At 45.8% G+C, this 278925-nt stretch overlaps 3 protein-coding genes and 2 long non-coding RNA genes across 20 annotated transcripts; 3 read left to right on the top strand and 2 right to left on the bottom strand.

Annotated features, from left to right (window-relative positions):
- Positions 1 to 1791: 1791 nt before the first annotated feature.
- STAM2 (signal transducing adaptor molecule 2) lies at positions 1792 to 29196 on the bottom strand. Of its 2 annotated transcripts, none has more exons than XM_026103029.2 (14): positions 29059 to 29196; positions 19952 to 20036; positions 17045 to 17120; positions 16725 to 16820; positions 14535 to 14681; positions 12660 to 12729; positions 11737 to 11923; positions 10456 to 10550; positions 9559 to 9641; positions 9293 to 9380; positions 8414 to 8468; positions 7590 to 7743; positions 5835 to 6004; positions 1792 to 5612 (listed from the first exon to the last, which is right to left on the bottom strand). In XM_026103029.2, the coding sequence occupies exons 1-14, from the start codon at positions 29102 to 29104 to the stop codon at positions 5384 to 5386; spliced, it is 1581 nt and encodes a 526-aa protein (XP_025958814.1). In that variant the 5' UTR covers positions 29105 to 29196; the 3' UTR covers positions 1792 to 5383. The 2 variants fall into 2 exon arrangements, with proteins under 2 accessions (XP_025958814.1, XP_064370613.1); XM_064514543.1 differs by lacking the exon at positions 29059 to 29196 and adding an exon at positions 21609 to 21628.
- Positions 29197 to 29465: 269 nt separating this feature from the next.
- On the top strand, positions 29466 to 46728 carry LOC112984861 (uncharacterized). 2 transcript variants are annotated; one of them, XR_010389878.1, is made up of 4 exons: positions 29466 to 29934; positions 32038 to 32096; positions 37040 to 37297; positions 37759 to 46728. It is a non-coding gene; the product is annotated as an uncharacterized LOC112984861 (long non-coding RNA). The 2 variants fall into 2 exon arrangements; XR_003259603.2 differs by having other exon boundaries at positions 29466 to 32096.
- Positions 46729 to 50297: 3569 nt separating this feature from the next.
- On the top strand, positions 50298 to 224335 carry FMNL2 (formin like 2). Of its 9 annotated transcripts, none has more exons than XM_064514535.1 (28): positions 50298 to 50765; positions 144855 to 144938; positions 157611 to 157691; positions 161842 to 161918; positions 164646 to 164729; positions 166591 to 166743; positions 176065 to 176173; positions 177394 to 177470; positions 179728 to 179821; positions 194290 to 194364; positions 198278 to 198388; positions 200498 to 200647; positions 203390 to 203491; positions 204471 to 204786; positions 205350 to 205553; positions 207799 to 207819; positions 210304 to 210428; positions 211007 to 211209; positions 212136 to 212370; positions 213249 to 213317; positions 213487 to 213567; positions 213725 to 213854; positions 214300 to 214463; positions 215120 to 215221; positions 215718 to 215816; positions 216761 to 216884; positions 218621 to 218754; positions 222166 to 222292. In XM_064514535.1, the coding sequence occupies exons 1-27, from the start codon at positions 50649 to 50651 to the stop codon at positions 218710 to 218712; spliced, it is 3279 nt and encodes a 1092-aa protein (XP_064370605.1). In that variant the 5' UTR covers positions 50298 to 50648; the 3' UTR covers positions 218713 to 218754; positions 222166 to 222292. The 9 variants fall into 9 exon arrangements, with proteins under 9 accessions (XP_064370605.1, XP_064370602.1, XP_064370607.1 ...); XM_064514537.1 differs by lacking the exon at positions 218621 to 218754 and adding an exon at positions 220118 to 220164 and having other exon boundaries at positions 50299 to 50765; positions 222166 to 224335; XM_064514534.1 differs by lacking the exon at positions 218621 to 218754 and adding an exon at positions 220118 to 220211 and having other exon boundaries at positions 50299 to 50765; positions 222166 to 224335.
- On the top strand, positions 179831 to 185075 carry LOC135328823 (uncharacterized). Its single transcript, XR_010389877.1, has 2 exons — positions 179831 to 184060; positions 184163 to 185075. It is a non-coding gene; the product is annotated as an uncharacterized LOC135328823 (long non-coding RNA).
- A 2742-nt stretch (positions 224336 to 227077) lies between the features above and the next one.
- Positions 227078 to 255490, bottom strand: PRPF40A (pre-mRNA processing factor 40 homolog A). 6 transcript variants are annotated; one of them, XM_026103035.2, is made up of 26 exons: positions 254845 to 255490; positions 253203 to 253340; positions 250087 to 250167; positions 246571 to 246601; positions 245851 to 245873; positions 243945 to 244022; positions 243733 to 243843; positions 243141 to 243261; positions 241914 to 241938; positions 241253 to 241567; positions 240212 to 240320; positions 239125 to 239189; positions 238345 to 238509; positions 237554 to 237662; positions 235828 to 235978; positions 234876 to 235009; positions 233976 to 234090; positions 233733 to 233824; positions 233434 to 233550; positions 232763 to 232900; positions 232107 to 232202; positions 231484 to 231570; positions 231298 to 231394; positions 231145 to 231206; positions 229821 to 229949; positions 227078 to 228349 (listed from the first exon to the last, which is right to left on the bottom strand). In XM_026103035.2, the coding sequence occupies exons 1-26, from the start codon at positions 255205 to 255207 to the stop codon at positions 228257 to 228259; spliced, it is 3045 nt and encodes a 1014-aa protein (XP_025958820.1). In that variant the 5' UTR covers positions 255208 to 255490; the 3' UTR covers positions 227078 to 228256. The 6 variants fall into 6 exon arrangements, with proteins under 6 accessions (XP_025958820.1, XP_025958815.1, XP_025958816.1 ...); XM_026103030.2 differs by having other exon boundaries at positions 233733 to 233836; positions 243945 to 244046; positions 254845 to 255330; XM_026103031.2 differs by having other exon boundaries at positions 243945 to 244046; positions 254845 to 255329.
- Between the last annotated feature and the right edge of the window lie 23435 nt (positions 255491 to 278925).

Here is a 278925-nt window from a genome sequence, read left to right as displayed (position 1 = left end):
ATTTAACCTCTTAAATCTGAAACCCCTCTAACCACTTGAAACAGCACACTTGGACCTCCTCTGCAGTGCCACCTCACACTTCCTGAGCATCCATCACAGTGGCAATTTGCATCAACTACCATTCATCGAGTGCTGTAATTTCCAGTGGAGAGAGGAATAAAAATAAATCAAGAGATTAAGTGATTAATTTGAAGTTTAACAGGAAATCTGGGGAAGAACTGGAAACAGGACCTGGATTTCCTGCTTCCCACTCCTGTGCTTTAACTACATTACACCTCCTACTGAAATGAACTGATCTCACTGTTAAACCAAGAACCTTTAAACAGCAGCAGCCCCTCTCAAAAAATATTTATTTTTTCAACTAACCAGGAAATGGATAGAGAAGGAAAGCCTATAGAAGTATCAAAGCACTACCATTTTCCTAATGTATGTGGTAACAACTTTATTTACATTTATACGTCATCCCTTTTCAGGCACTTGCTGCAGCATTAAAAAGTTTTCAGCAAGGATTAGTGCACTGAGGTACCAGGCGTGTGAAATCAAGGCAGCCTCAAGGCAAACATCTGAGTAATGGGACCAAATCAGGCTCTGAAGGGTGATCTCCAGACTTCGCATGGAGCGTACGTCCCTCTGGCGAAAGCCCACAGCACAGAGCAAACACGTGTCCTTCTCCCCCACTCTAGACAAACTGTAGATTTTTTTTTTTTTTTTAATTCCTTGGATGAAATTAGGCAGCCTCATTTCTTTATGCAAGATGAATGTGGGTCATGAATGCTGTAGTCTAAATTAGATTATTTTTAAATTCCATTTAATCATTAAACTGGTACTGGAAAGGATACTTTTCTTTAAACATTAATCTCAGTGTGACTGAGTACATGGCTGACTTCCCAAATTAAGATACTGTCCAGAAAATTAAGCACGTCCTCTTCTCACTGTAGCAAGACATAGCAATGTCTAGGCTGAGATTTGAAATAAAAAAACAAGGTTTAAGTATTGCTTTTGTCAGTAACATAGTAAATGTTTTGCTTTGGTAAGATGTAGATTTGCAGTGTAACATGACCTGAAATGAACCCAAGGGGGTCAGTAACTCAAGAGGATGCTGTAAATAAATGGTGGAATGCAATGATTTACATCTAAATAGAAGATTAACATAAGTTATCAGGTATATTAGACTCCTTGCATACATTGTTTTGGAGTCCTTGCACAGCATTAGCAGAGGATTTCTTTAAAGCACAAAGGTTTATTTTTATTTTGTGTGGGCTAGAAATATCTTTTTGGATAGACTGTTTAGAGTCTCCTTGAAAACCCGTAATCAGTCTTGGCTCTTAGGATGCACAATACAGTCATTTTATATAGAAAACAAATACACTGCCCTTAAACACATCATTTGTGGTGAAGTGTAGTATCACTGGTATTTAAGATCAGTTTTTCCACAATGAACACCCAGTATGTAGCAGTATCGTCTCCCTAACATATTAAGCCTAGCTTACAGACAATTAAAGGTAATAGAGCACTGGTCCCCAATTAGAACAGCTCATCAACAGAGGGGAGCAGAGCACAGCTATGAAATAATGAGTCTCTTCCAGAGCACTGGCTTTGCCGAGACCCCAGTGGAAGAGGATCAGCTGGAGGTGGCTGGGCTGGGAAAGGGGAAGCAGGGTCTGCCACAGCAGGGAGAAGGCTGCAGCAGCAGCATTCACACAACACCCTGCAAGTAGTGACGCGTGCTGCTTCTGCCTCTTCTTTCTGGCAAGGATTTAACTACACAATGAACAGAAAACTCTTCACCTGTGTTGTTAAACAAATTTGTTTTATTCACACAAAGCAATGCACACACATTGCAGACAAGAGGCCAAATGGATATTCCAATAAAACAGATCCCTTATTCTTAAGGCTGCAAACTCTTTAGGATGATTTTCTGTAAGAACTGCAATACATCTGTTAACCAATACATTTTCAACTCAAACCCCACACAAAATAGGAGTGGAACATTAATCTGAATTTAAGTTCAGGCATAGTGTACTTTGGGGGCTAGATCACTAGCTAGTAGACTGGCAGATATTACAATTCCAGTGAAGCTAACAGAGCTAGGAAAATTCAGAAGTGCTCAGAACTTGCCCCATTTCTCTTTCCTTCATTTTTCATCTTTTCCAATTCAAAACAGTTTTAGTGAGCTTCCTGTAAAATTTAACTGGTAAGAGCCACAAATTCTAAAAAGTTACTCATTCAACAGATAAATCACAGTGCTTGGTTTAAGCAAAAGTAGTGCCTATTATTTCTTACAAAAGATGCATAGATAAAAACAAGAAAAAAATCTTCCTATCAGAAAATAACGTAAGAGATTGCAGCTGCAGTCATGCCCCCCTCAGCTCTGCTTTCTAAAGGACAGCCTTCAAAAGGATTACACTATTCCACAAGTCAACATTTATGAAGAAAAGCTAAAATAAAATGAACATATAACATTATTTTAAGGTTTACCTGTTACAGAACCCATTTTATTTTTTAATATTGTAATCTCTATAACAAATTAAATAGACAATGCATGTGTCACATCAAGGCTATATGAAATATTAAGATCTCCCAAAACACATCTCTGCATGGTGATCCTGAAGATGAATTAAATTTTTGCTTTCAGCTGACTATAACTTAGACATAATAGGTTGCAAACTCATACTAGAAGAAAATTTATCTAGTATTGATATTTTCAACATCCATGAAACAAATATATTACAATAAAATTCTCATTATAAAGTTGCACAAATTTCTATGTTAAACAATAAGAGTTTATATGAAAAAGCAGAAGTTATCTACCATTGATTCCTGATATAAAACAGTAGGTATAAACCTAATGTAGAAATCTGAAGTTAGATAAATCCTTTGGCAGCATGTTCAGTTACAATCAGGCCTTAAAAATAAATATGATAATGTATAGAAGTACGAAGAGAAAAAAAACAGATTCTATTAACACCAAAACCCTCTAAATACACAATTTTAATAATAATTAAATTATTTTACACTATCTACAAGTTGCATATCACAGAATAAAGAATATAAGAGATGACAGAATGGCAAATCCTGCTTTTATAAAATTTCAGGCATTAACAGTATGCTTATACGTAGCTGTGTAGAAAATCTCAGACAAATGAGTATATACATTATTTATATTTCATAAAGTTAACTAAATCAAATCACATCTGCCTAGCTACCTCAATGTAAGGAACTGCTCAATATTTCTGTTGGATCAAATCTTTGAATCCAATAAAAATACTAAATTACTAAACAAACATGGATACTCTACATAAATGATAGCAAGATTTAGTTGGATTACATACCAATTTGGACAAAGTAAACTCTTAAAAAAAATTCCAAACAATAAGAATTTTGAACAGCAGCATTGAAATTAATTCTTCTTCTTAAAGAACACAAGAAACAAGTTATCAAAACATTTCAGTATTGCAACATGTTATTTATACTAAGCTACTTCAGGGGAAGGATAAAGACAAATTAAAGTCATGTCAAAAGGAAAGACAAAAGCTTCCTTCCAATTGCACAAGTTTAAATACAAAATGATTCAAAGAGCAGGTACCTTATTGCATAAGCATAAATCTGCAAATGAATAAGGTCATGATACTAAATAATTTAATAAAATGTGAAAGAAATGGAGGTGGTACTGAGTGAAGGGTAATTTTTATTACTCAGTCTACAACACAACTGTTCTAATTTGTTAGAAAAATCATACACCAAACACTCTTATTTAGAGATTTTTGGAGTTTCATGGATTTAATCAAGATTTAAATCAGTAATTTTCTCCCATTATTTTCCCAGTCTAAAGATTATTCATCATAACAGTTAAAATATGTATAAATATGACTATGCTAAAGTGAGTAGGTAAATTGGAGGAGAATTAAGTGATTCTTCCAGAGGTTGAAAGAGTAAGAAATCCCATATTCCTGAAATAGACTTCAGCTCATCTACTCTTCTCCCCCCCCAAACAACAAAAACCCCACAAAAAACAAACAAACCAATCAACACCACTCACTCACACACCCATTAAAAAAAGTGCATCAGGGAAGAAAGTCTTAGATTTCTTTTCTTATCCACCAAATGCTACGGTTTCAGTTCCAAGGCGATTCGTTTTTTAAAGACGCAGCTGTCACTTTAAATATGCAACCATTCCCTACATTAAATGAGGAAGGAACAGAGTCCCACTGGTAAAGCACTTGCTCTGTCTATACATACTGCGAGTTAAAGACACCTTCTTCAAAAGGTTTGAGAGTTCTTCCTCTGACTGTAGTCAGTATTCAGCCATGTAAATGGTGGCAAAGAAAGGAAATCCAGAAGAGGCAAGAATTCCCTGGTCCCATAAATGTGATTTTTGCTCCACTTTGCCCCCATTTGGAAGGGAACAAGGCAGATTCTCACAGTCTTAAGTTTCAGACATTCCTGAGCCCCTCCTTTACCACAAGGAACCAGAATACTCCTTCACTTCTAAATACATCACAAAAGGAAAAGAGATTCTGTACAAATTTTGGGCTCAGCACCTTGCATCCACAGAGTGCCCACACAGTCAGCTAGGATCATCTCCCTGGCCTGTTCTTGCAAAGGAAACTTGTGCTTGCAATGCCACCTCTGCCAACCAGGGAACAGGGGGGCTTTGAGCTGGAGCTCTCTGGTTTCTTTCAAGAGAAACACAACAGAAGTTACCTGTTGTTTCCCCCCCGCCCCCCCAAATTCAACAGGCAGCAATGTAAAAATCATTTGTTATATTTCTGTAGGTACATGGTCCTCACTGTTACAATATCAAATCATTTTCTCTTCCAGCTCTCATCTGCTTGCTCATGCAGTTGTTCCAGTTACGCAGCGCATACCATATTGTAAAGCTCACTACAGGAGGAGAGGGACAAGGAAGCTGTCTGAACCAGCAGAGATTCTCTAAAGCACTGGCAATAGTGAGATTATAGTGAGATACCAGAGGAAGCAACGCTTATCTAGAGCAATGCTTAACAATGATTAAGCATCCTCAAGTTTCCAGAAACACATTTAAAAGGAAATCATTGTGATTTTGGTCAATCTTTTACTTAAATTTAGATTTACAGGTGGTGTTTCATGAAACTATGTGTGCTCGTTGACAGACGCCACTAAAATAAGGGCTTAAAGTCAGCTGAAATTATTTTAAACCATTAGCTAATCTAATTCAAGCTGTCTTTAAGCAAATGCTTAACAATCAAACATGATGTATATTTTTACTCTGCATCACCCTAATGCACTAAGTTGAGTTATTTAAAACAAAAATGTATTTTGATATCAGTAACAGGTATTCATAAAAATCATTACATTCAGCAACGTTTATGCACTGTTTTAGAAATATGAGCCCAGTTTGCTTTTAAAGAAGGGGCTGTTGAGGGTAATTTGCTTGCTGCTGTAGAACAGAATGAGCAGGAACTGCCACAGGGTAAGCTGGTGCTTGAGGCAAACTCGACGTACTGTTCTGGTAAGCCGCCATATCCACGGCCATTCCCATCTGCTGGGGGTAAGCAGCTGTGCTGGCAGCTGACTGAAGGCCAGCGTTCTGGTTCACGTAAGTCTGGCTTAACACAGAATCTGGTCCTGGGCTGTAACAAAACAAAGCAAATCTAATTTTGATGAGTTCGTGTCCATTTATCTGATAAGCAGATTTGCAAATAATATTTTTGCTTAGTCCAAAAGCAATCTGTACATTCTCAAAATGATTAATATTAAATATTGCTATAAATATCCCAGGGACACTGTGCCTCTAGACAGAGTAGTAATTACTAGCAGGAAGAAAAGCGATTAAGAGTTTGCTGAAGTGATACCTTAAATATGCAGCTTGAGCAGGCTGAGTTGCTCCAGGAGAATTTATACTCTGAGGCAGGGACCTCAACTGGCCCATCTGGTCAGGCCCTAGGCTATAACCCTGGGAAACGGTGACTTGGTGAAGCCCTTGCATCATGTAGTTTCCACTAGGTGGCTGTACAGGATATGACTGGAAAGAGAAGAAACATCATATACCTTTTATTTTCAACTCAGTAACAGCAAGCACAGCACAGAATACAATTACAGTGCACAATTAAGTTAGGGTTCAAAGGCTGCACTACCATAGTTTGAGGCTATCACGAGTTCATTTTTCCAACAAGCTTCTAAAACTGAAATATGCAACTCCTCCTAACACGTGTATGGGTTTTAAATAGACATCCATTATTCTATCAGCAGGTTGTCTTTCTCAAAAATGCACTGCTTATAATGTCTGTGCTTAACAGCTGAAAGAACAACCTTTTGTATCATGTAAAAGCAAACAAAATCGTTGATCTTCCTGGAAACCTTATTTCTTTTCCTCTCATTTGCCTTGCCTTTAAAATTTCAATCCTCACATATTTTGATGCAAAAACAGAAGACAGTTGAGTGGGAAGTTGTACATGCTTAGAGATTTGTAACTGAGTAACATTTTGAAAACCAGAACATAAGAATATTCTAAGACTACAACAAAAGAAAAAAGCAAGAACTTTTGTTTCTTGCATTTCTGGATTAAGATAATATTTTTTTCCAAGTCTTTTTCCACTCAAGATAGGATAGGCTGGTAACATGCTTATAAAAGTCAAATGCAACTGTACTGCTCATTGTTTTGTGACTTAGGATGGTATATGGACACAGAAGAAAAGTGCAACTTCATACCAAATAACCATGCTAAGGCTCAGCACAATTAGTATCATCTTGTTGTTGCCACAGCTGGAGGCGTGTATTTTGGGAAAAATACTAAACTCCAGTTGTCTTTTGCTGTAAATTAGTTTTTCACCCGCAAATATAATGAATTTCTCATTACTATCAGAAGTTAAGGGCACAGAATTACTACTAACTGACATTTTTGGATCTAGCTGTTACTATGGCAACTATTCTTTTCTCACTGAACAATTGCCATTAAGGCAAAACCAACCTAAAACACTCATTCTACATTTTCTCTAAAATGGATCCTTAAAATCCCCTTTCTCTTCCAGTTTTGCTTTCTTAAAATACCAGTGTGGCATATTAGAGCAACCGTAAATCTGTTTTGAGCTCCTACACCCATTAATACAACATGCTTATTTCCTAAGGAAAAAAGAGCTAAAACCAGAGTAGGGTTTCTATATTTAGAAAAAGTGCACTGCACTCATGATTAATGCACTAATATTAAAGTTCTGTCACATCCCTACTATTAGATAATAAAGTAACATTTTGCTTTAGGATTGAGAACATGACTCATAGCAAGCATATCTATCCACCAAGCTTCTGAAACACACGATTCTAGCTTAAAAGTTAACCATAGAAGGAATCTTTCAGAACTGTCAGTACAGCATCTTTGTATTAAATACACAGCAAAAATTAACGATAGTTTATTATACAAGAACGTAACTGCAAATGGAAGTACTTTGGTCTACTGCGTAAATGGTATTTTATTCCAAAGGCTATAAAAAGTCCCAAGGCGATGTCAGATTGTTCGTAGGCTAGCAAGAAAGCCTACACTTCATTTTTGCTGTCATCTTTTTAAATAGAAAACTATATTTGGAAAGTCTCTATTTCCAGAAAGGGGTACTGACCTGCACTGAAACACCAGCAGACGTAGGTGGATATTGTGCAGGATGGTGGAGCTTCGAGTAGGCTGAATATATCGGCGTTTCATTCATCAGTTTGTTATACAGCTCCAACGCTTCTAGAACTTTCACATTCAATTCAGATAATTCTGAATGTTTTCTGTTTCAAAACATATGCAAACATTAAGTTTCTTTAACAGCTAGCATTACTTCCAAGAACAACAACAATAAAAAAAATCTTAAAAGGTAGATGGCTTTCATGCATTTATATTGCAAAAATTCCGGAATCCATTCTGTTTCCTCATACCAATGGGACTGCAGGAAAGTCAGAACAGTGAGCAATTATCCTTGCCTCGCTGTAATAAAATAAAATAAAAACAAAAAAACTAAAAAAGGCAACTCCACAGGTGTGGTAAATGTGGAGGTAAAAGCATCAATTACCTTCTCACACTTTTATCATCAAATACCCCTCAGAGCCTGGAGGGAAGCAGTGAAGATATAGCTGAATAGATTTTCCTGTCACTGAGGACAGTCAGCAGCAGACTGAAAATCCTAAGGAATACTGAGTTCTGGACAGATTCCAAAAGGCTGCAGTCAGAAAGTGCTACCATAAAATGCACCTAACTATGCAATAAAAGTTTGAGAGCAGCAACCAAATTTTAGTACACACGCTGGAACTTCTGTACATAATGTTAAAAAAGGTAGAATTGTCAAATTTCTGTTCTACAAATTTTCTAGCTTGGGAGATGAAAAATACAAAAAAATTAATATAATTGCCCAATTTAAAGCATTAGTAAGTGATGCAGAAGACCATTAAGATTATAGCTTACCTATCTATTTCTTCTAGTTTTTCATCTATCATTGGACCCATCTGTTGACAAATATCTGCAGAGACAATAGTATCAAGGTAGTTCATGTATTGCACAATTAGAATTTTAAATCTAATCTAGCACCAAAACTGCTTTATTCAACGACACTAAGATAAGACACCATAAGAAACTGGAGAGCACACCAAGTTGATCATGTCTGTTCCATCAAAATCATTTCTAGTTGATATCGATTCTTTCCCCACACCAAGTAAAGAGGAAAAATACACTGGTTATTCTGCTTTTTTGTCATCCTCTCTTCCCTCTCAAAGGAAAGGCCACTGTTGAAAGAGTTTTGCATTTTTGCTTGCACACTGCAAAGTCTGCAATTTTTCCCCTCTTACAGAAATACCTAGACTCTCCAGGAATCCATCTAGATCTCATGTACTGAGGAGCTTCCTTTAGCTTCACTTTTTTCATTCCAGGAACACTCTTTTTTGAAGTATGTTCAATTGTTCTTACACACTTTGAATTAATCAGCTCTTAAGCACACTGAACTTCTAACAAGCAACATTTTGGAGAAATTTTGACTTAAAATTACTTGCTTATTTCAGGCAGAGTGTTGATAGTGAATGGATCTTGCAAAGATCAGGCAGAGTGCACTAGCTAGAAGTTAAGCAAATTACTTGGCTAAACATGGAGTTGGCTTGGCAACTATTAGAAAATTCAGTTATGAATACAGCCCCACACTTCCACCATGAAATAAACTATTCTACAGCACACTATTAGTATGGACCCAGGTTTCTCTAAGGTTAAAATAAACACAAAAGAACTCAACTGAATCCACAAAACACTAATTGTAAAATGAAATACAAGAACTAGCATACTTAGTGCTCAGAGTACCTTCTGAGTCTAGAAGATCTGGAGAATCAAGCTTTAAATCTGTAGGATCTATACTCTGAAGTACCTGCAGTGTTTTATCCATCTTATCCTGAAAGGTGAAGGGAAGATTAAGAACAGTTATTTCTGAAGCATGGCAAAGACCATTTTAATTTTCAAATAAGAAGTTAATTATATAAAGGAGTTACCATTTCATTAGCCAGTACCAAAAGAACGTTTTCACCACTGTAAAATATCAGCACTTTAATAGACTGAAAATGACTGCGTACCTCATCTATATAAACTGGTTCAGGTTCTGCTTTCTTTATTTCTTCCGTAGCATCCTCAGTAACAGAACTTTTATCCACAGTTACTGAAAGAACAAACATTATTTTATTTTCTGCAGCTGTGTTACTACACTAACTTAAAATGCACATTATTTTATTGAAACTTATTTAAACTTTAAACCAATTTCCACTAAACTGTCTTAAATACTGCTTGGCATCAAATCTTTAAATGAGAGACAAACATAAATAAGCACTTTAAGAAGTGAGCTCCTAGCTGCTGGAGAAGGCAAAATTCTAGGATTTGCCTAGAAAACCCTTTGACAAGCTGTTTCATCTAGTCTGTTAGTCTGACCACAAATCCAGGCCCAGCAAGAGAGAGGCTTTTGGAGTCCTACCAGCATCTAAGAACACCTCCAACACATATGGTTAATTTTAACTAACCATTAACATTTAAGATTTATTTTGGAATCATGATCATAAATAAAGGTAAGAATGCGATTCTTACAAGCCACTGATAGGAGTATGAATGTTATTCAACAGTATATCTGATGTCAAAGTCCATCTTCTTTTCAGATGTTTTAAAAAGTAAGTTGCTGATGTAACTGATGTGCTGATTTACTGATGCAAAAAGTAAGTTACTCATGAAGAACTATGGTAAATTAAAATGAATTTCTGTAACAGGAAAAAGGTCACAATTCAGAATCAAAATATAGACATTGTGCAAGTCAGCTACGGGAACGGCATTTGCTTGCCTGTCCATTTTCAACAAGGTCAGGATCTCTCTCTCAATTCCTTCCTTAGGCTGATTTCAGGAAATCATTTTACTGATGGGCTAATTAGCAGTTCCATTATAAGCCCACCTTTCCAAAATAATCTGTTAGCTTTTAGTAGCTAACTTACCTGTCTCAGGTTCCACACTTAAGTCAGAAGTTACAAAATTGGATGGAAACAGTCCTACTCCTCTATGATTTTCACCTTTCCACCAATTGGTGTCACTGGGGAAATAAAGCTGTATTACAAAACTCTGAACATTAACTTTTAGTGTCAGCTACATATTTTGTGCTTTCAATAGAAAACTGGTGATATCTAACATATTGTTTCCCTGTGTATCCAATAACAAAGGCAAAGGAGAACATTTGCAGAGATTAGCAGGCTAGCAGTAAAGCCAAAAGCAGGAGTCTGGCGCAGGTATTGGGGAAAGTAAAATCATTCAAGAGCAAGCACTCAGTTGTATTCAACCCTTCAATTCTTTAGACTGATTACACAATAAGCTTCATCTAAAAGTTTAGAAGCACGCAAGTGGGGACTAACATTAGAAATATAATTAAACAGACTGTGATAGGTCAATTAGACCAGCATTAGCAAGGAGGAAGTTCTGCTTTGTAACCATCATTAGGGCAATGGCGATAACAGCAACAGTGATCATCTCAGGTATTTTTTCTTCGGTTTTATTCCTAACAAACGAGAATACTTGATGGCCAGAGATTTAATGATTTCTGGAAATAGCATTTTAAGGCATATACAAATTCTTGTGACAGATGTTAACCAATTAACATTCGCCTCAGATAAGCATCCTAAAAATAAACAAATTGGACCTAGACCACAGAATGAAGTATCCAGTGTAATACAGAGAGGTTCACCCCATACCAAAAACAGCTCAAGGTCTAAAACGGCAGTGCTGTCTGGGCACACGGTGGTAGTCAGTTCGGCTGGGCAGAGGCTGTCTTCTCACCACCACTGCATTTTTACATGCAGCAGCAAGCCAAGGTGAACCAGGAGGTTGTGCACTAGCATCACAGCACAGTTTGCTTCTCTCTGGACCTCACCAGCTAGAGCAAGACAGCTGCTGCTAAGGAGAACCTCAGAGGGAAGAGGCAGAGAAAGGCTCTTGTAGCATAAGGTAGTCTTGGAGGTAACTGTTTTAAAGGAATCGCTAATCACTGAGGGAATGCAAGACTTGGGAAAGGAGGCCTGGGCTGGCTTTGCAGGAACCTAAGAACTTTTTCATGGGGGAAAACAGTTTGGAGGACAGAAAAAACAGTGGAAAATATTAAATGGATTTGGGGAAGGCCAGAGAATGACAATATACATATCTATGGAGAAAAATGCAGAGGAAAAAGTTGCTAACCTAACAACAGATATGTTCTGGAATAAAGGCACCTTCATCTGAATATATTATACCTGTCATCCAAAACAAAAATAATTTCTCCACTTTTAAAGGTGAGCTCATTGTCCTCGACAGCTTCAAAGTCATACAGAGCTCGCACCTTCCTCGAGTTCTGATTGTTTTGCTGAATTTCTGCGGATGGGTACAAGGATTTAGTTTCCATTTGTTGCTGTTTCTGCTCTTGCAAAGACAATTCAATAGCTACAATTAGGGGAGGAAAAAAAAAGGTAAGTCTATATATTTTATCCCTATATACAAAGGCAGCTTGCTTTCCTAATCAGAAAGTGAAAAATGCATTTACATTTATATTATAAAAGTGGTCTGTATCTGTTCCTCTAATACTTTAAATTTAAAACCTTTGCTCAAAATTATTAACTATATTTCACATTTCAACAGCTTTACTCTGTCTTGCAACAGAAGTAAGAGGCAAGACAATCATATGCAAGTTATGAAACATTTCAGAAAAAAATGCTTTCTGTGGTACAGCCCACAACTTAAATCATCTCACATGCTACCAATGTCAGTAACATTGCTAGTGTGATCATAAAATACTGGTAGGTTCTTCACTGACATCTGAATAACAGTAAATAAATCCAAAGGAGAAGAGAAATAATAAAACATTTAAATATTCTGATTTTTTAAAGCATCAGGATGGAGGTTAAAATAAAACGCATGGGTGCAAAAGGAAAGAGACCAAGCTCTCCGAAAAAAGGGTAGTCACCAGACAATGCTAAGGGCTCTGTGGTTGAAGAGAATACATCCTACCCCAAATCCTCATTCAATATATCTTTCAGAACAGTATACTAATTCCCAACCTGTTGTGCCCTCATTTTAACTTCTGTGCAGCAGAAGAGCATATAACTTCCTATCTTTGTGTATTTTAACAAAACATGTTCTAGAGCACGAGTCTAACCAAAAGCTGTGTCTAGTAATTTACCTTTAGCTATATCTTCATCTTCTTTGCTTTTACTTGATGATGCACCATTTTTAGCAGCATTTGTGGCAGCCTGCAAACACATAAGCAATAGAATACTTTTATGTTACAAAGGAAAAAGAAAGTTGTATAATTACAAAAAAATTAGTAATAAGTTGTTCCTGGTTAGCATCAAAATGACCTTTTAGAAAAAGGAATAAAACCCTCCAAGCAAAAACACACACACACCATCTTCAGAATGTCAGCCTGGTTTTATTTTTTTTCCCCCCGCAAAGAACAAAGTAAAAGAAATAAATAAAAAATAGTAAATAATCAGATCTCATTTAAATCACTACTCTTTCCCTTTTTGTCCTCTCTTTACCAAGGAAGAAAAGCTCTTTGGAGTCACATGCAGCATGCTCTTCCTCCCCATTCCAAAGCAATATACTCCCAGCCTCTGCACATCCTGCTGATGCCGAACAGGATGTCTCCATGCCTCAAATCCGCCTTTTCATAGTCCACCATATAGGTGGAAGCTCATTCTCATCAGCAGTTTAAGCTAATTTGCTGGACTTAATTGGGCCAGCTGAAGTGCAGCTCAAGTTCTGTTCTGTACAGTAATAGTTTATGGCAAAGGGGCAGCTGTCCGCCAAGTCATTGAGCAGCAGCTGAACTGGCTGAAGAGAATGGGGGAATGGGAACGAAGAGCAAGTTCACACAGAGCTGGAAACTGTTAACTTGAAAAATATGAGTGTCTACAACAGCATGGTGAAATCATTCTTAGAATTTTCACTTCAACAGGAAGTCTTCCTTCACATATCAAGAACAGAAAACCCCGTTTCAGACACTAGCACCGTCTAGGTCTTATCAGGGGTCTTGGAAAACAATTTTGTACAAGTATACCAGATACTAAGAAATACCAGCTTTGCTTTTTTTGCAGTGAACTATACGAGGTAAAACCATCAAGATATCATTTTATAAGTACTTGTAGGAAAGCAAGAATAATTGGTTGCCAGTACTCTAGATCTTCTATGTTTCTGCCATATGTTTTAATACATATCCTAGATCTACGATGTGTGTCAAAACACATGCTGATTAGGTTTGTGGGAGAAGGAGAGACGATCAGAAACAAAAAATGTCTCTCTGTGCATCTAAGAGAGAAATGTAAACTTTATGTAAGGAATATATAATAGAAGCTGTAGTTCAAGTTTTCAGTACTGATCTTAGCCAAACTCATATTTGACATAAAAATATTTAGCGAGCATCAGTCAAAGCTTAGAAAATAATCCTATCATTGTATCTGCTAGCTAGAAGATTAGGCAAAATACAGTAGTAAAACACACAGGGCAGGCTTAGGATTGGAGCCCCCACCACTGCAGAGCCAGGACCCTCCTGACATGGACAGATAACTGCATAACAAGAAATGGGAATTTGGAAACAGAAAAGAGCAATATCTCAGCTCCAAATATTGCCCTTTGTTTCAGGAGGCTCTGTGGGGAAAAACGAAGGCATGTGCTCCAAGGCAGCCTTTAGAACCATGAAACACCAAGTACCGGGTGTGGGTGTAGAGATGCTAAGATTTAAGGTAGCGACAGCTCAAGGAAGTTCTAAAAACAATCTAAAGAGAAGAAGGATCTAAAAGGAAACAACTCAAAGGCATTGTGAAGTAGCCTTTAGTCTATGCTTCACACTTTCCTTAAAAAGGCAAGGAAATTAAAAAAAAATTAGAATGAACTGAAATAACCCTCAGTGTAAAGAAGCAACCAAACTATAACACGAATCCTACTCTCTAGTTGAAAGCAAACGAGATCTTGTTTGAATAGCTTTTCATTTTGCTCACTGCTAATAGGAGCAAGAAGTACTATGTATTCCAAATCATAATTACAAACCAGCTTTTACCTGTGATCCAGCGGCAGGAAAAGTTACACCTTCTTCTTTCAGAGATTTAATAGTTGCAGATAATAAGCTACATTGTGGATCTTTCTGAAATTCTTCTGACCACTCCACCATTAGAGTTTTTAGCTTTTCACATACTTTTGGATGAGCCTAAAAGACAAAATTGCATACAGAGGGATACTTGTATATATGTGTGTATATTTATACACACATATATGTATCCTTGATTCAGATTCTCTCACAAATAGGAACTGTGCATTATGTACAGTGCCACCTGAACCACCATCACTTACACTGACTCCTATTTCCCCTCGTGTGTCATCCTTCAGCTCATGGGACAGTTTGTATTACTAGCTCCCGAGTTAGGGACTGAGGCACAGGGACACAATCTGGTAAAGCAAGATATTTGCTTGGAGTGGGGGTAAACCAAGACTGAGCTCAGGCTCTGCCTGCAGCTCCTCTGCCTCCCCCTTTCTTCTCTAGCCTCTTGCACCAAAATGCCCTTACAGCTCCCCTTCACCCCCCCCCCCCAAAGGATTTACAGCTGCTGTAAATGCAGGTAGGACCACTGACTTCAAACAACACTACAGATTTCACCTGCTAACAGCCTCAACCCAAACTGATAGTCCACCTGCAAAAAAGTCAGTCACGTATCACTCTACTATACTGCTAAAGAATACTTCCCAGAACATAGCTCAGTAACATTAAACTTCAGCTACTGTTAGTCCTGTAATAGTCTTAAAAGTTTTTACTGGAGCAAAAAGAGCAACGCTTCATTACAGCAGCTAATATATGTGAAGGTTATACCAACACCGACTGTTAAAAAAAGTAAAAAAGGCCTAAGCATTTCAAGTTCTATGCACTTTCTGTTCTTATTGGCAGTAAATAAAAAGACTACTGAACTCAAATAACCCAAACTGACCTCAGGATACCCGCTGGTGGCTAAGTGCTCTGGGGCTGCTGGGCTCAGCTCCGTTGGGAGCACATGGATGAGGGCTTGGGACGGCACAAACGCACTGCGCAGGGCCAGCGTTTCCCCTTTGGGAGCACTTCAGATCGCAGTGTAAGCCTGAGCCTCACACGCAAACACATGCTGAACACTAAGAGTGTTGGCAAATCTGGGCTCAAGCACGCCTTTAATTAAAAGGGATGGACCCAGATAGTTTCAGTATCAGCACAAAGATATTCATTACACTTGTCTGAACTAATTTCCTTTTGGAGGAAAGGGAGAAAGTGCAAGTTTTCTCTGCCCTCTGAAGATTATTTCTTCAAGTGGGCCGGGGTGGGGGAAAACACAAGTCGTTCCCAACAAAATAAATTATGCTCCAGTAAACCACTCTTCAGGGGGACTAAAGGTTTGTTTTTTCATCCCCAAGCACCGTCAGACCACGAAGGTCAATGCTCTATTTCAGAGTGGACCATGCTAATGGGAACAAAGGGGAGGACTTTAAGACCTATTTTTCCACAGAAAGCAAGAAACAGAAGAGCTGTGAACTCATTTTGCTTGCTAGCGATTTTATTAGTTTCCTTAATTGCTTTGCTCAACCTCTGATGATTCCAGGCCTTCCACATTTGAAGACTATCTTCTTTTTAACCCATTAACCATTTTTATCTTCGGCAGGAACAGTAACTAGGGGAAAGCTGTTCCTGCTTATTCAGTTCATTACATCCAGATTTAAATCACATCGACAGTTTGACCCTAACGTCTCCCTTTCTTGGTTTCCACTTTATTCAGCAATCTGAGAATCTCTCGAAAATGAGAAAGTTGTCTGAGGACCTTCTCCTTTTCCTTGTAGACACAAATTTAACTTCCTCAGTTTTCCCATTGCACTTTAGCCTCTGAATTTCATTCCACCTAAACAAACTCTTCAAGAAAAGCTGCTGTCACCATTATCAAATTAATTGAGCTTAGGAAGAGTCACAGATTAATTAAAATTTCCCACGTAATTTCGTAAAAACTTTAACTAGATAGTAAATATCAGCATATCACTTCCTTCATATATTGTATTTTCATAGCAAAAACAATGATACAAAAGTTTCAGTGATAAGACACAGCACGGTATCTTCAATTGCATCAGAACTACAGTGTATATATTAACTATAACATCAGCTTTGCCAAGTCTTTGCTATGCTGACAGAAAGCACAGTTATCAAATAGTTCTCCCCCCTCTACTTAAGGTTATAAAAAGTTACCTTATTTATTATACTGCGAGCTTCACTAGCAAAATCACGAGAACATACTTCTAAGTGAAATATTTTTCCACAGTTTGATACACAGGCTCCTAAAAGCTGACAACAGAAATAAAATTATGAAAGTGACAACAATGAAAACAGTCCAGATGAAAAGCACAAGTAGCCAGAGTTAAATTTCAACCTCTGTTCAACATGCACCCTTCTACTGACTTCTGATGAAAATACACAAACATATTCATTGTTCACATTCATTCACACACTTCATAGCTGCATACATAAAGAAATACTAAGTTTTTGGAAAACAGAGATAGCCTACTCACTGTAAGTGCTTGCAAAGCCACATGGGGAACTTTATGATTCACTCTCTTCATAATGGCTTTAAGGCAATCTTTTGCTCTAGAAAAGAAATAAATTATTAGCGATAAATGCGACTGACATCATAATCTGCAAAAGGTATGATATCAGTGACTCAAGTAGGCTAAGCAAACAAAACCGGGCCTATTAAAAAAAATGAAATCTAACCTAAACTTCTCCCACAACAGAGCAAGGAAAAAAATACTGGGAAAAATACTTAACAACATGTTTTTATAAGTGTATTAGATTAAAACAGACTGCATTTGCATGCAGGTATTTTGCATTAGCTGCCATCAAACTGCTGCCAGGTCACAAAGAGCAGCTGCCACTGCATTAGGGAAATGGTTGTGAAACAGATGATGAGAAAAGTCAACAGAAATAAAACAAGAAAATCAGCAGCAGGGGTTAAAAATTAAATAAGTCAGCTACAGAAAAGACTCTCTGTGGATTTAATTTAAAATAACGTTCCCATATTGCTAGCTCTTGGATCCCATTTTCAAGACACTTACGATGCCAAAACAAAATCTTTATATAAAACACGATAAAATCTTCATGTAAAATCTGAAATAAGTGTAGAATAACAATTAGTAAGCTAAATATTAGCAAGCTAAACACTTCTCTATTAAAAGTTCCATATTTAAAATGAGCGTTAAAGGCACATAACAGCTGAGGCATATGTAAGGCTTCATTAACACCATGACTTCGAAACCACTTAAATGCATGAAATCTCTACACGAGCAGCTGACGCAGCACCTTTGCAACCAGGGCCACTTTCAGCGCACGGGGAGGCTAAAAGGCCCTGCAAGGCCGCGTTCCTCCCCACTGTCTAGCGATCAGCAGTCGCAGCAGCCCACGCGCTCTTTGCCATCGAGGCTCCGCTTCCCTGGTCCTGCCAGCATGAGCGAACGCCTTCCTGCCCTCCCCGCGGCAGCACGGCCCCAGTCCCTCTGGACCGAGGCTTTCAGTCACCAGCCGCGCAGTGCCCGCACCAGGGAGCTCATCCCATCCGACTGCCGCTTCTGTCACCTTCGTTTCCAGGCAGATCACTGCCAGGATCAGGCTCACTAGGAAGCCGTCACGCAAAGAGAGCAGGGGAAATACTCAACAACCTTCTTCAGCTCAAATTCTCTCTCGTGTCAATTGAAAGCCATGGTGGAACTGCAGCCTTAGGCAAAGCTTAAAAAACACCTGTGCAAAAATTAAACTACAACTGTGTCACTGTTAATATTAAAAAAGTTGGTTTTAAACCAGATTTCAATGCATTATGTCTACACCAAGAGAGATTTTATGCCAGTAAGTTAAGCTGCATCTACGTTCAAATTCTGGTTTGGAGCAGTAGTCTAGTTTTGAAAGAAATTCTCCAATCGTTCCCACACGCTGCACATCGATTTAGCTCACAGTGCAGTTTCGGTGCAAGCAAATTAGCTTCTTGTTGGATGAAACTAAGCCAGAAGCTCCTCTGCGCCCACCAGACACGCTCCAACCTCTCAACGAGCCATTGGGGTCAGATCCAACAACTGGTCCTCCAGACCAATTTGAACCAATGCCTGTGTGGAAATTATGTTTAAGAGGCAAGACTAAACCTGGTCTGAAGAGGGAAAAAATCTGAGGTGTACATTGGATGTAGGGGCCTCAATATCAACTGCTGATTTACTGCTCCAGTCCCACTGTGGTAGTTACTTGCTCACGTAGACATAGCCAGAGAAGCAGTTTTAGTCCCAGTATTAAACATGTTGAGTTGTACTTAATGTACAAACAATCAAAAAAGTCAACATACTTGCAACAGATTTTTTATGTACTTATTTAAATGCAGGCAACATTATTTTCATAAAATTGCTCTTAGTGGAGGGCAGGGAGGGAAGAGACAATTATGCAAAATTAAAATAAAATATGCTATCAGTAGTGACATTTTAAAATTCAGAATTTCAGATTTAATTATATATTTTCCTTGTACAATTACAAAAGACACCTGAGTTTTCACAATCTCCTCTCCTCCGCAACAAACCAATTTAAAACAGTCACCTCTTCAGAAATCGTTTGGCATTAAAAAAAGGGGGGGGGGGGGCGGGAGAGACTTCAGAAAGGAATCAGAGAACATTCCACACTTTTTTGTAAGGACTAAAGATCCCCAGATTGAACAGATTTGCCATTCTTCCCTGTGGGAGGTAATTAACACAAAGAGAACTTTCTCAGTGTAATCTTAAACATTACATATAACTGTTTAAAAAAAGCTTCCAAGATCGCTTAAGGATACTGTTTACTTACCAATTCCAAGGACAAGTTGATCACAAAATTCAGAACATTTCATCACTCAAAACGTTACCTTAAAACTCAGCAGTTACTTTTAGCCCTTATAGAATCACTGAATCAGCACTCATAGTTTCAGTAGTACCACTTAGGCTAAACTGACTTGAACTGGTCTGGGTTTTCATCCCAATTTTTCCTTGATATCCTCTACCTGTCCCACTCTTTCTATAGAACAAACGTACACAAGTTTTTCATCATAAAGAGCTAGCTTTCCTAGCTAGACAATTTAACGCAAAGAAACTAGTTATATTTTCTCCTACTGACACAGTTGCTTCTTGAAATTTATGCAAGATCATTAAATATGAATAAGTCAGCCTACTGCACAAAACTTCTTACAAACTGGAATGCACCCAGCATATACCAATTGCTCTCCTGGAAATTCTGTTGGAACATTTTTTTCAAAGAGTTTTAAAGCCAACTGCACATATTTGTATAGCTTATGGAAGTGTCAGATCGGTAGCACTTTCTGCATAGCTGCCTATGATAAGCGTTCTGGGAAACGCTGCTTCTGAAACAGTGCTCTTTTCCACATGAACATTAAATTGTAACGCCGAGATACAGCTTACCCATTAGGAGTACTTCCAACTTTGTCACATATATCCATAATAAGACCCCAGTCCTCAGTGGTGTTATATTCATTGGTAGCCTTTTCTAGAAAGAAAAACAAAAACGATTAAATATAATACCCTATTAAGCTCAGATTCTGGCAAACAAATATTTTCTCAGTCATACCAAAAAAGGACATTCCACATACACTACTGAGGGGCAGTGGTGGTATCCCATCCTGTCCCCCCCACCTCCCTGGACTAATGCCAATTTTTGCTAAAGTTTTGTATAAAGCACTTTTCGTATAGAAAGAACAGCACTGGGCTAACAGACGTGATAAGAATTCAAAAGACGCAAAGAGTGAAATAACTCTTGAAATGTAATGTTGAGAATGACGTTTAGCTACCCCAGGTTTAAGTCATAGCCCTAACTCAGACTTCACTCAAGGTTTTAAGTTTGCACGCCATTATGCATTTCACATGGATCTTCTCAAAAGCAACAACAAAAAATTAAGTCTATAAAGCAATACCATCTCCTTATTCAACACTCTTCTTAAAACATTATTTTCTATTAGTTTTTCAGGAAATCTATATATTGCAACAGCTTTTGAGAAAACGAATGACATGGGGGAGCAGAAAGCTACTAACACAGCATTTCATTCAATTTATTAACTGCTAAGGCTTAATGGTTTTTTGTGTCCTTCCCTTTAAGGTTTTGGTAGAGCCACATTATTTTAATCACATAAATATTACACTTCTATTAAAATAACTCAAAAACAGCAAATTAAGTATTTTATACATTGTATTTGCTGCCTGAAGATTTAAACTGCTTCACGCAGTTTAAATATTTTGACTAAATTCGAAAATAAATGCATTTAGATTTTTATGTTACATATTAATTCCAGCAGAATGCATTTCATAAATGATCATGGCAGTTTTATAATCACTACTTTCACAGAATTTTATTTCAGTAAGAGAAGTCCCTAAATCCCTTTGGGACTGAGTATTTTAAAGACTACTTAGCAGATTAAAAGCAGAACAGAGTGGTCATTCACTATTAATATGATGGTGTTCTGCAATAGCAGCTGCTCCAAAATTACAGTGTTTGCTGACAGCAATACCACTCCAGGATAAACCCATTTTCCCGGGTGTAATTACGTGTGTCCTGACAACCAGCTTCACTACTTAGTTTTGCAGTCAGAAGTCGCAGCAGTTCTCGGGCTAGCTCAGCAGAACGGCTGCCACAAAGAAAGCGCAAACACTGTAGCCAGCAGCGCCCCTAAAACCTTCCACTGCAGCAAAAGTAGACCAAGAACAAGGGACACAAATTTGCAATTTTCACTATAGGTCACCTTCACAAGAGAGGGTGACTATTTAAGAGAATTAAATATTGCAGTGGAAGCATGTTCCTACAGCACAGACCTTCTTAAAAACATACCTGGAAAGGACTTTTTTGAAATACATCAAAAATTTTAGGAAGCTAGCATAAAACTCTGACTGTTCTTCAAGGTAAGTGAGAGCCTGCAATTTTAAGAATGTGTATGTGCATTTTTCTTTTCAAAAAGCCCCTCCAAACCAAAAAGCCATCACAAAACAAAGAACCTACACCCAGAAAACATTCCTGGAATATTTAACCTGTAAAGACTGAATAATCACAAAAGCAGAAATCAAGACTAACACAATGCAACGTTCAGTGCAGTTCACAGGATTTCGGCCTGGTGTTTGCTATGAACTTCTGCCAGCTAAAGCTGCTCTTTAGAGGCATCGCCTCGCACGCCTCCACCCCAACAGCACGAATCCTTCCTTCGGGACTTGTCAGCCACATGAAGCCGTCTCACCAGGTGACAGCAGCCATCAGTTGCGCAGCCCTCCAGTGACAAAGAGCACAAATAACACAGGCTGGGCACGTTTTTTATTCCACTGCCTGCTGTAATCCTGCTCTGCAGCCTGTCTCCCCTCCAAAACGCCAAGCGTATTTTAGCAGAGCCCCTTTCCACAAGGCCCCCTCAGCCAGCCGAGGGGCACGGCCGGCTGCTGAGCGCTACCTCCGCCGCGAAGCCCCAGGCTCTTCCAGGGGGAGCAGCGAGCAATGCAAAAGTGATGGGAAACATCTACAAAATTAGGGATTTTTCTTCCACAAAATAAAACATAAGAAACTGGAACACAACAGAAATAAGTAATAACAGTAAGTGGGAAAATACGGTGGTAGTTCAACAAAAAGGCACGGGAGCCAAGAGAAGTTGAGGCCGTTTCGTACCCGAGTCTTTGGCACTGTAAAACCCCACCAGCAGCAAGCAACACCGTACTTTGATCTCAGCAGCGAGCAGCGGCACAGGAAGACGCGAGCTCCACTAAGAGTCAGCAGTGCTTTGATAAGCTGGGCCCGAGCAGTGAAGCAAGTCTAAAGATAGACACGTCATGCATCTACGCTTTGTTTATCTTCTTCCTATGGTCCCAGACCCAAACTTCAAACACTCCTCTTCCCACACTGCCTCCTCTTCCTCTCCACTACTTTTCTTTTAGAATGGGAAACAAACCAAATAGGGTCACTTTTGGAGAAGGTATTAAAAATATATTTATATATAACAGCATTTGTAAGATACATAATAGTATCACGCTTTGGCAGGACACATCTATCACACTTATCTGATTTGCTAGTAAAAAAAGCAATTGCAATTACTTTTAAAATATCACAGCAAAGAAAACCTGAAACAGATCCTTGAGCATAGAAGCACACAGGAAATTTAACCTAATTTTGATTGCTTACAAGCCAGTCGAGCGTAAGCTTGTAAAACCAACATGCAGTGTAAACACTGCAAAACCAAGCGCTTTACTTTGTACCTACTGGCATGCAGATCCCCAAAACAACCCCCCAGAGAGCACCAGGCGGGGTACGGGGCTAAACAAGGGCAGGGTGCAGATCTGGGGCTCACGTTACTGCAGCTTGCCAGGGAGCACCAGCAGCTCTCCTCCTCTTACAGCGTTTGTTTGTAGACAAAAGCGTCGCTTTTCTCCTCTACAAAAGACTCCATAGCTCTTGCAAGAATAATTTTCCTGGACACTTGCTACCCTGGATTAGCTCTTCTCTAGTTAACGTATACCAAGACATCAGTGAGGAGTTTACATCTCGGCACCTTTCACACCCTGAAGAACAGCAGGGCTACCACAGCAAAGCTTAGCAGGATCTACTCAGCTCTGCTGCCGTGCCCCGGCCCCAGCAGGGCCACTCAGAGGCCGCCGCTTGGCTCCACACACCCGCTCCGAACAGAAACGGGGTCCTGCGGAGAGAACCGAAGGCTGCCCCAAGGCAAACCTTTGAGGTTTTCTTCCCCGCCAGCGCTACAAATTTAACAGCATCTGTCTTTTTGCTTAACACCAGCTTCAGCTTAGGAATCATCTTGAAGGATAACCGCTTCACAGATGCTGAGATATGGACTTTGATCAGAAGAAACAGATGTGGGAGGATGTGTTTTCCAAGTCTCAGTGCTCAGAGAATAAAAGCCTTAAAAAAATTCTATGAATTATGCATACACTCTGTAGTCTTCCAACTTAATGAAGGAACACTCAACTTGAGCTTAGTGTTATAAAAATAACCCACATTAAAAGCAAAATATGCTTCTTTATTGCTGCTCGGTGTATTTTAAAAAAATCCAAACAAATAAAAAAATTAATCATTTTTAACTGGATCAGTTCCCCGACCTGGTCTGCCACACAGCTGCACAGAACTACGCCAGCACAAGAGAGGAGATGGCACTGAAGCGAGCAGCTGGGGAGGCAAGGGGAACGACTTACTGGTGCTCCTGCCAAGAGAAGAAATGCATGGCAAGCTGCTGCCTCAAACACTCACCAGCTCTTTAAGAAAAGAAAATAATGCTTCATCTCAGCAGACCACAAAGGCCAAGTTTTTCAGAACCCTCTCCACCACATGACATCCAAAAGCACTGTTATATTTCAAAGGACAGCTGGACATCGATCTGTCCAACCTAATTGCACTGGCTCTTTTCCCCTTTATTTCACAAGAAAGGGGCAGGTAAAATCCAGAAACAACACTAAGAGGCAGGAAAACATTATCGGGACTGCAACAGAGCAGCCTGTGGCAATCCCCAAAAGCATTTCTGTTTATGTATTTTAAAATATCAAGTCCTCCGTCTCTGAAGATCTTGGCATAACGTCGAACTGTCCCAGCTCTGCACTCATAAACAAGCAGGCTACCGCACGCCTGCTTTCACGGCCGCAGAGGCCCGGCTCTGGCCGGCTGCCTCCACCCCTTGCAGCTCTCGGAGCGCCCACAGCCAGAACTGGGGGAAATCTTAAAATACCTGTACGAACATAAACAGGGAAGAAAGGGAATTGTGGGAACTTCACAGCTCCCCTAATTCCTTAAGCATGGTGCTGGCATCCCAAAAGCTCTGCAGAAGTCTCCAGCTTGACACTTTGATTACTACTAAAAGCATATCACACTGTTACACAACACGAATCTCTCATTGACTGCTTTGCCTGGAAGCCGATAACCCAGTTAGCATACAGCATATTACAGTGACACAACGAAATCGGCAGCCTCGTCCTGTTGACAGCTCTACCTCGCCGCTGCCTAGCGCACACGACCTTCAGACTTGCCAGGTATCATTTCAGCGCTGGATTCCCTTGAGTCAAGCCTGGCAACAACATCGAATAACACATCAGTTAAAAAAAAACAAAAAAAGCCCCTGAATGCAACAATATTTTTTCACTTGTGTCTCAGAAGTTTTATGCTAGAAGCAGAAAGATAACAAGCACCCAAGCATTGATTTAGCACAAAGAACGCCTCAATTTGACACCAAGTTTGTTACAGGCCAACCACTAGAGTGACAAGTTTTCAGACTAATTTGCTCCCCAAGCTATGTGAAATAAAATCTTATACACAAGTATTTTAAATTCTATATAGCAACCATCTGTATTCCACAGTCTAAGTACGCAAAAACAAACAATATATTACAAGTGAAAGCTTAAAAAATACTCCAGACTACTGTTATTTTTTTCAGAAGATAAAGCAGAACAACACAGTCTAATATCAGAAGTTTAATCCTACACACCTCCTTTTGTTTACTTTGCCTTTGTGTAACTAGACTAGAAAAAATGCCAAAAAAATTCCAGCTTCGATTTAATTTGCAATATGATCGCTAGAGTCATAACGCAACTTATTTCCAGTAGCTCTGCACGTCAAACTTCGTCCTTCCGGAAAAGCCAGTCCTATCTGTAGTGATCCCACTTAGTAACTAAACCCCATTCATGTCACACTGAGTATTTTTATACTTTATTTAAAAAATTGGAGCAAAGTGGAATATTAAGAAATATTTTTCGCAAGGTAAATCCTGTTCACTGAGAAGGCTTTGTGAGATACAGTTCTAGCTTAAAAAGCAAACCTGACATCTTGTTTCATCAAGCCAATTGGCCAATAAGCTGAGAAGTAATCAAAACCGTAGGCAGAGGATTTGAAAGCTACAAGAAAACAGCAAAAGCACCAGGAATCAGTAACAAAGTTGTATTCTAGAGCCTGGAAGGCACCAAAATCACATGAAAGCTATCAGTATTCAGATATTAAATAACAAAACATTCTTCAGAATATAATCAAGAACAAAAAAAAAAAAAAAAGAGTGCAGCTATGCTGTAGTAAAGTCGGGGTGGGGTGGGGATAGCATATGCCTGGGAGCAGACTATCATAATCCCAGGGCAAGAAAGAAGCAACACAACATTGCAGATTCAGTAGTAAAGACTTTTAATAAGTCAGGTCAAGACAGGGTCACAGACTGAAGACTGAAAAATTTGATCCCTGTGTCTAAAGAAGGTGAAAAAAGAAAGACCTGAGGAGCGACAACAGCAATTATAGCTTGTTTTCAAACATTTGCAAGACTTCAGACCAATGCTGAAAGCAGGAATTATTACAGACTGAGAAGTAAAGGACGAATGGGGCGAACTGTAACAGAAATCAGTTATTTTCCCACATGAAGACATCTTATCAAAGGCTAATTTGAGCATCAATTGGTCTATCCAGATTGCAGTAAAATACTTCGCAGGATGCCACGTGCAAGTAACCAAGCTACAGTTCTCAGGTCACTCCACGACATAAAGGCGACAACCCTTGACATAAAGCACTCCAGCGAGGGCAGGGAGAGTTTACTTCCTGAACGCCTCAGAATTGCTCTCGAAATCAATACTGATAAGATCCTTGCTATCCATGTCAGCAAGGAGTAAGGGTCTTGTAATAAATCTAGAGGAAAGTTGGAAGGTATCATCAATACAAGGAAAGACTAAAACATCACGTAAGCAGAAACAGAAGCCCTTGAGGACTGAATTAGGTGGAAAAAGACAATATTTAGTAGGAGAAAATGTAAACTCACACATACTCAGGGCCCATGAAAGATTCTCCTAGAAACTAAGTGCTGAGCAGGTGGAAACAGAGGATGGGAAACAGAGGAGCAGACTGACGAGTACACCAAGATCTAACGCAAGAGGACCCAGGCCACCGACACAAAGCAGCCGCAGAAGAGGTAAATGCAGTACTAGAATGAAATGCGCAAGGTAAACACTTCAATGTACGAGGAAGCATCAAATGCCATCATACAAGATTCAAACAATCTGTGGTCCAATTCTGGATAACAACATTCAAGCCAGCACAGAAAACGCTCCCCACTCCCCTTGACCATGTTAACAGTCTTAAGAAAGACTAACAAAAGATGAAAGGGAATAGGCTGCTCTCTATCAAAGGAGCAACTACTTCAGAGATGAAGGTTATTTAAGAGAAAGGACAATAGTGGGAAAACACTAAGTGCATATGAACTAACTATGAACAGACTTAAACAGGAAACTTAAAAGCTTCTAGCCCTTTAAGAACTGAGGCTTTGGAGGATCCTCTTAACTGGAAAAACAAATGAAAGAAATCCAGCTCCTCAAATGCTATTCCATAGGTTAATTCTGTGACACCCCAAATGCTTACAAAGTGACCAGAGCAGATGCCTAGGAGTTAAGACTCTATGAAGCTCTGCTGAGAAGCAAACATAAGGACTTCGAATCAAGGAAGCAAAAACAATTATGACAAAGCAAAAGACTGTTTATCCACATTTTTCTAAAGGTGTTCCAAGAAAGCGGCACCATTAGATGTACAGTCTGAAGAGACAACTGAATCAACCTCATTGCTTGCTGCCACCAAAACGGGAGTCCTGTTCTTCCCATCAAGCTTGCAGAGAAGTCCTGCCTCTTCTTTCCGCGACCATTTTTGCAGCTGTTGCTGAGCTGATTCAGCTCACCAAACTCCCAAATTCATCATCCATTCGCCTTCATATATGGCTCAGCTCACCAGCCAGACACTTTGCTTTGTCAAAACAGTTTTCTGCCAAACTAATGATTGGAATCAGTTCAGTGAGGAATTCAGAAAATCTGGGTGAGGTGGCAACATGGAAGAAGATCTCTCCTTCTCAGGGGCATCAAATCAACAGCTGGGCTCAACTATATTGCTGGCCTGTACCTAAGTTGGTTTTTTGTTTTTAATAATGAAAAATTAACACAGGAAAAAAAAGTAAATGTAAGTTAAATCCTGTCACAGGCATATTAAAACTCTCATAAATACTACAAGCTACATTACAAAGCATTCGCATTTGATAATTTGATATTCTGGATGTCCTAATTTACAAAGGAATAAAAGAAAGGCCCTTAATGGTAAACAGAGATTTTTCCCTAGCAAGGGCTGTAAGATTTAGGCTCACTAATAACAAAGTTCTTATTCTATTGCATTTGTTTAATTGTAATAAGTGCATACTGTTTCACCAAGTTTAAACAAGGTTAACTTTTAAAAACTACAAGTGAAAAGACTTGAAGTACTATAAAGTCTGAAAGTGCTTGAAGCCTTTAGGTTTGCCAAAGAATTTTGCGCAAATATGAGATTCCTCAGTTCAAAAAGTCTTTATTTGTGCAAACACACCAGTTAGAGCCATTTAAAAGATACCTCTGGCTAGCATGCAGATAAAGCTTCATGAGATACTTGAAATAACGGGACCATACACAGCTGGTTCCACAAGTTTCTACTTTCATTTTAATCATAGGTCAACATTAAAATCTCATGATGGTTTGTGAAAAGAAAGAGGAGTGAATGCTTTTATTACGCAAACTTTGAAGGCACGTTAAGAAAACAGCGACTTATTCTATGCAGAATGGAGATGGTGCTGTAACACGAGCACAGACAACATTGTTTTCCATCAGTATATATTCCAGCCTTGACAAAAATCTCAAGAATGCTGAATTCTTCTCTTACCTAAAATACTAGTGAATCAACAAATGTAAGTCTGCCTCTGCCATCCAGCTTTTTGCTGTGCTGCAGACTGAGAACTGGGTTCAGAACATCCTTTAAAGACGAACCACGCAGAACAAGCGCAATGCTCAAGAAAGCTCAAGAGCGAGCAGAGGGGCCAAACAAGAAGCCCCTGAGGCAGCACCCTCGTCCTGTCAGCGGCACCAACTCCGGCCCAACAAGGCTGCCTCGGGGTTTTGTAATGGCAAGAAACGTCAGCTCAGGCTCAACTTCATGCCACCAAACTAGTTTCCAGCTGATGCCTCAGTACCAGACACTGAAATGGGCCCAAAAAGCTGATGCTATTGACATTAACAGAGTTGGTTTTTCACCTTTAATTTCTAGAAATGACAAGCCAAACACACCACGCAAGCTCGGCGCCCCTGGCAACCTCATTCGAAACGCAGAAGGCAGCCAAACCCCCCCAGCACAGGCGGGCCACGGCCTGGGGAGCTTGCGGCGAGCTGTAGCGCGGCCGCCGAGGAACAGGCGAGGCCCTTGGCGCCCCGCCGCGCCCCACCCGCCCCGCTCCCTTCCGAGGCCAGGCCGCCGGGGAGGGCGCGGAGCCAGCGCGGACCAGCAGCGCGTTAATCCGTCCAAAAAGCCACGGGGGTGGGGGGTGGGGGGGGGCTTTTCCCTTCAGTTTCGCCGCGCGGCGGTAACCGCCGGTGAGGGCCCAGCCGTTAACGGCCGCCCCGCGCGGCGGCCTGGCGGGGGCCGGCCCGCACGGGACAGCCGCGTGACCAGCGCAGGAGGCCGCGGCGGGACAGGCCTGGCTCCCGCTGCGCCCCCGGCCCCGCTCGCTCACCCACGTCCTGCTCGAAGGCGTTGGGGCCGGCGCCGAAGAGCGACATCGCGGCGGCGCCCGCCCGCTCCGCAGCTGAGAGACACCGCCCGCCCTGCGCCCCGCCCCCCGCCGCCGCCGCCAGGCCCCCGCGGCTGCCCCACGCCGCGCCTGACCGCGCCGCGCAGGAAACGCCCCAGGCGCGCCGCGCTGCGCCGCGCGGGCGGGGAGGGCACAGGGGGGCCTCCTGGGCGCAGGCGGCGGCAGGCGCGCCGCGGGCACCCCGGCCCCGCGGGGGCCTCGCGGGGGCGGGGCTGTCGGCCGCTGCGCGCCGCGGCCCCGCCCACGAGGGGGCGGGGACAACCCGAGGGGCGGGGCCGAGTGCGTCGCTGGCCGGGGCGGGGGCGCCGCTGGCGGCCCGTGACGTCAGGGCCGGGACGCCATCTTGAGGCAGTGCGTGTGGCGGCCGTTGGTGGCGGTTGATGACTGCGGTGGCCGTTTTTTCTCGGTTCTCCCCCCGGCCCCGTGGCTCGGTGCGGTCCCGATTGAGTAGCTTTTCCCCCTTTATTTTAAAAGATGCCTGAGAGCACACGCTCTGTCGTGTGAAAGGCTGGGTACGAGGGAGGGAGGGTGAAGAAACGCAGTGCGCGATGGCGGCTGTGCTGTGGGGAGCGTGGGTCATGGTCCTGCGCGGCCTCCTGTCAGCAGCGGCCCTGCAGCCGCACGGGCAGGGCTGAGAAACCCCCGCAGCCACTCCCTGGCACACCCGAGGGCCTGCTGCTCCCCTACCCTTCACAGCAGCCACCAGGGCCGGCAGCAGGCATGCGAGGCCGTGGTGGACCTGCTCCCTCTGAGGAGCAACGCGACTGCGACTGCACAGGAGCGCCTGCTGGTCGACACGTGAGTCAGTGGCGTCATACCCAGCACCCTGGGCCTGCTGGAATATGCACCGTCATAAGTTTTACAGCCACTTTTCAGAGTAGTCATGAGCCTGAGTCATAATCACGGTAATGTCAGCACATGAGTCAGAGCCTATTTTTGACTTCCCGCTGAACAGGAGCACTCCTGGGAAAGCGAGGCCCGGCCCTGCTAAAGTGGCTGTATTTCTGTTCGAAAATCAGGACCTTGAAAGTTCTCGGAACAAGTTTGCTGAAAGCATTGCATTTTTTTTCTTTTGCTCATTTGAAATTTCAGGGACCACAGTTTTTCCCTCAGCTGTGATATGCATGTCTGAAACTTCAGGATGTAAAGGCTTCACTTACTGGTTTAAAAATAATTTTTAGCATGTTTGTAAAGAATTTTTGTAAAGAATTTTAGATGATTTATTGGCTATTAAATTTTATTTGAAGAATACACTGATGTTTCCTCAAAGGCAGAGTTTATATTTCTTGAATATTTCATACATCAAAAACATTTATTTTAAATCATCTGGAGCCTGCGATGATATAATATTAACATATCCAGTGTTTCTGTTGACTGAAAATTGCATCTGCAGATTAACTGGAAGACTGTATGTTTAGTCTCACCAGCTGTGTCTGTGGTCCAGTTTCAGATCAAGTTACCATTTTGTTCACTTTTTTGATAGTTTGAGGCAGTCTGTAGGTGGCAACATTGCTTCGTTTTCATGACCGTAGTTGAGAATACTGAACTGAGTCCTGGAAATGAACTCCTACTGTCAGATTTTTAGGGCAAAATGGAGCTCCTTTCCCTAAGTCTTAAATTTACTAATTAAATTGAAGCTTATAATTTCACGTAATGAATCAGACTGAATAAAAATGGCACTAATTTGTTTAACTGCCGTAAAGAGGAAGGATGAATCAATTTGTACAGAAATGCAATAAACACTAATGTTGTCTGGCTGAAATAGCAAATTGTAGTGAGTTGTGTATAATTCAAGACAATGAGTTTTCTCTTTTATTAACTTCAGCTCTCTCACCCTCCACAGTATTACGTGTTGTGCAATAATCACAGCAGTTGCACATGCACATAAATGGATAGCTTTGGTTCTTAAAGTCCTGTAACGTTATTTTTCTCATCTTAATATTGAATCGAATGTCACAAATCTTCATGTACATTTTCTCCATTATTTATCTAGTCATGAATACCTCTGAGTTCTGTGATACCTTTTAGAAGTGGAGGACTGGAGAGGACCACCCGTGTTGGATCTAAGCCCCAGTTTCAGGCAGTCATGTAGTGACGTATAGTCCAGAATCATCCACAGAACTTCTACTGTAGGTGACACCACGACCAGGCCACAGGACCAACACCTTCCCAACACCTTTTAATAAACCTAAATCCCAGTGTAAATAATAAAATCCACAACAATGGTAAGATCCAGCAAGAGAAAAGAAACAAATAGGGCATGGCCAATTAGCCTGAGTCCTGCAGGAACAAGCTATTCATTAAGGAGAACTCCTAGGAAGCACTACAGAGGAGGCTAGAAGAGCAACTGTTAAAACAAAGTGTTATTTCTAAACCTGTTTTTCCAGACTCCAAATCTGGTAATCTGTTTATCCGTGAGTACTGAGCACTACATGACCCTGTATCTCAGATATTAATGTGACGAGGCCCACCTGCAAATTCCGGTACCCACGTCAGTGACTGATCTCCAGTACGTTGTAGGAAATCAGCCGCTTCTCCTCTTCAGAGCCATATTGCACAACAAACTGGCCAACTCTGATCTTTCTATGTTACCTTTGTAACCATGTGTTTCAATATTTAATTTCAAGGGGCTTAACTTTTGTAACATGTTTTAAAGGATAATTTATATTGTATAAAATGTTTGCTTTTTAAAAACTTTGGTAATGCTTAGGAAGGTTTTTCATAGTGCCTAAAAGCACAACAGCAATTTGGTAAGAATTCTAATTTTGTTTTAGAACTGACTAGGTGCCATATCCTTCTACAGATGACCCCTAGTTTACTTGCCAGGTTTTTTTTGCTTACTGAAATATTTTTTCTCTTTTCATAATGGGCCTTCTGTTACTCTGTGTGGGAGTCATGCAGAGAGAGACACTGACTAAACTGAAATGCTGAAAATAATTCCACGTAAAGCGTTTCAAAAGGTACGTGTGAGCACGCTCTGCCCTCAATTTTCGGATTTTACTATCAGGTGATATCTGTGAGAAAAGAAGAAGCCAGAGAGAAGCACAATCTTAATGCTGCTGTGCTTTTGCTACTCTCATGTCAACAGATGGAAACTTTCAGTCAGACCGTCAGTCATGCCCTTGCCCTTGCATGGAAGAAGATACTGCATTAAACAAGTACAGGAAAACTTGAGCATTTGTGATCATATATTTTACTTTATACACAGTCAGATACCATACACATGCAGATGAAATGCGAATGGAGCATACCTTTACTCTTTAAATACTTTGATTCATTATTAAGTTTTCTTTGGCTTTTGTTATTCAGCTCAGAAACGCCAAGTCTCCTCATAAAAGCATCTTAGACACTTTTCTGTCTATGGCTATTGCAGTACTCTTGGAAACAAGTTGATTTTAGTTGGACTACATTACCTAATCCTAGATTTTTTTCCTTGTATCTGGTGTTACACAATTGGATTAATCTTTCTTTCATTAGCCAGCATGGAGAAGAAAGAGGGAGAGAGAGGAGGCAGTTGACATTAATGCATCCCACTTCTCCCCAGTTCTTTCATACACAGCACCCTCAGCATCTAAATCTAATAACCGTCCAAATGTAGAGAGACAATTTAGATGGCTAAGGACCATGTTAACGGGGTTTGTCCTGGGATCTTAACATCTTTCTCAAGAAAATATTTCCTGCCAGGGCAGGCCAGGTTCGTGTCGGCATGGTGGTGGGTGGCTCCCACTGGAGCAGTCAGAAGATGTTTCCCTGTGAGATGCTCAGCCGGGCAGCATCCTCCCCCCGGCATAGCTTGTTGTACGAGAGTGCTGCTGCTTCTTAACCTGCAGCTCTTGGCTCTGCGTTTCATGGAGGGAGCTCCAAGGACATGCTTATCTTTGTGTTAGGTCGTGGCTCCTGAGTCTCTGGGAGATGTTCTTCCAGCGGTGCAGACTTCCGAGAGCACTTACAATGCCACGCAGTCCTGCACGTTGGTGTGTAAAAGGAATAGCCATCTGCAGTGTCCCTGAGAAGGGGGAGCGTTAAACTAAGAGCACGTGGAGCCAAGGCATCGTCTCTTCTGTGCTGGTGGTTCATCATGGTGGAACAGCTCCTGCCAGTTTATTGTTTCCATAGCACCAAATCAGAGGTGGGTGGGCTAGGCACGTTACGGGGTCACAGCTCTCTTTCCTACCCTCCCATCGCTGCCAGTCAGGAATCACGAGGCAATGGGTGTTTAGGCATGTAGGAAAAGTCTTACAGAAACCCAGTAAATTTACAAGCGTTGTGTTCAGTGGAAGGTCACATGAAGAATTCTTGGCCTCACGAATATGGCAGTAGATACTAAAGTTCTGATTTCCATGAGCAAATCTGCCCCACTTCAGCACCGTATGCCCTCCGAGCCACATCCTCCTGTCTAAGTAAATGTACGAGCAGTGAAGAGTCTGGCCGTGATGCGTTCCCAATTGTTTCAAAGTGCAAGCCAAATTTCCGATCAGAAGCTTCCTCTCATGAAACAGAAAGTTCCCTGTCCTTTCGCTGCAAGTGGTTGTACTGGGAATGAAAACTGCCAGTACGCTGCTTTGCATCGCAGTATAGCGTGACAGCGTGCTGCCAGACAGCGCGCAAGCGATTCTGTTTGCAGGGCTGTGCACCCCGCTTGGATCTGTCTGCATCTCCAGTAAAGTCAATGGGATTGCATTTGCTGTACTGGGACAACTCTAGCTTTATGCTTGGCATGTTTAACATAACCCATGGGACATGCTTCTGACAAATGTCTCACAAAAATGGCTTACGCTTCTCAAAATTATAACTACAAACAATTCAGTGCTGGATATCAAGCTGGTAAATTATTTTGGGACCATCATCCTAACACAAAATTGAGTTTCTAGACATACTTATTGTGCCTTGAAGCACAGAATTAACAAGACAATACAGAGTGTGCAAATACATATTTTTAGTTAGTGCTGAATATACACAACCACCCATATGGATGTTCAAGCAGGAGAGAAAACAGCACCGCTACACCCCAGACAATCAGTCATTGTGTCAGAGTCATGTACACAGTCATGTGTGTGTTTAGTGTATACTCAGCAATCATCTGATTTGAAATTACAAAACAAATCTGGTTTATGCTGTGAGTCTTGTTCCAGTTCATCAAAAACAAACAAACAAACAACCCCCCCCCCAAAAAAAACAGAACCATGTCAAAAAAAGACTGGGAAGGAGTTCAAGAAACTTAGTGATTGCAACAAATTAGCGAATTTGACAACATTAACCGCCATGTGCACCAAGCAACACAGATTAAAATTAAATGTATTGAGAAAGAGAAATAATTCTGCAAGTGGTGGATGTTTTCAAGCATTTGGTGGAGTGAGAAGTAGCAGAAATCAAGAAATGAAGCACTGGATGATGTCCTTCGGATACGGTTCCCTAACACCGACCTAGAATAACTCTCCTCAGCGTAATGGCAGCAGGATCCCGAGTTCGGCCTCGAGGCAGTCTGCTACACCACAGCTGGTGGTGAAATACATATATATATATAGAGAGAGAGAGAGATGGTGAAATAGTTGTGCTCTGGTGCAGCCATGACTTAAAGGGGGCAATTAGACCATTGGGAGCAGTTTCCATGTTTTCACTTGGCAATGGCTTTGCTTGCTTGCGGAGCGGCATGTGACTTTGTTGGCAATTTAGAGTTTTACCTAAAACACCTCGGATTTTTCAAGCAGCTGAGGGATTTCCTGTGCTGCCTTGAAGAGTTGCCCCGGCCTGCGCTTTTCCTCCGGGGTCGATGCACGCGCCGCCTCCGCCCCACCGTTCCCCTCCTAATGAGGGGGGACGAGCTGCACAGCATTAATTGTAGCAGAGAAAGGTGAAGACGGACAGTTACTGCAGTTTACATCCTGATTTACATCGCGATAATTTGTTGTGGAGCCGTGCCTGGAATACGCTTCGGTTTACCCCACCTGAATTAGCTATTTGAGACGTGGAAGTGGCATGGTTTGGCCAGATTAGCTCGTGATAAGTATCCTGCTCACTGCTGGTCTGTACAAAGGATTGCATCAGCCTTTTTGCTACCCTCCTGGGACCTCGTGCTGTGCTACGTGCCCAGCGTGGCCCACGGGCTTTCCCAGGTTCCCACCTCTCGGGATACAAGCCTCCATGGGGCAGGTTTGGTCTCATTCTGCACGCAAAACCTCCCTCCTACGTGTGCGACATGACATCTAGCCATAGTAAAATAGATTTTGGCTGGATAGGCTGGACTTGTCATGCAACCTGTAATTTGCGGACTGAATAAATCCATAGCCAGTTTACACCTTATGTTCCTTTCCTGCATTACACCTTATGCATGTTCTTATGCACATTTTACCCCTTAGCTTAAATAGCAACTACTTCTCTGCTCTTTTTACATATATAAGGAGAGCAAGAGTATTGCCTTTTGTTACATGAGACAAGCCACATTCTTCCAGTATCATTCTGACAGGTTTTCCATTCCCATAATTATTCCAGCAGCCTGCTCTATTTTTGCGTCTGCTTTCGTGTTTCCTGGATGTGAGTGATGAAAGCCATCCGCAGTGTGCTGGGTGCAGTTCTTACAATGGGATTTGTGCTTTCCATCCCCTGGAGTCCCCCGGCCTCCTCCTTCCTCAGCTGTTTTCCCTGCCTCGTACACTCACCTCCGGGCCACCCCAGCGGGAATCCGACAGGGTGATGTGTCTCCGTGGCCTTTCCCGTTCCTCAGGTCCGCATGTGGTGCTTTGCCCCGGCTGAGGGCACATCCTTCCTTCCCGATATCTGCTCTGCCGGGGAGGCCTTCTTAATGCAGAGCGTTTCAGTTGCAGGAGCTGGATGGGTGGGAATCTCCACTCCTTTCCTTTTGCTCTTTCTTCAGCACATAAATCATTCTGGGTTTTGTCCTCTCTTGCAATCTGATCATCATTTGGCATAATTTTTCCCTGCGAGCTCCACTCCCTGGTTATTATCTCTCTTCCTCAGTGCTTGAGGGATTAGCTTCCCATCTGTGCTTCACCGTTCCTCTTCCTCCTGCAATGCCTCCTCATTTCACAGGGCAACAAACCTGTTCCTCAGCTCAGCTTCTCATCTGCTGATGGGTGTCTTTCTCCGCAGTGCTCTCACAGTCGCCTCTTTAGCTGTCTTCCATGATAAGGGTTTTCTCCCTGCACTTTTTCTTTTTCCTTGATCCTTCTCCCACGCAGGGATGCTTTGGTTAGGACCAGGCTAGCAGCCAGCCCTCCAAAGAGCATGGCCAAAGAGGCCCTAGGTGTGCTCTCTGGCCACAAGCTGCTGGTCTTCTGGGTCGCTTCCTTTGAGAGCTCTGCTTCTTCAGGAGGTGACCACTCACTAGCAGTGATCGAGGGCAGAAAGCGTCCTCGGCCCCTTCTGCTACGAGGCCTCTGTCCCCGTCACCAACAGTCTCAGGCTCTGCAACCACAAACCCAGTCCAAAGACCTCTCTGACTAAAAACTGTCACCAGACCACAGAAAGGCAAACGAACGTGCATCTTGCAAGAAGTATGGACTTGCTCCTTCCTTGCTGAGGAGAAATCCTTGTTTTCTGCCCTCTGTTTGCTGATCCAGATCTGAGGACTTAACAGTATTTATCCTCAGCTGCAGTCATTTAGTAACCTTGGCCAGTGGCTGCCGGGAAAGTAACTCATCGCTCTGGTGTGCAGCCACTAAGGGATCCCGTTGTGTCGCTGCCTGCAAGAGTGAAAGGTTGCCCTGGTACTCAGACGTGTGCCAGGCCCCTGCAACCGGCTGCTGCCACAGGGCTTGTGGTGCTGCACTTACGTGGTTTGCAGTCAGCACTGCAGCGAAGAAGATTGCCTGAATTTCCTTTAAAACTGCCCTTAAAAAATGTTTCCTTTGGTTTTGCTCTCCTACTCTTTCTGTATTTATTTCAGATCTGCCACAGTATGTCTGTAAGGATATTCTCCAAACTGTAAGGAACTCAGCTCGTCTCTCCTGTCCTCTCCTCTCCGCACGGCTCCCGTTTGCGGAGCGGCAGGTTCGTCCGCCCCGGCAAGCTGCGGGTGTCGCGTCCCTGGGATCCTTCCCGCCTGGATCCCTGCTGGTTTTACAGATTCCCTGCACAAACCTGGCCAAGCTCTGTTTCTGGCGATGCACTTGTTCAGCGAGTACGAGAAGGCCCAACACAAGTGGTTCGTGGCTTAATTAATGTTTATAAACTACTCTGAGATCCTCAGATGAAAAAGAATTTGTGAGCACGAAGTAATGAGTTGCCAAACTGTCTCTAACCTCACAAACAGATCATTTCAAATGGAAGTAGACCTCTAAGGGCACGATCTCGCGAGCACTGTACGAACAATACTTCTGTCACCAATAATGGAGTCAAAAATATGTAATTCCTTCTATTGCCGAAAACCCAAATGGCATTTTATAATAAGTCAAAAAAAAAACCTTTCTGAATTTATTCTCCAAGTTCAAAAAATGGAAAACTCATTCCTTTTTAGCTAGCCATGCTACTTCATTTGTCTCCTTATTCGCATAGTATTACTTGACTTTACAGCAATTTTTTTTGTCAGTATTAATTTAAATATGGTGATCAGTTCACCTTACTTGAATTTGACCTTGCTCCTTCTTTTTTTTATATGAATTACAGAAAACATTTTGTCATGGGACCAGTCACTGAAGCACCTAATCCAAACGATTTTTGTACAATTTTAAGAGGAAGCGAACGGCGAGCTGGGATCCTCAGCTGTGCAGAGGGAGCAGAGGGATCCCCGGGCAGGTGACGCAGCCCCGGTGCCTGCGGGGCACCCACAGACGGCAGCTTGCAGGGGAGCTGCCAGCCGAGAAAATCCACTGATGTTATTTAGCAAACAATGAATAGGTTTGAGAAGTTATGGGTTGTTCATAGACCGCTTTGTGAACAGAGTGCTCTGATCCATAACCACCCGCCACCAGCAAAGGGCAAAGCACCGAGGGGAGCTCGTCCCCCCGGCACTCTCGGCTCGCGCGGCGGGCTCCCTGCGGGGAGGTCCTCCCGCTGCCGCGGGCTGCCTCGCGCCGGTGGGGCAAGGAAGAGCCACCGCCTTCCTTTCTGTCTTCTTCCCACGAAAGCAATTAGGAACTAAGCGTGTGTTTCCTGACCCTTGCAGGAATTTGGGGACTTTTGCCTCCTCTCTGCAAAGCGTGAGAGCTGGCTTGCCCCGCTGCTCTGCGAGGGGTGATAAACCTCCACGAGTCTCTCTGCCAGCTGGGACTCTCCCTCCTTCCGAAGGACTTCACCTTGAACATGCTCAACTCCTGCCCTGTTCATCGCAGCTTCGCTTTAAGCACTGGACGCTCTGGCAGAGCCGCTAGCGTGGACGGGGGACGGCCACCCCGGGAGAGACCCTGCAGCCGCGGGGCCGCGGGGCTGAGGGGTGCAACGGACCACGAGCGCAAATCTGGTGGTTTGGCCAGCGGCGATTTTCATTTTTCTGCAGAAAATGCTTCTGGCATTTGCCAAAAAAAAAAAAAAAAAAAAAAGAGGAAGGAGGCCAGGGATTTTGAGGACTTGTTTAAATTACGGAATGGCTGCTGCTGCCTGTCTTGCTTATGCCGTTAAAAAAAGTTACAGCTTTGAACTGATTCGTGGGCAGCCACAGCACTGACTTGCTGCTCACGGCGAAGCGACCTGCTGGGTTTGTTCTCCTTCATCCGTGGGACGGAGGCTCCTCCGAGCCGAGGGCACGCAGACAGCGTGGTCGCCGAGTGCCGCGTTTCCCACCAGAACCGCTGGCCTCGGAGTGAGCCGGGTCCTGCTCGTCCTGGCTAGGCGTCCAGCCCGCGGGGGAGCACGGCCCTGAGCGCACGTCGGGAGCCTGTGGCTAGGGAAAGGCTGGGAGCGGGGACACGGGGACGCTGCCTCTGCGGGGCTGCCCGGGCACGGCCAGCCTCACCGTGTGTCACGCGGCCTCTCGATGCCCGAATACGTGTTATTTCATCGTTGCTCCAAAAAGAGACTTGCAACGCTGTCATTCTGCGTTTTATGTGGGACACGGGCTAAGTTTGGCTAGAGAAGAGCAGCCAACGGCAGCGACGGCTGGACTGTAATTAGTCTAAAGTGTAGTTTAGTAGCTGTCCAAAGGAGGAACACAAGTCTTGTCCAAAAGGCTGCACATAAAATAGCTCTGTGGTTAAAACGATGAAGGTCCTCTTTCATCTGCACCCGCACGGCATCACAGTCACACAGCGGCTTCGCTGAATTCTCCTGCTCTCACAGTCGGTGCAGGATTTGGCCCTGCCTGTTTACTGCAATGCACAGCTGGATGGCACCGGTATTTGACAGCTGTGCTTACCTGAACATGCCCAAACTGTTTGAACTGGCTACATCAGTCCAGTTTCTAACTTGCAAATTCGGGACTAAAATGCTATGTCAAAAACAAGGGTATCGGCAACACTTAGCGTAATGCTCTGGGATGCTGGTGTGAACAGCGATGCCTTTTCAGCCTTTGCTATTATTATTCCTATTTTTGCAATTATTGCTGTCAATGTATCACAGAAGGTCGCTGGAAGGGCTGAGTGTCGGGATATCGGGCAGAAATGGACACAAAATGGTGTTAAAATTTTAAATTCAGTCTGAGTTTTCCCTTCATTTCCTTCCTTTACTCTGATTTGTCGGCCCTTGGTGGGGCTTGCTGGATCCTCGCTCACCTCAGCAGCGATTTCCCCAGATTTCCCGCAGCCCGCGGTGGTGCAGCGAGGTCGGCTCCCGCGGGGAAATGCGGGCGAAAATCCGGGCAGGGTGCTCCGAACTGGCGGCTGCGGGCGGGGGTAGGGTTAGCCCGAAGTCTGCGTGTTTTCAGCTCCGTATATAGCACAAGGGCTGTCTGAGACCCGAGCGAGCACCGTGACTTGTGCCTGCTGCACCCCCGGAGAGCATCCCAGGGGACCGGCGGGTCTCCGTACGCCAGATGTGCGTCAGCGAGATCATGTCGCCTCCAATAACGCGATACCGCAGCTGCCGGACAAGGGTTTGGCTCAGGCCAGGGCACTGCTGTGCGGAGACCTGGACCCTATTTGCCAGCTGCAGGTTGGGTTTGTTCAGTAGCTGCTTCCACAGCACCAGGACCGGGACCTGTTCCCAGGTGCCCACAGAAAGGCTGATTTCTCCCCATTCTGCTCACAAGCGTCGAACAGCGCGAAGGGACTGGGAGGGCTGGGGGACTCGCTCAGGTCGGGTTGTCTCCCACCCGGAGGGCTGAACGGTGTGAGAAAATGTGGACAGGCTTGAGGACGAGCGGTCAGAAAGCTGAAATCTGGAAGACCAAGTGGAGCAGCTCTGCCTGAGCTGACACTGTATAGGCAGAGGTGTATGAGTGTTGCCCAGATTAAAGTTTAATTAAATTCCTGCAAGATTTTGGGGTTTCATAAACTTCCTTTGAGCTTTCTGCCAACTGGGATATACTCTCTGGCTTCAGAATATAAAAGCAGTTGTTGTTGTGTTTTGCAAATATGTTTTATAACGCATGCAAGTGCCGACTCTGCAGAAGTCTCACTGCTTTCCATGATTAACAAAATTACAAAAACACAAAGGGGAGCAGTTCTCCTTGTTTTTGACTATCCTTAAAAACAAGAGATGGATCAAAGTATCCTATGATTAAGCTCATTAATCACACCCACACCACGAAAAGCCAATAACTCTCCTGAACCCGTTTTTCGCGGAGGAAAGCCGGTTAGGAGCTAGGCGGGGTGGTTGTTTATTTACGTGTTTTTCTCAAATGAGGAACTGAACATTTAGCGAGGAGAGGAGCGCAGGACTCTCTGCAGCTTCGTGTCGCGTGGGACCCTGCAACAACCTTGCTAGCCCTGTGTTAAAGCACTTGCAAACACGCACAGCAAACAGGTGGTCACAGTTCCAAGGCTGCAGACGTGCAGGAGAGGGGTTTCGTGTCCATGGATCTGAGCGAGAGCCGTTCTCGCATTCCAGCTTTCACAGAGCTCTTCTCTACACCGGCAAGTAACTGTGGACACTCGCGCTTGGAGATTGCAGCTCCAGCCAGTTTGGGATCCCACAGTTTTAACAAATTGCAAAGGTTAAATGCAAGCTGCGTGGAGAAACACTTCCTTTAGCTTTACACTGGCACCGTGGTGGCTCCCCACGGCTGCACAGACGCCTGTCCGTCACCTCCCGGCTGTCGCGCCCCTGGCTGAGGAGCCCCACGTGTTGCAATGTCTTTCTGTCCATGCCTTGGACCGTCCGTCTCGGTCCCCGTCGCTCCGCGCTGCCTTTCGGATGCTGCGGCCCCGGCGGGGAGTCAAGCACCGAGGTCCCCTTGCAGCCGTGGGGAGACGTGGGGGTCCGGCAGCGGGCCCAGGGAAGCAGCCTGCTCGGCAGACGGCAGCCCAAACTGGCCAAGAGGAGGTGCGGAGGGCAAAATGTGAGCTTGACCCTTCTCCAGGCCTTCAGTGCCGAAACCTCCAATGCTGAGCACTGCATATTTGCAGTCTGCATTCACAGCCCTGATTTTTTCCGGGGATTAAGCTCACTCTTTTCTCCAAGCATCGCCAGAGGAAGCAGCACATCTTCCTTGATGGAGGAGAGAGCCAAACACGTCTCACTAGCGGGAGCAAGTGACCAAACTGCCGAGATACGGGTTGAAACACCCAAAGTCCTCCTCCTCCGGAGCGGACGAGGCCCCGTGACTGGCAAAGGCAACGCGGAGCGGGCAGGCGGCTCGGGGAGGACAACGCCTGTTTTCTGTGCTTGCTTTAGCCGCCCGCTTGGCCCCGAGGCCGAGGTCGCCCACCCGGCCGGGCACCACAGCATCTCTGCTCGCTGCGAGGAGAAGCCGGGCAAAGAGCAGCCGAGTCAGCAGGAGCCGCGCAGCCGCCGCGGACGGACAGGGCTCCGCTAAATAGCGGTGCTGCAGTCCGTTTCAGGACACGGCCTGAAATCCTTCTGAATAAGCATTTTCTCTCACACACATCTTAGCTCTCTGCACGGCCACTGGTCACACTCAATCCCCGTTTCACATCACGAGCAGTAATTACCAGCTTGGCCTGGTTTTGCGGCTGAATGATACGATTTGCAATGCAAGCACTCGAACGCCAGCCAAAAGGAGGCAGCAACTGCTGCCCCTCTCTCAATATTTCCTCCAGCAGCAGCTTCATTTCCTTCGAAACGCTGAAGAGGGTGTAGTTCCAACCTGCATGTGTTCACAGGCACGTGGCTTAAACAAATATACACATGCGCGCACACATATACGCACATCTTGGTTTAGTCTCAGCTTTGCGCCATATGAAGAGAAGACTCAATTTGTAACTTATCCTATTTCCCAGGAAATACGTTTTAATGATTTTGCTAATAGTGAAGAAACCCGTGTTCCCTGTTCTACAGCTTTATCCTCACGGAGGCTCCTTCTTGCTGCTGGGGAAAAGCGCAGCTCGTCGAGGACATGGTGATCCTGGCAGCCGGCTCGGCTGCCCCTTTCCGAGCCTGGACTTCCCATATCGGCATTCCCGCGGGCACACGCGGAGCGGAGGCAGCTGTGCCGCAGGCTGGCAGGGGGATGTTGCAGGTTGTCTGGCTGATGCCCCCAGACCCGGCACCGCTCCTCCCTGCAAGCTGGTCTTGTAGCAGAGCTATTAAAGATGCAGTGAGTCTCCGTTATGCCTCCCGCATGCAACATCACTTCACCCGTGCCTGGGTTCAGCCGGCGCAAGCCAGGCTGCGTTCAGGCCCCTGTTTCGCCGAGGTGGTAAATAATTCAGTGCGAACTTGTGCTGTCCCCGGATTGTAACAGCGCTGGGGCCGCTCAGAGTTGGCTGGAAAAGGGGAAAATTTGTTTTACTGGAAAACCTGCACTGTTGACCTTTCATTTAATTTAGCGCCAGGACAAAATGTTGCACTGGGGGACTCGCAGGGAACCGGCCCCTCGGCGTCCCCGGTCCCTCGTGCCGGTGCCGGCAGGGCAGAGCCTCACAGGCCTCCGGAAAGGAAAAGGCAGAGCGGGGCTGGCTCACCTCACACCGGTGCCCCCCACGAGCGGGCCTGCGGCGTGAGGACAGCCGCACCAGCCTGCTGAACATCAGCCTTGTTAAACGCATAACGTCATCTATCCGCCGAAGGACCACGCGCGCACGGGACGGGGCGAGCGGGAACCTCCCCGGCTGCAGTCGCACACCCAGCACGCGCTCGCCAGCTCGCACCCCGCGTTTCTCAAGCCGTCAAGGATGCAGCTGCTCAGCAGCCCAGCGCCGCGGCCACACGTCAGCCAAGAGAGCTGAGAGAGTGAGGGATCGCGCTTTAAAGGCAAGACCTGGAAAAGGGGCTGCCAGGGAATGAGTCGCTGCAGTTTTTGCAAAACCTTCCCCCTCCTTCGCTGTGAGACAACTGTTATTAATCAGCCCCGTAAATTGGCATCCATATTTTTCTCATGAGCTCTGAAACTCATTTAATGCCTCTGAACAGCTTCTATCAGCTGAAAAATTAAATTAATTGTATTCCTCCTGCCTAACAAACCTCGGGAGTTCTTTGCCAGGCGCCTTTGGTGGGCAAACCAACGGGAAGTTGTGCGGCGTTGATATCCGAACTCTGTGTGCAAGCACACCGAGCTCCTCTGCTACCCCTGCGCAAGAGGCCGCGTTATCCGCGTTGGCCGTCTGGGGCGACGAGGCAGCTGAGGGGCGGCAAGCAGATTAAACTGCAATCCCTTGATACCACACACTGATCAGCAGCTGGAAAAAAAAGAGAGAAAAATCCTTTTGCAATTAATAAAAGAAAAATCCACAGAGGCTAGAAAATGTCCAATCTTAAAAAATGGTTCTCATACTTCTTTCGTAATGATGGTTTTTACAGAGAGTTTAAAGCTGGTAGAGATGCACATCTAGCCTAGCTTCTTCCTCAACCTGCAATCAGAAAATGTAGCTTTACACTCAGATATAAGCTTTATTAAATATTGACTCGCTCCCTCCCGTTATTTTCTGATCCATTATCTCATGTTCATCAGCATTTACAGTTCTTTGCCACTCTGAGAATGCAGCAGTCGTGTTTCATCCGCTGGCGATCCCGACACCAAATCACGGATGAGCTCTGACCCGGGGGCACCACGCCGGAAAAGCGCGCCGTGGTACAGTCGTTTGCGAGTGAGGCGGCGTTGGACTGAACACGGAGACCCCGTGTCTTGCTCCGGAGCGTTCCCCGCTTGGGCTCGCTTTTAGAAAGCGCCTCCCGCCCACCACGGCTGGCAGCGAGTGCCGGCGAGCCCCACGCGTCCTGGCTGTCTCTTGGCCCACCACCGCCTTGCCCCGAGCCTCGGCAGCACCTGGGCTTTGCTAGCATCCAGGTCGTGGGACCAAGATTAATCTGAAAATGACGATCTCCGGACTCTAGAGAGAGCTCTTACGACTGGCTGCTCAGATCCTAGACTGCCCTGGCATCAACGGTCTTGATTTACTGATTAAACCTAAATATTTTTAAAGAACAAACCAAAAGGCATAAGAAACATGCAAAATCATTGCGGAAGATGTGCTACATATTCCCACGTGACACTTTCTCTTGAAGCTGAGGGAGACCAACATCAAGTGAGCGCCTCCAGGTTTGCATTTAACCCTCCTGCGTTTTGCTGAATGCCGTCACACACCCAGCGCAGGGCTCCGGCACACGGCCCAGCTGCAGGTTGCCAGTCCAGCACCGCAGGCTGGGAGGTGCCCTTGCGTGCTGGAAAGAAGTGAGACTAAAAGGATTGACTGGTCTTGGATGAAGGGGGTGCAACTGTGTGCACCCTCTTAGCACAGTTCTGCATCTGATATTTGGCACTTGCTGCTGGTGAAGGAGCGATGTCACTGCTTTGTCCTCAGCAGACACTTGGAGCTGGGTCTCCTCTCATTGCTATCAATATCACAACTTGCTTTGGCGAAGTTGCATCTCATTTAGACCAACAAATGTTGGAAGTCAGTCCACGGATGCCAGCGCAGTTGAACCAGCGCATAGCTGCTGCAAGTAAATCAGATTCAAAGCTTATCGTTTCGTTTCTAACAGACACAGAAAAACCAGCAGACCAGCAAGGTATGAACCTAATAACTCGCTGTGCTGGGACGCTGAGGATTTGCACCTATCATCGCACATGCAGATCTCAGCACAAAATGCTGAAAGAGCAATTGCACAGGGAGGGTGTGGACACAGGCATGGAAAGTGTAAAAAACAGAAGGTAGATGTACCCACCTATGTGCCAGAGGTAGGATCGATGCCTACAAACTCTCTATTTGCTGCAGCACAGGTGCCTGTAGAAAAGATGTCAATATGGCAATAAGTAAGGTCCTTCAGAGGACCGTAAAATTTTCAGGCTCCAGGTGAGTTTTAGATATGTATTTAATTAAGTGTCAAACAAAATACACGCTGTCTTTAAGATGACCTACAGTAATGCTACAGCTAATGGTGCTGACCATCATTTTGCAACTTATTTCTACAGTCTGTTGAGGCTAGATAAGGCAGTTTTCTGGTACTTTTAGGAAACTGCTATAAATACAAGACTAAAAGGCACTGAAGTAGATTAGGAGATATGTTGTATTAGGTAAAATGTGAGAAACCAAAGTGAAACCTTCTTTTCTCTAACAGTCGATGTGCATCAGGATAAAGATTATCTGTCAAGTCTTTTATTTCCTATCAACAGGAAATCACTGCAGAAGCCGATTCCCTTCAGAAGAATGTTCTCAGGATGCTGCCTTTTTTTTGCATTTATTACAGAAAAAGTCATCTGTAGTCTTCTCGGCAAGGTTATCTGTTAATGTGCTGCAATCAATAATCTCTTCTTATATGTATACTGCTCAGCGCTCGCAATGGAGTTTATGGCTGCACTACATCATTATTATGAATGAGCACTACCTTTGCCATTGCTGAGCTAGAGCCTCGCTATTTATTAAAGCCTGGCACTGACCTTCCAACTTCAAGAACATTAAATCAGATCCTCTGAACTTCACAGAAATGTCAGGTCGGGATCTGTCTGGAAATGTTGAGCATTTGGGAGAAACGAGGGTTCATAAAAAGATCTTTTTATTTTCTTCTGTAGATAGATAGACATTGATTTGAAGGAATTTTAAAAAGGCTTGGCCCCAAACTTCCAGCTTTGCTTTAATGTGCAGATCTTGGTGACAAATAGAGCTAAGAATTAGCTTTGGTAAAGGCTGAGAAGTATTTGTTTCCCTCTCCAGCAAGATTCCTCGTGTGACCATTGCATGGAGCCCTTACAGAGCTGCTCGGACTATTAACCCCGGTCTGACAGTGACACCCACGGTGGCACCATCAGACGTGGACAGCTCAGATGCCTGGGATGAACTCTGGTACAAGTGGTTATTTACTTTAAATAAGTAAATGTAAAAACTAAGGTCTTGCCTATTAATTTTTGTCTCAGAATAACTTCCTTCTTTTAAGTGTGAATTAATAGTTTTTAACTCAGCAGTGCTACCACACTTTTCACATTGCAAACACTGACATCTCAGTTACAGACTACAACAAATTGTTCAAAAATCACGCAGTTGTCTTACAAGAATTCCTGCTCCTTTGTGCATGCTACATTTACGTTAAACAGTTGCTCTATGTACAGACTGTTAACTTCATTAAAGATTCTGCGAGTCTGGTTTGGAATTGAATTGCCTAACACCGTGATTTAGAGCTGAACCGGCTGAAGTTCAACCTCTGGCTTTTTGGCTATATGTAAGCCAAAGAAGCCAGTTTAATCTGCAACTAGCCTAACCTTTCACTTGTACCTGTGGCTAGCGGCGGCTACCAGTTCCTAAATGCCATCTTTCATCCAGAGGGACTTAAAAACGCTGGGGTGTTTTCCCCTGTACTGGGAAAACTACAGCTCTGGAGGTGCCTCCGTAGTGTGAGTTACTGACTTGGCAAAAGCTGGGACTCTGCATCGGAGTTATTTTTTTCTGGTCCTAGATAAGAAATGATATCCCTGTACTTAAAAAACAAAACAAAGCAAACCTAAACCACTCTCGAAGCACCTAGGGATGGATCTACAAAACCCAGAACTTCAAGACCCAGAAGCCCCGTTGCTGCTTTACTCTGAGGGAGCCGACAGTCCCTGGGAGAGCCGGGGGGGCTGTCAGAGGCTCAGCCTTGCTGGGCCTGGGCCGCTCGGGGTCTGTCTGCCTGGACTCCGTGGGAATCCTTCTCTGTGGTATTTTCCCACATGGCTCACCTGGAAACTCAGTCTGCTCAGAGCATACGCAGCATGTGAAAGTGCACAAAACAGCTGCCTGAGGAGGTACAGTATTTGGCTTCATATAAATGAATAGTTTGTTCAGCAATTAATGTCTTAAACAGTCCACCTGGTCGTCGGCCAGAAGCAGGCGCAGTGCAAGGAGCAGTCCACTCCTCTGAGGGCCCTGGGGCCGGGGAGCGGGGCCGGGCTGCGGCAGGGACCAGCACAGCCACAGCCCGCGGTGGGCCAGGCAGGGCCGTCCCGATGCGGGGAAGCCGAGCCAGCACGCCGGGGTCGGGGCAACAGGAGGCCTGGCCAGGCACCGTGTCGCTCAGGTGAAGACCGAGGTGGGAGCTTGCGTGGTGACGTGTGTCCCGGCTCTGTCTAACCGCAGCCTGATCCCGAGTTACAAGTTCACATCAGAGCAGACCCAGGTTTCCTTGTAAAGCTGCCCCACACCTTTTGCTTTCCCCTATGTAATATAGGCAAATAACCTGCTTACTGCTGTCTGGGAGGACATTGCTGCTCTGCAGCATGAGTGCTGGGCGCAGTGACTGCTCTGCAAAGCAGGCTGATCTACTGCCAAAAATGCAAGGTACCCATGGTTAGAAACTGTGCCATGGCCCTGTACTCTGACCCTCATCTGTTATCTGTGCTAGTCTAACGCTCCCTTATCTCGCAGGAGTGCTGTGAAGCTTAATTAACTAATGAATCTTTCAAAGAATTTTGATAGCCTTAGATAAAAGATGTCAGGGAAAGTATCTATTGCTATTTCCTTAATTATTAACAATAACATTGTTACTAACTTCTAAGAACTGCCTACGGTTTTAAAACTTATTTTATGAAGGCTATCAGAAGTATTTCTAGGCTTTTAACTGAACAGTCTTAGGAAATTTTGGTCTATGCTTTGGATAACATTCCTAGCAGTGCCACACTTTTAAGTCCCACTCTCTGACCCTAGCAGCGTGTAAATTTGCAGATTTAATGTCATTCATGATTCTGGGTCAAATTCTGCACAGATTTACTCTCTGTGGGCAATGTAACCAGTTGAGATGTACGTCAGGATAGAATGTGTCACTTACAATCCTATTACTGAACATATCATTAAGTCTCTTGTAATTAGAATGAGCACATTTAATTAGTCGTAGTTTCAGAGAATATACACAGAAATGCTTACTTTCCTTTATTTCAGTTTTGAATATGAGATTACGCATATTGCAGCATGTGACTCCCAATACATTCTGTGGCAGCTTTTTAAGTTGCGCCTCTAGCAAAACCATTATCATAGATAAGATAAATTAAAAAATGTTCATTATCTAAACAATAATGCCTATCTCATTGTTTTATTTTCAAATTAATCTCCATGTGGATAGTTACGATCTCCCACCAGGCGAAGCCAAAAATGCTCCATGGTGCTAGTAGATATTTATTAATCTGGCAAAATCCCACTGTTGAGCGTGCTGGTACTAACATGAACCAAGCACTACTTTTAAGGAATGGCTATAACAGCTTTTGAAGAAGCGAGTTTGACGTTGCTGTTGTTTACTATTGACTACCAGTAACAGCGCTAGCAAGAGTAACTCGCTGGGCAGTTTGATCCACGAAATTGACTGAATTCCCTGAACTAGCTGGCAGCAAAACGCAAACTTCACAGTTAATCACTGAAAGTGTTTAACGATGTTTGGAATTTTATTTATAATTCTGAGAGGGTGCCGTGCGCTGCACCGCAGGGACGTACGCACGCGCCTACCCACGCGCTGCGATGGCAAGCGCGGCAAAGCGGCACACGGCAACAACAGGACGTGTGATACATGCTGAACAGGGGGAAACAGCAGTAAGTGTATCATCACGGAGGCGAAAGCTAAGCGAAAAATCGTTCTTCTTTGGAAGGATAATTGAATGTTAATATAAAAGAGAGGAATATGGATTGGCAGGTAGGTCACAGAAAAGGAGCTAGGTCTTAGACTGGAGAATAAAATAGGTACAAATCACTAATGCAGCATAGTCACCAAATGGGTCAATACCGTCTTTAGCTGAGTTGCAGTATTTTCCCCAAAACCCAAGGAAGATACCGTGCCACTTGGTTTGGTGTTTGTAGCAGAACAGGATGGAGCAAGGGGGGCGACCGCTGAGAAACCCCCCCGATTAAAGGATTTACGAAGTCTTGGTTTGACCGTCGCAACACTTAAACACAGCGGTGGAGAGAATTTGCAGGAAATGAAAAAAAAAAGGGGATCTGAAGGAAAAGAGGACTCAACACGCTTGAGAGAAAGGTGGTCTGTGCGATGACACCGAGGTGGCACCGTCTCGTTTATAGCTTTGCCCAGGCAGCATCACTCCTAACTTCTCAGCGATTTATGGACCCGCTGCTCGATCTCAGTGAGCGGGAAAGCGGAGCGAGGGAGCGAGGCCGCCTCGAGAAACCGCGCAGCCCGGCAGAAAGCTGGGCAGCCACTGCAAACACGCGAGCCTCCCAAGGCAGCATCTTTTAACCCAAACATCGGCATCCCCTCGGGAACTGAGCCTCCTCCCTGTTGTACCCGCGCCCAAATGCCGAAGATAAACACGCTGGGGGTGGGGTGGGGGCTGCGCTCCCCCCCAAAACGTGCCCTGGGGGCGGCCCGCCCGGCCGGGCTCCCCCCGCGGCGGGTAAAATGGAGGCTGAGGGGGCGCGGAGCCCCCGCGCGCGGCGGCGGCTTCCCCTCACGAGCGGCCCCTTCCCGCGCGCCGCCCCCCCCTCACGCGCGGCCCCCGCCTCCGCGCGCCCTCCCCTCACGCGCGGCCCCTTCCCGCGCGCCGCCCCCTCCCTCACGAGCCGCCCCCCCTCACGAGCGGCCCCCCCCACTCCGCGCGCCCTCCCCTCACGCGCGGCCCCTTCCCGCGCGCCGCCCCCTCCCTCACGAGCGTCCCCTTCCCGCGCGCCGCCCTCCCCTCACGAGCCGCCCCCCCCCCTCCGCGCGCCCTCCCCTCACGCGCGGCCCCTCCCTCACGAGCCGCCCCCCCTCACGAGCGGCCCCTTCCCGCCGGCAGCGGCGCCCCCCGGCGGGGCGGCGGGACTACGAGTCCCAGCTGGCCGCGGGCCGGGGGGAGCGGGGCTTTGTGCGGGCCGCGGCGGCCGCGGGGCGGCATGCGGGGGAGCCGCCGCGGTTGCCGGAGCGAGCCCGCCCCGGGGGGAGGGCGAGGGCGGCGAGCCATGACGGGCGGCGGCGCGGCGGCTGTGCGCCGTCGGTGCTAGAGGGCGACCGCGGGGCGCGCAGCCCGCCTCGCTCGGCGGCGCGGCGCGGCGCGGGGCGGTGCGCGGCGGCGGCGGCGGCGGAGCTGGAGCGCGGAGGCAGCGCGGAGGGCCGCCGCCATGGGCAACGCGGGGAGCGTGGACGCGCAGCAGACGGAGTTCCGGGCGCACAGCGTGCCCCTCAAGCTGCCCATGCCCGAGCCCGGCGAGCTGGAGGAGCGCTTCGCCGTCGTCCTGGTGAGTGCCGGCCCCTTTGTGTGGGGGCGCGCGCCCCGCCGCCCCCAACGGCCCTCAACGGTCGCCAACGGCCCCAACGGCCGCGCGTGCAGAACATGAAGGCCGGGGCTCGGCGCTGCCCCCGCCGTTTAAATGCCCCGTGGCCGCGCGGAGGGCGCTGCCGGCGCGGCGGGGAGCGGGCGGCACCTGCGCGGGGCCGGGGGGGAGCGGCGGCGGCGTGGCGGCGCCCGGCGAGCCTTTGTCTGGGAGGCGGCGGCGGCGCGTGGGGCTTGCGCGGGTCCGGCCTCCGCGGAGCCGGGGCCGGTCCGTGACGAGCCGCCGGGGCGCCGCCGTCTCCCCGCTCCCGCTCCCGGCGGCGGGGCAGGGGCGCGCTGCCTGCGCGGTGGGTGCGCGGCCTCCCCTCGGGCCGCGCGGCTCCTGCAGAGCGTGTCGCCGGGGGAGGTGTCGAGGCAGCGGCCCGGGTCGGCTCGGTCCTTTTGGGGGTATTTGCGGCGAAAAGAGAAAGAAGAAATGAGCCTCTGCCAGAGGCATGATGTGCCCATGCATGCAAATGGCACGTACGTGCATTTCGTATTATTGTGTGTCGTGCGGATTTTGGCTGTGGGCAGTTTTGTTGGAGTTTGATGTATATATTTTATTTTTTTATGTATACATTTATATATTATTCCTTCTCCTGAATAGCACAAAGCACTCAGGATGAGAAATAAAAGTTCCCGGACAGTTTTCAAGGAAAGCGCAGTACTTCTCTTGATACTGTGCAGCAGCGCTTGGGGCGAAAGTCCTGTTTTGTTTCAGATGCTTAAATAGCGTGACTAGGTTATAGCGGTTCTCGTATTCCTCTATGTAATTCTTACACTGGAACAATATTTACGTGGAAGACAGAAGTTGGGGCGGGATGAATAAAACACATGTGCGTGCCATACCCCGAGTTCGCTGTAACGTCACGTGAAACTCCGCGATACTAACTGTTATAACAGTAATTCCCATAATAGATATTAGAACAATCCCCTGGCTTTTGAAATACTCCTGGTGCTGAGTGAGGATTCTCCGACTCAAATTGGTATGTGTTTAGGATTATTTCTGGTTAGACCCAATTAGATTATCGTGTCTAAGAAAAGAATAAGCCTATTCAATCAGGAACCCCCACTGATGAACCAAATGGTAAGATGTTGTGATTATTAGGCACAGTGAAAAAGCCTGATTTTTGTCCTGTGTTTATTGGTGAAATCTGCAGACGTTTTACTGACTGAGGAGATGCCTCTGTGTGCAGTGCATCGGCCAGAACCAAGCCAATTCATCTTTTTGTACCAAAAGGACATCTGATTTAATTTGTGTGCACAGCCTGTAGAAGAAAAAGAGTGCTTTTGAATTCGGACCAATTGAATAGATCAGTAAAAGGAAGAGACGCTATTTGGAAAACAGAGTGTGTTAGATGCACATAATGTAAGTGTATGAGATAAGGAATTACAGGCTTGTTCCTCTTAAAGTACTTGAAAGGACTAGATGGCAACTGTTTTTAGAAGATAGACTTAAATTCAGGGTCGAGGGACCAGTCCTGTAGCTTTTATTCTGGGGAGTGGCAGCCAGTGCAGGCTCCTGTCTGCGAAAATGGTCTGCTGGATGCCTGGTCTGCTCCTCCGAGAAGGAGCTGCAAGATGGGGCTCAAATGCCACAGTTGGAAGAGCAAGAAAACAATAGTCCGTAGCCTCTTCTTGAAGCCAGCCAGGGACGGCTGGTATTTGTTGTAGCTTCCAGGAAATATTTGACCGGTTTATGAAAGAATAAACTACAAGGCTGTTATTACTGTATTTTCTCTGCAGCTCTGAGGAAAGACGGCTGTACCACTGGTTAGACCATAAAATTGGGAAGGCCATAGAATAGCAGAGATTAATGGGAAAGGAATGACAGTCCTGGAAAAAAAATAGAGTTTTCTGTAGGAAGAGAGATTTTGTCAGGAAACGAGAATATGAAAAAAGAGGTTTGCAGGACTAAATCCTCCCCCCTTTACATGCTGTCTTAAGGAAACAGTCTAACATAACCCTTGCTTGAACAGAGGGCCCCGATGAGGGCCTTGCTGGCAATAATGATTTCCTTACTGTTAATGAGATTTCCAAAATTGTTTTTGACGCTGATGAACGTGCTGCTCAGTCAAGTTGCTGCCCCATGCAGGTACACAGACATTGCATTAAACAGTTCGTCTCCGTTTGTAGATATAAACTGTGGGGCCATGGGGGCAAGATTTCTTCCATGTGGCCTCAAGAAAGTATTTTAAAAGTTTCATTTTCCTCTCCTTGTGGCTCATTGCACTGTTTTACACAGAGAAGCACTCTAAAACACACTTATGTCCGTGGGTAAGGCACAGGATGGTCACATTTTTATTGTAAGTGCCGTAACACTGACTTTTTCTCCTTTTGTTTTTGCACTTAGAACCTACTCTCCTAACCTTCTCGAGCAGCTCTGTGGCCTCTTTGTCAGACAGGTGGACGGCGGTGCACCTGGGACCACATGGAGCTGATGCATGTGTGCAGGTTGCGTTTGCTGAACTGTTAACAGCCTCAGTTTTAAAAAAGGTCTCTGTTGAAGTAGTGTGTCCGCTTCAGACACACGCAGTCATCTTACTGCCTCCTTGGTTAGCCTCATTCTTGAGGTTTGAGGAGTGTAAATTGAGGGAGATGAAGAAGTGCCTGGGAAGCGCTCCAGGTCACTTTTTTCAGTGAAGCTCTCAGATGTAACCGTGTTACTAGGCTCCCTGGCTGTAGCAGTGCCATCAGCCTGACTGAGGACGCCTTGAGCACGTGCGCGACAGTGCCCAGTGGAGCTAAAGGCAGATGTCTCTGGCAAGCCCGGCTGCCTCGTACCTCTCAGTCCGTAGGGTAAAGAACACCAGAGGATTTTCCTCGCCTTTGTGGTACAGACCTTCCTCTGCCAAACTGCTGTGCCTCCAAGTTGGGACGAGCTGGGAGAGAGTCCCTCTTCATTTGTAGCAGTACTTCTCTCGCTCCTTGCATGTGCATGTTTGTGGACCTGTCTGTTGATCTTCTCAAATCTTTTTTAGGTTTTTCTGTCTCATCAGCAGTCTCCTACTTCGGTGGTGTATAAACAATGATAACTGTATGTAAACTTATTCATATGAAGAAGCTTTTTCTGCTTTTAATGTAAATCTGTGTTGCCTACTACTCCTTTTGTGACTGGAGAAGTAAATGTGCTTCCCTTGGTTCTCCATTGCTCTGAGATTTTTACTTGCCTCTCTGCTCATGAGGACTAGGGATCATCTGGCCATTCATTTCATGAAGATGTTTTATTTGATGGGAGGTACTTAAAAGAGAAAAATGTGGGGATTAATTTGAGAGACATTGAGGCTTCTCAGCAAAGTGCTGTCTTTTGCATGCTTTGTCAATCTGATGTGATTCCCTTTTAGTAGAGGGAGAATTGAAACCAGTTCCCTTGGTTTCAAATTTAAGCAAGAGCATGAATTCCAGGAAAGTGGCAACACAATTCCTGTGTCACTGCCATCAAGTTCCCAAGTTGCCAGGGAAGGGTGCTGGACCAGCTGGCAGCCAGATCACAGTTACCTTCCTGAGTTTGAGGCTTGCCAGTACAAGCGCAGCCGTTGCAGCGCGTGGTCTGTAGGAACCTCCTGCCTGAGTCAGTTCCTCAGCATGTTCTCTTTTCCTCATCAGCCGTGTCAGATTTTTTTCTGGCTTTCTCTTCTAGGCACATGGGGCAAATATGCAGAAATCATGAATTCTAGTAACCAACCCTAATTTATTGAATAAGAAGCCATTGTTGAGCGTGTGTGAGCACTGTTGCAAACCAAGCAAGCTGTATGCGCTCATAGACATCATGGCTCCACTAGCTGATCCAGCGAATTGAGGCTTTGGAGATGCAGGGGTACCAGCCGAGCTTCCAGTTGGAGCTAGCAGCTCTTGCAGCCGGGTGGTCCTTCTCTGAACCAGTAACAGAGCTGCATGTTTGCAAATGACACATGGTTTGGAGGAAGCAGCCAGGACAGAGTTGGCAGGGTAAATTGTTGCCTAATGAGCTGTGATTGACATAATTTGACTGCTGGATTACATATCTGTGGTGAGGTTAACAGGAAATATCCTCTTACCCCCACCAAGTGGTGGTTCGTTTTACAATGGAGGCTTGCGTGCCCAGCTCTGTAGGACAGAGGAATACGTCTGAAGGGCTAGGAGGAGCGCGGACGAAAGAAGCGCTTCTGCCTCCCTGCTTCCCACGCTGCTGTGCTCCGTCCTAACCCTCAGTTTAATGTGATGATATTCACCTGGAAGGCAGGGCATCAGCACTGCTTCTGTTGAGTGCACTTAAGGGTTTGCCATTAAGGACTTCTGCATTCCTGTAGAATTTCCTCTTCACAGTGAATTTTGTTGCAGCGTTGTTTTCCATACCCGTCAAGAGAGTTCTGTAGCGTCTATTGCTAAAGAATTTGAAAGCTTAGTATGAAAACTCTGTAACATTTCCCAGCTGTTTTCCATTCCTTCTCCTAATCCTCTAGCAAATATATTATGCATTGTTTTATAATATATGCAGTTTAACGTCTGCAAATCATTAAGGCGTGACTGTATCACAAGAGATATCTGCAAGGTAGTATTTAGTTCTTGTCATTTCACTAGGACTGGTGGGCCAGGGAATTCTTCTCAGAATTCCTATATTTAACAGAACACTCTTGGGTTGAATTTGAATTGCGATCCAGTACTCTCATAGCAGGAATAGTTGTTTTTGCTGGCATTCGAAAGCAATGCTACAGAAGTTGAGAGATGCTAAATTGGATTGGGGAACAGCATTTGGGAAAAGAAGATTTCTGAAATTTAGATACAGAGAAGACCTGTTGTGTTTTCTTGTTCAAGCCTTATGCCTGACAGACTTCTGCCTCTGGGCTCTTTCCTCAAGATCTCATTTAAATGATTCAAGCAAAGACACTTATTTTCCTTGAAGAAATGATCTAATAAATCACATTGTTCGAAAATATATTTCTGACAGGTTGAATTCACAGAGTGAACTAGAACTCCATGGTGACACATCTGTCAAGCTGGCTTGTAAATCAGTAAACAGCATTTGTAAGTTTTTCTGCCCATGTATCACAATAGAATAGTTTTAGAAGACTGTAATGTACTTTTCTGAGTGTCTGAAATACGAGAATACTCCACTGGATATTTAGCTACTAGCAAGTTGGTCACATTCCTAAAAGTAATTTCAGTCCTTGAAAACCTGAGAGACTGTAAAAATGGGTAAGCTGATGTATATGCATACCTTTTTCTCTGTGTACTACATTTCCATATAAAATAATCGCCTTCGTTTACTGGGCTTTAATGATGAAGGTATGAACCCATTCTGTCAAACTGCATGTGTCACTTGTTCATGCCTATAGTAAGCTCAGAATAGCCTGAAAGAAAGTAATAGGCTTTTTCTAAAAAGACCCAGATGAAAAGGATTATTGTATGATGCCCACATAACAGTGCAGAATCTGTGTATCGCATGTCATTCTTCCTAAGGATCTGTTTTGACAGTGTTCTGGAGTAGAAAGAGGGGCTTGGACTCTGGAGGTGATCTGCATAGGGATTTCCAATGGTCTTGAAAACCTTAAAGCCTGAATCTGCAAAACCAGTGATGTTGATAATGGCAATTAGGGTTTATGATCCTTTTTGTGCTATGCACTGTATAATCCCATAATAATGTCATATTTCCTCTCAAGTTACTTTCTGCTTTTGTCTAAGGTGAAAAACAACAGGTGAATCAGCTTCTTAAGATGAAAAAAAAAAAAGAGCGAGAAACATGCAGGTCTAAGAAGCTAACAGTATGTGAAGGGTGTTTTCCACAGAAAGGAACATTGTCACTTCTGTTTTTTCTTTAAGCACTCATAGTTGTTTTTTTTACAACACAGACCCTGCTACCCACCTGCAGCCCAGGTGTTGCACAGGGCTCTGGGGAGGACCCGGCATCAGCTGTGCTCGGAGGGTGAAGGGAGTGCCGCAGGCTTCTGGAGGGGGGTGAGGCCTCCCCGCACAGCTGGCCTGGGTTAGCTTATGGTCGCCGCCCCTTGTCACGGATGCAAGTGGCCTGCTCCCACAAAGCGTAGCCGTCACTGTGAGCGCTAGCTTAGAGGGAGGGCCCTTAGGCTGGCTGTGTGCGTGTCCAGGATGAGTCCTGTGAAGTTACCCTGTGGCTTACAGGCTGATTGCTCCTCTTACTGCATAGGTGAGTTACAGCTCTGCTGCCAGCAGATGCCAAATTCCTCCTGCTAAATGCAAAGAGCTAACAGAGCCACTGCTTTCAGGCTCGACACCTGGTATTTTTAACCTGTAGCTGAGCAGGGATGATGCAGGTGGGTAAGGTTTTGTAGGCTCTTTCTTTCCTTTTAATCCAGTGATCTAACAACTGTTTGATCGAGCCAGACTCTCTTCATAGTCTAATATCTCCTTTCTGGTGCTTTAGCCGGTGGGGCCCTTAGATTCCTTCTGGATAGCTCCGTCTGAATCCTGCATGGTCAGACCTTTTAGCTGAAGAGCACGGTCTGTAGCAGACCATCTTTCCTCCTGCAAAAGCATCCTGGGAGTCGAAGCTTTATCAAGTATCTTTATCAACCTCTTTGACTCCACGTGTAAGGTAAAACTTTTATCTTCTTTGTCTTCACAAGCAAGACTGTGCAAGACTGGGTCCCAAGACGTTAGAATGGTCACTTTAAAATACTATATAAAGTGAGTAGTGCTTGGGAAGGAATTTAAGAGGAGGGCACAAAATGATATTCAGATTTTTACAAGATGATCTTAAAAAAAGCAGTAGCTGTTGAGTTGCTTTTTGACTCGCAATTAATTAACTTAGGCTCACTGGACTCTGCCCTTAGTCTTTCCAGAAGAAAAAAAATCTCTTTAGGTTTTTGTGCTGTGTGAAAAGGTATTAAAGTCGACAGAAACAATTTTTCCTGAGTAGCAAAACCCAGCAAAAACAGAAAATCAAACAAAAATTCTAGATCTCCTCCACATGTCCCTTCAAAAGAACCCCAGATAATTCAGATTTCAGCAGTATTTCTTATTTTTATTATATTTTTGCTTTGTTCTCCAAAGGTTGTAAATTATTCAAGAAACTTTGTAATGAGTCCAAATCTTTTTTAAAATAAAACAGCTGTCTGAAGGTATGCGCACTAATTATCAACCTCAGTTTTTGCTTATATGCCTCTTTAAAAGAAAAAGGGGAGTATTTTTTCCACCATGTGGTTTGGATGCCATGTGCTCCTTACAGTTCCAAAAGAGACAAATCTTCTGTGTTGTCTCAGATCAACACCGGATCTGCTTTTAACAGTGTCCTGGAAGGTTTTTGCTCTGCTTTTGAGGCCTACACCTGCTGGATAAAACAACAGTTTCATCAGTCTATTCAAGAAGGAGGTTTAGATCTGTCATTCTTAGTCTATCGGTTCTTACTCTCAGATAGCGACTGACCCACGAGGAATTGTTTATTTTTTTTCCCCGTTATTTGTAGCTTTGAATACATCCTAAAGTGAAACCAAGCTTTCACCTTCACTTTCTGATCGTGTTGGGTATTGGGACTTTACTGAAAGGAAAACTTAACCCTTCTCAGTGCCAGCTGTTACCTTTTCCCCCCAAACTCTCGAGGATGATATTGTCACTTTCATAATTTCTGCTTATTTTCCAGCGTTGTTAGTTGCTGTACTTCTTACAACTCGGTAACAGAAATGTGAGAATGAGTGTGATCTCCTGTCCATTTTTAGAAAGAAGAAATCCCTGTGATTGGTTTAATGATAAAATAGCTTTGCTTTTCTGACCCAGCTACTGGTCTTCCTGCGTTGTGTAATGCTTGCTTTTGAGCAGCAGCTTTTCGAGTATGAATATAAGCAAGAGGTGGCCTGGAAGGGCCTAATGAGGCTGTGATTAGGCAGGTGTTTGATGTGGCGGTACCATTACTACTTCTGTCGGTCCCATGCCAGCACTGTTGTCTAATGCTGGCTTGTAACGTGAGGAGGTTAATAGACCTCTTCATTTATGCAGCACCTTCGGTGCAAGTTGTAGTTAGAAGTTAATAACGTCACCTGTTAGAGCATATTGCCATTTATGCTGTTGTTCACTGGTAGAGGCTGGTGTGCCCGGACGTTTGTGGGGAGGTGTGTGGTGGGTGTCAATGAGTGGACTTGTGTATAACCAAATGTGAGGCTTCTTGTGAAAGGGACATCATTAACTTGACTTTTTTTAAGCTTGTTTTAAATCAAGTTACTAACAGGTTGTTCTTAAATAGAGCATTGTTAGATAATAGAAACTGAAACTTTAAAATGATCTAAAAACGGTAAGTTTCACTTGTAGTAGTGGTGGTTGTAGTGGTAAGTTTCACTTTACAAGTGTGGTCTTCCAAGGAGAAATAGCGAAACAGGCCTGGAAGTCATATCAACACACAGTCGTCTCCCTGCCCCATCTACACACCTCCTGCTTACTTGGGTTGGTTTCATTGAGCAAGGAGGGCTAAAGCCCAGCTCTGTCTGGAGGAAGCGGTGGAGGAGCATGTGCGTGAACTGTCCTCACGGCCCTGCGTGAAACGGGAGCTAAAGAGCTCTCCACAGCACAATGAAATCAGTTATGCAAAACATGCTAATTCAGCATCACTCTTCGGCACTGGCTTATTTTTAAGCATCTGGGCTGTCTCATAAGCTTGAATTAAGCATGTTATGATCAGGATCAGAACACTTTCCAATGCAGGAAGCCATAAAGAAAACAGCAAGAGAAGCAATTATTTTTTTTTCTGATTTCTTTCAGGAACTGTATTTTTAGGAGTTATATGTAACAATAAAAGGCAGAGCTGTTTTAGGTATGCTTTTCAGATGACAGTTTGTTCCCTTAAGTGTGCACACAGATCATGCCTCTTGGTGGAAGTGGGACAATATTCTGGAGTGTTTTGTCACTGTTAAGAAAAATACAATAATAGAGATAAATATAATTTAATTTTCTTTGGTAGCTAGAAAATTAAAGCTTAAAACTAGCTGAGAAACAAAACTGTATGTTCCCGTTTCTGAGAGGAATGGTTTGAAACGTGCTTCTAAGTAAAGATTGTAAAGCAGCTGTTATAGCTGTTTTAAGACTTCTGCAGTGAACAATGTGTAGCCACATCTTAGACAAACTGAGTTGAATTATTGTTTGTTTTCTTCTTTGTTTGGAAAAGTCCATTTGGGAACTTGGTATGGGAAATAAGTGGCACCAACTCATTCAATTTGATTTATAATTCTACTAAAAAACTCCAGTCCAAGTCTTGAGGACTTAACAAGCTGTTAAATATAGTAGAAAAAAATATAGATAAGTGTATTACACTGAGAGCTCCAGCATCACTGTAGCTAAAGGTCTGAGCCTACTAGGCAGGTAAAAATGCTTTTGGCTGTATAGCTTAAAAAATAGTGATTTCCCATGTATCAAATCCTTCCAATTTCAGTTGTGAAGGGTCAACATAGAAAAATGAGCAGGTTTTTAGCTTTTGGACTTCATATGATCGCATCAGCAGAAACTGAAGGACTGAAATCTTAGTTCACGTAGCAATCTCACTGGAAAACGCTCTGTTCCTAATGAGAGACTTTACTTCTGCAAGGCGTTCCGAAATCTGTAGGTAGTAGAAGCTACATGATGTGTTGAACTGTTTTAATTGAATATAATTTTAATTGTAGTGATTATTTTGACCTTGATAGTCTGCTTTGTAGCTTTAATAACTCAAGATGCACAGCATTATGTACTAATATATTTGAAAATATAAGCATTAATTTGGCCTAGGCATTTTCTGTTCCTAAAATAGTGCCTTACTGTCTTTCTAAAATGTTTCATTGCATAAAGACTTGGGTAATGGATAGTTTGCCTATATTCTATTATAACTAACACACTGTAGAAATTAGATGTGTGTTGGTTTTCATTTTACTATGAGATCTCTAATAAAATGAGTGTTTGTCTTCTGTATATGTTCATCTTTAAACATATATTTGGAGGGGGATATTCATAAAGCAACATAATAGTTGTACTGTATTGGAGATGAATGGTCTTCAGAGGAATGCTGTGCAACGTGTGGACCTCCAAGGCTCTACATTGTGACTCTTGAGAGCAACTGTGTTAGGAGAAAAATGTATGTACTTGATGATGAACTGGAAGCATGCCCAACCGTTCTCCAACTGAAGCACTGGAATCGCTACAGCGAGGCAGCTGGGGACGCCTTGGCGTGAGCACCCTGCGCCCGTTTGCCCTGGGAACTGTCCTGCCCCTGTGGCCTTGGGAACGGTCCTGCGGTGTGCTGGGAGCATTCAGCGCATCGGCTGCCCTGCTAGTCTGCTCTTCTGCTGTAGCTGTCATCATTGCCTTGGCTCTGGGGTGTAATTAGAGCAGGACAGGACTCGGCTGGCTCGGGCAGAGCCTCGAGAAACACCAGCAAAGGTTGCTCCCTTCTTTCACACAGTCCTGCAGGAAAAGCTGCAGCCACTGTTGCCAGACGGTAGTGGAGGTGAGGGAGGTGGAGTCAGCACAACCTGCGCTGTGCTCTGCAGAGAGCTCCTGTGTCGGAAGGATCCCCAGGGCAGACCCCAGGACGTGCAATTTCTTCTCTTGTTATGTTGCCTGGACAGCTCGGAGCAAGTAGCGTTAACCAGGCCTCCTGCCCTTTAGGACTCGTATCCTTGTGCAGCAGACAAACGCTTGCGCCCTGGTGCTCAGACCCCTGTGGCAAGGGGAGCTTCCAGTTCGGCTTCAGCGTTGCCGGACGATGGGAGCAGAAGCCCGTGCGGCTCCCCTTGCCTCCTCCTGTGCTCGTGGCCTGTTTGGCTGCCTTCCCCATGCAGGTGTTGGGAGAGGGCAGAGATGCTCCCAGGCAAGATCCTTGAGGCTCCCAGGAGCATATGAAAAAGTCTTAGTTTTTCATTGCGTGTTTGGCCATTGTGGGAGGCATTTTAAAATAAAAGGATTAGTGGTTTTTTTGGTTTTTTTTTTTTTTAATATATATTATCTGGCCATAAGTCACTTTACTATAAAAGGGCTTGGGAAGAATATAGATTGTACATCTGTTACTTGTTTGTCTGTGAAATGACTGTATAGTTCAGGCCAAAAGCGAAGAATAGAGGGTTGCACAAATTGGCAAAGTTTCTGAAGTCTTTTAGAAGCCAGTAATTAACATGAAGAGGCAAATTGTTAAATCCAGAAATTCTGGTTGTTCATCCATCTAATGTTCTGGCATGTCCCTATTCTGACTCTTTTCTTCTTTTCAATCTAAGAAAAGCAAATGAATAACACGCATATACCTCTGTTAGGTTTGAACCAAGCTGTTATGGCAGAAGTAGGTGGCACAATTATTGAAAGGATCTGTAAAACAATGGAGATAGTTTGGCATAGTTTGTACAGCAGTTTTCTGACAAATGTTTCCAATAATTTAGTGTGCTTGGGAGTGCTTCAAAGGCTTTTCTGCCCAGCTCTGTGAACCTTGCAAATACAGAAGATCAAATAAATTAACTATCACAAATATTTAACTTAACGTGTGGCCGAATAGGAGCTTTGATGTTGCATGCATATATGAGAGTCTCTGTGTGTCTGTACATCCTCACAGATACGTTAGATCAACATTGTATTTGTTTCTTCTTTCAGACATGATAAGTCTAATAGTGCAAATCTAAATAATTGTGTTCCACCTTCATAGACAGGCATGTTAACAAGAATCCGAGTGAAATACAGTAGACAGAGTTTTACTGGGGAGTTGATGATAAAGATGTCATCTGAACCAAAGTGAATATTTTTGAGAGAAACTGGCCTTACACAAATCACACACAGTGTAATCATAGTTTTGTGGACTGTGAGGTTGGTTGGCATTCCGCCCCTGCAAAAGGCATTTGCTTGTAGCTTGTCTTTCATTGCATTTGTGTAAGGTGTGCTTGATGGCCAAGAAAGTGTTTGGTAATAATTTTAATCCTTTTGTGATCATATCTAACTTACGTATAACTCTGAATCTTTATGAATCTTGCTCTCTAAAAATTGCAGCTTCTTAAATTGTCTAGGAGTTGTCATACTTTCTCAGTGATCCTCTATCAGGGTGTAGTAAAGTGGAAATGTATCTGTCAAAATGCAGTTCTGTTCCATTTCAGAGCTGCAAACACAAATGCCCGTTCTCTTGATCACTTAAATGAATATCTATGTGCAATAATTGTGGTTAATATACAATATTCTCTTTGATAAATAAAAGGAAAACTTTTGTACTTGTAAAAGATTTCCAGATGAAAAATGCTGCAAGCCTTGTAGCATTCCAGTGGGAAGACAAGGAGGGAGAGTTATCATTATCTTTTGGAAAAAGAATTGCTGTGAGTCCTGGAAGATTGAGCAACAGAGCAGAGAATAGGAACAATGTCTCTTAACCTCCTAGCACTTGCTGTAACCAGGGAGGGAATAAAATGGATGTCTTTGCTGCCTCCCCCTGCAAACACGTGTCTGACACATTGGGAAGCCTGTTACGTCTCTTGCCAGCTCGCCTGGTTGACTTGGAACGTGGTAACTGGCATTTGGCTCTGCGGAGCCACCTTTGCAGATCCATGGGCTTTCATTTAAAGTCTTTCATTTGTGTAGCTCAGTTATACAGAAGTTGAAAAGCAGTATTTTAGTTTGTTTGTTTCCTGGCATTTTAGGGCATCTTTTCTCTTGGGTGTATTTAAAAATCTCATTTTATCTTCTCTTATGGTTTTGTTTCCTTCTTATTTTCTGTTCCTGTTTTTAATTTTCTGTTGTGTTCTGGAGGTGAGATGGGATTTTTGTCCCTGTGCATATAGGCACACATGTATGAGTTTTTGATGACTGCCAGGCGTATGTCAAGGATGATTGACCTGTGAGGCCAAACGAAGGTGGGGGAGATTATCTTCTTACGCAGAACACTGCAGATGCTTCACTCTGGAGAAGACGGCTGGCACTGCAGTCTGTTCGGCACATCCTGCGGGGTGGTGCTGCACCGGTGCCAAGCAGAAGACCTCTCTTCTGGAGAAGTAAAGGCAGTATCACGGCTATGGTGGATATCGTTTCAGGAAAAAAAGATGGTGAAAAGAGTCTGTGAGGGCATAAAGAACCATCTTGGCTTGGAAATTAATTCTACATTTTCTGTCAGTAGAAGAAAGACAAGTTTCCTCTTTAATATAGAGATGTCTCAGTAGCTGAAAGATGTCTAGTAACACAAAACACAGGGGGCAAGTGCTTTCCATTTCAATTAAAAATAATCCTTTTATATAAAAATCTGTAATACCTGGGGTAGATACCCAGCAGTGTTCTCTTTGTGCGTGTTTGCTGTGCAAAATGCATTAATGAAAAGTAAGAGGTTCAGCAGACTCAGATCAAGTGGCAAGCAAATGGGAGAAGAGAAAATCTTAAAAATCAGACTTTGTATTAATTAAAATAAAACGACCTTTTAGATCAGCATGCATGAAGGTTTACATAATTAGTTATGTGACTGATATCCTTTCCTGCTAAGTGAGGCATCTGACTTTCATACAGACAGTCTGCAAAAGCTTTTGTACGACCCATAGTTGGTACCATACAGAATTATTACCAGAGTTGTCAAGCTTGCTGTATTTGTTGGCCATTGCTTGGTATGTGAGTGACAGAAATGTTATCCAGAAATAAAGCTATGCATACACCTCTAAACCCAGACTGTCAGATTCAGACCACTGTGCAGGTGGGCTTTCTCTGTATTTGAGAAGGATTTTCGCAGAAGGTTAAGCACTTCAGTTAAAATATAAAAGAAATTGTGCAAGAGTTTACTTGAGCTGAGGCTTTCCCTGTTAGACAAGAAGGAGGATCCTTCATCAGCAAGTGTGATGCAAATGAATTACCTGTTTCACAGGACAGGGCAGGAAAACGGGCTGGCAGTTTTCACACGCTGATACAGCTCATGTATCCTCAGATACACTGATGACCATATCATGAGCATACTGAATTTTCAGTTGAGATGAGGAACTCAGATATCTACAAACGTGAGTAAGACAAAAATTGAGCAAGCATTAAGTTCTTCTCTAGCAGTAAATTTTTTGTTATTTCAAAGAGGCAAAAGATCATACAGCTGAAAAGGAAAAGGAGTTTTATACAGCTCAGAGCCTCTTTTTTTAAAGTTCATGCTAACATTATGTAACTTCTGATGAAAATCTTTATTAAAGGTAAATGATCCCTTCTGTTTAGTAAGTGGAGAGAAAACTAACCATATACTATATGTAGCTCTCCATACATTTGTAAGGCATTCAGTAAATTGTCTGTTAAAACCAGATTTCCCTTTAGTACTCAGAGAACATGGTGATCCTTGAGGTGCAAGAACCCATATAGAACAAAATATTCCTGCTGTTTCTAGGGCAAAACACATTTCTCTTAATGAAACCCAAACCCTCCCAGGCAATATATATACATAAGCATATAGAGGTGCCTCCAGTTAAATACAAAAAAGAATATCTGTTGTAATATTTTTAAGATTATTCTACGAGCTTGTTTGAGTAAATTCTCCCAGCTGCTACTACCATGCCAAAACATATTCAACAGAAAAGACATGTAAGCAGAAAACCTTCTCCTCTTAACATTGAAAAAAAATCCCTATTTGGATTTATTCTGTTTTCAGAAATGGTCGATTTAGGAATTAGTTGTTAAGAAAATATTCCTCATGTAACTGTTTTCAGTTGGTGATGCATACATTACATCTTTTCTGAGAGGGAAGCTCTTCCCAGCTGGGTTAATATCTCTCAAGAGAGCTGTGTTTTAAAGCTTTGATGAACTGGAAGCACTTGCTGTTTATTGCTGCTAGAACTTTTCTCATAAAGATACCAGTTAAAAATGGGGAGTTTTTTGCTGAACTGTAAAGGCCATGTAGCCAAAACACTGATTAAGGCCTTGAATATGACCAGTCTTATCCTGCTAAGCTTTTAGTGCGGTTGACCTTGTGCTTTGTTGTATCACATCCATGGGCACATCTGCCATTTCTCTTTACCAGTTGTATACCCTAACTCTCCAGCATTTAGTAATGACCTAATTTTGGTTTACAAGTTATTGCTACTTGCTCAAGGTGCCAGGAGCCTGGCTCTGAGCTGCTCCCCAGTCTTTTGTTCAAGAGAGACTTCTAGTTTTCTTCTTGCCCCCTTGATTAATGATCTTTGGTTTGAAACTTGCACGTTCCTCACAGGAAGGGGAATCAGGCCTGGATGCTATTGCAGCATCTCAGTGTACTATAATAATATGTGCTTTAGATAGTCGTTAGAACAAAGCAGACAAGTAGATGTATGGAGTTTTCTGGCCAAACTCTATCATGAGATGCATCTGTGCAGGCTCCTTCTACAGTGACTTCTCAGAAGTTGAGCACATCTGAGAGTGGGATTTGGTCCTCAGCCAAGATGGTGTTTGCCTCTCTGTTTCTGCTGTGTTAGCTACTAATGTAGGGCAGAGGCTTTCTAAAAGAAATGGAGATCTTAAAAGTCTTTGTATTGCATACTGCAGTCCAGGAGATTTACTATGTGGCACCTTTCAGATACCAAGCGCTTCTGGCTGGTGCGCTGGCCCCGGGTGGAGTTCCTGGGTGGCCGTCAGGCCCGAAGGGCAGGACAGGCCGGGGGGGGGCTCTGGGGGCAGGTGGAAACATCATGACCTGTGGGAGAACCTTACGGGCATTTCTCGTGCTTCTGTTAGCGCCGGCCTAAGCACGCCGTTGGCTTTGGGTGGTGCGCTTTATTTGTGGATCCACGCAGGGCCGTAGGAAATCTTGTATCCTTGCATGGGAAAGTTGGGAGGAATTAGGCTGCGAGTGGGTGCTTTTAATGCTTCTTTGAGACGTGAAGGGCACCTTAGCTTCACTGCAGCCATAGTTTTACATAACAGGACGCTTCACACTTGACCGAACAGCTAATACCCCAGCTGGCTTTCCCAAGTGTTTTGAGCTTCTTAGAGAGAATTGCTTGCTCTGTCTCCCGCTGAATTAAGTCAAGGCATTTCTCACTTTGTGGGAGGGAATGTGGCTGAAGAAATATTAATAGGCCATGAGTGAGTACACTTAGGGAACACAGTTTAATTTTTTTTTTTGCGTTAGTAGGAGGCTGAACTGTGCTGTTTCTGTCTTGTTTGTGTGTTTGGATGATGGATAAGCTGGAGGCGGGGATCTTGCATACTGCGTGTTTGTTCAGTAGCAAGCAATCTGGCAACGTTTAATAAAAATCCGTCATAATCAGAAAGCTTAAAAAGGGGGTGGAAAGGGTTCTTGCAAGCATACCAACCCAGAAAGCAAAAAGACCTCCCTGAGCAGTGGGACCTGTCTTCTGCTTTGCTAATAAACCTTGTCATCTTGGCCGAATTCAGGACGTGTCCTTCGCAGTTGTGCTTGGGAGGGCACTTGTAAAGCTGCAGCGTGCTCACTGCAGCCGGTGGACTGGCTCTTTGTACGCTGCTTTACGCAGCCAGGCTTAACATCAGCCCGTGGCTTGCTTAAACAAGTCTCCCCTGCCGAAGTACTCTGACTTGCACACAAATCCAGCACTGGTGTTGAAAGCAATATCCCTCTTCAGGGGATAGCACGGTTTAGGGAAGTAACATTTAATAGCATCTTTACCGATACTATTATCTTGTCTGTCCGTAAAAGATGTGTCCTGTGATAGATGATGTGATCTATTATCCCATATTTTTATCACATTAGGATTAGTTTTGCACTCTATTCTCTTTACTTTTAACCAGAGCAGTCTGTAGCTTACAAGAGTACGAGGCTTTCTCCATGCTGTCCTTATTGGGCCTGCTTTTAACATTGTGAGAGTACATCAGCGTTTGCACAACACGGTCATAGCGTGTGTTTGTGCAGTACAAATTTTTTCCAAATCTCATAGTTGTGGTGCTTTTTCCTTCTTTTCTTTATGTCCTATTGCAATCTCTGGAAAATATCACCAAGTGTTTTACCTGAGTAAGGAATCAGAGAAACTTTTTTTTTTCTTTTTTTTTAGTGAAAATTGCCTGTTGCCGTCTGTCACTGCAGCCCCGCGCGCGCCTGGCCCCGGGGAGGGCTGCAGCGAGGATACCGGGTGTGCCGTGCCCAGCCCCACGCGGCAGCATCAGAGCGGTTCCTCACCTGCCGCACGCCCGAGCCCCGCAGCACCTCTGTGGCCTAGAGAAGTGTATTTGTCTGCTTTGAGAACGGGCGGATGAGGCGCAAGGGTGTGAAGCCCTAGGATCCCCTCCCGTTCTTACAGGGACAGCACCACTGGGGTTAAAAGCCTGAGTTTTGCGAGGATTTCTCAGAGATCCTCCCGTGGCCCTTTGCTGGCTCTGGCCCGGGCGTTGCCTGTCTCTGCTCCTTGTCTTTGTAGTTTGGTCTTCTGTGACACGACTGCGTTGAGGCTCGTAGCCAGAGACGAAGTGTGCTGGAAAACCTGAGTTGTACAGGTGCCTTGCCACACTACCGATGAGTTTCTTAAACATTTGCTGGGGGCTGTATGTAGCTAAGCAGTCCATGGGTTAGCGAGGAGGTCAGTTGAAGCATACGTTATTCGCCTCATCTGATGGTATTCGCCATATGAAATGTTTGGCTTCTTTATAACATCCGGTGGTTATTGCTTTTCATTTGAATGTCGCTGATGTTTCTGAAGGATGCTTTTCACTGCATTCACTGACATTAAAGGCTCTTCCCCTTCTAGTGTAATATGAAGGCATGTTCGGGTGGGTAAGAATCAGGCCCATAGTTTGTTTAAAATAAAGCTGTCTGGTCATGCTGGGGCTAGGAGCAACAGCAGCGGAAGGGACTAACTTGTAAGAAATCTTTGCATCAAAATTGATGAGGACCGTTGGTGAGTATGTGTCTGTAGATGCAGATTTAATCTTTTGTCCTAATATGACAAGTTTACGAGGAGTTGATGGGCTTCAGAGGTGATCTCTGCTCCTCCTTCTTGGTCTAAAATGTACTCTTCCTTGCAAATAGGGTAATTCTTTGAATTACAGGAAGGGATAAATTGTTTTTGTTGACTTATCTGAATGCATAAGAATGCCCACAGTTTTCCCAATGAAGTTTTGCTGATGCAGATGAGGCCAGAGTTTGGCATGTATTCTCTTCGTTTTAATCTATAACACATTATAACATTCTTAAATTAGAAAATTTGTACTAGAAATATATGCATTCAAGATCTCGTAATATACCGAGGTTTTATATTTATACATGCATTACATATAGCAAGGCTAAGCTAATATTGTTAAGCTTGCAACCAGTCCTTTTTTTTACAAAAGGCAAGCTGACATGCAAAGCAGTTAAAGTCAAATGTATTCACCAGCTACCCAGTTTGAAATAGCAAGACCCAACGTCTGACAGTACTCAACATTATGCGTTATTTTATGTGCCTGAAGCATTGCTAAGGCTGACTTCAATTGCCGAGCAGTGGTGCCTCTGCAGAGGAGGCCCCGAAGCCGGGCAGCAGGGCAGGAGGAGCGCGTAGCTGCTGGGGAGGGAGCTCGCTGGGCAGCGCAGAGGTCGCGTAGGTCCTGCTTTACTTATTTACCTCTTCCAGTCCTTATGACAAATTAAGCAGGATCACGTCATCAGCAGTCTCTCCGTATTGCATAATCTCTGACTGATGTCCAGAGCGGGTCCGTTCATTCTGTGTAAAAAGTAGGGTGCAGCAACAAGTGTTGCTACAGTTTATTTTCTGTTTATTGTTATTTACTGTTCATTTGAGAGTGAGCTAAAGGTCTCATTCTGAGTTCTTCATTTTTCTCATGATTTTGGGTTCTGTGTGGAGGCTTTTGTGCCAGGGATGTGCTCTAGCCATCCCCAAAGCACTTTTAACGTGGACAGAACTGCTTATTTTTCTTAGCCTGGCTCTTGTAACAAACTGAAAAATCTTGGGTTAAATATTCTGCCTGAGACAGACCTGACATGGAAACTTCACTGAAATAGTCAATGTTTGTCATAGTTATAAGCATCTGGAGACTGTCTTACAATAGGCACAAAATAATTAATGGTGGTGTTAGACTAGCAATAAGGACTTTCCTGTAACTGTAAATACAAATTTAACTGAAAATTTAGAAGAAAAAATAGATCCTTGCTTACAATATTATCTCATTATATAGTAGGAGTAGTATATATCTATTTATGAATAGCATAATATATTATGCATTAGCTACTGTAAAATAGAAAAGATGGTTTATTTTACCTTAGATAAAACAATAATCTTATTTATAAAGACCATCCAAGAGAAGAGTTCTTTGGATAGTGTCTTATGATTTGATTCTTTACTTCCTTCTTTCTGTTAAGTGCTCAAACCTTCAATTTACATGATAATTTAAAAATTTTCATTTTGATATGCAAAGATTTTCCAAAGCACTGGCTTCTGGTAGCACTATGTTGTATGGAGATTATATGAATAACCATCTTTCTTGTCATCTTAGTCATATGCAATTTAGCATCAATAAGGGGTTTTACTGTTCTTTTAGATGTTAGTTAAATCACATGGAAAACACATTTAAGTTTTTACATAGTATATTTTTTCTGATATTAAACCAGTGTAGAAGTCCACATAAATTTTTGTCCGTGTGCAGCACTGAGCACTTTTACTATTCTCCACTGGGAAATAATGTCCCCCTCCAGCAGAGTATCTATGGTCAGCACTGTATACAGGAGAAAACCAATCTATTAATTTTTAAAATCTGGTGCACAGGTTGCAAATGATGAGAAATTTTCTTTACGCTGTGAGCTTTCAGACTGCTCTGCTTGAATACAGTTGCTCTAAGCTTCCTTTTTAAAAACTATAGTATTATAATAATCCAAAGAATAAGCTCACAGCCCAGGCTTCTCTCTTTTTTTAAAAATCAATATTGTAATTGAGAATCAGACAGAAGCAGATATTATTTCAGTGCCACTGAAATAAAAAAATGGCCCTTTATTTTAAACCTCATGTGAAAGGGAAAAGTAATTTTACATTAAGATACAAATGTTCTGCTTTGGTTTGACCTCTCTCCCAGCACGCAGCTCTGTCTCAGCAGCTGACTTGCACTAATCAAATATGGGATGATAGAAGGGAGGACGGCACTGATAAAAGCACGCTGGTTTTCAGCCGTGCTTTCTTCTGTTGTCGCGAGAGACAGATGTGGAATCACCGTGGATGGCGTGAGCAGAAGTTGCTAAAAGGCTGTAGAGATGCAGTGGCTGGCGAAGGAGGGTTTTCAGCAATCCATTTCAGTGCTGTCATTTCCTACCCTGGCGTTTCTCGTAACTTTGAACGCACGTTATTAGGCTTGATGCCCCGTGGGTGCAAACAGTAAAAAGCACAGATGTGTGGTGAGGTCATGCAGGCTCTTGCACTACTCTCAACCTGAGCTGCTTTCCTTAGGCACGTCACGTCCACGCTACCTCATGAACCCTCAGTATTTAACTGTACCTTTGTGCTCCTAACTTCTATGTCGAGAACTTTCGTTGCTTTGCATAAAGGCTTGTGGTTTTTGATAAACTGCAATGTGTTTCCTTGCCTGTTGGTTCATCTCAGTTAGTGGAATCGATATGGGGTTGGCAGTGGGGGTTTGTGAGATTTGGCAGGTGATTGCTTGGGGAAGAGCATTACTGGGCCTGAGAGTGGGTAACCTCTTTTACTAGAAAAAAGGTCTATATCAGGGTGGAATTTGCCATTAGAAATAGAGTTGAAGCCCAAGTACACTGTGTGCTGAGATCCTGCACACATCCTGCATCCCTGTCTATATGGTCCCTGTCCGTGCTTCTGTCTTGACATCAAAAAGGAGACAACGTGGTATAAGTGTCACTGCTTGCTCCCTGTGTGCAAATGACAGGAGTAGCTCTGACTGGAGATGATGGACTTCGCAGTTCAGCTTCCAGTTAACATGTACTGCTGTAATCTTCAAGTAAGAGCAAAACCTAATGTCTTTGATACAAGGCTTCCCATTTTGGAAAGCAAACTGCCAGGTAGTGTAACAAGCACATTGCTGTCACATGGTATGTACTATTGACAGTTTGTGTATGATAGTCACAAGTACCTTTTCACAGATGAAAAATATAAGAGAGGCTTCCACAGGAGGATGGTGTAGATGCACCATCCAAGCACGTTTAATACTCAGAAGCAGTCGATAGTAGCAGAGAATTCTGGTTAAAATGTTTGTTTTGTTTATGTAGGAATGCTAGTTTAAATTACTTAGAATCAGAGTTTACTAGGTATCTTGTTTAAAAAAAATTCCATGTACTGGTGCATACTTCATACCTGTGGCAAATGTAATGTAGGCGATAACCTGGTTTTGGTTGTCAATTGGTTGACTATACATGTTGTAAATAGCTACTCTATCATTTTGTATTTGAGCTTCATTTTTCTTTAGAATTGCCTTGCATCTAAAGATATTTTGTTATCAAATCTAATACACAGAATCCTCAAATGCTGTTCTTTTAAACATCAAGTAATTTGTATGAATTTGTGAATCAAGAAGCTCAGTAAAACTTTGACCGAGATTTAATAAACTCTATTACCAGTATTTATGGATAAGATGAATTGAATAATAGAAGAAATTAGAGCTTGGTTAATATGTTGCCTTTCTTCTTAGTATCCTGAAAAGGAGTTAAATGGATAAGAGTACAATGTAAATGGTACTCTGAACAAAACAATTTATGCTAATTAACTGCTCATGGATCAACTACTTCCCAAATACAGACGAAAAGAAGGCAGTCTGCTGTTCTGTTACATCAAGTATCAAGTTTAATAACTGCTTGGGGGTGGGGGGAAAGTCTAATGAGAAACCACTCTCCCATTCAAATACAGCATTAGAATTAAAAAAAAAAAAAAAGTATTCCTACTTTGACAGTAACTTTGACAGTATTTTGCAAGCCATTTGGGATGGTCAGAAAAAAACAATGCCACAAGTCAGTCAGATATCTCGCCAGATCAAATGAGATTTTGTCTTTGAAAAATTTATGATTTAAGGACTGACTTGAAGATCTTTAAGTAGAGTGTTATTTTTGTCTTGGATTTAGACCTGGAAATCCACCAAAGGTAGAGCCAATTGTTTAGATTCATCAGGAACAGATGCCTGGAGAAAAATACTAGGTATTAGATGGAAAGGCTTTAGATTAAACGTCAGTATTTAGGAGAAAGTTCAACAATTTCTTTTTCTCCGAGGTAATCCAGGAAGAGGGACAAAGTTTTGGGGAAAGAGGTGAGAGTGAAACCAGGATATCTGACATGGGAAGCAAAGGCAGATACGGAAGCTCACATCTCTTCCTCAGAGTCTCTTTGCAAGGTTTCGTAAAATGAAGAACTGCAAAGTGCAGGTGCTAGAGTAATGGCAGACTGTGTCTAAACATTACCTCCTGCTGCAGGAAAGATTGAAAGGTCACTGCTAAATACGGATGTGGTCCTAATAGCACTGTGTTTCTCGTGTGTTTTTCAATTTAATGAGGTCATTAATTTCCTTTTAGAGTTTTAACGTTTACTCCAGAGAACAAATAAGCTATCTTAGCTACCCTCCACTGAAGAACTGCACTGCAGGGCTGACCTCAACCACATGGGCCAAAACCCGGGAGCGGGGTTTGAGCTCTGACTCTAGCCCAAGAGCAAGCGTACCACCAGCTGGATCACGTTGTCATGGACCCAATGTGCCACACGTGCCGATGCGTAAGGATCCATCAGTGTGCTTCCGCACTGGGTATACATCATATTCGGCTGGTGTGGGAAGAGGCAGTGGTCTGCCCCAGAAAAAAAGGATACCGAGATTTTCAAGATACTCCTGGGTGGAGTATCCTAGGCTGGTTCCGATCTTTGACCTGACCTATTGATTATTTTAATAAGCATCAGTGTGAAAACAGAAAGAATGCCAGTCCTGTTTGGGAGCAAGTATTTGGGCAGCATTTGTCTTCTGCGAGCTGAGCCGGATGCCTGGGGGAGGAATTGAAGGACAGTCCTGTCAGCGGCCCTTCCCGGTTATGACCTTCTTCGCGGTGCTTTCTGCCGTTTGCCAGCTATGGGGCTTATCCACAGTTCTTGCACATAAGAAATGGGTTGATTCCTTAGCCTGGAGGCAAAGGGAGCTTTAGGCAGCAAAGGATATAAGGAGGAAAGGCTGTGTTAACCTGTCTGGAAAAAAAAAGAAAAGCAAAAGGAACAGAGCCATTTAACTCTACAGCACATTTCTTCATGAACTTACCTAGTAGTGATTATCATTACCAGTATGTGTGTGCATCCATGAGAGAGTTTTTTACTCCTAAACTGCTTCTCAGGATATTTTAAAGCTTGTAAAAATGTGAATCCAACAGTTTCCATGCAGTAAATAACCTGTGAATACACAGAACTGTTATGAATTCTTTAACACTCATCTCGTTCCTCACTTGCAACTTCATTGGTTCATTTTAAAGTGTGAGAAGAGGAGGAAAAGATTTGTGATTGTCTATTCCTTTTGTTGAATTTCTCAGATATAGTTCTCTTAGATACCCACGTTTTCTTTCTGTTTCTTTGGTGACTGTGACGATGTATTGGAATACAGAGCCTGGGGTGTCTCTGCCTCTCTTGCTCCCTTTTGGAGCCTGGTGTGCCGCGGTAGATCCCTGCCTAATCTGCGCTCTGCCAGGAGAATGCAGACCTGGTTTTTCTTAACCCTTTAGAATGACAAGGTCTCCTGAACTGTGAGTGATTCTGATGCCATCTGCCATCTCTAGCCTTATAAAATCCTTAGTGATGATAAAATAACCTGGTTTTACTATTGGGTGTGTGGCCTCTCTAGTTTCTTCATATTCAGCATACCAACATTATAGACTTTTTTTCCTTCCTTTCTGTTTCTCTCAAACCTGAATATGAAGATTTGGGAGTTTGTCAGCTTTCAGTGTCATCTAATCCAAGGTAGTTATTGAGCCCACTACGGTTGCTGAAAATATTCATTCAGTTTCATGTAGTATCCTGTCGTTGCTCACTTTGCCATTCACCTTTTGGTGAGTCTCTCCTTTTCAGACCATTCATTCATTTTTTGCATGTCTGCCTCATGCCCAGCGTTCTGAGTCCACAGAGTTTGTCATTTTTCTGCAACCTTTTATGTCATATCTGGTTCCTTTCATATGAATTGAGCTACAGAAGCTAATTTTCTACGTCTCAATCCTCATCTGTCTAAATCAATCTGTTTTTTTTTTTTCCTCGTAGATAGTAGTATCTGCGGATTTTGTCTCTTTTGAATACTGCATAGATTTAGTTGCGTGTTCTTTAATTAGCTTACACATAAAAATGAAGGTAATTTTCTAGTAATTTCCTGGGTTGCCCAATTAAAATTTAGTTGTTCCAGCAATTCAGTTATTAGGGTTATTTATAGCATGATCAATTGTGGTGTCTCAGAATAGCCTGGAGCATTCAAATTCACTTAACTCCAACACATCCTAGCCTGGGAAGAAGTGACCTCACGCACTCAGCAGGGTCATACTACGGAAGAACAGACAGTCGGGACTTGTTTGGCTTCTTGCATGTTTGCTTGTTAATAGGCAGAAAATGCAATATGTTTTCTCCGTTTATAGAAGTTTCTCAATCTATATTTTCATATTGAAATGTGTTGTGGAGAGGCATTAGTGGGCTACAGAGAGGTTGGCAATGTGTTCAGAATTACGGAGGAACAATGCTGTGAGATGAACGGCTCTCAGCTGGGGCATTCCCACTGCATGAAGCACTGCGGCTGGCTATCATTCTCTTTTTACCAAGAGACCTGATTTGAAACCAATCTTAAACACAACATAGTGTAAAGAAGCGTGGCTCTGGCCCACAGATGTTTAAAATGAATCATGCTGCTTGTCTTTATTTCACAGCTGGGGTTAACTCCTGGACTATGGAAAATAAAAATAGTCTTTTTATTGCTTTGGAGGCTAGACTGTTGAGTTAATGCCATGGATGCATGGTGATGCTTGGTGATGAATACTATAGCACCAAACAGCTGTCTTTGAGAGCAATGCAATTGTGAGACAATATGCAGTTCACCAGTCCAGTGAGATGATGGGACTGAATCACAAATAGATGAACAGAGCTTTGTGTTTTCTCTATGTATTTTCTGAACAGGGGCCTCCCTTCCCCACAATTTCCAAAATACTAAAACTTAACAGCAACGAGTGAGTAATAATTTAGCTGAGCAGCAGAACACACTGAGAAATATTCGTTCCTGGCAGACCTGTTGCAACAAGTCTCCATACATTTCTTTGAAGGCAGTAACAATGACAGAATAGGACAACTTGAAAGCAGCAGTCATGATCTTTTTCATTCTGGTCATTCATTTGGGATATTGATTGGAAAAGTTCAGGCATTCTAAAAGCCAGGATGTTTCTCGGCTCTGGTAGCCCTCCTCTTTGCCTGATGCTAACTTCGTGGCCCTTGCCCAGGTATCTAACAATACCTGGACTTTAAGGTAGTATCTTTTGACAGACCTTGAACGATGTAGGAATATTTGCATAAATATAAGCATACATACTTAAAAGCGGATTGACTAATTTGCTTTTATAGCATTGGTTGAGAATACTAGTAGAGGTGGTAGCTCGCTATATATCAGTATACAGTGGTGGACTTCAGTGTGAGCACAGAGTTCCCATTCATTTCAACAGATTTTGTATAGATACAATGATCAGCTGTATGGATCTGTTGAAAAGGATCAGATTTGCATGTTGTTCAAGTAAACCTGTTAACAGACTCAGGGTGACCTAGGTCAGAGCATTAGGACAGGTTAATTTGAATGCAAGCTGAATAGTTAATACAATTGAATAGATGGTCTTATGCAACTCATTGTAGCAAATGTTTTTAAAATAGTTTAAATATATTAAAATAACTGAAATTCATTTTAACTTTTCAATTTCTCAAACTTTCTCCATAACAAGCATAAATCCAGTCTCATTAGTGCAAAATTATCCTTACTGAGATCTGTTTATCACCTCTGCACTACAGTATATCTTCATGCTTTTTGGCAATCATTGCCTAGATTTAGCTGTCCAGCAGAGTAGCACCATGGTCTTGTTTCTGAAAGCAGTTGTTACGGAAGATGGGACACAAGTGGTTAAAGGCAACTTAAGAAAAATTAAGGGATGAAGATAGATGAGATACAATGAGAAGAAAAAAACATTATTTTGAATACTAGCCCTATTTTCACCAATATGAAGTGTATTTATTTTGACCCATTTGTAGTAATTGCTCAGTAGAGCTGAAGGAGTCAATCACTGTAAGAGAGATTTCACTGAAGGGTTCTTATTATTGAACATAGAAGGTGTTAATCTGGAAAATGTGACTTTCTCATAAAGTATATTAATTTAATTGGAGTTCAGTTTTTCTTCATCAAGAGGGAGTAATCAAAGTAATTTTATGCAACTGAGATATGACATGGAAAGACATCTTTTTGTGGTAGGTAATGTATTAGTGCTAGTTATCGTGAGAGGACCCCAGTCCACAGAGTTTCTGCAGTCTGGTGCTTTTTTTGCTGTGCTTCAGCCATTAACACTTTGGGATGAAAAGTACACCCTAATTAGGCGTTATTTCTCGACTGGCCATCTGTTCATTGGACCCTCTCTAAATCTTCCTCTGCTACAAACCCTCCTTTGACTGCATTGGGTCTGGGTGTCTCTGAGCTGCTTCTGTAAAGCGAAATGAACTGAGCTGAAACAAGCTGGTGTTGAGTCTTCGTGCTTCTAACCTGTGAGTAGCTTGCACTGCAGAAGTGTTTTGGATAGACTTAATAAATGAGTCTATCTGGACAAGAAAAGGCCCCAAAGATGCACATGACAGCAAGTTAACAAACAGCTCTTGAAGACAATGGCCTTTTTCTCAGCCTCAGACTGCCTGTCTCTGCGGCCCCCATTTCTTTTTGTGAAATGCCAGGGTTCTTTTCTCTCTCTCTCGTCTCTTTTAAACTCCTGTTTTCTGTCCAAAATCTTCATTTAACGCTCATGAGACTAGCGCTTTTAGGATGTCTATTGCAATATTTTTTAGCAGGCTGTGCATACACTAGAGATTAGTCCAGCTGATCAGCTTTCCCTAAGCACAGTGGGAAAACTCTTTGCTGTTATTGCTTAACAAAGAGAAACTAGAAAACTGGGAAGGTTTCACCTTCTTAATCTCTGTTTATGCAGCAGTCTCCTCAGCCGTGCTCGGTTTGGGGGAATAGCCTGAGGTGGCTATCCTGATGCACAGAATATATTGTCTGTGGATTCCCTGCATTACCAGCTCTCAGAAACTTTGTCTAGCTAGCATGTTAGATCTGAGTTACACTTGCAGTCTTCTGGCCTCAGGGGTCTCAAGATATATTTAATAATAATATATTTTTTATCTGTAGCATTCTATTTGTCATTTGAATGCTTTACAGAGATTAATATTAATACAGGGACATCCTAAGGCTCCCTTAGGAGCCTCCTGTCCTCCCCTGAAAAGGCAGGCTGTGCAGTTATGTGCAATGCTGAAGTCCAGCTCTGCTGCCTTGTAGGTGGATTTTGCTATGCATGTTCACCCTGCCTTTAAGGGAGTTCTCACTGCTTGAAGAACAACACTAAATTTGCCACAATCTTTTTCTAGCAGCTTTTCAGTTTGTTTCGTAATCATTGTAGATACAAAAAAGAAAGGAAAGAACAAAACAAATAATTGAGCACCAAAAAGACTGCAGGTCATCAGATACAGTAATAGCTGGTATTACCTTCTCTGGTAAAATAGAGCAGGGAGCGGAAATACAGATCTGACAAATAAACAAAACACTAAATAAAGCTTTTTGACATTGCATTAAAAGGTGCATTTCTATGTAGTAATGTTTGTTTTACATAGTACTTGTTCAGCTGGGAGATAGGTGCGCAGTGAAAAGGGACATTCCCATGTCTGGAGCAGAGCATCTTCCCTCCTCTTCGCAAGGAGTCTCCTTCCTTGGAGATGCTCAACAGCCGTCTGGACACGGTCCTGGGCAGCGTGCTGTGGGTGACCCTGCTTGAGCAGGGGGGTTGGGCTAGATGGTCTCCAGAGGTCCCTGCCAACCTCAACCATTCAGTGATTCTGTGATCTATACCATTCCTTGTGCAATGCTCTTGTATACCTTTCCAGGCAACGCATGGCTGCTTCTCTGTTTTTCACAGAAGTGTATGCTGTAACATTTCACAAAATCCACTTCACTCACATGCTGTTTGTCCACCTCTGAACACTAATGTTGCACTACATCTCCTTTTCTTTTTATGGCATCCTTGGGTTAAATTTGTAGAACATGACCCCAAATGCTCTTCTAGCAATGCAGGCTCACTCTGGCTTCATGCTCCCCCTCCTGCGCCTGGCTCGCATGAAACTCTGTGCCAACCCTATGACTTTTGTATTCTCATTATGCAAGAAGACTCTTGGAATCAGTGGTCAAGCTGTCTTCCCGGTGGCTTTGGTAGCAGGCACCAGCTTGGGCAGCCACCTGGTCTTACCTTGCAGCCAGTTTTGTAATTATCAACCATCTATACAGACAGATTGCTGGGGGTCGTCGTTCAGTGAAATGGTGTCCGGCCTGCACTGCAAAGAGGAGGTGTTCACAAGTAAATGTTGTGTTGCAATCCCAGAGCGTAGGCAAGGCTCCTTGAAATTGCAGAAGAATGAATTAATTCCAATTTCCAGGGGTAGCTGCGGGGCTTGATGTCAGTTGTTAATAAGAACACTTACCCTAAATGTGCTGTCTCTGCAAATATGTTAGTAGTATCAGTTTAGACTATAGTTTTTTTTCTTTTTGCTGGCACTCCATAAGACACAGTGCAAGTGAGGCATTTGCCAATTCTATAAAATAAACGTGAGCCTGGTTTTAGAGATCCTTTAACTAGGAGTATTTCCACAACGGCATGTGGTTGCAGCAGATGAGCAGTATTTTGATCAGTTTTGCCACATTTTGCTTGTGACTTTCAACAGATAATTTAATGCTGCTCAGGTGGCTCGTGTGCGCTGACATTTTTTTGTCTGTGTTAGCAGTAGTTCAGGGCAGTCTGTCTTCGAGGCTTTGGTAACATGCTAGCCTAGCCTTTAGCAGTGGTAGATCATGGCATAGTGTGGTATTTTTTTCATAGTACCATCATGTATTTTATAACTGTAGAGCTATATAATAAGGCATTTAAGGATACATATGAAAGGTGCTTCTATCCTCTGGCCATTGCATAAGAATTAGATTTGCTTTTTGTGTATGTATATTATTCATGATTTATTTTCAGGAAGGAGGGAAATTCTGTCCCGATGGTAGCTTCTCCTGAGTAATCAGTTTCATCCTTCCTCTTTCCTGTGTTTTCTTTTTCAGCAGAACAGAGCCTCTTTAGGAGGGTTCAGTTTACATTTAGTTCACGTTCAGTACTGTATATATTCATAATCAAATTCTGTTTTTAGTTAACTCACAGACAACTTCATTGACGTCAGGAGAGGCTGGATGCATGTAACAGTATGGCTCTTCACGATTTTTTGCATTTGTTGCTTTCATTTTGGCTCACAGATGCAGATCTCTGGTGTCTGTCGTTACAGAGAACAGATGCCCCTCATTTCAGACCCAAATTTATTCCTGTCCCACACAGATCTGGTTAGTGTTCTTGCCCTGTTATTGTTGTACACTGCACAAATGCATTTGAAGTGGTAGGTCGTGAAATCAAGAGTAAAAGTAGTGATCTATGTTCAGATTTTGCAGTCTCACAGTATTAGCAGTTTCTCATGTTGCTCTTTCCACATGCTTCATTTGGGGTTCTTCTACCTGGGACACAGCTGAAGAGGAGATGTTTGTGTTTGATGTCCGATATTTAGTGATGTGGGTTTCTGGGTGCCAGGATGCACAGATTACAAATACACTTGTGCTTTTAAAATGAGGTAGCTTTAACCAAGTTCTGTTCATTGTTAGGTATAGATTTACGGACTTGTAAGGATGTAAATGAATCAAGAATTGCACCTTTCAGCTTTGACGATGCCCTGCTTCTTTCACAGTCGTATTTCTGAAGAGAAGTGGGCTGTGAGTGCTGCCCTTGTGCCCCGTAGGTGTTGCATGCTCACTGAACCCGATCAGGAGGAGCGGGACCCTTCTCTTCATGGCTGACTGGCTGTTGCAGATGTGTAGTCTCCTCACCTGCTGACACCTCGTGTGCACGCAAGCTGAAAATGGGCCTTCACTTCTGCTAATGGGATGCTCTGAAAGATGAAGGGGATGTCCAAAAGGAACAGCCCTTGTAGCTGGCACGGTACTAACACCTTCTGAACCGAGTACAGCTGAACTAAGCATCAGCCATCCAAAAAATCTACCTTTAAAAAATACTATTTTGTATCTGAGTGCCAGTGTTCCCGGAGAAGAGCAGGGCAGGACTGTGACAGAGCCCCTTTTCAGTCGCAGGGAAGCTGCCGGGGCTCGCGGGGGCTCTGCCCTAGCCTACGGGGCCAGGTCTGAAGGAGGGGACGGTTCCTTCAGTTCTCGGCTTCTCCGCAGAGATCCCTAATGAAGGTGCCAGGTAGTGCCGTCTGCTGCGCTGGTTTTAACATAAAAACCTGCAGTCTGCCGTACCGAAGCATGCTACGTGCACCGTCAGGCCAGTTGCCGATGCCGAGTTTTTTTCGGCAGTATCAGCGTGTTGCTGGCACATGGCGGGCACCCTGCACGGTTTGTGAGGCTCTCGGCTTCGTGCATGTGTAGCACTGCTCTGCTTTTGCCATTAGATAGGTAAAATGGGGATCCTGGAGAAAACAACAGGAATCTCGTCATGGAAGTTTGGAGATAAAAGTAAGTACTAGGATGGGTGTAGCCACTTCAGACAGTCTTGCAACTTTTTAGTACAATGAATGCAAAGATTTGGCAAGATTTCTGCAACAACCAGTTCAGGGAGAAGGGAAAGCTGACCAACAGATCAGGAGCACGATGGGCTTCCGTCTTTTATCTTCTGTGCCTGCGAAGGTTGCTTGTCCTCCGTGGCTTGGGCTGTTATCTCACAAGCAGGGGTGTCGGGCAGCCTCAGCTGGGTCAGACGGAGGGAGGGTTGTGGGGTAGAGTCTGGAAATCGGAGGAGCTGAAGCGCTGCAAGGCCTGAGCTGTGCGTGGGGGCTGCGGGAGAGTGGGGAGCGTGCTAAGCGCGGAGCTGCGCTGGCTTGCAGCTACTTTGTTTTGCATATTCTGCTCCAGACGTGCGCTGTTTGTGACGGGATCCCTGAGAATATGGATGGCGAGCTGAAGAAAGGCAGAAATTGGCTCTATCTCCTTCCCTTCTTCTCTTTGTTACTGGGGATAATTTATAGATGCTGGTACAAAAGCTCCCTGTTGAAGCTTCATTGAGTTTAATGAAGTGAGTTTGCTGTGCTTGGAGAAGAAATAAAACCCCTAACAAGTCAGTAACCTTGAAATGGAATAAGAGGATGATTGAGATGCTTTATTCTGAATTGTCTGATGTTCTGAGCTGTTTACCGGATATCCTTACCGATAAATCGATCCCGAACTAAAATTTAAGGATCGTGAAAAGACGATTGTATTTAAAAGATGATACTGATACCAGGGGAATGCCATTTTTGCAGAATCATTTTTCCAGAATCTCACTATAGACATGTTTGTGCTTCCCAGTCAGATCACATGTCTGAACAGATACTTTTTGCATTTTTGCACTTAGCTAATTGTAAATACCTGCCTGCGTTCACAGAAAGGCATTTTACGGGAGTTTCTTCCTTCTGCAAAATTACAACTTCAGCACTGGACTTGCCTAAACGTATTCATGTCCCCCAAAGCTGCCGCTGCTTTTTCCTCCCCCTCTTATTCGGCGGCGGTCCCAGCTAGCGCTGCTGCGGGCGGAGGGGCCGCCCCGCGCGGAGCCGGACCCGGCGCTGGCACCGGTGCTCCCGGGCTGCGCGTGCCTGCGGGCGCCCAGCGGGTTGCCATGGCGCGGCTCCGTGGCTTGGCCGAGCCCCCCGAGGGAGGCGGAGGGGCGGCCGGTGTGCGCGGTGCTGGTCGCTGGGGCCGGTTCTGGCCAAAGCTGCTCTGCAGGGTTTTGTGGCTTATGTCTCGATTTGGTGGTGACTATCGCTGTGTCTTTGATACAGCTGGGAATTGGTCTGGATACTCTCGTATTCACTTAACGATAGCAGCAGCAAGGACTGGGGGCTGAGCCATGCTGCCTTTTGGGCTCCCAAGTCTGCTCGCGGTTGTTTGGTTTGGGAATGAAGGGCAGCTGGAAGGGCCAGGCTGGAGATTGGGATCCAGTGCTTGTCCCACCGCCGGCATGCTGAAGGCCGGGATTCACAGCGGCTCAGCCCCGGGCCGGCAGCCCCCCGCCGCGCTGCTCTCTGCGTCGCCGGGGCACTGGCGGGATGCTCTGGCTCTGAGCATCACTTCTGGAGGGGAACGCGGCGAAATGCTGGCCTCCGTTGTGTCCAAAGACCTCTGCGAAGTCTGGGCTTTAACATATTAGTAAATCCTCATCTGTAAAGATAAAACAAGGTCAGCCTTCCTTGGCCACCTCAAACATCATAATGCACGTATCCATCCTAGTAAAACATATAGAGATCTGAGGATGGAAAGTAAAATATGAGTGTAAAATGTTACTACTATAAAATAAGTGAAGTCTGTTCAAAAAAATTATATATTTCGTGCAGCCATTGACATTAAACTCAGGAATATTAATTTATATTTGATTGTCATAAATAATTATTAGAAATAATATCCCTTATGTTGGTCATCCATACAAACATGATAACAAAAGAGCAGGAATTCAGTCAATTACTTATATACATTCTGATACAACTTGATGAGAATGACATAGATTTAAAGTCTAGAATCAGGCCTTTGCTAAATAGGAATTTAGTTTCATGTTTAAATTGTAACTGAATCAGAGCTTCTGTAGAGATCATTAATTTCAGTTGTATTTAAGCAGTGTAAAAATGTGTCAAAGCTGTGGGTGTTCTTTGAAAAGAGGCAGTGAATTCCTATTTGGGTATTTGGCTGATGCCCAGATTTCTTTTTAAAGTAAAACAGAATACACTACTTCTAAGCGACTTGGGGAAATTTACATGACTTGAAGTTTGAAAGTGACGTGAAAACACTTTTCTGAATTCTTTTGTTTCCCCAAAGCACTCTGTGCTGCTTCGTTTGGGGGGTTTTAGATTCGCTTGCCCTGTTCTCATGCTGAGGGCACGGAGTTGTGAAGCGCTTTGATGTGGCCGTGTGAACACGCACTCCTGTGTTTAATTGCCTAGGTGTTTGCTTTGCTAGCGAATGAAATGGAGGAAGGAAAGTGAGTCTGGATTTCTTCAGTGTCTTACGTTTAGAGGAGACATTTAGCAAGGCTGGTTGTATTTCCTATTGGACATCTGGAAAAACCTTTTCGAATGCATTTCTGATTTTTCACTAAATGTCCTCTTTGTGAGGAAGAGCACATAGATTACCTGGCGTTGGGCTGGCGTGGCGGTGGAAGCCAGAGGAGAAGCTGCTTTGGCTTCTCGCCCAAGACAATTGATTCATAATCTCTTGATCCAAAACAAGTAGCAAGATTTGCAGTGGCAGGCTGGGAAACGAAAAGTGAAAGAAAACTGCAAGCCTTTCTTTTCTGCAGACAAAACTCCACTCTTCTATAATCAAAGAAGAAAAGTCTTTTGTGGCAAAGAAACTGCGGAGAGAGCAGACAAGGATCTCTTGTGCTCTGTGTACCTTATGTGCCTTTTAAAAGGCTGTAGCAATGGGGTAAAGTGTTTCTGGATACTCACCTTGGAAAGAACTATATACCAGCCTCATATTTTCCCTCACTGTCTTTGCTAAATTATCCAAGGCATTTGAGTTTAAGAAGAGATTTTTTTTCTTTGCCTAGCCTCTCTTTCCCACTTTGAAATCGTGTGGGTGGACTGCAGCTTTTCCCGGTCAGGCTTCAGGGACGTGGTGCCGGAGCAAGCCAGCAAGGGTGCGATTAGCTTGCACCTTCGCTTTGTGGCTGCAGGGGCTGATCATTCAGTAATGAGTAGTGTTTCCTCCCTGAATGTAGACTGCTGCCCATTGCTTTTTTCACTATTTTCTCTTGGGCTTCTGCCTTGCTCCAGAAACCTCTGGCAGCTGCATCTTGCCTCGGTTCCGCTTTACGGGAAGAGCGGAGAGGCGTCTCCTCGTCCTTTCCTCTCCCAGCACACCTGCGTGTCCGGTCTCCAGGGCTCAACATATGGCAAAAATGAAAGTGGCAAAAAAAGGTGGTAGATTGGAGAAAACTCATGAAAATATTTACAGTTTTTCAGCATTGCCAACATTTTTTCCCTAACTTTTGGGACTCTCCAGCTTCCACTTTTGAGGCTTTCTGTCTTCCAGCTATCTCCAGCCATGAAGAACTTTTGCGTCAGCATGTTGCCATGTCATTAGCATGGTGTTACTCCGTGGTCCCAGTGATGACTGGTGGACATGACCTGTAAGAGCAGAGCTTCCCATGTGTAAAGACATGCCATGCCATGGGAATGGAAATTTACTGGCCAAGAAATTCACTTTTTTGGTGTAAATCTTTTGTTTAGGAGTCATTGCAGTGAGAAAAATCCCACTTGCTGCCTAGAATAACAATTACTTACTGACTAAATTACCTCGATTGCAGGTTTCATTAAGCTCTTCAATGCGACCATTATCCATATCTTTACAACTCACAGAAGACTGGGTTCCTAAAGGAGGTTACTCTAATGGCTATGGAGTGTATTTGGCATGTCGTATAATAGCTATTAATAATTTCAGCATATTTTTCCTTAATTTAGCTGTATGGCCAGGGAAACTTCGTTACCCTTGAATTTATAGTTTATGCTGCCGTTGTTGGCAGTGACATGGTGCCTTCCTGGCTGAGTCCTCTTTTAGCGTAGGCTGGCTGTCCTTGAGCAATGCACCTCGTTGTTTTGGTCTTGCCTTATCTGCAAGCAGTGCGGGGGGAGAGAGCAAAGCGGCAGGTCTGCTTACAGCGCGTGCGCCTGGCCTGAGGGTTCGAGTCCCAGCAGAACATGGTGGGCCAGATGTGGGCTTCCCTTGCGGTCTTGCACCCTCTCTAGGCTCAGCGGGAGATGCTGGGCTTGTGTGAGTGTTCCTAAAAACAGCACTGGCATCATGAATTCAGGTGAGGAAGGAGTCAGCCTGCGCCTTGTCAGGCGGCCGTAGGGGTGTTCCCCAGGAGCACTGCAGATGTACGTCTGGGGCTCAGGTTTGATCTGCTGAGACAGTTCTCCTGCGTGTCTGAATAATGCGAAGACAAGGGAAGAGAAGTAAGAGGCAACTTTCTCCCCGAATTTTCAGCAAGGCTTTAGAGCCAGTCTTGGGCTCCAGTCAGGGAGTGTAACGCCGGGAACTTCAGGAGAGCTTCACAGGGGAGCAGAAAGCAGTTTTTAACTGGGCAATACAAGGACGTCACTTTTTGTGCATGTTCTGGAGACGCCGCGGCAGGGCACAGTGTACCCACTCACCCGCTGGGAAACGTTGGACCAGTTAAGTACGAAACAGCAGAAACGAGCCTGGATTGTCTTGTTATTTTAGAGATTATGTCAAGTGTTGCTTAAATGAAAAGTCTTCATTTTCTTACACCCACATGCGTGTTTACTTCCTTGTCATACCTTTCCAAGTTGAAAGGGCTCTTTCATTAGAAGAAATTCCTCTGCAAACAAGAACTTGTGTTGTGGTTTTGTGTGATGATGGACCAGTAAGTGTTTGTCTGTGTTTCCAGTAAAAGCTGGAGGGATCCCTGACTCCATATGTTCCTTTCAGTCTTCGTGCAATTGAATCAACATGTACTTGTGACTGTATGATGGTTCCTATGGCAACGGGCGATGGCTCGGGGTAGCGCGTGGTGGCTGCGGGAGGAGGAGGGCTGGATGTGGCCAGAATTCAAGGCAGCGCTGATGGCTCCAGTGCTCGCGGGCGCATTTGCACTTGCTTGTGCTCTGTTGAGTGTTGCTGCTCCTGTTTTTGCACGGATTATCACTAATATCACTGTTCTTTTTAAATAAGACTGGAAATGAAATGATTTCTGTACCCTCTGCCTTGCCGCTCTCCAGGCGCTCCGTGATCAGGAATGGTACGCTGGGTGGCCGGCAGCGTTGCAGGGCTGCTCGGGGACCCCCGGACCTCGCGGGAAGCTGTCTCCTGTGCCCTTCCCTCAGGAGCAGTGAGGAAGGGGGCTCGCGCTGGGTCCTGTGGGATCCCCCACGGTCCCCTCCCTGCACGGGGACGGTGCCAGCATCAGCGCAAGGGTTGAACGTGACGTGGTCACCCTGCTTCAGAGCTCAGGGTGACCCCACCTGTGCCAGCCGCGTTGACGCTGGAGCCGTCATGCTCTTCTCCGCTGCGGTCCACTTCTTTCTGCTTCCTCTCCTTGAAGCTGAATTCTGACTATATAGAAATACTGTGTCATAATCCCAAAATAAATGTCACTGTTTTCCTCAGATCACTTTGCAAGCACATAAATGTATCAAAACACCCCTCTCATGGTGTGTCGATTAAATTTTCCTCTCTTCTTTTATGGCGCTAAGGGCCGAAGGAAATAAGAAGATAGCGTCTGTGATAGGATTAGAGCTCAGGTGTCCTTGAGACCGGGTGCTGTGTTCAGATCACCAAACGTTTCCTGTGTGTTTTGTTCGGCTGCCTCAGGCCTGCCTCGTCCGAGGACATCTAACGGTTTCTCTGCAGGCGAGTGTCTCGGCACGTGCTTCTCTCTGTTTCCAGGCAATAGATTTTTGGCAAATAAGAAAATTGTGACTTGTTTGCTGCAAGCGTAACCACTCTCACATGGGGGACCGCTGCCTGCTTGCAGGTTTGAATCTGTAATTTAAAAACCCGGTTAGGACAAGTCAAGAGGAAACAAGTCTAGGAGAGCCACTGGTGAAAAGTTGTCAGCAGTTGTGTGCAGCCGCTGTAACGTGCTCCTTGTGCAGTGCTCGCCTCTTCTGATGGCTTCCTCCGCTCCGAGAGCGAGGAGAGCGCCCAACTGCTCCAGAACAGAAACTGCTCATTTTATGCTGGATACAATTCTGTCACTGTATATACGGGTGCTTTTATTGTTTTTTGGTTTTGCTAATAAATCTCCTATATTAGAGATTATCTCAATAGAGGGAAATGTCACTTGTTTCAGATCGATGAGGTAAAGCCTGAGTACCCAGACCTTGCTAGCAGCTGGCACAGGCTGAATACTCTAGTGTTCAGTGAAGATTATAGCAAAATCATCGTATTTAGGATGGGAGCTGCACAGTTAGGGCTCATGTCTGACATCTCTACTTAAATCAGAAGATACTGTAAGCTCCAGTGAGGCAGTGAGCCCGCTGTGTCCTCGTACCACCAATGCCAATGATGTCCAGAAGAGTGTGAATCCCAGCATCTGACATTGGCTACACGATATGAGCCTGCAAATACTCGCAGACGCAGGGAGTCGCTCGGGTTGGGAGGGACCTCAGGAGATTGCTGGTCCTGCTGCTCAAAGCAGGGTCAAGATTGAAATCAGACTGCAAAATATTATTGAGCATGAGCAGAACACAGCCTTTTTGCTACTTCTGTATTTGATAGCAAGAGAAGAAGTTTTCCCCTTGGGCACAGCCCTGTGCCCCAGCTGCACGTACGGCTTTTGGGACGTGGCGATGCTTGTTCTCCTAGAGCTGTGGCCGGATGCTTTACGTGGCTGCAGAGTATTTTTTTGGTGAGGAGCTTAGCTGCAAACAGGAGCCAGCAAACGCGCTCCCCTTTAAGCATTAACGGCGGGGGGTGGGGGGCACTTTGGGACACAGCTCTAATGGAGAGCAGCGTTTCTTTTCCTATCTGCTGGTTACGTTGCGGTGGTCTCCCTGGGCCTAGGAGCACTAGCCAGCTCAGCCTCTCTCGACTCACCTCTCGGTTTTACCTGTGAAAGCACTTGACGCATTCTTTGAAAAGATTTCTTTTGAAAGAAAGCTGTCGCTAGAGATGCTTGTTCTAACATAACGCTGTGGACACGCACACGGTTGCCCGCAGTTAATGTGTAACTGGGTTAGTAGCACATGTGTATCCTTGGCTGGCACTAATCACTGGGTTGCGAAGTATTAAGATTTGTTTTGGACATGCTGCGTGGCATCAAGCCATGTTTTTTCCAGGCTTACTGTCACTCAGCCTGGGAAGCCCTTTCTCCCAACTAACCACCAGTAAGGTCCTGGAATCGGCCCGGAAGGACCAGCGAGCCATGCCTGCTGCGGTGGTGGGACGGGGACCGCTCTGCAGCCCCGTCGGCGGGGATGCCCGGGTACGTCTGTGCGCGTGGCTCAGCCGTGAGTGCGGTGCGTGGACGCGAAGGGGCTCCGAGTGCCCCGCAGCAGGATGAGCGCGCTGCATGTGAGCTGGCAGGGGCGGTAGCTCTGCCCAGCTCGCCTCTCGGGGGAGAAGAAAACATTGCGAAGGATAAACATACGCGTCAGGCGAGCTATAGGCCGCTTTGCAGGATGCTGGGAGAGCGAAGCAAGCATTAACACTTGTTCCATCAGATGTTGCTCAAAGAACCTGGAGAAAAATCTAAGCTTAGCGCTTCCACAAAGTGAGCGATGTCTTTGTTCTGCTACCTCCTGTGCCTAAACAGCCCTTTCGCGCTTGTTTATAGAAGGTTTCTAGATGTCTGCCTGTGAAATGTTCGGCCCTCGAGGGTATAACAGAAAAATTAAGGGTTATCCTTTGAGCTCTAAGCCTCTCCTCCTTGCCTGTAAATTGCTGGCGATGCATTTTCTTATGGTTTTTAAGCCTTTGGGATAAAATGGGAAACAATCAGAGGTCAAGTGAAAAAGAAATAGTTTTGCTGAGGAAGTAAAGTGAGAGGCTGGGATGTAGGTCAGATGCACACAGCACAGGACTCTAAGAGCTATTTTCTACAGCTAAATTGTACTTAGAGACTTTTTGAAGTTCACATCTGGTGAGCAGATTGAAGGTAGAAGCCTGCAATGTTTGCATAGTAGTTTCTTTGCTCGTTTTCTAAAAATATGACCTGAAGACCTCCCTTTTGGTGAAAAAGTTTAAAATCTTGCTAGGCTTTTCTCTTCTGCTCGTTGCCTGATGCCTATGTGAGGTTTCTGAGATGCACCAGACAGATTAAGACCTCCCATTTTGGGATTATCAACCACCTGTCACGCAGACTTTGCAAACCTGTGCGTGAACACGTGAGGGAGGTTCCAGCGAGCAGAAACTTTTCTCCTCCTTTGAACCCTTAGCCAAGGCCAGAACGTGGATGGGAGAGACGAAGCCAATGGGGGGAGGGAACCCTTTGGCAGAATAACTATCAGTTTCTTTAAAATAAGATATATGCTTGGCGGTAGTGAAATGCAATTCATCCCACTGAGTGTACTTCTCCTTAGCATTCCTCAGATGTAAAATGTCATGGATTTGTCATGTAATTTAATTTCTTCCATTTGGATGTATGTTAGGAATGAAGTCAGTTGAAGAGATTACAAAGGGAGCATTGATGCCGTGGTCCCCACTCGCATTTCCATGGGAGGAATTAAATGCCAGTTAACTGGCGGTTGCTGCCGCACCTCGGCCCGGGAGGCCGCCTGCCTCTCTGCCCCGTCCCCTGCGCTCCCAGGCCTCTTAGCGCTCTTCTGTGATCCGCTGCGGAGCGTGCTCTATGTCCTATTTTGGACTAGGAAATTAGACCAAGTTTATTCTGGTCAGGGCCTGAATGGGACTTGTGCCTGAAGACACATTAGTTATGTGCCGGAGTATTAACCGGTTGTGTGCGCCCGTGCGGCGGGCACTGGGCATAAATCTCCCGAGCCGCGTGACAGCTACTCTGCATTCTCAGACCATCTGTGCTTTTTCCCAGCGAGTCTCTCAGAGCATGTGCGTTAGTGAATTTTAATTTTAAAGTTTCTGCTGCTCAAAACCAATCCTTAGGTGGGCGAGACTGAGAGCTGGAGCAGTGCGAGAGCAAGGGGGTTGATGGGTGCTTGTGCGTTTTCTATAGGGCAGAGGGGTAAACTGTGTACTGTTTGAAGGAAGACATGCAATATGGGTGTGCCAAAAGGCTGGGAGGTCTGCATGTTTATTCAGCCCTTGGTATAGGGCTACGCATACTCTTTCCCTATCTGGGAACACCAGCAGACCGCACAAAGGTGGCTCCTTGGAGGCTCCTCACAGGCCCAGGAAAGCATCTGTGTTTGTAGTCTGTGAATTTTAGTTAAAAATAATGTTCGAAAGAATCAATAAAAACATCTAATTGGTTTATTGAGTTCTTTGAAAACAGTCATATTCCTCTAAATACTCTATAATCTATGCTGTGGGTTCATGTTTTATTCTTTGTATTTAAGACAAGACAGGCTATGACTTGATTTGGTTCTGCTGCCCCTTGCAGTATTTGAGGAAAAAACCCTATAATGTTTCTTTGCCTTTAGTAGAAGCATTATGCACCGTGAAGCAACGAAAATAATCCCTCCTTTCCAAATATATCAGAACTGTAGTAACTTTATGGGAAGAGTTAAACAGTGGAGACCCCACGTTATGTGTAACAAGGGCCTGGTCTGCAGGAGTGGGTGCTGTCACATCCGTGCATGGAAATTCGTGAGTTTGTGTGCGGCACCACCGAATCCGCAGTGAGCTGGACGCTGCGCCTTGCTCGAGGAGCGCTCGGGCCGGCGGCTGGGCCTTTGAGCAGCTGAGTGTCTGTACGCACCAGAGGCAGTTTTGTCTTTTGGCTGTTAAGAGGGGGAGGAAGCTTTAGGCCCTGCTTTTGCTCCTTTTTTCTCAGTTTCAGTGAGTGAATGAAATATTAGGTCTGCTGCACAGAGAGTAGTAACGTTTGCTGGCTCCTGGAGAAAAATGTGCCTAGTGGAAGGCCTCGGGGAGCGGGTGGGTGGGTGGTGCCCTGGGGAGCTGGAGCGGATCTGGAGCACAAGGAGCCTCAGGGAAGAGGGCACAGCGGGGCGAAGCAGAGCGCAAAGCGAGGCGCTGGGCGCGTGGCTCGTGCGGCACGCAGTCCCCTGGCCGATGCTGGTGTGAGGGTCTGCAGCGTGCCAGGCTGGCGCGAGTTGGGGACTGCAACCCACACTTCTGCGTGTGGCGAGGAACCCAGCAGCTGGGCTCCAGCGGGGGCTGATTCCGGGAGTATCTGCTGCCGCTGTGATCTTTCGCCGAAAGCCCCTCTCTGCAGCTGTGGCGGGCTCGGGTTTCGCGGAGCTCCCCGTGCCTGCGCTCTGGATGCTGCACACGCCTGCCCGCGTCTCCTCCCCAGCCGCGCCGGCAGCGCGCCTCCGCGGGAAGGGTCTCCTCCGGCGATGCTGGCCTTCAGGGGGGAGACGGCGTCGTGGCGGGCCGCGGGATTGCGCGGAGATAATTCCAAGCAGATGGCAGGGCAGGCGGGCGGCGTGCCGTCGGATAGCTGTGCTCCGCGCGCGGTCGGTGGCCGCCTTTGCGGGGGGCTGCGCGGCGCATTCCTGGCGTTCCTGCCGAGGGCCGCGGCCCTCCGCCGCAGCTCCCCGATGCCGTGGAAGCGGCCCGGGCCGGACAATAGCTATTCTCCGTGAAACGGCCCATTGATGCTTTTGTGAGCCCACTGCAGCTAACGAAACAGTGCGCGTTTTATGTCCCTGTGCCTGGAGCCTGGCACCGGGGGCAGAGGGAGCCGGGCCTGCAGGGACGCTCCGGCCCCGGGAGCGGCCTGGCTTTGGCGTGGGTCAGAGGAGATACGACTGAGGAGACAACTTTGGGTTAATGTGCATATGCAAGGATGCACTGAATTAATTAGTCATAGCGGTGAGGAACAAGTAGTATCTCAGAGAGGGATCAGCAAGTGTGCGGACTTTTCTATGGAGAACTCAAATAAAGTTATTTGCTTTCCTAGCTCACATGGAGAGGGAACAAATCGCTTGTGAAAGATAGGGGCCCAGGCTGTCGGAGGCATGTGACATCCTTGGCAGGCTCCTGACTGCCAGCCACAGGGTAGCGGATGAGCCAAGAATATTTATTTATTTATTTATGGTTGTAACACAATTTCATGTTGGATTTGAAGCTTTTGTGTTTTTATATAAATAGCCTTTAGTGGGCTTCACATGAAGATGGAAGATATTCAATCACTGCCATCTCCTCCCTGCCCACTTGCCAGTTAGCGTTCCTGCTTGCCGGTGGTGCTGTTAAGCAGCTGTGCAAGGTAACGGGGGAAATGTTTGCGTTTTACCCTGAAGCCCCCATCAGAAAATGCTGTGTGCCTTGGAGACAGGGAGCCAAGCTCTACCTGTTCCTGGTGGGTGAGACTCTGGTCCGATGAGTTGAGCTTGGGGGAGGCCGAGGTCGATCTGGGGGAAGAATGGCCAGGAATGGCACAGCAAAGCGTGGAAGAGGCAAAATAACAAACTTCCCCAGTGCATGTTGTATTTACCAAGGCAAAAGCGTCTGCTACCCGCTTTGGGACGGCTCGTCATTGCCGGGAATAGGCGTAGGGACCTGGCTTCCAGTGGACCCTTACCTGTTCATCCATGTTACACCCACACTGGGTGCAACAGTCCTATGCTGCGTGGTTAATTGATGCAGTTGTAACACTATAACAGCTGATTCCTAGTTTTCAACCGCCTTACGTCACCCTGGCTGCTGGGTTGGACCTGCCATCGTTACTTCTTCCAGTCCGAGATTTTCCTGGTGTCGGGGACATGCTGCAGGGATGTGTGAACAGGGGAGAGCTCACTTCCACAGTGCGGGAAAGTCAGCGCGCTCAAGTAACTGGCGAATGCACAGAAAAGAGTACAGTACTTAATGTAAGAAAAGGGTGACAGGAAATATCCACCGTTTACAAGAACACCCAGCTGTGGGAGTCTTGCAGCGGCGAGCTCGGCTGAGGGCTCCCTGCGTAGCCCATCTCAAAGGAAAGTGATTTCAGTAGCGCGGCTTGTGCCAAGTGGATGTGGTCACGCCAGCCACAATGGCCGCAGTCTTTCCCCGGGCAAGCGCGCAGCCTTGAGTCAGAGGAGCCTTTTCACACGCTGCTCGGCTAGTTGTGTGTGTTGATCTGCTCGTTTATCATTTCTTCTTTTTTTATGTTAGAAATGTAACAATTTTGCACTGGAGAAAATAAAACAGCGTGCACAGTGGTGCGGGTGACCTTGCGTGACGCTGCCGCAGGGTCCCCAGCCCGAGCAGTGCCCCCGGGGCCCGTCCCCCCCGCCGCTGCCTCCGCACGCGTGGCTCCTCTTGGGGAGAGGTGGTCCGTTGTGCCAGAACGCGCAGGGATTTTGTGCTTGGGATGCATATCCCCCATGGGATTAATGTAAGACTTGTTTTATTTGCGACCTAATCCATCTCTCTGGACAGTAAATGTATTAACCAGGCTTCGTAACTTCGCCATTTTTACCTCTCTCTGCAACTGTGCTGGGAGAGACTGCTAGAGAAGTCGTCTTACTATCTTTGCGCGTCATTGGCATGTATATACAGTCAGCTCTCCTGCTTTATGTCTGCAGGGTACGATGACAAGTTGAGGTAATGTTGTGGGGGCAGGGATGAGAAGGCTATTGCCCTGTTGCCTATGCTGTTATTGTGCAATAGTCCTGAAATAATAGAGTCCTGTAGATGTAATTACATGCTTTATATTGTGGGGTGTACTCATTGGCTTTCGTCTTTGGGATCCTGAGTTTTTTGAGTAATGCTATTGTGCATGTCACTGAAAGTAATGCTTACACAATCCTTTCCAGGAAGGGAAACTGGGTGAAGCTTGCCTCACACAGCCCCAGTGGAGGAGTTTAATATATTAAATTCCTTTTAATTAAAGGCGAGGAAACCAAAATGTGGAAAGATTAAGGGCCAGTTTTCTAACGAAGTTCAGCGGCTAGTCAGGACTGGATTTTCAAAAGAGCTCAGCTGCTATTGAAGTAGTAAAGGAACGGCCAGATTTTCAAAGCATTTGATCACTTTAGATGCTGAACCGCTCCAGTTGGGCCGTGAGCGCTGGTGGGAGCTGCCAACCCAGGGCCGCCTCTCCCCTCTCTCTAGGTGCTAATGCAGATGTCTGCATCTGAGCCAGCCCCTTTTTGCCTGGGAGGAGAAACGGGCACTTGGGACTGTGAGAGGTTTCACCGTATTTGTTTTGCAGGAGCGATCAGACACTGGATGTGCCCGTTCTTTGCAGTGGCCGCAGAGGAGCAGCTCCTCGGAGGTCCTCTGTGCGGGCTCTGCAGATTGCACAGGCAGGTTCAGCAGAGCGTCGGAGCTCCCAAAAGCTTCCCGAGGGGAGAACCGGCACGAGCGGAGCCTCCGAGCAGTGCCGAGTGTGTGCTAGGGTGCTGGGCCAGAGCCCGGGATAGACGCGGGGCCTGCTCTGTGGCATGGGGCTCCTCCAGCCCCAGCAGGAACCGCAGCGAGGGAGCCCCTCGCGGCCCGCTCCCGCTTTGAAGGAAATGCTCGCTGAGGTTTGTCTGGTCTGCACCTGTGCGTTAAGCAGAGACAGCTCCCATCATTAATCCCACAGCTGTTTTCCTCCGCTCCTCTCATGGAGGTTGCTGCCTCCAGAAGGGCCATGGGGATGCCCTTTGGATGCCCTTCGGAGCGGTGCAGGTAGCGCCCCGGGAGCGCTGCAGCCTGCCACCCCGTCCCCAGCGTCCCTCCACGCTCATGTCCCACACGGGTCCCTCAGGAGGCTGCAGGGCCCAGAGCTGGAGGTGGCCTCAGCTTCGGCGGTGCCAGGGCGAGCTCCTGCCGCGCAGACGCGCGTGCCCTCTCCCTGCGCGCAAGGTAACAGCGTCCCTTCTCCTGTGACGCTTTACTTTCGTTGATCTCCCGAGGTTTTGGTCGGACATAACAAACTAGGACTGCAGGCATGGCAATTTTCTCTTGGTTTGGGCTGTAGTAGGGGAAACTAGTAATGTGCACCTGTAAAAGTTTCAAGCTAAGTCTGCCATCATAATGAGAAATTAAACCAAGCATCTACAAAGCAAAGCATTAAATTAACAGAACATTGAAGTTGAAGACCCTGTAATCTAGTTTGGTGCCTTTATTGAAGTAGTACTGGCAGTGTTTTCTGTTTTTACCGAAAGCCATTGAATTCTATGAAAAGCAAAAGGATATGAAATAGTCTGTAAGCACTAGGCCAGATTATTATCATTAAAAATACTGAATCTGAAGAATAAAAATAACCTGACCCATCATGAAAGCTTTTCTTCTCCTGTAACTACTTGTTTTGGAGTGGAGACCCCAGTGCGGCAGAGCTTCTGAGCACAGTAGTTGCACCGAAGGAAGGAAGGAAGGAAGGATGTGGTGTGCATTGTCCCTTTATATTCTAGAAAGAAATGTGTAGTAAATTAAAGAAAATGTATTTTCCTATTCAGATGCTTGAAACCCTCCAAGAGAGAGTTTCACATGTTGCTGGGTATGCACGAAAGGCTGTTCCGGGAAGCTCAAGGTCTAGGAAGGATGATAAACAAGGGAAATTTTGCCATGATGCTCAGAGAATGTACATCCTTATCCTGCCTTTTCCGTGCGTAACGGGGGGACACGGCTGTTCATGGCTTGCCCTCACGTCCGTTGCGCAAAGCCGAGGCTCTGCGGGCAGCGCACGCCCTCGGTCAGGCATCAATCTAGGTAGCTCCCCTCTGCCCAGCTGGATCACCCCTGCGACGGGGAGGGAATTTCCTGCCCCTCTCAATTCCTCTGGCCTTTCACCGCGGTTTTGCTGTGACCTCCCGACAGCTGCAGTGCTTCCCACTTGATGTGGCTGCGTTCAGATGTATTCCATCAGCCTCCATGAAGAGCAGGGTAGCTTTGCTTTATTAAAAAGCACATGAAAGATGCCCACGGAAGTTGTTGATTTCCCTCCCTATCCTTTTCTAAAATCATAAAATGAAATACTGGGTTGTCTGTTGTAGCACAGATGTCAGAAGTAATTCTATTACATAGTGTCAGGGTAGGCATGTATTCGGTGCTTCTGAGCTGGCTCTTTTTTTTTTTTCTTTTCTTTTTTTCTCTTACTATCTGGCCCAAATAGTCTTTGTTCTGTCCTGATCCCTCATGTTTTTGGAAGTCAGAACAGTTTGGGAGAAGAAGCAGCGCGCACGGGCGAAGTGAGTTGTGCTCCGCTGCGGTTGACCTTGGTCCGCCGTCGCCTGCGGGCCTGCCTGGTTCTCCCTCGCAGCGGGTCTCGGTGCTTCGGGGTGCTTGTATGAGAAATGTGTGCTAATACATACGCATGCAATTAGCTGGGACTGTCTTTACGTCCAGCTGACTCGTCTTTGGTAGGACACAGTGCCGTGAGCTGTGCTCGAGCAGTGAACTAGATCAACTGCGTGAGCTAGGAGGTTGGTTTGAAGGTGAGAGCTGCTGCTCTCGGTTCCCAGGATGGACTGTTGTGGCTGTGAAATACTGCGTCACCACCTCTTGATTTTCAACCAAGCAGTAAAAATACACAGCACTCATGGAATAACATGTTTTATTTTTTGTCAGGAAAGGCAGTGACCAAAGCGAAGTGAGAGGAAGGGGTTTGGAGACTGGCATTTCTTCTGCTGCATTTCAGCAGGGGCTGCTGTCAGTCAGGGGCCACCTTAAACTTGTGTGGCAGTGGCCCAGATCTAGTCATCCTAACAGGCAAGGTGAGCAGCTGGGGGAAAAAAAAACCTTTAGTATTCCAAACCGGCTTTTTTTCCTCTCTCTTTTCTCCTCTTTTTCCTTTCCTTTTTTTTTTTTTTTTTTTTTAATAGGCTTTAATTTTCTTTACTTTGTATAAATGCTCTCCATCTCAAACCAGAAGCCTGGATTACAATTGCGTTACCAGAAGCTGTAATTATAACTGCACTAATAACGTAACTTTGCAGTTCACAATCTCTTAACAGAGCTAAAATGAGACCAGAACAAGGTTTCGGTGAAGCTGGGCTCTCGCACCTGCCTGAGCCGCGGCCCCCAAGCTCCGGCGCGCTGGGCCCGGCCGTGCCCTCGGGGACGGCTGCGCGGCTCCCGCTGCGCTCGCGGGAGCTGAAGGTCCCCGCGTGAAGGCAGCGCCTGGCGCCTGCTGTGGAAAATAAGTCCGCAAAACGCTGCTGAATGAGAGCTTTAGTTTTAGGCTGTCCGCAGCCTGGAGGGAGAAATCAGCCAACTCAAGGCCAAATGAGCCGAGGTAACCCATTGCATGGCTCGCCATATGTTTCCCATCAATGTTTTTTGGCCGCCTCCAAGACCGAGGCTGTCTGATTGCGCTGCTGGTGTGCGGGCTGCCGGCAGCAAACTGCGCTAACCGCGGCCGCGCGGCTTTGCCGCTTCGGGGGAGGAGGAGCGCGCGGTCCGGCAGCTCTTAGTCACGCGCCGTGGCCTTTCCAGGATAGGGGTGCATTGTGTCTGCTGCTCTGAAACACTTTTATCTGCTTAATTGAATTCATGCTGAAATATTTAGGCGTTTGGGTGTTTGGGCAGCCGCCCCCCAGCCTCGGCAGCGGTTCAGCTGGGGTTCATTGCGGAAGATGCTCTGCGCTCTTTGAGGCCAGGGGGATAAAAGCAACGTTTGCTGCCGAGGCTGTAGCCGGCAACATCTGCAAGGAAGAGGAGCGGAAACTCGTTAAATGCTGCTTCTAGACGGTCTCCTCTGCCCAAAATTTTTAAGAGACCACGTGGTTGAGGCTATTCCCCGCTGCCCCCCCTTCCCTTCCTTGCCCAAAAACAGATTGGCCGGCACCGTAGCTGGGCGGGGGGAGAGGGGCCCGTGAAAGCACACAGGGACAGCAGTGTGTCGGGGGCGGACGGGGCCTTCGCCTGCCCGCGCTCACCCAGCAGCGGCACAGGGAGGTGTATCGCGAGCCGGACCGAGAAGCGCGACAGGCTGGGCACCGCGGCTGCCATGGGCACGTGCCCCGTGTCAACAGTGCGGTGGCTTCTGAAAACAGCTACCTGCTGTATCAGCGAGAGCAGCGCCGGCCTTGCTGACCGGTGCGTGCTGCACCTCCAAGGCCACACGTGTGAGAGGTTGACGCCGTTTAGGTTGCTGCAGTTATTAGCATAAAAACACCGCAGCGTTATCGTGGTGACCTGCGTCAGGAGGGAGCTTTTCCTTTTATTTCCCGATGCACAAAAGCCTTACTGGAAACCGAAGAAATTAGTTTCTTTTTATTTCTGTTTTGCTATCGGGAGGAGATAGGCTTGCCCGAGGCAATACATTAAAACAGAGAATATCATTGTTTTGAGTCACACATACTAGATCCCTGCTTTCAAAGGTCCCAGTGAATTGGCTGTTTTGCCCTAGTAAATGCATAACTCACTCCTCTGCCTTTCTAAGGTGCAGAATCGATTGCTTAGGAGCCAGACGATGATCTAAGCAAATCCTCCAAAAAAACAAGGGGGCAAAGAACAGAGGAAACTCCAAAACGAAGGAGAAGTTATTAGCAGGTTATTGCAGCCTTGTCAGAAGCAAGCTCAGGAAGGAGAGCCTTTTCCATGTATTTTTTTCCTTTCTTCAACTCTCAGATGCCAGCTTTTTGTTTTAAGTGGCTGTATAACCAGCAGGAGCAAAGCACAAAGAAGTAAAAGGGATCTGAACCCTTAAAAAACAGAGGTAGGTTAAGGAAAACACCAATATGACAGTATTTCCCTTCGTAGTTTTAGAGACCAACTGTTTCGGAAGGGCAGATCTTAAACTGGCAGTAACTTGAGCAGATTCAGTAGAGCAACACTGTGTGAATCAGGTGAAAGTCCGGATTAGGAAAAGAGAGACGCGGCACTGTGTGCCGCCTTGCTCGGGCCGGGTACGTCGGCCTGCCTCAGAGCTGCCTCCCGCATCGCTGTGCCCGAGCCATCCGTCCCGCCGAGCTTTGCAGCTGGGCCGGGCGTTTGGGAGCGCACCTAGGGAGTCTGAGACAGGTGGAAGTGGGAGGAATGGTGTAGTCAACAAATTACAGACCTGTTTGTCTCATACCTTGTCCTGCATAGATTTGTGGTTAACTTTGTTGTAGTTCACAAGTGCAGGCAGTCATCGTATGTTTCCCACTGAGGATGACATGCATAATTTATACGTTTTTTGCTTTTTTATATTACGGCATCTAAATGTCACAGCAGTGAGAATTTTAGCAATACATAAAGCGGAACGGTAGGAACTTTGGGACAGAGGTGCAGATGCTGTTTGCTTGAATCGCGAGGCGTTTCCGTGGCGGGGGAATGGCTGCGCAGCTCCAGCCCGGGGGACCTGGCCCTCCCGAAACGCGGGGAGAAGCCCCGCCGCCAGCGAGCAGCGGCCCGGCCCTGCAGCCTCCCGCAGCGTGGAGCACCCGCCGCCGTGGGCAGAGCCGAGGAGGGGGCAGCAGCGCTTCTGCGTCGCTTTCCTCTCTGGGAAATCCTCACCTGCCGAAGTTCCTTCTTTGCAAAATGTAGCTAATTAATTTCTGCTTCAGAGTCTTTGCAGCCGGAGAGCTGGGTAGGTACAAGGGTAACTTGTTTGCTTCACATACGAAGAAGCTGTTTTTTCTTTTGCATATGGAACCACTCTTCAGGAGTTTCAAATTCGGTATCGTCGGTGAAAGTTCGTTCTCCCTTTAATTCACCCCTGCGCGGATGCTGTGATCGGAGCCGCAGGTCCTGCTGGGAGAGCGCTCCTCTTGGATCCTCGGAGGCAGGCCCATTAGCGCGGGCCAAACCAGTCCGACTTGCTGCACCCTATAAAGGCTTCTTGCTCTGTCCCCTTTGCTCTGATTTAGACTAGTCCTGCCAGTCCGTTTTGTGGAAACATTAGCCACGGTCTTTCCAGACGCCCTCCAAGTGACGCGGATGGCCACCGCACCTTTGGTCAGCTCTGCTCCGACCGTCACATCTTGCGTTTTCTCTGACACTGCCAAAGGTCTGCAGCAGCGCACCGCGTTCACGTGCCCCATCTTGCCTGCCTCGGTTGTGCTGCAACCCGAAAGGGAACGGCTTATGGTTTTGCATACATGTGATTTTTTTTAAAGTGCCTTTTAGCATGAAACATTTATAATTTTTGTATTCTCCCAGGCTAGATATTGCAAGTAGTTCTTGCCTCTATGGTAGCTGTAGTTAAGAGCGAGTCTTCTTGGGCCTGAACCCGTGACCCAAAGCTATTGTGGGTGTAGGACGGTCTTGTGTGAATTGGAGTATGCAGCAATGATAGCTTCCAGCTTCCTGCTTTCAAGCACTTATTTTTCTTTTCTTTATATACAGTCACTGACTGCAAACTTTTGTTGAGGTTTTAAGTTGGAAGAGGATTCTTAAAGGCTCTGTATGTTTTGAAGGCAGAATTAACTTGTGCGAGAGTTAAATGATGCCTGGAATGCTCAAGCACTGCAGATTTTCCATAGATGATAAAGGGGAATTAATTGCAAGAATAGCTGTTACTGAAAACAGTCACAACACAAACTGGCTTCTCTGCCAGGAGATTATTTGCATCTGATAAGCAAAATAAGAAGAAAGTGGGTAGGGTAAAATCTCAGCCTAACTTAAGCTAGTAGGGATTTCTGCTATTTGCTTCTCAGTGGCCAGGATTTCAGTTTTCTGCTTGGATTTTTCTGCAGATTTCCAAGACTGGTTATGTTTTAAGGGGCTGCTGTTATAACTCCCCATCCTGCATACACAAGTCACAGCTTCACTCCGCAGTTTCTGCATCAGGGCTATGGTTTCCGCATGAGCTGGACTCTGCCTGACAGTGAGACATCACAGTTGATGGCGAGCCTAACTTGCAGTCCCACGCAGAGAAAATTCCCAGTGACATCAAAAGGAAGTGTTTGGGGAACAGGGAATGCAGGATCAAACCCAAGAGATTACCATTTTTTATGTAAATCTGTTCTGATGAGCCACTGAAACACCTAAAAGCAGCAACCTGGCTCAGCAGACTCTTTGCATATTGCATTTATTTACATTGTGTGAATGGCTCATCAGTAGGGAGGAAGGCTGTGTTTCAAATTAATTTGTGTAAGAGCCTAAGGTTGCTCCACTTGCTCTGGATGCTCTCCCCGCCTTTCATCGTCTTAGGTGGCAGTTTAATGGCGTCAGGAGCAGTGTTTTTGTCTTTGCCGGGGAAACAATGAGCTCAAGCAGTAAAAACAGCCATAATAAAAAGCCAAATTCATTCCCAAATAATTTCAGCTGATTAGTAGCCAGGGTGAGCTTGGTGCACTGTGTGTGAAATACACAGTAATGCATATGGTCCAACACACAGATTAATCACTGTCCAGAAATACGTGTGGTCAGGCTCTCCGTACGCCTGTGAGGAGTGACGGGTGCCTCCTGTTTGGTTTTCTGTAAGTGTTAGTGCTCTGGTTGTCGGTATGGGAGACACCGGCATGGCTCTCGTGCACGAGCTGAATGGCGCTGCCATCGTGCACGCGTTTGTTTGCCTGCCTGTCTGTCTGTCTGTCTGTGAAATAACCCAGGCGTCCAGCATGTTTTAGATCAGTTTTGGTCTGGCAGTTTTATTCGTGCAGAGCACAAATGACATAAAGGAATAAGCAAAGCTGCTGCGTTGCAATTTGCTTTATAATATTCAGTGCATAAACAGCTACTGCATTAAGTTATGGCACACGTTGGGCTGTTTGTCACCTTGGTGGCTGTATAAGTCACCCCAGCATGAGTGACTCAAGGTGATGGAAAATGCGCAGTGCAGTTCCGGTTCCTCGTCTCTGTTTTTTTTGCTGGCTCTGCCACTGAGTTGCTGTGTGACTTCTGGAAGTGCACGTGCACTTTTTTGGCCCTGAGCGCCTGGGACTATTAGCAGCACTCGCCCTGCTCACAGATCTGCGGCCTTTCGTTAGCGAATGCACTTTGAGTGTTTTGAACTCCTTAGGTCAGAAGTGCTTTTGTAAGCATAAAGTAACTGCAATAACTGAAGCAAGATTCAGTGGAGCGAAGGTAACATAAAAGTAAATGTTGTTTGGTTCAGAGCGCCTGTCTTCTGCCATGACTTCAGAAGTTTTGCTCTGCTTCGTGCTGGGAGATGTGCGGCTGAGCAGTCTGGCTTTGGGGCCTCTCCAGTGTTTCAGCAGGCACAAAGCGTGACACCACTGGAGGTTAATGGGTTTCTTTAAATCACAGTAATGGGACATTGGGTTTTCGGGTTTTGTTTATGATGGATGTAAGCAACAGATGACCTCGATGTGTCTTCAGGTGCTGCTAGAAGACAGTACTTTGCTACAGCAAAGAGTTCATATGCGGTACGCAGAACTCGGCACTCATAAACGATATTCTGAGTACTGTAAGAACGGATTCAGTAAGAGAGCTTTCATTACCTTTTGCTAGTTGCTCTTGGTTTCCATTTCCACAGTAGTTTTTTCACCACAGATTTGTATTTTTGCCTCATGAATGAGGGATTAGCTAATAAAATAAAGCCAAAAACCTTAGTTGAAGTTGTTACTCCGATTTCTGTCCAGAAAATGTGTTTACTTTGCTGTTACACATGTGTACACATGGTATCAGTGGCTGGCTGAAATCAGTTTGGGCCAGAGTCTGCTCTCATTGAAACCAGGGTCATTTCAGAATAACTTCTTTGCCTTCTACTGCTGACTACCCTGGATTCACGCAAAGTGAAAACTCTGAATTCAAGAGGGGGTGTGCGTGTGCCTGTGTGTGCATGTGTAGATGTAGGTACTAATTTTGTGTTGGGGTATGGTAAACTAACAAAATGTTGTGTTCACACTTTGAAGTAGCTTTGTCAGCATTTTTCTAATATTTTACTGAAAAATGGGACAAAATAAGAGCCCTGTAGTTTTGTGTCATTGGGCACAAAAAATCTTTCTCTCTTCTTTTTGACCCAGATGCTTAAAATATCTGTGATTAGTTGTAATGGAAGAATGAGGGTTAAGAGAGCAAGCAAGGGTTTGCTCTTCGACCTGGCAAGGGGATCAGAAAGTTGACAATTTTATCGAATGGAGTAACCGAGAATACAGCACATATACTGTGATCAGCCCACACAGCATATAGGAAATAACTGTATTAAAATTGATCTCTCTTCTTTCTCTCTTCTCTTTACTGAGGTAGCAGTGAAATGACCCGCCAGGTCCTGGGTGCCTGAGGAAGCACGTTCTGGGAGTGAAACCTGGTGCTGGGTTTGGAGTACTTCAGAACTGCAGTTTTGCTATTTTCAGGCTTATTGGCAATACCTTTTCCGTAGCACGTTTACATGCTGGCCAAGCTTTAGGTTTAGGACACAGGTGTATTCCAGACTTACCTGGATAAATGGTGTTCAGCAGTATACGACCTAAACTGCCTATATGTCCCCAGTCAGCCAAGAAATACTAGTCCCACTGACTTCAGAGAATTAAACCGTATTTCTTAGAGGAAGACCACACAAGAATAAGGAGAGTTTATTTTTACAGTTTTTATTTAATTTTTTTAAGATCCATACACTTTTCGTGTATTTATTTACTGGTGGAGGTGCACGATTCTGCGGCTGGATTTTCCAGTTCAAACTGCAGGTGTGGAAACCTCAGGCATCAGCAGTCTCCGTACAGAGACCGTTAATGATTACCTGTATTCGTACGATTGAACCGACGGGACTTTGATGCCTGACTTGTGGGTAACAGCATCCCTACGTGCCTCCGCGCTGCCCTCAAGTATAGCCATCCAAACCATTCGCTCGTAAAGCTCTTTACAGAGCCGTATGGCTTATTAAACTTGGAAGGGGACAAAATTTGTGTGATAATTATGTATGCAAATAAGATAAGGGTTAGGGTCTAACTATGGAAAAGAAATAATCAAAAAAGGCATATACCTTTCTTGGGTGGTTTTAGGGCATGAGGCTGTACTGCGAGCATATCCTCTGTTTTTATAGCTTTCATCCTTAGAATCCCATAGAACTGTCAGTAACTCTGAATAACTGAATAGCCTCCAGAAGGGGTACCAGTGTGTATCCACCCAGGCTGAGTTAGACAGCTGGGTCCACATAAGGCTCTGCTGAAGAAAAATTAATAAAATGGGGCTTGATTCACATAGCCTTTGTGAAGCTTAATTGATCCAGGTTTATAAAGCACTTTGATGCAAGAATGAAAGACATTCAACAGATGTGAACCATTTCAAGTGACAATTATCCTTTATCTGGAGGTACTCCTTTGGTTTGCTCTAGCTAATATGTAGTCTTCATGCCTGAGCGGTGCTGTGGGGATCGTTTTTGCTGGTTCCCGGTTGCGTCCTGTCGAAGGCAGGCCCCCTGGGTGCAATGACTGTGCTCTTTTGCAGCTCCTCTACACCCACACTGCCGGAGCGCTTAGGCTCACTAAGCGTGTTAGAGCTTGACATCACTGAGGTCCAATCCCATCCTGATTTCGCAATAATATGAAGCAGAATTTGGAGAGAGAGCTGCCAGTTTTAATAAGCACTAAAACACGCCCAGCCAAGTTTACTTTATTGTTCTTGGGATACACAAAAAAAATTGTTTGTACAATAACATAGTTCGGCGGGTTTGGCTGACTCCAGCCTTTCCTGCCTCCTCCTTTGTTTTCCGGATGCATCAGCAGATGTCCGTGAAAGTGCTAAATCTGCACCCTGCCTGACCTTTACTCTTGAGGAAGGTAAATCACTTCTGGCAGGAGGCTTCCCAGAATATCCTCCGAAAGATACTATTGCTATTGTAAACAAATCTAATTAAAGATGATCTCAAGCATTCCTTGTGCTAATGTCCTAATTAGTAACCTGCATCACCACAGTGCCTGGCTGGGCTTTACCCTCTGGTGCTTTCTCAAGAGATGAAAAATTTGCTAGAGATTTAAATTTCAGGTTTTTGTTCTTTCTTTTAAGACATTTTTGGGACAGAGAATAAGTTAGAGATTTGGCCACCAAGCTGAGAAAGAAATAATATTTCAAATATGACTTAGAGCAAGATGGCTTGAAGTCTGCATGTTTCACATGTAGTTTTGGTGGACCTCTTGGGCTCTCACAGTCTGGTCCATAGCACGCCAGGGACAAGGGGAACTTTACCTGGAAGGAATCGAAGGAGAGCACAATTATCAAAATGCAGAACCTCAGAATAGTGGATGCTGAATTTCTGCCTCGATAAATCTTGTTAGATGGATCTTCTGGTAGTGCTGTATTTCTGTGGGTCATTCTTCTGTTTTATCAGTCATAGTAACAATTGGGTTAATACTTCACCTGCGATTAAAAACCCTGTTGGGATCTAAAGGTAGGGACTAAATCTGTATTTAATCACCTAAATAAACATATTCCTTTCCAAAGGGAGTGTCTTTAGGTTCTTAAATACAGACCTGGTCAACAACCAACTTTGAAAGCTGGATCCAGAATGCATTTGAGGAAATCCTTCTCCCTCCTCCTATTCCTGTCCCTGGAGCATTTTAAAGAGACCTGCAAAATTCCCCCTGGGCAGGAAGTGCAGGGAGAAACCCCAAAACCCCGGAGTCTTATCTGCGGCGGCTGTGATGCGAGGAGGGAAGCGGGTTCCTGGCGAAGGGCGGGTGAGTCACTGGCAGCGGGAGGTTCCTGGGAGGGCTGCGGCCGCAGAGGGAAACCCGCGATAAGGCAGCGTCGGGTTTGCCTAGCCGGCTCTGGCCACCGGCACAGCCCGGGTTTGGGAGGTTGCTCTGATTTACCTCTCACACGCTTTGCACCCACAGTGGCTAACGAGGGTTAAGCGGGCACCGTTGCCTGCCTTCTGCGGGCACGTACACCGGGGCCAGGAGACAGGGTTTTAGTCCGGAGCTGTGTTCATCTCTTGGACACCTTACAAGTCGAATGTTTCAACATATGTGGATGTAGGTTTTAAATTGAATTACATGGGAGTGAACTGTTACGTGTAGGCATTAGAGAGCGTGTTTATCTCAAGTGTTGGTAGAGAGAATCTCGAGCATGGCGCAGACTTCCTCTTGACTTCCATGGAAATTTTTGGCATGGACTGTTTGCAAGATCAGCTCTTGGCCATGAGGAATGTAGTACAATTATTTCATTAATTAAAAAATAATCAAAACACTGCTTCTAAATAGTGGCACATGCATATGAGCAAAGTAAACATCGGCAGAAGTATCAGGCTTTGTACTTTGACTTAAAACAGCTCAGACAGGAAGCTAATACCAACGCCCATTTCAGCAGATGGCGTGTGCCAGGAAATCAATATGCTGCGTTTCCAAGTAAAAGCCACGTTCTGCCTAGGAATTGAGTAATAAAGTCATGACTTCACACACAGTCTCAAAGCCCTTGGAAAAGAGTATTTGTCACGGGGAAGATGTGCTCTGAGGGTGTTGCAGGGTCTAGTGACTGGACAGAGGTTTTGAAAACGGAAGACTTCAGGTTTGTTGCCCTTCTTCCCTATGTGCTGCTAAATCCCACAGCTCTCATGACATCCCAGTGTGGAAGTCTCGGCTTCCTGGGTGCGAGGAGAAGTTTCTTGGGGACTAATCCCACGCGACAGCTGAACGTGTAGGGGTTACACTGATCTCGTCCTGTGTGTCGTTCTGCGTAGAGGATATTCTTACTGCTCGTCACAGAAATCACACTTCAGAGAGTGTTTTAAATGTCCTCAAGATGTTGGGTGGCATGCCTTTTTCTTGACCCAGGATTGTTATAAATGTCCTCCTAAAATCCCCTTAGTCTTTATGCTACGTAATGTCAGTTTGCCTTTCATTGCCGGGAGCTCCGGGGCTGTTCCACTACAGGAACAAATCTTCACGGATGTGTCTCCTTGCTTACACGGATTGGGATGATTTGGAGAAGGGGATGGATTAGCAAAACCTTTCGGGGTGTTTTTTTGTGCCAGCCCCAGCAGGCCCCAGTTCTCCCGAGGTGATGGCTCTGCTTGCCGTAACGCGCTGACCTCGCTGGAGCCGTCCTGGGCGCAGGATCGGCACCATCAGACTGCAGCTGCAGCGCTCTCTGATCTCGCACTAGCACAAAGCCTGAACCCTTACCGGAGAGGGCACATGGCTGTAATTTCAGATGTAGTAGTGCATTTGCGTACTCATATCTGGAGCACATGGATGTAGTCTGCTAACTGGCAGTGAGCAGTGTTTGTACAGTCTGGTTGTAAATACTTTTGCAATTAACGCAGAGAAACGTGAGGTTAAGGATTTGCTCCGACTGCCTAGATTTCCCTTGCCCAGGTCCCGGCGGCTCCTGCTGCGGGCTCCCCTCGCCAAAGCTGTGGGGTCCTGCGCTTATTTGTAAAGGCAAAACCAGTCCCAAGGATTTGGGGGCTGAAGTGGGTGTTACAGTGGTATGAGCAATGCTGCTTCCCCTCTAACTCCATACGTGTAGGAATGACAAGGGATCGTAAGGCAGCGTACACGTGTAGGCAGCGTATACTCTGCGTGTCCTTTCTCCTGCGAAGCGCTTGGCACCGGCCCTGCACGGCAGCCGTTCCCGGAGCACCGCGCTAGTCGCTTCTGTGGGAGAGCAGCGACGTCGGAGGGCTGCGCCGGGCCGGGGGTAGAAGCTTTGAAACGCAAACACGAGGTGCTAAGGGCGTCCGAAGGTGGATGTGGTGCGGCGGGGCGGTGCGGGGAACGAGGGCTGCGACGGGCCTCCCCGGGGCGGAGGGCGGCGAAGGGAAGCGCTTCCCAGGCGAGCCAGGCGTCTGCGCAGTCTTGGCTCCGAATCCCCTGTCGCGGAGTGGCCCAGACGGAGCAGAGAGATAATCAAGATCCTGCTTTTCTTTAATTGCTAAGACTGGCCAAGTTTGTTAAGATAAATATAAACGAAATTTACATAACTGGCAAAAGAAGGTTGCTCTCTGAATCCTGACACAAACCGCCCCTCTTTTCATCAGTAATGCCTTGAAATAACGGAGCCCGTAGCCCCAGTTCCCGCCGGGTTAGTCTGAGCCTGTTGGACGGCTGTCCCGCGGTGAAGCCTTCCTGGGCCGGGCACCACCTCAAACCCATGCCCTGCTGAAGACCCTCTGTGTATTTCCCGTTTGCTTTGTGTGCAAACAGTGAGGCTAAAAGAGCTTGTTCCTTCTGATTTTGTTCCCAAAGGGGAAGGAGGCTTTGTGGACTTCACCTCTTCAGCACAGGGAGTAGCAACAGCTCTGGCCCGAGGGAACGTTTCTGTCCATCGGGACGCGGGCAGCACCCGTCCGTTTGCCACGGGAGCACGAGCGTGTCGGTGTGTGCATGCACGCGCGCACACACACACGCACACGCACACACACGCACGCACACACACACACACACGCGCGCACACACACACACACACACACACACACGTGTGCCCGCGCTCGGGGGGTCTGAGCTTCTGCTCCGCAGCGCTGCGGCGCGTGGCCTTCCTGCGGAAGGAGCTCTGAGATGGGATCGTAGCCCGCCGAAGCCAGCAAGCGTGCCGTGGAAAGCTCTGCCACAGACTTCAGTAAGAACAAAACTAAGCTAAATGCTGATAGGGAAAAACATCTCCTGTGAGACTGCTGAAATCAGGTGCAAGTCAAGGCAAACAAATCAGTTTTAAAATCTGTTCGGTAAAGCCCATAGGAATTTCTTTTGTCTTTAAAAGAAATCAGAGTCCCATCATGTCCTAACCTCATTTATATGCTGCTACTCCCACTAACATTTTCTATTTTAGTCATTTTTACTGAGGTACCGTCAAAGCATTAGGAATGGTCCCTAACCCATCGTAGATGTGGCAGCAAAGGATTTGTGCTCTGGCAGATTTCCACGTAGAGGAATTCCAGTCATTGCTTGCGTGGGACAGAAACAGCAGTGGCTGTCAGGTAGACGGAGTTAAACCGTATCAGCCTGTTATGCTTGATTGGGTACTGTACGGTGGGAAGGAATTTTCCTTTTAATAGTGGGCAGAATGGTTCCCACTTTCTGCTAAATTAAATCACAGTAGGCCTTGGTCAGTGCTAGCATCTCTGCATTATTCATAATTTTCCAGAATTCCTGCTGTAATAGTATTTGTCAAGTGCCTGCTGTAGGTGTTTATGGTATAGAAACGAATCATTTCTCTCTCTCTCCCTAGTTATATTTGAGTAGCCGGAGCTTTTTATACATCTTAGAGTAGAAAATGACTATAGCGAAGTTTGTATATTGAAAGCTGAAATGGAAATAACGTTAGGATGAAATAGAGTAATGAAGGTCTAAATGCACCTAAACAGGGAGACGGCACAGCTTGGGTAACAAGGAGCTATAATTAATTAAGCTCATTTAAACAGACTTCAAGGGGTTTTGATGACAGTGTTGCAGCCAGGAGAACAAAGCAGCGGCAGCTTCAGACGGTATCTGTAAACCCCGGTGTGTGTGTGAAGCTTTATTAATGGCTTTCCTGTGTTGTGTTAGATGTTTTGATGGGTATCACAAGATTTTAATTGGTAAAACATGTTTTATTAAAGTAGCCCTCTGCCCTCACGCTCGGCTTTCTTCGGAGACGCTGTTTGTTGGAGAACATCGGAAGTGCAGGAACTCCGAGATCTGTTCAGAGCCTCACCCAGCCCTCGCTTACGTGCGCTTCGCCTGGGTGGATCTGCGGGAAGAATTTGGCCTGGCGACACGGAGCGTCCAGCTGGCCGTCAGGCACGCGGAGCCGAGCCCAGCGCTGCTGCCGGCGGCCTCCGGGCCAGCCGCTGCCTAGCTCACTGCCGTCCGTTTGCGCAGCGCGGCCGCCCCGGCTGACGGGCTGCGAAAGCTCCGCCGGGTTTCTCTCACCCTAAAAATCACATCCCTCGTGGCCGTGTCACGTCCCGCGCAGAGCTGCCGCCCTGGCCTTGGCCCTGGCTGTCGTGTCCCTCCGAAGGAGCGCTCTGCCCGGTGCTGCTGCCCTGGCAGGGTGAGCGTCTTTTCGGGTATCTGATGTAACTGCTCGAACAGGGCCCTCGCTTGCCGTTCGGGTTTTTACAGCGTGTTCCCGTGGTCCCGTGCCGCTCGTCCTCTCGGGGCGCCCCAGCCGCAGCACGTCAGCAGTCACGCCGTTTGCTAGTCCTCTGCTGCGGGGAAGGGAAAAGCGACGTCCCGTGCAGAGATTCTGCCATGTTTTCATTGCTGGTATTAGTCCTAGTAAAGCGGTTTTATCTAACGTTTTCTAACATAGGAGCTGCTTTTATCCTTATAGCTGTCCCCACTTCCAGGATGCTGCTCCTGGAGTGGTTTGCAGTCATAGGTGCTACAGCCTGTTCATACGTGGTGCATTTTGGCGTAAAGGTGTTTTCTGCAGTTTTCCTTTCCGTGGAAGGTAACAGAGGGGCTAGCAGAGCAATTCCAACCGCCAGTTTCCCTGTACTTGTTGAGAAACCATGTCCTGCTGTATAAATATTGTCAAGCTGTGTAAAACACTGCATAAATCCCTCTCGTGTCTGCTTCATTCATTAATTTTCAGGCGTCTCAGACTGCTCTGTCTGCTGCTGCTTGCTGCTTCAGCAAGAAGGGAGGACGCTTCTTGGTTTCCAGTCCGTTCCGGATATGCCATTGGCATTTTTTTTATATCTTCAGTTCTTTTGGTGGCTCATAGATGTAAGAAAAGCAATATATCTGTGAAAGTTTCTTTAACATAAGACAGCTGCATTTTGGCATTTCCTAATGGCAGATAGCATACGTCCCTGTGCAGGGCTCAAAGGCCTGCCTCGATCCCATGCTTCGGTTTTCCGTCCTCAGGCAGAACTGGTGCTGGTGCAGCTGCTGTCTCGGGCTGCGAAACCGCCCTCCCCGCGGGAGGAGGCGGCACCCAGATGTGGGTGCTTTGCTTAACCGCGTGCTGGATCTTCGCGCATGCGAGAGGCCGAGTGCTGCAGGAAGCGAGTTGCATCATTAGCACCGTAACCTCGCGCCTCGCTCCCGACAGCAGGCAGCCGTGGACGGTGCCTTGACTGGACAAGTGACAATATCATTACATAATTAACGGTCCTCTAATTCTGGTGCCCGTCTCTGCTGGAAAACAGCCTGTTGTCAGCAGTGGCTGTCAGCGATGGGTCCCCCTTGGCAGCTCACCAGCTCGCCTTGGACGAGGTTCGCGGGTAGCACAGGTGGGACCGAAGCACGTGCTGTGTGCGAGGAGTCATGGCCGGGGGCTGGTAGAGCGAGGTCTCCGGGGCCTTTTGCAGCGGTGCGGGGATTTCTGTGCTCAAGCTGGAGTCCCAATAAAAATGTTCCAGCACCGCCAAAGGAGCCAGAGAGGGGCTGAGCGACAGGGCATTGCTGTCCTCGTGTGAGCTAGGCTCCAAAGTGCTACGTGTCCGTGTTCTCTGTCACTCGCCCTTGTGGCGTGCCTGCGCTCAGGCTGTTGCTGTTGAAGATTTTGACTTGTTTTGGAGCAGTGGCTCTTCATTCCCTCCTTCTCTCTTAAGGATTCTGTAGCTCAAACTAAAAAAAGGAAAAGCTACCATTTTTAATACAGGTACATTTTCCATTTTCTGGCTTCTTAATTCACGCTTATATCTTGCAGGTAGAGTCTTGCTCTTTTGCTCTTCAGGGTTGCCGGCACTTGGAGAGGGTCCCTGAGAAGACGCAGAGTTGCACGTTACAAACCTTGCCTGTTTCGATTAGGCGAAAGACGGGTGAGCCGCGGTGTGCGCGGGGCAGCGAGCGGGGCCCCGAGGCTGTGCAGCGCTCTGCCTTTGGGGGATTAACCCCTTGTCACCTGCTGTAATGCAGCATTGACAGAGCGGAGTGAGGAATGCGTGGGACTGTTATTCCCCAGGAGGCTCAGGTTTGCTGCTGGCACCTCTTCCGGTGCAAATCCAGCATTATCCTGTTGATTTAAAGTATATTTTCATGTATGTGCATCAGTTACATGTGGCATTTAATACCAGAAGTCGTGATCAGGGGCTCCACTCGTAGTGCTGCTAAGAACTTCGTCACTAAGGACCGGTGACCGGGCCGCTGTAGCTGTCAGGTGGCCGTCAGTGACCAACAGTCAGCCAGGCAAATGGTTGTCATCCCTCCTGCGGGCAACCTCTGAGGAAGCACTCTCTAAGGAAGGATCTCCTCCTCCTCGGCGTGGAGATGGGGCAGGGTCTGTGGGGCTTGCCCTGACCCATGGCTGCTGCAGCCTGGCGCGCAGTCTCGCCACTGGCTTTGGCTGTACATGCTGGCTCGTGTGCGGATGAACTCTGTCTCCTGGCGGGCTGGAAATGATGATCATTTATTCTTTCTCTTTTTCTAAGTAGTTGAGTGATGTTCAATTTTGGGTGGTTCTGTTTTTCTTCTGACAAATATTTTTGGAAGAAGATGTCTGTTTCTCCGGGTGGCCAAAGAACTTGATTGCACAAGCTGATTAATCACGCCGAGCAGCAAGGACGTTCGGAGCGAGACGGAGGCCTGTGCTGCGGCTCCCCGAGCCGGTGCCTGCTGGGTCAGGCAGGACCTGATTCTGCTCCGAAGGAGCGCTCCTCCTGTTATCTTATCAGAAACGGTCTGCTGGCTTCTTGTCTGGTATCAATAATAAGAATTTCCTTTTATCTGGAAACTCAGAGACTTGCTAAATATTTATTAATGCAATACTGAGATAGGTGTTACTACAGCCCTGTTGCAGACACAGGCACAAAGGGATTATCTAAGTCTTTCCCAAAAGATAGCCAAGAACAAACCCAGGCTTTTTACGCTCCGTTTGCTCAGCCCCTAGATCAGCTCGCTTCATACAGCACACTGAATGTAGGAGTTGCTCTTTAAGCATATGGGGGTTGTACTTTTTCTCTAGTGGTCAAGCTGGTTCTGCAATGATCAGGGTTGAAAAACCAGAGCCCGTTTCTGGGGGGAGCTTTTCTTGACCCACATCCTTTCAGGGATGATCTTGTTTACGGTGCAGATCCGTACAACTGTTGCATTGGCTCAGTGGAGGGTGCATCGAACCGCTGCGTGCCTTCAGCAGCGAGCAGCCGGTGCTAGAGAGGGAGGAACGTCTTAAACCATCGCCGCTGCCAGAGAGGAGGTGTTGTCAAAGAACACGCTAAATCGTCAAAGAGCAGGAATTCCTTATTTTTTAAGCAGAATTAATCGGTATTCAGAGAAATGTATGAAGATGTTCACGAATTTTTCATTGTGCACCGCAACCTGTACTTTGTAGAGCTCTTCCCGTATTTCTGCCTACCATGCTTTCACACAAATACAAAAGGTGTGTACTTGGTGCATTAGGTTGGTAACTGAGAATTCGCTTCCTGATGCATTGTTTTTTAAATTGTTTACCCAGCGAGTAATAAGAGTATTTTCTGATTGAGTCTGCAGCTGTTCTTCAGGGACATCTTTCTTTGCCACCACAAAAATAATACTCTGAGAAACAAGAAATACGTTGAAGAACAACACTGTATTGTTCTCTTCTTTCACAGATGGTTATTTCTTGTCCAGTGTGACCTTTTGTGCCTGATCCTGTGTGTCTTCTGATCATTCTTGGTTATTTTATGGGATACAGGCACTTTTCTTGCTTGTACATATTCTCCTTCAGCTGCGAATAGGGCTTTCAGACTGCTAGGTAAAAGATTGGAAACTGTTGTTTCCCGGTGTACCTTCCCCTGCTTACCATGCTACTGCTCTAGCAGAAATAATTCGCAAATGCGAATGAACATAGCCATGTCTGCAGTAGTTTTAAGAATGCTATCGAAAAACTCGCGTCTCCCTGCTCAGGAGAACGTTGTCCCTGCTATTGCTACTGAAAGTCATATGATCACTAGCTTTCAGAGCTGCCGTATTGCTGGCCTGATGTCTTGGGAGTGAATGTGTCTGAATTAGGATTTTTGAAGTTATGTGATTTGAGGACTGATCATCTTTTCTAGTATTGTAGCACTGTAATGTATTGGGTTGCTTAATTTTTCTTGGCAAAGTGTTGGGATGGGCATTACCCAGCCAGATTCTGCGTTTGCTCCTGCAGAGAGGAATGAAGAAAGTTGTGGTGTTCTGAGGGTTTCGTGCTGCCCTTATTATACTCTCTTTCTGTCTCATTTTAAACCAACAGCCCATAATTTCAGCTGGTATTAATTGTGTAACTGAGCAGTAAAATTGCCCATTTTAATGGTGTGAATTGCAATTAATGGGGAGTACTGGCTGTGAAATAACCTTTCTCTCCAGCGGTTACGTTCCCTTTTGCTAATGGTCTGGCTAGGGAGCATTTTGGGCAGAAGTGATAATCAGGAATTCTTTGTAGCCTGGCCCAAGGACTTTCACGGTTAGGTGGAATAAGCAAATGTCTGAAATCAACGTCCCTTCAGGGGAAGAGATGGTAGAGGTGTCACTTGTTTGTGGCTGATGGTGTGCTTGGCGCTCCTGTGAAGATGGGACACTCTGCACGCGCCGGGTTGCATCGGCGCACGCACCGAGACCCGCTCCGTCCTGCACGCGGTGCTGCTTGTCCTCCGTAAGCGCCGGCGCCTTTCTTAGGGTCCCGATGCTGCTTTACTAGCAATTTTTATCAATTCTTCTCACTTAAAAGTTGTGCTGCAGTTCATCATTAGTCAAAAACCCCTTCCATCGAATGAGAAGTCGTTTTATAGGAAGAGCTGTAGCTCTCATAGCTCTTCCAGCCTTGATGCCGCAAGGGCACTGCAGCACCGACAGCGTCTGTTGTTCTGCAGAGCCAGCGAGGCCCCGCTGCCTCTCCGTCGCGCTGAGAGCGGCGAAGGCTCCTGGCAGAGAATTTCCACGTTGCTGCAGAGATCTGACTTTTGCCCCTAGTCATATATTCGCTGACAAAATCAGCTCATTTTAAAAATCATGAAGTAGCAAAAATTTGACCCTGACACCTGTGAAGAAATGTATGTTTGTCTGTGGCTGTTAGGGGTGGGTTCACTGCTTAACTGGTTTAGGTGTTTTAGCTGCTGTTAGATATTTGTACTGGCCGTGATCTGGCCTAAAAGTAGGCTAAGCCTAATTGCACCCCATTGGCTTTTCTTGCAAAGTGGCTTGAAAGAGGCTCTGGTATATGCCTATTGGTATACTATTCCGTGGTAGACCTCGCTTTCGAGCGGTTGAAGCTCGGCCCTCTCAGGCTGCTCCCGGCTGGAAGCTGATGGCCGAGGTGTGAGCCTGGAAGGAATTTTTGTCATGCAGAATTGAACAAAGCCGTATGAGTATCCAGTGTGTTTTTGCGTTTCCGCAAGTCGCAGAAAACCTTGCTCTCAAGCCTCTGTTTTGTTGGTGTTTCAGCTCTGACCCAGAACAGCACCGTGCGCCTTGCAGTTGCTGGCGTACGCGGCTCTCGTGCCTGTGCTTTCGCTCCGGAGGGGCACTTGCCCCCAGAGCCGGTGTAGCGTGCAGCTCTTTTTGCCCTGGGTTATTTATTCCTGACTCACCACCCGGGAAAGGACTTGCTTGTGCTTTAGTGCGGCACCGAGTTTTTTTCGCTAGCATTTTACGGAGTGACCTCACCTTTTGTTCCTGCCGTGACTTGCTGCCTGAACTACCCGCCTTCGATGCGAGCCCGAGGGCAGGCTCGGACCCCGGCCGCGGCAGGTGCCGGGGGGCTCGGCCGCCCCGCTGTGCTTGGGCGCGGGGAGAGCGGGGCTGCCCGGCACGAGGGCGCCTTGGGACCTTGTTTTGGGAACGGGGGGTGCTGGAAGGCGCGCAGGCTGCTCCCAGATAACGCGTACCGGGACGGGGCGTCTCGCGTCGCCTGCGAGACGGTCAAGGCCTGGCGCTGGGCTGAGCGGGCCGCTGGGCGCGAGGGAGCGCCGGGAGGGCCACCGCCTCCTCCGGCCCGTCGGCCTTGGGCGCCGTCAGCGTGGCCCCGGACGGGGGCTGGAGGAAGGAGGCTGTGGCCCCGGCTGCCGGCCCGGCCTCTCCCCCAGCCTCCGTCCCTGGCGTGAGCAGCGTCCGCCCCGGCGGTCCCCTCCTTCGTGGCCTGGCCCCCGGTGTCCCTTGGGCGCGTGGGGCGCTCCGGTTGCCTTGGAAGTGCTTGGAGGCGGGAGAGGAGCCGGGGCTGTGCGGTCGGCGTGGCCTCCCGCTCGGTGACCTGCAGCCGGAGCCGCGGGGGTCTGCGGGTGGGGGTGTTCCCGTCTGCCTCCGCAGGGTGTTGCTACAGCCGGGCGCAACAGCCCTTCCGCTGCCCACCTGCGCCGTGCCCGGAACGGAGCCGCTCTGTGCTCCCTTTCCCCCCATCCTGCTCTTCCCTTTCATCTCTGTTCAGACAGAGAAACTGGAGCGAAACTGAGCGACAGTCACAGCTTTGTGAATAAGCTGGATTGTTTTGGGCGACACCGCTTTATTCCGGGTCTCGAGAGCTTTGATTGCCGCTCTGCAAAGAAAAATCGTCTCGGCGTTTTCGTTGTTGTTAGGCTTTGCGAGTGTTTGCAAGAACAAGGTTTTGGACTTGATCTGCGCTCGAGCCTTCCCTGAAGCGAAACCTCCCGGCCCGCTGGCCAAAAGCAGAGCGTTTCCGTTGATTTATGGTGCTGCGGGCTGTTGTTTTCCTTTCCGGGAGGAATCCTGGGAGGAGCGGAGGGGACGGGAGGAAGCGGAGCAGCGCTGGAGTGGCGGTGGTGCCCCGCGGCTGGGCAGAGCACGCGTAAAGGCGTCCGCGGGGGCAACTGTGACAGAGCAGCCGCTTGTCACCCTGCCTGGCCATCACATAAACGCAGGGTCACCCCAGGAGTCAGACTCCTAACCTGCGCTGTGCGTAACCCTTCCCCAGCTGAAAACCGTGGCCGTGGGTGTTTCGTGTCTGCTTTTCGTGGCGAGGGGGGTGTCTGGGCTGCAACTCGTGCAACTCCTCCTCGTGCGTTTGCTTCACCTTGCTGGTAGGAACTCCCTGCTTAGGAGTTACTAGTACCTTTTTCAGGGGAAAGGAAAGTACAAAAGCCTTGCGCTTTAGAGCGGAGAGGAAGCATTTTTTCTAAATGCCGGATTTGTTTTAGTTATTTTGTTGCCTTAAAGAAAAAGTGGGCAAGTATCTAGGCCCCAGGCTTTGTCTTGAATGTGTTATGATCTCAAAGGCAAAACCAAAATATTAAAGAGATGTACAAAATGAAAACTGAATGAACCGCATTAAGCACAGGGAAGATAAGGTGAAGGCACTCTTGCTGGTGCTGACGTACAGCTCGGTTCAGTGCACGAGGTATGTGCCGAGTCCCTCACGCATACAGCATTTTATACACGCAAAACTTTATGGCGCCTCTGTTGAAAACAGCCTCATCCCTAAGTTCGCATGGCACAGAAATAAGTAAGTCTGCGACTGCAGGGAGAGATTCCCGAGCAGCGCAGGTGGGGGCTGGCGCTTGGCAGGGCGCGTGTTCGAAGGAGCCGGGGATCCTAAAAGCAGGAGTGATGGACGTCCTTGCATGTCGGAGCCGGGGCTGAAACTCCTGCCGCTCCTGCGAGCGGGTGTCTCATTCAGAGCATATCAGTCTTGCTTCAAGGCATGAGCCAGACTCCTGGCTAATGACTGTTAGGTGTAAATCGTGCCTGTGGGTGGGGGAATCTTATGTCCACCTTCGGCTCAGTTTCGTACATCTTTCTTTGGTGCCGCTGACGCTGGTCAGCGTTAGAGCTAGGAACTCTGCCTGGTCACAGCCGCACACCACCGCGCTGTTAGGGTGGTGTTGTTTGAGATGGGGTATAACCAGCTGGGTCCCGCTCTTCATCAGCAACGCTCAAGCCAGATTATCCTCTCGTTACGAGCATGAGTTCTGCCCATCTTTTGGCTTGCTGGCGGGGAAGGTGGCTGCTCCGCAGCTTGCGAGCTGGTGCCCTTGGTTTCCTTCCTTCCGAGGAGTCCGAGCACGGCAGGGCTTTTACTCATGAGCAAAATCCTCTTTTGGTGACCCGTTTCCTGGCTGGGGCAGGTCTGGTGGCTCTTCTTGTTCCTCTGTGGATCCCTAATAAACTGACACCATATATGTCAAGTGAGCGTGAATTTGTATACATCACAAACCTTTGGGTTTCATAAAAACTTGTTTTTTAAGAGTTTGAGATAGTTGTGGCAAAGTCGCTTGCATTCCTGGTTCGCTGGCTTGTATTGCAGTGGCACTGGGAACATTAGCAGCGTTGGTGAATATCAGAAGACAATACAGTAAAATTGCATGTTTTTTGTGTATGACATTTGGGAAAATGGGCCTATGGTGTGCACGTTAGGATCCTGACTCAAACATTTCTTTAGTTGATGATGTTTAAATAACAACATTTTAGTTCCTTACAGTCGTGAATCCATTTCTACACGCTTAGCAGTAGAAGATAACCACTGCGTTTGACGATGCACCTGAACTTTCCCAGTGCTTAAGTGACTTTAGGTCTGGCGTTTTGGGTTGAAATCGCTGAATTCTGCAAGGGTTTGTAAGGCAAAGGGTGCTGGCGCTGCCCTGTCAGGAGGTGCCGGGGGGCTGGTTCGAGCCGCAGCCCAGCGCTCCGCCGTTCGTCAGCGTGCCGGTTCGGGAACTGATGCCCTTGTCAGACTCGAGGGCTGGTAACGGCGACTTCCCAAGGGCCAAAAATCCCTTTGCTTTTCTGTTCCTTTTAAACAGAAAGAAGGATCCATCCAGGATGTATTTTTGCATATTTTCCTCTGTTTCTTCCCAGAGAGCGTGTATTGCATAGCCCGTTAATGTGAGGAATTCGAACTCTGGTATGAGCAGTTCAGGCAGGACGCAGTGCGCGACCCTCGGTATTGCAGACTGCAAAGCAGCGATTTACATCCCTGTGCCGCCTTCTGAACCACAACTGGAGCTAGCAAAACCACATGCTTTCTGAAGAGCAAAATATGACCGTTCCACCAAACTTAGTTGCTAATATCAGTTAATATTATTGGAGGATATTGTGCAAATCAGTTTCCACTGTTTTGCTCTAATGTTAGGATTTGTGTTCACCTCAAAGCATGAAGTCAAGGCCTAAATCCTTGTCCATCAAATCAATCTTTCACCTTAGCAGTAAAAAATAAACTGTTGTTTAAGTCCAGTGTGTCAGCTCAGATCCTCCAGAGAGTGGCTGACGGTATGGTAAAAGGGCATGGCCTGATCCTGGCCTATCCTACTATCATTATGCATGCACAATCAGTGTTGATGTTATATATTTTTGAAAGGAAGTTCAAAGAAAGCCTGTGGAAACTAGTCTTTCTTGTTGTTGTCCTGCCTTTCTTCTGTCCATCATGGGTTCCTACTTCTCTAGTGTCTTTTATGGTCAACGTTGGGGCAGGAGCATCCCAAGGGGTTCGGGGCTGCCCTGGAGCTCCCTGGTTGCTCGGGCTGCGGAGCAGCTGGCTGGGTGCCGGTATCGCACACGCCAGCACGAGCGCCTGCGAGACACAGGCATCTGAGAGAGATTAAAGGTCTGACTTTGTCTTATATTATTTAGAAGGCTAAAATACAATCACAGAAACATGGAAATGAAATGGATTATGCAAAAGCATCTTATGGTTGAACTCCACTGGCCTTTTAAAACTAGCAGAAGTTTCACTGACTGAAGGAAATATGATGATACATGTTGCAAAATCGACTAGCATTTTTACATGAGATTTGGTTTGTCTGCGTTTATTAAAGTTCCTCATTGATACTCCCAAATCCCCTCACGTGCTCCGTCAGCGTACCGGCGGGTGCAGGGAAGTCGCCTCAGCTGGGTGCCCATCCTTGCATGTTACAGAAGAAGGAACGTCAGTTACGCAGGATGTTTTGTCCCTGTGACCGTCTTTGTGTACGAGGGCAGCACATTTAATTGCTCTTCACTGCCTTCCTCTCCTGAAGCACCGGAGGAGAGGAGTTTGCTCCCCTCCGGTCTCGTCCCCCGGCGGCGCGAGGACACACGCACGCCCCGGGCTGGCGGTGCCCCTGCGGCCCGCGGGGATGGTGGTCCAGCGTTTACCGGGGTCCTGCACCTTTGTGGCGCTCCCAGGCTTTCTGTTTTTGTTTTTTCCTTCCGCTTTCACCCTAGCCGTAATCCTCCTGCCTATTTAGGGCAAAGCTCCTGGCTTAGGGCCTGGCAGGTGCTTTTCTGGGGAGGCAATTGTCAGCTCAGAGCCATCGAGTGTTGTGGGCTTGGAGACCCTCAGGCCGTCTTTGAACTTCTGAATTTCAAGCAGTGCACATCTATCACACGAGAAGTGTTGTACTGGGGATCAAGAAAGGATTTTCCTTTGCATTCATCTATATGCCATGTCTCTATGGCCTGCTTGAAATGTTAATGAAAATAGTCATAATACTGGATGATCTGGTAGGCCCTGCTGGTCCTCGTGAGCCCAGAGCTGTTATCTTTTATAAAGTATGGTATTATTATTTGAAGCAAACTTTTTATGCATTCTTGAGTGTCCGGTGCCATATGTACTGTGGAAAGTAATCCAGCTACGGGAAGATTACAACTCACGTCAGCAGCTTACTGCCAAAACTGATTCTTGAGATCTGTGAATTTTTAAAATCACGCATATGGGGGCTAGGCAGGAGACGGTGCGACCAGCAGAGCTGAGGCTGCTTTTGTTGTCGTTCCCCTCCACACATCTGCCTTGGCTTCGCTTGCCGTTGGTGTCATTTCTGAGTACTTGGGAGGTCCGGCACTGCATGGGATTTGCCTGACCCGTCCTCAGTTTCAAGGTTAGACATTCGGTCTCAGCCTTACGCCTCTCCGTGATCAGCATAGCGGGATGGTCCTGAACTATCCATCCTGCCGCGCCTCTGGAAGTGGTGCCGCCGCATGTGAAGGTAGGTGCCCAACTTTAAGTAGACGAGGTTTTGAGCACGTTTGCATCAGTCTCTGCCGCCGCTGGCGTTGCGGGGCGGAGGCACAAGGGCACCGTCGCCGGGCCGTGCCAGGCTGGCGGGTGATGTGGCACCTCCAGCACTTTTGGTGGGACGCAGTATTTCACGCTGCAAGTGTGCAGCGTTGCCAGGAGTGTTCTGCTTTGTCTCCTTGAACGTAACGACAGACGGCTGAGCATATGTTCAGAAGGGGTGTTATTGGGAGCAATTGGTCGTAACCTCGGTAATACTGGGATTTACGAGGTATCCCAGTAATCTGGCGCTCATGGGCGCCGGCGGGTTCCTGGTGCCGGCTCGCCCGGGGCCGAGGCTTTCCCCGCAGCCGAGGAATGCTGCAGGACGGCACCCTCCGAGCACGGAAAGCGAGGGGACCTGCACGGGAACACCGTTAAAGAAAGGTGACGCTGTCTGCGGTTGCATTCACGTGGGTTATGCAGGCTCCCGCTGCGGCGAGCGTGCTGCCGCTCCTGCAGTCAGGCGCGCGGGACGTCGGCGCGGCGGCAGCGCGGTGGTTGTCGCGGGCCCGGTGGGCGGTGAGTCAGACGGTCCGCACCTCTCAGTTCGTTTCTGGCACTGTCTTTTTTTCCTGTGACTTTGCGCTGCAAGAATTAAGCCACAAGTCATGCTTAACATCACTGGGAAATTCCCCACGCGCTTGAAAGTCGAGCGATGAACGCAGGGGAGGCTGGGGGCGGAAAGCCCCGGGGCCGGGTTTTCCGGAGGCGCGGGGGAGGCCGAGTGCCGGGGCGCTCGGAGTGCGTGCCGTGCCCTCCCAAGGCGGTGGTGCCGTGTTTTCCAATGTTCAGGTCCCTTAAAAGCCACAAATGAGGCATTCGGACACGGAGCGGGGCCACAGCCCGCGGGGCGCAGGTAGCCAGGGCCGGCCCCGGGCAGGTCCCGCGCCTTGCGACGGCCTCGCTTCGCTCCGAGGCCGGCCCGGCGCCCCTCCTCGCGCCCCCTCGCCGCGTGCAGCGAAAGCCTCCAAAGGTCCTTACGACACGTTACACGTGAAGTTTGTTCATATTTACGTTTCCTGGTGAATTGTTGCTTTAAGGAAGAAAAAAATCCTTAAAATAGATGTAACTAGATCCCTTGAATCTCTGTAATAAATACCATATGTGCCTGCACAAAGCATTCAGTTCTTCCCGTTTGGTTACTGGTACCTTTTTTCACTTTATGCAAAATTCTGTAGTTGGCTGTGTTTTGTGAGCTCTGCTGGTTTCCCGATGGGTCATGCGTGGGTGCTAACGCCGCAGCCCGGGTGCCGGAGCTCGCCGCGGGGCGACGTGTCCCGTTTGCCGAGCGCTTGCCTTGCCGCGCGGCGCGGGCAGAGGGGCCGGGCAGCGTTACCTCTGCCCGTCGCGTCGGTGCTGCGCCGGCCGGGAGCTCCTGCGAGCACGCGCTCATCCTCAGTCTGCGCCCCGCTCCGCTTCCGAGTGACCTCGACGAGCTGTTTAACCTAATCACCATCCCGGGGACTCGCTTAGCTCCCGGCATGGGAAGCCAGGAAAAGTCGTAGCTTGATTTAACAGAGATATCTCGGTTTCAGCAGTTCTGAAGTGTTCTGAGTGCAGCGCCTGCCCCGGGGACCTGGGTATTAAAAAAAAATGAGAATTTCACTCATGCTCGATGATATGCCTGTATGTATGTGCGACTGGGGGTGCGTCGCAGGCTGTACGGATAATAAATAAATGCGTCTCCAGGTGAACTGAATTCCGCAGCCTGCGCTAGACTGGGACTGGAATATGCTTGTTATCAGAAAAAAGTCTCCTTTTACATGACTGTTTTTAGTTCTGCTTCTTTCTTTCTTTCAGCATTTTTGAGCTCGAATTGACTTGCTTCCTGGCTTTTCTGACGGGCAGCCAGGCTCATGTGGCCGGGGGTCCAACGGGCCAGGCGGCTGGTGGAATCCAGTTTCCTCCTCCGTAGCTCTACTGACTCGCTAACTATTAAAGAGGCGATTTATATTCAGCAATTAAGGACAGCAGATCTGGCTTAAAGGAGCAGAGGAGGAGCAGGTATGTGGAGTGAAAACTGGCCGTTTTTATGCAGCGGGTGCTGACCGCTTTTCTTGGTGCTTCGATGGAAGCGCGGGGTGCCGCAGGAGCGTTCCTGCTCAGCCTTTGTGCTTGCCCACACTGTCCTTGCTCCGTGCCCGCTTTTCCAAGGAGGGCATGGGAATGATGCGTTAGGAGACGTGTTCAAGCTGTGGAGGCTCCTCCATTCGGTCGGCTGGTTCAGGCACTAGTGGGTATGAACACATGCAGTCCCCTCCTGGGGACCCCGGCTTTCCGGTCGCGTGCTCCCGCGCGGGGCTGGCTCGAGGGCTCCGTCGCTAGAGCTCGCCGTGACGGCGCTGCGCGAGAGCTGAGCTGGGGAGCGCTCGGGGAGGCAACGCTAGCGACGCGGCGGAGACTGGGGGAGCAGAGGCGTTAGGCCGAGTTTGTGTGGTTGTTCAGAGTTTGCCGTTGCCGTGTAACGATGGCAGCTGCTGTCCCCGCTGACCGGAAGAAGCAGGAAAGGGGAGCAGCGTTAAGAAAGATGGGGTCTGGGAGTAGTGACTTTGCTGAGCCCGTGTGCTTGGGCGGGTATCGGATGAGGAGGATGCACCTACGGACGAGGGAGAGCTTGCCCGTCACCCGTGCCCCTTTTGCGTCAGAAGACAACGATGGAAGTACTTGCAAGTAAGGTTGAAACCTATTTGCCCAATGTACAAGTCCGTGAAGCCTTCTCTGATTAAGGTCCGCACCCTGAACTCCGCAGGCGTGCCGCTCGAGGGGCTTTGGGAGCTCCTCCAAGCACTGCTCCAGTCGTTAGGGTTCACGTGTTCGTGTGCTCACTGCTCCCAAGGCAGTGGGATTGCTTGTGGCTTTGCGGCAGTCCCCTGAGCACGCGTAGCGGGATGGCGCGGGGGGTCGGAGCGTGGCTCCCCTCTCCTTGGGCCGGCGAGCAGCGGCTGGCCCGTGGTGCGGACACGCTGGTCGAGGCTTGTTTTGCTGCGTTCAGATTTAGAAACTCTTAAAAACCTCTGCAAACGGCGTGCTCGGGTTAATCGAAAGAGCATTACTGTTTAATGTGGGGCTCCTAAAGAGCCTTCTGGAAGGGCATCAGATAGCTTAGCCTCCCTTTTTCTCTTGTTTTGTGGATATTTACAGTGCCAAGGTCATAAAAAGAGAATGCCGGGAGAGGCATGGGAGGGCTGTGTGTCTCCTTTCGCGGGAGCGAGGTAGTTGTCATTCCCCGGGACCGCGTTTCCCAGGAGCACAGTCGCGTCCTGCCTGGCCGGCCTGTACCGCTCGCTGTTAGCTCATTTAATTTTTCACCACGATGACGAAGCATAATAAGCTCGTAAGGCAGCGGGCAAGGCTTTCAGCTGACGTCGACCGCTGATGTCCCCTTGCCGGTAGTGGGATTACGTCGGCGTGCGCGAGCCGAGAGCCGGCGGGGTGGACTCGTGGCGCTCGCGGGGAGCGGGCAGGCAGCGAGCTGCTCCGGGGACGTGGGAGCTGGGGTGCTTCCCACGCGATTCGGAGCCCGGGCAGAGCTCGCCTAGCTGGGCGATGGGCCTGGCACGCTGACCTGCACGGAGGCACGCTGGCATTTTAGCCATTTTTGTGGATGAAGGAAGGCAACTGTAATAGATGTATTAGCATCAGCTGCGGAAACATGGGGCAATCGCGAACACGGAGCCCCCGGGGTTGGGACTGGAGCTGGGGAGAGGCACTGCTGGGGCGCGGGAGCGAGCGCTTGTGGTGAGGGCTCTTCTCGCTGGGGACCAGCACCTCCCGCCACCGAGGGACCGGACGGCGACTTCGGTCTGTAAAGGGGTGAAGCTAAGAGTGGAAGCTCAAAGAAAGAAACGTGTTCGTTGCAGGGACGTGCTGTGGTATAAAACACTTCTAGGGCACTTAATTTACGCACACTACCTGCACACACCTGATTAAATACACAAAATACTTTAACTATTTGTATGTCGCATGCACAAAGAATTAAGGCTGTGTTTCTGCGTCTGGGTATCCCTGTGTGCTGTAGATGGGAATTTTCCAGGAGTTCTTTATTATTCTTCTCACAGAGGCTAAAAATAGTATCTGAAATTGCCCCATCATTTTCCAACATACACATTTTGATCATGTAACTTCAATATTCCTGTCTCTTCATTAAAAAAATTTTACTCGGTTCATGTCTGAGTGTAACATTAGGTAATGTATGTCAGAGATGACTCAGTAGCTTACCGTGACAGTTTATTAGAGCTGAATTAAAAGCAGTGCAACTTTCTAGGCTGTGGAAAGATTAAATCTATGGAGTATCGGTTCCTCTGGTGTGCGCTGGAAATTGAGCATGCTGGTCGTAAGCAGAGGCCCCAGCACTGCGGTTACAGCTTTATTTGGAAAATGTAACCTAGCAGAGACTTTTATAGGAAAGTTCAAACAGTTATTGGTCTAACATCTATCTTTAGGACCGCTTTTGGGATGGCCACAGTAAGAGTGGGTAAGGAAGAACGAAATTACATAGCTGCTAAGTTGACTTGTATGTCCTTACGTGGAATTTTTTAAGAGAGAATTTTATTCTCTGGCTGTAAGTTCAAAAAAGTTTCCATATTACTGTGTCGGTTTTAGTACTCCATTGCAGGCTCACTGTGTCAAGCTCAAAATCTTTGTTTCCAGATTGCGGGAAGGAAAATAAATGAGATACCGCTGGAACGAGAGTGGTGGGCCATATCTACGTTAATGTGCAGCAGTGAAGTCATTAATAATGTTGACATTTGAAACGGCATCATGAGGCTTCAGGGTTAACACCCCTGTGGGATGAAGAGGAAAGTTTACATTTTCTTTAATTCATTTACCGAACCGCCGAGCCGCCGGCGCTCTGGCGTCTGGGGTCGCGGGCTGAACCCCGCTTTTCTGTTGCGGGAGCTGTAGTGTCAGTGTTCCCACAAACGGTGGTGGAGTCTGGCGTAACGCCCAGGTCTGACCTTCGCGTGCGCTTTCGACTGGGTTAGTACAAAATAGCACCTACCGCGACCAGGTAGCGGTAGCGACTCCCGGTTCTGCGAGATGCCCGGGGGTGTTTAGCGTTAGCGTGTCCCGTTTGGGTCTGCTTAGGGCGGCGTTTCGTGCGTGCTCGTTGCACGGAGCCGCGTGCGACAAGTCAGCGTTTTAGCAAATCTGTTAGCAGCCCTCGAGGGCATTTCTCTGCCTGAAGTACTCTTCATTTATATTTAATGCCAAGTTGTCTGGCAGCGCGTATGTGCTACATAAAAGCTAATGTATTGTTCAGTTTGACATCTGTAGTGCTGTAAAATTTCCATCTTGCGGCGGGGAGCGAATAGCGAGGCCGCCGAGGAGGTTAACCGGAGCTTTCAAGTGTGGCTCGCGCGGGCTAGACGTCCCGACGCGTGAAAGCGTAGGACGCAGCAAGGACAGCCCGTGGCCATCGAGGGCAGGCTTCCCTTCCCGGGAAGGGATGGGCTTTGTTTACAGCGTTGTCTTAAAAATTACAATCCATTAGGTTTCCTCGATTAAGGAAAACAGCACGGCTAAAAATAGGCCATGTTCTTTGGCTGCTCTGTGGCGATGGGCGAGGCGAGGACTGTACGAAGGCGAGAGAGGCAGCCTCGGAGGATGGGATGCACTCGGGGAACGTGGCTTTGGAAAAGACGTCGATTTGCTAGGGGAGGGAAGGAGCTGCAGCACGCGGCGAGGGCGGGCTGGGCCGGGGCGCCCGGGAAGATGCCGGCTGCACGCCGCGGAGGTGCACGCTCCTCCAGGCAGGGCAGCTGCGTGGTGGCCCCGGCCCCGGCCCCGGCTCCGTGCGGAGCAGAGCGGAGCGGCCCGCTCTCGGCAGCGCCTCGCTTCCTCTGGGGAAGCCCGTAGGGCGGGAGGACCAAAAAAGCAGATGGCATCGATGTTTCTGCTTTAAGAAGAGCTGGGGGAGTAACGCAGACTAGCCAAAGGCCAAACGGACCAAGCAGTATGTAGCACCCAGTAGGCGTTTTCATGCGCTCCCTCCACGGGAACCAGATGTGCGCCGTTAAAAACGTATCGCCCGGCCGGCGTGCGCTGCGCGTCTTCTGGCGGGACCACCGCCGAGGCTGTGAACAGGGGCTTGTGTCGGCCGCTCGCTGCCTCCCCGGTGACGCGTTCCTCCCCTAGAGGCACATGTGGCTCTCAGGAAAGAATTATGACGGTTTTTCAAAGCCTGCTGCGCTCAGCAGAGCTGAACGTTGCCTTCGCTTGCGTTACGTGTCGCCCGAGGAAGGCAGCGCTGTTGAGCGAGGCAGCCGAGGGCCGGCTGGCCTTGGCCGTGTGGCCGCGTCCCCTCCGCGTGCCCGTGCGTGTGGATGCACCGACACGGCGTACGCGCACAGGCTGTTACAGAAACCCTGGCTACTTCATACGCGCCTTGTTTATGCTTCCGTGTTGTCTGCGATCTGCGAGAAGTTTCTCCCAGCTTGTTTTGCAGTCTGATTTTAAAGGTTAGCTCCGTACACCAAGCCCCAAAACTGGCCGTATTCTGACCTCCGCCTTGGCTGCCAGCCCCGACCAGGTGGAAGGCAGCAGAGGTGCCTCTGAAATCACGTTGCTCTGGCAGCTTCATAAAAGCTTGCAGTAAACTGCTGTGAGCTTTCCATCACTGCAGGGTATCCCGGGGGGTTTGCACCAGTGGCCCCAGTCCTTTCCAGTACGGCAGAGCCTTGCTCTAACGGAGCCTTGCTTTTGCCAGGCATCTTCAGAGTTACTGGGAGGTTGTTGTGGGTGGTTCAGGTACTTGAAATGAGTGTAGAGTTTTAATAAATACAACAGGTTGCCTCATGCAATACATAGCCAATTCCATAAAGAGTTTTATCTTATTGTGGGCATTATTTAATTAATAACTCTGCAAAGCCATTCGCTCTGCAGCAGCAGGGTAGGGGAAGCTGACAGGAGCGAGGGTGCGGGTCAGGTCCCTGGGGACCCGGCTGGGTGGCCCGGCAGCGCTCCCGCTTGCTCCTGCGCTCGCAGAGCCGAGCCCTGCCACGTCGTGGTACATCTGCTGGGTTGTGCTTTCACCGTCGCCCGCTTGTCGTCCCCGGATTCGTTGCGGCTGCTTGCTGCCGTGGCACGCTCGGGAGACTTGCCCACGCCGCTTACTGCTCTGCCTTGCTCTTAAAAATAGAGGCGTTGCTAAGCAGTTACATATAATTAGCCTATCAAATCCCGAAACCTCTCTTTAAGATGTTGCCAAATACTTGGAGCTGACACTTGAATACTGAAAGGCAGTGAGAAAAGGACTTAGAGTTGCATGAAAATGTCCCTGGTGGAACAGCAAACAGCGAGTGCCGGGGCTGGTAGTCCCGGGCTTTGCTGGGCACTCACGGTTATCGCGTGGGTGTGAGCGAAATTCCTATTGTGTCGTGTATACACGTGTGTGTGTGTCATACATTTTTTACTGATTCTTTTACAGTCAACCCATGCAGACAAAATATAAGGTAGGAAGAGCCGTGGGGGTCAATTATGCAGAATAAAAGACAGAGAGCAGTCTTACTGTAGGAAGAATTTCTCCTCATGGCCAGAAAGCCACACGTTTGTGGTTTACTTTGGCTTCCCCGTACACCTCTTCTGCTGGGTTACAGCGGTGCCTGCAGTAGTTAGACCTGTAAATATTTCCAACATAAACCAAAGTTTACAGCTTGCCTATAAAAATTCACTTAGGATTAAAGCTTGGTGTGTGAGAGCCTTTTCTTGTTTATGTTTCTCTACGTATGACAAGCTCTCAGATAAATTGCTTTCACTGCTCATCAAGTACTTGAGTGCAGAGTGCAGAAAAGAGGGAGGTAAATAATTTGCAATTTTTTAAAGGTGTTTATCGCTTACGATTGATTCACTATTTATGACTTTTTTGTTTGCTTGTAAAGGCAATGAAAGTGAAGCATCAGGTATACTGATGATGAATCAGATTCTCCTGAGCTTTGGTTTTCTGATGCAGAAATCTTTCGTAAAATTAGACAGATTTATTAAAAGAGTGCAACTAGTTTATGCCTTTGTCCAGCACATACAGAGTGGTTTAATGGTAGAAGATGAAATGCTCTGTCCTTTACATCAGTGAAATTTTGGAGCAATGTCACTGGACTCGCAGAGTTGCTTTAGGTTTCGCAGAGCCGTTCAGGCTGGGAGGGACCTCGGAGGCGGCTGGTCCAGGGCTCAGGGCTTCGTCCAAGTGGGTTGGAGGAAACCTCCGGGGACGGAGGCTGCACAGCCGCTCTGGGCAGCTTGCTGCACTGCTCGACCGTCCTCACAGAAAAACTCGTTCCTTGCACCCCATGGGAACCTCCTGTTCCCACTTCAGGCCTGCTGTCCCTTGTCCTGATGCCATGCACCGCTGGGCTGAGCCTGGCTGCATCTTCTCAGTAACCTCCCTGCAGGTCCGGGCAGGCTGGGGTCCCCAAAGCCACCTCTTCTCCAGGCTGAGCAAGCCCAGCTCCTTCCACCTCTCTCCGTATGGGCCATGTGCTGTGGCCCCGACCATCTTGGTGGTCCTCTGCTGAATTTGCCTCAGTTTATCACTATCGTCTTGTGATGGGGGCCCAAAACCAGGCACAGTGTGTACACGTGGTCTAAGGAGTGCTGAGTAAAGGGGGATAATCACCTCTCTTGATCTACTGGTGCTGTTGTTACAGCCTAGGATGCTGTTAGCCTTCATCACTGCTGGCTGCTCTTTAGCCTACAGCCCTCCAGGACCCCCAGGTCCCTTTCCGCAGAGCTGCTCCCCAGCCAGACACTCCCCAGCTTCCACCGCTGCCGGGTTGGTCCTTGCCAAGGACAGGAGTTCGCAGGTATCCCGCTGAATTTCATGCAGCTCCTGTTGGCCGGCTCCTCCAGCCCGCCTGGGACCCTCTGCAGGGTGGCCCTGCCCTCGAGCGTGGGGGCTGCACCCGTCCATGTACCCATGGACGCGATGAGACGCACTTCATGTCTTCCTCTAGCTCGCGGAGAAAGCTCATCGACAGGGTAGGCCCGAAGGGAGACCCCTGAGATCTGTGTCGTATCTGACAGCAGAAGTGACTGATTAGTCACTTCTTTTATGTTCTAAACGGTGGCAACTAATAGGATTTTTTTTTTGACATTTTGACTAATAATTACGAGTTATTGAGCTGTGGTTACAGTGTGTAATATATATCAATGTGTCACTTACTCGCAGTACGTGTTGCGCTTCATTAACTGCTTTATCAATGTGAGATTGACTCATAGGCAAATTCTTCAGATCTTCAAATCATTATCAAAAATGTGTTTCATCAACTTGTCTTCAGGCTGTATCTCTGACATGTCTAGTAGAGCTATGATGGTAATGTAACGGCTGACTTTTCTTTAAATAATCTCTTGGTAGAAGAATACTGACTCTCCATCGCGTTGTGCGTGGGACTGTGCCGCGTTGCGTTTGGAGGGGGACCGCGGCGCGTGCGGGCTCCCCTGAGCTGGCTTTTGTTCATCTTCACCGCGTTGAGGAAGGCTCAGGTTAAAATGCAGAAATGCATTTCTCTGCAGCGTTTTCGTACAGGAGCATGTAAAAGTAGATATTACCTTAAAAACAATTTAGTGAGTTACGGAAATAATGTCAGCCATGCACACTAATTTATTCCAAGTTGAAGAAATGTGCTGTAAACTAGTCAGTAGCTGGTCTTACTCTGTTTTCACTGCATCTCAAAACTGGGTTAGCATGGTGCTCTGAGTAGTTTTAATATGATTTTTATTTGCATTATGTTATATACATATATCATTATAGATTATATTTTATGTATATAATTATAGATTTAACTGGCTGACCTGCCAGATTTTGTGACTAAAAATCCTGTATGGTTGAAATTCATGAATAATTTCCAAGTATAACAGCATGCATAGCTCACTTCATGCCTTTTGGGACATGGATGTGACAGTTTGCTGCATCCTTTCTGCTTTTGGCTCTTTTGAAATATAATATTAGACTCTAAAGGGCAGAATTCTTATGTGTTTTGGATTCAGAAGGATTTGTCACATGAACGTCTACACTTGTGACAACAACACGGACGGATTGTCAGCTCCGGAATGGAAATGCAGAGTGGAAATTCAGATTTAATGCTGTAAAACCCTTTGTGGTGCCTGGATGCTGGACAGGAGCAGATCTGCTCGTGTCACCCGTGGGTCTCGCCCCGTGCATGCAGTAGATGGAGGAGAGGGATTTTTCCTGAGGTCTCTTAAAAACGGGTGTTCATCACAGCCGGGGGACCTGCCTGTGTCTTGTGGACTTGATCCTACAAGCAATACACTTTTATAACTTCTGTGAGCTGCTCGGTAGGTCTCCATGCGGAGGAGATGGGACTTCTGCTGGGGCACTCCCCACCTCCGTTTGAGGAGTGCTAGGACGGCTCTGGCCAGGTGAAAGCCTAGCCGGGAAATGAAGGAGTTACCTGGAAAAATCAGTAGCATTTTCTCTTCAACGTTTTTCTGTTTAATTTCCCAATGAAAGTTTCAGTAGCTACGTGGTCCTTCTCGTTCGCTCTTCTGGGGAATGTGAAAGAGGCCAGAGACCCTCCCTCGCTGGGAGTGAGAGATTCCCGTGTAGACCAGGAAAGAGAATTTAGCTATGTACAGGGAAAATTAAAAATAGATACTAAAATCTGCTTTTGCTTAAATGAGTGATGAACACCTGCTCCGTGGGTTTGCATCTGCTTCAGGAGCGGAGGATTCTGCTCTGAGGAGCAGAGTTTTGTCTGAAAACTGTCTCTGGACATGGTTTTGCAAATAGGGCTCTTGCCAAAATCAATCGGAGGCATAAACCTGAGCCAGGATATAGGCCAGGCTTTTTATCCCTGAGTTAATTTATTTTTTGTGGTTTATTCAGCCCATTAACCCTATTCAAATGAGGGGTTTGTTTTTGAGACACGCAGCAATCAGAAAAGCTGCCAACCTGCTCTGTTCTCTCTGTGTCGCTTCACAGGCTGAAAGAGAGTGGCCATGAGTGTGTTTATTCGCCTTTAGTTTTCGTTTGTTCTCCATCTGAAATGTGCATTTAGCAGTAAACTTAAGCAGGAGATGGAGAATGGGCTCCTACAGACAAGGAGCTCTTTGCAGTGCCCCGGGAGGCCGTGGGCTTGGGTGCAGACCAAACCCCCCTTCCCTCGTGGCAGCGATGCAAGTATCACAGTGGTGAAATGGCCCAGAGCGGTGGGACCTCTGGAGACCGTCCGGTCCCCCCCCCGGCTCCAGCAGGGTCACCTGGGGACGGTTCTCCAGGACCGTGTCCAGCCGGGTTGAGCATCTCCAAGGATGGTGCCTCCACAGCCTCCCTGGGCAACCCACACCGGTGTCTGAGCACCCTCTCAGTAAAGAAGTCTTTTTCTTATGTTTGTGTGGAAATTTGTGCCCGCCAGGTTTCTAGGGGCTTTTAGGCACGTGTTTGTGTTTTGTTGGTGTTTGGATTTTGTCTCGTATTTTGGGGGGTGAATTAAAATACATTTTGTTCAAATATCAGCGCGCATTGGCACGAAGTACATTACCGGTGCTTATGTGCATGGGTGTGTGTGTGCATGCGGGGGAGAAGCCCCTTGCACATTTATATACATCTGCATTCGTTCAAGCTTGTTTTTAGTTCAGTGATTCGGAGAGCATTCTTGTACTACTATATAAAATACTGTGATTACATAATTATGTTTGTATGATACGTAGTCTTCAACAGACAGATTGAGAAAGGGAATGCTTTCTTTTTTTATTCGACATAGACTAGTGTAAAAACCCTTCCTCTGCTGCCGAGACATTCGTAGGGATTCCTGGTAGAGGATGGCTACGTTTCTCCTCGCTGTTATTGGCGTTTGGCAGAGTTGCAGTGCGAGGGCACGAGAGGAAAAAGAATATGCACGTGACAACATAAACCCCACGTTTTTTAGTTTTGTCATCTAACACCAAAGTACTTATTCCACCATATTTTTGCATGGAAGAAGCTTCAGTGACATTGGAACATATTTTTGCCCGGAGTCCTTAGCCGAGCCAGGCCGAGCGCTAGCGCTGCTGCGAGCGGGCGACGGAGCTGGTGCCGCGGCGGCCGCTGCCCGGGACAGGTCTGGCACCTGCACGAGGAGCTGTCGTCTGCCAGGGCTCGTGTTGACGCCGTCACGAAGAGCTGCCTGCGTGTTTCCGCAGGCAGAAACAAAGACCTAATTGAGACTTACTTGAAAATATTAATTCCAAAAGTTGGAATATTTAAGCACTCCTGCAAATTTATAAATACGCCATCATCCGAGATGCTGCTGGGATTTCAGCTTCCTAGCGAGTCTGAAATAGGAGTGTTCCTTTAGGGCAGAATCTTTTTTAATGCGGCAAGTGGCAGCGTGGTTACAGATCAAAACGTTTCTGGTGAGTAGTTTGGGGCTGGCGGTGTTCCCTTCTCTCCCGTTCCCCTGCGGAGGACCGCGTTATCCATCCAGGTCAGAGCTTGGTTTGCCTTCTCGCCCGTCTCTGCCAAAGAAGCACGATAGCTGCTTCACCGTGCCTCGATGCAGGGGTTTGTCGTGCAGGAGATAGTACGCAAGCAACGCGAAAAACCTAAGCTCTCGGCTCTTAGTTCGGTAGAGCATGAACCTCGTTGCTTGTTGCTCTTGTGTCGCCTTGTTTCATGATAATTATTACTTATAAATGATCATTACACCGCTGAAGTCTCACATTGCTAACCTTTGAACCGTGCACTCATTACAAAGACATTCATCGGTATGAAGCAGTCCTGATTAGCAATTAAACCGCTGTAAAATTGTGAGGTTACGTGATCTCAGTGGGCTTGGAGCTGAGCGGATGTCTCTGGTTCGGGATTATGGTCATATGAATCTGTCGTGACAGCCAGGTCCGCAGTTATTCGGGAAGGGTGCACGTTGCACGGTGATAAAGCGAATGCTTTGTCGACAGAAGGAAGCAGCCTCTGCAGCAGTTTCCGGATAGCTTTGGAGAGACACATTCCTGAGGCTGCTTTCTCAGCTCCACAGTCCCTCCAGTCCTGGAGCGATGAAACCTTCGCGGATGCCGTGGCAGCCGGCGGTCCTGGGCGGGCAGGTCGCGGCAGAGAAACCCGGCATCACCACCTCGTCGTGGTCATTTTTGCATGAAGTGCATCTTCCACCATGAGGACCTTTACGGGGGCAGCACTGGCACCCTGACTAGTCTTTTTCAACACTCTCACATGCAGTATTAAGTTTATACAAAAAAAAAGCAAAGCAATCATTTATTAACGGTCTTCTGTAATCGGGCAGGAACATATCAGATCACGCGGGTCAGGAAATCGGCTCCTTCCTTTCGACGTGGTTCGGAGGCCGGTGCTGGGTATTTGCTCGCCTGCTCCCCAGGGCTCCCCGTGGGTTTCTGCTGCGTTGCTCTTACGCTTTTGACCGGTCTTGAGGCTGCTGGGTGGATGCATTTTCAAATTAAGGCAAATGAAAGCTGCTGGCGTGGGTCAGGCCTGGAGGCATGTGCCTGGCGGCACTGCCAAAGCTGACGGGCCTACGTCCGGCCTTCGCGGAGGAAATGAAACTCCTATTCCGTGTTAGCTGCTGTCCTGGGCTCCCCTAGCCCCTGTCTGAGCTTGCCGGTTTGTGTGACCGCAACGGGCAGCAAGCACCGAGCTGCGGGAGCATGGCGAGCAGCCCCGGCTTCAGTGGGATCCTACCTTGAGTCACTCATCCTACGTAGCATGTTTATGGTGAGAGAAGACTTTTTCCTAGCAAAGAAGCGCTCATGGACAATTTGTGATCTTAGCAGCTTTTAGAATTCCAGTTAGAAGAAATTTTTTCAGCTGCTTTTTTAATTGTTTTGTTGAGAGCTTGCAGCTTTCCCCAGGTGATGTTGGCTTTGTGAACGGGTCGCTGCAGCGTGCGAGGAAGCGTTAGCTGGTAGGAAGTAGCCACTGGTGGCTGCTGCCGCCCTTTATTCTGATTTTTCTTTTGAACAGGGTGATTGATAAACGTGGATTTTTACACAGGTAGCTCACCAGTATTGTCTCCTATTTCCATGAAGTTTGTGGCGAACAGCGGTGCAAGAGGATGGGAATCCTCAGATCCGTAGTGAAGCTTCTTTTCAATAGGCACTTGATAAAGGTATACGAAAACAACCAAAACTCATCAGCGTGTTTGGAACAAGGATGTCCCCGTCGTCATGATCAGACTTTGCCCGTCTGTTTTGTCTCATGTCAAGTGTCAGTGTCGTCAGAAAAGGTGTAAAAGTGGCTGAAATGAGGCGGCAGTTCCCACTGCAGCAGTGCGGCAAGCAGCACGTGACTGTGGCGCAAGCGAAAGGTTTAAAGATCTGGGGTGTGTGTGTGTGTGTGCGTGCGTGCGTGCGTGTGTGTGTGTGTGCGTGTGTGCGTGCGTGCGTGCCTTCCACTGCTGCCGTGCGGCGGGTCCAGCTCAGCGCCGTCTTTCCCCGAGCATCTCGCCCTCGGGGCCACGCGCTGCTTCACGTACCCGTGCCTGCACGTGCCCACGTGTCTGACTCGTGTAGCTGTGCAGATTCCCAGGTTTTATTTTCGTGCACCGGGAGGCAAGTGCCGTGGCTGCCGCTTGTTTTGAGGGATTTGGGCGAAACCGTTAACCAGTCTCGCGGGATGGGGGAGTCGGCAGCAGAATTCACAATGACGTTGGGCTTTGAAGCTTTTGTAGCGTGAGACTGTTTTTCAGTGGTGAATTAATGAGGTTTCAGCTTTTCCAGAATCTGAAACGTGTTAGGCAGAATCTGAGTTTCTGAACGGGGTGAGCAGCTCTGCGGTAGGAGCAGCCATCATTCGCCACCAAAACGTTCAAGGCGCTTCGCAGGAGAAGCTCCAGCGAGCACGTGGCGGGCGTCCTCGCTCCGGCTGGGTCAGGCTGGGCGGGCGTTTGCTGGCTGCTCCCAGCGTGCCGAAATCAAGGAGTCCTCCCCAGGGACGGCCGCCGATCAAAGACCAGCTAAACAAAAAAAGGGAGGGAGAAGGAGGATTAGAACAATAAGTACGTTTAATTTTAGCCTAGCCTGGATTTTGCATAAAGTCAACAGACTTTGCGGTCGCTTCACTTGCCTCAAGCTTTCCTAAATAAACACACCGTAGCAGGACTGAGAAGTTAAGTAGTGCAGAAAATTGCAAAAAGTTAAATTTTAATATCATACCAGAATTTCAAGGCTTATTTTAGTGGCCAGGTGCTGGAATTAAATTTTAATACTGCACAGAAATATCCGGGGTTGTTTTAGTAGGCCGCTGTTGAAGTTAACGATAGACGTTTTTCTTCTTTCCCCAAGTAGGGACGGTCAGAGGGGAGGGCAGAGCTAGAAGTGGGCAAAGGGGGGTGTCACCTCGCAGGCGGGCGCCGCGTGCCAGCGCCGTGCAGCCGCGCTGGAAGCCGCCGCTCTCCGATGACAGAAGGGGAAGCGAGTTTGGCGTCTGGATTTAGTTCTTCGGTTTTTGCACCCAGAACGAAGCGCCCAAGCTCGCCGCCAGTCGCAGAACGCGCAGGAAGGCTCCGGGCGCTGCCGACGCCGAGGAGCTGGGGACGGCCCTCGAGCCGGGCCAGCGCGGGCTCCCGGTGCCACGGCCGGGCTGGCTGCGCGTGAGCCAGCCTGGAGCACGCGGGCAGAAACCCCGCTCGCCGCTGCCTTTGCGTCGTCTGTTCAGTGCAAAGCTTTCGATTTGTGACTTGAATTGGTTTCTTTTCACACCAGCTAAATTTGGAAAACATTAAGGAACGTTCACAAACGTGAAAAGTTCCACATATCTGACAATGAAGAGTGACAGGGTGAGTGTATTTATGAATATACATGAGCAGATCAGAACTGCTTATTATGTTGCTTTCCATTCCCTTTTTATTATTTTTGGAATTTGGTTTCTTTCTGATACTGGTTTCTGGGGAGACACAGGCACCTTACAATGCCAAGAAATAAACCTGGATCCACTAAAGAGTCTGTATTTTGTTTTCAGGCTTCCACTAGCCAGGAAAGAGGCCTGTTATTTTTCAGTTTTACACAGTTGGGAGGTATGGATTTGACTTATGAACCAATTTTGGACTTACTTTGTAAGAACTCACAAGATATTAATAAAGACTTAAAATAATTCAGGCTGTGCCTTAAAATGATCCCAACTGCAATGCAGAAAAAATTAAGAATTTTGCACATCATCGTGGTAACAGTGGAGAAAAAAACAGAGGATCTGGAGATAAAACGCAGTAGATGGGGCTGTTAGGAAGCTCTGCAGGGAGCTGAGGAGTTAAAGTGATGGGCTGGAGTCGGAGCTCAGGCTGGGAAATTCCAGGTGGGGATAGGGGGTCCTTGAAGCCTGCGATTGCTGCAGGAACGCGCAAGGCTTTGATGCTGGTATGCGAACCTGAATCTAATTTACAAGGGCCAAGAATATTTGTTTTAAATATATCAAAGCCCTGATCTTTTTCAACAATATTAACACGAAGCCAAAAGCTACAAAGGTTTCTTTCTCCCTCCCCGGTGCTAGTGCAAGTCGGGAAAGCTCCCGGTCGGGGAGGCGCGGGAGCACCAGAATAAAACCTGTACACCGTGCGCAGTTCTCCTGCGGTCCCGAAGAGCCCGGGGTGGTGGGTGAATCACTGCTCCAGGAGCATCCGCTGTCTGCGGCTGGGGAGGTCACCGCCGAGGTGTGCAACCAAAGCCCCTAGCAGCGCTCCGGAGGCAGCGGGACGGTTTGCTGCTTCTCCTCCCTCTCTGGGACTCTGCCTCCCGGTCTTCATACAAAATGCACATCTGCAGTTTGCCGAGGTCTGCTTTCACATAAACTGGTATAAAACTGGTGCTCTTTTTTGTGCTAGATTAAATGAAACAGAATTTAGCGTGAAATCATCCCTATGAAAATGGCACATTATTCATAAGCTGATGAAGCCGCAGATGCGTTCAGGTCACCTCAAGTGCATGGCAGTTAAAAGCGTGTAACTTGTTGCCACCGTGCACCTGTGTAGGATACGTGTTCTTCAGGGAATGACAGCAATTTGTAGATATGTTTCAGGATTTAACACTTTGCTGAAACTTAAAAAAAATTTTTTTTGCACTTCTCCGTGTCTGAGGTCAGACTGCCATGAGCCTCGTGTCAGCGATGCTTGAGGAAGGTAAACATACATGTCATGAGAGTTTTTTCCTCCTTTTTAAACCAAATATTAGAGTGACCCACAATAATTTTTCAGCATATAAACAATGCTGATATTAAAGTAAAGGGCTGGAAACCAGTGTTGTGCATCTCTGTGATGAAAAGTCCGTGGCCCTTCGCCAGGGAGGTGGAAGAGAGCAGAAGGTGCATCTGTGGCGTTACGGAGATCTCGAGTTTGGGGAGGGAGGGTGCAGGGCCCTGCTCACTTCTGCATTGTAAGGCGATCTGCTTGTAAGGCCTTCTCCTTTTTCGTCAAACGTGTTTCTCTGTTCCTGGAGAGGACAAGCAAACCGTTAAAAGCAAAAGGCTTTTGCTAAGAGCAGGGTATTTCTGGGTGTTGGGGGATCGCTGTGTGCGCCCGCACGTGCGTGTGCATCCGCTCCCGCGAGCGCCGTCGGGAGACCCGGGGTCTGGCTCCGCCGGTGTTGCGTTGTTCTGCTCGAGCAGGTCTAAGTAGTAAGCTGTTCTGGGGAAACCTGCCCCTGGATTTCCAGACAGCTTTTCCTCAGGGGCTTCCAGAGGCTGGAAAACAGGTGGAATTACCAGAATGACGTGTCACCACGTGGATCTGGGCTGAGGATTTTGCTGTGGCAGGTAACACCTGAACGCGGGCTTCGGTAGCGATGCTCCAGGCTGATTTCTGTGACCAGTCCCTAAGGATAGCCCTTAAAACGTGAAGTTGAGATGCCTGCGCTAGTTTTTTGGCTTTCTTCCAGAAGCTTATAGCCTTCCTGGAGGAAGATAGCGCTGCTGCGGAGGAAGCAGCGAGTGACCGCACGCAGCAGCCTCGGAGCGGCTGTGCCGAGCTTGTGGGGCTCTGCCCGGCGCAGTGGCCGGCCCCCGGCCCGCAGCCCGGCGAGGAGCACAGGCCTCGCACGCGAAGAGCAGCACGGCCGGGGCCTGCGCGCGGGTTGGAGGATGCACGCTCGAGGGCCTGTTTCCTAGAAATGTGCAGTCAGAAAATCTAGATGTGCCCTTGCTTTGGAACAAGCCTTGTGTTTTGTTCTCAGTGGTAGTTATTTCCTGTTGCCCCTCGGTGGCTCGCTTTGTTTTAATATTAAACATGCAGCTTTACCTCTATGGGAGCGAGAAAAGCAATTCTCGCTTTGCAACAGCTGTCTTTTAATTCATAAAAAGCACAGGCACAGAGGCAGAGCAAAACCTGGCTCGCAAAAGACCGATTGTATATCCTTGCGGACAGCAAGGGACGAAGCTGTGCTGCTTTCCGTGCTTTAGAAGGACTGAAGGGTCAGCATCGCCGGCTGCCGTCCGAGCCGGCACGCTCAGGTGTTCCTGGGGAAATGGTCTGCAGGAAATTGCTTGCATTATCGCGCTCCGTAGGGAGGGCTCGTTGCGGGCTACTTGTACAGGAGGCTTCAGGTGAAGAGACAGCGAGGCATCCTTCTCCCTTTCTTCCTTACCACGTACGAGACGAGGCTAGTTTCTGTTTTTCTGGCCTGTGCTGGATCACTTAGCTCCCGCCGTCATGCTGAGACCGATGAAATCATCAGGAAACGGCCAAGGGAAAGCTGCCGTGGATGAAGTGCGCTTGGGCAGAATGAGACTCAATCACGACAAGTCTCGGTATGCAGCGCGGTTACCGAATCATCTGGCCGCGTGTTTCAGAGACGCCGTGGAGGGTGCCAATTTGGATGTAGCCGAGTTTTGTTCAATAGGTTAAAAATACATATATTTCCTTGATGCACTTTTTATTTTTAACTCTTAAGCAATTTAATATTTTGTAAGTCTGCTAGTATTTCACCCAGTTTTCCATCTGCTACTGTGATTAATTTAAGTTCTAGCTTTATAATGCCAATCCAGAGCAAAAGAAATGGAAACCTTACCTATATTATTTGGCACATAGCAGTAGACATGAATAACTTTGGAATTTGCGGGAAAAAGAGAAGTTATGTGTTTTGGAGCCAAAGTAGGGTTGGAAAGTGGCCCTTGTAGACAGCACTATGCAGAGAGGGATCTTGTTGCAGTTGGTGGGGAGGGTGATGCTCCAGAGGCCTGTTTGTAGGGGTTTCCGAGCAGTCGAAGCCCCACTCCGAGCCCCTAAAGCTGCAGACGAGGCTGGTTTCCCATTGCCTCTCCAGACGCCGGGGTGCAATTCTGTGTCGGAAGCGTAGTCCTGTCTCTTTTCAGCTCTAGAAACTCTGTGATATAATGGAAGTTTAAAAAGTGATGAGGAAGATGGGAGTAATTTCCTAAGGATATGAGTTTCTGGGAGGGGAGAGTGGAGAAAAGATCCCGTGCTCCTCGTAGGACGAGGTACCTGATTAGCACCGGCTGACTCTTCACAAGTGCTTGTTCCTGCCCCTGCGCTGCCCCATGGCTGTGTCGGTTGGTGCCACCATGCAGTTTATTGGGCTCATGGAAGTGACTTGAATTAAAAGGAGCTTGACAAAAAATGGTTATTTTTAATCCCGATCCCCTTCGCTAGGAGCCATACATGCATTTGCACCGGCCCACCTGGGACAGGGAGGGAGATGTGGAGCAGCAGCGCTTCAGCTGACGTCGCCACTAAAAGAATGGTCTTTTCTGACCCCAGATAAGATCATCATAGAAGATGGATGTCAGGGATGCTGAGGGTGCCATCCTTTCTCCTACGCTGCCCAAAGCGTGCCCTGCTAGCAGAGGGGGTGGCCCTGCCTGGCCCCCAGCTGCACAAGCGCTGGTGGTGACACAGGGGACAGTAAGTAGAATAGTTACACTATCAAAACCCATCAAAGCATCAACTCTAATTAGAATAAGGATAGAAAGAGAAAGCATAGATCATGTAGTTCAGCTGAAAAGTGCTGGTGTGTGTGAAACCCATAGTCATAAGACCTGGAAGTGGCTAGGAGACATTTGTGAGTCATTTTATTGATCCACAGAGAACAAAAAAATACAGGCTCATAATACATTTGGTTAATCATGACTACTGCAAAAAAACTACTGCAACAGTGAGGTCAAGCCAGACCGATTTAGTAGCCTCCTTTGCCGCAGTTACTGATGTAACAGCTGAGGACTGTGCAGTTAGATACAGCACGCTTAGATTTCGGAAAGGCATTGGATATAGTGCCATACATAAACGTACAGAAGATGTATCGCTTCCCATTTAAATAAAAATATTATGGTTTAGAAATTAGTTTTCCAGCAGGGAACAGTCATTAATAGTAAGACCAGCTGAAGAACAGGATTAGTTCAGGTTTGAAAAAAGGTATGATCTACTCATGCATTATTTTATACAAAGAAATAAAGTTTATTTAATACAGCCATTGACGGTCTTGCCAAAGGTGTACGTTGGTTAGGTCAAGTGTGCTGAGGCTGCTGGAGAACAGACCGAAGAGCAGAGAGCTCAGGGCAGACTGGTGCGGTGTTCAGCACAGCTGGGATTTATCGGATTTATCGGATGCTTCCCTCCCCAGGGGAGGGAGGTGGACAGTGCAGGATCAGCCCACGTGGGAAGCAGGGAGCGGCAGGCTGTGAGTGAGGATGTCTTGTGATAATTCCCGGTAAATGAGTGCAATCTGGGCCATTTTTTAGGCAAGCCAGAGTTACCTTCAAACCGACTTATGTATAAAGCGTAGAAGTTGATGTCAAACTGTGACTCTGCCAGTGCAAAGATCTCTGGTGCAAGCGCAGTCCTCCTTGCCGCGTGGGTGGCGAGTACAGGGGTACGGCAGGGAACAGGAAAGGTTTTCTCCTTCCCAGTTACCTCCGAAAGGATGAAGTTAGCGGGAGGCCCTGAGGAAAGGGGATCCGAGCTGCTGCGGGAGAGATGCGCCCCAGCCCTCTGCCTCGTCGCGGGGTGCTGCCCGCGCTTTGGCACGGGGTGTATTGCAGGTAAAGAGCAAAGCTTCTCCCGCAGTTGAGTAGATGTGTAGCTCTGAAATACGTTTGCATCCTCAGAGATAAGGAATGGTACTTGAAAAAGCCCCAGGGAAAATACCAAAAAGTACATTAGAATGATATGCAGGATGAAGCACCGATAAGGTAGATGGTGAGAGGCTGCAGGAGGAATCAAGGGCAGATATGATCACAGCCTGTAAATACTGTCAGCATGACAGCATAGGTGAGCAAAAAGAAGAGTATGTGTTATCTGATGGAAAACAAGCTTCAAGGAAGAGCGGCGATCCCGACAAGAGAGCGGGGCGGTGGGTCTCCAGGAGTGGAGACGCTCAGCACGGAGGCAGATGAGCGCCTGCAGGACGATAGCAGATGCCTTTCCAAGATGCAGGAGGTGGGATTCGGTGGACACCTGCTTTCTGCTGCAGCGATGTGGGGCTGTGCAGGGGCTCGCGGCGAGGGGGGAAGCAGCCGGCTGCCGCGTCCCCCGCCCCGTCTGCTCGCCGCGAGCGCTGCCCGCGAGGCAGGAATGTCTGATCGGCTCGTGAATCACCTCCCGCCGTCGCGGCTGCTGGCCCAGGCGGTTAACGCGAGCTGGGGGAAGCTGAAATCTGAAACGGCGGCCATCTGGGAGCTGAGTCAAGAGCCGCCGGGGCTGGAAAGCCGTAACGCAACGGGAGGGAACAGAGCTTCGTGTGACACCTAAGCACTGAAACACCAGCGGCAAAAACCCTTCATCGTGATCAGGACGTGGCGACGAGTCAGCCAGAAGCGCTCTCGGAAAGCGTTGCCACCAGCCGACGAGCCCTCGCCGGGTAAACTCCGGGCTCTGGTTCGAAACCCGTCGTCGGGCCAAGCTTGCCGCCGAGGGCAGCGCGGCTCTTGCTGGTCCCCGTGAGCACGCCGAGTGCCGCAGGCACCTCTGTAATGACCGAGTGACGGTCCTGGTGGCTGCAGTCTGCCTTTAGGGTCAGTACTTGGTGTCAGAGGCCAAATCAGTGCATCCCCTGCGTGGATGTCCTTTCCTTACCAGGAAAGCCGCGGAGAGTTTAACATTTAGCTGCAAGTACAATTGACAGACTGCATTTCTCATGATTTTAAAAATACTACTCCTTAATGCACCACGATTTATCATACGCTTGGAAATTATTTAGCTGTCGCTCCAGCACGTGCATAGATGTGCAGAATATTTCCTGTATGTCTGCTTGTAGCTGGGCTGTTACAGTCGCATTGTGACCTTGGGTCTCAGTCAGCCACTGCTAGGGCTTATTTAAATCTGGATTTGATAGTGTGCCGTTAGGTTATGGAATTAGGGGTCTTCTCTGGAGCTGCCCAGGTAGACGGGGCTGATCTTAACAGGTTCTCGTGCTTGTGCTCGCAGCGGCTGGCGCAGCGTGCACCCCTCCTCTGCCGTTCCCGGGCACAGGGCTCGTGCGAGGGAACGGGAAACGCCCGGAGCTCAGGTCGGCAGCTGGCTTGGCCTGCCGTGGCCTTGCGGAGATTAAACGAGGGAACGTGGCGATTGCCGGCGCTGGGGATGTGCGCGGCGCTGCGCCGTGCCGGCTGGCAGCGTGGAGCTGCTCCGGGCCTGGCTGGTGCTTCCCGTGGCTCTCAGGAGGATGGTGCAGGGAAGGCCAGCTATTTCTGCTTCGGCAGTGTTAATTCAGGACTAACTCCGTGGCTGTATGCGCATATGGAGAGAGCATGAGCTGGAGCCGGAGAGGTTCCTCGTGACTCCGGCGCTCGGGCACTTCAGCTGGCCCTGCGTCGGCTGGCTGGTAGGGAGGTTCCTGGGAGCGCGTGTTTGCCAAGCTCTTGGAGGAGTCCTGCCTTCTCCTTAAGTGTAAACACAACAGTTAGGCAGCAGGTTTAGATACACAGCTCTTGGAAAAGCTACTTGTGAATGAGTATCCAGTCTGTGCTGTTCTCCTCCCAGACAAATACCCCTGGAACGGGTATCTCATTTGGCATCAAAGGAGAGATAGCAAGTGATAGGCATCGTCTAATTGATGCCTTCCCATATGTTCTCAGTCTTTATTGTAGGTTGTCAGTCAGAGCTTCTGGATCGTTATTTCTGTGCGTGTGATGGGCACAGTCTCACGATGGGCAGCAATCGCAGCTCCAGCAACTACACGATCCAGATAAGCTTGTATGTGGTGACATTTTAAAACTGAAGAGTGTCCTGCTGTTACAATAAAAGAGAATGGCATTTCAAGATCTTGTTTTAAGCAAATTAGCCTTCTGAAATCTCGCGATGTGCAGCTGAATCCTGCATTTTTCTTTATTAGTATCCTTAAACGAGGGGGACGGTGAAGGGCAGAGGGGAGGTGGTGCGAGAGGTGGCACAGAGGCCGGGGCGATGCGGCTGGAGTGGCGAGGCGGCTGCTTCGCGGCAGCAGCGTGGCCTTTCCCGGCCTCGCGCTCCGGCTGGCCGTGTTGCAGTACAGCGAGCCCCGTCCTTGCCACCGAGCAGCCACCGCTTGTCTGACGGTCACCGTGAGAACCAGTGCTCTCCTCCTCCTCCTCCTCCTCCCCAGCATAGCACATCAGCAGGAGAGGCATCGCTGAGCCCTGCCTACTGCTGCTCTGTGATTCACTGGCTCTTTTGGGGCCAAAGATGACGTTTGGAGGGAATGTTTCAGAATAACTCTGTCAACAGGAATTCGCATAAAACAATTAAAACAACCGCAGCCATGTTGTCTTGGTTTGCTCACGTCTGACTCCTTCTGAACTTGAGCCCTTTGTGGTCCCTCATGTTTGTTTTCTCTTTCTCCGCAGAATGCGATGAACTTGCCACCTGACAAAGCCAGGTTATTGCGGCAGTACGACAACGAGAAGAAGTGGGAGCTCATCTGTGACCAGGTAAGGGGCAGCTGGGAAGGCTTTTCACAGACACCCTATTAAGAGCAGAAACTGAGTTTTGTCAGCATTGTCCCAAGGCTCGAAAAGGACAAGTGTTTGAATGCTTTCAAACATCCGTTTCTTTGGCCTCCTGCTCCATTATTTGTGGCATCTCATAGAAGCCTGGTGACAATACTTCCCTTTTTCTCCGTAGAATGATGTTTCTTTCCCGTCTGATTTCATTCTCACCCTTCTGTCTGTTTTCCCTGTGTGATGAACATTGCTTATTTTGCATGGCAGAGACTTGAGGCGAATGACCTTTATCCACCTCTTGGCAAGTGTTTTGAGTTTGGTGTATCCTGACCCACGTAATATGAATGAATGGTCTTGATCCAGTTAGTATTTGGCTTTCCACATCCTAAGCCATTATCGCAACTGGTGTGAGCTGTCCCTTCAGTGCAACATGAATGGTCGCGCAGCCTGAGCTACCTCTTCATCTCCAGAGGCTGGACGACAGCCTTACGCAGCACCATAGGTTGGGACATCTCTTGTGTGTAAGCTCTGCTGTGGAGTACGGACCTGGCAGTAGTATATAACAGCAGGTTGGCTCTGCCGTGACAAATGAACAGAAACTACAACATTTAGAGGAAGTGAAGCGTGCAGAAGTTGAGTGTATTTGTGAGCCAACACCAAAATCAAGTTCTAGCATAAACTTCAAAAGTAATTGCTAAGGAAAACAATTGATCCAGGACTGGAAGGGGAGGATGTTTCTTTGAAATGTAAACACAGAGGGACCAGGATGCGAGTTTGGCGGAAGGTACAGACATGCTATGAGTTCAGGAACATAGAATGAATAGGTTTGTGAGACTTTTCCTGTTTATCCATCACAGGAGTTGAGCCTGTGATGAAATCCAGTTACCTTAAAGAAAAGTTGGTTACAGAATTACCTACTTCTTTCCAGGAGTTTTCTGTGCGGAAGACTTAAAGCATTGCACTATTTAAAGTTTCAGTAGTGATCCTGAGCAGATTGCTTCATCTACTGTGAATGATTTGTTTCTTCTGGGATGTTAGCGTAGAGCATGCACATTCAAAACGTGAACATTCAAGAAATGTGAGCTCTGTGCACGAGTTTGTATGTTCTCAGTTTGCACCAATTTGGCAGTGGGACAGGCAGAAGTAGTTGCATCACAGCCTTGGTGTGCTCACTCGCACCTCAGAGCTGACCCACCCGCTGCAACACGCAGCTGCTGCTGATTCATCTCAGCCCTAAACTCCACGGCAAGAGAAGAGAGATGGACAGGTGGAAATACACAGTGAGGAAACTTTGCAACCTGGAGTAACTGCATATCTTAATAGCTCCTTTTGCAACGTGCTGAACCCATCCCAGGGTTGAGATGAATCCACTTCCCATTGCTTTGAGAGGGTGAGCAGAGAAGCAGCAGCATCGGACTGTCGTAACTGGCACTGCAGACTCTAATCCGGTGAAAATCCCCAAAAGTAGGGAGCTGACAGCGCGCCGCCCTTTCCAGGCTCCAGCCATCGGAGGGGACACGCATTGGGAGCCAACGGACTGCACGTCTGTTATCTGTCACAACGGCCCAGCGGCCCCGACGTCCCCTGTGAGTGCTGGCCAGCCGCTGTGAGTTAGCGCAGCATGGAGCAGGTGTCTGGAAAAGCACCACAACACAGCATATGGTGTGTGAAATATTTATAGCTGTCCACATAATTATGGTACATGGCTAAAAATACTTCCGTGAATAATTTTTGTACAGAATGGCTATTTTAATGTGGAAGCAGAATTTGAACTGCTGTTTTGTATTGGAATCACCCGTTACACCATTTTTCGTCCTTTTTTGCTTATTGAAGGACAGAGCATGTAAATTAATGAAATAGCTTGAAGAAATTAACTCTTACTCTGCATAGTCCTGTGCTCAGGAGAAGGGTCCAGACTAAAGAAATTGCTCTTAAATGATATTTTCTAAATAGCTTGTGAAGCAGGCCCTGGTCGCTTGTCTTTGAAATATTTTGAGAACTAGTTGCTGGGGCATTAGGGTGTTAGGGGCATTAATTAGGGCATCAGAAGGTTTAGTCCACAAAAGGACCTCTTCATTTACGGAACTAAGATTAACGGAAGTGGGGAACTACTGATCTCATGCTTAATATAATAATAATAATCTCAAATCTTCCTTGAGCAGGATTATGCACTTTCTGCTGAAGCCCGGTGGGGATTGCAGGGCTGCTTGTGGAGGACTCATCCAGTGTGGTCTATAAACCTTTTGAGCCTTCTCAGCTTTGCTGCTGCTGTTGTGAAAGCTGCTCCCTGACCTCTGGTTTAGCGAGCAAGGAGTAAATTTATGGAAGGCAGGAAGAGCAAAACCAGTATTCCTGCTGCTGCTCACGTATTTGTAATGGTCATGATAGTGTCTCACCGGGCTAAGGTAGGCAGACGGGCAGTCTTAGTCCCAGATACATCTAGCTGAACGCAGGCAGACTGGAGCTCGGGGCAGGGCCGTGACCCAGTGGCAGATGTTAGTTGCTGGCGTGGTTGTAGGTGGGCTGGCATGGAGGGCAGGACGGGGTGGGCCGATGGTTGCGGTTCTGGGGGAGAAGGTGGGGGGGTGGGTAGGGCTCCTGTCCTGCCCCTCATCCCTGCTCACGGTTTGGAGGACATGCTGTGACCAGCTTAGGGTCTGTCTCTGTTCCTGCCCAGCTAGTGGTTTCAGGATTTATGTGGAGAGAAGAGCTCTGAGGACCCTTGTTTGAGAGCTGTGGCCCTTCCTCTCACCTCAGAGAGTATCCTTGGAGGAGCAGGTTGGGGGATCGTCCGAGAAATGCTCATCCCAGTGCATCCCTGCATCCCTGATTGCAGGCCCTCCAGCCTGGAAGGGACCGCGGGGCAGGTCAGCTGGGGAAGGTGAGTGTTGGGAAGGAGCCAAGCAGAGAAGGTGATAAAATTTCCTGACATAATGAGATACCCTTTCGGTTTACGGCCTTCCTGGAGAGTTATGTTTGGTGGTAGTCCGGGGCTTTGTCCCAGCCTTGCGGAGGGAGGTATTACAGAGGGGACAGAGATGTCCAGGGGGAGGGTGGGATCATCTCACAAAGTTCTTCAATGCCCTCTAATGGCAAACTGTGGCAGGGCGCAACATGGCAGGGGCAGAGACCTCCTTGGGAGATGCCTAAGATGTGTGGGGAATAGCAGGTTAGGAGACCTAAGAGGAAGGGGAGGGTTGCCGGGAAGTCATACGATTTACACCCAAACGCCATGGGTCATGGGTCCATGCCATGCTGTGGGGCCATGTCACATGCTCATTGCACCCAGAGCAAGGCCACATTCGGTGCAGCAATATAAGAGTTCCCTGCTCAGCTCTAGGGTTTTGGCGTGTGACTAAAAATGAAAGTGTGCGAGTGGTGTACACCCTTTTGGAACAAAATCCTCGGGTGAATAGGTTGCACCACGCTCGTCTGTGTTTCAGCTCTGGGAGTGAAACCTTGGTTATGCTGCAGACGAATTTGGTATTCCCCTTGACTTCAATGTCTAAAATTGCCTTCGGGAAGTGAGGTTTATCTTGGCGTGCTTTTTGGCGGAAGATCATGGTGAAGGGAGAGTCCAAGCACAGAAATCTGGTGTTTTGAGATTTTACTCTCAAAAATAAACAGCATTCAAAATAGCCTAGAAAGGATAACATCTGGAACCACAGAGGGACCCTAAAGATCTGTGTTCATATGTACTTATATTAAACAAGCTTTAACTGTCGTTGTTAGACCATTTTCCTAATTAATAAGACAAAAATATTCATCAGTAGGCTCCTATTCTGCCAGAAGTTGTATCATAAACCTCCGCAGTTCATACTAGCTTATACCTTGCAATCACACCGCTCGGATCCAGGCTTGCTTTTCGCACTCTTTCCTCTTCTACGCTTTTTTGCCCGAGTTGTGCAGAGGGGAAACGGCATATACCTTTCCTTTCTGTAGAGCACGGAGAGCCATTTTAAAGTCCAGAGACCTGGGAAGAGTCTACAAATGCCTTTGTGCCCTTTGGCTTCAGGCTGGGAGTTACTCTGAATGCACACGCAGTCCTGTTCAGCGTGCAAATAGCAGAGCAGTTGAGACAGCAGTGCTGCGTGTTGCCTTTGGGTCTTGGGTGGGTTCCTCACGGAGAAACAGCTGGCAGGCGGGATTGAGCCTGGATAGAGATCTCCCTGGGATGCTGTGCCACTGACTGTTTGACAGCAGTATCAGAGGTAAGCCCCAAACTGCTCCTTGGATATTTGATAAAGAGAGGGTGACTGAAAAGAGACATCTTACGTTAGGGGTTACCGTATGGTGCCATTACTCCTTTTGCAGGAGAGAGCTGGATTTCTTGACACCATCCAGCCAGTACTTTTCACATCTTTGTATCTTCTCCAGTTGCCATTTACAGCTCTGTTTCAAGAGCCTTTGCAAAAAATATAAACATTTGGTATACCAGCTATATAGACAACCATGGGTTGTCTTTAAGCTATAGTGATAGAAAATCCAGTGTTTTATTGAACTCATAAGCAGCTGGACAGTAGAGACCTTCACAGAGAGGTTTATCCGGCTCCGTGGCCACGTGGAAGGTGGCTCCTTAAAGGCCAGACCCCGAGGAACGGCAGCAGTGGGACGTGCACGAGGGGCACGAAGTTGGGGGGCCTGGCAGGAGGAGTCGGTGTTGTCAGCGTGCTGTGGACTGTCTGCGGTTTCCCTGTCTCGGCCAGGTCCCTACTGACATGGCGGTGACCCGATTCTGCAGAAAGTTAATAGTGGTGGAAACAGATCCCTCTGCGCTGCGGAAATCTGCCCCAGGGTGTTACCGTTAGTGCGGAGGTGAACGGCTGCCGTCGTTTCGTTTCGTAATAAGACATAGAAAAGGAAATTCTCTCGTGCCGGCCCTCAAATTCTGTTCAGGGATGGAATAGGTGCTTTTACGACGTGTTGGTACTTTGGGAGTGGGAAGACGCCAGCATCCAGCCCTGTTCGTCCGCCGTCCTTGACCAGCGTTCGCCATCTGGGAGGGTTACGGACCAAAGGGCTGCTGCTTGCGGCCTGGGATCCGACGCAGATACTTTATGTGCTCTCCCAAGGTATGTGTATCCCGCGGATGAAACAAGTTAGTAAGGGTAATACCAATAACATATGTCACTGAGGCAGAAAATGTCCTGACTATTTTTGAAAGCAAAGGAATACTGGAAAAGCCACAGTTTCCTGGTTTCAGAGTAAATCCATTTTCCAGATTTGGGTGACCAAGAGATGTATCCAGTTCTGCTTGAGATCCCATGGAAGAGGAAGGAGAGAAATCTGACAGGTCCTTTTCTCTGCCAAAGTAAAGTGCCTCCCCTCCCTTGTTGTATCCATCGGGAAAAGACTGTTGGTAGCGAAAGCAGTAGGAATAGTTTCATGCTTCCTCATTCAAGCTTTTCCCTGAATCCTCGTTGTTTCCTGCTCTGGAGGGAGAGGCTGGGGACGAGGTGATCTCGGTGTTGAGCAATGCGCGTGGGTTTCATCTTCCCGGCGAGAGCTGCCCGCGGCCGCATCCGCGTCGTCCCGCCGCTTGCTCTGCCCCTCCCTCGCCGCAGCCCCGGCAGAGCCGGCTGTGTGCGTTTCCCTGCATTTCTCTTGCCTCCCATTGTCCGTTGTTCTGCCATATAACACCGATCCTCAACAAGTTTTCAAGCAAGAAAGGACCTTTTATTCGGGAAAATTAAGTTAATCTGCTTGCTAGGTAGCTGACAAAGAATAAAATCATTGTCAGTCCGTGCTTTCCCCATTTCAGGTTTGTAGGTAGCGTTGACGCTCGTGTGAGTCACAGAGGCAACGAGGATAAGATAGATCCCATTGGAATTTATTAACCGTGTCATGTCTTAACAACGCGGGTCGGGGACGGCCATAAGAGGAACTGATAATGTACAAATTGTGATGACGCCAACAGGCATACCTCTTTGCTCCGTGACGTTTGGAGAGCTGAATGTGAATTTTAAAGTGCGAGTGCTAAAAATCCCCAGCCTCCTGGATCAAATAGCATTAGAGCCCTTGCCGGGTGCGTTTATATTTTGGAAGCAAGTTTTGCGTGATGAGCAGTTATGAACTGCCAAGAGTGGCGAGGAGAAGGAAACAGGAAAAAGCAGCAATTTTTAACCTGTTATTTACGGTAGCTAATTACATGGAAATAGCGGTGCCTCGGTGTTAGCCGTAGGGCGTGTGATCCTGCACGGGCCAGTGTTGTACTCAGAAGCGCTAGTCTCTACGGGCCAAGAAGTGCTATTCAAGAATGCAAGGAGAGGACGTACGTTTTGCTGCATGGGGCCTCGTGCGGTTCGCTCCGCGGCTGGTGCCAGGTCTCTCTGGGGAGGGCAGGGTCCCGCGGCTTCGCCCTTTGCCTGGCATTTATTTTACATAAGTGGAGAAAGGGTAATTTTGTATTGGAAGCCCACGCTGCCGTTGTCCCTGGTAATCCAGGGACGAAGAACGGATGAGGGCCGGTGGTCGGAGTGGGATGCGTCCGGGATCCGAGCGCCTGCCTGGGAGCTGGGAGCGCTGGTGCCGTCACCCACCCTGCGGCCTTGGCAATGGCAAGGACACTCAGTTTTTCAGACTGTAAAATGGGAACAGCCTTTCGCGCTTCTTTCCACCTTGGTGGGCAGCTGAGCTGGAGTAAGTTAGTCAGTGTAAGGGTGGTGTTTGGAAAGGTAAGGCTAGGGCTGAAGATCATAATTTTTACAAAAAAGCCTAAAGCAATATTGCTCAACTACATAGACACTTCTCTGATCCCATAGGGAATGAAAGCCAATAGGGCCCTTTGGAATTTAATTGTGGTGGGAAATAGGAATAAATCCAACATACGATACAGGGATGCCCTTACAAGTAAAAATCCTGCTGCTTAGATTGCAGGTTTCAGCGTCCCGCCCCCCCGGCGGCGTCGCAGGGGCTCGGGCTGCGGGTGCTGCTCAGCATCGATCCCCAGCTCCTGCCGCCTGCGACGTGCCGGCCTCAATGCAAAACAGCCGAAGCTGGATGAACCACGACAGCAGCCATATCCAGGAAAGGGCAGTTTTTAAAGCTAATCTCTCAGGACTTTCCAAAGCAGAAAACACTTTAAGGAACTATTAAAAAGTTTTCAGGACTAAATGTTTAGCACAGCTGATCGGTGATCGCTAGTTAGAGAAGAGCGTTGCTGGTATCTGCTGTTCACTGTTAACTGCTTTAAAATCTTTCAGCCCGAATAATTCCTCTGTATAAAAGGCAGTGTCTTTTTTTCTTTTTGTAAACTACCTGTGGAGATTATTAGGTAAGTACATAATTGCAGCTAGCTTTTGAGAAAGCAAACAAAAACTTGTAGTATCTGCATCATAGAATACTGAATTTGCTAACTGACTGCCTTTAAGCATTTCATTCTGAAGACTACAGATACTAAAGCTGGTAGTTAGGAAAAGCTCATGTCATTCCAATAGATGATGCCTGATTATTAAGTAGGAGGAATGTATTCAAAAGAATAAAATAACTTCTCTAGAGGATTAGACTAAACACAGCAGAGCTGCATCAGCATTAGAGAACTCCCAAGAAGAGGAAGAATAAATACTAAAGCTAATGTGGGACCTTGTCAAGTGTCAGAGTCGGGGCTCTCGGAAGAGCCGGTTGCTCTGCCGTACGCACAGCTTGCTCTCACGTGCAGACTACTTGCCTTCCTTGGAAAACTGACCTTCACTTTTATGCCCAACTTTGCAGATGTAAATGATAATATTTGGACATGGTTATCCATTGCATAGTGCAAACACTTGCACCTTCAGTTGTTTGTAGGGGAAGAGGTCAGTATTAAGATGCTGTAATATCCCTAGAGCTCATACAAAACTATTGTGGTGGGGGAAAAATGAGAAATGGTTGTGGTCTCTGAGGTTCGCGTACCTCTAGCAAACTCTTTCCTGGCCCGCAATGGGCCAGATTCTCCTTTACAGCAAAGTGAGTTTTCTCGTCCCTCCAGCAGAGTACAGAGCTTGTGAAAGGAGTTAATGGATGTAAAGTACTTCTACATGCTTACATTTATGCCCGCTGTAAAGCCACAGTCTGCGGCATCCTAAGGGGCTTGTAAGTCTGAACGAGAACCTGGCCCGACACCGTTCTGCGAGAGGTGCAGAAAGTAAGCTAGCAAGTGAGGTGCTTTGGGTATTGATGTCTTATTACTTAAACTGGTTTATTTTATTTGCTTTCTTTTTCTTCGGAAAAGCCCCTGCCAACATCTGCGGGTGTGTTCCTTCCTCCTGGAGCGTGTGCTGCATTCATGGCCAGCTCCCTGCTCCCAGTGCCGGGGGGCAGAGGCTGGGGCTGAGCACCGCACACGTCCCGGCGCTGAGCAGATCACTTCTGTTTGTGCCGGTGGGAGCCGGGCGATTAAGTCTTGGCACGCCACTTCCAGACCTGTCTTTAACTCTGTGCATCTGCGTCTTGCTCGTGTCTTTCACAACACCCTGGCAGCAGTTCCAATTAGCAGCAATTTAACTGCAATTATGCAGTTTCATAGGTAATTGTATACACACAAAGACAGAGGAGTCTAATGAAGACGTATTTTTTACAAACACATGAGTTTCAAACCCTTAATTCCCTCATAGTCCGCCGGGCAGATTAAGAGCTGATGAGAACAGTTGCCACTTGTCAGCAGAACGAGGCCGCTTAACCCGGCTCCGCGTTTGGCCCTGTGCCTTGGCGCAGCCTCGTTCTTTGTTGTCGGAGGTTAGAAGATACAAATATTGCCCCTTCCTTTCCATCACCGCAAACCCTGTTTATTTTCTAAATACTCTGAGGGCAGAAAAGGGACTGTCTTAGTGAGCGAGAGCCAAGCTGGACGAGCTGCTGTGCCGGGCTCAGCCGGGGGCTGCTCTCGGCGCGGCGTCGGCTCGCGGGCGTGCGCGCATAGCTCGCATAGCTCTGCAGCCCGCGGCCCGGGAACGGCAGCCTGTTTATCCCTTTGCCACCTGCAGCGATGCATCAGATGTGCGGAAACGCCTGAGTTTAAGGTTTGTTTGGAGTCGCTTGCCCAGCCAGCTGTATGCGTTAATACCGGTGCTGCCCTTGGGGCTGTAAAGCTCGTCCTGCTGAAGGGAGTGTGTCTTGGGTTGCATTTTGCAGTACCATCCTATTACGTTAGCATTAGCATTGGGAAGAAACAGTTCTGTTTGAGCAATGCACTGATGTCCTACTTACTTTTTTCCCCCCAAACAGCTCAATCCAGCACTTGCACTTTATTTGCATTGTCATTTTAGTCATTGCAGTTACAACTCCACGTCCACCTCATCCAACCTCGCTCCCACCACTAGTGTCCCCTTGCACACGTTTCATGCGCTTCAGTCGTGCCCTGTATCTCCTGGAGTTCCCTGCCCTGGAAGGTCCTGCAGGGCGATGCTACTTACTCTCGGACTTGGGGACACCAGAAAGTCCAAAGAGTTAGACCAGGAGTGACCACGGACCCAAGCACGTGTCTGAGTCCACGTCGGTAGAGCTGGGGGGAAGCCGTAGCTGCATCTATGTGAAGTTGCATGAGAAAGAAATCCCATTGTGAAAGAACAGAGAAATGTCTGTTATCTGTCTTTAAAAAGCCCAGCCTGGGGTGGGTGGACCACAGGGTAGATTTTTAGTCCATTTTTTCTTTCCTACCATGATGAATTACTTTTTTTACAGAGAGTAGCACGATAATAACAGGAACAACTTTTGGTGTTTAGACAGTCTGTTCTGGTAACTGGGCAGTAATCTACTATTCATTATGAAATAACTTTTAGATAATGTAGTCAAAATTGCATCCTGACCTAATAAATGGAGGTTTCAAATATCGGTTATAAAATGCAAAGCTGTAACATCAGGAGATAATTGTTATGAGATCTTTCCCCAAGGGAAGGGGCAGAATAGTTTAAAATTCCTCCAAGATACAAAGAGTATCAGGACTTTTGGTAATGCTCTTAACAGGTCTGGACACAGCATATTCCTCTCAGAATAATTTGTGTTTCACAGCATTTTTATAGAAGAAATTTCAGACTGGCTATGCAACTGGTAAAAGAGCAAGCAAAAACCAAGCAGCTCTCAAAATACGCACCCCACAGACATGATGTTCATCACTGACATCCCTCATTAGATTCTGAGTGTGGCTGATCCTGAGTCTGGGATTATAGATTTGCTAAGTGGCCCCGTATATGCTACAATGTCCCAGTGACTTTGGATTAGTTACTGGAAAACCTTCAATGAGAACCGAGTGTCAGGCTCAGATGGGAATTTCTCATCACTAGACTAGGTCAGCAGATGAGGGAGATAGGGAAGCTTCTAGTCAAGGTGAAAAAATAGACAGAATTAGTCAAAGGAACTGATTTCAGAGGCATATGTAAGACTGTCTATTAGCACCTTTTCCCCAGGCGTAGCTGCATCAGCGAGGAGTCTTCCAGGCCCCAGCTGGGCTGTAGCTGCCAGGTGTTTGCCAGCTGTTGCCAGCAGATGCTTTAGCTGGCACGCTGCTGACAGAGAATAGCAATTAGGAAAGCAGATGTGCTCACGGGTAATGAGATATTTTGCATAGGTAAAGCCTGTGAGTGGGGGTAACCCATCGCCCCCCATGTCACTGGGTTTCATAAGACTCTTTGCAGAGCCAAGGGGAAGGAGAGCTGGCTGGCAGCTCCCAGAGCTTTCGCCAGTGGGACCGGGCTGGGCACCTGGTTCAGAATTTACACAGTAATGTAATGTTGGCCTCAGTAGTATTTTCTGGTTCACTTCCCTCGGTGATGGAGATCCATCAGCTCTGCTGGCCCTCACGTGACGTTGGCCTGGAAGAAAACCCTCCCCGAGCTGAGGCGAGCTGGGGGTGGCTCAGAAATGGCAGTCCGGCCGGTTGTGCGGGCCAGCAGAGCGCCCGTGCAGCTGGACTGACGTAGCTGTGAATCTGTTTTTTTTTCAAAAAAAAAGACCAGCAGTGTTTGTTGCTTCATTTGTTAGGCATCTCGCCTCAATTATCAATACACTCCTCATTCAAGCAATTTTGGCAGAAAAAGGGGCAGGGACCTAATCCGAGACATGATGAGTGTCATAGTGCGCAAGTTTGGTGTTGACACGGATAGCAAGATGATGTAATTGGGCAGTGTGTATTTAATGCATATTTAGATAGAATAAACAAGCCCTTCAGTGTCATGTGCAAGGGGACATGACAACATCGTGTGATTATGTAATCAATTTGAAAACGGAAGAGGAGCCTTCAGAGAGCGTCGTTCAGGCTGTCGGAGGTGAGCAAGCCAGCGATGTGGCGAGGCCTGTCTCCTCTTCCTTGTCTCTGAAGTGCTGGAGCTGGAATTTGACAGCAGGTTGGTGGAACACGAGTGGTCTCCTTCCTTCCTTTTTAGGAAGGAATATGCAATAATTTCTTGTAGTCAGTCAGTCCTTGTGCTTGGAGAAGGTGTACACACTCGTTTGTACCCACTCTGTCATCGTACATCACTGGGAGAGCTGGTTTCTCAAGGAGAACCAGTACCAACGGGTGGAAATGTTCATCCTCCCCTGTGCTGAAGACACTCTTGGGCAGTGGGCGGTAGGGCAGGCAGCAAAACCCCTGCAGCGTTATTGCCCGGCGAGCTGGCCAGCCTCGCGTGTGCGTTGCATTGGAGGTAGAGACCGAGCACCCAGCCATCGTGTGCTTGTGGAGCTCCACCATGGTGAGCCGAACGCGCTGGGCTTGATGAAGGCCTCTTGCCTGCTGTTGCTGTCGTGGAGATACCTGCGTTGGGATGCTGCAGACGGTTCGGTGTAGGTGGGAAATGAGTGCTCTTGCCTGTTTGGAGAAGGCCATTGCCTCAGCTAGGAATCACCTCAGAGGGCTTTCTGAAGAGATCCGTATGGCAAAGTCAAGTGCAATCTCCGGGTTACTTTTTGGATTTGGTGTTTTTTTCCAGGCCGTTTGCTCTTGCTCCTGTTGCATGTGTTTTGTGAACGTGCCGTGCTTGTGGCAGAGGACGGTTGCTGTGCCTGTGCGGTGCCCTCCCGTGCGCGGGGACGGAAAGCTGCAGGACGGGGCAGGCCTGCGGCTGGGGGCTCTGCGTAAACCTTCCGCCGCTTGTGGTTCTCCATCCCTTTGGTCTTACAGTCCAATTTAATATCATGGGGTTAAAACGCTGCTTGCAGACTCCATCATTCATTTTTTGAAAACTGAACAATGACATAACGTAGCTCCTTCCGTAAGGAGAGACCGTTCAGTGTGTTCCGTGTGTTTTCAGGCTTGTTCCAAATGATAAAAAAGTGTCTCAGCTTTTGTGGTGATATCTGTCAATCAGACATAGACATAGACATACATTCTCTCTTGCAATGTGTCTCTTTTCTCTCAGTACTCCTAACTAACAGGAACCCTGTTATTTCAGACATGTGTGTTTATATGTGCAATTACACTTTAGAATTTTAATTGAATATGTAAAATACATCTTTATGCATCCTATATAAATATACAACGTTTCATAAAATCAAAAGATACACGTAAGTGTATTTTATTAGCATGTATAATACAGGTTTGTAGATTATATATTTTTAAGTATATACCTATTAATTTATGTTATACCTGTATACTGTGTAAATATATGTGTTTGCATTTATTTTATATGTACAAATAAGTAAATGTAGAAAGTGTTTTAAAATGGCTGATATTTATTCTTATGTTCTTTGCAGGAAAGATTTCAAGTGAAGAATCCTCCACATACGTATATCCAAAAATTAAAGGGCTATCTCGATCCCGCCGTGACGAGGAAGGTGAGAAGTGTTCTGCTGCCTTCTGTATGTCTCTCGTTGCTCCACTAGCACGGTCCTGGGTTCAGTTCCTTCCTCCCTTTCTTTAAAAGGCCCTACAAAAGTCTCTAAGAGAAGTCTCTGAGATGTAACAAAACACAGAGAGAAGCAGAGAGAAGTTTGAAAGACATTGCAGCTCAGTAAGCAGGGAGAACAGATGTTGCAAAGAAAGGAACATCTGACAAATGGAACAAATTGTTTTAATAACTTTAGGTTCAATAAATAGTCTAACAAACTATCACTGCGTTCTGCTCTCTGCCTTGCTCTCCGAGGGGGCAGTGCTGGCAGCAGATAAAACCTGTGACACTCGGATGGCACATTTCTCACCCATGTGAAAAGGATGTTAAAGTTTTGGGTCCTTTTCTCTGGGCATTCACCCACATGACAAAATTCAGACTGGCACTAGTTCACCCTCTCACTTGCAGTCTCATCAGAGTTTTCAAGGCTGTGAAGTAAAGATGGGTTATAGCTGCAGAGCCCCATCCATACTTCTGAATATTACTTTGTCCAAAATTGTCTGTTCATCACTCACAAAACACTCAGGCACATACTGCTTGTCCTTTGGACCAGCGCCTCTTTATCTAGTGAGGTTGTGGGTAAAAGCCAACTGGCACATCCCAACACTTTTGAGAGTTTGCAGATGAGATTTTGCTAGTGCTGATAGTTGTCTGCAGCATTCCCCACTGCTTCTGAGGAAAGGTAAAGCCTCCTGCCCCAGATGTGTTGCTGAGGAGATGCAAAGAGCCTGTGGGCGTGCTCCTGACATGCAGAGGTAAATACAGAAATAGCAAAAACACAAGAGAGGAGGAAGACGTTTGCTGTGTGCTCAGACAGGAGGCCGGTCAGCTGAAGCTCACCGTTGGCTGCAGAAAAATTTGACTTTCAGTGTGAGCCAGGCTAAGAGTTTGCCCGAGTCACCTTATCGCAGGAGGGGTGTTTGAGGCAAACGCAGTTGCCTGACCATGGAGTGGTTCTCCTGCACCGACGTGGAGGTGTCCAGGGGTTTCTGCTGGAGGCACTGACGTGGCTGCTCTCCGCTGGTCTGTGGATGCAGATGGCTTTGAGGTCTCCACCGAGCGCTCGAAGCCAGGCTGGCCCGGGGCAGAGCAGCCCTGCTGAGAAGCAGGATGCGTAAGGCTAGGCAGAACGTCCCGCGGATGTGGCACGTCCCTGGACTTGGCTTCTGTGCCAGGGCTGGTTGCTTATGGCTGGGCCTGATACTTCTTCCCCACTGGGCGTATTGTGCAGGCTGAGCATTAGCCTCCAGGATCCCAGAATAGCAGCAAATTTACATCTCAGAGTTACCATCATTGAACCTTTGGTATTTAACTACTTGGGATATCGGTTCATATCCTGTGTTGATAGTTTTAATAGCCTTAAAAAAAAGAAAAAAAATAAGAAGGCCATGAGAGCATAGCGGTTCCTGCCATTGACTGCCTCTCTGTTTCGTGGTGCACAATCGCTGCTTTGTGTCGCCGTACAATTAGCCGAGATGGGTGCCCTGCAGTAAAGCACGGATCCCGACACGTTGCTTCAAGCCTGGGGCCAGCTCCGTGCCGCGGGAGAGGTGCTCTGTTCCTGGGGAAACGCAGGAGGCACACACTAGGTATCCTCTGCTTTCGGTCAGCCTCCACGAGCTCATGTCTTCAAGGCTGTGGTAACGTCTTCTGACGGCGCTGCTCTTGTTGTGAGCTGTGACAAGAAGTAGGAAACCATTCTTTAAATTTGCCTGTAGCTGGTTATAGTTTTAAAAAGTGCTGAACAGGGGCTTTTGTGTTTTTCTCCTGAAGGATTTTTGCAGTTCGTTTAGTGTTTGGCTTTGCTCTGTGGTTAGTGCATGGGCACACATTGAAGCCTTTCTTATCCTCGTGCTACTGTAAGACTCCCATGACAAATGACAAAACTAAAGTAGCCTAAAAATAACTCCATTGAGTTCCTCTCTTTTGTTGTGCTCTGTATCACCAGCAGCCTTTCCTCAGTCTGGGCTGCAAATCGGAAAGATTTACAAATGGGCTTCTGGATGGCGGCATGGTATTGCGGGGAGAGCTCATATTACCAGAATTATTACTGTAATTGTGGTTGTGTCAGCGTTTTCGCTGATAATCCCCCGGATGGCCAAGAGAAGGTAGTTCCAAATGTGCTGTGAAATGTGTGTTTGGGGTTGTAATTGGGATCATAATGGCTCTTCCCAGGAAAACAATTACTTCTCGTCTGAGCTGAATTTTCAAACAGGAAAATTAAAGTGTTGAAAGTATACATTTTTAAAGAAATTGCAGTTTGATGGCTTCTGCAGTCCACGAAAGCACAGAACTACTTTATTGCTTTCTGCAGTGGTGGCAAAGGGGAGCCTAGCTAGGGATCAGACTCATGCAATGGGACACCTGGGAACATGCTGCCTATTTCTGTCATGCCCTCTTACCCCAATCTCCTGTCTTTGCCTCTTGCTACATCAATATTTTACCTTTATTTCTAACAAGGTAAGGTTTTATATTGCTTGGAGTTATATTGTATAAACTCTCTGGGGAGACTAGGCATTATATTTTTGCACTTTGAGCTAATTAACTGAGGTCGAGTGAAAATGTATGTCTGATCTCAACTAAACTAGCTCCTTCAAAGTAAAAATTAATAGCGCCTTGTGTCTATTAGGATTTTACAATGAGATATCTATTTCAGTCTGCGAACAGTTTTCTGAACTGAAGATAGAGCCTTACCTTGAGTCAGCCGGTAAGCCAGTGTTCCTAAATAACATGACAAATTCCTTGTGAAAACAAGGCAATCAATAGCTTTCACATGAGTAAGTAAGACAAGGTAAATCCTACACTTCCTTATCATCTTCAACTCAGTAAATCAACTGAATCAATAAAAGTTATGAACTGCCAAATGGTCGCCCAGATTTTACTGTGGTTCATTGCTGTGGTGCACTAAGACCAAACCCCTTTTTCCTTAGGGTTCAGAACATAATTCTACTTGCAGCAGCATCCCTAGTGTGCTGAAAGTTATAAACCATTTCCAAACATATCAAATCTTTGTGTGTGACTTCTGATGACCAGTTAGTTAGCTGTTAGATGCAGCAGTTCCAATATGATTATTGTTGTCCGTCCACTGCTGCTCTCTTTTAGCTTGTCCACCAATGACAATTTACCAAAACAGCTGCTCCGGAATAATTTATCCAACTGGATTAAGCTAAATCAGAAAAGAACCTTTTTAATCTGGGATCGGGCTGTTTTGGTGCATTTCCAAGCGCAGAGGGCATTAAACAGGAGAGAAGACGACATCTTTCTCCAGCTGGGAGAAGCTTAGAGAGGAGGAATCGCTGGCTCTTAGTGCCTGTCCGGACACCGAAGGTGGTCCTGCTGCAAGCTGCTTTTGGAGCGAAGGAAGAGCAGTCTGCTTTACCAGAATTCAGATGCGCAGGTGTGCGTTTGGGGCTCTTCTGCCATTACCAGGGCCTGCTTCGAACCACGGAGTAGTGTGGGGTGCTCTCACCATTTCACAGCGATGTTTTGCCAGGTAGCTCTTCCTCCTCCTGTACGGTGACAACATGAAACACCATCTTCTTTCTACGGTGTTGCAACGCAGTGTTTTACTTCTGCCTTTCTTTGTAGCCTCCTCCTAGCTTCTAATTTTGCAGATACAATTTTGTGCTTACAAGTTATTAAAGCATGCAGATGGTAGCACTTGGTTATTTCATTAATGACTTGCACTCACAAATTTGGTGGTTATACATAAATTCTGGCAAATCTTTTGTTGTGGGTGTAAAGTCAGAAGAGCAAAATTATAGGACATAGCTGAGAATCTGGTCTCAACATTGTAATTCTCTACAAAGAGTTTGATGCTAAAGCAAAGCTTGTATTGTAAAGAAATGTATATTTATCTACAGGCTTTTAATTTTCTTAATCCTGGAAACCCAAAATGTACCTTGGAACAGAAGTTATTTTTCTGAGTATGCTTTTGTTGACTGTCTGACTATTGCTGTTGCATTCCTCAGGATTTAGAGTGGTTCTCAACTTACCTTAATGTTTTATTTACTCAGTCTGCACTGTATGAGATTTTGATATTTTCAATAGCATCACATGAGTCTTAATGTTATTTTTGTCTGCTTACTGAATTATAGAAATTCAGAAGACGAGTCCAAGAATCTACTCAAGTACTCCGAGAACTGGAAATTTCTTTAAGAACAAATCACATCGGGTAAGCATTTTTGATGACCTCTGGTCTTAGATTTTTACATCTACTGCTGGATATCTTTGAGAAATTTTCTCTTCGTATGATAAGTAATGATCCAGCTTGGTTGATCATTAAAGACTGTAGGGCTCAGTTAAGGGGTAGCCGGGCACCTCTAGAGAATTCAGCTTTAATCCTATAGGGCCAGTCCACATCGCTGTGAAGTCTGAGAAAAGACTGCAGTCAACTTCTGCCTGCTCTAAGTGAGTCAGAGGAGGAGTGAGAATCGTTGGGTCTATGATGATAGTAGTATTGCAGCTATAAATAGGTATATACAAAAACATGCTGTGCTATAGCTTTAACATGATATAGTTGCATGAAGTCTGGCTATAAATAATGTTACTAGTATTTTACTTTCACAAACTAGAAAACAACCTCTCAAGTAGCAGCAGCAGAAGAATTGCCAGAGATGATGGTTCAGGTCTAGCATGTCAGCTGGAAAGGTTTCTTTAACGTTTTATTTCGTGATCTTAGTGTGCATCCAGCTAAATTGCATCAGTTTTACAGGAAGCTGTTCTTATTTCAAGGAAACAGAGACATTTTAAGCTATGGATAGAGCTGCAGTATTCTTTCTCACCGCCAGTATTGTGCCTCACTGGTGCTTTAGCAAATCTTAGCTTACCCATGCCACAACTACATGGTGCGTGGAGGAAGCACGTCTCCAGAGAGACCAGGCTGGCACGGTAAAACAGCCGCAGGCGCAGCGGCCTGAGCAGACTATAGCCCTGCACCTTGCTGAACGGACAGCGGGAGGCCTGTGATTGCTCTCCAGACACTGGGTTTTTAGGAACACCAGACCTGTTTGCTGCAGCTTTCATAGGATGGTACAGCAAAACACCCGTGCTCGTCCCAACGGGGAGCCACGTGATGGTTGGAAACCTCTTCAGCACGGCATTGGCAGCGTGGCTGTAAGCGCTGCCGTCCCCCGGGGAGACTGGGAGCCCGTACCGCACTGCCCCGGGGAGAGCTGGGTCTGTCCACGGCAGCGCGCGGTGCTGCTGCTCCCCAGGGACTAAACGCGGAGCGAGCAGCAGGCATGTGAGCTGTGCTGAGCCGGAGAGCTGTTTTAAGGGAGTCAGAAAAAGAGATGTCTGAAACCGAGTGTTTCCTCTCTTCTGAGCTGCGTGTCTGACGGTTTGGACAAGCCTGTCTCTGCCCTGAACGCAGCCATGAGCTGGCTGGCGCTTTGCAGTGCTTTGGGCCCAGCGCTTTGAGCCCGACGGCCTTTGGCGCACGCGGGCTGCTCTCCGGGGTAGCACGGGCCCTTCTGAGTTGTACCCCCAGACCACAGTTACATCAAAGCGTTGAGGTTGTCCAAATCCCTGGATGAGAGCGAGCAGCGGGACCCCGTGTTGGGGCCAGTACCCCCTGGCTAGCTGTCTCCAGACCGCTCTAAGCATTGGTTTCTCCGGGGCATAGTGCAAGGTACTGCCTGGTAAGCAGTATGTAATGATGATAATTAATCCTGTGTGCATCCCAAGTACTCACGACGAGGCTGGAAGAGATAAGAAGATCGTAATGGACTGCCTCTGCTTTTGTGTGTGGATTCTTGGCATGCTCTTCCTCACAAAACTTGAAAACAGTTTGGGGAAGGATTGTTCCCGTTAGCTTGCTGCAGAACGGGGCGCAGGCGTGCACCTCGCTGGGGGCCGGAGCCGTTTGCTGCTGTCGGAGACATCGGCATCTGGGCGGCCGTGCTGCGCCGGCCCTTCCCGCGCTCGCAGAAGCAAGGCGCTGCGTCGGCGTCCCCGGCACGTCCATCGGTGCCGCTCGGTGCGTGTCCCTCCACCCCGTCTCCTCTCTGTGCTCTGGACCAGGCTGAGGGCGCAGATACCACCGGCAGCTGTGTGGGTGCATTGGAGGCTCTGCTTTGAAATACTGCAGCCCTGGAGTAGGGCAAACATCTGCAACAGACTTCTCCGGTGCCCTGCTCCGCTCCCGCTCCGTCTCGCCCCGTTCCCTGGCCCAGGGCTTCCCGCTGGGGACGGAGGGTGCTCGGCGTGCCGCGCCGCAGGTTTCCGATGGCTCGCGGGCGCTCCGAGGGGGCTGTTGGGGTACACCAGATACATAACAGAGGCTGACAAAGCCGGCGTTTGTTTATTTTGCTCACTTGAATGAAAGACGTGTTTCAAAATAAATGTTATAAAAATGCCAGGTTGTTTATTTTAGTACGTAAATAGCAGAAGATTTAAAGCCTGAAGGCTAGAATAACTCAAAGGTAATAAATTTGCACTCTGCTGGGGGTAAAAGATATGTAGCTGCAAGGCACCGAAGGCAGAGCAGGCGGCCCGGGAGCCACAGCTCCCTCCCTGACTCCTCGCTCGTCCCGGGGGACTGAACCTGTGGCGGTGACATCCCCAGGGCCCCCGCTCTCCGCACCGCTCGCGCTTGCCCAGCCGCACCGGTTTGCACATTGAACGTGCTATTTTAAGTTTTCAAAACCTTTGGAAAATAATAGGCTTTTCTGATTATTTTACATTTTAACATCCTTTAAATAAATAGAATAAAGGGCTTTTTCTTTTTTTTTTTTTTTGAGCTCTGTATTCCTGAGTGAGCAAGAAAACATTTTACTCAGTAGCGCTGCCTTTCCGCAATGGAAGTGTCTCTAGTCTCCTGACGGAGGATCCCGGGAACAGCACAAACCCGGTAGCGCTCCGGTGTCTAACGTCTTTTCTCTGATGGTTTTTCTAACAGATGGGTCAGGGAGTTCTTGAACGAAGAGAACAAGGGCCTGGATGTGCTGGTGGAATATTTGTCGTTTGCACAGTATGCAGTCACGTAAGTAAGCCATGCCTTGTGCTCTTTGGGCTTGCGAGGCCAAACAAAAATCCTCCTCTCTATACAGACCTCTCTATATAGTCTATATGGACTGGGAGAGCGAAATACGAGGTCAGATGCTCTGCTTTTCTTGTAGAAAAGAGTTGTCTTGCCAGTAGCTGGGTACAGTATTACGCATATTCCTTAGAACAGAACCAGAGAAAAGGGTAAATTTAGTCCCAAACTACTGACTCACAACATGTTGTAGAGGAAAAAAGTCTATGTTTAAGCCTTGAGGTTGTTTCTATTCAGGGCTGTACTGCCATATTTTTAGCTTTGATAGACTCTGACTGTCTTAGGGGTACAGTGCAAAAACAATCAACAGATGTGTTGAATCATGCAGATGACTTCCTTAGAAATAGATGTGCAATTAGTGCCCCTTTTCTAAGGCTCCTTCTTTAATTAGTTTCCATCAGATTCCAATTTTTTCTATTCTTCCGCTCATGTTTATAAGTAATAGGTAATATTTTCCTAAATCATAATTAATATTTGTCATTTGTGAGAGACATTTATGTGGCTATCTAAGCTGATATTCAAGCATTCTTTCCAACCACAGTGATTTATAGTACTGCCTCCCATGTTCGAAGCAGCACACACACACTAGCTACTTTTCACAGTGCTCCTGGCAAGCAGAGGTGTTATCATCACGTCCAGCAGATGCACTGCGAGACCAGACTATGAATTTCAAGGTGATTTTGCAAGTCAGGGGAAAGATGCAAAGGAAGCAATAGCAGTTCTGCCTCCCAGTCAGCTGGGAATCCAGTTTAGTCATTTAGGTAATAAATCATTAATTATGCTCTATTAAAACAAATTTGGAAAAAAATCAGCTTTCAGTAGTCATTATACCTCAAAGTTTGAAATAGATGTTCAACTGAGGATCTCTTTTTGTACATCCACAGGGTTTCACTTCAGTATATTGTAGCAATAGTTTTTTATAAAATTTTATGAAAAGAAGTGGTAGATTAAAGATACTATTGTAGTTGGGAACTCAAACTGAGTAGAGTTGTTATTTTATTTTTAGAAAAGATGCAATCAGATGTATATATACCATTGCATAGAAACAAGATTTTTGGTGGGGTTGTAATAAAATTAATGAAGGAAAATTATATGTTTAAGAAATGTTACTAACACTGGAAAAAACTGTGCACAGCAGAAAGATGTTTTTGAATAAAGACTTTGTTCCTAAAATTATATAAGTGTATGCAAGTTAGCTTGCTGGGTTTTTTTCTCTCTAACATGGTAAACATGAGTAATAACCTCAAAAATTGTAAGGGGAACAAGCAGTTTTTGCTTGAAATAGCAGTACAGCGAGTCAGAAATCAAAGAAAATCTATAACAATTATGGTAATATTTTACATATGCTTGGAGATTAGCTTGGGCCAACAAGCCAGTATAAATGCTCAGTCACATATTGATGGAGGCAGCTGAATTAGTCCTCGCACAATGTGTTGATTTATTAAAATAAAATGGAGGCAGCTTTAAGCATTCTCCCTATTCCTTCAAGGTAGTGCTGTTCCTCAGCAAATTGGCCAATGTTGTGTTTATTTTACATAGAAGTAGAATAATACATAGCTCTTTGAGTCTTCTGAAATTCTACGCTTTTGTGGTTAGTTTCTGCCTTTTTCAGGGTCCAAATTTGCTGCAAAATGTCTTTGAGGCTAGCACTGCATTGCAGCTGGAGGGGAATTAGTTTGCATTGCTTTCTTCCTTTCTTTTTGTAGTCTTTTGGGGCCCGGTAAATCTGCAGATGTTTAACCGGAGGAAAAACCCTGTGTACATCTTTTCTATGTAACCCTGCTCTGGAACTTCTATTTCCTTGCAGTTTTGACTTTGAAAGTTTGGAGAACAATGTGGAAAACTCCATGGACAAGTCCAAACCTTGGAGCCGATCTATTGAAGACCTGCACAGAGGAAGTAATTTGCCCTCGCCAGTCGGCAATAGCATTTCCCGCTCCGGCAGACACTCTGCTCTACGGTAAGGCCTTTTGATCAGGTGGTAGCTGTCTTACACACAGCGAGTGTCTGAGTGAGGAGAATCAGTGTGGTTTTCCAGTTACAATTTTTTCACCTTCCCTCTTTTCACAGTATAGGCTTTAAATACACAGGAACCATGTTGTACTGGCAACTTTGAGGTGGAAAGGAGCGCAAAGTTAGTAACAGAGGGCAACACCATGCAGTGGTTGAAGGGATTAAAAGAATAATACTGCCTCTCTTTCCGATGGCAGCGTGGTTTAAGGATGCACAGTACATTTCCCTCAGGTGGAATGTGGCTTGCACAGAAGAAACAATCATTCTCCTCCAAAGAGTATCTCAAGATTTTCATGAACCCAGCCAGGCTGGAGCTCCTGTCTGGTGTTTCATCCAAAAGCTCTCTTCTAGCAGCACTTCCCTTCCATGATGCTATGAACAAGAATTGTTTTTAAAAAAAGGCCACTTCATTGTTCAAACTTGCTGTCAGTTATAGCCCCAGCCCAGGCTTTACTATGAAGTCTCTCTTTCCAAATACTGGAGGTTTTTTTGTTTGTTTGTTAAAAAGGCAGGATCAGTTCCCAAGACTGAATTGGGTCAACTCCTCTATGGGCCTTCACATTCCTTGGATACTTCCTCATTATTATAAAACATACTAAGCACCATCTTTAGACCACCAACACGGTTACTTAGGGACACAGCTCAGTGTCAGGTAGAATTCACTCCTATGCCTTTTCAGTTTTCTGGCTTTTGTAGGGTTTTGTTGCTTAACGCTGTGGGAGGTAAAGACGACCCACAAAGATGCAACCAGTGAGAACTTGTAATTTTTTGCTACATCTTCCAGTAGAGTTTTAGTTTTGGTTTGTCACTCAGTGCTAGTGTTGGCTTTTAGTTCATGTTCAGTGAATATCAATAAACAGATGCAGTCCATCCACAGCCTGAGCTGTAATGGATCTGATATCTAGACAATTTAACTCAAGGGCATCAGGGAAAAAGTGGACAGGAGGAGGCAGGCACACAGTTCTGGCAAAGAGAAATAGATGGTGGAGTGCAGCAAAATTGGTTGACTGTTTTTTAAAAAAATATTGCAAAGGTTTGGTGGCTTTGGCTTTTGGTTTTCTTTGATCTTCAATTATTATGACAGAGAAGTGGTAGAGTCTTGTGGTCATAGGAGGATGTCTGGTCCTGCTCTTTGTCTTTGAGAGGTAAGATTGTGATTACTTATACCAGGAACGCATGAGTCAGGTATACATTACATGTCTCTTACATTTTTTCTCTTCCTTTCCTTCCATCCTTCCTCCTTTTTCATGTATCCCCTTTTCTTCCTTATCTTTTGTTATTCCCATTTCAATGTCTCCTTTCGTGCATCCGTTTTCCCTTCTCTCTTTCACACACTCCTCTCTTATTCTCTCTTTCACATCCTTCCCCTCTCTACTTTCATCCACCTTTCACGTACCATCAGACTGGTTTCTCTGCCTGAACAGCTTCAGTTCAAACGCCGCCATAGCTGCTTTTCACCCAACTGCCTCTGGAGCGGCTTCCCTTTGCGCTCTGCCGATGAGGCTGCAAGCCGGAAAATCTCGTAAGTCACAGGGGTGAGGCCGCGCGCAGCCGGAGCTGTGCCGTGCATGGGGACGTGGCACCTGGCCCACGGGAGCTCCCCATGCATTATAATGCGATAATCACACGTCTGGGGTAGGGCAGCAGCCTGGATGCCAGTGGGAGGTTCCAGCCTCCAAAATGTGCGGTTATCACATTATAACTTCAAAGTGTAGTTTGCTTCCATAGAGCGGGATTCGCTTAAACAAAATAAAATGAATCTTGCTTTGAAGCAAGGTATTATTTTTATCCTACTTATCATATTATAAGTAGTGTTTTTAGGTTTATATCTAAGACACAAAGCCTTAATCATTGTCTGTGTTGTCTCATCTTTTTTATTACAGTAGAAATATTGCTATAGCTTTGGTCCAGAAAACTACTTGGTTTGTTCTTAGACTTATGGGGAGTTTGATCTGAGTGAAGACCTCTGCGTTTGGTTACACTTATTTAGTGTGCGTCCAGTATTAGTGCAGAAATATAACCTAGCACCATGCTTGTGCTTCTAGTTCCCCCTCCTGAACCCTGCCCGCTGTCTACAGAGACGGCACAGCCTGCCCAGTCTCCAGGAGCTCCCGCAGGCCCAGCTCGTGCGTGGCGTACCTGTTTAGTTATTTTGAAATGAATGGCAAATAAGAACAGAATAAGGAGGAGGTGCAAGCAGGCTTCTCCTGGCAAAAGATGCAGCTCCCGCGCCCCGAGCAGTTCCCGTTGCTCCCGGACAGGCCAAACCTTCCCCGCGGCTGACGCTGCCCCGCAGTCTGCCCGTCTGCTTATTTGTGTGGCTAAGACCATCCTTTTTCAAACTGTGACTGTAGCTGCCTTCCGGCAGCTCTTTTTAGCAGCGTGAGGCTTTGCCAGGTCCGAGGTCGGTGCTGTCTCCCTGGCAACGGAGGTTTTTTGCGGAAGAGGCACAGGGACGTGGGAGGCAGCCACCAAAATGAGGGCGGAAGGAAGAATGGGGAGAAGTCTTTGGGGATTTTATTGCTGCTTTTGGGGGGAAAGAGCATTACTTTCACTTCAGAGTCATACTCTCGTTTCAGATAAATATTAATACATATTTTGTAGTGTCCCCGTGCATTAGAAACTCCCTTTCTTCTGAGTCAAATACTTCAGTTTTCATGTGGATTGATCTCATATAAACTTCATTTCTGTCTTAAAATCTGCAGAATCAGTAATGAGAGAGCAATCCAGGCTAATGGATCTTAATCCATAAACGGACTTTGAATGCATTCAAAGATTGGATTTGAAATTTGCCCAGTTTTTTTTCGTGGGGCCGAGATGTGGGGCAGGCAGGGCGGACGGCCCATCCGGTGCTCCCGCCGCGTGTGTTTGCATCCGTAGCCACGCGCGGGCTGCGCAGCCCGGGAGGAGGCAGGGAAGAGCGAGACGGACTGTTCTGCTCTCTGCTTTCCCTTTTTTACGCACCAAGCAATCTCCTCAGCTTTACGGATTAGTAATTTGCCCAGATTCTTTCAGATGAAGGCAAAAACAATAGGTCACTGTCATTATTTGGCTTTTCTTTATGTTTGCAGCTTAAAAACAGCTGGAATTTCCCTTCCCCTCCCCTCTTTCTTATCCTTGTTTAAACGGAGAGGTTTTCCAGGGCCACGGCTACCGGTGCTGCCCCGCTCACAGCAGACGTGTCTGCTGTGGCAGAAGCCTGTTTGTAGGAAAATGCAAGACCTTCCCCTCTGAAAGTCCTTCTCTGCCGCCAGAATGGCATTCGTAGTGCAAACCACCACCTCCAAACCAGCAGCAATACAGCTGCATAAATTCAGTCCCCAAAACTCCAAGCCCCGGTGAAAAGCAGGGGTCCTGCCCCGCTCGGGGGACCGCCGAAGAGGCGGTGAAGTCCTCGCTGGGCTGTGCTCTGCTCTCGGTGCTGTTACTGCGAGCGGGTTAGCGTGGCCGGGTGAAGGCCGGATAACCTTTAGCAGACTGCAAGAGAAAAGCAGTAGGAGAAAGCAACTAAAACTAGGGTCGTGCACTAACATGGTGCGTTAGATCTCTTCGCCATCGTACTTGGGCACACGTCCTCGTTGTAAGCATAAAAGTCCTCCCATTGGCGTCAGTGGGGCCGGCAGGAGTTTGTGCTGAGGTTTGTGCTCACTTACCGTGGTGGGAAGGGCTTGTATTTGCTTTAAGTATCCCGATTTGTTGCATAGGTGTCTCAGTTATCCATATGTGGATCCGTAGCAGCTGAGGGTACTGTTTCTCACCAGGAGACTCTCTCCCCTCTTTGGTTTTCTAGCTCTCAGTGTACAAAGTGCTGCGTAAATCTGGGATGTGCTGGGTGTTTTCAGCAGTCCTGGCTGATAACGTTGACAAAGTGACATGGATGTGGAGACAGAAGTAGTTTTTCAAAATCACTTTCTTCAGGCTCGCTAGACAGCTGAGGTGGGAAAACGTCTCTTTTCACCTTTGTGTACCAGGCTGGTAGAGAAGAGAGCGGTCTCACCTCCCGAGAGGTCACGGCAGCACCTTTGCAAGCACCCACCTAAGCAAATTGCTAACAAATGGACTGAAAATTATGAACTAGTTATTCTTGAACAGCAAGGTACTTCTGTTAAATCAGGATGAGAAGAACAACCTTAAATGGTACTGTGTACTTCAGCACAGATTTAACCTTGCTTTTAACCGTTGCTGGTGTTTGCCATGCGGGCACAGTGGAGCAGCTTTGGACAGGCTGGTTCACGCGCGCGTCCCCACGGCCGACACGGCACAGCGCAGAGCTGCGAAGTGCTAAGCGCGCGTGACAGCCCCGAAGCCGCCACCCGCCTCGGACAGTAGGAAAATATTATAAGCTGCAGGAACTTGCACATGGTCAGGCTTTCTGTTTCTTCTTTTTTCAAAACTAAGGTTTTATAGTTCTTCTTTAAAGGAGGGGCAAAAGAAATAAAAGAGGAACCATCTGACTTTAATTACTGGAATAAATATACTCTCGGTGACATAATCTTTGACCTGCAGCAGAGAGGAAATCAAGACCAACAATTCATCCAGATGCTGAGCTCAGTCTAATGTTTAGTAACAAGAAATGAAATAAAAGCAAAGGAAGATCATCCACCCTGGTTTGGCTCATGTCTTACAAAGGGAGGTGTTAGAGCTACTGCCAGTCTGTCCTGCCTTTGGAAAGGAAATAAATAACATGAGGAGTTGTTGCAATTACCACTAATACAGAAAAAGCATCTTGCTCTTAGTTCCAGTCTGCAGAATCGTTGTGAAAGAGTACAAAACCCCTCATCAATTCACAGCACTTGTGTCTGCATAAAAAACTTTGCATCTGTGGAAGGGAGCCTGTCTGAAGCTAGGGCAGAATCCCATCTGTGGTGGCAGTATGTTTCCTGCACTGCAGCTCGCAGTCGCATATTCTGCACTGCCTTCTCGGCCTCGTCATAAACTCACACCGACGAAGACTCGCGAGCAGGAGAGCGCGTCCCGCTGCGTAGCAGCACGGGATGTGGCAGGTGATGGGGAGGCGGGAGGATGGTCCCCGGGAGAGCACCGGTGCCGGTGTGCAGACGGGCCCTGAGGTTTTGGCAAGAGGGTACGAGAGGTAACTCTGACTTTTCCATTGCTGGCTTGACTGTTTCTAAGTGCGGGAATGCTCATAGCAAACATCTCCGTTCTTTCAAACAGCGCTTTGCCGTGTGCAGCACAGGTAGCGTCATACGTGGTGCCTGCGGCTGCCGTCTGGTTTCTGTGGAGCTTTTCCACGTCTTCGGGAGAGGTGAATGGCAAACATACGTCTGCGTGTCAAGCATGTTTTGGTCCCCACGTTGTTCTCCAGCGCCAGGGTTTGATTAGGTGTCTGGAAAGCCGTACCAGTAATTAGAGGTTTAGCTGGGAACGTTTCGCAGCCCAGGGAGACTGCTTTCCAGGTAGTCTGTGGATGGATGCCAGGTTGACATAATTTCCAGGAAGAGAGGCCTAGCGTGCTCCCGAGTCCTGCTGAATTGCCAAATGCCCTTGCTCCCGGCTTGTCCTTCCCCTTGCTCCCCAAGCAGACGGAAATGCCAATTTTTGCCTTGGTTTGTGTTCATCTTTTATTAGTTTTAGGAGTCTTGCTCCCATTTGTTACAACTGGCAAAAATCTGTAGATGTTTAAAGGCATTCTGAAATTTGCAGAGTTGATGTATCAGAGACCAGAGAAGCTTTTTCTTCCATCCATGGCGTGGTATGGATTCTGGTTACTCTGCTTGGTCGAATTTGAAGAGAAATATTGTATTCAGTCTTTAGTAGTCTGAAACTGAGATGAGTCGTTGTAGGAGAGATTTCTGTATGACTAGAGATAGTTTTTAAATCTTTTTATTCTGATGTCTTTCGTGTTTAGGAAAGTGCAGCTGTGACGACACTAGTGCGGCGTATTTTCATGTTCGCTAGTCAACGCTGGCAGTGCCTTGTCCCCTCCCAGGGCAGACTTGGTGTAGGGCTCCAGGTTAAAAGTCACATTGCTTTTCTTTTGTCACAGGAAATGATGAGCTACTAATCCTGTTCAGTGTAAATTTATGGCCTAACATAGAAAAAAACTGTTTATTTACACCTAATGGTTTAAATCAGGAGGTTGTCAGCTGAACGTGGGTGCTTGGGTTGGCCTGTCCCAAGCACAGCCTTGCTCCGAGGAAAGGCCTCGCATTCGGGCAGGATGGGTGCGTTCCCGCCGGCACACGGCATCCCCGGCCACCGCGGCAGGCCACGATTTCCAGGACAAGTAACCACGTGCCCAAGGACCTGTCCGTGCCGGTAGCACCGTCTGTACCGAGGCAGGTAGGAGTGCCGGTGTGCACAGCCCGATGCCCGCTTGGCTCAGCGCTCCTGTGCCTGGGGACTGAGACCGTCCACACGCGTCCCCTCCGTTCGCTGAGCTGGTGAGTCGGGACAGGACGACTCTGTCGTTACTCCTTCATGCGTTTATCATTCATCTTTCTTCTTGTTATTAATAATAATAAATGCTAACCACTATGATTTTAAAAGCTATGCTTTTTTTTAAAACCAAACGAGTAGCACAAATTAGACAAATAATTGCACAGTGCCATCAGCAATAAATGGGGCAGGCCCCCAAGTGCACTCAGAATATGCAGAGGAAAAAAAGCTGGAGGGAAGCAGCACCTTTTGCATCTGGGTCTAACAGGAAAGTGGAGTCTGTGTATGTTATATAGAAACAAATACACTGAGCTGTAGCGCTTGCTTGTGCTAGAACCCCACAAATAGTATTTCTGAAAGAAAAATACTGCCTTTGGGTATGATCAGACATTTGCGAGCTAACAAATTAGTTAAAGAAATGTTCCCAGTTCATCGTGACACAAAGTAGAGCAGTTTAGCTTAAACTGGGAAGGATGTACTTCATTTGGTTGTAAAACAGGCGATGATATGCAGCTTTGATTGGATTGGCCATGTGGTTATTCTTTGTACCATTCAATAAGTATCATTGTAAAATAACGTGGATGTAAGGCAGAGCATTCCTGATAAAGCAAAGCCTTATCTAATATCCCCTCTGACTTTGGCTCTTAACAGATGCTTAATGTAAGAGCGTGAGAGCAAGGCAGACAGGCAGAGCTATTTCTCCTGGCACATGTGCCTGCTTCCAGCAGCCCGTGGATTCACTCATCCAGCTGAGGATGGTGCCTTGTCTTTGACAGTCCGTGGTGGGTTTTCTCTGTGTAGGTGCTTCCGGAGCCGGTGCTGGCGTTTGGCACCCGTGGCATCCCCCAGTGCCGAGCTCAGGTCCGTGGTGGCCTCCCAGAAGAAGGGCCACTAAAATTGACGGCTTTGCTTTGAGCCTGTCCCCTGCTAGTTGTATTTGATGCCATGTGGTTGTCATGTTACGAGAAGGAGCGACAGCTCGTCCCCGTTCACTGCCTCCGTGCCGCTCACATCTGCCTCATTGCTGCAGTCGTTCTCTTCTCCTGCCTTTGTATCGGACTGAAGAATCACAGTCTGCTCGCCTTTCTGGAAGCTCTTCTGTTCCTCAGCCCTCCTTTTTACCCTGCTTTGGAATATGCTTGCAATTGTATTTTGAGCCATCACTGGGTGCCGGTATCGATTAACTGTAGCTGTGGCTAGGTATGGTAGTTGTAGGGTCCCGTAGGGTCGTTGTATGGTAGTTGTAGGGTCCCGTAACCCACAACCTTTTTTCACTGCGGTTGTTTTCACGTATTAAATAATAAAAAAAGAGCCTGCCCTCGAATGTTGTCCAGGCTGCACACGTGGCCCTGGGAAGGGTGCCGGTACCTGCAGGTATCCGAAGAAGACTTACTTTTACTGGTGACTGTATTTACCGTACGGGTCAAGTTTCGTCTATGAGTGCCCCGTTCCTCCCCGCGTGGAGCTGCTCTTTGGGTAACACGCGGCAGGTTGCAACTTGACTGCACGTGCACCGGGCTGCTTTGCTTCCTGCCTTTCTCTTTTTCACACTTTCCTCCTGCACTTCGAGGGCAGAGTATGACGGTGTGCAGGAAGCACGTGCCCCACGTGCGGGGCGCTGGTGGCTGCGCGGAGGAGGGACCTGTGCGGCACCAGGGCTCGCACGGCTCCTCACTTGCCGGGGTGTAGGGCAGGGGTCCGGATAAATAACGTGGCTTTCCAGCCCCAAACAACGCCCTTTCGTCGGGCGCGAGGTGGGGACACGTCGGCCTCAGGGCTCCGTCCCTGGACTGCAGCAGCCGATACGTTACTGTGGAGAGAGCTTCTTGACCACAGTGGTGGTCTCCTCCTTCTTCCCTCTCCTCCATGGGTGCCGGTGAGAGCACACGTGTGGCAACCCGCGTGCCGGCTCTGCTTCCCCCTGCTCAGCTCTCGAAGCCTGTTTTTTCTGAAAAAAAATCAGGCAATATCTCAGGAAGAGCTGAAACGTGGTTTTCATTTAGCATGCCATGGAAATGACAGATTTAAAGGTTTCTCTTTGTATTTATTCCATGTACTCCTTTAATTAATTTTAGGCTGATTTACCATTAGGGGTTACGATTAAAATAATTAATGCCTCTGTTGTGAGGAAAGTTCCTAAAGGCTGTATTTTCCCAAAATAATTTGGAGGGCTTTCAGAAAGCTCAACTGTAGAGAAGAGAGGAAGGGAGGCCTCATTCTTTAATGGCTGCACGTGCAATGCAACAGAAATGAACGCGTTTGCTAGTATTTACATATGTTCGTTTCATTAAGAGTCTGCGCAGTTGCTCGTACGGAATAATGTGAAGCAGCATAGTTTATCTGGAGAAAACACAGCGTGCTTCTGTCCGTGGGGGACTCTCTGCCCCCGGGCCGTGGGAGGTGCAGGCGCCCGGCTCGGGTGGGCAGTGCCGTGGCCGACGCAGGGCTGCAGCGCTGGCGGAGACCGGCAGCCCGGCGCGGGTGTGCTGCCCGCCCGCGGCGTTTCGCTGGGCCGGCGCCGCGCCGCTGAACCGGTCCCCGTGGCGGTGAGCGGCGATGCTGGGCCGAGGTCTGCGGAGGGGCCCGAACGGCGGAGAAGGGCAGCAGCCGCCGGCGCCAGTCCCGGGCTCGGTCCCGTCCGACGCTGCTGCTGCCCGGGCCTCTCCGCGTGCTGCATCCCGAGGGCTCCTGCGCCACGGCTGTGATCTGCTGCTGCGCTCTGTTTGCATGCCCGCTGTCACATGGTTGTCCGCTCCGCAGAACGGAAAGATTTGGGTATTTTCACTCTGAGTGGAGAAGTATTTCCATTCCTTTATTCTTGCCGCCTAAAAATAGTCCTGTGACTGATGAAAATTGTTTTTGTTTGCAGGTATAATACCTTGCCAAGCCGAAGAACGCTAAAAAATTCCAGATTAGTGAGTAAAAAAGATGATGTTCATGTCTGCATCATGTGTTTACGGGCCATAATGAATTACCAGGTATTTCCATTTGAGTTCTTTGGGACCACATACTTGTTTCATTGCTTGCAACGGGAGGGAAAGCTTAGCCATGAATTGTAAAGCTGATGTGAAGGTTTAAATTCTTGCTTGTCGTTGGATAGCATAGTTGGGAAGCTGTGTAACACAGCCTTTACCCACAGAGGACGTAGCTGACCTTGTGCACATGGAAAAACCCATAGAGTCATAACAGCACGTGCATGTTGGGCCAGGTCCTATTTGCAGTGTCGTGCTCAGTTTGCCCTCACTCGTTGGAAATGCAGCTACACAGTGGATATTACAGGTTGTCCGGAATTTAGCACTAACATGTAGGAAATATAATGAGCATATTAGATGGAAAATACAAGATTTTCCTGTGTTATATGTTCATTGCAAGGCAGTTATAATAACTGCAAGTCAAAGAATAAATGAAACCAAAATTAATCTTATTTTCACGAGTGTCTTTCATCTTCGGTGGGATGCCATGATTATACAGCATGCCCAGGTAGCTTCAGATACTTTGGGTTTTTTTCTAAACCAGTTACTGCTAGCAGTTAGATGCTGCAAAGCAAGTCTATCACGAACACCTTTATTGCGAGTTGTGCAGTCGGTGAGATATTCCCGACACCCCACATATGTGAACCCTGCTCTTGGTGATTCCAGCCCCCTGGGGTTTATTGGATTTCTTATCTTTAACGGGAAGGATGCAAACAATGATCTCATGGTAATAACCAATACGCTGTTTTCCAAAGCAGTTCTTTTTTCGTATTTGGAGAACAAACCCAGAGTATTTTTGCAATTACTGCATGCAGCAGTCATTCTGTGGCAGCATGCACATTAGAAATAAGTGATTTTGGCAGCCGAATTGCAAATTCCTCTTTAGAGAGCAAATGACACACTTGGTTGTCAGAACTAAACCAGGGGGGAGGACAGGCAGAGAGGTCGGCCACGGCGCGGGAGCAGCTTCTAGGGCCCCCGGGGGGGTCCCGGGACTGCCGCGGGGCCAGCCGAGCGCTTCCCGCCCTCGGAGTGGCAGGGCGGTTGGTATGCGCGATACTAAATGGAAATGTGCTGACTGACTTTGTAAACTTGACAACGTTTTGCTTGGCTTACAGCATTGTGAAAGACTGCCAGATCTGGTCAGAGATACGTAATTTGTTGGATTTAAAAAATAATATTTTCAGTTTCAAAGCTGAAACAATATTTTCCCCTTCACTTTTCAGTATGGATTCAATATGGTCATGTCACATCCACATGCCGTTAACGAAATTGCACTAAGTTTGAACAACAAGAATCCCAGGTAGGATATATTTGCTTTTAGAGAATTTAAGAAGTAAGTAAAGAATACAGTGGCACTGATTTTCACAAGTATGTTTATGCACAAACCTGTACCAAAATTTGTCCTCTTTTTGGATTCAGGTTATATCTGTATTATGGTGCAAACAGAGAAGCAATTGCAGTCTAGTTCCATTGGTTTCAGATGCTACTGACGCTTTAAGGAAAAATTTGCCACTTTAGCGTTCCAACTCTATTGCCATGCAAAGAAGACGCCCTACCGATAACCAGCAGTTTAGCATGTGATTTTTCCTGAGGAGAAGGAAAGCCTTTTTTACTAGATTTTCTCTGAGGGGTCCTCAGGTTGTAAATCCTTTGGGAAAGGATTCAGGGCTTACAGAGCACCTGGCTCAGCGTAGGGTCGCTGCTTGACGGCAGCGATGGTTTCGCGATTGCAGAATATAGTAGCACCACTCTCCGTATGGCTGCAGTCGCCCTTCTCCCCCCGTGCACTTCTTCTCCCAGCAGCCACTTTCAGCAAGAGATTTCCTGCATGTCTGATGAAACCAAACCTGAGAAACAGGTATTTGCAAGGCAAGGTAAAACTGGGGGATGAGAGAAGGCGAGGCAGCGGCAGCACTGCAGCCTGTGCGCGCTGTGCTGGCTTGCCGTACCGTGCACCAGCTGAAGTCTTGTCCTGGGGGAAGTAGGTGCTTCCTTCCCTCCGTTTATTCAGGGTTAAAACAGCAAGCCTGGGCACAGTGTAAATGGGAAGAACATGGGAACACTATTGTGTTTGTCACATTTGGTGTCCCGTGCCTGGAAATCGGGCGATTAAGAGAGCGCCTAAGCTTTCATTGTTTACATAGATCTTTTTTTTGATTTCTGGTTATAGAAAATGCTTTGAAAACTGGCTAAAATACTCTAAAGACAAAAATTAATGTTATTGCTGTCCAAAACCTCTTTTTTTTTGTTTTAGTCCCATCATGATTTTTGAGGAAACCTGTGTTTTGAGCGCTTAGGGCTGGCTGAGATCTGCAGGCAGGGAAGCAGGCGGTGCTGCAGGCGTGCGCGGGCCGGGTGGAGGGGGACGTTAGGGCGCAGTCGTGATCTCCGTCCCTTCTGTTTGTGCCCAAGTGGTGACCACCGACCCGGCAGTGCCGGTCCTCTCCCCCTCCTGCCCGCAGCTGTCCCTTGGAGAGGATATGACGGACAGTCCGTAGCAAAAACTCCTTGAGCTTGTCTGAAAGAGCTTGGATTTTCTTCTTATGGCAGGAAAAAAAATGGGCGAATAAGAACTGAACACGATCCGTTTAAAATTTCCTGGGAAAGTGAACATTTTATTTGGTTTCCAAAGGTCACGTTGGTACTCTGAAAGCCAAAAGGTATCTCTTTTTCTGTAACATCTGGTTTGAGTAAACCTTTAAGCATGGGACTAATTCCATGTGTGTTTGCATGATCTTAATATCTGCTAATAGTTCATCAGGCCCTGTAGTCCCGTTGGTGCTCTTGCCTTATGGGAACCCTGTAAGGAAAGAATGGGGATTACTTATATTAGAGTTACACTGAGTCTGCTGCATATTTTTTCTTTCAGTAATCTGTTGTCTTCTCCCTCATTAATATGCCTGTGCTAGCACTGCCGTCAATCAGTTTGCCCACAAAGACGTGCTAAGGCATCCTATATTCAGTTCAGAGAACCACTTCCTATTTTTTTGTGGCTATGAATGATATAAATTATCATAGAAAATAATTCAGATTTGTACCAGGAAAAATTCAGATTGGAATTAAAAGCACATTCATTAAAAACTGGACTCAGAGGGAATGGGCTGCTTGTGGTGAAAAGAGCTGACTAACAGTTGATGTGTGGTGATCCCGGGTTTTGTAATACTGCCTCTTTTTGGAATTTGCATAGGGTAATTCTCCTGGAATACAAACTAGAAAGCTGACATGGTCTGCCATTACCAGGTTTATGTAACCAGCATCAGTTTGCCTGAATTTCCATAAATACAATTTGTAATTTAAATTTTTGCATGGTTTGGTAAGCATTCAAGTGATGAGAATTTGCCCAGACAAGAGCATGATCCTGGGAGAGTCAAAATGCCCTGGATCAGAAGGTGCTCGGCATTATGCATCCTGCAGGGTCAAGCTCTACTAGTTCCTAGAGATTAAGAAGGCACTGAATGTAAAGGACTTCTCGCAGTGTCTCACATCCATTTTGCAAACAGGCAGCAGCTGGTTCACCGCGTGGTTGTCACTGATGGTCGTGTTTTCTCCTTCCGCAGAACGAAAGCCCTCGTCCTGGAACTGCTGGCAGCCGTTTGTCTGGTCAGAGGAGGGCACGAAATCATTTTGTCTGCATTTGATAACTTCAAGGAGGTACGTCACTTTGCTTTGTTAGAATTTGATGTGCCTGTCTGTTGTTCTCTTACGTGTTGTTGGCTGCAACTTTCTGATTCAGCTGCGTTTTGTAAAGTGAGGAGACCTGCAGGTTTTCCATAAACTACTTCGAGCTGCGAGGAAGCAGACGGTCATTTCAGGATCTGATTAAATGGTAATTTTTGTGGGGATGAGTCTTTGAGAAGGTATCCTCTTCTGTAAATGCTGTGGTCACTGTAATAATTAGTCTCCAGAGTAACGGGACTCTGGGGTCAGATCCTTCCCTTCGTATAACCAATTGCACCAGTGTTTTGCTGTCCATAGGCTCAGTCCCGTTTTATGCACTGAGCTGGTGGTGGGATTCCAGATTGCAGGGAGGGGCTGGAAAGCACAGGCTGGAAATTCAGCAGCTCGTCGCAGAGGATGTCCAAGGCCTGGGCGCGCGGGAGCCTGGCCGGGGGCCGAGGCGGAGGCACCGCTGGGGGCTCCGCTTGCGAGACCAGGCTGGTGCGCGCTCGGGCGAGGATGCGCGGCAGGAGCTGCACAGCTGCACGGGCATCATGTTCAGTCTGTGTCTGCTTCGAGCCCGCCTGCAACTCCCCATTCGGCCCGTTTTAATGGTTTTCAAAATACACATTGTTTTTAGGGTTTTCAGGTTGCTTAACTAACTTGTTATTGGTTAGCAAATGTGATACGGAGCAAGCTGGCCAGAGCTTTATGTTTCATTCATTTTAAGAAACGTAGAAAGGGCTGCATATAATGGGCTTAAATATCACAACAAAACTGCTTTAAAAAATACAGTAAGTACACGTGGTATAAAACTTCCCTGTCTAGGACGATTTCTGGAACTTGCGTGGTTTTTATGCCACCACTCTGTGCACCTCTGCCTAAAGGGCCAGGTCCCAACAAGGTGGATCCAGGCTGTAAATCATCCCCTTTCACCTCTCGGTCGGTCACGTGGTCTCTCTTAAGTGGAAAGCGAATGGAGATTTTGAGGGCTTTCCTGTGGTTCCTCTATTTCTGAATGCTTTTTTATATTCTCAGGGGAAAGAAATAGGAATTCTGTATTGGATCTCCCATTTTTCAGAGCACAAGCTGAAAAAGGAGTGCAAAACTCCTTTTTTTACTATCATAGGGAATTATGTGTGTGAACAAATTATGAAATCAGGTCTCTGTGATGAAACACTGACTTAGCTGAAATTAATAACAGTATTCCCATTGGCTCAAAATTGTGGGTCAAAATCGTGTCCTGCGTTCAGGTGTATCGCATGTCTCCATACGGTGGTTGATAGGATTTAAGAACATCCTGAGAATGTTTAGAAATACCAGTGTGGGAAAGAAGTCCTAGAAAGCTGCTGTTCTGGTTGATTTTGCATATTGCATAGATGTGCGGCTTTATTATCAAAGAAGAACATCTAGTCTTGCCAGGTCGAAAGCTGTTCAACTTGATGAGTCCCAACTGGACGGTGTAAGCATGTAGCACGTTTCTCCTTAATGCCACCGTTGATAGAGGCGGGTTAATCCAGATGGCCGGCAAGCCAAGTTGTTAACTTTTTTACTTTTTGTGTTTTGAGAATTATCTCTGGTAAAGAGATATAAATCTCTCTGATTTACATCCGCTGCGAATAATTGCATGTAGCAGAGCTTCACCATAGCTGTATTTCTGAGGTGATGACTGTGACCTGGAGCCAGAGCAAAAGGCTCAATCTCCAGTGTGGTCCTGTTTTAGCAGCCTCAAGCTTTGCAAGACCGGACCTGTGCTGAGCGTGAGCTTTGCTGGGTGTGCGGAGCCACCCGAGAGCGTAGGCAGTGGGAGTCGCCGAGCTCCCGCTCTTCCCCCGGTTCCCCCGGCTCTTCAGCGGGCGTTTAGCCCAAGCCACGGCGTGACCACGGAGATTGCTGCTGACCTACGCCGACCAGGTGGATGGCCAGAGTGTGGAGATAAGACCTGTGTTCAGGTGGGAAAAGACCTGCAGTCCTGTAGTTCAGGCACAGAGTTGGGATGTGAAATTTGAATTTAGTGCTTTCATTTATTCCGTAGTAGCCTTGGACAAGTTACCCGGTATCTTTGTCTTTATCTGCACCTTTGTCAAATGAAGGGATGGCAGAAGTGTAACCAAAAGGGTTTGTTTTGGAGAACAATATTTGAGAAGTTCTTTAAATAGGAAAAGCACTGTATTCATGCTAAGTACAACAGTATTATTCCAATTTTAGATTCTCCGTGGCTTGTTACTACATTATAATAGAAGTAATATGACTCATTAGGGAGAACACTATTAGGGATTGCAGATAAGTTTGGCAAATGACTACAACAGAAATACCGCTCCTAACAGTCTGTAAGGCATGTTAAAGAGAGTTTTCTGCGCGTCTCAGGGAAGTGTAAAGTCCCATTTGCTGTTTTATCTTCCTAACATCCTCAGCAAAGCTTTTGCTCCTCCTTTTTCTTTCAAGTGCTCTGTCATCTCTTTTTTTTCTTGCCGACATTTAAAATACATACGTAGTCCAATCAGTTTGTCCTCCATTCTGTATTTATTCTGTTCTTGTTTCCTTTCGATCGAGTTTTCTGTTGCAGTACAACTGTCCGGATGCTGCAGGTGAAATGGGTGTGCAAGGAGGATATTTTGCTTTCCTAAATTCTGTTTTTAGCTGTTCTTCTGTTTATCCAATTACGCTGTTTATTTCTTGCCTCTGTGCTGTTGTTTTCCACTTTCCTCCGGGGCAAGTATTAATTTTCAGTAATGGTTTCTGGTTTTTATAATCCCTTCACCTAGTATATGAAGAATCGTGGAGTTGCTGACGTGGGAAGCACTCGGTGTTAGACGTAGAACAGCATATTTCCAAATGAAAATAGTGTGAGCTCAGTAATGTTTGTGTGGCTCCCGAAACTCTGCGTCGCAGGGATGCTGCGGTTTCCTCGCGGCTCTCTCATCAGACACAGCCTGCGTATTTAGGACAGATCAGACTTGTCAAACCAGATCTCTGCCACTCTATCTCCTTGCCGGGAAATAACTTCAAAAGAAACCTGAACTTCAGTCTAACACTCACGCTATAATAAAGTCTGTAGGGAAAACAGGCTATTTCAGAGCAAATTCTGCTCTCATTTACATCAGGATGAACATCAAGTATTTCATGGGGCTTTGAGCTTTACTCTGATGCAAATGAGAACAGAATTTAGTTCTCAGGATTTGACTGTGCTGGAAAATTGCAGATGATCTGAATCTTCTCGGGACTTCTTATTGGAAATGACTTCTCATTTGAAAATGATTTTACAGGCCAGGTTTTTTCTGGCTGCGGTCAGGATGTTCAAATGGAGGATGTTTTTTTTCTTGAGCTCTCTGTCGAAAATTATTCTTGTCCCCTTATTTCATCTGGAATCCCTGATTCTCGTGCACAGGCTGCTTCCCTGCGGAGGGGCCTCAGCAGCGTGTGGTCCACGCACAGCCCGGGGCTCGGCTTCCAGCGGGTAATTAAATGCGTGTCGAATAGGCCACTTCTGGCAACGGACACGTGGGTCTTTCGAAGCCACCAAGAAGGCGCAAGAAACTGGGAGCTTGAGAGGGAATCAAATACAGCAGAACTCAGCAGGAAAAGAAACCCAGAACCGTTCATCTTTTTTACTCAAAGGGAAATGAAAGCCAAAAGAGGGAGGGAGTAGCCTGGGACAGATGGAAGGAAGGGCAAGCTCATTTCGTACAGGTTTATTAGCGTTCAGGAAACTGCACTTTGCACGGTTGTACTGATCTTAGTAAATGCGAGCCTCCGTTTTCATCAGCCTCGTTGAATACCTTCTCTTAATTTTGCCCAAAGGCAGGAGACAGTTATAGTGACCTCCTCCTCTGCCGTGCAGGGCATGGATTAGTAGTCGTTAGAGATGGCAGGATTCATTTCTTATCTCTGGACTGTACAGTTGTGTTCTCTGCAATCGTGGCAGGAATTTGCTTGCCGAGCATAACCAGGTCAAGGTTATTCTTTTGCAGTGCATGTCTGCTTTCTGATGGACGTCTGTGTTTGGAAAGGATTTGGTGCTGGCAGTGAGATGGCAGTGTCCTTAAACGCTCAGCGCACACCCGCTGCGGGGTTTGCTCGGTCCTTCCAGGCGGGTGCAGAAGCCCGTGAATCTTTCCCCATTACCAGCCTGAATTTGCTCATCCCTTTCCAGGAGCTCTAGGTCTGGGCTGAACAGGAAAGAAAGTGCAAAGGAAACTGTGAAGAGCCCATTGCTGCTTGCTCCTGGGCAAGGTGGGTTTGTGCACTGTCCCGCCTTTCCCTTTTCAAAAATGTTTTTTTCCCAACTTTCATCACTGTTGAAGTGCTGACGCTGCTGAGCCTCTGTGTCAACAGGAGCCTTCACTGCGCTGCGAGCTTTGTGTTTGCAGACTCCTGGGTGGGAGGAGCTCGGTCAGGAGGTCCAGGAGACGTTTTGGTGTGGTTCCAACCATTCTCCAAGCGTCATCAAGCCGCGAAGAGCTTCTAAGGCATCGTGGAGGAGACGAAGCGCAAGGGCCCGTGGTGGCCCTGCCCAGCCGCGGTGCTCGCGAGCAGAGCCTGCTGCCCTGTACACACGGCCGGCAGCTGCGGATCGACGCTGGGCTGTCCTCGCGCCGGCACGGGGCTGGACCGCCTTCTCCTGCGTTTATGTGAAATGAGTTAGAGCTGCCGTGCCACATGTAACCCGCATGCACAGCCAGGGGTGTTTTGCTAGCTATTTGCTTCTCTTTTTGATAGTTTCTGGCCTGTTGCCTGTTTTGTTTGCAGCCGTCTCTTATTACCAGCGTCTCTTGCTGAAGGGAGATGCTGTTTGGGTGGAATATTGCAGTTTTGGCTGGATGAGCTGCTCCAGGCTGCCCTGACCGCTACCTTTATCCGCTTGCGAGGAGGCTTCCTTAGCGGTGTTCCTGGGGCCTTTGTGCTTGTTTCCATGGATCCGTGAGAACCGGCTGCGCGGTTTCTCTGAGCTGCCTGGGACTCGTGCTACAATACGAGCAAGTGCACTTTCGCAGAATGCCAGAGGAAGACGGCGAGAGGAGAATTCGCCTGGAGACAGCTTTGCAGGACTTCGAGGGTCACAGCCTGATGCTAAGAGCTCCGTATAAATAGGAACGGGCTGAGTGCACTGTTGGAAAACAAAATATATTTTCCTAATGCTTATTCAGAGTAGTTAATTCATTTTAATAGTGTGATTGCATGTGCATATATACCAAGAATTAAGCTGCTGTCTTTTACTGCCAACAATAAAAGCTCCATTTTACTATTATTTCATTACTTATTCCTTTCGCTGCTTCCTGGAGGAGCTGTGCTGGTTTGAGTTCACGAGGGCTGTGTTGCACGGCAACTTGGGAGCTTCGTTGTTGTGGTGAATCTCTTAGCAGCCCTGAGAAATGGTGGTCGCCGAGACGGTGCAAATACTCAGCTTCTCACGCACTTCCATTTACTTCCCAAACGCGTGACTTGGAGACTGCGCTGCTGCGAACCAGGGCGTCACCGTCCATCACTCAGACAAGACACAAAATGTACGTAGTTCTAGCACTGTCCTTGCTTTGTGTCATTTTACCAGCGTTTTACCATAATCAAAACTCCTTTGTTTGCTGCTGCTTTGTCAAGGAAGGATGTTTTGGGGTTGAAGAGATTCTGCATCTCGAGAAGCTCGTTTAATCGTTGGTAGCAGTGACCAGATGCTTCGGACACACGTGTGCAGGGAGGGGATTGCATGGGAAACTCTCGCTGCAGCCGATACTGGTTAGAAGTTGAAGAAGGTGCTGAGAAAGACTTAGGAGTAAGTAACTAAGCCTGCTGTTCTCCTCTCAGATTGCTTCAGTGGGGTGAAGGCGTCTTCAGCAGGTTGGAAACACCAACACTCTCCGTACCGACGGGACGGCTGTGATTTCAGCCAGCTGCATCATACTGGCTCTTCATCTGGGACGCACAAAACAGACTGGGCAGGAAAATCTGGCATTTCACATGCTTGGCATTTTGAATCAGTAGAAAAACGTATTTTAAATATCACAAAACATGCAAGGGGAAATTTCACTTCGCTGAACTCCACTGTTGATGTATGTGAAGTGACCTGCTTTTGTTGGGTGATGAGGAAAGTGCCGGTCCCTGGCCGCAGTGCAAGGCTCTTGTGTCCCGGGGGAGACGGGGGATCGCCTGAGGGCCTCCAAGGCTCGGCCCCAGGGAGAGCGCGTCCTGCGTCGAGGGTTTGGCTCGGCTTCCCGCACCGACTCGTGGGCCGGGTGACCCGGTGTCTGCCTGGGCGATCGCAGCGTGTCAGGCTCTGGCTCATACCCCTCAAAGCATCCATCAGGCAGAGAAGTGGCTTTTAAACTCGTGGTGCATTTTCCTTTTCTGATGAAGTGCCAAAAACCTGTGTGGCTTCACGTTCCTCTTGGACAGGCAGCTCGTGAAGGAGTTTTCCCTCTCCCAGCTGACGTGCAGCGCTCTGCGTAAGACCAATATATCTTTTAACTGCGGCAGCTATCCCTGGGAACCCGCTCGTGGAGCGTCCGGACGGGAGCCTGGTAATGCCGAACGCCGTGCAGGCGTCAGGTCTCCGGCGGGGCTGCCCTGCCGGCGGGGGTTACCAGCACCAGAGCCAAAGCCCCAGTCTCTCGGCCCTTTTCTCTTGAGTCGGAGAAGGTTTGACACTGCCAGAAAACATGCCGTTGGCCGCGGGCCCTGCCCGGCCGCGCTGGGGGCCCTGCCGCCGCCTCCTCCCCGGCCCCGACGCGGCACGGGAGAGGCTGCGCTGCCTTTAGCTGAAACACGGCCAGGTGCGAGGAAAACCATCGCAACCCAGCAGCTCTAACGTGACCGCGTGGTGAAAACAGTTAAAAGGGTTTTTTTTTCAGACATTTCCTCAGCTTTTTGAAGATCTGAACAGGGCAGGTTTTGAGTGTGTTTCAAAGCGCTCGGCTGACATGTTTATACGCAAAATCTGGAATCCTTATTCAGCTTTTAGTTAATCTCTGTTTAAAATCTAGGAGAATTTAATAACAACTAAACATGTCTGAGGAGGGACCTGAAGACTGGAGCAGCCTCAAAATTTGGTTTAATGTTGGTAATAGGAGAATTAACATAGATCCAAACTGAAGAGGCAACAAGATTGCCCGAGATCTGTCGCGAGCCAAAAAGCCAGCAGAAATACCCCTTGCTTTCTGCAGGAGACGCTTCTTCCCGGCATTGGCTCTAATCCCGCAGAGCAGTTGAGTTGCTTGTTATATAAGCATATACCAAAATCCTTGAATTCAGCCAGGTCAGTGTATGCTGGAGACGGGACGAGCGAGGCGCTGCCCTGCCTTCCCGTGTAGCGGTGCCCTGGTCGCCGTGCGTGTTTGCTGCTCCCATGGAAATATCCGACCAGTGGGAAGAATCGCAATCCCGTTGCGCAAATACGACCAGGCTGCATCTGAATCGCTGGGGAGCGAACTGGAAGAGCCGGCCGGTGGCAAGGAGCCCTCGGGGTTTGCCTTCCATCAGGGCTCGCTTCGGTGAAGGGAGGCTGTATTGTTCAGCCCTCGGTTTTCACAGTGCTTAATTCAGAGTCGCGTTTCGCTCTTTCAGTGATGAATGACAGCACTGAAAACAGCAGTTCTGAATTATTCTTGCAGGCCATTATAATAACTCAGTACTGGAGAAAACTGTTTGCAAGTGTTAGAAAATGTGCACAGATTTGCTGTCTTTTCTGCTAGAGCAGTAATTTGAGAGTGCCTTAACCCTGCTGGTGGAGAAGCAAAAGGTATTTTAACCTAGCAAGCGTTAAATAACTGTTTACTTAGCCAGTAACTTTTGAGAAAACTGATTTTTTGTTCTTTAGCAAACTGCAGAAATGCCAGCGTGATCAGTCAAAACAAAGCGGTCCTTTGGAGGGCGGCTCGCCCGCAGTGGGATCTGCCGCTCACAGTGGGCCGTTGTGAGGGGAGGCAAAAGCCGGCTTTGTGCCGGCGGGACAAAGGCGCGGGCAGGAGCGGAGGGCTACGAAGGTCCCGCGAGCGGGAGGCTGCGTATGCGTCGGGCCGTTCCTAACACCGTGTCCCTTATGGGCTGTGTTCGCCTATACGGGGCATAAATGCTGCGAAATTGCGCAACTGCTTCTTGCATGAAATAGTCACTGTTACAGAACTGAAAAGGTTATTGAGGGAGGAGGAAACAGCTTAAAATAACCTTTGGGCAACACGTGGTTAGATGATCATTTTAACATTTGCACTGACAGAAAATTTCCTGTATTGCAAAGCCTTTGCTAAGTTTTACATATTTTAAATTTAGTCCTCAAAATAATTATTTTTCCTGACTCGAGCTCACTGCTAACTGCCTTTGCCATATCAGTCGATACATACCTCAAGTGTAAATGCAGCCAAAATGATTTCAGGCATTTTCTGTGTGGACTTTGAGACCATCAGGCTTTAGTTTAGACCCTGGCACAAGATGCATTTTGTAGGTTGGCAAGCTTACGTCTATTAGTGCCTTTTCTTTGAACATATGTTGCTAGCTCAAAGCCCTCATCCTCTCTCTCCTCCTTTGCTCGAAGAGAGAAGCTCATGGAGGCGGCTGCAGTAGGCAGTTTCTGCGTCCGCGTAGGGCACGCTTTTCCGTCGTGCTAGCATCAGCGCTGCAGATGTGGGGGAGATAGTGGTCTCGCGGCTGTGTCTCGCAGAGTGCATTTTGTACTGTTGGCCAACAAACTGCAGCTCCAAAGCCTGAAATACAGCCAACCTTCTAGCGAAGGTCCATCTCCATATGTATCACATCACTGCGTTTTCTTGTGCAAGGTTGAGTTATGAGCTCAGTTCTGCAGCAGAATTAGGCGTTGCACCGTTTTGTTAGGTAATCGTCTGAGGTAGGTGGAAGATAAGCGTCCGTGAGCCTGGATTTTCACTTTGCATCAGACGCTGCATGTGAAAACGTCTTCAAATATCCCTTTTGTCTTGTCTTTGCCATCTGCTCATGTTGCCTTTCTGGAACTTCTTACTGTAATCATGTCCCAAGAGCAGGAGCAACACCAGGGTTGTCTTATTTGAACTTTGCTCTTGGGTGGTCCGGATGTGAACTACGTGACCTGAAAGCTTTGCTAGGTGGATGTGGACGTAACTGTCGCCAAGCTTTTCGTAACAGATCTTTTTGCTTCCTTATAGGCTTGTATTGTACCTTTGTGCTATATCCGTGAAGGGCTTGCCTTGTTAGCATCCAGAGTCTTTCTAAAGAAAAGATCCTTTGGGGTGGTTTTCCATAAAGCCACGTTGTTCTTCTGCAATGACATGGGCCTAAAGCAACCTAAAATTTTTTTTCACAACCTGAGCAGAGACAGAGGTTTTTATAGCTGTGGTAACCCGTTCAATCGTTCCTCATACACAGAACAATGCTAATAAAAGAAATACCAGTCTTTCTTAGTAGCAACCATACTTTCAATGTAAATGACAGATCTTGGAAAAGTATTCAAATAAAAATGGCAACATATGGTTTTATGTGGTGGGATTTGATTAGCATTTGACTTGGATTTTGGCCAGTCTTCAAGCTGAAGGCTTTGTCTATAGTTTCACTCTCTTTAATCTTCCAGGATAAATTATATCATTTTATGAAAGTCAGCTCACTGTCTCTTGAAACACACATGTTCCCAGCCCTGACTCATCTGATGATAGTGTGAAATATCTGCAAGCAGCCACCGAAGCCACAGGTCGTTGTTGCTTTTCTTATTGCTCTCGTCTGCTCTATTCCCGCCAGCCAGCATTGTTTGTTCCCTGCGAGTGGCAGTTGTCTGCTGGGGTTGTATCACTTAGGGTTGCTCCCTAATTGAATTAGTCAACCATAATTGAATTAGTCAACCATAAATAGCTCATAGTTGTTTATGTCAGCTTTTTCCATCCATGTGGAACCGTTTACATTAAATTTCCCAGAAATCAGTCCTCCTGACTGTTGTCGTTGAGTGATCATATGCACCACTGTGATGTTTGTTTCCACAATGCGTGATTCTGTTCAGCTTCATTTTTTCTGAAGTGGGAGCAAGAGAGACACGGTGGCCTGGAGATGAAAGTTCAGGTGAACCTATTTTTTCCTTTGTTATATTAACTTTGACTATTTTATGGAGAGGGGAGATTACAGACAGCATAAGAATTTGCAGTTGGTTGCACTGGAGCATCATCCCATTTACTGTAGGAGGAAAAATGGCTCAGAACATTAATGCATCGAAGCAGACTGTGGTGCAAGGCAAGGGGGAGGCTGTTTTGGTTTGAGCAGGAGCTGGATCAGGCCCAGCGTAAGCCTCTGAAATCAAATTATTTTGGCTGGCAGCTGCTGTCTTTGATTCTTACAGTACAAGCAAGTTCCTGAAATTCTGCCAGAGTCTGGTATTCTCTTTGGCTCTTCCTGATAGGAGTCAGCTTCTTTACAGCATTTCGTTTCTTTTCCTCCTGAATTGCGCGTTGTTCCTGAGTGGAAACGTACACATCCCAGAAGAGACATATGCCTGAAATGTGGCACGCTTCCAAAGCACAAAGACTGGTTTTGACAGGCCCTCTGCAAGCGGGTTCCCGGTAGGGCGTTCGAGATAAGTGCCTCGAGTAGACCAGATTGTTGCACAAGCCTTGAGCTTTAGCTTTTTCACAAAGAAGTTATTCCTGATTCTGCATGCAGAGAACAGGAGAGCTGGGCAGGATGCTGGCACGTGCTGGCACTCGTTTTGTGTGGAGATGCTCTGGACCCTGTCACAGTGTGCTCATTTGATCTCTTGCTTTTAAACGTACACTTGTGAAACCTGCATAGTTATGCCAAAATGCTCATGGTGTGTTTTTCCAAGTGCACTTTTGACCGTTTTGGACTTGACGGTGGACATTTATTTGGTGGCCTTGGAGAGCTTCTGTATCAGCAAAGCCAGTTCTTGTGCCACCCACTGCAAAGCATAATGCCCTGTGGGGCTGGACCGGGAACTCACTCCTTTGCCCTCAGTTTTAGTTGGAAACATTAAGGAGCTGCTTTAACTGTCAGCTCTGTGTGCGCAGTGTTTGTGCTTTGATCTCCCAGCAGGACCATTCCTGGTGCTGCAGGAAGGCTTTAGGAAGATTGCTCCTAAAGAAAACCATGAGATTAGACTGAAGATCTGGAACATGAAGCTGAGGGACCAGTGTCTCTGCAAACACCCCAGTCCTTTCCATGTCCCAGGGACTCCTCTGCTAAGCAAAGAGACCGAGCACGCGTCTTTCTCCCCCCTGCACAAACCATGGGCCAGACACCACCAGACAGACTCACGTCGTCCAAGACTGTCAGTCTCCACTGGGTCTCTCAGCTCTGTTTTATTGCATTTTAAACTTTCATGTTAGCTGTGTGCTACGGGCAGCCCATAGAGCAGTGTTTTGTGCTTCAAAAGCAGTTTCACGCTTTCATGGTGTAGGACATAGACAGAACTGAGTCTTTGGGGCTTGTGATTGGGATAATTTGCTTGGCCAGCAAGTGGTATCTGTTCTTCATGGGGGTACATCTGCTGTTCTGTCACGTGTGTTTGTTCTCTTTTGTGTGTGTTTAAGGTTTAGCTGGAAACATTCTGCACATTTGAATACCCTTTTAAGAGGTGTGTGGTGTGCGACTTCAGCACCTGGCCCCCCGAGGTGGTGCGTGCGGGGGTTGCTGAGCCTGCACAGAGCCCAGGAGCTGTGAGATGTGGGACTGAGGCCATGCATCTTCATGGTAACGTTATCAGATAGTTCATCATAACCAGTGTCAGCGACCTCTTACAGAGATCCAGTGGCAAAGTTCCCATTGACGTCAGGTGCTGACCACAAATATCTGAATAATAACTCAGTTATGGCAATTTTGAGTGGTAATGGTAGAAGATGTATCACATGCACCACAGAGATGTTTTATTCAGTCGTAACAAGAGGCAGCAGAAAGCACAGAGAGGCATTACCCGGCAGGCCACTACGAGCAGTGCTGTGCAGATCTAACGCTGTGCAGCTCAGTTTAGGTCCCATTAAACTCTATGGAAAAACTCCCACAGACCTACGTGAGGTCTGCTCAGGCCCTTAATCTTTGTGTAGGTACTGTAAGATAGTTACAGTTAAAAATAGAAAGCTAGTGAGAGAATAGGAGTAATCATACTTTATAAAGACTTTGCTTTTTGGGAGTATTTGAAAACCTGCGTTGAGGATTTGGTCTCGTGGTGGGAAACACTTGAAAAATATTTACCAAGAACTGAATCCTGTCCCAAAGAGTCTGCTTTCTAACTCAGAAGTACCCTCTGCTCCCACCAATCCTTAATTACCATTCATTAGCTAATTTCCCATGAATACTGTGCCATCAAGCTGGCTCTGGAGGGAAGCAGCAGCTCGTGTCTCAGTGGTGTCTGCTGTTGAGCAGCTGGCAGACCCAAACCAGGCTGAGGACACGTGCTGCAGATGCAGGATGTCGCAGTACGGTTCCTTCTGTTCCTGGTCCAACACTTAGGATGGGGCCTGATGTTCTTGAGATACCTCAGTGTTAGGTTGCACAACACGTTAGCCTGGGAAATGGGGAGAAACTTGTGCTGTCGCAGCTAGCCGAGGTGGAAAGGATATAATTAATAAACTGGACTGCTGAGCAACCGGTGGTAGCAGTCCTGCGAAGGAGTGCCGCCAGGAGCTTACTGATGAGCTCGGCTCGTAGGAGCTCAAAGAGGGCGTGAGAAACATGCAGTCAGCGGTAACCTTTTTCCCCCTGGTTATTGCCAGGTGTTGGTCCAGATCTGGCATAGAAGAAAGTGTGTGATCACCACCAGTTTGCCAGTGAGGGCTTACAGGACCTGTGAATGGTTTTCCACTTGAATCCGCCGGCACTGTCTGGGAGGTGCTGACCCGTTTGGCCGTGTAGGGCTTTCCTTCCCGCGCTCCCCTTTCGCAGGGCGTCAGGGCTCGGCCGGGAGACGGAGGCTCTCTGGTCCCTCTGCCATGTGAAGGGAGAGTTCCTGCAGCACCTGTTCCTGCAAAACTGAAGTGGTCCTTACACCTGCAGGTAAAATAATCTGGACATGCAGAGCTGTGAGGAGAGCGGTTGGAGTTACTACTCTAAAAGCTTTCCAAAAATATATCCCTGGTGATTCAGTTTTTATTGGGGTAGTAGTAGCATCTGGAAGTCCCAAGAAATTTGGGTGAAATTTGGTTAAGAAAAGAAGCAGCCTCTTGAGTTTACGATGTATTTGTTCCTCGGGAGAAGGCAGGTTTCAGTCCAGTCCTCTGGATGGCCCGACGTTGCTTTCCAGGCCCCTGGCACAGCGTCATGCGGAGCTGGACCGTCACCGTCGGCCCGTTCTGTCCCTCTACAGACAACCAGCGTCTGGGGCGGTGAAGCTGGGAGGAGCCCTTGATACCGTGCCCGCACAGACACATCCATCCCGTCACGTACGGCTTTGGTTGCAGAGGCTGCAGCGGAGCGGTCTCCGCTCCTCGTGAGTTTGACAGCAAGAGGCAGCACGCGGAGGCAGCTCGTGGCGCAGTGCATGCAGCAGCTCACCTCGGATCTGGGGAGGTGCTGGGGCATCCTCGCCTTGACGCTTGCCACACAGACCCCGTTGGACCTCGCCGTCGCGGGGACGGGGGCTTTCCCCAGGTGCCCGTGAGCTCGCCGGCGGCTCCCCGGCACGCGTCCGCCCTGGGAGAAGTGTCATCTCTCATGTCACCCGCTCCTCGCGACAGAGCCAATTCTCCACTGCCTGCGGCACCAGCCCGTCCTCCCTCCCCATCCACCGGCGCAGCTTCTCCTCCTGCCCCGGGCGCAGGCGGGTTTCTGCCGTCGCCCCGCGGCCGGTGCTGCTCCCTGCTCGGCGGCAGGGCTGCCCGCGTGCGGGCGCGCGCTCCGCTCGCTCCACGTTCGCTTCTGCTTTCCAGCTTGTTTCATGTTTTGGTGTGAATTGCTCTAGATCGTTTATATGCCGAGAAATTAGGACTGAAATGGAGAAAGTGCTGGGAAGTAGTAAGATTTAAACAACGTACTGCAACCTGCTTTATCCTAGGTCTGACTTCTGCCTCCAGTTGCTTGCTTTTCCTGCCAGCACCCCGGTATTACCACTCCGAAAGTCTTGCTGAATGATAGTTGCACTGGCTTATTTCACTCCTGATTTAGCCTCCGATAATTTCCTCCCCCCGCCCCGTAATTTGGTCTTTTTCCTAATTACATTATACTGCAGTGGAAAACTAATGTTGGACTGTAAAAGATGCTGCTCCTTCCCGTGGCGTAGCCTGGTGTGACCCTGTTGTTTCCATTTGCACTGTCAGTGGATATGAGGTTACATTTTCTAAGGGAAAAAAGGGTACAAAGAATTATCTTATAACTGCATCTGCCCCTTTAGACTTGCAGGACAGCTGTTGGTCTGTGTGTCTTCGGCTGGATTTGTCATGAGGACAAGGAGAGGAAACCGAGATGGAGAGGTTTGGAGCAGCTAAGGTGCTTTCTGGATGTTTTTAACGCTGCCTTGCAGCCTGTATTTTAACAAACACATGGTGATTCTTTTGTAGGTTTGTGGGGAGAAACAGCGCTTTGAGAAGCTAATGGAGCACTTCCGAAATGAAGACAACAATATTGACTTTATGGTGAGTGCTGTTTTTAGCAGCAGACTTTGGTTTGAGTGTTTATGGTGTCTGCTCCTGCTGCCCTGCACAGCAATGAGCTGTATTTACCTCCTGACCCTTGGTCTGAAGTTACCACAATGCAATTTTTTATATTCCAAACTACCTAATATACCTTCCCTTTTTAGCTTCAGTTCAATTCAGTTATTTTCAAGAGATGTCATATGCTGTAGTGAAGGTAATTGGAAAGTACCTTTCTGGCCGCGTGCACTATTGCTCTGTGGCAGAATAGCAGTATCTGCAATATCATGATGTATATTCTGTACATGTGCCAACATCCTCAAAATCATAGACAAGGAAGTGTGCGGAAGACTCATTGCAGCTGTTGTCTGTCGTTATCTGTAGATAAATATAACAGTTTTCAACACTTTTAGTTCCTCAATGTGCTTATGCATGATTATTCACCAAATCCACTTCCCCTGAAGCACAAGCAAAAATAGAAACAGAGGAAGAGCCTTACTAGCACCCACAAATGCCAACGCCAACTTGCACGTTGGAAACATGTGAAACACGGACAATCGTGAGTGAGGCTGAGCTAACTGGTAATGTATTCAGTGCGAGAGGTAGTTCTGCATCCGTTTCTTTAAAGGATATGGCAAGTCGGTGGTCGGGCCAGTTAGAAGCCTGAAAAGTTAAAGTCCTGTATTTACGTGCAAGACAAAGGGTGGTACAGGTATGGTCACTGCAGCCTCCCTCGCTCTGCCCATAGCCAGTGCCTCAAATATGGCCCGAGGCCGTGGTGCAGTGGGAAAAGAGCAGGTGGGTTCCCTGCCCGGGCACGCCGGCCTTGCTGTTAAGGCCTCTTTGTGTTAAAAACATCTTTTTGACAGGAATTAAGAGTTAAAGCACCAGGATATGATTTTCCTATGGGCTTTGGATGCTCCAGTGCCAGTGACTTCCAGTCATGACGGACCAGGGCCAGACTCGCACCCATGAAGCGGAGGCAGACTGAAATTCTGCTTAGGAACCATCCACCTCTCTAGAAGTCTGTGCTCTTACAGATGAATAGAGCCTGACTGCCAGGGAGGCGTTGTAAGCGAGGTAGGATGGCCTCTTTCTGGTGTTAAAAAAATACCTATGTTACAATATCCCCTGCAATTTTACTGCATCTAGCAAGCTGTTCTCAGTAACTCCACGGCAGGTCGCAGTCGTTACTGTTCCTCGTTACTGCAGGCCCAGTAAGGACCGTTTTGCTAGTCACAGTATAGATTAAATACTCTCAGATGTGAATATAGCTTAGACTGCAACTTAGCAGAAAGGCTTGCCAGTCCTTGACACCCAACCCTTAGCCGTTTTCCCCGTGCTCACAGGGAAGGATAATCGCATTTGGGGCGTGGGGAGAGCAGCACAGCGTGGTGCAATCTGGAAGCAAGGCGGTGGCAAGGGCGTGCAGCCAGCTACCTGGCCAAAAGCTGCAGCATTTGTCCACCCTGATTAAAGAAAAACATCATCTTTGTTTAAGATATGAAGTGGTCTTTTGTAAGGATGGAGCAGGGAATATGTGCGTGCACACATGCCCAGCGGGCTGTGGGACTGACACTCAGCATCAGTGTAGATGGCCTGTTTCATCTCCGTGAAACTTCCCCCATCGTTTCAGGCCGTAGGTTGAAGGCAGCGGTGAAATTGGCTTGAAAATAAACATTTTTCAGGACTTGCCCAAATACTAATAAAATCTTCATCTTTGGGTCGCTTCCACCTACTAAGGGCTTGAATGTATGACAAGTCCAAAGCTGAGAAAGAGTTCATGACAAACGGTCTGGCAGCTCTGCTCATTCTGTCACCATCTGGGCTTAACCAGATCCACATGCTCTTAAAAACGGTCTGTGGCAAAGGCGCGTCGGGGGGTGCGAGGGGAGGCTGGGCTGGGCGAGCCGGAAAGCAGCCCGGGGAGCTCTCGGCGGCTGCGCCTCCGAGGTACCTGCGCTGCGGGAGCGGGCAGGTTCGCACCGTTTGCCAAGGGTGCGTTAGGAAGGCAGAAATCATTCATTTCTGCAGGACGGGATAACGCCGGTCCCAGAGCCAAGGCCGCGGGATGTAACGTTAACGCTCGAGTAATTCAAGTAGCTGTAATGACTGAACGTAAATGCAGAGACGGTGCTGCCGGACCGAGCCTTCCCTCTGCCCGGGGTGGGAGCGGACAGGGCTCGTCTGACGTCCCACCCGAAAGGAGCTGCCCTTAATTGCGTGGGCGCTGAGCTAAAGGGAGGGAAGCACAAAGACGCAAGTACTTTACAGAAGGTTCCTCTTCCACTGACCTACTTCATTGTAAAAGCGACTTTCTTACATTAATTTTCTTTGACTTGATGTATTCCTTAGTCGTGTGTGTGTAAGGGTCTAAGAAGGGAAGTGAGAATTTGGCCCTAATGTTGCAGGAACCAAAGTAAGTTTAACAAAAGTGCTTTGGAAATCAGGGGATCTGGCGGGGGATTATTCTCCTGCACAGCAGTGCTCAGCTGTCCGGTACCGTCACTGGGAAAAACTAGGGTTTGTGGCGGAGACTGGAAAGGAAATTGCAGGGTGTGAGGACTCGGAAACTGAGGTCAGCTTTCCAACTGTGCAAACGGGGCTGCTGCAAGGACTGGGTTCACCCTGCGACGTGGGGGTGAGACATCACTCCTCCTTCAGCCCCGAGATGAATCTTCAGACCCAGAAGGCACAGGCCGGGGCACCTGCCCCAAACCCCCAGTCCCAGGCGGCCCTGCAGTGGCTGCCCTCCGCGGGGGTCTGTCCCGTGGGCCCAGGAGGGTCCCAGGGAACCGGCACTCTCCTGCAACAAGCTGGCGAGCCGGGGGGGCTGCAGTCCTCTCTCCCTGCGAAATGGCCCAAAGGTTTGGAGCTTGTCTTGCCTGTTAAATCATGTTGCTTCAGTTTTATCTTCTCTTGGATTCATTTTAGAAATCTAGAAAGCATCTCAGTAAATGTTGAGAGTTTGATGTGATTTCTGCTGCAGTGCCTGCAGCAGGACTTACTTGTGCCGCTGAAAACCCTGCAAGCGTTGCACTGGCACAAGGTATTGTAGCTTGAAGAGACCATGCAAACCCCCCTCTAAAAGCAGCTAAGAGAGTGACAAATGCAGTCACGTATCCGTCCCTTCGGACTAACGGAGAGCCGGGACTATCCGTGCAGAGCAGGATTTGGCCCTGCCTTGCACTAAAGCAAAGGCCCCCGCGGGTGCCCGGGCCGGTGGCTGGCGGCTGCCGTGGCCCCCGCCGCGGCCGGGCAGCTCCGTGACCCTCTTTCTGGGGAGCCCTTCTCTTTGCTTCCCCATGTCTGGATTCGGTTGTGTGCTCATTCGTATGACCTGGTCCCCTGTTCAGTTACCAAACCACAGATTTGGAAATGGGTTTCCTGCGAATAACAAAGCGTCCTTTGTGAAAGCCCCGTTTCCTACGCTGAGGGTTCCAGTTGCAAAATTAATCTCACTTTTAAAGGCTGTTTCAGAAAACAGCATTGTTTTCTCGAAAGCCTGTGTGCTTGTGTGATGTCTAGCAGAGCCGACTGGCATGGAAACGTGTTCTTTCTGCGCGGCGGCACGCAGTGAAGCAAAGGTGGACTCGCAGACATGACTAAGCTCTTGGAACCACGCTCCCCTTCGCGCCACAAACGCGGAGCGCGAGCCTGAACCCAACGCAGAGTTGAAAGAAAGGCTGCAGAACAGCAAATCACAGTTTCCACTCAGAGTAAACAGAACAAAATGTAATCATTAATAACGTGTGCTGACCTAAGGTCTGACCCAGCGGGGCCTGCCGGAGGGTGCCAGCTCCGGCCCCGTGTCCCAGGCTCTCCCAGGTCTGCACCCAGGCCTCCCTCCCGCTTGCTGGTGGGCCGTCAGCCCCTTCTTGTCGGCTCCTCCGCCGATAAATGCTCTTCCCCGCAGGTGGCCTGCATGCAGTTCATCAACATCGTTGTCCACTCGGTGGAAGACATGAACTTCAGAGTCCATCTGCAGTACGAATTTACAAAATTAGGCCTGGACGAGTATCTGGACGTGAGTATGACCTGATTTTCTGTCCCGTAGCAGCGTGGATTTTGAGGTCCCAGATGGATTAGCGTGTTTGCAGCGTGGGAGCAGTTTGCATGTGTGTACGTGGGGCTCAGCTGTGGAAGTGGGGGGCAGAGGGCTGCACACTGCAGCTCTGTGCTGCAAACAGCCACGACACCCGAGGTGTTTCACTGTGCCCTGCACAAACGTCATTGCTGAGGGTAACCTTACACATCAGAGCTCGCCGTAGTGCCCCCCTCTCCCTCCCCTGGCCGGTATTGCTGCTTTGGGCTGGCTGCTTGCAGAAAGTCAGTGCAGAAGTCCTGCTCCGGCGTATTCATCTCGTTAGTGCCCTGATGCCAGGGACTCCGCTGCAGAGAGCTGCAAAAAACCCTGACTCATGGTCTTCTTTTGTTCTGCGCTTTAATCAAGATATTGCAGCTGCTTAACTGCAGTGTCAAGAGGAACAAAGCCGTTAATTATACACACGTTAATCTTGCACCGGCTTGTGCTGCGCGGAGCCTGGCCCTGGAGCCCTGCGCTCGGTGCGTCTCCGCCGGCAGGACTGGGTGCTGCCGCCAAAGGGAATAACGCTCAGAGCGAGCCTTTTACTACCCCCAAAATCCAGTGAAATCCCCCAGAAGAGCTGTTGAGAGGCAGAGCAGGGTTGTCTTGTATTCTGTGCGAGGAACGTAGTGGCCTTGGTTGCTGACTTGAGATTGTGGCTTGGATTCCCCCCTGCAGCAAGGGAAAAAAGTTAACCTTAACTCACTGGAATTATATACTGGGAGCTAAATTTGTAACTTTGTCTTGCGACAACGGAGAATGAACCAAAGTCTTCTCTGGGAGCAGTGAACTTGCCCGCTGCTGTGCAGCCGTCCGCACCGAGGAGCGCGGGCCGGAGGCCTGAGCTGGAGCGCGTGCTCCGAGCGTCGGGCGGGATCGGGCCGGGGTCGGCGAGCGTTCCCAGCGCCGGGGCTGTGCACATCACCGCTCCTTCAGGAAGGAAATGCTGCAGGGCCCTGCCAGTCTCCCACTTGGAAAAAGTTCTGCTTTGAATTTTGCTTAGGGTATTTTCTCCTTACAGCTAGGCATTTTCCGGCCTCCTGTGGGAAACGCTCTCTTTAAAAAGAAAGCCTTTTTATTTTCCCCCTTTGTATTTTTCTCTCTCTCGATTTTCTTGCCATCGGGAGCGTATGCATGAAAACAGCACTTGTGCTGAGTAGGGATTGATTTGTCTCTACTGACTTCTCCTCCTGCTCATTGGTGGCCAAGAGAGCTATTTTTTGCTGTCTGCAAGAAATCCTTGCACGCAGCAATATGAGAGCTGGGGTCTTTGGGTGATGCAAGTACTGGAGCTCCTCTGAGAAAGCCCGAGCTCCCAGCCAGTCCAAAGGGTGCTCGGAGGTTTTCTTTTGAGATCAAGCGAAGGCATTTTGAACATGGGAGGCATGGAAGGTGCAGGAGAGCCTGCACGGGTATGCGGAGGTGGCCGGGCTGTCGGTGCCTGCGGCCCGGGGGAAGAGCCAGCAGCTCCTGGCTGTTTCTGCACTTGCAAGTAGAAGTAGCGCTCGGTCGGTCAAAGCCCTCGAACCTAGACCGTGGTTTGGAGTTTGCACTGCAGACTAGGTTTGGCCAGGTCTGGGGTTGCAACATGCATGCGTGCCGGAGCTGCTGCCCGGGGAGCCATGGCTTGGTCCCAGCTGGCAGCCCGGCTCCCCGGCCCCGCGCGGCCACTGGGTGAGGGTTAGGATTAGGCTAAGGGTGAGGATGAGGGTTAGGAGACCCCTCGCCTATTCTGGGCTCAGACTCGCTCTTGCACTCAGGCTTTGCCAGTGGATTGCAGGAGTCGTATTCAAACAGCAAGCAAGACCCTGTAGTAATGGAGGATAAGACACTGCTTGATTGTATTTCAAAGCTCTGCATGTTTAGTCCTCTTTATAAATGACTATTTATCATTTATGACCCTCACTAATGTTAAATACTAAGTGTTTTTTGGGATGATGGAAACGGCCTGAGCTTGCACCATTCTTCCACTCGTGTTTGCCGTGTGCGATTTGGTCATTGCTGCCTGCTGCCTGTGTTGAGTGACCTCTTCTCTTCTTGGATTTGCAGAAACTTAAGCACACGGAGAGTGACAAACTGCAGGTGCAGATTCAGGCCTACCTGGATAACGTTTTCGACGTGGGAGCTTTGCTTGAGGATGCTGAAACCAAGAACGCGGCCTTGGAAAGAGTTGAAGAACTGGAAGAAAATATTTCTCATGTTAGTATAAAACCAAAATCACCTTTGTGTTTGAAGTCGTGCAGAGGCTGCAGTTTCAGCTCGCACATTAATGCTTTGGGATTGCCAGTTTCTTTCGGGATATGAATGTACAGGCTTAGGCTTAGCCAGGGGTAGGGAGCTCCTGCAGTGAGCAGTATTTGCTTAAAGGAAGCCTTTGGGCTACGGTGCTGCTGTTCTTTATGGGGAAATAATCAGGTACTTGGCATATGAAGAAATTCTGGAAATCTCAGACAGGTAAGTTTGCTGAGTGCTTTCTTTGTGCACCCTTCAGCTGGGAAATTACACTGCGTGTTTTTATTTTTGAAAAATTCCACTTCTAGTTTTCTTTTAATCATAGACATGCCTTTAAATTAACAGCAGTGGGCATGGCTGGACACTTCTCCTTTTTATGAATTAACTTAGCATCGTTCATGTTGAGAGCGGAACAATGTCAAGTATTGATTTCATTGCAGTCCCTTCATTGGGACTGTGTGATCTTATTAACATACAGAAACCTAGTAAAGTTACAGGACGAGCTACATTTCTGAGCCTCGTATTCGCATATTTTAGTTAGTGGGTGCACCACTTGCTGCAGTGTTTTGTTCTTAAGCGGTTTATTGACCAGAGGAGAAAATATGCCACCCTGACCTTTTATTTACCATCCCATCTGACATGACCCCCCGGTTTTCCCATATTTCCTGTGGCAGAGGACCGTACAGGGATAGGATCGCCGTGTTTGTGGGATTCGATACGCAGTTTTGGTGCACATCGAGGAACGGTTCGGCCCATGCTGCCTGCCTAAGCGCTTACATGGCCGTTCCTGTGCTCCTTGAGTACCTCGATCGCATCAGTTTATCCCCGGAAAGCCTTGCGAGCTGGAGGGATTATCCCCACCGTTACTCAGGTGGCCAGCGGAAGCAGGGGACGGTGAGGTGGTTAGTTACAGCTGGAAGCCCAGGCCAGCTCTTCGGGCTCAAGCGTGAGATCAGCTCTCTTAGCAGAAGGGCACACATCGCTCTTCTTACAATATTTGGGAAATGAAGCTCGTGTAGAAAATCACAGAATGCACTGGAAAAATACTAATTGAGGAGTGTAAGCAGAACGCTACTGATGAGACGGGCACGGAAATATGAGGACAGTGAGGGACCTGCAGAAGAAGGCTCCGTGCCCCGGCCTCCCCCGGGCTCCGTGGCCGGCGGTCCCCGCTCCGCGTCGGCGTGGTGCTGCTGGCGAGACCTCCGCCTCGCGCCGCGCACCGCCAGGCCCGGCTTTGTACGCGCAGAGCTCCCTGATTTAAATAGTTTCAGAGTTTTTAGTTTCAGCAGAATTGTGGTTCCAGCTGGAATCGCTTGGCGCTGCGCTTCTGTAAAGAGTTATCTTACGAACTGCAAAAACTAATTTACATATAAATTGCAAATTCCTGCGCAATACAGTGCAAAGAAATAGAGCCGATAAGCGTTCAGTACCATAAAAGCACAGCTCCGCTCTGCGCAGCTCCCAGCGTCGCAGCGAGTGCGTGGAAAAGAGGAGGCGGCTGCCGGGCAAGGCCTGCCGCGCCTGGGGGTCCGATGCCGAAAGAAGGTGGAGGTGGGACAGATTAATGCACTTCGCTGCCTTAAATCACAGCGCGAGGGTCCCAGAGGTGGGGGCTCACTGCCGAGGGCTGAAAACTCGCACTGTTCAGATAGTCCCTGTTTGCCTGCAGCTTTTCCGTGCCATACGCTCTTGGTGTCAATTACTTTAATCCAGAAAACATGGCTTGACTGTTTAAAATGAAAATACTTTCCACATTTAAAAATAAATCATAAAAGGGTCATTCTGCTCCCACTTCTTCTAAGTGAAAGTCATATAGAAGTGTATTCCTAAAGGAAGTCGCTATACAGTATACGGTCCTATGAGGTGCTCTTCTGCTAAGAAAAATGATTAAGGAAAAATGGCAGAGTTTGCTTAATAGATCTACTCGTTTGAGGTGTTTGGAAACTTAATGGTTTATTTCTGTGGCAAATTTTTAACTACTTATTCTGCTCTCCTGTTATATGGACTAGACTCGTCCCCAGAGTACTGACAGCCTCTTCCGTCATGTGTTGACAGAAATATTAATAACAGAATTGCAGAAGTTTTATCCCAAAATACGCAGAGCGCAGCAGGCAGGCGCCCCTCGCGCCTCTGCAGCCCCGCCTGGGCCGCGGCGAGAGGCCTTGACGGGAAACGCCAGCGGGAGCAAAGCGCGGCTCTCACACCGCACACGGCGGGGGCTGGCAAAAAAGCAAAATCAAAATCAAAAATAAACAGAAAGTAAACTCTTTCCTTTATCCATTACCAGTTAAATTAGCCTCCTTGTGAGAGGTGATATCTAAGTCCCGCTACTTCAGCATTTGTTGACTTTGCAGCACTGCCGTTGTGGGATTCTGTCATTTTGGGGGTTTTGAGTTGGACTGAGGTATATGCAAAATAATTACATTTTAAGTGCTTTATTGGAGAGTGGGCTCTCCTATTGGGACCTGTCCGGAGCTGCCTGCCAGTCATAGTGAAAGGTGACGTTCACAGTGACCAGCCCCTCAGCAGGGCTCCCCGCAGCCAGGGACCACGTGCAGAAACCTTTGCTCCTTCTAAAGACGCTTCAGGATTTGGTGGAATGTCTATAACTTACCACATGTCATTGTTCCAATAAGTGGTACTGACATTTTGGTTAAGAAAACTGTTATTATCCATTGTATAATCTATTTCTCTTTTGAACGATAGTTATCTGAAAAACTCCAAGATACGGAGAACGAAGCTATGGCAAAGATTGTGGAACTGGAAAAGCAACTTATGCAGAGAAACAAAGAACTGGATGTGATTCGGGTAAGTGCGATGGTAAAATTCTGGCCAGGTGCCACATTTCAGCAGAGGGATCTCCAGCACGTTTTGTGTTTGGTGGAGAGGGAACGTTTTAAATGGGCTGAGCTGCTTCTGTTAGCTTTCCAGGAGAGATTTCAAACAGAATTATTTGTGTGCATGCTGAAAAATTGACATTGAACTTTCTGAATGTGCGAGCAAATCAGTGCACTAGATAGCTGCGTCCTACCACTGAGGACTGTGGTTATTCCTGTTTGGAGTTTCACACATGCAGTTGGCTGTGCAGGAGAGTTAGAGGTGGGCTGAGTCTTTTGTAATTTGGCTGCACAGCAGCAATAAGAGAGCAAGTGCCTTGTGTCGGTACTGTCAAGCTCAGTCTGCTTCCCATAAACAATCCAGACTTCTTCCTTCTTGGTGTACAAATTTAGTAACACAAATTATTAATATAATATTAACTACCTTTAGCCCAAATGTTGTCCCAAAGTGTGGCTGCTTCTAGGGTTCCTTCTGCTGAATGTCTGCCCAGGATACTCGCAGAAGCAATCTCTCCCCCAGATTAGCTCTGATTCTGCTCCTCTTTATGGACCAACATCTGCTCACAGGCAGCGCAAACAGCAAGACACCAGGTAGCCTGTGGTCAAAGTGAAAGTCTAGGTAGCCTACCTATGTTATAGATTTAAGATTAACATAATGGGAGATGTCATAAAAAGTGATAATAAAAATTGTACATTCCCAGGAGTTGGTGCCTGCAGATGAGGTTTCTCATAGCACTCACTGCTGTGCGCAGCCTTACTGCTAGCGTGGGAGAGCCGCAAAATGAATTCTTCCTCACAAATGAAGATCTGTGGTTTGCATCAGAACTCATATTTGGATAATGACTGGGCACACTGCGCAATCCCGTAACAAGCTGTTCTTCTGTTTCTACTATTGGTATTCTGTTGTTTTGAATGCAAGTGAAAATTACTTGTTTCTGTGGCGTTCTTAGGAAATCTACAAAGATGCAAATACCCAGGTTCATACGTTGAGAAAAATGGTCAAGGAAAAAGAGGAAGCCATCCAGCGACAGTCAACACTGGAGAAAAAGATCCACGAACTGGAAAAGCAGGGGACCATTAAAATCCAGAAGAAGGGCGACGGGGACATCTCCATTCTTCCTGTGGCTCTGGCTTCCGGCGTGTTGCCAGCAGGGTCGGAAGCCGTGGCTGGCACCTGCGTTGGACCAGGCGCTGGAGCTGCATCCTCGGTACCGTTGCCACCACCTCCACCGCCATTACCCACCTTAGCAGCAGCGCCCGAGGCAGGTAAGGAGCAGTCTGTGCCGAGACGCGAGCCAGCTGGGAACCGATGGCAACATTCATTGTGCCTGGGGTCAGTCACGCTGGCCTTAAACTGGCAAAAACACCATGGACGGTCTGCAGCAGCCTACAGCAGCCGAGGATGCTGAGCCCCCCAGCTGTGCTTGCACTCCCAGTCGTTGGGTGGCTCCCAGGTTTGTCTGAGCCATTCTGAGTGCTTCGGTTGACCGAAAAAATACCAGCTTCTTTCGTTAGGGTCCTTTCCTGCTGGGCTAACACACGGAAGGTGTTTGGCGAAGGGTTGCAGGGATGGAAATGCAGGGATGGGCGCTGTTCCTGTGGATGCCGACGGAGCGTGCGCGGGAAGGCAGAGCTGCCGTGCGCCCTGCGGCTGGCCGGCTCGGATGCGAGCGGTTCCCTCGGGGCGCTGGGCCCGTTGCAGCACGCGCCGTCTGGGGATGCCTGCGCCCCGGGAGCCTGCTGGTCCCCACCGCGAGCTCTTCTGCGGCTGCTCGTGATGTTTTCATTGGTGTTCCCTGGTAATACCTCTTCTCGCCTTCGTTTTGTAGTGCAAAATGGTCCTGTGACGGTGCCAATGCCACCTCCGCCCCCGCCTCCCCCGCCGCCTCCCCCGCCACCGCCGCCACCTCCTCTCCCCGGTCCAACGCTGGAGACAGCTTCCGCGGCTCCGCTGCCGCCCCCGCCCCCGCCGTCGGCACCCCCCTTGCCGGGAACCACCTCTCCCACTGTGGTTTTCAACTCAGGACTTGCAGGTAAAATGGCCCGCGCATCTCAGCAGCACCATGTGGGTTGGTCACAAAGGGAAGCAAAGGCAAGGTGAGGACACCTTGTCTGGGGGAACAGCGTACCGAGATGTGACTCTTTCTCACATTTAGTTACCTAAACAATAGCCATTCTCTCTTATACGTGGAGGGAGTTAAAAAATGAAAGAGCATTTATCACATAAATGGTTTTGGTTTGATCTACAAGAGACGACTTCAGTGAAACTGAAGCTCTTTCCAGAAATATTTTTCTAACTTGATCATTTATGACTTCAAATGAAAGAAAAAAATGGTTTTGAAACCCCCCCAAAGTTTCATGGTTTTGATTTCTTTTGAGAATATGATGATGAAATATCTGGGCAAGGAATGGCAAACTTCGTGTTGTAATTTTTGGAAGGAAGAAAGATTTCCTGACCAGTTTTAATTGTATTTTTGTGCACTCTTTGTCGCAGACCAAGAACCTGAGGCAGCACGTGAGTGTTAATTGGTATCGCACCTCTTGTCTCTCAGGACGTCTCAAGAGCACATCATGATCTCAGAAAGAGAGACTGAGGAGCTCTAATTAATAGCTTTTTTTTGAAAACTGGTTAAGTATTCCAGCCTTTAGATGTTTCTCTGATAGAGAAAACCATCATGGCACTAGTGGGTGACAGGGTGTGTTAAGAAGAAAAAGAACAAAAGCCCAGAGAGAGTTGCGGTTATAGGTTATTCTCTCCCTGGCAGGATTTGAAAAACAGCACGCTGGTCCCATGGTACCTGGGCGTAGTGTTCGTTTGGCAGCGCATCTTCCGGGAGAGCAGATCAGAGGGCTCACAAATATACGTCGCCTCTCACCTTTGATTTGCTTTGGCTAGTCCAATATTCAGCCCTTCTCCTGTGCTGCTGAAGGAGCAGGGTGGCCTGGGAGGGGTCCTGTCACAGGGATGGCGTTGCAGGGTCGGCCAGTTTTCCCGGAGGACCTCCACTCTGCCTCTTTGCTTTTTTAATCTGTAGCCATTGGCTGGATTTTGTCATGAGATGCCTGGAGAGCTAGCGTGCAACCGGCCTGCTCCATCTCTGTATCGATGTACAGAGATGGTCCCTGCCAACTGGTACTGCTCCACCCGAGACGGTCTTTCTCCAGCTTGTATTGCCTCCTTTGAGTCCGGCGTGATTTACAGGAGTACGCATCAGGCTACCGCGTGGCCTGTTCAAATCCAGTCCTTGCCCTGAGCGGAGCTCCTTCATGAGGCCCTCTGAAGTCCTCCGGCGTGCGGTGCCGGTTCCTGCTGCACTGCTGGGAGATTTTCACCATAAAGGTTTAAAACGTTCCTCTGATTTCTGCTGCCAGGCTTGAACCCTGCAGGAGATGTTGGAGCTCAATATGTCACACTGCAGACAGTAAAAAACCCCAGGCAGTGGCTGGAGGTTACCCAGAGAGTCCCTCAGAGGTGCCTTGCATGGGAAGAAGCAAAGTCGGGGGCCGCTGGCGTGGATGGTGCGGCTGTGGTGGGGATGCAGAGCTGCCCAGGGCGCGGACGTTGGCCCCTGCCGTTGCAGGGAGCACGCGATGTCTTTGGGCTGCTTCCCCGGCCATTCCCGTGCAAAGTCTCTGCAGGGGAGAGCTGAAAAAGCAAACGCTGTTGTCTCCCCACCCATCTTTGGTCATACATGTCCCACTGACTTTGCAGTGACCCTGCTGTGTTGATCATGCCGCTGTCTGTCGCGGAGCGAGGTAATCGTCTCCGTTCCTTTGAGTGCAGCAGCAAGAAATCTCCATTTAGCTTGGTGTAAATCACCAGGGAAGCAGGGGCTTCTGCAGCAAGCTACCTCGACACTGTGCTAGCGTGGCTTCGTGGCGTTTTTGGGGACCGGAGTAACGGAGCAAGCCATCGTCGGCTGGCGTGGTGCAGCCCGCGGGGCGGCAGGCGCGGAGCTGGGGTGGCCGCGAGATGGGCTGGGGCTCCCGCGGAGGCCGGCTCGGAGCTGTCTGCCCAAGGGGCAGGGGAGAGCCGAGCTCAGCCGAGCTCCTGATTTAGATGCTTGGGGACCTGCCCGAAGCCAGGGGGGATGGTCCTTTGCTCTTAAATGGGTTAGAAAACGAAGGGAAAGTGAAAGCGCCTTTTCGTGATAATGCACCTGTGTAGAAGGTACCGTTTCTCAGGGCAGGCGTCCTCTGGGATCAGCGCGGGGACGGATCATGCTGCTCTAACCATCACTAACGCTGTTCTCTTTGTTCTTTCTGCTTCCTGGTAAGACGGGCCGATCAAGCTCTTCTGTAGGTTCCTCCCTGCTAAGTATTTACTTCCTTACCCGCGTCTCCCGCTCCGTGCCTGTGTGCTGTGACCGTCCGTGTTTGCGCGGGGGCTGCCGTTGCTTTGCCGAAAGCCGCGGTGGGCGGACGGAGCGGCTGGGCAGGGCGCTGCGGGAAGAGCGGACACGTGCCGCGCCGCCCGATAGCTCCGTGGGTGCTGCCGGCCGGGGGATGTGGCACCGGGAAGGTGCACCCGATCCAGCAAAGCAGTTCAGCAAGTAATTCAGATGTGCTGTTTCTTTTGAGCCATTCTTAAGCCGTGCTCTTAAAACTGCTCAAAAATGGGGCGTTTCTGAGCAGCTGGAGGTTTCCTCTGCACTGCAGTGCTGAGCCGCAGCCGCCTTCGCCCCGCGCAGACGCTGTCCTCGGGGCTGCTCACCGGCCGCGGCTGCGTGCTCCCTGCATTGCCCTCCGCCCCTCCGAGACGTCGCCGTGCCCGCGGCCGCCCCGTCCCCGTTACAGGGAATGGGATTTTTGCAATATTTGGATTAGCCGCTGCAGGAACTGGGCACATGGTGCAGTAACCTTCCTTTTCTCTCCTTAAATAATGCAGAACAGTTAATAAGCTATTCTAATGCATGCATTAGTTGAAAATGTTTCTTCATGGGTGTTTGCACCTTGGAAAAAAACTATTTATTTTCTTATGTTAAGAATTATCTTGAAGTAACCACCTTAACAAAACAGAGAGTGACCCTGTGGTTAGGTCAGATTCACAGAAATTGGTCACCTGTGTTTGTGTTTCCCAGCTGGATGAATGTAATTCTCAGAATACACTTTCCAGTTTAATAGTGCGTGTGTTCCCTGTTATTTACTTACAGCTCTTTGTTTCAAACAAATGCTCTTGCCAGTAGTTTATTCTTTCGAAGGTCTCTGCAAAATGAGCATGAGCCCGAAAGGCACATGAACACACACCTGAATTCTTGCTTTAAAAACTGGGTGACAAGGCAAGAGAAATGTTTTCAGCATTTGCCCAGCTCCCGTGCACCAGAAGGGAGTGTTCCTTGAAATGACGGTCTCTACCCTGGAAAAACAGTACATGCAAAATCATCAGGGGAAGGAAAAATGATTATTTGCTGAAGTGCTTTGCGACCTGGGAAACTGGCCATCACCTGAACTTAGGGAAAAAATCCAGCATCCGTACAAAGCATCAAATAATGAGCAAGGTGCCTTCTGCCACAGGAGGGCATAGGCAGGCATCAGGCCCTCTTTCATGGAGCAAACAGCGATTGAAATAAGCCGAACGCAGACCATCCTCGGCTGTGGGCAAAGGTGACCCCGCGTTGCGGCGAGCCGGGGCCCGGGCAGGCTGGAGCGGCTCCCGCGGCGGGAGGAGGAGCGGGGCTGTCCCCTGCGGCGGTTTGCAGGCTACGTGGCATTTTCTTCCAGCACTGGAGAAGAAAAACCAGGGTTTCTGTTTCCTGCTCGCAGCCTGGAAAGAAATAGTTTATTTTTAAAATGATTTTGGAGTAACCATATTAATTGGTCACGTTAATGAACATCCCAATTCTGTAGCAAGTAACTTTTTTGCGTACAAAGAAGTGAGAACTGACTTGCAAAAATTATTCATGTACCTCCTAGATCAGTGAGAAACACGAAGAGAGCAAGCTCGTTTCCCTGGCTCCAATCTTAGCCTATTAACTCTGTTCACTGATTAATGCATATAATCAGTCCTGGTCTTCTGTAGCTTCTCTGTGCAAGTTATTAAAAGACCTACTGGTTCTGCACGACCCAAGGAGCTCAAACCCATTATTTCAAGTGCGTTAAAGCAAAAGTGTGCTGAACCCACCCCCTTTTGCGTTAAAAGACCAGCTTGGGCCTTGCACAGAGTAGCTTTGCCCTGTAGCAGCAGGCCGTGGGGAGGGACTGCTCCCCTGTCCCAAAACCCTTGGAAAGGGGATTTTTGTTCTTCTCATCACCTATCCTGGGTGGAATTTTTGCAAGACCGCCTGCAACACGTCCCTCCCTCACTGCCGTCTAACGCAAAGGGGTCTTTAGTGGCAGCCGGGCCGGTGCCCGAGCGTCCCGCGGGCCCCGTGCGGCACCCGCGCCCTGCATTGCCGTCTGCAACCAGCAGCGCGGAGTGAAATCCAACTGTTTCTTCCATTTTCTGTAGTGTTTAAAAATAGCCTGGGCTCTTAACCCGGCCCAGACAACATGTGGTAATAAAGTAATAACACATTTGCTTTGGTGAGGTTTCCACAGCCTCTGGCTTTCAGTCCAGTTGTGTGATGCTGGGCCCGAAGCAGCTCCACGGTTGGATGAAACCCCGCTCTGCTGTTGGCCCGTCAAGGCAGCAAGATCTTTTCAGGCTTTTCAGAGTGGTAATTTGGCTCTGGCCCGTTCTTCCTCCAGTGCTGAGATGCCCAGTAGAAAGGCTGCGTTCGGGGCGCACCGGGTGCTTTTCGGTTATTGGGGAATTTGTCATTTCCTCCCCTCCGATGTCTTTAGCTGTGAAGATCAAGAAGCCGATCAAGACCAAGTTCCGCATGCCCGTCTTCAACTGGGTCGCCCTCAAGCCCAACCAGATCAACGGGACGGTCTTCAACGAAATCGATGACGAGAGGATCCTGGAGGTACGGGGCCACGTGCTGGGTGTGCGCCGCGTGAGACCGTGCAGCAGCCCGTGCACGCGGCTGCCGCTGGGGCCCGGCGGCAAAGGTCCACGGCCAGCGTCAGTCACTGCAGGGCCGGGGTGAGAGGCAGCTGGACAGTAGCCGGTAGCACTGGATTATAAAGTGTTCATGCATGTTGTGTGCATTTCTTTAAAACTGATCAGCTGATATGGGGACAGCTCATTTTCCTGGTCGTGTGGCTGTGTGCCAGCGAAGGGAGCCTGGAGAAGCAGCGTGGAGGAGAGGCAGCGCTTGGTCCCTGTGCCGTGGAGATGCGCGTGGCTGGCTAAAGCCTGAGAAGCAGCATGGGTATCTCCCTGAATTTTGCAACGTGTGTGGGCTAGATTTCCCGATTACTAACTCGGGAGCTCGTTGCACGCTGCCATCGCTGCTTGCAGGCTCGGCTGCGGTGGCAGCGGTGCCACGTGCTCGCAGCTCCCGGCGAGCAGGGCTCCGTCCAGAACTCGGCCCCAGCGTCGGGCAGCAGCTCAGGTGTTAACGCTTCTTGCAGCGGGTGCGTCATTTTCTTCTCTTCTTAGGATTTAAATGTGGATGAATTTGAAGAAATATTCAAAACAAAAGCCCAAGGTCCAGCCATTGATCTTACTTCAAGCAAGCAAAAGATAACTCAGAAAGGATCGAACAAAGTCACGTTACTGGATGCAAACAGGGCCAAAAATCTTGCCATTACTTTAAGAAAAGCTGGAAAGACAGCAGATGAAATATGCAAAGCTATTCACGTGTAAGTAAAACGCTTGTCAGCAAAGAAATTATTTTTAAGATTTACTCTGCTTTTTGGTAAGTGGAATGGTTTTGAACTGGCAGTTGTTGTAAATGTTTTTGCAGTTGGAGAAAACCCAAGCGTAAGGACGGAACCATTCTGAGTTCCCACAAATCAGACTCCCTTGTACTAAAATGTGTTGACTTGCAGTTTTATGTCACTGTATCACTATATAGGGTAAACAAATTAGCACTTCTTTTATTAGAGCAGCTAATTCATGTTTATCCGCAGTGTGCTTTGCGTACTGCATCTCTGATTCTGTTTACCCAGTGCTCTCTGATCTAATGAACACTTAAAGCAACAGTATCAGGAGTAGGCAACTATTTTAGTTTGTCGCATGAAGTACAAGTTCTGGCCAAGTGCACTGGAAGTGTTTTGCGTAGAATTAGGTTTTTGCAATGACCCCGCAGTGCCAGACACAGACGTGGTGCAGGTGTGCACGAGGTGCACAACAGCTCTGCGCCGCACAAATGCAGTGCAGGGATTTGCTGCTTCGTATCCTGAATGAATCCAGAAGCGGTTAGTACCTGTGTCCATGGCCAACATCTGTCACTTCTCAGCAGAAGGATATCTTAAAAATTTGGATTTTAAGACAAATATTGCATTTAGCCAGATGAGGACGGTGACCCAAATCTGCTGTCAGATTGATGCAGGTCCAGCCACTGGGATTACAGGACTATGGCCCAATTGAATAAAACTGCTATTTGCTCCTCCCTGCTCCCCATCTCGTTTAGCCAGGGACGAGCTGCCCTTGCCTGTCTCTGCAGGCAGCAGCTCCATGCCTGGCATCGTTAGGCAGTGGTAGCTTCTGCTCGGTCCTTTACTCTTCCATCATTTAGTGTAGAGCCTTGTCATAACACCACTTTTTCTGGTTTGCTGTCTCTTAGCTTCGACCTGAAAACGTTGCCGGTGGATTTTGTTGAATGCCTGATGCGGTTCCTGCCCACCGAGAACGAAGTGAAAGTGCTGCGGCTCTATGAGCGGGAGAGGAAGCCCATCGAGAACCTCTCTGACGAAGACCGCTTCATGATGCAGTTCAGCAAGATCGAGAGGCTGATGCAGAAGATGACCATCATGGCGTTTATAGGCAACTTTGCAGAAAGCATCCAGATGCTGACCCCCGTGAGTGAGAGAGAACTCCTCGCGGCACCGCGACAGTGCATTAGATAGGGTGGGATTCGGGCGTTTCGGGTTTTTGGCCTCCTCTCCAGATCTGCAGCCTGCGTCGCAGGCCCAGCTTGCGTGGAGCCGGCTGGAGCCTTGCAGGACAGCACGCAGTGGTGTGGCGCGGTCGGTGAAGTTCTTACGGAGAGAGACCAAGAAACAATCGTACCAAAGGAAAGAAGGTTTTCTAGCTATTTTTCCGTAGGCATACTCCAGCTGTGCTGGTTGCCCTAAATCATGGTAAAGGCCCCAGTATGCATGACAAAGACATTGTGAGTTATCCCAAATGGTCCCGATGCTCTCTGTCACATGAGAGATTTGCTGGTGGCATCTCTGTGAGTTAAGTGGCTGGTTTCCAAAGCTGGCATATTGCACTGTGCCTGAGACGTGTGTGCCCCTGGGGACAGATATCACAGGTGGGGCTTGTGTGACAGGTTGTAGCTCAGAGTACTCCATATTGTGCTACTTCTTTACCCTTGTAGAAGTTTAAAACTGGTTTAAATGAAATTCTGTTGTTTGCACCATCAGGAAAGATGGTCACCAGTGCTATTCTCCGGGCTCTTTGAAGTGTGTCCCATTCAGTCTGATCCATCTTTCACAGTCATAAGGGTTGAAGTGTAAATACAATTTTACTCAGCAACCCCTGAGTGTGGTAAATCTGCACTGCAAATGAATTATTTGAAATCCTGACGTGTCAGGGCAGGATAACATCGATGGCAGGGACTGCTGTGTAGGTCAGAAAGCAGAGCTGTTTTCAGAATGTCAGCGTTCAGAATTTAATTTTACACTTGGGTTGGACATGCATTAACCAAATCTCTTCCTCTGTTTACCTGTAGCAACTTCACGCAATAATAGCTGCATCTGTCTCAATAAAGTCGTCCCAAAAGCTTAAGAAAATACTGGAGGTAGGTCTGATTTTAGTTATGTTGCATAGCTTAACCACATCACCAGCTCATGCCCTTGCGTGTACTGAAACTGTGCCTGGTGCTGACACAGAAACTTCCCTTTCGGGGTACCTGAAGTGTCATGCGTTTGTACTGAAAATTAACGCTCTGCTCTGTTTCATTCTGGCAGATAATCTTGGCCCTGGGTAACTATATGAATAGCAGTAAACGAGGAGCTGTTTACGGATTTAAGCTGCAGAGTTTAGACCTGGTGAGTGAGGGGGCTGCCGCCGGGTGCTCGGAGGCCGCGCGCATGCTGCAGCGGTGCCAGGGCCGCGGGCTGTGCAAACGCCAAGGAGCAGCTCAGTCGCTTTGTCTGGAGCCTGCTGTGCCCTCACCCAGCGATCTCTCTACCTTTTTGTCCCCAGCTCTTGGAAACAAAGTCAACAGACCGAAAACAAACGCTGTTGCACTATATTTCTAATGTTGTCAAGGAGAAGTACCAGCACGTGTCCCTCTTCTACAATGAGCTTCACTACGTGGAGAAGGCTGCCGCAGGTACTGTAAGCAGCGTTGTGTCGGTGTTACAGCCTTGGTACATCTGCTAGGTCCTGGTGTGCTTTGTCACTCGAATCATCCCCAAAGCAGAGACAGATGGTTTAAATACGGGTAGCAATTAGGCCTGCAATGAAGCCAGGTTAGGAAACGAGACTGGATTCCTTGTGTCAGAAGGCTGCTGGGAGTAACGCAGGACTGGGGGGTCATTCCTGGCCCCGGGCTGTTGCGGAGGTGACTCTGCTGTACTTCTGCGCTGGTTGTGGCAGTGTCGATGGTGCCAGTGGTGGACCACAGCACATGGGCAGTGCAAGGGACGTTACGGTGCACCAGATGTGCGCTGTGGGACACGGTGCTGCGGCTGGGGGCATTTCTCACTGCACGTTCATGCTGGGGCTTCAGGCACTCGCACAGCAGGAACGATGCAGCGTTTCTGTTTATCTCATAGTGTCTCTGGAAAACGTCCTCTTGGACGTGAAGGAGCTGCAGAGAGGCCTAGACCTGACGAAGCGAGAGTACACCATGCATGACCACAACACAATGCTGAAGGAGTTCATTCAGAACAACGAAGGAAAGCTAAAGAAACTGCAGGATGATGCAAAAATAGCCCAGGTATTTTTTTATTCTCTGTGTTTGGCAAGGGAATTTAACAGCAAAGAGAAGAAACTCTGTACACAGAGGATGCTTTCGATGAGGAGACAATGAATCTTCAGGGTTCTCTTCTGTTTTGGCTTAAAACTATGAAATATTCCATTACTTGTGGGACAAGATTTGTTGGTCCAACATGGTACAGAAAGACCCTGTTCCTCAATGTTACCCCTCACACATACGGCTCACCCTCTGTCCTCCCCATCACGGTGAGACCGAGTGTGGGCGTATTTGCTTGTGCTAGTATTTTCCTAGCGTTTTGTTCCTCCAGCCTCGGGTTTGTCTCCCTTCTGTGAGCCCGGGGATAACCCCACAGATGCTCTCCACAGACATGCGTTTGGATCTGGCTCTGTGGTACAAACCCTCAGGTTCCCTTTTGGAGGCAGGTTTCTGCCCCCAGCGAATTACAAGGTGCTGGCGCATCACTGCAGAGCACCCGCTTCTGTACGCACAGCAGGGAGAGGAGGCTGCAAAGACTTTGCAGATTTGTTCCTGAGTTCAGCTGCTAGACGTAGGTGTGCAGGTGTCAGTCAGGGGTTTCACAGAGGAAATCAGGACCCTTCACACTGAGTGCTGCAGTAATGGCGGTGAGTTTATCTTGAAATATGTGCTTTTCGTAGGATGCCTTTGATGATGCTGTGAAATACTTCGGGGAGAATCCCAAGACAACACCCCCCTCCGTCTTTTTCCCAGTGTTTGTCCGATTTGTGAAAGCCTACAAGGTAAACACAAAAATCCTCCTCTTCTCCTGCCTTTTAAACATGGTTAGGTGCCAAATGTGGCTCAGGGTTTCTACAAGACAGCTGATGGCTCCGTCTGGCTTTGATACCATGGTGCAGTGTGAGACATCACAGACGGACAGCGCAGCCCAACCAGCCCGGGGCAGCCCAAGTAGCTGCTTGGAGATCGTTTTCAGGGCTGAAAGACCCTGCGGCTGCCTGGGACGCTGCAGGGATCCGCAGAACTCGAACCTCCAGGAGGTTTTACCCTTAGCATGCGTTTGGGGGGATTGGGAGAGGATGGAGTATGTGACCTGTGAAGGTCTCTCCCAGCCCTATTTTTTCAAAGTCTGTTTAGAGGGAACTGTATTGCTATAGTCTAAACCTGCTTCCTTAGAAAGCCTGGTGGTAGCAAGAGATATTATTTATTTGTGATGGTTAGATTCCTGGTGTCTGTAGCAATTTGAAGCTATAACCTCTATTTTTTTGTGATAAACAGCAAGCAGAAGAAGAGAATGAGTTGAGAAAAAAGCAGGAACAGGCCTTAATGGAAAAACTTATGGAACAAGAAGCACTGATGGAGCAACAGGACCAAAAGGTACAAAACTGATAGGTGTTATAAGCACGAGTCCTCATGTTCATGACTTTTTCCTGACCATTCAGAAACCTCAGCTTAGTGTAAGAACTTCGGAATTCTGGTTGCCCAAAAGTACGGACTCTGGAAGTTTTCTTCTTATGGAGGGAAAAAACCCCCAAACCTTCAAATAGGTACTCAGTGCTCTTAATCCATCAGTTCTGAAAGAAGCACATATGGATCTGCTACTGTCTAGTTTGCAAAATTCAGAAAAGTCACGTAGAGAGAAAGTACAGAGTCATCAAGTCCACATGGCTATGAGCTAACCTTTGTTCTGCTCTGGCCTTATATCCTTCTAAAATATTATCTGTATTCAGTATTCAGAACTCACCATCATAAGTGTCCTCCCCAGAACTTGCCCTGCTGTAGCACGACAGACGGCCTAAGCCCCAAATTACCTTTTTATAGGAATTTTCCTAGCATGTTGCTTTCTGAGCTAATGCTTTAGATTTGCTAGAAAAAGTTGCCCACAGCTCTAAGACAGCCACTTGGTCTTTGATTGGTGCTGGGTCATGCAGCTCCTGTTGTTAGCAGGGATCTTTAATCCTAGCCTTGCTTTATCCCTAGGAAGGGAAAGCATGTTCTTCTAGTTCGGGAATGCTTTTCAGAGGTAAAAGCTTGGAGTTTCAATCCTAAGTGATGTGAAGTAAAGGCTAGGAAGTAACTTAGAAAGGTAAGAAAGAAAAGCAGCTTGGCAGCCAGGTTAACTTGTGCCTTTGGCCTTCTCGCCACGGGATGTGAGCTAGTCACGTGCTTGTGTTTTCCTGATCTCACAAAATTGGGCAGAAAACTGGCAGTTACTGTCGAGTGCTGCAAGTGGGATCACCTGGTGTTTCAAATGCTCGGGAGAAGAGAAACACAGTAATTGGAGGTCAGTCCTCACAAATGCTGTTCTTGTTCGCTTTCAGTCTCCTTCACACAAAACAAAGAGACAGCAGCAAGAGCTAATTGCAGAGCTCAGGCGGCGGCAAGTCAAGGATAACAGACATGTGTACGAAGGGAAGGATGGTGCCATTGAAGATATCATCACAGGTAAACATGTTTTGTTCCACGATCTCGGAGCCTGTTTCACACAGGATAAAAATGTATATCTGCATAGTAGCTATCATAAGTACCTTACATACTTCTTAAAAAGTGTCACTCAAATATAGCTTAGGAAATTGGTCATTTGATGTGAATCAAGTATAGAAACTTTTGCTAAGGGTATGTAACACACACAGCCCAGTCACCTGCCTGCACACGTCCTTTTTCAATGCCGTGTGCATTTTTCACAAGCGTAGACCTTGGAGACACTCACGCTGTTCCGTAGTTCTTCTCTTCCAGCATGTTGTTGTGACACGTTCGGTCTCTGATGTGAAGAGTAGCCAGTTCAGTGCCCGATCTCCGCCGATGCTCTGGTGGGGGTATGCATGCCACGCAGATCTTTCCCCAGAAATCTTTTTTCCCAGAGACAGAATGAATGATGGATGTTTAACATTATTAAGAGCCTACATTTTCATTAAAATGTACTAACAGTAATTACACCACATTATTGCACAGTTGCAGCAAATCATTTAGTCAAACCTGAATGATTTATGACCCTAAATTGCTTCTGGTTTTACTGCTTTTCAGTTTGGTAGATAGTCTGTGCTGATCACCAAGCTAAGATTGGAGGGAGAGGCCCGTTGCTGTAGCCTGAGATAATCAGGACATTGTATGCAAACACTCGCTGCTGTCTTCTCAGTCCCATTTAGTTTAGGAGTCAAGTCACTTTTATGCATGTAGCTGCTCTGATTGTGGTACTTTTATTTTTGTGCATTTTTTTCACCTGTGGTGTGGAAGGAGAAAGATTTTAGCACTTTTATAGTTTTAGGGTCATTTATTTTCATTATACAGAGCTCAAAACAGGTCTTTGGGCAGGATTTTCTTGGCTATACTTCTCAGGAATGTTTTTCACACCAGTTTTTCCTGCAGGACGGGAGAACTGTTTTACCACTCAGCGAAGAAAGCCAGGGAATTTTTGCCCTGCTAGATGACAGGGTTGAAATGCTTTTGCTGAAGCTTTCACAACCTTGATTAATAGCTTCCTAAGATAATATTCATTTAAGGGGCAGAGTTGCTATGATATCTAATGTGTTACGGCTTCTGCAACTCCTTCAGACTCCTGGCAGCTTGTATAATTCTGTAAATTGTGTTCTCCTACTCGAAGGGAGAGAGAAACTGTGTGTGAGAGAAACAGTCCCGATGCAAACAGCAGGCCAGTGCAGGAAGTGCCAGACTGAAATAACCTAAACATTTCCTATGCTCGTGTGTCCAGGATTTCCTATTATGGGGGTGTCTCTGGTGGCCTAGAGCCAGATAAAAAGAAAAGTTAGGCACAGAGTCAGGTAGAAACTAGGTCACTTGAATATGGCCCATAAGGTCTATATCAATGGTAGGGAAATACTCAGTCAAAAATGTCATTTTAAAATGGATGGAGCCTCTTCAGAGGCACAGGAAAGCTCTGCAGACCTGAAACAGGCCCCTGTCTAACACCATACTCTTCTGGAGTAGGTTTAGCCTTTCAAAAACCATTGAACACTATGTAGTATAAAAAAATGTGTATTTGAAGACTTAAAACTGCCTTGTCCCCAAAGCCTTGCGAATTGTAGTGTGATTAGACAACAGGTTGGAACATGTAAAACCACCCCTGGATGTCCTTCACCAAGCACTAACAATGTACTAATGCCACAGATCTCTGCTTCTTACTGTGCTCTGTTTGTCTTGTTTGGCTGTTATTTTCCATGCAGTGCTGAAGACTGTGCCCTTTACAGCTCGAACCGCCAAGCGTGGCTCTCGGTTCTTCTGCGAACCTGTTCTCACTGAGGAATTCCATTATTAAACTATTCCTCTTTCACATCTGATGCTCTTAGAAACAAACAAGGTTGCTGTAGATTTTTGACACTTCTCCATTTGTACGGATCTCAGCCAGGATCATGTGAATGTTGAATGTATAGTAATGTCCGGCGTCCACTTGAAGTTGTATTTTATGTCACCTTTGTTGCATGTTCTTGTGTTTCAGTAACTTTTTATTCCATTCCATCAACTCTATGCTTGATGCTTTTGGCCATCCTTGCGTTTCAAAGGCATCTCTCATCTCCATGGCAAATGCCATAGAACAGCAAGTGGTGGTGGTCACAGCAGACTGGCTGCAGGCGTCATACGGGCCACAAGACTTAGTAGAGCAAAAGCAGTCTTAGAGTGACAATTCACTTGGCTTTTCTATGTCATCTCTTCTGGCCGGCAGAACTTTCTGTATGTGAATCCACCTTTATAGTACGCATGTAATAAATTAGCTATATGCTAAAGCAGAATTACAGTGTGCATGACCTAGGTGGGACTTTCCTGGGCTTGCTTTCCGACTTGCAGGGGTTCTCTGTAATAACGTATGTCCTCTGAGAGGAGCGTGGTCTTGTTTCAGACTTTTTAACTAGCACCTGCATGTTTGTCTGCATGTAGGGTGTAGAATAAAGTAAACAGCATACAATCTTCCTCATTTTTCACATCCATATTTAACTTTTATCAGTTCCATGCCAACTTTATCTGAATACAATCAGCGATGCTTATTGAGCATTAGCCAATTCACACGGTGACCCTCTTCGTTTAGGGGGACTTCGTTAGGCGGAGGCCACGCGGCTCGTCGGGGCACGTAGTGGAGCCTCGGCAAGGCCGGAGCGGGGCTTCCTCATGGCACCACGTGTGAACGGGGGCGAGAGGGAGGGAGCAGAGCTGGGGGGACGCTCAGTTTTCTGCCAGAACGGTGGAAATTGTAACGATAAAAAAGATTGACATGGAACTGGCCAATTTACATCTTGTGGTGTGAAGTGTAAGAAGGGTGTGTTTAACACAGCATGTCTTTTTAACACCGTTGTCTTGGATTAAGGATTGATCAGTTTAAGAAGACAACAGTGTTTCACTTCTGCAATATGTATTTTTATGAAAGCTTCTAATAAAATTGCAAACTATAATCAGCTCAACAGTTATTTGCTCTTTCAAGTTAATTGCTGTATTACCTTCCTGGAGCCAATCTTCAAAGCAGCTTGGACCTTGGTTAGCAAGAGGCGAGGGTGGCCACCTCATCCTTTCCTCTCTGTTTCTAACCTCCTCTCGTAGCCTTGGCCTTCTCCCCTTCTCTTGCTCTGTTGGCTAACATGCCTGGGATTTTTGAACACTGAGTTGACTTGCTCTTCATTTTCCATCCCATTTTTTACTTAACCATCATTTTGTGTTTTTTTTTTTCTGTTTAGCCCTAAAGAAGAATAATATCACTAAATTTCCAAATGTTCACTCGAGGGTAAGGATTTCTTCTAGCACACCGGTGGTGGAGGATACACAGAGCTGGCAAGCATCACTTTTTACTTAGCTTCCTCCTCTCTCTGTATGCCAGACAAACTGCGGGTAGATGTAGCTAAATGTAATACTGGTGAGAGTCTAAAGGCCCAGTGGAGCTTTGGACCACTTAGCTTCACCCTCCTGTGCTGTAGAGGATCAGTAGGCCGTGGGCAAGGAGGCACCTGGTGATGTTTCTTGAGTGGTTGGTCAGAGACTCCCTGAAGCCCGAGCTGTAAAACCGTGTTGTGAGGGGGACCACGTTGGAGGGAGCCCCGTAAACCTCTTGTGCAGAGTCTGAGGGAGACGTTGCATCGAGGCCCCAAATTATTCAGGAAACACATAGGTGGGAGCCGCTGCTCTCGCGGGCTGGGGTGCTCCTCGATGGTAAGCGGCATCCCTGGGCATCCTGCTCTCCTCCCCTCCCAGTGTTGTGGACGTGAGGTCTCCAGGGCCCTGCAGACGCCACGTGCTTCAGCGCTGGCAGGAGAACACAACGCAAGCTTGAAGTGGCTCCGAGTTGTTCCAGTTTTCCTTATGATGTGGCTCTGCCAAGCCATTAAAATACCATTTAACATGTTTGAAGCGTGATTGCTTACCGTGGCTGGTGACCGTTGCCATGCTTGCTCCATTTTGGCCCTAACACGGTCCTCTTCCAAGTTTAGCCTCGTCTTGTCCCCAGCTTGCCTTAACCCCGTAGTTCCCTGGAGGTAACGCCCGGCCGTTTCTGCCGCGCCGCGTCTCGAGGCCGGGCGTAGCTCTGCCGAGGCCACGGAATAAGGCACAAAAGACGGACAAATGAGCAGCCCAAAGCGTGGAGGCAGGAGAGGGCAGCGTCAAGCAAAGGTACCTTCTGCTGGAGGTGCACTAAGAGCTGAGACACTTGGAAGCTGTAGTTAAACTAAGACATAAGCAATCCAAGAAATTTGAGGGAGGGTTTGCCAGGTCCAACACACATTTGTTCCCTGGAAGAAAAGTTTTTCTACCCGAAGCAGCTTTCCGGTGTTCCAGGTGTGCACGTCCTACCCTGCTCGCTACGCGCAGCGTTTGCATCTGCGTTGTGCAGGAGGGCCGAGCCAGTTGCTCCGGTTGTCTTTCGGCAGGCAGATTTACAGCGCCCGTAACACAGGCTTTTGTTAAAACGTCCAGCTTCACCATCCATCACCATGTATCCGTTGCATGCTCAGTGCAGCCCCGCCGTCCCTCCCGAGCTGCGTGCTTGCTGGCGGCAGCAGCTGGGCCACCTAAGGCCGTGCCGGGGTCACCACCACTGTTGCTCGTTCAGGTCAGAAGCATCTTTGCAGCCAAACACGATGGTAGCAATGGAGTAAAACAGCACCCTGCGCTTTTACAAGATGGTAACAGCAGCATCTGTTTTTTTTTTTTTTTTTTTCCTCATACCTCTTTTAAATAAATGGCTACCTGGAGGGCATAGATTCATGCTTGGTTTGATAAACATTTCTCTCATTGTATCCTGTGTTAGTCAGTCACTCCTCATCGCACTTTAGAAAGCTCTTACAGCACACATACAGCGTTTTTTTAGTGGCTGCATAAAGGAATAAATTGTACTTCAGCTAAACAGATTTCAGCTTATGTTGCCTTTCTCCATGACTTTAATACATGTTGCTGGCCAGGGGGTGGGAGACGCTCAGACTAACTCGTGAGCATGCCGAATTAGTTTCACCAGTACTTCAGAGCATTTCACCAGTATTAGCGGCTGCCTGGGTGTTTAGTGCAAAGGGCACATCCGTATTTGCTCTCTTCCATTCTCACTGGGTTGACGTCCCTTCTCCTGTTTCTACACAAGCTGCTTTGATTGGCTTCCAGCAGGACTTCTTCTTGTCTAGCCAGTGTGTGCGCGTGTGTGTGTGTGCGCGCGTGTGTGCATGCATGTATCTGCGTGTGTGTATGTGTGTGTGAGTGTGCGTGACTTACCTGTTTCTGACCGCCGGTTTCCTCTCCGCAGATCTTAGAAACCAGCCATACCGACGGGCCGATGCGGTGAGGAGAAGCGTTAGACGGCGCTTCGATGACCAGAACTTGCGCTCTGCCAATGGTGCTGAAATAACCATGTGAGCTGGAGACCTGCGTGTGTAAAGTAAAGGGTGTGCTTGAATGATCCCTTGTCCATGTGACCGATGATAGGCTCTGCCACTTAACTACAGCCTTGGAAACAGTAAAATTACCTTCTAAAGGGCTCAAAGACCTAGAAAAATGCATAGGAACGTCAGCGATGGGCTCTCCACTCAACCGTAGCTAATAAGTGCCTAAAATTGAAGTACCTGCTCAAATTAATCAAAGCAATAGGACTTGATTTGATTGGGTATCTTTTTACACCAATACGTTACTCAGTATTTTTAACCAAAATGTAAAATATATGTTGTTTTTGGGTGTTTGGTTATAGAAAAGGTTAGTGACAGGTCCTCAGCTGACCTGACTTGGCCGGTTGCACACAGGTGACACTTGGACACGCTCCGCTGGGGGCTGCGTAAGCCAAACGCACTCCTGTGCTGTCTGCCGAGGAACGGCCCTTGGCCTCAGCTGCACTTATTGGCTCTTTATTTTTGTCTAAAAAAATAAAGTAAAATAAGGGCTTTCCATATGTAATAGGGAAGTAATTGCAAGACTAAGCCCGTACCTTTTTCCGCCAGACACAGGCTCCACACCACTGCAGCTAGGATGTGGTGACGTGTAAGTCAGCGACCACACGCTTTCTGTCCAACGATGAACACTAGTCTTCACTTGCAGATTCTGCTTTTTACAGTACGCAGCGCAGGGCTGAGGCACGGGGAATACCTGGGGTACAAAAAGCAGTGCGAAGGCACAAAACGAGGATGGTGGATAAAGCAGTTACTCTTTTCTTCAGCTAGAGGCGGCTTTTGAATAACAGTGTATTTATTAATTAGCACTAAGGCATTAACATCTCAATAATCAGTATTAGGCTCCTGAGGACCGTTACCGCTGCGTCGTTAGCACGGAGGGATCTTCTGGTGCCCTGCTCCTTACGGCTAATACCCCGTTACCAGCTTAACGTTTGCAGCAACTTTGTAACCCCCCGGTTTCCTTTGACAATCGAGTTCAAATGCTCCCCGAAGGGGCCTTTGTTCAAGGATGAAGTGTAGCCCAGCCTAAAATCCCACATAATTTATACATTGCATTTTTAAAGCTTAAAAATGGGTATTATTATACTTAGTTTAGCAGCATTATGCACACCCCACTCCTGGTTTTCCATCAATCTCCTGGTATAAAAAGATAAAGCCGAACTGTGTGACCGCAGGGTACTTGATCTTTTCAGAAGTGAAGAACTGGACTGAAACTAAATTTGTACTTTCCAAGCAGATACAGTTTGCTTACAGCTTACCTTTTCTGGTATCATTGCATCAATATATTAATTGTAAAATTTATTGTATAGTATTTAACCACTGAATTTCTTTTCTTTTATGTTGTGCTTATGTGAACCACTGGTGAAGGTCCCATTTTTCTTGGATAATGTGTAGTTATATGATAATCTGTTTTTAAATGTACAGATATTTTGCTACAAAATTGGTGCAGTTTTTTATGGTTTTTACACTTCTCTTTTATTCCCACTTTAGCCTCTGGGTAATATTGTAAATATTGTTTAAAAAAAATGCATCAGCCTGTGCTATACAATCTGAATGTTATTTTAACTTATAGTTTTGTTTTTATATTTAACTAAATGGACAGTTTGGGGCTCAAAGTTACCACATTGACCTCTGCTTACCTATTTACAGGACGTTTACTTTACAAACTGCCACCGTCTCGCATTTACAGCAACGCGTACCTGACATGCTAAAGAGAACATGCCACGACTGCCTTTCTTCACGGCTAGTGACAGAAGAGCATTTTAATCTGTGTAAAGAAAATTGGCAATTTAATTAATTGCAAGTCAAATGGCTGAACATGCTAGCGCTCACGTTCTTACGCTCAAAGGTATTTTTTTAATTTAAGACAAAAATGATCATGCAGATAGACTATAATACTGGCATGTTCTCTTTAATATTTTTCTAGTAATAGACCTGCTTCTTAGCAATATTAGGAGTGTTTTATAAAAGCAGTTCATGTTACTTTCCTGGTCTGTTCCTGGCATAAGAGCAAATAAACTATTTACACTACTACACAGTAACCCATGCTTCTCCTTCTCTCTCTCTCCTTCTCTCTCTCTCTCTCCTTCTCTCTCTCTCTCTCTCCTTCTCTCTCTCTCTCTCTCTCCTTCTCTCTCTCTCTCTCTCCTTCTCTCTCTCTCTCTCTCCTTCTCTGATCACACTAAGGTTTGTTGGTTTGTTTTCCTTGAAGCGGTGCTCCCTCGCAGGAGTTGCACCTGGAGCTTTCGGCAGAGGCAGGGGGAGGCCGAGCCCCTCCGTCCGCCCCGTAGCCAGGCCCGCAGGGCTGAGCAGCACCAGCAGCTCGGGCCACGGCCCCTTGCTGCACCGGCCAGCAGCAAGTCCCCCGGCAGACCTCAGCCCCCCGGCCCAGCCCAGGCTTTCACGCCGGCACCGCTCGCAGAGCAGCGCGGAGCGGCTGAGGCAGGGCGGCACCAGGCCACCCTGGGAAGCTGCCCTAGCACTCACCCTCCTCTCCCCTTCTGCAGGGCCAGGCACTTCGGTGGCACTCACCTGTAACTGCATCTTTAGGTTAAAAAAATAAAAACAGGAAAAAAAAAAAAAAGCACCCACCTGCACCCTCCCTCCCCTGTCTGTTCAAGGAGCACAGGTCTCCGGGACTGCCCGAAGCAGGACCATGCTGGAAGGGGCCCACCCCCGCGGCCCCCTGCACACCTCCGCAGCGATGCCACACGCACAGCCGAGCTGCCTCTGCCCAGGGCTGCAGGGACTCTGCTCAGCCCCTGACACCCGCTGCTCTGGCAAGCGCAAAGGCACCATCTACTCCAAAATAAGGCTTCAGAAATAATCATCTGCATTTGCTCCCTCAGTTTGCTATTAGCCCCATCACAGGAGACCAGGAGGCCCACGAGCCCGATGGAAGTTGACGCTCACCTTCCCTGCAGCGCGGGCCCGTACTGGAAAGGCTACGGCAGCAAACACGGACCCACGGGCCAGCACCAGCCTTTGGCACCAAACACTCAGCTCCTGACAAAACTAGCTGTAATGGAGAACGGTCTGCCACAAATACCTGGAAAGCAACAATACAGTGTTTAAAGCCTACACTTAAAGAGAACAACTTCATCTTTTAGCCAAAATTCAGATTTAATTTTTAAAAGGGTTTAACAAAATAAATACAACAAGACTTAGGGTAAGAATGGCCTCGAGGACAGCCCTGCGCCCCTGACACCCGGGTGCCGCAGCGTGGGGGTGACTACACAGGCTTCAAATTAAACGGATCACAAGCAGCACACGCAACTTCGTGAGGGTTGTGCAAAACAGAAATAGCAAATCAAACACAATCAAATTTTAAGACTGTCATCGATACCGTTAACATCTTAAAAATGCTAAAATCCTTTTCATTTCAAGGCAGAAATACAGAATTTGCACTCAAAGCTTCATTATGCTGTCCAGGAAGGAGAACACAACTCCAAAGCCCACTGTCGCTGGTTTAAGAGCACAGAAGGGAAACACAGGCAAAAGAGTTTGTATCACACCAGTCTCCCCCCTCCATGAAAAAGGGAGGCTGCAAGACTGAGCAGAAGAGGAAGAGAAGGAAGAAGGAAAAAAAAAAAAGTTGAACTCATTTCCCCCTTAAAAATAAATCATGCCTTGCCAGGAATGTTTTGAAAGCAGTCTAATTTTAAGATCTGATTAAAAGTAGAAAAAAAAATTCCATTAGAATAATTTACATTTACAGTTTTTTTATTTTTAATGGAAAAATAAAGGCAAACCTTTTAAAAGTAATATTTACTTAGAAACATGTTTTTCATGTAAGTTACGCAAGGCAGTAACAAAATATTGTACATAAGTTCTAATGTGTTTGCAAACCATTACAACTTGACAAAGTCTAAATTAGTTTAGCACTCGACGCTTTCCCATTTCTCAGATCTATACCAACATAAAGCCAATATAAGACATGATTAACTGTTAAGTTCTATAAACCATTTGCCCTCCTGTTTTTCACTCGGGAGTTACTACCTGTTTTATCATCTGTGCATTTCAAGTACAAATCCAGGGAAGTGAATTTATAAGGTTCGCAAAATACACATTTAAAATCTAGGCTGACTGTCCCGGGAACACCAACTATTGCGCATCCTTCCACGCTTGGGAGAGTCACTTGCTATGTGGGAGAAACCCAGAAAAAAGCCACAGCCAACATTTTTAATCAGTCTGCAACTTCCTAGATTTTGACATTAAACACATCACTGTGTACAAAGAATTATCATGAGTCCTGTTTTGACCAAACTCATGGCTTTTTTTTGTTTTTTGTTTTTTTTTGAAGTAACAAGCAATGAGTGTGTGTGATGAATAACTAATGTTTGCTTTGTTGGAAAACACCAACATTGAAATGTGCTCTGTATTGAACATTGTGTGAATACCAAATAGTCTCAATAAAAAGGCTGTCATTTCCTGCTGAATACAGCAGATCAGGTATTTCCAACATATTATATTTCAAATGCATAATTTCAATCTCAAATAGTATTCTTAAGAAGTCTGAATCACGTAACCACCCTAGCAATAATATATGCTGCGTGAATGCTATACGCTTTAACCGATTGGACCTTTTTGGAAATTTATGTAATAAAGTAACAGCTGTCATATATTAGAAAAAGATAAACTGAAAAGGAACCTGAACTTTAATTAGTCTTCATACTTTTTGCATGAACCTATGTTGCTTAAATCCAACAATCAGAAGATAGCAGTTTTTTAATCAGAGCTGTACAGAGTATTTAAAACTAGAAATAAATACTAGTACACACTAGAAGACAAGGTTTAATAATTGATAAAAATGTACAAAAATATTCAAATCAGAAAGTTTCAGAATGTGTACCACAGCAGTCAATGTTTGTCACTGAGCAGGGCTAACAGAACTTTCCTCAAAACAAACTGGTCAGAGGCAATCAAAAAGGAGACAGGGTTTAGGCTTCTTCCTCTTCCTTTTCTAAGGAAGGGTTTAAGCAAACACTGATGTTCTAGGCAGAGATACTGCAGCTGCTATTGAAAATGTGGTGGTACATTCTTCAGCAGGTTCTTAAGGCAACATACTGAAATTAATTTACAATTTGATTTTTTTAAAAATTCATAACGTGAAGATAAATGCTGAAATAATGTCCATAGCTGTTTTATGTATCAGGTTTTACACTAATACAAAGGAGGCTCTGATTAAGCAGCACCCTCTAGTGGCACTGTAATGAGGGGTCTATCACATTTCCAACCTCATTTGCAGGGGGTTAAAACTTTACCATAAAAATTCACTCCAAGATAATGCTTAGACATGAATCAGCCAGGAATTCCTCTCTTTCATATAAATGCTCAGAATTGATTTGGCTAGTAATGCAGGTCACAAAAAAGCAATTCCAATTTTTGATGCTTTTTTTTTTTTTTTTTACTACAGATCAAGAAATGGATTCATTACTCCCCTTCCCATTGCCTTTCCCTTTCAAAAAAATAAACAAATCCATAAAGCAAATTAAACGACAAGAAACTATATTAGGAATCTCTTTCTAAAAAGGAAATTTCATCTGCCCACTGGCCAGGAAAACCAGCGTTACTACCTTTCTAGGAAGGACCATAGTTAAGAGAGGCTTTGCTAGAAAGGTGACATCATTTTCCTTAGCCTGCAGACAGGATCCAGTCAAAACTGAAACATCTTCCATCATGTTGATCCCTCCAAAGGGCTCCATGGTGAGCAGAACACACATTCTGCCTAGTAGGTCCAGGACAAACATTCAACTTTGAACTCGAATTTCACTTGCTTTTCTAGATTTGATGCCAGGCCCGTAATAATAGTACTTGAATGTATTTATGTGGTAAAATTAAAACCCATTGTCATTTCAACAATGGAACTCAGGATATCAGAACCCACGTCCTGAATTAGACATTGGTTTCTTTTATTATGCCACAATGTAAACATATTTGGTATAAATAATGTTCTCATTGATCTTCATCCAGTTGTTCCAAAAGCGTCCTCCTCTGTTTTTCCAGCTCCCCTTCACTCAGTTCACTGCCAGAAGTATCCCAGTTACCCTGCAGAGAGAAGTAAGGTTAATGTAAGAACAATTTCTTTTCCAAGCTGCATTGACTCACTGGAGGTAGAGCACGTGTCCCATCATCACCCTGAGAGCCCCAAGCAGGAAAAGTCAAAGTCAGGGAGCACATCCTGCAGAAGGCTCACAGCTCAAGCCCCGGCCCGTGCCCTGTCACGGTTTAAATCCCACAGACGCTATTCTGCACAACACAAACCTGTCTGCAGCTGCTCCTGCAGAACAGGACAGAGGCAACCATCCTGTTTTCCAGCAGGATTTCTCTACAAGCACTGTTAATAATAAAGTACAGTGCTTCTGACGTCATCTGGTGCTTGTAAGCACAGTATTGTTTAAGCCATTTCTAGACAGTACCAAAACAAGGCTCCCGAGCCCTGAGCACTGTTAGCGCCTCTTAGGCAGCAGCATTTGGGCCAACACTTCTGCCAGCAGTAGCCACAGTAAGAGCTAGGGGAGGAAAAAAGGGCGACTGCAAACTCAGATCCTAAGTTTGATGTAGGCTGCATCTGCTTAATTACATTTGAATTCACATTCTCAATATAAGATGCCCACAATAGGACATGTAATTGAGATTTTCGAAGGCATCTGGAGGCCAAAGCTGATTATTTTAAGAAGATAATACAAAAAGCAGACATCTGCCCTTCCATTTCCTCTCAGAAGCTGGGAATGCACAGGGGGACGTTATCCAGAAGGACACACCACGCGTACAATCCACCTAACTGCAGTGATGCAAATAATTCCCCCTGAAGAGATGCCCAAAGGCGTTGAACCCCCCCCAATTTTTTTACTTTTCATTCAAACACTTTTATACTTCTTTGAAAATACTGCTTTAAACACCTCTGAAAACAAGCTACGCACAGAACAATGACAAAGAGCAAGATTACTGTCATCAGCACACTTCCAGTTTCCCAACTTGAAAAGCTCAAGAACTGGAGAACGTTGTTCCACTAACAACTTTCTTCCAGTGTCAGACTAGCACCAGCCCAGCACTACAACTACTAAAATAATGACAAAACTACTAAAATTTTAGAATGCATGTACCAGAGTCACACAGGTGTTTCACTAGCTGTGCTGCTCATCTCTTTTTAGATCAGTCTAGGCAAACTAGATGCCCCCCTCGCTCATTTAATCATAAAGACTATTTTGTAACTGGATGGACTATGCTTCAATACCTTCTATAAAATAATATGCCTCATGCATACTCTTACACCAACTATCAACAATAAATAGCATCTACCCAAACAGTAATTTCATGCATCAATAACAACATTAAATGAGGGCATAGGATCTTTATGATTTTAAGTTTTGCTGGAACATTTGGTCTACTTTTTATATAAATGGAATGGAACATAAAGCTTTACTCTTAAGTAAAGACTTTATGAATCTATAAAGCAAGTGTACTACATTACAGCATCCCACTGATATAAATACAAAATGGAAACAAGAAAGCTTACAGAATCTTTTCCAGGTCTTTTTTTAGTAGGAGATTTATGTTTTGATTCAGATCTTTGTCTAGCTCTATCCTTCTCACTCTCTCTCTCTTTTTTGTCTTTTTCTCGTTCAATATCTGATTCTGGTGAATCCTGCATAAAAGGGAAAGATATTAAAGCCTCTGCATACCCATTTTATTAACATACTGAATAATTTATATATCCAATACCCACAACTTATGGGCAGGGGGAAAACAACTTTTAATATAGGCTGTATTAGAAAGTAACTGCTCAAAGTTGTTACTAATTTAACACATGCTATTAACCATGGCAGAAATAAATAATGCAAACACACTACTAAAGTGATTTGAACACTAAAGTAGAGGGTTTGTTAAATACACCACTTTTCCCATTCTCACTGCATGCAAGGATGGGGCATGCTGGGTGCCACACAATAAATCTCTATGTACACAAATGCCATTTATTCAAGACCACCTCTGGAAGGGGTGAAATCTGGTAAACATTCTTCTGTTACATGGCTGGCTGGCCATACTTGAATGCTTGCTGGGTTTTTACTGGAATATTAACCATATAGTAAAGGGATTAGGTGCCATGACTAGATTTTTATTCCACGTTTTATCTCAGTGTTGCTAAGCTTATGTGGCCCTGTTTTTGTTGCAACAGTTGTTAGTAACATCTTACTCAAATGCCTAACAATTAGTGCCTTCCCCCTGCTTCTGAGGGCTGCCACTGAGGGGCATAGCTAAGTGTTTAAAAAAATTGCAGAAACAAAAGAATACATGAGTTTTGAGGAGTTTTGCAGCAACATGAGAGTCAGGAGACTCAACTTCTTTCCTTACCCATGACCAGAAATATTCCTTGGCCTCAACTAATACACAGAGTGAAAGCTTGCTTTCTACTATTTGGGTTCTTTTGATGCTCCAGTCACTTTGATATAAAGCTTCTAACACAAAACCCTGATGCTCCAGCAGGCAAAAGGAATGGTGCCCAGTATGAGGCAAAAGGAAAAGACAACTGGGATCCTTTCCAGCATTCCATGGTCACAGTGAACTCCACGCATTGCAATGGCAACAAACAGCATATGCCAGGCTAGTAGTACAATCTTCTAAGTTTGCTTGAATGGCTGCAGTTAAAAAACCCAAATTTAATAGTCTCAAATGATTTAGTTTTATACAAAATTGAAGTTACGCTACCAAAATCCTTCTCACGTCTGGTCTCACATAGTCCCTATTATAAATGCAGCTGGATGATTACAGACACCTAAAAAGGATTACTGAAAGCACAAGGTGTTGAGTCCATCGGCCAACTCAAAAATAGCAACACTTACTGACTTATGTCTTCTCTTCTTGCTCTTCTTCTTGTGTTTTTTTGACTTCTTGTAACTTCTCTCTGCAAACATAAGAAAAATACAGCGATAAAAATATTAAGACCCAGCAACAAAACAGTAACACTCAAAAAAGAAAAGAGAAAAAAAGCATACCAGATTCTGCACTGGAAGAACGATCAGAAACTGATCTAGATTCTGAACGCTGTCTTTTCTTCTTTGAATGGCTATCATCATCCTCAGACTCTGTGCCCTTGAGACACAAAGCAATGTATTTAGCAATAAGACAGCGTTACAAATAAGTTACAGAAATAGACTTTAACACATCATGAAACAACTTACCGAACGAGAGCGAGATCGCTTCCTGTGATGTTTTTTAGACTTTTTAGAATGTTTCTTATTCTTTGAATGATGATGCTGACACTCGTGCTAGAATACAAGAGAATCTAAATGTTATAATTGGTCTATAGGACACAGCAAGAAACAGTAACGTTGTTTCTCATCATCCATAAAGTACCTTACGCTAGCAGTTTAAAAATACATAAAAAGCTATCAGTATTGCGGTGTTAAAGCATTTAGGAGCAAGGAAACATACAGCTTTGGGTTTGGATGCACATAGTTCCTACTATGTACACCTGGACCATTGCTTCCAATTTAAAGCTCTGGCTAAAAGTTGGCCAAGAACATAGTGCATACCTTGCTTTGACAAATCTGAAATTGTGCCATTTCAAAAACCTCTTAAAAATTCCAGGAAAAAGAAACAAAAAAACCCCAGGGAGTACATATTTTAAAATCAAAACTCACATTAACTAGGAAAAAAGGCTTTAATATAGATACTTATAAATAATGCAGTTCAGTAAAACGCTGTTAAATCCTTCTCCCTTTCCATATAATTTAAGAGCCAATAACCTACGAGAATTTTTTTTGATATTCTCTAATCAGGAAAAAAGTAAAGAAATAATTACCTCTAGTACATGCATGAAATCTTTAAATATTCTTTTTCTTTCAGATTCTAGAGTGATGTCTTCAAATGCTGGTTCCTTCACAAATCTATCCCTGATCTGTAATATGAATGCAGTCATTCAAGAGTTAATAAAAAAAATGTAAGCATGATTTCACCTAGTGAAAGAGACTGTACAGTTATAAGGTTAAGTTTTTCTTTCTTTTTTTTTTAATGCCAGCTTCACATTTAAGGAAGGATCCAACCAAAACAGACTCTTTTTTCCTGCATAAGCCATTTAAACTACGCAAGCTGGGTAAAACATGTAATTTTATGCAAAATATACTTTGAGGGGGAAGATTTTTAAAGGTTAAGAACAGAACAAAGTTAAAAGTTTTTAAATTGAGAGCATTCTACTTGGTTAAAGTTAAGTTTTGATTTTTGTGTACTTTCTAAATTGTATTCAAATTGAAGTATCAGTAGAATTACCAATAAAGTTATTCACATCAAATGTTTACTGAAGAAAAAACAGGACTACTCTGATGGGTCTAGATTTATATAAATGGAGAAACACTAGAAGATCTACAGCTTAGACAATCTAGGTTTACTTATAAGAACATTAGCATGCAACAGCCTGTTGAATATAATAAAAAAATTTCTTAATTAAGTGACAATACATACATCTTCCCAGACAGCATCCAATTCAATTGGAGGTGTAGCTTGTTTCAACATACTCTTGAATGCAGACTCTTTCCGCTTCATTTTGCGAGCTTCTTCTTTCTCTCTCTCTCTTTCACGGGCTTCTGCCTTTTCCAGCAGCTATATCAAATAAAGGTTATGAGAACATTTGAAAGACATCAGAAGAGAAGACTAATAGTTCAGTTTCATGCTTTTTTTTGGAAAGCTCACTGATAGTTAGAAATAGAAAACTCTAAAGCTGAACTAAGTAGCTAACTTCCTGTAAGCCCTTATGACTTATTTTTAAAGCATGCAATTGCTGTTTCTCAAAGAGAATTTAAAAGACAACTAATACCTGGTGCAGGCCAGAACTACAGAACAAGAAAAAAAAAATTCCTTCATAAGAAAAATTACCTATGAAGACATTATTAATTCCTACCACAAAATTTCACTTTTCTCAAGATGGAGTGTTTATATTTTGAATAAAAATCTACCTCTACCATTTGTATTTGGGAACCAATATCAGTATAAGCATCTTTAAAGCACAACATCTCTCAAATACCATGAAAGTAGTCATAACACAAAAAAGATGCAGTGAAAATAAATGCCGATTCTTGTTTTATAAGGGATTTCATATTAGAATTTTTTAAACGTTTCTATATATCAATACTTACGCTATTGAAAGCCAGTTTGATATTTCCTGCATCTAAAGTTGTAGCTCTTTTAGTTGAACTGATGACTGTAACAAAATCTTCAAAAGAAGTATTCACTTCAACAACAAATCCTTTATCCTGTAATAAAATTGCCTCGTCATCAGGTAAGTCAGGAATTCTCACATTAGCTCTAACGCACATGACATCAACACAATGTGTAATCCCATCTCCCAGTAGCAAAGAGCTCAATTATTGGTTTCACAGACTTGAATATAGTTATTAAAAAATAAACCACATAGTGGAGCATTTTCTCCCCTCACCTTTAAGATATCTTTTATTATCTTCTTTTCATCATGGTAACGTGCTTTCAAGTCTTCAACATAGAACTTGAAAAGATCAAGTGCTGTTGATCCTGATGAAAAAACTAGATAAGTCAAAAGCTAGCTCTAGCAAAAGAGCTGCATTTTTTTAAAAAATTTAGAAAATATACAACTAACCCCAGCTCTATTTTGCCCCAAATCTTTATATTACTTTTTATGGGTTGGAAGAGAAAGTATTCTTACCAGGCTGACCAAGCATATTAGTGAATCTGATGTCAGAGCTTATGGTTGGGTACAACTCCATCCAAGAGGACATCGAATGTAACTGTCCGTGCTCATGCAATTCATCTAAAAATATCTACCAAACACAAGTGAAATGGAAAGTTGTAGTCACATATCACTTTGCTAACAGCTGGAATAAATACTCCTGATTACTCAAATTCTATTTTTGTTAAAAACTGATTTAAAAATAAGTTCAGGTATTATCACTTCTTCCTGGTTTCCTCCACCATTTACAGCGTTCCAATTGGATTCCATTACCATTCAAATCTATTTGCTCTTACTCTCCCCTACTCCTGGCAGTTATCCAGCAGATTTATTACACCGCATATAAAACTATTTGATTTTTTTCCCCTCAAATCACCAAAACTGATAAGAATGTCATTCAAATATGTGTTTCTGTAATACTCAAAACAAAAGGGCCAAGGTCTAGTCAGGAGGAAGAAAGACTAACGCAATGCAACAAAGTACAGCAAAGAAAAACTCATTACAGAAAAAACAGTTATAGAATTTTTTTTAAGTATCTTTATGTCCAATCAGTTTTACAATCACATATTGCACTTCATAGTTTATGAGATTATATTTAAGCAGATCAATAGGTGATTTAAAAGAAAACAAAGTAGCCCCCAAAAGCCAGCTTTACTATTTATAGTTTTATTTATTCACATGTATGCAACTGCCCTGTTTGGCAAACACACTAATAATGGAATAATAATAATAAAAACCTGGTATCCCAACCAGGCTAATACTCATCTCCTGAATACTGATTCATTATATGCACCCATTAAGCTATCTTAAGACACCATGAAGCACATGGAATATCTGAAGATATGAGGTGTCTAGGTCAGAAAAAGATTCACCAACCTGAAAAGATTCTCTATTTTTACGCTGTCGCCTTCTTTCTCTAAGCAAACTTTTCTGCTTTTCTTCTTCCTCTTCTTTTTCTAGTGCCCTGATATGTTCCTCGAAACAGATCAGTGCATCTTCCTTATCCATATCTAGCAACACATGATAGAGGAGTAAGATTACAAATTAGTCATTTCTTCTTACTACACTGTAGAGAGTTTCTTACTAAGAAATAACTGTTATCAAGTGTTACTGTTAATAGAGGGAGGGGAAAATACTTCAAACACTGAAGAATATGAAACCTGTGCAGCAGAAAACAAAACAAACTGCTGAAGTATCATTGACAACATGGAACATAGAAGTCTATGAGAAAAGTATTGTGGATGAGTAATTCTGTATCCTCCTCCATTTCCACAGGTATCTTGCAGACATAAGATAGAAGAGCACTGGAAACCTTTGTCAAATACTTCGACAGTTTTATAAAGTCATGAGCTGCTCTAAAAGACTCATTTATGAAAAAAATCTGCTCATAAAGGAAAAAAACCTACCTTTCTACCTTTATTTTGCAGTTCCATTACAATTTAGAAACTTAGATGAGAATTAGGAACTAGGAAAAAAAATGCTGAACAAAGCAGGGCCTCACTTGAGCAGAATGCAGTGTAAGTGTTTGCAACACTGGTTCTTTTGTCAAATAATTCTTCAAATTTCAGAGACTAGCAACTACCAAGGCAATCCAGCCGCCATGACAAGATATCCCTTGCTTCACCATTAAGATCAATCAGTAATGGTTTCTGAAACCAGTATCTGTTTCCTAGGAGCCAAAAAAGACAGGTTCCTTTATACAGGCTGGCTGCTCAGCAGCTATCACAGCTGCTCCTGACTGGGCAAGCCATAGCCAGGAGGAAGGAGTCCTCACTACTAAAACAGATCCATTCCCTCTTCCAGAAGAAATTCACAGATTTTTACTCACTCTGAAGTTCCTCATCTTCTGCAAAGGTAGGATTGTCCATCAGATACTGCTGAGCCTCCGACCAAGTAGTACAGTAAGTGACATTAGCCATGTTATCTAGTATGTTCTTTAAAGCTTCCCAATTCCTCTTTCGTAACTGCTTGGCTTGCTCCTGAGAAAAATAAGTTTTTTTTTTTTTTGATGTTGTATAGACAAAAAATACATGACCCTCAGTATGGTCTCAAAGAAAACACAAAATTAACCTTTTGTTCACATATAAAGGAATGTGACACATTTTGGACCCACTTACAGTTTTTTTTATATACTATTACCACTGGCATCCCCAAATATGGCATTTTAATACTATAATCTCTGACTATTCCAAATAGATGAGAAAAGCCCTTAAGACACAGCTCATCTGTGGAATACTGTTAGGAAACTGCCAGTACATTCAGCAAAAAGTCAGTACTGCAAGGAAGTTCTACGGACCATTGTGCTTTTGAAGAATAGATCTAAAACAGGTGCTAATCATAGAACTTAAGCAACGTTGTGTGGATCACTGCCCTTTTTTGTTTGCTTGCCTGTTTTTTTGTTTTGTTTTTTTTTTTATTTGTTTTGGGCAAATGTGGACCTTAACACTAGTCTCAGTTAAATCAGAATTTCAGAAATAGTCTTGCTACACCCTTCATTTTTAATTATGTATCTGTTTCCTATCTGTCCAAGGATATTGGTAAGTGCTAGCATCACAGTAAAGCCGCTACTGAATTTCAGTGGAGAATAACTGACCAGATGCAATTAGGGGCAAATCAAAGTCAGAACAGTACCACTAATGTCAAAGGAAATATAACTTTCTGTAACAAGGGTCTAGCCTGCGACAGTTTCACCATGTGATTCAGAGCAGTTTAGAATAAAAACTATCACATAATTTATTAAAGCTATACTAAAAGTTAAACATAGAATTTGCCAAAACATATCTCAGTAAGAACAAGCAGCAAGACCTTTCAAAAGAACTGCTATTATAACTGCCATACTGGGTCAAATCAGAGGTTTATCTTGTCCATGCACCAGCAGACTACAATGAATTAGGGAAAGATTATGAGAACAGAAAAGTTATCTACCCCTTGCATGTTTGCCTGGTTTCAGGCAGTTAGCTTTTCAGGCAACTTTGATCTCCACAATGTTACTCTGCAGCAGTGAGTTCTACAACTTCATTCACACGCTGTGCAGAAACATAAAGCACTATCTAAATAAACCATAGGAAGTTATCATATTCCACCCCCTAACTCTATTTGAGTGCCCCTTGCTTTTTTGTATAGGAAATAAGGAACTGTCTCCAAATTCACCTCTCCAAAACTGGTCAGTTTTGAAGAGTTTTATCAGTACTTCTTTCCCTGTTCCCTTTCCCCATCACATCTTTCTAAACTGAAGAGCACTCCCTGTAGTGTCTCATAGCTGATAAGCCTTGCCTGCCTTTGGTACCTTTCCTAGTCCTCTCCCTTTGGAGAGGGGTAACCTGACCTGTTCACGGTAACCAGTATGTGGTTCACAGTAACACAATAAAGCTCCCACTTCATTCTCAGCGCCTTTCCTACAGATTCCTCCCCTTCTGTTGGCATCCTGACTGTCACTGAACAACATGCTGAATTAACTTTTTTTAAAATCCTACACTGCTTGCAAGATTGTTTCTTAAGTGGTAGAAGCTAATTTACAGATAACAAGTGAAAGATTAGGTTTGAAAAAGAGTTACCTTCTCTTTCTTAGACAGAAAAAACAAGACATCTTCATAAATTTCAAGACGATCACGCTCAGAGATGGCATTCCAGACTTCCATCTCCCCAAACATTTGTTCAGCTTTTCTACACAAAATAAAAGAGAAAAAGCATATAATAATTTATTGGCAAACACTAATTTAAAGCATCCCATTGGCTTACAACAACACAGATCAACTGCATTCAAAGCAGTAACGGTTTTGTACAGCAGCTCCCCAGTTTTCCTCTCTGACTTGGTACTTATCATGGGCACGAAAGACTGACAGGGCTATCACACTCCTAAAGGTACACATAACTCTTACTATGTGTAATGCGTATACATAGTAGGTTTAAACAACTTTTCAAGTTCAGAAAGTTCCATCTCAGCTCAGAAGGTAATCAGTTGCATCTCCAAAGAGATTCTTGGCATTAGACATGCAAAAATTTAATAGCATTCATACAGTATGTTAGACTCCTAAGAACAAGCTATCAGATCTACTTTTCTCCTAATGGCAGATGTAATACAAAACATCTCGCAATGTTTTGTTTCATTTCTACTTATTTGAAGCTCAAGCCATCAGCAACATCATCATCCATCAGCACACCATGCATTTGAGTTGCTTTCTTCAGACATGAAAATATTTTTGTTCCTATAAATATTTTAATTACAGGCTTTTCAAGGGCTGAGCATTAAACAGAGATTAGCTTTCACCAATAGCAAGCCAGGAAAAATTTAAGAATAAACTTGGCAAATTAGCAAGGGCCAGAACTCATTCAAGATTGCTCTTACTTGTATCTTGTTGTGGATGTCATCTTCTCATGGTTTTCAAGAAAACGCTGGAAAGATTCTTTAGCTTCTTTATATTTTGATCTTGCTTCTTCTTTTTCTTCTTTTTCTGTTTGAACTTTGTAAGCATTGAAGGCTTGCTTTTTTTCACTTAACTTTGCCAAAGCACTTCAAATCAAGGGGAAAAAACACCAGGAACAATTTTAAAAAGGGAATTAAATTAGAAAAAAAGCGGAAGAGCCAAAAGAAAATAGAATTTGAACAATCTAAACTTTCGAGACAAAATTAAGCATAATATAAATAACCATCACCCCATCTCTCTCGGCTTAACGAAAGTTTTTTTTTTTTTTAAACATAACAAAAAAGTAATTGTTAATAAACATTTAACAATAGAACAGAAAACAAAAATCACAGTTTCAGGTTGCGATTACACTTTTCACTGTATTATCAGGCATATCAGCCACTTGGCTGCCAATGTGAATAGCAGCACCAATTTCAAGTAGTAACCTAGAAAGTCCTCAGGACATTGTAAGTACATGCTTCTATTTCCAAGGAAATCATACAAATCATGATACAACAACTCCCACATCTTTTCCAAATGAATGAAATTAAACCTAGGACTTGCATTTCTCTGGTTAATGAAGTAACACAGTGCCTTGGCCATAGCACATGTTCACAAACATGCATGTATCTATCAAAGCAATCAAAAGTTACATCAGAAAAGTCAAAGTATTTAAGATAGCATTTGTACACAAACGTAATGAGAAAGGAATCAAGAAGTACCTGTATCTAGGATCATTAATGATCATTTTCATAGCTTGCTCCCATGAAGCATTGGATGGCACTCGCTGTGAAGACATTACATTATTATTAATTAGATTTGGCACATCCAACAATGACTGATTCCTTAAAAAAAAGTTATTAGAAAAAAGTAGTAGACTATGGAACTTTTGGGGTGAGGCTCACAGTAGATTTTTATTATGTCAGACATTAGCATACAACAGTGCTCATTATAAAATTTTAACACTTGACAAGGAAAAGGAAACATGGTACTTTGGGGATTATTGCTATTTTAACAATGAAACCTTTCAGAAATCTTTCTGCTACTACTGCTTACTAGAAAGAACACAAGCAGATTCCAACTACACAGAGGGAAAATCAAAGCTGACCTCATTTTATTCCTATCTCACCTCCATCTTTACGACAAAGATGACAAATTCAGTGACCAGGTACCAGGCAACACTTCAGTTACCAAAGTTTTTGTCCAACAGTAAGGTACATTTAAATATAGTTTCAGAATTATGGCTTTATAAGAGGAAAAATTCTGTCTTTAAATCAAATTAGCTTTAGTAAGAATTTATGAAAGTGGGGGGAAAAACTGACTTAAAGACAGAAGTGTTTTAATGTTTATTCCCATTTGTAGTTCACCCCTTACTCCCAAATCAAATGCAATCCTATGGGAACATTACATGCTAAACTTAACAGTTTTCCCATGTTCCAGATGTATTTCTACACTGTCTGTCACTGAAGCATCTACTTTTGGTGTCCACAAATACTCATGGTCCCGCTCTGGATTCTGGACAAATATAGTATTAGTTTACATTATAGTGTGGGGATCATGTGAAAGACGGACAGTAATGAAAAGAAACCAAACTGAGAACCCTAGAAAATCCAACACTCCCCCCCCCACACACCCTGAAAGTGTTTCTGAAAAGGCTGAAACTATATGCAGTTTTCACTGTAATATTCTTTTCCCTTGTTTCTTCTCTAGTACAAAAGTCAACTTCCACAACACTGAGACGCTCTTTGTAAAAAGTAGCAGCAGGTTTTTGTAATTCTATAAAGCATTAAGAAATGTTGACTGAAATACCTTTTCTTTTAACAGTTCTTTAAAGGCTTGTTTTGCTTCTTCCTTTGTATTCCATGTATAGGTTTTTTTAACTGGTTGGGCATCCTCCTCCTCTTTCTTTGGAGCAGCACTGTAAACAAGAATTATTAGATTTTATTATTTAGGCAATTTTTTTTCTAAGTTAGAAAAAACTTATTCATTATGTAAGTGAGTTTATGGCTCACTAAAGAGTCATAAAACACCATAATCAGATACACTTTTTGAGGTTTGGGGTATTCTTTTTTTTTTTTTTTTTTTAAGGAAAAAAAGAGAAATGATAAAGACTGTAATTTGTATGACACTTTTCTGTATGGACAGCAAACAAAATTAATAATAATATGACTATCTTAGGAAAGTATCATCACTTATGCAACTGGCTACCTGCTCAAGTTATTATAAACTATCCATAGAAATAAAACCCTGAAATTTATCAGGAGTGCAAATAATATATATACAGCTGTAACAGGAAGGGGACTGCCTAAAAATACCCCTCTTGGCCTTAGTTATCTCCTTCTGGCTATCATCCCCCATAGCTTGCTCCTTTTTTGCTTGAATGATAAAATCATCAGCTATAATTCTCCATGTAATTAATCCTCCATTTCTAACTAATGAGGATCTCATTTCTGTAAGATCACCCATGGTGGATCAGATAAAGATCTATTCAGCACTGCATTTTCCTCTAACAATAGCCAATTGCACAGAACTATCGAAGAGGAAACATACAGGGTAAGCATATGCTGTCCCAGGAAATTTCTCCAGCTATCATCCATTTATGAAGTGCTTGAGCTACAAGTGGTTGTCTGTAAGGTTTAAGAGCTTTGGGGTGGGAGGCAGTAATTTTTTTTAATAGATTTGATACTCCTTTTTCTTATTCATTCTTCCCTGCTACCACTGAGTCTTGCTCCCATTTCACAAAAACAGCCAGCTCTCAAAGAAGCCTGGCCACCTATTATTGAAGACAAACCCGATGCTAGAAGAAATCGTACAAAACTGCAGCAAAGCAAATACTTCAATTTTCCTTACTCTCCTGAAGCCTCCTGCTTGGAAGAGTCCTCTGCTGCATTAGCTGCACTTTCTCCACTCTGCTCCTGCGCAGCAGCCGCAGCAGTCGCTTGCTGTCCCTGATCTTCAGATGTGGATGTGGCAGTACTTTCATTTTCTGCCACAGAAGAAGCTGCAGTAGTTTCTGCTTCGGAGGCTGCTGTTGCTGCAGAAGTAGCAGTGGTGTTGGTAACAGCCGCAGTTTCAGCAGCAGTTGTGGCTGTAGTGGTTGTGTTTGTTGCTTCCGCTGCAGCAGCTGAAGCAGATGATGTTGGAGTGGATTCTTCAGGCTTGCTGCTGTAGATACCAAATAACAGGAACAGTCAATACAAGCACAGGACAAGCTAATGGCATAGAAAAACACCATTTCCCTAGTATGATATCTCAGAAAAAGAACACAAAACAATCTTGGACAGCTCCAAGAGAAGAGCTGCTTTATTGAAACTGTGTATCTAAGTAAGAATACGTAGGTCAAGGATTTCAGTTAAAAGGAAAAAAAGATGGACTATATTAGTTCAGTTTTTATATATTAAACCACTATTTGCAATGAAAATATGCTGCAAAAAGCATGTTTTAAGATGCAAGGATTACTATGTTTAAGAAACAACAGGCAGTTTAACATAGGATATTAAAAAGGAAATACCTGTTTTCTTCAGCTTTAATCATTGCTAAAAAAGAAAGGAAAAAAACAATCAAAATATAGCTTCAAAAGTAGTCTATATATAGAAGAAAAAAGTTATCATTAACGTGACTTAATAGAAGTATAGCTTTAAATATTTGTTACTATTAATTTTAGTATTTGTGCCACTAAAAAGCAATTCAGACTAGAACAAAATTTAGAAACACTACTAAATGAAGAATAGTAGATTTAAAAAATGATTTCTCAGTTTAAAATAATTATTTCAACTTTGAAAGGCACAGTCCTTGATGCTTCTTTTATTTTTTGTAGTGTTTTAAGCATTTATTTCTTACCCTAGCTGATTTTATAGTTTATGAAAGCCTTATTTCCCTTATAATAGCAAACAAAACTGTGCTAAGAGTGAAAAATGAGAGCACATCATCATGTGCCATTTGTACAAAAGGGAACATTGCCTTTAAAATACATAAAGGCATTATAATTTTACTAATATTTTTGCCATAACAGTTTCACACAAAATATTCTGTCAAAAATTAAAAGGAAATCATTACCTAAGCAAAGCCCTACACATGATTTTGGCTTTCAGTAGACAACTGGCACTACTGACTGCAAGATATACTACTGTTTTCAAAGTTCTTCTGAGGCACCAAAGCAAAATATGAATCTTATTTAAATGTAAGTTATACAGTACTACCTAAGTCCAACATCCTCTTACCCTAATTTCCCAAGTGAATGAGGATTATTATAGTGTTGCCTCTTTGCTTCTCTTCTTTCCCCAAACAAGCTGAACTCCTTAACAAATCATACAAAGTTCCTACTAGTTTCCAAAATTGGTGGCTGAATAAGAGTGAAATCCTGTAACAGCCCTCAATGATGAGAGATGTGAAGCATCACTTAACTGTTAACACACACAGCATGAGATAGAGCATGGACATAGCCCTGAACAAGCCACATCATGTTACAGTCCTAATTCAGTTGCTACTTTGGGACACGAGGGGGAGTTGATGGTGCTGCCACATAAGTAGGGAGAACCAAAGGTATAACTGAAAAGGGGATGGTGATGAGGTGGAACATGCAGGAGACAGGATTACCTCTATTGCATATGGGTTACTTTAGTACATTTCATTTCTAACGAAAGTACTGTACTTTGATATCAAACTCTTGCCATAAATCACGCATACATAAAACTTGCAACCCTCCTCCACCCTCCCTACTCAAGTTCTTTAATGTTACCTTCAAGATCTTCAAGTTCTTTGGGCTTTGCCCAGCGTGATTCCTTTGTTTGGGAATTATAATAGTAGGGCTTTCCAGAATCAGATTTGTATTCTTTCCAGGGACACTTAGACAGCAATTGCTGATGGAAATAAAACAAAAACATAGAAACAAACTTAGCCATGTTTTTAATTTTAAAACACCATTGTAAAAGTAGTGAGCTACAAGTACTAAGCCCAGAAATAACTTAAACATCAATGATTACAAGGGATATACTTCTCAGTGAAAATTCTCCCTAGCGACACACAAACGCCTTGCTTAACCAGGTATTAAAGAATTGAATCTTTTTCGTAAGAATAATCTATCTAAAAATTGATAAAAACTGTTTAGAGTTTTACCCACCTTGCAGCTTCAAGTTTCACCAACATAAAGAATGTGATAGCCATTTTATAAACGTTTTTGCAACATTCCTTATTTTAAGGAGTTTGTTCTCAATGGAAAAAAAAAAATCTACCGGCACAGCTATCCTACTGCACAATAGTTATGCTAGTAAATTCTTGTCTGCACACAAACTCATACACAGTATGATAATCTCTATTTGAAGTTAGTTTACCTCAGCAGGTGTTTTAAGATCATCTGGCTTCTCCCATGTGGACTGCTTTGTTTCAGTGTTATAGTAGTATGTTCTCCCATCAGGTGATTTGTGCTCTGTCCATGTAGATTTCTAGGAATATAAAATATGCCATTAATGTTGAATAGTAATTATGATTCAAATGCTATCAAAAGCCATTATAAAACTGAGGTACAAGAGGAAAGCACATAAACCTGTTTAGAATGCTCCTCGTTAACAGAACTGTTGGTTGTGGTGGTTTGCTGGGCTGCGCAGACTACGGGATGTGTTGTCTGAGGGCGAAACAAAACAGAGTTCTGAAAAGACATTCCAGTTACAATTTGTTTTCCATTTGCATGTGTATTTTAAGTATATTAAAAAAATTCAGTACTGAAAGAAAGGCAGCAAAATGAAATCTAAACAAATTTGACTCCATTGTTCCAAATCTGAATCTGTAAGTTCCAACCACCTTGTTCGTTTACACAGAATGGAAGTCTCCCAGAAATAAAAGAACAATTGATATCAATTGATATTTAATAATTAAGCTAGGTACATGGTTCCCAAATTTAGAAGTGACAACCAAAAACCTACAGTGCGATATCTTCAAAGTAGCATGACTTTTTAAAAGATTCCACTTATTAGCTGTTTAAGCAAACTACTTTCTTGTCCATCTTAGAAACTAAAGGGAAATGTTGTGAGGTATCTTTTAAACAAATGACTTTATACTTGCATAATTTTAAACGCCAGTCTGATAATGACTGAAAGTTGTTCATGGTCATTCACTGTGTCAAGTGAGATAAATTTTCAGATTACTTCCAAATGACACCTGTTTACCTCCCTACAGAGTCATACTGATTCGTGATCCAAAAATTTCAATAGTAAGTTGTACTACAGTGCCAGTGCTATTTATTCCACCAGCGGCTTCTCTCTTTTGTGAAAAAGTGGCACATAACTTAAACCATCTAATGAAGTGAATCTGCCTGCACATCACCATACTGCTTGCCATTAATATTAATCTCCTTCCATCCAATCCCATATTTGCTCCTATTTACCCAGTGTATCCAGTATTTGTTCCTATGTAAGCTACTCAACTATGCTATGTTCCCAAAGCATGAAAGGAGATGCTAGTAAAACCATAACACTTCAAACAGTGTCAAGACAGAGAGAAATAAAAAGTTAAGCTGAATTACCAAGTAGCAACAAAACGTATTGACAAAGCGGTGGTGATAACCGTTCTTTTAAAGCTAGTACTTAATACTCTTCAAGAATCATAGTGATGTTTTCAAAACAAGTGCTAGGAACTATTTAGGCTATTGTCTTTTTACTGTTGCAATATTTGGTAACAAAATTCTCAGTAAACTAGCATAGCTAATAAAGGGCCCAATAAAGCACACAGGACTGAGCGGTGCCAGAACCCGAACCTGGCTTCTCCTGCCAACCACAACTATGTCAGGGAACAGCAAAGAAGATTTAGCCATGGCCTGAGTTCTGCTATACACATCAGAACTGCCAAATCAAAATATTTATTAGTAGGCAACACAAAGTTACCACATGTAAGTAAGATATAAATCCACTAAAGTAAACACTGTGAAGGAGCAGAAAAGAAAAAAGAAAAAAAAAGAAAGGACCTTTGCTCTTTGTCAGTGCAAATAAAACCCCAACTCTATCCTGAATAACTGTCTAGCCTGACACTTGCAAAGATTTAAATCTGAAAACAGCTTTAAAGTAACATAGGTATCTAGGTTCTCAATTGCTTGCTGATCAAAAAGAAAAAAAAGTCAGACAAGACAGTCATTAATCTCCAATTTCCAAAAATAACAGAAGTGCACCAGAAAGCAGACCTACTTTAGGTTAAGCTAAATTCCGTTCAATAAAAAATCCTACTATGCCACAAACAACAGATCATGAAAGTCGTATGTACTCAAAGCAGAACAAATGCATCTGGAGCTATTAATTTTAACACTAATTACAGACTGCTGTTCTAAAGTCTCCAGGGCTAGATAAGTAAACAAACTCCATATAAAGAAAGACAAGGAGATGTTACATTTTCTTTTAAACCTCTAAGCCCAAGTATGCACCACAATTCTATTAAAAACTTCGAGAATTTTAGTTTTCACTTACCTGAGTTCCAGGTGGTGTTACACCTTAAAAAAAAAGAATACATTTTTTTTTTTACTTAATACTCAAATTATACAGTGTCTGAAAGAAAAAAACAATGCATAAAGATTTCTTAAGAATCAGTGAAAGTGTCAGTTATTGGAAGGCTAAACAGGCTATTTATATGGGATAAAAAAGTTGTAATTCCACATGGTGAAGGGCATTCAACTCAGAACTCTTTGGAAAAAGTATCCAACATGTCTCTTTCCAGTTCAGACAAGAACAAAATAAGCAAGCCTGGCCCCCATTCTTCAGCACAATTTATTTCTAAGTGTGCATGCCATTATTCAAGCAAGAAGGTAAGCTTTTGATTTACTTATAAAAAGGTATAAGCACAAGCTGGAATGTGTCCCCAAATAAGCGCTGCTGGAATCTTTACACTCTGAGAAGCTGACCGAAAATAACTGGAGTACAGATCCACACTGACAAACTACAGGCACTGACAAGAAATCCTTTATCTTCAACACTTGCACCGATGTTCTCTAATCTCAGAAGTTAATTAGTTTTAAATGTCCATCACAATCCAAGAACTGTATTAAACCAGTCTGCTTTCCATGCCTCCATGAATATTCAAAAAAAATTACAAAATCTTGCACACAAAAGTATAGTTTTAAAAATATCTGCAAGTACTCCACCTAATTTTGGTGAAATATTTTGAAATTACAACAGATTGTTTATACTCACCTACTTGTGCATCCATACTGCTCACTCCTGGCTGTAGAAACAATCAACAGATATTTAATTACAATTGCAATGAACGCTTAAGGTATTGATAAATACAGCACATATCCAACAAGTCCTTTCAACAGCAAAATTCTCTATGATCTTAAATATAGATTCCTTGCCAGCCATCATTCACCTAATTATTACTGCTTCTTAAAGAAACAATTAGGGAGATCAAACTAATCTTCAGAAAGATGCATGCAATAATCTACACCAGAGGGTCTCTTGACATCATTCCAGCACATCTTTTATCTCCCAAATGGGTAGTTCTGGGGCAGTGGGGTGAGGGAAGGGGAAATGAGATTCTGAATTTCTGCCAGAGTAGCTTAGTAGAATTCTGCTATACTTCTGCTGCAAAAGCATACACCTTTGAACATACTGAAGCGTTGAATTTGTTGCATTCCTAAAACTGCTTGCGAGTAACTAAAGGTCTTACGGACACTCTTTCTGATAGAATTTCAAACTAAGGAAGAAGATCAACATAACTCAAATAGATTTTTCCCAAATTCTTTTTTCTTTAGACAAAAATACAGCTTACAGGTTTATCATCCACTAGGGTTTAATCTTTCAGTTCTCTTCTATGAATTTAACAACAAAACCCCCTCATGTAACAACAAACTAAAAATGTGTTGAAAAGAAACCATATTACCTCAAATCAATCCAACAGCATTAAGCAAGATGAATCACTATGATTTTTAAGACCTTAAAGCTTATTCTGTATATTAAAAAAATCCAGCTAGTCTGTGCGTGTGCGCATATGTATGCTCATAAATAATCTTCCTAATGTTTCTGTTCTTGTGCCCATTTTTACTTTTCCAAATTCTCTGATAATTTGCTGTGTATTCCAAGAGCACTTTTCTAACCGAAGTCATCATTTTGAGGAACTACATTAGTTCTCATCAGTTTTTGGAAGTAAACACTGTTGCACAGATCACAAAACAGATAATGAATCTTATAACAGTGCTCTGAACAATCAACATACTCACATGAAACACAGTCAAGACCAAAGATCGCTGACATCAATATAAGTAATCCAACTGGCCTCAGTGAGTTCTAGATCACATTTTACACTTGGAGAAGACAGCGTATTTTTTATCAGCTAGCTATGAAAATGATCAGATAGCTAGAAATCTGATGAAATTTGTTGATGAAATTTCTTGAACAAACCATGAAGGCTACAAAGATCACAATTTTTTATTCACCTACAAATTATTTTAAATAAGGAGAGGGTAAAAAAAAATCTTTCATTTCTAAAACACTTTCTAGGCTGTGGTACACCTTCTGTAGCAGGCAGGTAAAACAACACTGCCATGACAGACAAATGCCTTCTGATACCATGCACACAGGTATGATCTCCAGCTACCACTGCCAATAGGGTTAAGAGTGAAATTAAAAGTTGAAAGTCTCTGCTGTGCTACTTTGCCTCATGAATACCACATATCCACACACCTGATTCAATCAAAATTTACTCCTAAGACAGATCTGGAAACCAAAAGATGTGCCTTCTCTCCAAAATATTTAAAATATACAGTAGATATTCAAAGTTAGTTAATACTATTACCCTGCCCCTTTTTAAAACCATGTTTAGGCATACTGTTTTAAAGATTTTTCTCCCAAGGGCTGAAATTCTTTCAAAGTTTTCCGCAAGCACCACTTGCCAGAAATTTGTGCTGACTTCAGTATGGGAGACAGGATAAATCACTAACATTCTTCCTACTAAGTAGCTATTAAAATATTTAGTGCATCAGTAAGTAGAACCTCAAACACAAGAACTACTGAAGCATGGTTCCCATGAATTCACCTTTACTTAAATTATACTAAGGGTGTAACTTACACTCATGTCCCATTATAGACAGAGAACAGCAGTGAGAAACAAACTTTTAACTAATAGGCAGATTCTCTAGCATCTGCCCAAACATTAAACTGAGGACTCTTCCCCACTCTTAAGATAATTAACATCCTCTCTTTGGTATGAATTCTCCATCATCTAGCGCACGTCAAAATGACGTTACATTATTTTCCTCAACAGTCTCTTCTCCATTTATCTTGTACAAGCTTAGTGTGCTTGTGATCTTTCTCTCACAACCATGGCTGAAATTGGCCAACAGGCTTAAGAGACCAGGGTGGGAGTGGGTGGGTGGACTGATTAATACAATATGTCTGGTTACACATAACTTATTTAGTAGAATAATTAAAAAAACTTTTTCAGCAACCCCTCAGTGAGGAAAAACAAGTGAAGTATTGTAGTGAGAACACCTGTGGAAGATCTGGCAAGGAGTCAGTGACTGGCGGAGTATGTGACAGCAGGCCCAGCACGTGAAACTACACACTGACCAAGTTCCCATCCAGAACTGGGCATGCATATTCTGTTTTGTCTACAGTGTCTAGCTGCTTCCCAGGCAGCAGTTTCTCACGGTTAGCACAGCTAAGATAAGGAATTAGTTCTAGTAGATATAAGGGGCCCTTATGAACAATGGGGGGAGTCCCGCCAGTGCATCCGACCCGCACGTCCTGCCTGCGCATCTGACCCGCACATCCCGCAGCCTCCCATCAGCAGCCCGTCCTTGTGGTTCCTGGGGCTCCCCGTGCAGTCTGTAGCGTAAGTCCTTCATGCCTAACCTGTTTAACCCCTTATGAACCTTGAGTCTCTCTCCACTGCTATCTGACCCTCTCTTGCCTGCCTTGTGGTCACAAGTAACAACCAGCTTACTTTTAAAAATAATCAACACAGGCAGTAGCAAAGTTTAGCACTACAGAAAACTTGAGAGTTCTACAAGGATGACTTGAGGACATATTATCTGCCTAACAAGAAAGTAAAAAATAATTTATTTCTAAATTTAAGTGGAAAGAACTGTTTTACATGGATCTCCTTAAGTTCCTTTAAATCTCTCAGCAGACTATGTTCATAGGAAAGAATTTTACCCTTTCTTCTCCAGAGAGAGATTTGTCTTGTAATGTCTGTAATTTCTTTCCTCTCCATTTCCACCCAAATAACTTTTTCGTACCTTTTCCAATTTCAGCAGTTTACTCAAGTTCTAAAATGTGCTAATTTGCAGAAATGTTTTTAAAAATCAGAAATGTACTGGTCAGGCGATTAGCCATATCCAAACAGCCCAAGTTCATACTGGTTCCTGCCAAGGATACAAGCAGGTAAAGGACAAGGAAGGAGCCAAGAGGAAGCATTATAGGAAGCAGAACCACAAGAGATACAGCAGGAGAAAGGAGACATAGTTACAGGGAAGAGTTTAAAGGCTATGAAAAAATCCACAGGATGCGAAGTATCACTAGTTCCACCTCTCACAGAGAACTTGTTATCATTTTACTAGAATTCAAAAAGCTTGATAAAAACTTCACCGCAATTAGCAAGACCTTTTTCATAATCCAATTCAAGAAAACAAAGGCATACCCATATTGAAGAAAAGAAAGCAAATGAAATGAAAGAATTTAAAAAAAACAGAAAAGGTAAGTTAAACTCACCGGAACCGTGGGCTGCATAGCAGCTTGGGACATGTGAGACATCATCATTCCAGGCATCACTGACTGCATCATTCCAGGCATCTATAAGTAAACAGTATTTCAAATACACTTTATGATACTTTTAACATTGAATTTTTTTGTGTTAAAATGATCACACAGTACTAGCTCCTAACCCAAACAAACCTTATAAGCACTCGGCAACACACAGTTAAAGAAGTTGTAGAATTCTGCTTTCCTTCATTACACTCCTACAAAACCGACACTAGGAATAACAAGTCTATAGTGTATTCCAAAGTCTGATAAGAAATATTAGTAAAGATGACCATTCAAATTACAAAAGAACAATAACAAATGAAGAGTGATCTGTTAATATGCTCTTAATGAAATCCTACATTAAAACAGGAAAATTAAAGGCTGTGGGAAAGATTTCTGCAAAATTCGAGGCCACAGAGAAGCTATTAAACAAAGAAAAGGTAAACTCGGACTCTATGATTAGTTCTGTTTGTAACTTTTGGCAACTCTCAACTTGTCTACTTCTCTTACCTCTGCAAATAGAAGAAACATTTTACAGGGATACTAGAAGAATGAGTTTCTGCAAACATTTTCATGATGAAGAGAGCTGTCATTTAAATATCAAAGCTCTAAATTGCTTCTGAACTGGTTTTTCAAATGTATGGAAAAACCATTAATACAGATATACAGTATTAAACCATACGACTTCTCTTAAAACAGCACGAGCTCGGTAACAGGGACATATCATAGCATACAAATGAAACGTTTGAGTCTAGACTTATATTTGAGTTTGTTGCGCGGTCTGATGAGACAAAAAACCCCACAAAACTGCTAGCTTTTGCTCAAATACTTATGCTTATACTCTCAAAGGGATGGTTACTGCAACACATTATACACAGGAATTACCCACTGGAAATAAAAACTGATGCACTGAAAAGCTGTTAAAAATGTTACTGAAAAAGTTTTAATATTTTGTGCGTTTCCTGTAATTTTTGCTGATCCTGGCTTTTAAGAACTGGTGAGCCACAAAAAAGCAGCAAAATGAACAAAACATAGTTTAGGTCACTACCAACGTGATTTCTTGGCCACTCAGCCCAGATAGGTCTTGAGAAGCCAACCCCCTTCAACCTTTCAGTTATCCCCCTTTACCTTTATTGTCCTTGGCAGGCTGGCCAAGTGACCCCATCCCCCTGTATCTTCAGGGAGCATCAGGTTACCACTCTCCTCATCTTGCATCTCTTGTGCGGAGAGAGGGATATTTGGTAGGGCTACTGCTCCACCCTCAATCCACAAGGTTTTCTTGGGAGGGTGAGGAAGAAAGGAAAGACTGGAAGGCGGCCCCTCCTATTCCTTGCCATCCTGTAGAAGCAGGAGAAGAAAGCACTCTTGCCCCACTGCTACTTGCAACTAAGGGGGCTCTGAGAGTGTGAAGCGTCTTAAAAGCCCTATCCTGTGTCCTGAAGGAACCCTATGTACTCCTCAGTTTCCCAGTAACACTGACCCCAAGTCCACAAAGAAAAATACATGGGGAGAGAGACCCAATTCTTTTCCATGAGAATTTCCTCTGAACATCGCTGTTGACAGCAGGCCATTACTTTTGCTTAAGGTTCTGTGTGAAGTAGCTACTTGTCTACAGCGGTTCACCTCAGCAAGGAGGTAAACAAGCTACAGGAACATCCCATCCCTGCTAAGTGTCACAAATAAGTCTCTGGTATCTGCTGCAAGAAAAAGCTTAGCATCCAAGGAAACAAGGCAACACCAGCTGATACTCTTGCAATAAAACCACCGTGCTGAATATATCAGCCTCTTGTCCCCTCCCGACAGCCACAGGGTCACTGAGCCTCTAATCTCCTCTTGCCATGCCAGGTATCTAGCTTTTCATTCTGTATCTACCAAAAATTGGTAAATTCTCTATTTATATTGTTCACTGAAATATTAAGACTGAAATATTCATTACGTGAGAATAAGATCAACAGAACAGAAACTAGAAAAAAAAGTGTTAAGCAGAGGAATAAAACAGAATTGCTAGACACATTTTTAATACACAGACACAAAAGCTTACATGATTAGCTATCATGCTAATGGTTGAGTCCTCCTTATCTTTTCAAATTGCATTTCTCTTAGAGCAGAAGCTCTAACTGCAAAAGCATGCTGTAGGCTATCAAGCCTGTATACACTAGGTTAAAAAAAAAAAGAAAAAACATTACACATGCTCTATCCAAGGTACTACAAAGGAAGAAAATGAGTTGCCAGTATGCACTTGTGGGCTCTTCTCAAAGGTTCAGTCTTTCCCACCATCCTCTGACTAGCCTGGTCTAATCTATCCCTCCAGTGTGGTCAACGTCACTCCATCTCTACTTAGGCAAGCCATTACTACAAGTAGTATCATTAGAGGATTTGTTCCACCCAGGCAGAGAATTGCTCCCTTCAGAAGTTCAAAACCTGATGAGAAACTACACAGAAAAAGACCTTTCATGATTTGAAGTTAAAACTTTTAAGTTTGCAAAAGCATGGACATGAGTCTGGCTATTCTATCTGTCAAGCCTCTTTCAAACTCGTCAATCCGAACAGCCAAATGTGTTTTTCAAACTGCACATTACACTAGCACCACCAGTACATTATACAGAACTATAAACAGTCCCTAGGATACTAGAGACTGCAAAAATTCAGATCTTATTTCTTCCCTGCATCTCCCTACAATTGTCATCCATGCTTGGATGTAAAAGTTAGCCAAGAACTAAAGAGACAAGAAGTTCTGTACTGTTACTACCTATGAAAAGAACCACTACTTTGTTTCTAGTACCTTTTAGTTGGACAACCTTACTCCTTCAAAATCCATGGGAAACTATCTAAAAGGTTTATTAAAAAACAAATTATGGATTCATATCTATGACCTTTTAAAATGAAAGTTCCAAAACTCTGAAGCACTTTCATTACCTGTTAAAATGAGAAGCATTTCCGCATGGATAAGAATGGTTGCATAAAACATCCTGAATTACTCACATTGTTTGCAAGCTACTATGTGAGACTTACCTGCCTCAGGAATTATTTGACCTCATTATGGGAAGAAAGCAAAAAAAAAAAATTCAGTAAAACGGCCTTACCTGCCCCATTGGCGGTCCTCCCATTGGGGGCATCATCTGAGGCATCATTCCATGCGGAACTGGTGGCATATTAGGTGGTCTTTGACCCATAGGGTGCATTCCCATGGGCGGATAATGTGGCATGCCTGGGTGCCCCATCTGAAAGACATCAACAAACAAAAAAGTTAGCACAAAGACAGCAAGGCCCGTCCCCCCCCCCCCCCCAACACCCCACAAAAGCATTAAGAACAAAGATACTTAACACTCCACTGAAAATGATGTAGTCAGTTTTAGCTTAACACTGCCAGATGGCAAGGCAAGCAAGACAGTTATATTAAAACGTTTACAAGTCAATTCTAGTGTTAATCATACTCTAGAAGAGTACTCTTCTAGGCTCTGTAGAACTAGAGATCATCGGAATTAACAAATACATTTAAAACTTCAACCAACAACAAAAAAAATCCATCTTTCATGTTATAACTTGTCACAGAAACACATACTGAATTTGTGTGTACAACCATTTCTGCATGTTCTTCTATACAGTTATGATAATACAAGTACCCCGGGCCAGAGAAGTCAATCAGATAACCAACATACCTTTTGCTTCTCATGTCTAAGGCTGAAGTAGCTTCTACCCTGACTATGATCCCTGTCTCTGTACTTTCCTAAAAATCTGAATCCTGTGGTTGTTCTTGTACTTGGAACAGTCACAGTAATAGGACTAAAAAATGTTAGCATGTGGAAAAAATCTGTTGTGTAAACACACAAACATAGAAGACTTTTTTCATATTCAGAGAGTTTTTAACTACCAGAATGTATTAAAAGCCTTCTATTCCAGTCAGAAACATCAGCTTTAAGCATGCCTTAGGATAAAGGCTCAAAATCACTTTATTTTGAAAGACAAATGATTCAGCTCTGCATCTTATTTGTTTATTTCATATCTATTAGCTTATTAACGTGAAAATTATTTTTAAACAAAATGCTGGTTTTTTGAGAAGGATCCTTAGCAGAAAAAAGTAATACCTCCCGTCATATATTACAAATGATTTTTAATGAAGATTTTTTGGGGGGTGGGGTGAGTACCCAAAGACATGAATATAACCAGCCTCAGAAGTTGGAGCAGGGGATATTACGCAGAAAGCACAAAAAAAATGAAAAGGTTTGAAACTTAAGAATGTAACCAGAAAAAGGTATATATATAGGTTTGTGTATTCATGTATAGATATACACACACATGCATGTATGTTCCTTGAACCCTATGTGGGACACAATGCTAAGTGATTTACTAAGTGCTGGATGCTCCCCCAAAGAAGTGAAAGTGTAAGTACAGTGTTTCCTCAAATCCTTCTCAAACCCTCTGAATATCACCACGTATATCATATATATACACACACTTTTTTTTTTTTTTTAAGCTTCCTGGGGGACCTGTCAACCCAATGCCACCACTTCCCATGTCCCAGCTCTCCTCCGCGGACCGGGAGAGCCCGCGGCACTCGGGCGGGGGCGGCACCGGCCACCCCCCCCCCCCCCGCTCCTCCGCGGCCGCGGCGCTGCCTGCGCGCCCCGCTCGCACAACAAAGGGCCGCCGCCAGCAGCGCCCGCCCCGCGGGCCCGGAGCGCCCCCCCCTCCCCGGAAGCGCCCCCGCGCGGCGCCGCCACTCACCATGAGGGAGCCGCGGTCGACGCCGCCGGGCCGCATCGAGGGGCTGAGCAGGCTGCCCCCGCTGCACCTGCCAAGAAGGCGCCCTCTGAGTGGCTGCCGCGACGAGGGGCCAAAGGGCATGAGCGGCTCGGGCTCCCCGCGGGGCGGGAGCAGCGGCGCCAGCAGGCTGACTGGCTTCCCCGCCGGCCAATCCGGGCGGCCCGCCAGCCGGGTGCTCTTCGGCGATTGGTCCGCGGCGGAGGCGACGGGGCGGACGGCGTCCCCCGGCGTCAGCTGCATGAGGGGAGGGGGCTTCGGCAAGGAGAACGGGAGCGGCTGAGGGGAGGCCGCCGCCGCTGCCGCCGCCGAGTCCCCACCTGACATCCCGGCCGCGAGGAGCCTCTTCTCTGCCTCTCCCGGCGTCGGCGCCCGGAGCCGTTAGCGACCGCCGGCGGCGAGAACGGAGCGGATGGAGAGAGGCCCCGCGCCGGGGCGCGCGGGGCGGCGGGAGCCGAGGAGAAAGCGGCGGGGCGCCGCGCGGGCAGGCGGGCGGGCGGCGGCGAGCAGAAGAGCCTCCGGGCGGGAGCGGGCCGAGGGGGTGGGGGGCGCCCGAGCCGCGCAGCCACGGAGCTCGCGCGGGGGTACGGCGCTGCGGCGGGGGCACGGCGGAGGGGACGCTGGGAAAGGGTCACGTGGGCGAGGGGGCGGGGCGGCCAGCGCCGGGCGGCACCACCTCCGCCGGAGGAGGGGGGGTGCTCCTGTCACTCTCCTCGGCGCCTGCTTGGCGAGGCCGGAAGGTGTCGGCTGCGCCACCCCGCGCGGCGCGGCGAGTGGTACGCGCCGCCCGGGAGGCCCAGCCTCACTGTCTCCCCCTCTGCGCTGCGGTGGTACGTCTCGCGCGCGGTCGGCGCTGTGCGTGCTGCGCGCGGGCGGGGCCGCCTGCCCCCCCCACCCCCTCCCCCCGCGCCTCGTGCGCCGTGGTAGGCGCCGCCTGAGGGAGCCGGCGCGCGCTTCCCGCCATCGCCCACCCGCAGCGCCGCCATGGCCGCGGCGCTGACGGGGATCGGTGCCGCCCCGGGCCGCTCCGCGGGGCGGGAAGGACCGGCCCAGCAGCCCCCCTCAGGCTGCGCCTTGCAGCCCGAGGGGGGAGATCGCACGCCCCGTGGCCCGGGAAGTGCCCTCTGCTGCTCTCTGCCGTTGAGCTGATCCCTGGCGGTTGCGTTTCCCTCAGGGTTAATCCATGTTTTATGAATAGCAATTAAAAAATACGTTACAGATAACATTGATAGATGTTGATGTGATTTCAGAATATCTTAATGGAAAAGCTTACTTTTTGCTTTTTATGGAGATCCTATAAACTGGGTTTGATAGGACTTGATTCAACCCAGCAGACTATCTGATAAACACCGATTTCACCTTTCCTGCTCCTTATATCACCCCTCTTCTACCCTTACTGCTGTTTCAGAGCAGCATGTCCTTACCAGTTCAGTCCCACGGCACTAATTGTCCCCTTCTGTTTGCCCCTTTAATGATTTCTGGCCAGATTCAATGCTACAAATGATGAGAGGAGGATAAAGAAAGCCGGGGAAGACAGCTGGAGTTGATTCAGTGTTAAAGCTCACTATAAATTTGACCAAAATTAAATGCAGATTGTAACCATTGGCTTTAATAAAATTTTAAATCCATGTAAAACTGTTTTTTTGCATATAACAGCAATAGTTTTATATTTATCTATATATATGTCTCCTGAAAACTTTTTGGTGTGGAAGAGGGGGTTATTGCATCTAAATAGGAATTGTGTAGTATGTGTAAACACTGTCTTTTTATCTATTTTGTATATTGACAAGCAGTGCCAACTTAATGTTCAGGTTCCCAGTGACTGTAATGCATAAATGTGGGTGAACACAACTTACCTCTGTCATGGTGGGGTGTTTTTTTTTTTTTTTTTTTTTAAGTTTCTTGAAATAAATCACAAGTATGGTCCTTTAGGGGTAATATGGGGTTTTGTTTTGGTTTGGGGTTTTTTTTGATTCCAAAAATGGGTGTGGTGGCTTCTCAATAGGGGAGCATTTGACACAGGTGTCCTAATGCTGACAGTGACCCTACAAAGATGTGATCCTACAAAGCTGCAGAGTTAACATCCCTGTGACCTGACTGTAGGATCATCCTATTGTGGTGAGATAACTGTGGTGGACTTAGAATTTGGTGATACAAACTGTTTCTAGTTCTGCCACTGGTTTTCCCCTATATCAAATATGACTATCAAGGCAATTCATGGTCTCTTAATGGTGCAACACTTATTATAATTGAAGCTTAATTTATTATGTTGTGCAAAATGTGCAGACTCTTAAAACTTTGTAAAAATAAAATAGGATTTCCAGGTTAAAAGGGTACATGTCTATTTTCATTTGGCTTAGGTGAGAGTCTCTACTTCAGAATTCTCATCTAAATAAGGTTTCTATGTTATATTACCAACTGGTTGTCTGATGAGAGCTGAATGCAGTTCTCATCATTACAGGTGAAGAGAGCAGAACAGTGTGTACAGGTCTGTCAGGTTGATGCAGACAAGCATTATTTTGATATTTTCAGCTGGTTTTTAAAGGTGTGTTATATGAAAGAACAATAATGAGCACGTTTTCAGATTCATGTTTGAAATAAGGATACAAAAGCATTAGGCAAATGATAGTTAAACCACATACCTTGCTCCTAACTTTCAGTATCTTTGATTCTTAGTTATCTTTTTGTGAAGAAGAAACATGAATTTGCTAAGATTGACATTAACTTTTACTATGACCAAGTGAGAAATTAAAAAGCAAGAATAATAATGCAGAAAGATCAAGTTTTTGTTTTGTAACATGGTACTTTTGCTTTAATACTTCTTTTAACATGTTAAAGTTTTGTACGGCTATCACCTTGTGATAAAACAGGGCAGCTTGTAGTTAAGGAGTTAAAACTTGATTTCTAGCATGCTGAACAGCCTGCATATATTTTTAAGATTAGAAGCATTGCCTAATGGCTTGCCATGTCATAATGTATGGTTTAAGACTTGATTCCCTGGCTTGAATATATAATCAAATACATAATTGTATATTTTAATCAATTCTGGCTTGAATGTATAATCAAATACCTAACTGCATATTTTAATCAATTCCACTTCAGTTAACTACATTGCAAATTTGAAGTGATTATTTCTGAAAACTGCTTATATCTTGCAAACTCTCCAGTTTATACTTTCCTAGCCAGGATTTTGTGTAAACAGGCTGCTAACAAGGTATATGGGAAGCTCTGTGGTGTATGGCTTAAATCCAATTGCAAGCGCACGTGGCTCGGCAAAAGATGTTATCTGGTATTCATCACACAAAGGAACCGTCACCATCTGAAGCCCTGGATCCTGGTGGAGAAGTTACCAATACTGTTCACCTGTGTTTGAAGTATAATTCAGAGATGAATAAAAGGCTACCCACCTCATCAGGAAAGCATTGAAAATGTGGCTTAATAATGACTCGTAACTAGTACTCTCTTTAAAAATGTAGTCAGAGCAGCTGTGAAGATGTAAATACCACCACTAAGGTGTGTCTGTGGGGATAGCCACACTGCGGGGCTGGTTGCACTGTTGCCCTGATGTAGCAGCTGCTGCCATTTTTGCAATCAAAAGGCAGGAAACCATCTTGGCTTTCCACAGGGGAAGCTCTGCTATGTTAATGTCCTGTTGACTTCAGTCAAGAAAGTAGAACCAATAATGTCTAGTTTGTTAAGCCTTGGGTTTCAGGAAGTTGTTCCTGGGTGAATCCTTTGTTGGCTGGGGCAGGTTGAAGTCATGCTGTGCTTTCGGTGAAGGTAGTGAGTAAGTATTATGGAGTACTTTCATGAAAATTACAAGAACTCTAAAAAGCTGCACTTCATTATGCTCAAAACTTACATTGATGCATTTAAATATGCTTGTAATATGCTAGAAATGATGGAAGTGATTGAGTGTTTTGCTAAAAATGAAGAACTCTGTTATCTCTTGTTTAAAAAATCTTGCAAAGATAGGAGTTTGTTTGGACAGAACCAGCTATGTTACAGCTATTTACGGTGTTCTCATTATGAACCTCTGAAGCGTGTGTGTGGGCAGTTCTCTTTATCTGCTATTACGCTGATATAATATATTCACCAGACAGCTCGATTAGTAAGCCGCTGATAAGCGCTCTTAAAAGAAACCAGCCCTGATGGTTTGAGTTGTCCATGTAGGCTGCCAGAACAGCTGAAGGCACTTAGAATGGTTTTATAAGGTTTTTTCTTCTTCTCTTTTATTTGTTCAAGTGGTGGAAGGGGCTAATGCTGACCTTTGTTACTGTGATAGTAACTGCTTTGTGTGCAAGTAGGTAAGCTGGGGAGGAGAGGAGAAAAAAATAGGATATATATGTTTATGTCCGAATGAATCTAATCGTATTTCTCAATTCACCAGCGTGAAATTCTTGTGAGGGAAAAAACAGTCCTGCTAATAATTAGCTTACTGATATATTAAGTGTTATAGTAAGATATTACTTATTTCTGGTTTAAGATGTTGGAACATCTGGTTTAAGACATAGGTCCAGAGTTCTCCTGCCGTGTTCTCTGCTAAAGGTTTCTCCAGTTTTGTTCAGTCCAGGTGGCTGGCTGTGCTGTGACCAGAGGGGTGGGAAGGGAAGGAGAGAGGGGAATGCTACTGGGTTTTTCTGGTAGGTTGTTTCTTGTGCTTACCAGGCAGAGTGAGCAACTAGGACTGCTACTTTGTTCTGGGGAAAAAGGACCATTTATGTTGCATTGTGGAGCTGTGCTATATGGCAAAGCCTTTGAATTAGTATTAAAATACATAGGTTCTCTTTACTTCTCCCAAAAGATTTTGAGGTGTGCTTATTGTAGCCTTGTTGGCAGAATTCTTGTGCTATGGCTTCTCTTGCCCATGATGTATTTTGATTTTTTTTGAACCAGGAGTGTTTCTGCCCACTCCACTTCCACCTGCACAATTTGGGTAAGTATTTATTCAAAATTCAGAAATTGGTTTGGTGCTGAATCTCTTTGGTCCCTAAGAGATAATTGTTGCATAATGAAATGTGCTTTCTGTTGATTCATTTATGATCCTAAATCATCTGAAAGAGTAAAAAACTAACTACAGAACTTGTATATAAATGTAATTATTTAATTAAATAATAAATTAAGTTTAAATGTTTCTCCAAGTTTAACATACACTCAAGTTGGATGATGAGAATCTATTTAGAATTGGAAAAACTCATTCTCTTTGCTTGACAGTGTTGTGTCAAGCAAAGAGAGAAGGACTTGTTTTTTCACTGAAATAGTTTTGCTTAGATAATGTACTACTAAAACAAAGTTGAAATTCAACAGGTATAAGTCAAAAGCTTCTAGAAATGACTTTTGTAGGAACAAAAGAAATAAAACACACGGTAACTACTACCCCCTTAGGGAATATAAGTTTGTCAGGATGATATCATGTTATGATTCTTTGATTTCTGTTTGTGGTATTTAAATATTAAATGGAGTGTATTTTCTATAATTCCAGAAATGGTTACATGTTTTTTTCCTTCACTCGAATTGCACTGCATATCATATGTTACAGTTTCTTGCCATTTGAAGATAACAGATATTCAGAGAGTGTGGATTTTATTTTTCAGTCTATGTAGTAGTATCTGATTTCCCCTCCCCATTATTATTAAATACAGTTAATGTTCTACTTTGTGGATAAAGACATTTAAACCAATTCCTGCACAATCTTCTGCAGTCAGTCATGAGCTTTTTTTGCAAAGATGCTGAACTGGCTAGATTTAAGCTAGCTCCAGACTGGAGGCTCTATTGGTGATGTTAGTTGAGCACTGAAGCTAGTAAGAGGCAGGGTATAGCAGCACCCAGCTCAAACCACCCTTCTTCCGTGACTGCTTCCCAGTTCAGAGACAGCCCAAGTCCAGGTGGCTTAGAGAAAGGGCAGGGAGAGCCTGTATAGACCTGTTTTCTGCACAGACATATTTTGGTATTCTGATCGTGTGAGTAACCTAGTACTCTCTGCCAAAAAGCTTTAATCTTTCTTGGATTGTGAGATAAAGGAAAATTTCTTCATATATATATGTGTGTGTGTATATATGTATATATATATGTGTGTGTGTATATATATATGTGTGTATATATATATATCTCAATTGTAGTGTCTAGGTTTCAACTAAGAAAATTATACAGGCTGATTGCATTTTTAGTTTAATTTAATTGCATGTGTGTATGTGTTGAAGGAGTGCATTACATGTTGTAATTTTACCTTCTTCAGCAGAAGAAATAAAGGTATTGTGATGAGGAATTTATGATACCTGATTTGATGTGTCTTCTAATGTTGTCTGTTGAATCAGGTGCCATTCTGCGGTACTAGAGAAGAAAGCCAATTTTATCACATTTGTAGATGTTGCTTCTCAAATACTTAAGATTTGCTGCAAACAATATAAAATAGAGCAAAATTCTGTAGTAGTATTAAAATTGGACAGCTACTGTTTTTACTGTTTCCAGCCCCATTCTGTTCCTCTGACCAATTCTTCAACTTCAGGGCAGAGATATCGATTCATTTGTGAATTAGCTCCTCAATCGCTAGTTTGCAAACTTTATATATAAAATTGTAATTAAAGTTAATACCATAAACCGTAATCCTTGCAGCTCTGGCAGAGCCCAAATTAACACTCTGTTAATACATAAACTTTTAAGAGACCTTTATTTAAAACAATTTTTTTTTACTGTGTTGAAATAAAATCTTGAAATCGTGCATTCGCTGTCTAGAATTAATGGTGCTACTAAAGGATTCGGTTTAATCTGAAATGTAAACTTCTTCCTATCCAAACAAGATCTGCTAAACTCTCACAAGAATAGAAGGAGACTCGTTCCAAGTTTGAAAGAAGATGATTTGTGTTTTCATAACTCTGTCTAATATCGGGCTTCCCTATCTCACTTTGTTTGGGCTTTGTGATACGTGATGGATTCTGATTTCTTGGGCACAGCTTCCCAAACAAGGACACCGAGAAGTTGTCCTTCCCCTCTTGCGCCTGCACGTCGTGCTCATACTGCATGTTTTCAGTTTTCTGGTTTGAGACAGGACTGATTACTTCGGGCAGTGCTGTTTCGAAGAAATCGGATAGTCTTTTATAGTCTGACCAGCAGGGCGAGTGCTTGTACGCAAAATACGCTTTAAGGCTGGGAAGCTAAGAGGATGCATCTGTGAGGCTTCCAGCACATTTGTCTTGGGATCTGGTAACTAAACTAGGAGCAGCTAGTTGAGGGGAAAAAAGCATTTCTTTTTTTGAGTGCCATTTAGATTTTTGTCCTGTTTTATATGCACTGGTAAAATGTTTTCAAATATTGTCATATTAAGCAAAGAGCAAGCTGGTCTAAAAGACAGTGTTGCCTTAGCAACTACATCCTTAGTTTCAGGATAGATTAAAGCCATTGGTTTCTCATACGTTGAGTTTAAGATATCTCTCTGGACACTGCAGAAAATGAGGGAAATCAAATGTTATATGAAGCTAGCTATATTACACTTTTATTTTGCTGGTGTGTCTGAATGATTACTTCAAAATAGATGTGCTTTAGGTTACACTGTAGTTTTTTCCAATATTTTTTCCAATAGGGGTTACTAACTTAAGAATTCAATGGCTTTTGTGTATTTGAAAAGTATAGTTAACAATCTTCGAAAGCTTGACATTGTGAAAAGTGTTTCTTGCAAGTAGTGCCAGGGATATCAGATGTATTCCGGTCAGATATATTCAGCACATAACCTGTTTGTCAAGAAACGTAGGGGAGCTATTTTTCCCTGTTCCAAAATTATTCCCTGCAGATGACTTCTTCCTCTGAACATTGCCTATATTTCACTCTTTATTCTATGAAAAATGTATCGAAATGTTCCAGTAGTGTATTTTTACACTGAGTGGGACTCGGGCAAAGTGAGTAAATGGGAGACTGAGTGGGTAAATGTGGGACTTTTTCATGTTTTGCTTCTTAGAAGAATCCTTGTGAAAATGTGATCCAAGTAACTAATTACTGATTTTGATAAAACTAATTAGGCATTTTATGCTGAATAAATGTGCATCCCACTTCTTTATTTCCATATGCTTGTTTTGCTTCATAAAAATCATGCAATCGAACATAGCACAATAATGCTTGTTGCTTGATCCTGTTGCTGCATATCTGATTAATTCTTGATTTTAAGACTGCATTCTGGGCTATTGGTTCAAAACCATATTTGAAGTCAAGAGGAGATGAAAGTTTAAAAAACTCTCTCAAGAGCGAGATGTTAAAAAGCAAAGAGAATAATGACATCTGCTTAATAGCATTCACCTCCTCAACCAGTAGTTACGAACCTTTGAAGTCTTTAGATACAAGAAATAAAAGTAGAAAGAAAAAGCAGTATGTGTGAGAAAAATCAGAATAAAATAACAGTCCAGGTTGTTTGAAAACTTTATTTTCTATACGTCAAAGCTTTGAAGCTTGTCTGAAACATGTTTTAAAAGGCAGTAATGAAGCTGAAGATAAACACGTAAGAATAAGACTCAAAAGGGCAGTAGAGCTTCATTTAATTCCCAAACAATGTTAGTAGTAGGAAGAGAAAACTTATCATATGTGGACGTTTTCCCTATTTCTGAAAATTCTTTCACTTTCAGGAACCTATCAACATGATTTTTTAGTTGAGAGAAAAACCCATAACAGCTCTTTAAGTTAATGTCAAGTGTGATAGAAAAGTCAGAACAAAAAATCTAGAAGATATATTTGGAAATAGTTGTGGAAATTCGGCTCAATCAGCGTATAAATACGGTCTGTCCTTCAGGAAGGCAGATTAATTCTTTGATAATCTTCCTGAATGCTATTTCTGTGAATCTGCAAAGCCTTATAGACCTTATTTCACTTCCTGAGTTCATTTCTCGGGGAAACTTTTTAATGCATCAATAAATGGATCCATTCACTGTGATCCAGAAAGCTGTTTCTTCAGTTAATTGTTTTCTGTGAATTTAAGCTTGAAAATCGGGGTAAATTGAGCTTCGCTATGGAAAATGTTGTTCATCAAGCTTCTAATGAAAATGTATTTCCTTGTTTCTGATGGTAATGATTTGAACTTCTGTGGTTAAAGGGGGAATGGGTATAATGGTATAAGAGAATCAATGGCATGACTAGTTGGTTTGGGCTATTACAAGGTCACGAAGAGCAGGCTTTGGCGTCTGTAGTACTGTTGCATAAAAATTAGCTTAACCTTGTTTTTAGTTTCAGTTAATTCCTAGGATGGTGTTTTACGATAACAGCAAAGGTGCAAGTCATTGGTTGTTGCAGAGACTTTTAGGGAAGCTAAGATTGAATCCATTAAAGATGTGAAGTCAGTGCATGGATTTTTCGTATATGTGATAGGGCGAGCTTGGATTGCTTTAGCTAAATCTGGTGTTACTTTGTAGAGAGTCCTGTTGTGATCTCATTGTAAGGAAAAATCCAGGCTTACTTTTGGGAGCAAAAATCAGTGAGACCTATAAAAACGTTCAGCTTGCTGTTTTAAAGCAAATAGTATTACTGATGATGAACTATTTACAAGAAGTCATGCTGTTTAATGGTGGGCACTTTTCAATCTACTATTTAATACTAAAAGTAATATAGGAGGAACTAAAGAATCAAAATCATTGTGCTGATCTGATACTAAAGATGAGAAATAATCTGAAAATAGACACAGGTATAGGCACATGCGGAAAATAGGCTCCTTTTTAATGGTGGTCCTTACTTGAAAAGGGCACTGGAAGAGCACTGTCTTAACGTTGCTAGAAACACTCCCTCTGAAGTGTGATGTTCTCCATAGCTGCTCAGAAAAGCTTTTTAATTACAGCAGCATGTGCCCACAGAATGAAATAATGGGTAAATTGAAGTGCTTTTTCAGTAATCAGTTTGAAACAAGTGAAGACTTTCCAGTTGGTCGTTCTGCCAAGTTTCTACCAACTTCAGTGTTCTGGGTCTAAAATGACTAATATTTTTTCTATTTCATTTGCCTTTGACTTAACTGTTTAATAGCTGTGAAGGTGTTTTTACAAAGGGTAAATTTCAGGTTGTACTGCTGTGCAGACGAGGCTGGCAACCCACATGGTATAATATGGAAAATAGTTTGACAGCACCAAATGTTGCCTGTACACCTGCTTGCTTTTGGCACTGTTCAGCCGCATTGTTGTTCTTCCTAAAGCACGATGGAAAAGTCTGCTAGAGGAAAACTTTTGAGTGATGCCAGCCATTAAAAATTTATTCAAATTTGCACATTTATTTGTTCTCCTTTTCAGTCTGAAAATACTTTTTCTGGATCATCGGAAGAATTAAATAGCTTGTTCCCTTCACCTGCAGGTAAGCACTGAAGTACCCTTCAGTGTTACTGCTATATTGAAAACGCAACTGCTCGTTTATGTGAGTCCTGCTGGCGCGTGTGTCCTCTGCTTCCCGTGGGACTTGTTCGCAGCGTGGAGAGCATCACTGCGGTCTTACCACGAGCACCTCTTGCGTGCTGTCCTCTTCCACGGGGAGCAGAAACCCAAGCGGTTGTTACCTCCTGTTCCTCGCAGATAGCGTGTGTCCAGCAAGAGCGAGCAAAAAGATATGGAGGCACCTAATTTCTGTTGCCTCCATCTCGGTTTGTCTTCCGCAGCAGAGCAGTCCACGATGTAGATTTGAAGAAGTAAAGGTCTGAAGTCTCTACTGGCGAGTGCAGAGGAGAGTGACTTACTGGTGCCTGGCTGAATACAACCCCCTGCAGTAACTCCGTAGGTGGACAAACCTCCCAAATCAGAGGCTATTGTCATTATTAAGAAATATAATTAAGAAGCTTCTTAAGTTTATGGAATTAGGCATGGGTATGTGACATGGATACAGAAGAGTACTTAAAAAGTTCTCCGGTTTTTGTTTGTAAGTAATTTCAAAGGTGTCAGATGTGATTAAAATGGCTTATATGCAAAATCTGAACAAAATGCATTTTATTTTAGTTACGGCAGTGCCTACTTTATTGTGCTGGGCCTGAGTTCTGCACCATTTTTGTTGTTTCGTTCCTGCATCTTTAACATTCCCAAATTGCAGAGAAATCATATGGTCTGTTGCCTTCAGGAATGCCCTTGAATCTGGTTTTGGATGTTAATCTTAGAACAGCTCGGGGTGGAAGGGGCCTCTAGAGACTGTCGGTCCAGGCCAGCGCTTGGAGCAGGGCCATCTCTCTGATACTTGCTGGGGGCATTGGGGATATAGCTGTTTCGTTATTAGTGGGTAGAAGATGTGCTAGTGAGGTCTTCTAGTACTTCAGAGCATAAAATAGCTGGTTTTGGTCAGAGCAAAGTTGACAGCAGCCACAGCAGAGGTCTGATACTGGTTTGTGGGCTGGGAGGGTTAGAGATGAACTTTTTTGTTCTTTCTTTTGTTTTGCTCTTATCTTTGTTTTTCTACATTTATGCTGGTGCACAGTGTTTAAATGCAAAAAGTTTTACTGAGAGTTTTAGTGCCTGCTGCTTCCTACTGAATCCCACAGTGAAGAGCTCAATAGTTGAGATGGGTCTTACACAAAGATTGCTGCTAAGTTATTGTCACCACTTTTTGTTATCAGCAGTTGCTTGATTGAGGCAGACAGTGCTGTTTGCATATCAAAGCTATTGTTTCTGCTCTCGCTTTGCAAAAGAGTACATGTATGCTTCAGAGTCTTGAAGATAATAGGTGATAAAAGTCTAAAATCTATCTGAAGTTGCAGGTATATGATTTTTATAGAACAGTGGATTAACACTGGATCTTATTTAAAGATATCTACTAACAGTTTTTGGCAATATAGTCTCTAAATTAGAAAGCCAAAATAACTGCAAACTGTTTGTTTCAAAATCATTCACACAGCTGTCTGGAAGATGATGGGAGGAGAGTTTAATTAGTGTTTATTCTTTTCTCTTCTCATCTCTTCTCTTGTGATTTTTTTTTTTTCCTTTTTACTCAAATCTTATTTAAAATTTGTTTGCTGGGCTAAACAGTCGCTGCAGTGGAAACATAAGCACCACCAGTGAGAAGCTTAAATTTAGGGCATGTTGTAGAACTTGCAATGTTTTTCTGCTTGGATAAAAATATTTTCTGTGTTTCCCTCTTCAGCTGCTGCTACAGGATTCTTTAAAACAATAATCTAAAATGTTTGCTTTTTACAATGTCTCCATGCCTGTTCAGTCCTTTATTTATACCTCTGTGCTCAGACTGCACGATGTGCCGGTGATCACACTTTTGTGGCTGCAGCCAGTCGTTCACGCCGAGCTGGAGGAATCTGGCTGATTTCTGTGCGCCTAATCCTTCAAAAACCTCCAAATGATGGTTATTTTAGCTTCATTTCTGGTAAAGTGAGGCTTGTGAGATGGTGAGTTGCCCTGTGCTACGTATCAGAAGAGCACCTCACATGATGGATGCTCATAGGAAACTAGAGTTGTTTCTTTATTCATTCACTCCTTCACCTGTTAGAGTAATGCTGTCTTCTAGAGACTAAAGGCATGAATCTCCCGTGGGTAAGGCCTTTGAGTTAAGTTTTTTTCATGAATTTTGCTGTATTAATTAGCATTCTAGTTTCCTTCCTAGGGGACTCCCGGGGTATTCTTTCCATCTTGGCTATGCTGTGGCAATCCCAAATGGGACTGCGGGAGCTGACTGCACTCTGAAGTGTGGTAACCGTGTACTTTCATACAGAAATACATGGATATGGAATTGATTTTTCATTGTCGTAAAGCTGCACATGGGGCTGTCATAAAATGCTGCGTTTTTGCTTTTTCATTTTGCACTGAACAAAAAGTACTATGAGTCAATACTTTATTAACAAACTCTGTTTTTTGACCAATACTGTTGCAGGGTATTGCTGGTCTGTTTGTAAATGCTTTTGCAAACACTATTGGCAGATGGAGCTGTTCAGGATTTCTGCTCTGCATTCCTTCGGCATGGGAAGTTTACCTCAAATTCGTTTTGTATTCAGTTGTTCAAACCTCTAATTCGTGTGTTTTCTGCGTAGAGCAGAATTTAGGTCTACCTACACCCCATTAGTCTAATTGAGGTGGTAGTTGTTCTTGGGTATAGAAAGTAGTTCTCTTCAGCTGGTGCACTTAAAGTGGGCTCCTTCAAATGTGTTAAATCTGTAAGGGAATCTCTTAATTAAAATGGTTATATAAAATAATAGAATAAATACTTCTCTTAATGCAGTATGTATGGTAGGTGGGTGTGTTTGGCATACGTAGTGTTTATTTTCATGCCTTCTTCTGTGTGCTCTGTCTGATGCGGCTGGTGAGAGAAGATCCACTTGCATGGATGCTCTCCAGGTGGCAGCTCATAAATGTGTGTGCAGGTGAGTATTACAGCTATTTCTAAGAGTGCTAAAATCCAGATAGACTAGAGTTATAATGTACAAACTTCTTGACTGCCTTACTGTTGGGAGTAAAGACAAGATAACTGATTGTTGCTTCTCAGGACTGGTTGTCAGCATCTAAAGTGTCCAGCAGCCACACAATTTGGTGTAAAGTGAAGTGTCCAAGAAGAGTCTGAAGTTCCCTTCTGAGCCCTTTTGGGTAGGGGAGATAAAACCTGCAATGCAATATGCAGTTGCAGTGAATGATGCAAGCAGCAAAGGTGCCTTACGTGCTGCTTTTGGTATTTCTCGCCCTTTTGTACAAATAAAGGAGAGACTAACCTTGGCTATGGTAAAGTGCGTAACTCGTAGCACCTCTAGTGCAGGCTCCCAGGCAGTGCAACAGGGGAGTTATTTGCCCCAAATGCTGATTTGAGTGCGGAGAAGGCTGTTGCCTAGAACTGTCCACACTATTTCCAGTCAGGTAGGTATGAAATCCTGCCAATATTCAGAGCTTGGGCACCTGCCAAGCCCTTCACTCCAAAGTATTTTACGAAGAATAGGCATTTATATGCATGCTTTGAAAGGAAGATTTTTTTTTTTTGTCATGTGAACAGTCAAGAAAGAAATGATATCCTTGTAATAGGCAACACCAGTGTTTATGGCATTGGTCAGGAAACGGGAGAACTGGTTCAGTGCTAGGGCAAGTGGGGCAATCCTTAGCTTTCTCACCAGAGCTGACGCTGCGCAGCGAAGAACATGAGATCCATAGGGACAGAGCATTCGGTGTGAGGAGAGCTCATAATTTCTTGGATGCAGTGGGATACCGAGGCCCAGGTCCTCTGCAGTGACTTGTCTGTAACCTGTGTAAAGAGCCGCAGCAGAAAGGACCAGAGCTTCCTTCTACCAGCGGGAAAGGCAGCGTGCCCTGATGAGCAGGAGAATATTTTAAATCTGAAACAGATTCGCTGTGTAATCTTTCAGAATACATGTTTTTCTGATCTCTTCAATAGAAGACAGCTGCTTTCCTCCCTTCTGAAGCTGAAGTTTCGCAAAAGCCTTTTGTGGCTTCCAAGGAGGGGGCCTGACGGTGCTGCCTGCCTGGACCCACGGTGCTGACGTGTGCCCCCCCCCCCCGAGTCGTGCAGGACCGCGTCTGCCCTGCTGCAGCACATCTGCTTATGCAGATTGCTGCGGCAGCGTGACAGAGGCAACAGTGCTTCCAGCCATTAGTAGGTATCTCTATTTTTATAGAAATAGAATATCCTTATTTTTAAAATGCCCTAAACGTAAGTGCAAAGCTTTTTGTGACTTATAGATACCATTTAATAATCTTTACTCTGTTGTCTTTTGTTTCACAACAAATCCAATGGAAGCAATTTTTCCCTAGCATAACCATTACAGTGATTTGGGGGTTCAGTATGGAGAACCTATGCATGTACTTTCCTCTTATACCATCCACATCCTCCTCCTGGTGCAGCATGGACGGGGTGTGATCCCTCCCTCTGTGCCTTCCAGGGCCTTTTTCCCTTTCCAGTGCAGCTGTGGGAGTCACTATTAAGTGAGGTGTAACTTCTGCAAAAGATGTTCGTGTATAAAGTTTTGGTCGGCAGAGACTGCTTCCGCAGAAGGTGCCTGATTCTGTTCTAGACCAACCCTTTAAATCCTTGCCCTTCGGTCCATGTTACTCTATTACAGCTCAGGAAAGAAGAAGTGCACAGATAAAATGTACTTTGATTAGTATAACAGTTGTTGATCTGGAAAAGGATCTTGGTTTAAGAAGCGGTGGTGTAGGAGGATGAATTGTCATGATGCCATAAAGAGTATGTTGAATTTTTTGCTTTTACTGAAATGAGTCGTGGATCATAGCTCTGAGTGAAGTGGTTAAGAAGTGCAAATTCTTTGAATTAGGCTGGTGGTCAGGTACAGTTACCTTCCCTTGCAGCAGATCCCAACAAAAAAGGTATTGCAATCATTTGTCAGCCTATGCCGCAGCTCCTTTCTGCCTGTGTGCAGACTTTGTCGTTCAGCTTGTCATCCAAGTTACACTCTGTGCTTTGCAGAATAACCATAAAATGTGTCCATCAAAGAATTTATCTTGAAAGATGTGAATAAAAGCATCCATAGTCACAGTAGGTATTTTATGACTGGCAGCTCAAATTAAAAATGTATAAAAATACATTTTTATTAAGACATGCAAAGTCAGTGAACCTTGGTCTAAGTTTTTATACTCGTTGTACAAAGCATAGTCAAACAAGGTCTGTCCTGCTCTTCCTTCAGCTCTTGATGTCACTGGTGGGAAAACAAACTTCTCCCGTTTCAAGTCTCTCTTAACTACTGGTAATTTTAGGTATTCAAAATAAATGAACCAGGCCTACAAAATCACATTGGCTTTACAATGTAGTTATTTTAGATTTTTTTTTTAAGTAAAATACATTTTGAAACTTAGCGTGACTTTAGCTAAATCAGAGTCCTTGAAAATCGAGGGGAGGGAGTGATTTCCAGCCTCTGCAATTCCCAAGTCAAAGTTCCTTGCTGTCCTGCTTGTAGGAGAGAGGAGCTATGGGCAAAAGTTGTGGTGGTCTCAGCTGCTGCAGAGAGCTTTCGTGGGAGATGGAGATGAAATGCTTCAAGGTATGAGCAGGGCTAGTCAACAGTCAGCGCTGAGGATGGAGGTACTCTGCATGGTATTTGCTATCTGCTTGTCTTGAAGTATATAATGAAGTGCTTGGACCCTTTTACAATGTGATTCAGAATGTTATATGATCTATATCTGCATTCAATACAGTTAAGCTAATCCTTACACTGCTGCCTTTATTTCTGAGAAGAGTCAGATTTTTCACTGTCGCCCTAATTTTTCTTGCAACGCCTAGCTTGCTAAAAGCGCATGGTAAAAATACTCAGTATAGTCAAATTCCATTTAACTGAAAGAATGTCAGAGAGGCAATGCAACAGTGCCTATAAGGCCTTATTCCTTGTGTATGTGGGTTTTTTTTACTCATTTGTGATTGAAATAAATGTAATCTTTAAGCCTTAGGCGTTCTATGCAACGTCATCCTCTTGAACATGTATGAAGTCTCTAGAGAAGTACTGTAGATGGTTAACTATTTCTTTATTATACAGTGTGTGAAATTACTTATCTGCTTTGTAGAGTGTCCCACAAAACACTGACTGGTGATTTTTAAGGTGTATTTTTAGCTTTTCTGAATTATTCACAGATTGGGATTAAGTTTTTACTCTATGTAACAATTTAAATCAGTTGGTGTACCAAGTGTGTCAGTGAAAACCATGGTGTACAAAACCTGTTACAATATCCAATATCCTAAATACTGAATTATTCACATACTTATACATACTGTAAATGCAACATTGCCTTTGAAAGTCTAAACTGAGCTTCTGATCACATCATCCCATGAATTCTAGCACTTCGCCTGCGTGACAGCTTTCCTCAGCAAAATGGTTGAAAAAGGGCACGGAGGCCACAAAGTTATAGGAAGCAAGCCAAAGAAAGAACAGAAAAGAGAGGAGACAGAAAAGATAAAATGACTATAAAGAAGGTATGCTGCTCAAGTATATTGCGTAAGGATTCTCTGCTTGGTGCCTTGAATTATAATGGACGTGCAGATGACTTTTTGAGAAGGAAAAAGAGAATGGGCCACCAAAAAAGCAATTGATGCTGCAGCCTTCATTTAGGCAAGTTTCAAGCCGCTGCTGTCATGAATACATGTAACAGATCAAGCTTTATCCCTGAGGCCCAATTCTTTACAAGTGTGATATTAATATATATTACCATACTATGAGGATTTGTGTACCTCTGCATCTCAGAGTTAGTGAACTGCTATGATTTTGAAGGAGAATAGTTCAGTTCGAGGACACCAGCTTAGTGCTTGTATTAGATTTATATGAGAAAAATAATGATACAGTGACATTTTGTAGTGCTGTTGTCTCCTAAAAGTTTATTTATGTATCTCATAAAAGAGATAAGGTGGAGAAATATTTACTCTAGTGCATCTAAACAGGCTTCACCCTGAAGGTACAAATTGCAGTTATTTGAAAAGTAACCACCAGGGAAACACAAGTAATTATGTTACCTGTACAAAAAAAGAGAACACAAGTTCAAACACTTGAAGAGGTGTTGTGCAGTAGTCTCAGCTGGCTGGTACCGTAGAAAAAAATGGGAAGAAAATGCAGGAAGGGAGGAATGAGGTAGAGGGAGCTGATTTCAAGACTGACTTTGGGGAAGACCCATCAGCTGAAGAAGTTGGAGGAGAGAGGAGACTAATGGACGTGTGAGCAAGAGTTAAGTGTCTAAGCGCTGGTTCCCCAGGGCAGGGGACGGGCTGGCTTGGAGGTAGCTCTTGCTCACGTGGTAGCTGCACGGCACTGTGCTCACGAGCTCCTGAGACTGCAGACAGCCGTGGCTCAACCTGGCCAGAACAAGCTGAGAAGGAGTGAGTAACAGCACAGAATGCAGATCTTTTATTTTGAGAGAAAGAGGAGAACATTGCACCAAAAACAGGAGGCTTGCCCTGTTCCCTGTTTTCATGTGCATGTCTGTCATATATAGGCAACGCTGCTCTGGTTAAAATCTTATTTGCAAAAGGAAAGATACTACTTATAAGCACTAGCAAATAATATAAAATATGAGAGTTATGTTTTTAAATAATATTTGCTAGATAAAATGGAGCAAACTTAAAATTCCAGCATAAATAAGAGCTTCCCCAGAGCTGTCTAATGTTTCCAGAAATGCCATATGTCCTTGCATACTTCATGTACTGGGTTGCATGACAAAGTACAGAGGCCAAATCTTGCTTTCCTAGATCTTGTTAGTTCTCACAGAATGATTCCCTGGTTTTAAGCTTCTTTTGCTAATTTAAAAGAAAAACCTGATTAAAAAAGAGGAGCTAAGGTTGGCAAGGCGTTTCAGTGACATCTAGCTAAAGCAAGACGGATTTAGCAATCCCAAGCCTTAGGAAGAGTGGATCTTCTGGGAATCCCTTCCTTCGTAGCTACCATCCATTTCATCAGTCACAAAGCCTCAGCCAACGTAACCTGCTGCAGCAGCTGTGATTTTGCGCATATGCACGCTCCTTTTGCAAAGCCCCTGTGAGCTGTCTGCCTAACGGGGGCTAATACCCCTGGACGCTGCTGGAGCGACCTCCTGCAAGCCTTTCCGAGCTGGTGGGACGCTGAGTGTGGAGAGCCCCAGCCCCTACTGCAGAACTGGACGTTGTTTCAGTCCTTTCCTATAGCACAAGGACAACTGCGTTCATTCACCTGGTGCTCTTCATCGTGCACCAGCAGAAATACAGGGGATTTCCAAAATGCTACTACCTGTAGCTGTTACTTCAGCAGATGTTTGCTTTTTCCTAGAGGCACTAGATTGGTACAGTGATTTATAAAGGCTGCGGTAACAGCAAGCTTAACTATCATTGCTGGCAAAAGAAATCAGCTTACCTATAAACTTCTGACTCGGTGCTTCTGCTGTGCTAATGTAGGCAGTGCGAAGAACGTGAAAGCAATGGAAATGACATTCTAGTAAAACATTTTTTAAAATAGACTGACTATAATGTGCTGTTAATTTTGCTTTTATGGGACATTTAAATGTGTTATCTAATGTGTTTTTTTCTTCTGTTCAAAGGCAAACTTGTTACTCCATTTTGATTTGCATTTTTGTAATTAACTGCACTGCATGAAAACAAGCAAATTGTCCTCAAAAGCTGCAGGTAAAACAAGCAATGCTGTCTTAGCTAATTTATTCATCTATATAGCCCTCTGCATGTTTACTGCAAATTAGATGAGAATTTCTTGCTCTTTCAGCCATTTAAAACGCTGACAAAACAGGACCCGTTTTGGCTTCATGCATGTCTATTTTGAGATGCTTGCTGTTTTATTGTTTAAGCAATGAAAATGCATTACAAAAATGCCCAGTGCATCTACTGCCAAATCTTGAACAAAGCAAAATCTGCATGCGAGCACGTGGCTCTGGGTAAAGGAGGCAGAGATGCTGGGGTCTCGAAACCTCACGTTTCGCTAGATGGGCTACGGAGGGGTCCGGCCGTGGGAACCGCAGGGGTAGGGCCCTGGTGCGCTTCCTACTCTTGCTGGTGTTACTGGGACTGCCCTTAGCACTAGGCACTGAACAGCAGCTTTAGCAGCGCTGCAGTGAATGGGATTGTAGGGCTATCCCTGACCTGGAGGAACTACAACCCCGTGGCGTTTGTACCGCACTGATTATGCTGTGCTGCCTCTATGCTCTTGTTGCTGCCAGCAATGTAGCTCCTTTCATTGCTTTGACAAAGCATCGGCTGTAAATCCATAAATGCTGGTGCCATTGCTATGGCTGAGGAGGCTGCCCTGGCTGGGGCAAAGGAGCAGATAAAGGCTAGCGAAGAGTCAGCTTGAATACGACCTAGACAGCTTTAGTCTTTAGCTTTGCATGCTAGATTGCAACATGCCATTGTATTGCCAAATTTTATTATATTAACTATACTTTGCTATACAAAACAAATGAGTGCGTGTGTATTACCAAATAGCCTTTTGTCCCTGCTGACTTAGGTCAGCTCTGGACCTGGAGACAATCTATGTACTGCAGCATTCATTTTCCCACTATTTTACGAACTTCTGGGGCAGTAGTGGGGAAGGCTATGTAAGGGAAGCATGCATGCATCTTCAACCCCAGCCTGTAGCAGCATTCATATCGTATTTTGTCTTTATTTTATGAAAGACAAGGTCTAAAATCTTTTTTAGGAAAAAGAAAAAAGCTCTACTAAAATGTCTCCTACTCATCTTTTTAATGACAGCTAAGATGGAATTCTATTATTAATCAGAAGTGATTTAAAAACTAACTCAGCAGTTAAATTGCATTTTGTTGAGTCTTTTATGCTTTTGATTTAAATAAATAGAAACTTCTGTTGTTCTGGGCTTTTATCTAAATATATTACCATTTTTAATGTGAAAATACAATTCGTCTGTGCCATTAGCATTTAATAATTTTTAGTACTGATGCTGGCACAATAACATTAAGCAGTACTTTGTGTGAAATTATATATAGGTATTAACTGGTTTCCTGAAGGCTGCACTCCACATAATAATATCTTCAAATGTCTCTACCAACATTAGGTAATTAATCATCGTAACAGCCTCGTGAAGGAGCTCGGTGAGTGCTGCTGTTGCTGTGGTGCCCGTCTCGCGGAGGCAGCTCATGGGGAAACCAAGCCTGGTCTATCAGGTACCAGCACAACCGTGTTCCCTTCTCTGGGAGCCTGTACCAGGGTGACGAGAGGAGGTGGTCAACAAGGGGTCTTCAGCTCCTAGGAGACTGCTGTGGGTTGAAGTCAAAGTTCCCAAACTGGGACCTTCCCTTGATACTCAAAATATCAGCTTTCCTTAGTTAGATTAAGCAAGCTTCACTATCTTCCTCTCCCTAAAAGCAGATAAATGCATGCTAATTAAACGTGTTTAAAGTGAAGACAACCACACGCAGCTCACCCCCGTGCACTTCTTTGGAGTGCGCGGTGCAGGCGGTGGCCCTGCAGCACAGCCGCGGCCGAGGAGCCGTTGCCCTGCGACTCCTGTAAATTTAGGGTACGCCGGGCTCGCGAGCGCCTTGGCCACGTCACCCGCGGCTCGCTGCGGAAGCTGCCTTTCCATCAGCATTCCCAGCTGGCGGCACTGCCCCGACGCACCCCAGGATGTGCGGCGTGTTGGTCTCAAATCAGCGTGTTTGTTCCTTAATAGGGGTTTTGATTGCCAAGGAAAGGTGTTTTGGGGTCAGCTCTATCATAACAGCAGGCTGCGACAGGCCGTGCATTAGAAGACACCCGGCACGCTTTGGGGAGCGAGGAAGGAAGCTGGGGCAGGCTTCAGCTGGTGCAGGAGAGCTTCAGTAACCTCTTAATGCTCATGCTGCAGTCCTGCTATCATAACAGTAATTTGATTTCTTAAGAACCTTTGAAAACTTCGGCCCTGGGAGGTATGTGCAGCATATTCCCCCGTTAAAGAGTGAGCAGTTTCTAGCAGAAGCATAAGAAGCAGGAGCTGAAGCAAATTATACAAACACTGTGTTGTCTCTCTCCCTCTCTTTCTTTCTTTTCTCTCTCTCTCTCTCTCTGATAAACTGTACTGTCTATAGCAATATTACTTTTGTTAAACTTTTTGTTTGGTTGTTTGGTTGGTTGGCTGGTTGGTTAAAATATCAGCATCCTCTCCATTCCCCTCCACTGTCGTGGCAAAAGTTCATTCTTTAACAAAGACTTTTGATATCTGTTTTTATGAGGAAAAGTTTAATTGGAGAGTTTAAATATGTTATACAGAATCTGACTGGTTACAGTGCCTCAAACTGTCCTCTCAACCGCGGCCGAATGCGAAGGAGCACCTATGTCATGTCTAACGTAGACACTTGCTTCTCCCTGGAAGCTGTCCCCGCTGCTCCCCTCAGCTCTTTCGCTCTCTGTATCCAGATCATATTGTAGCAGGTGATTATTGGACAAGTACTCCAAAAAATCCAAAAGTTAGTTTGTTTTCACAGAACAGGAGCAGGATTCTTTTTGCTTCCATAGGAAGTGCAGAGCATGCATCTGTATATTGCTGGAATCAAATACTGAGATGTCATGTTATCAGTCAGACAACAAGGATCTAAAGCTAAACTGCAGTTTCAGTACATTATATTGAAAATATCCTTTGTTTAAATATTTTTGCTCATTTGCTTCGCTTAACTGGAAGCTGTTCCCATGTTAGCGTTCTGAAGACCACTTTCTGAAGCTCCTTGTCTCCTCTCGCGGTTTGATGTGTGGAGATGTTCCTGGAGGCCCTGGGGATGGCGAAGCAGCAGAGCGGCTTGTCCAGGGAGGCTGTGCCACCTCCATCCTTGGAGGTTTTCATGACCAGCCTGGAGAAAGCCCTGAGCCCTGCTCTGACCCCAGGATAGACCCTGCTTGGAGCCGTGGTCGGGCTAGAGACCTCCTGAGGTCCCGGCCAGCCTGAGTTGTCCTCTGATCCTGCGACGTGAGGACACTGCCGGGGACAGGGAGGTACCGGAGCTCAACAGGGACAGCCTCATGGACGCTGGGGTCTGTGGGACATACAGACCCCATATGACCCTTTGGACACCGATGGAGCAACAGTTTCATTTGCAGTACAGGCTGAGACCGCTCTGCTGCTGGCTCAGCGGCAAGGTGAGCTCTCCCGTATGCGCCCCGCGAGTCTATCGCAGCAGCGAGCTAATCAAAATACGCGTTCCCTTGCTCAGAGCGTCATTTACTGATTGAGCAGCTGAAGTATTACAAAAGGGTTTGCAAGTGATATAAAATGATTGTGTTCTGCTTTTGTACATTTGCAAAGTGACTGAATCTCATCTGTCATCTAAACTGCTCATTTTTATTTGAAAAGCATTTGCACTTCCAGTCATATTGTATAAAGACCCATTGAAATAGATTTAAAAAAAATAGAAACTAGCAATCTGCATACCTTTAGTGGCATCCATGGTAACAATTTTCCAGTTGCAATTAGTGATACTCATGAGAGAATAAGACTTTATCATGCTAAAGGAGATAAATAAACACTAATAGCCGCTTTTTTCATAATGCTTCCCCCTTAAGTCTTCCATTTTTGCTGGATTAATATTCATGATTTATCTTTAGGAATATTTTTATCTTGTAGATTTGCACTTTTTATTCATCTTTTATATTTTTTGGCATCTGGTCAGTGTCATTTGCTAAGCAGAGTTTTGTAATATATTTACCCAAATCCAATTCATGTACTTGAGTGATAAAGCACTAGTCTATTTTCAAAAAGTATAAGCAGCATATGAAATACATTAAGTCAACAGCATATACCAATATTAATGGTCATTTCTATTTGTAATTTCAAAGAAGACTGTCTTATCTGCTGAGCTCTACAGACTTGATTTTTGCAATTGCTGTACCTACGAATCAAGCTAAAAGCCCTGAAAAAGATCCAAGTGATTTAGCAGTAAAGGTTACCATGAAAACCATACCCTCGCTCTCTTCTCTGTGCATTAGCGCCCCGGTGAGAGGCACACAGTCATGTTCTCTCTCCAGATACAATTTGCGCTGGATCTGACCCACATTATTTGTAAGGCTGGTCTCTTCTTCCACATTATTTGTAAGGCTGGTCTCTTCTTCCACGGGCATGATTGCTCTAATGGCTGCATTTGCCTGAAACGTGGCGTTGACAACGGGGAAGGTCAGTGAGGGCAGAACTTTGATGCTGCAGAATGAACCTAAGGGGCATCTCCCAAAGCAACTTTTCATTTTTTCCCCCTTTTTTTGGAAGGGGGAGAGGGAAGGAAGTGTTCCACAACCGATACTACCAAATTTGGGTTATATTGTCCCTGCTTTTCGTAAATCCTTTCATACGCTCTGTACTGTGACCAGGCATCTCTTTTCGGCTGCTACAGCAGTGCCTGTGGCTAGGGCCCTGCTCCAGCTGTGTTTAAGGACGTAGAACAGCTCCAGCAGATGCGACTGAGAGGAGCCTATCTCAGAAAAGCCAATAGCCCATGACTCCTGTAGCTGACACACGTACCATACTCGCCCAGATACTAATCTCGTTTGGGGGGAGGCGTTGGGCATTTTGGGGGTCATTCTTGTTGGTCATTTTATTTCTTTCATTTCTTTCAGTGAGTCTTTCCTCCTTGCATTTTTCAAAGCAAGCACCTCTAAAAACTAAAAATTGCAGGACTGGAAGAAGAGATAATGTATCTTTTAATATTTTTTATTTTAAGT

Source organism: Dromaius novaehollandiae, chromosome 7 (assembly GCF_036370855.1).
Source record: "Dromaius novaehollandiae isolate bDroNov1 chromosome 7, bDroNov1.hap1, whole genome shotgun sequence".
Lineage (NCBI taxonomy): Eukaryota > Metazoa > Chordata > Aves > Casuariiformes > Dromaiidae > Dromaius > Dromaius novaehollandiae.
This window is presented reverse-complemented; position numbering and strand designations above follow the sequence as displayed.

What these genes read in the sequence shown, in the direction of transcription:
- STAM2 (XM_026103029.2), bottom strand. Translation starts at nt 29,104, where the DNA reads ATGTCGCTCTTCGGCGCCGGCCCCAACGCCTTCGAGCAGGACGTGG. An exon ending in GTTGGAAGTACTCCTAATGG is followed by an intron (nt 17,121 to 19,951) that starts GTAAGCTGTATC and finishes TTTCTTTTCTAG; the next exon opens with AGCAAAAGATTGCCTTAAAG. An exon ending in GCTCAAGCTGCATATTTAAG is followed by an intron (nt 5,613 to 5,834) that starts GTATCACTTCAG and finishes GTTTTGTTACAG; the next exon opens with CCCAGGACCAGATTCTGTGT.
- FMNL2 (XM_064514532.1), top strand. Translation starts at nt 50,649, where the DNA reads ATGGGCAACGCGGGGAGCGTGGACGCGCAGCAGACGGAGTTCCGGGCG. An exon ending in AGCGCTTCGCCGTCGTCCTG is followed by an intron (nt 50,766 to 144,854) that starts GTGAGTGCCGGC and finishes CTTTCTCCGCAG; the next exon opens with AATGCGATGAACTTGCCACC. An exon ending in TTTCAACTCAGGACTTGCAG is followed by an intron (nt 205,554 to 207,798) that starts GTAAAATGGCCC and finishes CTTCCTGGTAAG; the next exon opens with ACGGGCCGATCAAGCTCTTC.
- PRPF40A (XM_026103030.2), bottom strand. Translation starts at nt 255,207, where the DNA reads ATGTCAGGTGGGGACTCGGCGGCGGCAGCGGCGGCGGCCTCCCCTCAG. An exon ending in TCGACCGCGGCTCCCTCATG is followed by an intron (nt 253,341 to 254,844) that starts GTGAGTGGCGGC and finishes GATGTCTTTCAG; the next exon opens with ATGGGGCACCCAGGCATGCC. An exon ending in ATTAAAGCTGAAGAAAACAG is followed by an intron (nt 241,568 to 241,913) that starts GTATTTCCTTTT and finishes TGGTATCTACAG; the next exon opens with CAGCAAGCCTGAAGAATCCA.